Raw genomic sequence first — 288,358 nt, 5'->3', positions numbered from 1 at the left:
TCCACAGAAGTCACATGCTGCTGTAGTCCATAGCAGAAGGATAATGCAGTCTTGAGCTTCATCCATCCGTTTGCTTGTACTTGCTTCTGTATTCTTTGCTTTTGACCTGTGAGGTACAACACAGAGTCCCACAATCATTTTTGTATTAATTTTCATCTTTCCCAACTCATTTAGCAAACAAATATCTCTTGTGTACTTGCACAACCTCCTGTGCAATGAAACATACTACCCAGTGCAGTGTGGTGCAAAGAGCAAATCTACTGCCTTTGGAAACCCTGCAAGCTGACAGCAGGAAGCGGATGTCTCCTGGACATTTCGTTCAGTGCTTCCTCATTTAAGAAAATAACTTTTGTTCTGAACTATTGTGTTCAGAACAGTTTGCTATCTTGATGCAGATTTCCCGAGGAGCATAGGAGAAGATACAGAGGGAAGCACTGGGGGCTTTCTGGACATGAGTACTATACAGCAGGTTGAGCATCAGTTCAGCAAGCACATCACTACAGTATGGTGGCTGTTGTAATCAAACATGGGCCAAAGCTACTGGCTGCCAGGGCCCACCTGCATTCTACTGTGCCAAATTACATTCCACCTGCATCTAACCACACTCATTCCAATCCAAGGGGCTGTCACAGAATCACAAAATCATCAAGGTTGGAAAAGACCTTCAAGATGATCCAGTCTAATAGTCCATCTATCACCAATATTTCCCAGTAAAATATGCCTATCAATACGTCTAAATGTTTCTTGAAATGTTTCTTTCTGTCCCACAGGGTCACACTGCTGTATTGATGTTTAACTGTGTTCTCTGTTAATACCTAAGAAAAGTAATACACAGAGGAAATTTGTAAAACAGGAGTGTATTGTATGGACCAAATATTTTAGATCAAATGGCAAACCTAAAGCTGCCAGTGTATCCTCAAAAATGTCCACGGACTCTTTGTGTTAGCAAGGTGGATATTTAATTCAAATGCAAAGAAATCAGGTATTTTTTCCAACACTTCCAGTGGAGAATAATACTGTTTTGTTGTCCAACATGTAGCTGAGGGGAAAGCATTTGGGGAGAAGCAGAGATGAGGCTTCTGTGATGCTCTTTTGAGTTCCCTTTTCTTTAATGCTCTCTCTGCAGTGAGAAAGGCAGGGCAAGGAATCTAGCTTTATGTAAGGAAAAGCAGATTTGGTATAAGGTAGCAAAAGCTATGACCCAGCATGTGAAGTTGACTTAGGTTACCAAAACTGGAAATGGAGATTGAGAAGTTACTGAACGGTGAGTCCTTGCAAACAAGAGATCAAGAGAGCAGACTGTTTAGTAGGCCCCTGCCAGTGGGGGCTCTTTTGCTAAGAAATTACAGATTAAGAAATCCTTCCAGAAAAAATAAAAAAATAAAAAAAGAACAATGAAGTGTCCTTAAAAGACGGCACAAACAAGAAGAATCAGAACAAGAGATCATTAAGAAAAAAAAAATGTATTTTCAGATGGTTCAGAAACAGAAGGTGATTGGTGATGAAATCCCTTTGTCCAAGGCTACACATATATTCCAGCTGAAATCAGATCATTATGGGCCAGCCACAGTCTGCATGTTTCTCAGTCCTAAGGTAAATGTCTTCCTGTCTTTATAGAAGGCCAGTCCGCTCTCAAAAGGATCTGGAGAACTGGCAGAGGAAAGAGATGTCCAATGTCTTGGTAATGTCACTCTCAAGGCCTGCAACAGTCAAACAAAGAAAAATAAAAGAATAACAATTAAAACCACTAGGGGCAGACCCTACCATACTATTCAATACTCTCACAAGTTCACAACAAAGCCTTCAAATGCTTGCCTGCACAAAAGATAGGAGAGAAAATTCCAAGGGTAACGTAAACAATATACAGTCTCTGGTATATGGTAACACAAGAAAATTCTAAAATTACAAAATAAAAAGAAGCAAGGAAAGAGAGCACAAATAAATTAAAACCCTAGGAAAAGGAGCAGCCACCATCCATCACTAGGGGCTGATCCGTTCCTCTCCTCCCTGCCCTCTCCTCTCACAACTTGCTCACCCGCCTACTCGCAGGACAGCCATGGCTGCTGCAGCATTCTTTCAAGTCGTCCTTCAAAACTCTTCTCAAAGCTCCAGACGTAGGGGCTAACACCAGCATTTCACTCCCTGCAGCAGGGACACTACTGTGGTTACAGACACTCTTGCGGGCCCTAGCTCGTTTTGGAACCGCTCCCTTCAGCACTCAAGGTAGGGAGATTGCAGCCTGAGGAAAGCTAGGCTGAGGGATGGGGTCGCATAACTTATCTTTGCAGGAGAGCAGTGTCAGGTCACCGTTTCCTTCATACACGATGGCGATGACAAGAGCATGACACGGACAGGTCGACTCATGGAAAAAAAAACAGGGTACAGCAGACACACAATGCAAGAAAGGAGGAGCAACCATGAGCTATCAACTCTGGCCAGTCCCGTTCTTCTCCTCCCTGCCCTCTCCTCTCACACCTTGCTCACCTGCTCACTTGCATGACTGCCCGGGCTGCTGATGCATTATAGAAACTCATCCTGGCAACCTCTTCTCCAAAGTCCCAGGCAGGGGCCAGCACCAGCCACTGCAGCACTGGAATAAGGACACAACTGTGGTTACACGAGCTGATGCAGGCCGTAGCTCAGGTCACACCAGCTCCCTTGACCACAGAGCTCAGCAGATTTCAGGCCTCGGGAAAACTAGCACGGTATCGCTTGGTTTAACTTATCTTTCCAGTACGGCAGAGCCAGGACTCCATTTCCTCCACACAGGGCCCAGAGGACAAGGACACAACATGGGTAGGTCAACTCAGGGCCTGCCGCCACGCTGCAAGAGACACAAGATGCAACAAGGGAGGAGCAGCCACCATCCATCCCTAGGGGCAGCCCTGCTCTTCACCTCCCTGCCCTCTCCATTTGGACCCTGCTCACCGCATTACGGGCACGACACCCATGGCTGATGCACCACTTCCCACATCCACCCTGAAAACTTTCCTCTAAAATCCAGACCCAGCGGCCAACACCAGCAATCTCATCACTGTAACACGGGCACGACTGGGTTGGCAGGACCAACACTGCATTGCACTCAGTCACACAACAGCTCCCTTCAAAGCAGAAGGAAGCACATTTCAGCCCTCCGGAAAACCAGGATGCCCTATGGGTGGGTTGAAGTCACCTTCCCAGCAGAGCACTCTCAGGTCTCCCATTTCCTTTTTCCTGGAGGCAGACGACAAGCTCTTGCCACAAACACGTCAATTCATGGCCATCTGCCAGACTGCAACACACACAAAAAGCAACAAAGGAGGAGCAGCCATCATCCAACTCATCCTGGCAAGCTCTTCTCCAAACTCCCATGCAGGGGCCAGCACCAGCCATTTAATGAGGGTAATTTAGACTGGGTACTGTGCTCTCTCTCATCTCTTCTCCACGCCTTCTCCCCACTGTTGCTTGGTGCTGCTATGTCATATTCTCTTCCGGTGTTCTATCCACTGTGTCATAGCCTTAACAGTACCTGGTCTGGGTGTACTGTTTTGTAACTACCTGTAACTCGTCATATGTTTATGTGACACCTCTGTGCCTTAGCACTTCATCTCTTGTACTCTGATTTTATCTTCCACTCTCTAGTTGTTAAGAAATTATTATTTTTTATTAAGTAATTTAATAACAACTAAATTAATAGAAAAATCCATAAATAAAGCTTTAAATATTTACAATAAATTACGTACCTGCAATAGTTCTTTAAGAACAGTAGCTCATTATACATTCAAGTTCCTTTATTGAGGTTTTCCTCCGTGTCTAGTGTCTTTTTTTTTTTTTTTTTGCAAACAACAGACAATCTGCTTTTGGAAAAAAAAAAGAAGGTCCTCATCAACTGGACTGGCTGTTATATTTAACACCTTTGGAATTAAGGTCTTTTCCAATGCCAATTTCTGCACCTCAGACAGTTCTGAGCATATTTCAGTGTGAACTGCAAAACATATCTTTATTTCTCTGTTGCAAACAAAGATTTTGCCAGTGATTTCCAGTGTTATACACTTTAGTTGGACAATAGACAGCAATACAGGAATTAGCTTCCATCTGTTTTGTTCACTGCAGGCTGTCATATTCAACTTCTTTAAAGGACAGAATGAGCCTTGAGTGGGCACAAATTGAAATACAGCAGCTTCCGTGTAAACTATGAAAGCAACTCCATTCTGTGAAGGTAGCTCAGCACTAGCACAGGTTTCCCAGACAGGCTGTGGGGTCTCCTTCTTGGAGATCTTCTAAAGCTGCCTGGATATGGCCCTGGGCAGCCTGCTCAGGGTGTCCCTCTCAAGCATATAGTTGTGACATTCCATCTCAGAAGTCCTTTCCAACTTCAGACATTCTGCCATTCTGTAACTTAGGCATGGAGATTTAATTCTAACTAGCTGACATATAACAGTTGGTTTAAGCCCTGCAAACCTTCTTCTGAGTTTGGCTCCAAGGCCACCACTGCAGTAACTGACTGATACAGTCAGTTTGCATCATGCCATGACTAAAGATTTGACAGCTAGTCTTACGATGAGCACAGTCAGGGTCAGAATTCTGTGTGTGCAAACTCTCTTCCTCTGGAGACCACCAAAATGGTAGACTCAGTTATAGACTATTGCTTTCCAGCTAGCAGGCCTTTTATCTATGCAGCCTTCACCTGGGAGAAATTAAGGTCCCAAAAGGCTCACTTGTCCTACTTATTTCATACCTAAGCCAAGAAAGCCATCTAAGGCAGCTCATCTGCTGGCATCAGTAGCCATACTGCTCTCAAGAAACACAGGTGTTTTCTAGACATCACTGCAAAGCTGGGATGAGAACTAAACTGAGTAGCAGCAAAACAAACAGTCCATTATCCATGTCTGTGTTTGTGCATGAAAAAGTACTACAGAAATGCTGCAATTCTTTACCCATTTTGCACATGTTATCCTCCAGCATCTTGATTTGTTTTCAATATTTGCAGGGATAAATAAATCTGTGGGGTGCTAAGCAGTGAGCACTCAGGTCTGCAGTTTCTCTAGGTGGGACAAACAGCACAGGCATCAGAAACACCTCATGAGAGCTCTTGCCTTTGCTTTGAAACACTAGGAGTTCATACACTTCAGAAAAACTCCAGATAAACATGTGGATTTTTTGACGTTCTTCTGAATCCAGCACAAATTTTGAACTATTTATAATTTTCATTCATCTACTCTGACTCCTCTTTTTACCCAGGGATCTTAATGCCTCCGTGAAGATATTGTTTAAGCTATCTCAACAACAGATAGAAAGCAAAGACTAAGTACACCTTGGCTGCATTTGCAAGCTGCAGAAGGTGCTGCAGTTTAAGGATAACAGAGTAAGTCAATAGTAAATAAATACTGGCTCTACTTTTTTTTAAACATGCTTCCTTTTTGTGAATCCTTTGGAAATCTGACACACCTAGGATTGAGTAAGGAACTATATGGCTCCCTATTTAGCTGTTCCATCATGAAACGCAGTGATAGACAGAAAAGCAACTGCATAGAAAATAGCACATAGGTGCTGTAAATATGTGTTCTTTGTGGGTCTCCTGAGGCATATGTGCTGAATTTAATGATTTTTTTTTTCTTTCTCTCCTTCCTGTAGCTAGGGATGTGCTAGTCATGTTGTACTCAGCTCTCCTGCCTCTCCCAGAGCATTGCCAGTTAATGTTTGATTCCAGAAGCTTTACAGTTGGCAGTGTTTTAATAAGCAGAAAGAACACAGCTTGATTCTCAGGTTACAGGCTGAGCTAGCTGTGCTGGCAGTCAGAGGAAAAACATGGTATTGACTTGAGTGAATTTGGGATAGAAATTGCGGAGGAGGAATAAATGTGGCATACCAGGATGTCACTTTTACACTTTCTGGATGGTAACTGCACTTTAAAGTGGAGAATTTCTGACAGTGACGTCCTCTATTAAGCAACCAACATCTATGCCCATACTTGATCTTCCTGTAAACTCCTTGCTTTTGCAGCTGTCTGACTCACAAAGTGTACTCTTCATAAAATGCACTCACACAGGCTCTGTTTATGAGAGTTACTCAAGTTTTTTTCCAACTAAGAATTCTCATTGTATGAAGAGGAGGCTGGGTTAAGAGAGGAAAAGTTTCCACTGGTTTGGTAAGGACATGGAAAAGTCTTCACCAGGAATGAAAGCTGCAAGTTAGGTAGCACACAACTGACCGTATAGCATAAAAAAATGTGCCTGGAAACTCTTTTTTCACCCCTCGCTACAATATCTAACTGGGCATCTGTAACATCAACATCCCAGAGAAGCTTATGTTAGCACTTTCTTCTCCAGAAGTCCAGGATACCAACTTCTAGAAAATTCATAGAATCACAGGATCTCAAGCTAGAACGGATTGGCTAAGAACACTGAATACAGCTCCTGGCTCCACACAGGACCATCCTAACTTCAAATCCTATGTCTGGGAGTATTGAACCCTGGCAGCCTGACTGCTCTCCAGTGCAGAACATTTCCCTAACCCCCATCTGACCCTCCTCTGATGGAGCTCCTTGCTGTTCCCTCAACAGAGCTCAAGGCCTCCCCCTTAGCCTGCCCTGCTCTGGACTAAACAAACCCAGGCACCTCAGCCACTCCTCACACTTCTTATCCTCTAGATTCAGGGTATCCGACCTTTTGGTTTGCCTGGGCTGCACTGAGTGAAGGGGAATTGGGCTGATGTTTTGGTTATCTATAGTTTGTGGAAAGCCACCTCCATGATGGTGCAGGGTAAGAGAGTGGGACAATCTCTGGTGGTAGAGCTGTGCACCCCAGAGCACAGTTGACCCTTTTGGCTGGTAGGGCACACAGTAAGCTCACACAGGATTTTCTGGCAACCAGAACTCTCAGATCCCCTTCCATGGGGCTTTCCTCCAACTTCTCACCCCTGTCTGTAGATACAATGCTGCCTCATCATAAACACAGAAATTAGTAGATCAGATGGAATCAGTTGATTGCTCAAGATATTTGGCATGTCAGTGAGTGGGTACAGAAGGAAGGCCAAATCCAGCTGTCTCAGCAGCTTGCTCACAATGCCCTGATATAGAGGAGAAGGAGAGCTGTGGCAAACTAACAGCAGCTAGTGTCCTTTGAGGCTGCAGGATCTGTCCTTGCTGGCAGACCCTGCAGCACAGAAATATCTAATTTATTTTAAGGAAAGGGTGAAAAAGGATTAGAAGCAGGAAATCAGGCTTTTTCCTTTTCTGGAAGACAGAGGCTGTTTGAGAATAAGCTGATTTTGCATCAGCAGCTCAGGGTGACGCACTTTCAAGAGCCATGTCCCTCAGGACAACACCCTTGGCAAGTGCAGCCAACCCTGTAGAAAAATACTAGTGTGAAAGCCAAAGTCTGTGTGTAAGAATGCTAAGCCTTTTTCAGAGGGTAGAGAGGCTTCACAAACATACTTGCTTGTATCAAAATCAGCGTCTCCAGAAGACAGAGTACCGGAATACAAGGCAACATTTGGGATCAAAGATCCAAATTAAGCCTATAGAAAAATCACAAGAATATGTAATTCAGAGAAAAGTCAAAAACACGGTGAAAACAGTCATTTGTTTGTCCCTCAAAGACATGTTTGCAGCTGGATTAGAGTAGTCCTGGGGAACCAGAATGTGAAAATAATTATAAAGAAAGCTCTGAATGTCATACTCCATAGTCCAAGCTTTGCATAATATAAACAGTGAATAAATGCTAATGAAAAAAAAAGTAAATGAGCTATTTCTGAATTTACTTTCAATAGCTACTGTGTTATTAGTAATATAGTTAGATAATTATTTTCAGCTGTGTCCCTAGATCCACTGAAATAGTTACATACTCCAAGACAGCAGTAAAAAGATGAGGAACTCCATATATTTTAGCAACCAGGTCTATAAATGCACTGCAAAAAAATTAGTAATCACTGGCTCAAGAGAAAGTTGTTAGCTAATTATAGATCAAGCTGTGCATTAAAATTAATGCAATATTCAAGATATTATAGTAACTATAATGCTTCCTCAGATTAATAGATAGACAATCTCAGAACCTGAGATGTCTGAGAAACTTCTGCAGAATGGTCAGTGTAAGAGCAAGTTTCCAAACATTTCCTCAGTAATGCCACAAGTAGAAATGTTACCTAGGATGCTCATTCCTTGGCCATGGACTCTGTAGCTTCGCAAGACACTGCTGGCTGGGGTGAGCATGTCTACGAAGTCACTGTTGTTGCTGCTGAGAATATCAAAGCATTTTCACATTTTAACAATCCTGGCCTAGCTGCCAGATTAAAAATAAAACAAATAGTCAGACACTTTCCTAAACCAGTCCTATTTGCTACCTCACAGGATGATGTCTAACTTGTTGAATTTCCTGATCTAGAGACCAAGTAGCAGAAGCGATAAACACTGTACATAATCATAGAATCCTTAGAGTTGGAAAGGATCTTTAGATGTCATCTAGTCCAACTCCCCTCAACAAGCAGGGACATCTACAGCTAAATCAGATTGCACAGAGTCCAGTCCAGCCTGGCCTCAAATGTCTCCAAGGACAGGGCACCCACCACCTCCCTCAGCAACTTGCTCAAGTTAACCACACAGCTGTGAAATACTGGCCATTACTGTCTGATTTTGTGTTTTAAATTACTTGGCATGATAGGCTCTCAGTCCATAATTAGTAGCCTTGCCACAATATAAACTTTACAGAATAATAACCAGGATGTTACGCACCTCAAACAGTATTTCAAGAACATGAAGTTTATTATTTCCTGATTTAATGTTGCCACAGCCATACCACCACCTCGAGTTGGAAGGAGCCAACAAGGACCATCTAGTGGCTCCACACAGAATTTCTCCAAATTTGAAGCCCATGTCTTACAGCACTGTTCAAATGCTCCTTGAATACTAGCAGCTCGGGGATGCTCCCACTGCCCTGGGGAGCTTGTTTGATGCCCTGTGGTGAAGAACCTTTTCCTAACACCCCCTGACCCTTCCCTGACACAGCTCCATGCCACTCCCTCAGCTACTGTTGCTGTCACCGGAGACCAGAATTCCTGCTCCCCTCATCAGGAAGCTGTAAGAAGGCAGGAGTCAAGCAGACTCATTGCGTTGCATGTGTGTAATAAGAATATAATAATTCTCAAATTGTGGATAATTTGAACAAGGGACAAAAGACAGTATATTAGCAAGTCTTTCTTGTAAATCATACACAGAATTTCCAGGATTTTATCCAGGAACACAATCCGAGGCTGAGTGGCTGACAAAAGCAAAAAGCCAGTGAGCAGAGACTCCAAATCTTTATCACCTTGTACTGCAGCTTGATCACTAGGAAAACGCAATACACAGTGCACCCTTGAACATCAAAAGGATGAAGCGGGCTGTCAGAGAGGAGTGGGCTGCTTCCACTTTCTTGATCTTCTTGCTTTGGCTAAAATATTATTAATATTTTAGTGTATTGACTGCTGCATATTTTTCTGGAGCAACACCTTTAAGAACCAAGACTGCATAATGCAGAGATGAATGTGGATGTTCACTGATTAAGATCAACTGCAAGAGCCAAGAGTGTATAAAAATGGACATATAACTGACTGAAGCAAAAGGTGCCAGTTCAGGTTTTTTTATTTGTTTGCTTCTTTGTAGTGTTTTGTTGTTGTTGTTGTTTTAAAATTTGGATTGAATTTTGCATTTTCTCTATGGAGAAAAGAGTATCTGCTTGCAAAAAAAAAAAAAAAAAAAAAAGTGTGGTAGCTGGATTGCAGCATTCAATTACAAGCAATCTGCATTACTAGATGCTTCAATGAGCCTAAAAACAATTTTGATACATCAGAAATAGGCTTGTGGTATATGCATTTAGATGTACACAAGGAAAACAAATTACAGCTGAGCTAAAGTCCAACCCATTATTTTCTATCAGGACATTAATTATTGACCAAGTGCTTAAGAAACAAAAAAAGCAAATTGTCTGCCATAAGTAGCAGTCATTCTTCTAATTTGTTGGAAGCTGCTATAGGAGAAACAATCCCCTAAAATGTAGAGTAATAGCACAGCCCAGTGGCTCATCAGAGAATAAACCATCACTTAAGAGATCTAGTGATCTACACAATTTAATGTTCAGTTTTACTGAAAAGCTTGGAAAAGCAGAGATGGGAAATTATTCCAGGGTCAGACTATTTCAATTGCCAGAGTAAATGATATAGAAAAGACTCCAATGAGCACAAGAAAAGCTGTAGGACAGCAAGTTCCTGGTACAATTATCCATTTACAAAGGGACTACATAGTTTCAAGTGGAGTTACCTGCAGTGTACCAGAACAGAGATTCCTATATTTTTAGTGAGAAATTTTGAAAGGCTAAAGTAAGGTCACATAGTGAACAAATCATAGAATCATAGAATTGCCCAGGTTGGAAAAGATCTTAAAGGTCATCAAGCCCAACCACAACCTAACCATACTACCCTAACTCTAACAACCCTCCACTAAATCATGTGCCTGAGCACCATATCCAAACAGTTTTCAAACACATGCAGGGACAGTGACTCAACCACCTCCCTGGGGAGCCTATTCCATGCTTAACAACCCTTTCTGTAATGAAGTGTTTCCTGATATCCAACCTAAACTTACCCTGGTGCAACTTAAAACTGTTTCCGCTCATCCCCGTGAAAAGAGACCAGCCCCGCTCTCACTGTAAGCACCTTTCAGAATTTGGAAGAGAGCACTAAGGTCTCCCTCAGCTTCCTTTTCCCCTGACTGAACAGCCCCAGTTCCTTCAGTCTCTCCTCGCGGCCATATTCTCCAAACCCTTCACAAGCCTTGTTGCCCTCTTTGGACCTGCTCCAGCACCTCCATGTCCCTTCTGTACTGAGCTGCCCAAAACTGAACACAGTACTCGAGGTGAGGCCTCACCAGTGCCAATTACAGGGGCAGGATGACTTCCTTAGTCCTGCTCACCACACCGTTCCTGATACAAGGATGCCATTGGCCTTCTTGGCCACCTAGGCACACTACTGGCTCATATTCAGCTGAAGTCCATCAGTACACCAAGGTCCCTTTCCATCAGGCAACTTTCCAGATGCTCCTCCCCAAGCCTGTAGGGTTGCCTTAGACTGTTGTGACCAAAATGTAGGACCTGACACTTGGCCCTATTGAAACTCATACAGTTTGCCTTGGACCACTGATCCAGTCTATCCAGGTCACTCTGGCAGATCAACACTCCCTCCCAACTTGGTGTCATCTGCAAACTTACTGAGGGTGCACTCAATCCCCTCATCACGATCATTAATTAAGATGTTAAATAGAAGTAGCCCCAGTACCGAGCCCTGGGAGACACCGTTTGTGACCAGCCACCAACTGGATTTAACTCCACTGACAACTCTTTGGGCCTGGCCATCCAGCCAGTGTTCCACCCAGCAAAGCGTATGCCCATCCAAACTGTGGGCAGCCAGCTTCTCCATGAGAATGTTGTAGGGGACAGTGCCAAAGGCTTTACTGAAGTCCAGGTAGACCACATCAACAGCCTTACCTTCATCCGCTAAGCAGGTCACCTTGTCATAGAATGAAATCAGGTTTGCCAAACAGGATATACCATTCCTAAACCCATGCTGGCTGGGTCTGATCCCCTGGTTGACCTTTAACTGGTCCATGATGGTTCCCAAGATTATCCATTCCATAACCTTCCCCAGCACCAAGGTGAGACTGATGGGTCTGTAGCTACCAGGATCATCTTTCTGGCCTTTTCTGAAGATGGGCATCACATTTGCCAGTCTCCAGTCCACTGGAACATTTCTGGTTAGCCAGGACTGCTGAAGAATGATGGAGAGTGGCTTGGCAACCACATCTGCCAACTCCCTCAGCACTCTAGGGTACAATCCATCTGGCCACATGGATTTGTGAGCATCCAGCTTTCGGAGCAGGTCCAAAACCATCTCACCGTGGATCATGCAGGGCCTGTTCTGTTTCCCCATCCCTATCTCCTAGTGCAAGCGTCTGTGTGCCCAGGGAATAACAAGTCTTACTATTAAAGTCTGAGGCAAAGAAGGCATTAAGTACCTCAGCCTTCTCCTGATTCTGATGCCAAGGTCACCATGTTGTCCTTGGCATCAAACAATGGATGAAGATTCTCCCTAGCCCCCCTCTTGCTACTGATGTGTTTATAGAAATATTTATTGTTATCCTTTACCTCAGTGGCCAAGTTCAGTTCTAGCTGGGCTTTGGCTTTTCTAATTTTTTCCCTGCACAGCTTCACTATGTACCTGTAATCGTCTGAGAGGCTTGCCCACTCTTCCAAAGACCATAAACTTTCCTTTTGCTCTTGAGTTCCAGCCAAAGGTCTCTGTTCAGCCAGTCTAGCCTCTTTGCCCATCGGCTTGTCTTCCATGACTTGGGGATGGTCAGCTCCTGCACCTTTAAAATTACTTCCTTAAAGTATTCCCAGCCTTCCTGGGCTCCCATGCCCCCCAAAATTACCTCACAAGGGACTCTCTCAACCATGGTCCTATAGAGGATAAAGTCTGCCCTCCAGAAGTCCAAGGTGGCAGTTCTGCAGAATCCCCTCTGTGGTTCAATGAGGATCGAGAAATCTAGCATCTCATGATCACCATGCCCCAGACAGCACCCAATCTTCACATCCCCACAAGACCTTCTCTGTTAACAAACATCAGGTCCAGGATTTTGCTTCCCTTTGTTGGCTCCCTCACCGGCTGTGTCGGGAAGTTATCTCCCACACACTCTAGGAACCTCCAGAACTGTTCCCTATCTTCTGTATTATAAATCCAGCAGACGTCGGGGAAGTTGAAGTCACAGAATCACAGAATCACAGAATCGTAGGGGTTGGAAGGGACCTCCAGAGATCATCGAGTCCAACCCCCCTGCCAAAGCAGGATCCCTACACCAGGTCACACAGGTAGGCGTCCAGGCGGGTCTTGAATATCTCCAGAGAAGGAGACTCCACAGCCTCCCTGGGCAGCCTGTTCCAGTGCTCCGTCACCCTCACCGTAAAGAAGTTCTTGCGCACACTGGTGCGGAACTTCCTATGCTCCAGCTTCTGGCCATTTCCCCTTGTCCTGTCTCCGCACACTGCTGAAGAGTCTGGCCTCGCCACTTTGCCCCCCACACCTTAGATATTTATAGACCTGGATCAGGTCCCCTCTCAGTCTTCTCTTCTCAAGGCTAAACAGACCCAGATCACTTAGCCTTTCTTCACAGGGGAGATGCTCCAGGCCCTTCACCATCTTTGTGGCTCTCCGCTGGACTCTTTCCAAGAGATCCCTGTCTTTTTTGTACTGGGGAGCCCAGAACTGGACACAGTACTCCAGATGAGGCCTTACCAGGGCAGAGTAGAGGGGGAGGATCACCTCCCTCGACCTGCTGACCACGCTCCTTTTAATGCACCCCAGAATGCCATTGGCCTTTTTGGCCACAAGGGCACACTGCTGGCTCATGGCCAACCTGTTGTCCACCAGGACACCCAGGTCCCTCTCCACAGAGCTCCTCTCCAGCAGGTCATCCCCCAACCTGTACCGGTGCATGCAATTATTCCTCCCTAGGTGCAAGACTCTACACTTGCTTTTGTTAAACCTCATCTGGTTCCTTACTGCCCAGCTCTCCAGCCTGTCCAGGTCTCGCTGAATGGCAGCACAGCCTTCGGGCATGTCAGCCAATCCTCCCAACTTTGTATCATCAGCAAACTTGCTGAGGGTGGCCACTACCCCCTCATCAAGGTCATTGATGAAGATGTTGAACAGGACCGGTCCCAGCACCGACCCCTGGGGAACACCGCTGGTTACAGGTCTCCAACCAGACTCTGCACCCCCAATGACAACCCTCTGTGCTCTGCCAGTCAGCCAGTTCTCAACCCACCTCACTGTCCACTCATCTATCCCGCACTTCCTCAGCTTCGTTATAAGGATGTCGTGGGAGACAGTGTCAAATGCCTTGCTGAAATCAAGGTAGACTACATCCACTGCTCTCCCCCCATCCACCCAGCCAGTGACAACATCATAGAAGGCTACCAGGTTGGTCAAGTCCCCCACAGTAACAAGGGGAGTGACCTTGAGACCTCACCCAACTGTCTATAAAGTGTCTTATCCACCTCTTCATCCTGGTTGGTTGGCCTGTAGCAGTCTCCCAGGACAATGTCAGTCTTATTGGCCTTCACTTTTATTCTGACCCATAAGCTCTCAACCTCATCATCACCATCATTCATTTCCATAAATTCACATTCTACCTTACCACAGAGGGCCAAAACACCACCCTTCCTGCCTTGCTTATTTCTTTTGAAAAGTCAGTAGCCATCCACCACAGCACTCCAGCTGTGTGAGCCATCCCACCACACCTCTGTGACGACAACTATATCACAGCTTTCCAACCACACAACAGCCTCCAGCTCCTTCTGCTTATTACCCACTCTGTGTGCATTAGTGTAAAAGAACCTGAGCTGAGCTTCTTTTTGAGTGCCAGCAGCCCTAATACCCTCATGATCATCCAGCCACCAACCTCACACCAACCCTCGTGTGCTTCCTACAAGAAGGTGAGGCTTTTTCAAGACAGGGGGCATGGACACAGAGCCATTGCCCTGCCAACACCCCACGCCACATCAGCAGCTCTCGTGAGAGTGGCCGGGCTGCTCCGTTATTTCGGGGTTGCGTGGATGAAGGAAGCGACCGAAACCGCCCTGAACATCGCTGAGGTCAGCCGCTGCAGCTCTGGCTCCGAAGCAGCCAACCTCAGCAACAGAGAGCCTAAGACTTAATAATATTAGGGGGAAAAAAGGAAGAGGGGATTTAAAAAAAAAAAAAAAAAAAAAAAAAGTGGGGTATGCTTGCTTTGTGAACCAGAAGTCAGGTAAGAGGGTGTGTTGATAGGGCAGTAAACATCGGTCCCCATAAGTCAGATAAGCATAGATTTCCATGTATTCACTAGAGAAAACAATGTAACTGTCCTAGATAATTCATTTAATTGATTATTCCAGAAGATGCTACAGATAAAAAATGACCTTGCGCATCGAGTCAATTTGCCAGACAGAGTACGGCTGCCTTAGCTTACTTCTACACACCACATGTCTCTGAATTGGAATTCCAGCACTGCGTATGGCTTAGAGTCCTCCCCTCCAGTCTTCATCATTGCTAGTCCCATGGGTGAGAGAGAACTGAATTAAAATGTTAGTGAATAAATGAACAAAACGAAATGAATGCAAGTGAATTAAATGAACAAAACCAGTGTTTTTACAAATACATTTTCCATAAGAAGAGGGCAAAACAGAACCTCTGTCTTTTACTGGATGTGCCCAGGAACATGACCACTGAAGATAAGGAAAAGGCTGAGGTTCTCGATGCCTTCTTTACATCTGTTTTTAATAGTCAGACCAGTTATCCTTGGGGTATTCTACCCCCTGACCTGGAAATCTGAGATGAGGAGCAGAGTAAATCCCCCACGATTCACCCGGAAACAGTTAGAGATCTGTTACTTCACCTGGACTGTCACAAGCCTGTGGGGCCAGATGGGATGCACCCAAGGATGCTGAAGGAGCTGGTGGAAGTGATTGCCAAGCTGGTTTCCACCATCGGTAGTCACAGAATCACAGAATCATAGAATGGCCAGGGTTGGAAGGGGCCTCAAGGATCATGAATCTTCAACTCCCCTGCCACATGCACGGCCACCAACCTCCACATTCAATACTAGACCAGCCAGGCTGCCCAGGGCCCCATTCAACCTGGCCTTGAACTTCCAGGGACAGAGCATCCACAGCCTCTCTGGGAAGCCTGTTCCAGTACCTCACCACTCTCTCTGTAAAGAATTTCCCCCTGACGTCCAACCTAAATCTCCCCTCCCTCAATTTAAAACCATTTCTCCTCATCCTGCTGTTACCTACCCTTTCAAAGAGATGATTTCCCTCCCCTCTGTAGGCTCCCTTTAGGTATTGAAATGCTGCAAACAGGTCACCACACAGCCTTCTTTTCTCCAGGCTGAACAAAGCCAGCTCCCTCAGCCTGTCCTCATAGGAGAGGTGCTCTGATCATCTTCGTGGCCCTCCTCTGGAACCTCTCCAACAGCTCCCTGTCTTTCTTGTACTAGGGGCTCCAGACCTGGACACAGTACTCCAGATGGGGCCTCACAAGAGCAGAGTAGAGGGGGACAATTACCTCCCTGTCTCTGCTGGCCACCCCTCTTTTGATGGAGCCCAGGACACCATTTACCTTCTGAGCCACAAGAGCACACTGCTGGCTCACATTAAGCTTTTCATCTATCAAGACCCCCAGGTCCTTCTCCACAGGGCTGCTCTCAAGGACCGCTCCTTCCAGTCTGTAGGGATGCCTGGGATTCCTCTGACCCAAGTGCAAAACTCTGCACTTTGCCGTGTTGAACCTCATCAGGTTCACCCAGGCCCACCTTTCAAGCCTCTCGAGGTCCCTCTGAACGGCATCCCTTCCTTCAACCGTGTCGACCGCACCACTCAGCTTGGTGTCGTCAGCAAACTTGCTGAGGGTGCACTCAATTCCGTCATCGATGTCATTGATAAAGATGTTAAAGAGCACCGGTCTCAAGACAGACCCCTGGGGGACGCCACTCGTTACTGGCCTCCACCTGGACATAGAGCCATCGATGACCACCCTCTGTCTGTGGCCTTTCCTGGAGTCCTGGTCAACTGGAGAGTTCCCAGAGGAATGGAGGCTTGCCATCTACAAGAAATGTCATAAGGAAGATTTGGGGAACTATAAGCTTGTCAGCCTGAACTTGGTGCCAAGAAATGTGATGGAGCAGATTATCTTGAGTGAAATCACACAGCATGTGGGGGACAAATGGGGGATCAGGTCCAGCCAGCACGGGATCATGAAAGGCAAGTACTGCATAACCAATCTGATCTCCTTCTGTGATCAAGTTACCTGTCTGGTGGATGAGGGAAAGGCTGTTGACATAGTCTAGACTTCAGCAATGCCTTGAAACTGTCTCCGGCAGTATTCTCCTGGAGAATCTGGCAGCCCGTGGCTTGGACAGGTATACTCTTTGCTGAGCAAAGAACTGGTTGGAGAGCCAGGCCCAGAGAGAGGTGGTGAATGGAGTTAAACCTGCTGGCGACTACAGTGGAGTGGTGCTACCCAGGGGTTGCTACTCGGGCCCATTTATTGATGATTTGGATGAAGGAAATGAGTACACGCTCAGTAAGTATGCACACAACACCAAGCTGGGGGGAACTGTCAATATGCCTGCAAACAAGTGCCGTGTCCTGCATCACACCAACCCCAGGCAACGCTACGGGCCTGGGGCAGAGTGGCAAGAAGATTGTGTGGAGAAAAAGAATCTAGAGGTGTCAGCTGACAGCCAGCTGAACATGAGCCAGCAGTATGCCCAGGTGGCCAAGGCCAATGGCATCCTAGCTTCTGTGAGAAATAGTATAGCCTGCAGGAGCAGGGAGGTGACAGTCTCTCTGTACTCGGCTTTGTTGAAGCCACACCTTGAGTACTGTGTTCAGTTTTGAGCCCTCACTGCAAGAAAGACATTGAGTCTCTGAAGCATGTCCAGAGAAGGGCATAAAGCTGGTGAGATATCTGGAGCACAAGTCTTATGAGCAGCAGCTGAGGGAACTGGGATTGTTCAGTCTGGAGGAGGCTCAAGGGTGGACTTAATGCTCTCTACAACTACATGAAGGGAGGTTGTGGTGAGATGGGGGTTGGCCTTTTCTTTAGGTAACAGCGACAGGACAAGAGGTAACAGCCTCAAGTTGTGCTGGGGGAGATTCAGACAGGGTGTTAGGAAAAAATTCTACTCGGAAAGAGAGGTGATATATTAGAACAAGTTGCCCACGGAATTGGTGGAGTCAACATCCCTGGAGATACTTAAGAAAAGGGTAGATGAAGTACTTAGGGATATGATTTAGTGGATAATATTGGTAGTAAGTGGACAGTTGGGACAGATGATCTTAGTGGTCTTTAACAACCTTTATTATTCTGTGATTCTCAAAGCCATCTCTGGATCCTACTTTTTCTCCATCTGCTTCCCCATAATCTGTTCAATGAGTTCCAACAATCCTCTCTCTGGGCAGACGAAACCTCCACCAGGAACTTCCTCAATAACCCTTTTTTTTTTTTTTTTTTTTTGCAGTAGCTGCTGTGCAGTATCACAACTCTGCTATACTAGAGTGATGTATCCAGTGATGTTATATTTTTAACTCCTTTTGAATCTGGGATTTTTCACAGGGTTCTGTACACTGCAATAAAGCTATAAAGTCTCTCCTAGGAACTTAAACGAGTGATGGTCTTTTGATGAAAAATCACAAGGGTGAAACATAAGCATTCACATTTCAGCTAATAAACTAGTTATTCTCCATAAAATGTAAGTTAACATACCAGTATTTTAAATTTGATTTTTAAATTTGGAAATATATTTTCCCTTCTCATAGACTTCATAGAGGAATATGCAGAATATTTTTTGCTTATTGTTTGTGCATTATTTGCTGATCATTGACTGTTTCTCTTGTATTTATGAGAAACTCATTCAAAGTTCTCCCCAAAACCATATGTTTTCTTTGTCCCTTAACTACTAGCCAAAAGCCTTATTTTTCAAAGTAGTATTATATCTGTGCTTCTCCTGCCTGATTTTAACATTTGCTATGTGTTCTCAAAGGATGCCATGATTTCCAGTGCTGGCATATGCTACCAAGAGCTGAAGATCCTAAAAGATTTTTCTGCTCAGGAAAAGAAGAAAAAAATTCAAAAGCTTCTCAGATGCCTAATCCTGGCTCTTGCTTTTTGCTACTTTCCCTCTTTTCTGACCATTTATCTCAGGAAGGAAGCTTATTTAATTCTATTTCTTGCCTCATCCCTCACAGTTTTTGTCTTTTCAACATATGTATTACATTTGGTTTTTGCCTTCCTCTCAGAATCTGAATTTATACACTTTCAGGCTTATAATGGTTTCAGATAGATAAAATATGTCATCCATGAATGACTTAGATTGTGCCTGATGTGTTTCCTTTCCTCATGTAGAAGGTGAAGTGTTTCAATAAAATTTTGTCCTTTTTGTCTAATAACCTGCTTTGATTTGATCTTTTCACTCTCCTTGAAAGCAAAGTGAGTAAGTTCTTGGAGACTATGTAATTCACTTATAATTGAAACAATAGACCATAAAGGCTCCTGGAGAGCAATTACATCTATCGAGTCAATGAGTCAGTTGTGCATTTGCACTAAGTTCAAGCAGTAAAGTATATTTATGATTTTTTTTTAATGAAAGTCACTGCTCACTTAGTCTTTAGAGGCAGCACTATGTTTCATCAGGCAGGGAGGTTTAAATGTGAATCTACATGTGTAGTGTGCATAACTCTACAGGAAAAATAATCCAATACACAGTGTCTGCACACTGCATCCACACAAAGAATTAGCATGTGTGTGATTAAATCCAGCCTGACACATCTTGGTTAATCTAAGAAAACTAAAGTAAAAATCTACGTAGGCTTGCCAGTGCTGTGCTCAATATGAAATGTTGAGAAGGGGATAAGCTGTATATTGCTAAAATTAGATGTGACTAAATGCCTTTGTTTGCTTTTATCCCCAACTATATCGTAGACTGATTCTGCTGACATGCAGCTGAGGGCAGAAAAAAGCAATTAGCTTGTATTAAGCTATCTGTCCAAGAAGGATTCTGGGAAACCAGATTCTGTGCAAAACATTGCACTATAAGTGAGAGAGCCTGAGATGAGCTACTAACTGTGTCAGAAACAGCTGTATATGTGATCCTGAGATTCAGCTGTCTGTTGTTCTGGATGAGCCACTCAGTTGGGTGCCCAAACCAGACTATGTAATCCATAAAAATAGAGAGCAAAATTGTTCGTTTTATTTCTTTTCTCTAGCAGTACAAAGGCTGTAACCTCCATACAGCTTTGCAGTGGTATAGAAAACTGCTCCTACTTCATTGGGTAGGACCTCAGCCTTAGTATGAAGGCATTCCTTCTTCATGTGCAAAGCAGAGCCAAAGATAAATCACATTCAGGGTCTTAGTGAATTGGGCTTTAGCAGCTATAGGGTGTCCATCAGCTTGGGGGTTCACTCAAGCTAAGTAGCACCATCTTCATTGCAAGGGAGTTGGACTAGATGATCCTTGAAGGTCCCTTTCAACTCAAATGATTCTATTATTCTAGTGTTCTATTCTGTGTATTAGCATGGACAGGGTTTTGCATTAACATGGCTGCATTGCTTCCCACATCCAGCTCATACTTCATGTCTTCAGCACCATGTAAACACAACAGCACATTTGAAGCCCACTCAGATATCTCTGCTGCACCTCTACAGTGTGGCTTTGCAAGATATATGTGCTTCATGTGCTTTATGGGATGAGACTTGTTCTCAGCTCTGCAAAAATGCTGTTTTCCACTGTGAGCACTTCAGCTCCCTCTTAAAGGTAAGCATGCATTAAAGTGCTTTTCGTAACAGAGATAATTGAGTACATATATAACATTATCACAATAAAAGCCAAATCTCAGACACTAGGGTACTATCAAAGACCATGTAAATAAACGAATAAACAAGAAATCAGAAGTCTTTCTGTCCAGCACTTCTCACTGTCAAAAAAATCATTAAAAAAATTCAAGTTGCCTGTACAGTACCTAATTCTACAAATTATATGGGCACTATTGTAATATAAATAAAACTACTGCTGTACTAATAATAATACTGTCATTTTAGAATTTTCTCTTTTTTAAAATTATCAAGTCATTACAAGGAAAATGGAGTGTTCTTATAACAAATACAAGTAATAACAAATGTGCACATCCAGGTTATAAATATGAGGTTTATAATGGCAATGCTGATACATCCTTACTGTTACCATCTCAGCGGGGCACCACCAGAACAAAGTGCTCCACAAAAATGACGTATCGAATGGTACAGAAAATAACAAGAGAGTCCTGGGCAGGCTTAATTTTTTTATTGTTACGTCAACGAGACAGCAACCCTGGTTTTCTTAGTTTTGTTTTGGGGTTCTGTTGGTTTGTTTCGGAATTTTTTCTGAGATGGGGAGAAGGTTACTAGAGAATGTTGGTGTTTTTATCTGCGTCATCTTCATCTTCATTTTTATATTTCTCCTGAATTGTCAAGGGAAAACACTATTTAAATATCTCTTTTACAACACTGGTAACAAATTGAAGAGGGAATATAACTTTCCTTTTGTGAGGTCAGATGTTCTTTAGGAAAAAAAAAAAAAACCATCAGTTTTTTTTTTACCACCTTTTACAGTTTCTGTCTGTTTCTTCACAGAAGGGCATCAAATTCTCAATAGGAAAGAACACGTGAAAATGAGAGAGACACTGAACACTTAACCACATTCAGGTCAGATTCTTTATTTGCAATGACAGTTATATAAAACTGACTAATGGGTCTCTGCTAACGAAGCTAATGTGCAGAAAGAAAACCACCTGTCACCAAACTGGGCACCTCACCCAAGCTTATGTGCCAGGTGGTCAGCCTCATTGACCATCAGTCTCTGAATCCTCCAAACCATTACTTCTATGAGCATCCTTGGCACAAGCATCCCTGGCTCCTCCAAGCTTCAGTACTCCTTCCTGCACTGCATTTCCAGAACATTTCTGAACTTTTTTGCTAAGATGTAGATTTGTGGAATATTAAAAATTTTAATTAAAGAATTTAGAACTGAAAATGCCATGAGTATACATAAGGGCTCCCTCTTATTTTCTAAATTACACCAAGTGTTAAGACGTATCATATAATTTTTAAATAATTACTGAGAGACATGCAAATTTCTCCCTTCTGCTCCTGAAGAGCTACATTCACAATAAACTAAAATGTACAAAGCAACCTGGCTACAAAAAAAAAAAAAAAAAAAGAGCACTGCCTATTCTATATCCAGTATAAAGTAGGAAGGAAAACACAGGTAACACATTTTCAGTAGCTTTTTTAAGTGAGATAAATCTGAGATGCATTGCAGCAAGCAAGAGTCTTGTGTAATTTGAGCTCATGTAGACCAGGTTTTCAGACTGTGGAATAATGAAAATAATTGAATCATAGATTATCCTGAGTTGGAAGATACTCATAAGCATCACTGAGTCCAATTCATAATCTTGAGTCAACACAGGTATCTGCAAAATCCGGATCTGCCTGGAACATTCATGCAGCTGCACTGCAATGCACATCACTTGCACACAGAGGGCATGACGTGCTAGGACTGAACGACAGAGACTAAAACAATGGATGCAGTGCTTAAAGCTATGAGGTGTCACAAATGACTTGAAAAGGCACATTTCTTTCTCTTTAGGATTAAACAAAGCTCAGGTTGGAATGGTCACGTCTGTTGACCGCAGCCCCATTTGCGCTCCTCAGCTGGGCACAGAGGAAACAAAAACAAGGAGATTCGGATTGGGGCAGTTCAGAAAAGAGCAGTGTTTGTTATGACAACTCCCGACTTCTTGTGCCTGAAGTGGTAGGATTTTCCTCAGCTTTGAAACCATCCTTTTAAAAGTCACCGTGCCCAAAATAAATGTGCCATCATATTAATGTAATTTCTGTGGAGGAGAACAGCTAATCAGTGTAGGAAGTTGGAGGACTTGAGATACAGTAAAGAAAATCCTAAAGAAATAAATTGCTGCCCTCTTTTTTTTTCTGGATACTCTTGATTGCTTTCTTTTTGTTGTCACTCTCATATTTTCTTCACACTCATTTCATCAAAGATGATAAAAAATATAACACAGGAAGAATAGACTAAACCTGAAAACACAAAGTGTCTGCCAGAGGAGGTTTAAAATTAGGGAGCAGGAGGCCATGTGTCACTTCTTACTGCCTTTTCTTTAGGCTGGAGAAGTGATGTGAGCTGCATCTGTCCTTCAGGTTCATTCTGCTTCTCCACCCATCCCCATTTTGTCAAGCTGCTTTGTGCCTGCAATCCCTCATTGGGGAAACTGTTCCTGACCTGGCAGCTCCTACCTGACAGCCCAGGACTGCAGAGAAAAGACTGCTTTTCTGTTCTCTAGACCTGTTTGGCTTGTAACCGTGAATCTGGACAGCTTCTAGGGTGCAAACATGGTAATAAGAGAAGGCAGGAAGGATTCAGAAGGCATATACTGTTACACTAGGCACTAGCAAGGAAGATAATGTCATTACTGTGATGTTGGCATGTAAAACTGAAGGGTGATATAGCGTAAATTCAGTTATAAAGTCACAATCAATTCCAAATTTTGGAAGTGACTGAACTAAATATTCATGCTAATAGAAAAGAAAAAAATGTCATAATAGTATCAAGTGAAAAAAAAAACCAAACAAGTAGCAGTATTTACTTTGAAAACATCACCAATGCAAATTCAGTGGAGAGTAAGAATATCTTAAGGGATGAGAACAGACAGGAAAGAAAAAGAAACCCAAAGCCACCTCATGTTTGCAGCCACTGGAAAGGGCTTACAGGCCTAGAAGCTTACAGACAGCAGGGTAATAGGCAGAGAGCCAGAGAGGAACTCAAATCTCACCACTTTCCCACTCCAAGGTATGATGAAACACAACTATACCCTCTGGATGCATGTTTCCTCCATTCTGGGCTTTCACAGCCATGTACGTAACGTGTCTCAGAGTGCAATCATCCTTCTACTTACTAAGTCTTTCCTTAACAGAAGTTACTTTGAATGTGCAACAAACACCTCTCATGTCTTGTCTTCAGCCTGAACAAACAAAGCACTGAAGCACTGTAAGCTGTTTGAAGCACATTCCCACATCCACGTTTGATGTTCTCTTTACTAAGCAAAACAAACCCTCTTTGGTTACCTGTTTTTCATAGGTCATGCTGTCTTAGCATGCATCTCTTAGCACTCCTTCCACCCTGTATACAAAATGTCTGCACACACATGCACACACCCTACTTATTAAAGCATATGTGCCCAAAACAGGATGTGCACCCCAAGAAAGGGCTTACTCCTGCTAATAGAGTGGAATAATAGCCTTTCCTCTTTTACATGTGACATACACACAAGAATAGCTGTACAGCACCTTATCTGCTGGCTTTTATGCAGTCTTTGGTCTAGCACAGCCCTGGACTCTTTTTGTATTATACTGGGGCATAAACCAATATCAACTATTTTGCAGGAAGTTTTTTTTATTTTGGTTTTCATTTAGAGATGAAGTGCTCACCAATATTAAACTTTACTTCACTGATTACATACTATTTCACCAAGTTCATCACAATTACTTGAATGCTAATGCTGTCTTCAATCTCTTCCCAGATTGTTATCTTCAGCAAATTGCATAAAAGTATGCTTTATATTATCAGGAAACTTGGCAACAAGTACATCCAGTGCTACTGGAAGCAGGCAAACTCATCAGCCCCAAATGTCCTCAGTGGTGGAAAATGAAACATTAAAAAGTTCTCTTTGAGCATAATTTTTAAATGAAGTTGTGCTCTCTGCGTTGTAGGAATTACCTCTGAATCAGGACATTCCTCCTTCTCAGACATTTTAGCTCATGTCTTCCTCCAGATAGTGGAAACTTCTTCATGCTTTATCACAGAGAGTGTCCTCATAGAACTTGATGAGTTGGACTTTGTCTGTTGCTGTGGGATGTAACCTGGGATAAATAGCACTGATCTAGGCAATTTTCATAGTCTCTCAGCAAGGACATTTTATTGGGCTATGCCAAGAGTTTTACTACAGCCAAGACAAAACTGTTTTGCCTTTATCCACTGGGTCAAAGAGCTAAACTGAATTAATCTGATACACTTTGTTCTTAACAAGTCCAAGTCGGCTGCTTTTTATAGGCTTATGATCCTCTTGGGATGATCAAATAATTCATTTCAGTATCTTTCCAAGTATCAGAGCTGCAATGTTTGATTTACAGTTGAGGGTCCTCCCTTCTCCTGTTTTGAAAAGTCATTTTATTTATTTTAAAATAAATCATCAGAGTTGCAATGCCGGTTACACCCATACAGATGAACAGAACAGAGCAGAGAAAGTACCTAGGCAATGGGACTGAATCCTCCCTATCTTACATTACTAGAAGAGTTATGGTCTTATCTCAACCAGCAAGCATTTTCTCAAACAATTCCTGTACATCCTGACATGGTTCAGGCCTCAAATAGCCGCAGCCTGGACGAGGCCATCCTGTTTGAATATAAAAATATAGATGGAGCCAACCATGGCCAAACATGCCAGTCAGCTTTGTGCAAGATAATGGCCCCACTGTTGTTTACTGTATTCTGTGGATATTGCCTCATTGATCATTGTAAAAAAAAAGCACACTTTTGGAGATCTGAAATTATAAATTATGTAGAAGAAAAAATATGAGCTACTTCCTCTAAGAGAAGGGAACTTTGGAGAAATGGCTGATGTCAAAACTGTTTGTATGAGAATATTCAGTTTATTCCCATCAACAGGGACCTGACACAGTTGAAGAGCATCACACACCACCCTTAATGACTGCAGATCAGTTGTTGGCCTGGATCATAATCTATTCCCACCATCCAGGTTTCAAAATAAATTTTAGATGGATTTGAGTTAGCTGTAGTAATTAATTCACAGCCAGCCTCTGGAGCTACATTAAGTGATGTTACTATTAATATTTCCAATTAATTTTTAGGTAAGAATAAGACGTGATGTTCTGCAAGGAACACTGAAGGTTGGTGGAGATCCATTCATCAAAAAAATGATTGGAACCATGGCTTACACGGTGTACACAGATGTTGTCCTAATAAAAGAAAAAAAAAAGAAAATTTAACACAGCAAAGATAAAAGGTATATCACAGGTAAAGATTTCTGACCTTATAATAATTAAAAAGGAATATGGTAGAAGCATATAAATTCAGCAGAGAGAGGGGAGAGCAGTGATTAAAGGCAATTGTATTACAGTATTAAAAATGGACACTATTTTCCCAGTTTTCAGTGAGACAGATGAATCTGTGTTATACCCAGAAGTGAGGATATTCAGAAGTGAGTAGAGACTTAAATAATCACTAGCAAAATTACTCCAGCACATGTAGAGTGAGAAATGTGAGTTAGAGACAACAGAGCCTTGTGATTGGAGTCTACTACAGGTTGCCTGATCAAGTGGAGCCTTCTTCCTCCAGCTACAAGAGACATAGCAATCACAGGCTCTTGTCCTGTTAGAGGACTTCAACCATCCTGACATCTGCTGGAAAGGTAGCACAGCAAGCTGTAGGCAATCCAGGAGGCTCCTGGAATGTATCCAGGATAACTTCCTGAGCCAGGTAATAGACAGCCCAACCAGAGGGGATGCAGTGCTGGATCTGTTGCTCCACCAATGCAAGAGAACTGATTAGTAACATGAGGATTGGAGGCTGCCTGTGTTGTAGTGACCATACAATGGTGGATTGCACACTCTTGAGGCATATCAGACAGGCAAATAATAAAATTTTAATTAAACTAAATTAAAAGCTTAATTTTAGGAAAGCCAACATCCAGCTCTTCAGGGAGTCAGTCAACAAAACCCTCTGGGAATCTGTACTCAAGGACAAAGGAGCAGAGCAGAGCTGGCAGATTTTTAAAGAAGCTTTCCTTAGGGCACAAGAGGTCTTCACTCTCAGGTGTAACAAGTCAGGAAAGGAAGATAGGAGATTGGCATGGCTGAACTGAGGCCTGCTGGTAAAAAAAATGCACAGGCAGTGGAAAGTAGGAACAGGTAACCTGGGAATAGTATAAACGTGCTACTAGGCTGTGTAGGGATGGGGTCAGGAAGGTCTGGACTTGGCAAGAGGTGCAAAGAAGAATAGAAAAGGTTTCTATAGGTATACCAATCAGAAAAGGAGAGTCCAGGAGGGCATACTCTCCTTAGTGAGCAACACATACAGGCTGGTAACAACAGACAAGGAAAAGGTTGAGGCACCCAATAACCTTTTGCCTCAGTTTTCACTAGCTACTGCTCTAACACAACCCTCTAGAGGTTCAGAAGGTGGGCATCACTACCACAGTAAGTGAAGATCAGGTTGTGATCACCTGAGGAACCTGAACATCCGTAATTCTATGGGTCCTCATGAGATGCACCCCAGAGTCCTAAGGGAACTGGCTGACATAGTCACCAAGCCACTCTCAATATCTGAAAAGCCATGGTGATCAGGTGAAGACCCTGGTGACAAGAAAAAAGGCAATGCCACACCCATTCTTAAGGAGGGCAGAAAGGATGACCCAGAAGACTGCCAACCTGCCAGCTTCACCTCTGCGCCAGGGAACATCATGACGTAGATCCATCTGGAAGCTATGGTAATGCACATGGAAGAGATGGAGGTGATATGGAATAACTAGCATGGCTGGTCCTGCCTGACCAACCTTGTCACTTCTTATGAAGGCGAAACTGCATTAATGGACAAGAGAAGAGCCATTGATGTCTGGACTTCAGTAATGCCTTTGACACAGCCCCTGTGAGTTTGACAGGTGGACTTTTCAGTGCTTGTGAGATTACACCTAGGGGATTATTGGCAGTGGCTCAACGTCCAGATAAACCATAGAATCATAGAAACATAAAATGGCTCAAGTTGGAAGAGACATCAAGGATTATAAAGTTCCACACTCCCTGCCACAGGCAGAGTTGCCAGCAAGTAGATCAATTACTAAATCACATTGCCCAGAGCCCCATCCAACCTGGCCTTAAACATCTCTAGGGATGGGGTATCCACAACCTAGGCAACCTGAGATGGAGATCTCAGGTGACTAGTGGTGTCTCACAGGGACCAGTGCTCTTTAACATCTTCATCAGTGATGTTAACAGCATGATTGAATGCACCCTCAGCAAGTTTGCCGATTACACCTATCTGTGTGATGCAGTCAACACACCTGAGGGATGAGATGCCATCCAGAAACACTTAGGCAGGCTTGAGCAGTGACCACAGGTGAACCTCATGAGATTCAACAAATCCAAGTGGAAGGTCTTGCACCTGGGTCATGGCAACCCCTGTAATCAGTACAAGCTGGGGGATATAAGGATGGAGCACAGTATTACCAAAAAGCATCTGGGGGTACGGGTAGATAGCAATCTGAGCATAAGCTAGCAATGTGTCTTTGCAACTTAGAAAATCAACCATATCCTGGGCTGCATCAAAAGCAATATGGCCAACAGGGAGGTGATCCTGCCCCTCTACTCTGCACTTGTGAGACCTCACATGGAGCACTGTGTCCAGATGTGGAGTCCTCAGTATAGGAGAGATATGGACCTGTTAGAACATGTCTAAAGGAGGACGACAAAAATGATCCAAGGGATGGAACACCTCTCCTATGAGGACAGGCTGAGAAAGCTAGGTCTGTTCATGTGAAGAAGAGAAGGATCTGAGGTACACCAGAGCAGCCTTTCAGTATCTGAAAGGGAGCTATAGGAAAGAAGGGGACAGACTTTGTAGCAGTGTTTGCTGTGATGGGACAAGGGGAAATGGTTTCAAAATAAATGTGAGATTTAGGCTAGATATAAGGAAAAGTTTTTACAGTAAGAGTGATGAGACACAAGCACATGTTGCTCAGAGGTGTTGTGGATGCCCCATCCCTGGATGTACTCAAGGTCAGGCTGGATGGGGCTCTAAGCAACCTGATCAAGCTGTAGGTGTCCCTGTTTGTTGCAGGGATATTGGATTAGATAGTCTCTAAGGGTCACTTCCAACCCAAACACATCTATGATTCTATATGTAGCAGGAAAGACAAAATGTAGTAAGGGCAACCTGATGGCAGGTATGATGCTCTGTGGTGGGGCTAAGTGAAGCAAAAGCCATAATGCAAATCCACTTGTAAATTGTAATCAAAGTGAACACACCAAGTGGTGAACTGAGGGTTGACTAAGAAAAGCTTGTATTTATCAGAAGACGAATCAGAACAATCAATTTTTTTGGAGAAAAGTGGATGTTCTGCATGAAAGACTTCAATGTTAATGATTTTCTAAGTAATTTTTTCTTTGTATGCTCTCTACTGGTGAAGCAATCAATGAAAACTTCTCAAGGGCAGATTCTGTCTGATCTGTCTGACATGATGAGCTAAGGGGCAATTTTGACAAAAGTCAAATGGCCCATCACATAGGTTTTCACATACAAAGGGAATAAGGAGGAAGGAGCAGCCAAGAGCAGCTGGGATGGGCTGTGCACAATCCCCATTCAATTCCATCCCAGGTGTCTGCTATGATAGAGCATTTCAAACTAAAATTTAGACTGGATATAAGGAAGAAGGTTTTTTATAAGAGTAGTGAGGCACTGGAGCAGGTTCCCCAGAGAGGTGCCCCATCCCTGGGGACACTCAAAGTCAGGCTGGATGGAGCTCTGAGCAACCTGATCTAACTGTAGGTGTCCCTGTTCAATGCAGGGGAGTTGGAACAGATGGCTGTCAAAAGTCCTTTCCAGCTCAAATGGTTCTGTCATCCTATGGTAGATGACACAGCACAGGAACAGATTTCCCAGATAGGCTGTGGGTTCTCCATGCTTGGGAGTTCTCAAGCCTTGGCTGGACAAAGACTACATCAAGTGTTGGAGTCTTGCTCTGAACATTTGGTAGGATCCAAGAAACATCATAAAAGTTTGCACACTGCTGCAGCACATGTGGGAGACAGAATAGAGAACACAAAATGGAGAATGAGAAACATTTTTTTTTTAATGGAAAATGGCAGTCACTATGAAATAGCTCTCATGTTTGGAATAAACATTTTGAATTCTAGATCCTCTTGAGGAAAAACATCCATAAAAATAAATGTGGTACAAAGAAAGTTGGTGAAATCATAAAGGAGGATGACCTGGGGTATCACATTGTTTTAGAGGAGAAAAAAAAAACACAACCAAAACAAAAACAACAAAAACCTCCTTGCAGTAAAGATACAGCTGATCATCACTTGCAGTTCCTGCAAGTACTGGAGAGCCAGTGGGCATGGAGGGCCCTGCAAACCACATTAATGCTGCTCAGCTGAGTGGAGCATATTGTCCTGTGCACTCCAGGCCTTCAATGCTTGGACACAGGCAGCAGATCCAAATCTAAGCAGGAGCTGGGAGCTGAAAATTTAATTACAGAGATTTGAATCCAACTTGTCTAGTGCAAAGGGTTTCTCTGCCTCTAGGAAGTGAGAAGGTGCCATCAGTTACCATCAGACAGTGGATCAGCAGGGTCTGGCCTCTGTGAGAAGGAACGGTTGTGTCTGAAAACCAGAAAAGTTATTTTATTGTAAGGGAAGTCAAACACTGGAATAGGCTTCCTAGAAAGATGGTTGATGCCTCATGCCTGCCAGTGTCAAGAGGCATTAGGATAATGACTTCATCAATGTGCTTTAACTTTTGTTTAGCCCTGAAGAGGTCAGGCAGCTGAGCTAAATGATTTTTGTAGGCCCTTTCCAACTGAACAATCCATTCTGTTCTAAAATCCAGCAAGACCTACTGGGTGCAGCTGTGCAGTGTCTGATGCACGGACTCAGATGTGAATGATCCAAATCGTTTATTACAAGTTCTCACATCACTTATATACCTTCACAAGTTTTCTTTTTCTAGCTTTCCCATCCACCCTTACAACTTTTCCATCCACCTTTACATGTCAGCAGAGGATTCTACAAAACGCTCTTTAACCATTCACACAGGCGCTTATCCAGTCAGAGCCGTGAGACGTTCTTTCTTCTTCTAGAGGTGTTCTTGGTTCTCATGCTGTTTATCTTGCTCCACAGCTTCTACCCTGAGCAGCTTTTCTTGTATTCCCACACAGCTGTGATCCCAAGGAACTGCTGCCCCCCATCTGGCCTCTCTCTGAAGAACTGTGACCAAATCTAACCGAGTTCAGAGAAGATGAACTCAGTGTGGACTAGGTGGAAGGCCTTTTGAAGGATCATGGAAATGGAGAGCCCATTTTATCAGAAAAATTAATCCAGAAGATCTGCAGACAGTCGTTTAGGCATGTCCTAAGGCTTCTGAATAGCAGCAGTGGGTGGAGCATCCAAGTTATTTTTCTGACAAGGTCTGACTGGTGATGAACCACTTGTAATAGTTCTGGCCTTGTGGGGCTGATGTGCTGGAGGGCAGCGATGCCACACACAGTGCCACACTGCCATCAGGGCATAATTACATGGCTATTGCTTTACTATGTATAGCCAAAATGCTTCCTTCTGCTTCTCAGTTCTTGTTAATCTCAATGCTGTTCTTCTTTCTCTCTTCCTCTACTATCTCCAGGAGACACTCGTGTACATTACAATGCAATCAATGTCCTCTTCCATGTTTTATCCTCTGTTCTACCCAGCACCATCTGACACCGCTTCTTCAACAGCATCCCTGTTCTTTCTCCTTCTCCTTTATCTCTGTGCTCTTCCATCCATCTTGCACTAACTCCTTATTTCTTCTCTGCTGCCCTGTTTTACCACCTGCATGATTTCCCTTAGCATCCTGAATTTCTCATTTCAGCTCTCAGCTCTTCTCACCACCATCCACTTGCTTGCTTCCCATTTCTTCCTGAAGAGAGTTTGATGTTACTTTCCTGCAAATTGATATTACATAGGAATCTATACCTACCAGATTCTGTGCGAAGTGTGTACCTAACCTGAGTATCATATGATGAGACAATAAATTAAACAAGAAAAGATGTACACTGATACAAACTGTGGCTGGAGGTGCTACAACTGCTCTTTTCTATGAATGGACATGGAAAGGCTCCAGGAGATTGCAAGGCATGTGTTGGGGGACAGGCAAACAGCACAGCTGGTTTAACAAAGAGGACTTAGACTGGATGTAAGGAAAAAGATTTTATGATATTGGTGGTGAGGCACTGGAACAGGTTACCCAGAGAGATGGTGGATGCTCCATCCCTGTAGATATTAAAGGTGAGTCTGGACGGGGCTCTGAGCAACTTGATCTAGCTGTAGGTGTCCCTGTTCACTGCAGGTGAGCTTGATTAGTTAACCTTTAAAGGTCCCTTTCAATTCAGATGAGTCCCCATCCTCTTGGTGAACTGTGTGTGACTGTTATCTAGTATGCAGAGGGTGTTTAAATGCTGCTAGCATGCTTATTTTAGAGCAAGACAATTTTCCTGCCCTGAGAAATGTCTTACCTAAAAGTCAGTCAGAGGAGGAGGATGATTGTATTCCTTTAAATGGTCATTTAAGGTTCGGTCAATGGGATGCTTTCTGTGCTCCACCAACTGGATCTCCATTTACTCTAATGGGAATTTAGACACCCATCTCAGACACAGACATTCCTATTTAATGAACTGACACATGTCAAGTGTCACTGGAGATGCCTCAGGATATCTGAGATGTATTTATGCGATGGGAGGAAATTACACAGGATCTACAGTGGACTTGTGACCTCCTGAAGCAGGAGCTGGAGATTAGGCAGAGGATGTCCTCTAGGACACCCTAAATGGCGCAGAAGGTCTTTGTGTGGGCAACTGAAAGAAGCTCTGTGTGTCATAATCTGGAGCTGAATCATCCCAGAGAAAGCTTACAGCTGAAACAAAAGTTTTCATGTGCGGCTGAAGAAACCAAACAAGCCAGTTTTGCAAGCTTCAGGATTTCAGAGAAGCTCTTGCAATTCCATATTGATTATCTGCTGCAAATAACACAGTCCAGGACAAAAGAGACCACTGATGTCTCCAAAGAGGAGCAAAAGCAAAGTCTGAGTGAAAAATGATAATGGCAGGTGAGTGTTAATGGATTTATATCACATGATAAAGTGGCTTTGATTCTGTAAAGAAGACAACAATCTTACAAATGGCCTAAAATGAAATAAAAGCAACTGTGAATGAGAACAGAGTGCTTGGAGAAGTAAGATTAACTTGGCTGCTCACTCAATGGATCAAAAATTGCATTGATCTATTGCCTCTGACTTTCCACATAATGTCCAGAAAATGTAACCTAAGTACAGCTAAAATGGAAGGCTGTTGCCTGAAAAAACGGCCTTCCAGTTTTGTTTTGTTTTGTTTTTCCCCTCTCTCAATGGAAAATTTCAGCTCAATTTTTCCAGTGGTCCAAAACATTCTCAGCTTCCCACGTTCTGAGATGACAACAGTGCTCAGCTTTCTTCGGCCTGAGTTATGGCACTGTGCCACGAAGCGTCTCGAGTTGTGAGAAGTCTTAAATCAACACTTTTTAACAGCGAAGAGTGAAGAAAAACAGTTTCTAAACCATATGAAATATTCATGTCTAGCATCTTGTGAGATACCATCTGGCTAAATGAAACCAGAGCAGAGCTGATGGTGACACAGGAACACACGGGACAGTAAAGATGTGATGATGTGACTTGAAGATTCATTGTTTTGTGAGCTAAAAAAGGCCACTGCAAAACCAGCAAGGATTATTCCAGGACCAATTAACTTTTCAAACAAAGAATAATCTGAAAGAAAAACACTGATCCTTGGGGGTCTGTTATTAGGAAAATCATAATGTGCTTCAGTTGACAGATGAAGGCACTGACAATTTAATTGCATCTTATTTTTTGGTTAAATATTAAAATGTTTTAAAAAACCTCACAATAACAAAAATACACTTACTGAAGAAGAACAAATAAAGGGCAAATTGTGCTACAGATGCTGTGATTTCTTAACATTTTATATTTGTATTTACAGTCTTGGGGGTAAATATGTCCTTTTTTCCCAACAAGCCATTGCTTGCATGGCATTGCACTGGGACTTAGGAGACTTGAGCTTTGCTCCTGCCAGAGCTACTTCTGTGATATATGACCTTGAGACAAACATTTTTGCGTCTGTTACTGCTTCCCCTCCCACTTTCAGTCTATTCCAGATCAAGACAGTTTTACTGTGCCTTACATAATGGGGCCTCTAGGTGCTATTGCAATGTAAATAGTGTCAGCACAGGTGCAATCAAAGCGGAATATGGCTTTTATTATCCAGTTACAAGGTCACCGTTGGGTGAAAGGACTGCTGCACTACGGAGACATCGTCCTATGGCTGCCTCCTGGTTATATAATGATGCTATTTCAAACTCAGGAATATCGGAGGCTGTCCCAAGCTGGATGAGTTTGCAGCACTGTGTAGCTTCATTGGTCAAATGGGTTCACGCAGGTGGCACTAACAGTGCTCACACTTCTGGAGCCTTCCCCATGCTGATCTTTCTGGTTGAAATGTGCAAGGTTAATTAAGCTTTGAGACACCTGAGAGGGAATTTTGGTCCCAACTCTGCAGAGGGGAAGGATGAAGAAGCGGCAGAGCCAGCTGGGGTAATGCCCCTTCCCTCTGCACCAAGTGATCAAACCCAAATGCTTCCATCTGAACAGCAGTGTCAGTCACCCAGTATGAGCTCTGCATAGGCTTTGAAAACCAGGGAAGGGAGCATCAACTGTTCAAATCGAGCCAACTCAATTTGAAAGCTGCCTATAATAACCCCCTTAAGAACATGTAAAACGGACAGGCCAAATTACATGGTTACACAAATATTGCTGGGCTTTGGCATTTAGGAGGGAAAGACTTTGATCTATTCAGTCTAAAAAGTGCCTAAAACATGCATGCACTATGTTAAAATCGAACATTAAATGCTTTGCTTTTTGAATTTTCCAAAAGCCTCACTATTGACACTTTGCATGCAGCATGACTAAATTTTGCCTTAACAATGTAAATATCGACGCAGGAGCCATTTGGCACAGTGTGCCATTGCAAAATATTTTATTTTTGGTAAAATGAGATTTCATACAGATTTCTTATCTACAGAACCCCTTAAAAAAACAACACATTGCCTTTTAAAAGCCCCAACCTATCCCTCACTACCATCTCTCGTATTTATAGCTCTCCCCTCTGTGAATCCCTCTGGGATCTATGAATGAAAAGTGCTCATAAAAACCCCACGTGAGACTGATTTGAGACCAGCAGTACTTACGGATGTTATGTCAGTCAAGCATCCAAAATCAGCCCCATATTGCAATGTCCTCATCAGCAACTTGATGTCTGTGTCAATGCATCAAAACGCTTCACAGTCCTTCCCCCACCAATTCTGGAAGGTGTTTGGTTTTATCCCAGCAAGGAGCAGGGATCCTCTCTCCCCACATTCCCTCGGTGCACAATCAGCTTTCCTTGCCCTTTCTGGCAGCTCTGGCCCTCTTGGAATGGTGAATTCCTTTCTCCTCTCCTCTTTCAGGACAGCACTGAGGAAACTCGTGTTGCTGGGAATATCAATGCCAGAAGTGACCTCTTCTCATGGAAATCAGGTGCTGCAGTCTGGCACTGCTGCACAAGGAAGAAGGAGAGAGGTTGCTTTTTTTTTTTCACCCTATCTGGGGATTATGTTTGCAGTGATGAGCCCTGGCTATCTGATGTTTGACAAGCATCAGCTCCTTCCCTAGGACTAATTACCCATCTCCTCCCTCTTGCCATCTTCTTTTCATCAGGTCCTGTTCAGTAGGTTGCACCAAAAGTAATGCCTCCTATTTATTTCCACAGAAACTACAACAGTTACAAAGAAAACAATAACATTTGATGGAGAAAATTCGTAGCTACAAAGCACTATTTTTCAAGATACTCACCACCATTAGCTATCAATTTTCATCAGCCATGAACAAGAGCTTGCATGTAACAATCTGCACCACTGTCACTGTTGCCATTACTGAAGCACACCACCCACCACCTCACTGTGCTTACATCCTCTGTTTGGTCTCCATAAACATTTAGCAAGCACTGAAGAATATCTGTGGGTGCAACTTTTTCTGCATGCAAGAATTTTCAGTTCCACACCTTTGCTTCATAAGCACTTCCATGTTAGACACCGTTTTGTCAGACTGCCACTCTGCTGCCATCAGCTGCACGGCAACAAAATATGATGGAATATAGGCAGGAAGGTTCGTCCTCAGCTGCCATTCCACCAACACCCTCCTCTGACATCATGGGCCAACAACACAATAGGATGCATTACTTGTGGAGCAGCTCTCATAAATGCTTATCTTGACACTTTGAAGTTTTCACTGATAAAGTTGCCAAAAAAATGTCTTTGACATAAATGTGGCAGCCAAGGACTGCATTTATCTATGCTGATCCATGGCACATTGGCACTGATGGCACTTCCCAATTGCTGGGAAAAGGGAAGTCCTGAGCTGAGCTGGGTAAGTATAAGAGGGGTAGAGAGATGAATCCATTCCAGGGGACACAAAGTGTTCACACTTACTCACTCCTGGTGTTATATTTTTAGATGGTTTTTGTAGGAGTTTGCAAATCATTTAGTATTTTTTTAGATTTGACTCAACATAGAGATTTCAGGGGTGGTGGTGTCAGTAACACAGACACTGGTTTTGCAGCATTACAATTATGAAGGCTCATGTCTTGACATTTTAACCGCGCAGCACAACACTGCTGAGGCCAAAGTCAGGCTTGTGGTTTGGATGCTGGAGGAAAAAGCAAACCATTGGAAAGCAAGTAGTGCACACTGTGCAATGCTGTGGTCAACCACTTCAGAGATAGTTACTCTTTTTAAAATAACTTATTCATAGAATAGAGTCACAGAATCATCTGTGTTGGAAGGGACCTTTAAAAGTCATCTAGTCCAGCTCCCCTGCAATGAACAGGGGCACCTACAGTTAGAGCAGGTTGCTCAGAGCCCCATTCAGCCTGACTTTGAATGTCTCCAGGGATGGGGCATCCACCACCTCTCTTGTCAACCTGTTCCAGTGCATCACCACCCTTATAGTAGAAAACATTTTCCTGATATCCAATCTAAATCTTCCATTTTATTTTGAAACCATTTCCCCTTGTCCCATCACAACAGACACCGCTAAAGAGTCTGTCCCCTTCTTTTCTATAGTTCCCTTTTAGATAGGGAAAAGCTATTTCAGGTCACCTCAGAGCCTTTTCTTCTCCAGGTTGAACAGCCCCAGCTTTCTCAGCCTATCCTCGTAGGAGAGGTGTTCCATCCCTTGGGTCTGTGATCCTCCTCTGGACATGCTCCGATAGATCCACGTCTCTCCTGTACTGAGGACTCCACAACTGGACACAGTACTCCAGGTGAGGCCTCAGCAGTGCAGAACCCAGGGGCATGATCACCTCCCTTGATCTGCTGGCCATGTTACTTTTGATACAGCCCAGAATATGGTTGCTTTCTGGGCTGTGAGGGTACATTGCTGGCTTATGTCCAGCTTGCCATCCACCAGTAGGCTGTATTGGATAACTGCAGGATGCAGACTCCACACTGCAGACTCTGGTCTTGATATGATAGGATTTAAAATGGTCTGTTAATTATCTGGGAAAAAGGTGTCACATATTTCAAAGGAGAAGAAACTGCCTCTGTTTCCTTTCATGCATCTTCAGGAAGTGTTTGCTGAACACATATTAGTAGGAATATGATATTTCTGATTCAAAGTTGTTTGAAACTGCCATTTTGCTTCAATAGATGGGTGGAACATATAAATAGATAACATGGTACATATAAAGTATACAACATTCTGCATATAGAAGCAAGATACATTGCAATTGCTAATTGATAGTGTATTAAAATACAATGATTGCATATTTATCTCAGCTTAGAGCTTACAAGAGATAGCATGTTGCTAACGTGTATCTTTCCCAGATCAAGTTACAAACTCCAAGATCTGCTGCACTGACTTTGCACAGAAGGGCACATGCTGTATGCATGTGCATCCTTTTCACAGCTGACAGTGTTTGAAGCAAACTATATGCATGTAGAAAATGTATGCACACATTGTATTGCACATTGAAGCACTGAGACGTGCACCCTACCATACGTTACATGTGTTATATGTGTGGTACCTACACCAAATGTTTTGGAGAAGGTCAGTGCTTTTGCCCATACAGTCCCCAAACAATGGGAACATGCAGGAAGTTGTGTTTCTTGAGTTGGAGGGGACCCTAAGGATCATCAGGTCCAAATGTGCTTTCCTGCATGCTATAGGCTTCCACTACCAATCCTCTCTTCTTTGCTGGCAAATATTTCTAAGGTGAAAGTGGTGCATACTGGTTGTGGCTGCAATGTGGTGCATGGTACAACATGAAGGATACGTACAGTTCACTGTGCACCATGCACATAATGCTGAGACTGCGCACTGTGCACCTCAATGATCACATACACATGAACATACACATAATTTCCTCTGAGCACCTCATGCACTATGCATACCATGTGCTCTAAGCACTGGATGCACCACATACGTCATGTCCTGTGATCATCCCATGCACCATGCACAGCATGCACTGTGCACCTTCAGCACCAAATCACAGATATAATTTCCTCTGCGTGCACCCTGTGCAGTACATGTATCATGTTCCCTGTGGCACCCCTTCCACCATATGCATCACATAATCTGGGCACCAGTGCACCACACAGACCATGCACTCGGCACCATGCCCATCATGCACACAGTGCATAGTGTACCCCATGCACACCGAGCAGAGTACCCTGTGCACCATACACAATGCACTAAGCAACCCAAGCAACATGCACACCATGCATTCTAAGCACCCTGTGCACTCTGAGCATTCCATGCACCAAATGCATGCTGCACTCCATGCACTGTGCACACCATGCACTCCTAGCACCCTGTGCACACTATGCAGAGTGCACTCTATGCACCACATACACTGAGCACACACAGTACCCTGTGCACCATGCACATTATACACACCATAGAACCACAGAATTGCTCAGGTTGAAAAAGACCTTAAAGATCATCAAGTCCAACCACGACCTAACCATACTACTCTAACTCTAACAACCCTCTGCTAAATCATGTCCCTGAGCACCACATGCAAAGGGATTTTAAACACATCGAGGGATGGTGACTCAACCACCTCCCTGGGGAGCTATCACTGAGCCCCCGGTGCATTATGCCCACCTTGCACTCTGAGCACCCCTCACACCGTGCCCTCCAGGCATCACACCCACCATGTACCACGCACACCATACACACTGTATGCTGAGCACAGTGCACCTTATGCACCACATCCACCACGGACAGCACACCATGCATATAGAAACAGAATGAATCACAGAATGGTTTGGGTTGGAAGGGACCTTTAAGATCATACAGTTCCAATCCCCTGCTATAGGCAGGGACACGTTCCTCGAGACCATGTTGCTCACAGCCCCATCCAGCCTGGCCTTGAATGCTCCCAGGTAGGGGGCATCCACAGCCCTGTTCCAGTATCTCACCATTCTCACAGTAAAAAACTGCTTCCCAATATCTAATCTAAATCTACCCTCTTCCAGTTTAAAGCCATTTCCCCTCGTCCTGTCGCTACCTGCCCTTATAAAAAGTCCCTCCCCAGCTTTCCTGCTCATAACACAGGAACACAGTTAATAACCCCGAGCACCCCGTGCCCGTACCCACCGCGCACCGCACTCCCGGCGCACCTCGCGCACTCGGGGCGCGCGCCGCGGGCAGCGGTGGGCGGGGCGGAGCCGCCTCTTCCCGCGCTGATTGGACCGTGCAGGAGGCGGCTCCTTCCGATCCTGCGGCGCGTGCGTGCGTGCGTGCGCGCATGCGTTCGTACGTGCGTGCGTGCGTGCGTGCGAAAGGCGGGGACGGGGTGAGGAGCAGCGCGCGCGCGAGGTGTAAGATGGGGGGGGCGGGGATTGGTTGCCATGGCAGTGACGTCAAAGAGTGCCGGGGACGGGGAGCGGAGACACGGAAAAGGTCAAACTAAAGGCGAGGAGGAGACGCGGCCGGGACGCGGATCTCCGGGCGGCTCGGACAGGGCCGGGCCGCAGCCGGCCTCGTGAACCGGGGCGGCGGCGGCCGCGGGCGGCGGGGCGCCGTGGGCGGGCAGGGCCGGGCGGGGCGAGGCCGCCGCTCCTCGCCCCCCGGGCACGGCCGTCCCCCGCCGCATCCCCTCGCAGGTACGGGGAAGCGCTGAGGCGGACCGCCGCCCGGCCGAGCCGGGCCTGCGGCCCCGCACGGGAGCCGGGGGGTGGGCGGAGGGTCGGCGGCCCCCGGCGGTGGCGCGGAGAGATGGGGAAGGGGCTGCCCGCCGCCGCTCCGTTGGGCGTGGGGGTCTTCGGGCCCCGCGCTCCTCCCCGCGACCTCCCCGGGCTGGGGGAGCCGCGGCCCGCCGCTCCGTGCCCTCCTGGGGCCGCCCCGCACCCACAGCCCGCTGAGCTTGGAGGGCAGCGGGGGTTTGGGAATCTTTCTTCTGTCTGTGGGGATTATTATTATTTTTCTATAGGCTGACAGGAGTTATTCCCCCTCCTCCCCCCCCTCCCTCTGCCCCCAGCTTTGCATAACTCTCCTGCTGTCCCTGCCTCCCTGCACTTTGCCCTCGCCCGGTGGTCTGTACCATGATGGAGTAAAATTGTGAAGGACTCTTTATTTTTTTTGTTTAGCGAAAGAGCTGTATCACAGACAAGCAGGCTGACTAATGTTATACATTCTTACATACGTATATCCTTTTTTTCTTTTTTTTTTTTTTTCCCCCCACAGTGCTGGAATAGGGTTCAGTGCTCTTTTATGCCCTAGGGCACGGCTCTCTCTAGCAAACCCTGGAGCGAAGCTGCTATCAGCGTGTGGAGACTTGAGTGCCACCGACAGTCTGTTGTCTCTTCGTGTTCAGAGAGTTGGAGAGGGACAGGAGTGACTCAGTAATAGGAACTATTAGTTGCACTGAGGCAAAACCAGGTGAAGTTATTACTTGGTTACTCTGTGACCTTGGGTCATTTTTCTGCATCGTTCTTCTGTTTGCTTATGAATCAGAAATAGTAATGCTTTCCAAAAACATGCTGTGAATAAACATTAATGAGTCTGAAAGCTTATCAGCTGTAGTAATAACAGGTAGATAGTTATGTTATTTCTCTATAATAGCACGGACGGTGCAGCCAGGATTGTTTTGCTTGCAAGCTCTGCCTGTGGTAGTAACTTTGCACAGAAGTAGTCTCTTGCTTTAAAAGACATTTTATAACTCATGATACTGTGTGATGTGCAATGTTACAATCATAGAATCGTGGAATGGCTCAGGTGAGATGGGACCTTAAAGATATTGAGTTCCAACTTAATGCTGCGAGCAGTGTTAAGTCATATTTCGTATTTTTATGCAGAAAGTTCTCTAATAGGCTTTTAAATGATCACCATTCCATAATGCAAACAGTTTGGTGTTTTTCCTCCTGTTTTCTTAAAACAGCACCAGTACTGCTAAGGAAACCTTGTGAATTTCTAATGTGTCTGGTTGTCTCTGGGCAAGGTGATAGATTGAGGCTTTTGATATAGAATTGGAAGAGAGACATTCCAGTATATCTGCTCACATCTTGGCATGATCAAGAAATTACTTGGAACTGGTTTGTAGCTCACTATGCCACCACACAGCGATACTTGCCAGGGTTCAGCAGTAGTGTTTATGAGGTGCTGTCTTGAGGTGCCTCAGTATTTACAAGAAAATACCGAAGCGGGTGACAGTAAGTTCATTACAACAAGCTGAGCAGTTGAGGAAACAGTATTTTTTTTCTCACATTATAGGGTGATCTGTGTAGAAAATCAAATGCCTTAAGTGTGCCATTGGCAAACACATTCACTGGAGGAATCTGAAAACTCTGTAGGAGTTGCCTGGAGTGCTCTCGAGAGCAGTGCTGCCACTGCCGTAGCAGGTGAGCTGGAACTGCTGCTCTCAGGAGTGCTGAGCAGAGTTGGCTGAGTTTTCCTCTGCAGTTTTGCTTTATGCAAATTGGAGCAGGTAGCTTGGTCGTTTAGTGTTTGATGATTTTGGTTTTTTTTTTGTTTGTTTGTTTTTCTGATCTATTCTGGAATGATACACCACAGAGGAGCACTGACTGCCTTGTATCTTTAAGTTTTGCTTCTGAGACTAATTTGTTCTGTAGTTTATCACTTGTCTGCTCGAGTTTGTTTGGAACTTCCATAATGCTAAATAGGACAACTGTTCTGTGTGAGGAGGAGGTGAGCACAACAGAAGACTTTTGTCTTCGGTTTTAACAACAAAACTGAAAGTTCCTCTGGCAAAATGGCAATTCATTGTTAATTCATGAGATGTAGGTGCCCTGGAAAAATCAAATACCAGTTTCGTAGCTACCCTTAGGCATCTCTAATTTATGCAAGCAGGGCTCGTTGAGTAACTACTGAGTCTCGTTGACCTTAGTAGGTTTGCAGAGGTCATATTTTAAGACAGATAAGTTATGCTTGAACTATTTTCTCAGTAAGTACTAGGAGCAAGTGTTTGTGTACATAATTACGTGCTTTTTTCCAATCCTCCATTACATTTTCTGTTTTTCTTTAGATTCGTGCTTGTAAGTACTACAGTAAATCCCAGAGTCTCTTTTGTTTGTGTTTTTTTCTTAATCTGTCATCTTAATATTGGTAAGAAACGTGAGTTTTTGAGGACAGCTTCTTTTTTGGGGTCTCAGTAAAGTGGTAGAAACAGAGGTTTCACAGACTGCCAGAAAGGCAGCTGTACGATCAGGGGAACTCAGGGTGTGGGAAGCCAGAACAACCCAAACGTGTGTGAGTGACATCAGCATTTTTCTGAGCCGTTTATGCTGCTCACTTCTGTCGGTTCCCAGCAGTGCCTGTGTCTTATGTAAGCTCACACTGTACATCCTGTCCTGCTGTTCTCATGCATGAAAATCATTGGCGTTATCTTACTGTACATTTTGAGAGCTGAGCAGTTGCTGGCTACTTGTTGTCTCAAATGTCTGCATGCAAGTCTCTCACAAGCATGCTGGAGAGAGCTATGCCAAGAGCATGGTGCTGTCCTCCTAGGAGACATCAGAGGGATAACTTGGAGTGAACGCAGCTCGTCCTCTGCTCTTTCTTATAATAGGCACTATGAAGTAATGCAGCTACAGAAGTAATTATACTGCTATAGACAGAAGTCCTGATCTGTATCACGCGCAGATGGACCACTAATGCAGTTTCGATGGCTGGTGATAAAACAGACATAGAAAACAAAGAACAGTGGTTTCAGCAGAAGCTTTAATAACGTTAGGACTGGAAAAGAGAGGCTTTTATATACTCTTACTGTGCACTGCTTGTTACAGGTCTTGGAAGGAAACTGTGCCTTCAGGTGAACTGATGCTTTACCCTTGTTCCTGTAGTTAGCATTTAGTGATGCATAATAATGAAGGCACTGTCACTGGATGGGTGAAATTGGAGCAAATCTTCAGAAACAAATATTCCCTCTATTTTTTTTTTTCTTGCTAAATCTATCTGTAATCATCAGTCATAAAATCCTGCAGTAATGTGATATCTGTTAATGCAGAGTAAGTTGGCCGCCTTCTTTAAATGCTGCCCAGTGCTTCAGTTATGAAGCAAAGCTACCTCTACTTCTTAAATACTCTTGTGTCTTCTGTTTGTGCTCCTCCAGTATGAAGGAAACAAGTTTCTGCTCCTCTGCTCTGGTGAATGCACTTGTGTGGCACTGTGGCTTGTTTTGGGGGAGCTGCGTTTGTAGGTCTGTAGAGTTTGTTACAAGCACTGATGGGAAAGGCTGACAGGCAGGAGAAATGTACCTGAGTAGGAGTGCATTTGTGGAAAGGCCTTGAAAGATTCCTTCATTCCTTCCTTCGGGCTTTCCAGTGTGATCTTCCGTGCTGCATGAAACAATTCCTCATTGTGCTGGAGTGTAAGACTTAACAAGGGACCTGGCCATTCGAAGAGGAACAGGTGCAATGCTCTGATGCTTAGAAGCTAAACAAATTCCTGAGTGAGCAGATCTTGCAGAGTTTAAGAAAATTTATTGGCAAAACATCTAAGAAGCACTTGAGTTTTCGTTTTGAGTAGGGAATTGAATGATCTGTGCTGCCTTTATCACAAATCTAGGAGTGCAGTGGCTCTTTAGTGCTTTTTGTTACTTTTTTGAGGATATGAAAATATATTTTAAAAGCATATGCAGGAAGATGGACTTGCAGCAGCCATAAAAACTTGTAAGAAAGCACCTGCACGTTGTGCATCTGGGATTCCGTGGCATTATATTTTATTGCTCTGTGGATACTTACGTGACTATCAGAATGCATATCTATGTTGTCCATATTCAATAGCCTTTTCATTTTGTTCATGTGGACAGAATCTATTCAGGATGCTTAAATCTGCTAAAATATTTATAAGAAAGTTGGCCCTTGGAGCATGTTTCCCACAGGATGCAGTGGGTGTCAGGGCTAAAGGTCAGTGCAGACAAAGTAAAGTGAAGGCTCTTTTGGATTTATTTTCCTTCTTTTTTCTTTCTTTTTTCTTTTGAAAGAAACTTCTCTCTGTAAAGAAGCATGGAACTTTTCTTTGCAACTTCCTAAGTTTCCATATACTAAGAAGAGGGAATGGACCTGTAAATACTTAAGTCTTTTATTGAAACTTTTCTCCCTTTCTTTAGGAGAGCAGAAAAAAAAAAATAAAAGCGACAACCCCAAATCAGTGCAGTTAATATATTCATGGACTCTGAGCATGGAAGTTCCTGGTGTAAATGAAAAAAGCCAGATGGAGTTTTAAGTGACTGTCATGTACAACTTAAGAAATGCACATTCCTGATACTAATAAAAGGGCCAGATTGGAGCTACATAATTAATCCCAGTGTCCTTTTCAACACATGATAAGATTTGGCTACAGCAGTCGTAGAGCTAATGGAGACAACTGTCAGGTTGTACAAAGCAGTGGATTGTTTGCCTAAAATAAAAATACCTACGTGATTATTCTTGTACATATATTTGTATCTGCTGGTGATCAGTACTCATGTCCCAGTTCAAACGGAAGATAAAGGGAGCTGATTTGCTCTTGAATCTCCTTTTTTGTCTTAAGTATCTATATAAATATATATGTGGGATATGTCTGTAAATAAATTATCCCTATTAAATATATATTTAAGATGGGAAGTAAATGTTTTTTGTTATTTTCTTTAGGAATTAGATAGCAGAACTTGCTCTCCTTTGGAGTTCATTTGAAATGTATTGACTGATGAATGCCAAGGAGCAGTTCTGCAGTTATGTTTATTCACTGTTTGTATCAGTGACCTGGAAGAAGTGTGCAGGAAGGGGCTAAAGCAAAAACGCTTCTGAGATGGCACAAAGTGTGTGTTGGAGGCAGACAGGAGGAAGAGTGGGCAGATGGCAGTCAGAACAAAACAGGTGAATAATCAGATTGGGAACAAGCTGAGTAGACTGTGCAAGCATGTGTGGTATTTGCAATTTTGGTTTAGTTACTGTGATAGGGATTTAATTATTTTATGATCTATGCAAAAGAACGGTAAAAAGAACGTAAGCTTGCCCCATATGCAATGATGGAAGTGTGCTTACTGTTGTCTGAGGGGGCATTTGGGAGAAACAGAAAGGTCAGAGCCTTTGGGGCTGAGGGAACTTGAGGAAAAAGAAAAGAAAACAAAAACCACTTGTTTGGTGCTACCTCACCTGCAAGTTTATTCAGGTTGTTTTGTTGTTTGTAGCATGAGATGGTATTAATGCTCTAAAACCTTACTGCGTGGATGATACAGATATTCTGTGTCATGAGAGATTTTGCTGAAAGAAACTAGAGATAGCAAGATGTGTTTGTGATACTTCAACTAGATAAAAGAAGTTCCGTAACTGGTTTGAAAACTTTCTAGACTAGACAGCTACCCATTGTGTAGCTCTGATCTCTTCCAGATTGTAGCTTGGAGGCAGTACTGGGATGATGAAGAAAAAAGGGATTGTAGTGATGAGTGATTGATCCCTTAACCCTTAGCATCGTGGTAGGTGTTACACTGCAAGAAAATCCACAGGTAGAAATGCTATTCCCTCTCACTTTGCTTAAGGAAATACAATTATAACAAAGTGATATCCTGTAATGAAGACTATCACCTGTAAGAAATCCATTGAGATAATATTGATGAGCCTAGCAGTAGCTTGTCAAATCAATCTTTGTATATGTCTCTCAAAATATTCTTTGTTTCTTTTTTAGGGAGTTCAGTAACTTGGGAAAGCAGTGAGCTGCTCTAACTGGAGAACACTCTTCTAACCCTAAAGGGGAACTGCTTTGTCTGAGGTAGCACTTAATGAGCAGAAGCACAACCCATCTTGCAGTTCAAAACTTACTTGGTACATGTGAAACTGCTATCCTTGAAATTACTCTTCCATAATATCAGTTTGCTCCTTGTATACTGTCATCTTAAAATACCTCAGTCTGAGGTGAAGTGTTCTACTGCATGAGGAGGTTGAGGGAATTAAGGCTGTATTTCTGCAGAACTGAAGGCTAGAAAGATAAAGGAAAAAGATTAACATATTCACAAGGAGTGCTTTAGATAAGATTTCTTCCTGTCTGAGGACACACTGAATCCTGTGGGAATGAGGCAGCTATACTACAAAAACACACTTCAATTCTAATGTTTCATACTGAATCATTGCTATGTTATAAGTGGTATTAATGGAATTTATAAAAAATTAGCATTTACATTAAAAAAAAAAAAAACAGAAATAAGTTCACCCAAAACATCCTTTTGCTGTGTAAGAGCTGTGTGGAGAATGAACGAACACTTGAAGCTTAACATGAGTATAATAAATCAAAATGCCAAATGAAGCTCAGAGGGCTTCCTTCATCTATTCACTTCATTGTTTCCTTTGCAGATACAGCACAGCTCAGCCAAATGCAGGGTTGTCATTGTTCTGATGTTCAAAGTGTTTCTAAATGTTCTTCAAGATGGAGCTTTCCTTTTCCATTGTCTTGTACTGTTTATTAATTGTTCAGTGCATTACACTGAGCATTTTTATAAGCAGAAGTCATGGTTTAAGTCATCAGTTTGGAGTATTTTGTGAGGTGCATTGTGAGCTGTTGATAACCCACAGAAAAAGCTCAAATTTGTACCTTCTGGAAACTGCTGTTTCCCAAAGCTGATGCTTGGCAACAGAAGATGCCCTGCTGACCCTCTGCAGCTTGGCAGAAAGCGTTCCTGAGTGCGTGAGCTTCCAAAGCTTATATCCCAGGGTACAGACTGCTCAGGGCTGCTGGCTGGCACAGTGCACAGTGCATTTCCATCAGTGTAAAATGGAGGTCACAGTTCAGTAAAGTATAATTTGGAAAAAGATGTTAAAAGTAGAACAGATTAAAAACTCAGTTTTGGCATTTAAGCAAGTGATGACCTGTCTAGATAGTGAGCTGCTGTTACCTGGGATTTCTGAGATGTAGCTCAGCTATTGAACCTGGAGAGGCCGTGTTTGCAGCAGTAGTCTCATGTCAGCTTTAGCTTTGATTACCTTTTGGTTAAGTATTTAAAGTTAAGATTGCTGTGAATTCTTCATCACAGTTTATGTGTTTGTTTTCTCTTGTACTTACTTTGTGGTCACAAAAGCTGCTTGTTGTTCAAGGCTTTTCCTAGAGATGGGCATCTTTGTGCCTAATCACAGAATGGCCCCGGTTGGAAGGGACCTCAAGGATCATGAATCTCCAACCCCCCCTGCCACAGGCAATGCCACCAACCTCTATATCTGATAGTAGACCAGGCTGCGTGGGGCCTCATCCATCCTGGCCTTTAACACCACCAGGGATGGGGCATCTAAAGTGCCTGAAGGCTGTTGCTTTTTCTTTATATTAACTCTGCTGAATCATTGCTTTGAACATATTTTTACAACCTGCTCATCTACACTAGTGTAATGTGTTCTGCTAACCTCATGTTTTCTGAGAGTATTTTCAGATACTGGTATAAACCACATATGATATATATTAGCACTGCTGCTAAAATTTGATAACTGATCTGATCGTGTATAGACTGTGCTTGTGAATGAACATATTTTTCTCAGTTTCCCCTCAATCTATTGCTTTTGGAGGTTTGGTAAATAATTATTTTAGAGATTTCATAGAATCATAGAATTGCTTGGCTTGGAAGGGACCTCAAGGATCATCAAGCTCCAACCCCCTGCTGCAGGCAGGGCTGCCAGCCTCCTTATCTAATATTAGACCAGGTTGCCCAGGGCCCTATCCAACCTGGCCGTGAACACTCCAGGGATGTGGCATCTACAACCTCTCTGGGCAGATTTAACTAGTAAAGCTTCTTCATTTACTTCTAGAAGAATAACTAAACGTTTTTTCCATCAAATTAGTTTAAGACAAGAAACTTTGCAGTGAACTCATTTCCAATACTAGTTTTGGAGTATAAATTATCCCAACACAGTGATTTCCAGAATTTGTTTTCTTAGGTTCTCTTGTCTTCGCTCTCAGATTTCTCTGTAGACCAAGGACACCATTCTTTTAATACAGCGCTTTGCTGAGGAGAACTAAGCTGTGTGCTGATGCCCCAGGCACACTGGGGTACATTCAGGTCACTGGAACACTGGGATGTTCTGGTATTCGGGAAGGCAGTTCTGCAACTTGTCCCTCATTTGTTCTTTGTCAAGGGAGCAGTACTATAAGGAAATATCAAGGGAAGTTAAGGTGACTCCTAGAGGTTCATGGAAGGTTGGTATGCTGTATCTGTAGGGTTTTTAGTAAAACCAACAACTAAACAGCTTGCAAAGTTCAACACTTGAATCAGCTGTGAGATAGGACAGATTCTTTCCACCAGGTTATTTGTGATATAAGAATACTGGCATCATCATACAACGAAACCTCTTCTGTAGAGGTTTGGTTAATCATCTGTTAATCATCAATTGTACTGCACCAAAAGAACGTTTTCCCAAGTTAGCTCTTTATGAAGAAAAGGTCAGTGGTAGTTTTATGTCCTTTTGTTGATACATTATTAATGTACTATTGTCGAAGTCTACTTAATAGTGTGAGTAGTTCATAGTATGCTGATAACACAAACTATCTGTCAGCTTCAGTCATTTCCTCGACCCACTGTAACAGCAGAATTTATTTTACTTGTCTTGGTAATGCTTGTGCAGTTAGGAGTTCCAGATCACTGGAGACTGAAGTACTGCGATACACAGATTATTGATAACTTGGATCTTTTCTGTCTTTTAAGCTGTATGTGGAGGATGGAATTTGTTTGGGGAATCCTACTTTTAAATAGAAGAGTATCAAGTTGGGTGTAGAAGGACTAAATGTGAGATTGTTTGCATATGGAAAAGATGTTTGATGGCAAATACAGCCAACTAAGGCTAATTTTCTTGCACTTAATTGGAGCGTAAGATAGTTGACTGTGGGACTCTGTGAAGACAGTGAGTTTTGGTCTGTTCCTGATGCTGAAGTATATTTTATACAATAACTGGAATTTGGTATTTGCAGCCTTTTCTTAAGTGTACCTTTATAGGTCACGCTGTGCAACTGAACTTCTGCTTCACTATTTCTCCAGAACACGTGTTGTAGGAATGATAGGGTTCATGCTCATTATTCTGCTGCTGGTTACATTTGAATTCTTCAAATTGAGAGGCAGATCACAAACTCCACATGAAATTGACCTTTTAAAACTTATTTCCTAGAGTAGTTTCTTGATGTTTCTACTACTTTTCCATTGAGTTTTATGGTTTCCACAGGTTGCTGCTTGAGGTGCAACAGTTCTGTAAAACCAAGTGGGAATTTGTAGCTGGTTACTAAAAATGAAGAATAAAAGCAACGGGTTTGTCTGAACTAAGCATGACAGGAGTCCTATGAGAAGGTTTTTTGGTTTTCTTATAGGCACATTATTGTTGTTCATATGTAAATATGTAGGAATGAGTTGGTATGGTTAAAGTTACTTCTTGTAGTTTGTTTTCTTCCTAGTTATGTGGTTCATTTATGTTGGAGAGAGTCCTTCCTTTTAATGCGTTTTTGTTCTCTAGGAAAGTGCACTTTAAATCTAGATAAGACCTAATTTATCATGTAGAACCTCGAGACTTAATGATGTTTCTGTGTGGGAGCCCCTCTCTGGGTTTGGCTTGAATCTTGTGGGCGGACTTTACCACAGACCTGTACCCTTCACCTAATGAAGTAATTGTTGTTTGTCTGTTAATAACCAGCCACCTTGGTTAGTGGATTTTTGCAAATAATTTTTAGGAATTCCATTGCTCAGAAATCTGCTGCACTGCCAAGTTCTCCAAGGGAGGTTTTGTCTTAGGTGCTGTAGATGCTTTGGAATACTGAGGAACGTTTCTGTTTGGTTTTGTGTTGTTTTGGTTTGCCTTCTGCCTCTCTTTAAGGTCAGAACGCTTTCTGATCTGATCTGTACTATCTGCATACCAGCAGGTGGAGCATTGGTAGCATAAGATGAGCTACTGTCTCTTAGTTCAGGTGTCTGGGAGGAAAATAGTGATCTCCCTGGAGGTGGAAGCTGCTGATGTGTTTAGCATGAACATGTAGCATTAACGAAAAATGTTGAAGGACAATTTTCAGACTTGCAGGAGGGGTGAACTTGGATGCAGGGAGCGAAAGGCAGCTTGGTGTTTCTCTGCTTTTTTTCAAATGCCAGTTACCTGCTGCGAGGTGTGGAAGTACTGAAGCTACATCTAAATGACTGTGAAGCTTTTAAGGGAACAGAATTTTGTCAAGTTTGTGGGGGGCTTTGTTTGCTGCAGAGTGAGAAGAGGTTCATGTTGTGGTTTTGCAATTCACCTGCATTGATTTGAAGTTGTGTTGCCACCAAAACAGACAGTCCTGCCCTACACAGTTGCTTCCTGCCAGTGCCAGGAACTGCCCTGCCATCCAGTAACTGAGACCACCTGCCTGCAGAAAACTGATCTTTTTTTTTTCCTGTCACCAGGATTAGTTTGCAGCTAAATATAGTGTTTGGTCCCAGTAACCTGTATCATATTTTTATCAAACTCCTGTAAGGATGGAGGAAGCAAGAATCCTTCAGCCAGAAGTGAGGGCAAGCAGGACTACTGTTCTGCTACCCTACTCTTAATATGATCAATCTAAATCACCCTGAAATCACTGTGTAAGTACCATAGCAGTCTTTTCATATCTTGGGAAAAGTCCCTTATGATAATGATGCCAGCCTAATGATAATGATAGTAAACAAGGTTTAATATCTCTGAGTGAAGTTCATATTACAGAGTTGTCTTTTGCAGTGTGACCAAGATCTCGACTGCATGGAATTTTTGCATTCATACGTTACTCTGTATTTTTAAGACATGCCTAGATGTCAAGTGTTTGGGTTCTGTGACTTAAAATTTAGCTAGTAAAAATGGCCTCAGGATTGACTTTGGAATGACTTTACATCATTATCTGCAGAACACCTGTTGCTGGAAGTTATGTAGTGGCATTCTTTGTTGCTGATCCTGCTTTTTCTCCTAAATATATGTATTTATCTATTTTCCTGTTTGGTTTGTTTGTTTTACGTGAAAAGCAGAAAGAAGGAAAATGAATCTTCTTTCATTCCCTTAGGGTACTTTACCAAGATTGAAGTTGGGAATATTTTCTAACAGATCTCCCACAGTTCTTGGAAATTCTGCTTGAAACAGCATTGTGTGTGTTTTAGCAATGCAAGTTTAGAATGTTTTTTGTGATATGGTGAACATTAATATGAACCTTGGAATGGGCCTGTATGCTTCCAGCTTCTTGGAAAAAAGTGCTGCCTAATGAAACCTTGCATTAAGGAGTTATTCAGTTTGTATTGCAGCACTGTCTGATGTCTTACAACTTCAGAAAAGATTTCCTGCCCCAGCTGTTTCTCCTGCCTCATTGGTGCTCATTAGATATATCACTAAACTTGCACAATAATTGAAAGGCCGCTTAGGAGATTACATGATTTAGTGGGGAAATGGTGGCGGTAGGTGGACAGTTGGGCTGGATGATCTTGGAGGTCTCTTCCAACCTTGGTGATTGAGGAACCACTTTTGCTCTGAAGTTTCCCAACTGCTTGTTTATTGATTTAATTCTGTTTATCAGTAAAGCTCTTCTGTCACAGAACAAGTGCAGAGCAGTTTGGTGGGTTGTGGAGTAAGTCTCCTGCATTTTGTTTATTATGGTTTGAAAAGCCATATTTAGAGTTGGTGGGAAATAACATTTAGTAGGGAAAGCAGAGAGACCAGAAATCTGTAGTCTGTCCTTAAATGTGGAGATTTCTTGCATGTTGCTGAAGAGTGGTGTTTTAAAAATTCCCTCTTCAAAGTAGTTTTGTGGGAGACATTCTACATTTCAAATTGATGACAGCTTCTACAAACAACCGAAGTGAAGATATCTTTCACGCTGTCTACTCTCAAAGATGCTGGTGTAAAGTAAGAATCTGGAGGGGTTTTTTGAAGAGCATTGCTCATGATGTATGAAGGTGACCCGCAAACTCTCACTGTAGTAACGATTGCATTTTCTCATAGTAGTCCAGCAGCTAACTGTTACATTGTTCCAAGTAAGGAAATATGAATCAAAACCAACAGATCCACTCCTCCCATATTTACCGACTAGGAGGTCTGTTTTGCTGCTTTGAGTAAGAAACTATATATGGAGGTGGCTTGGTGCTACAGCAAATGTTGTCTGAGAGGCTATGAAAATAGTAGTTTTCTAAAGTTATTTGTCAGATCTTTTGTGCAATTGACTTGAGAATAAGAGGAAATATTTTCAGAATGAACTGTTTTGCCAGTGGGTTGTGTCTCTTTCCAGTTACCATCAGTAAATCCTGAAAACTGTTTTTCTGATTTTCCTGAGAGCAACTTGGTGAAATCTTACATTTTGGAAATAAATGCTTTGAGTTACTGGTTTTTTTTTTTGTTGTTTTGTTTTTTTTTTTGCTGTTGTATCATTTTTTGTTTTGCTTTTTTGATGTTGATGATTGAGCAGATGCTGTGACGACATGCTGTCCTTATGTGGACTGTTTCCTTTAGGGATGGCAGGCTGTGTACACGTACTTAAAAGAATGGGCCTCTTGCTTATTACTGCACAACAAAACTTTTTTTAGTACTGCACACTTATATGATGTCTGTGACTTGCATGCTTGCTGGGTTGTGTTTATTTTCTGTGAGTAATTCAGAAGTTGTGAATATATTTTACTGGGACCAAGGTTTTGCACAGATCGATTCTGTCTGATGTCCTCCAAGGTTTAATTGTGATGGAGGAGTTGAGCTTGCACTTCACACCATAAGGAAAAGTTGTTATAACGCTGCACTTCCACCAAAGTCTGCTTCCTTCAGTTAACAATCTCAAATTCTGCTTATCAAAACTGTGCATGTGAGAACTTGTCATATCTGTGACTCAAAGGGTTAAAATATGTTCACACAGAGCTGCACTTAGAACTGGTGTGTTGTGTTCCCTTTAGATCTCTTGGTGGCCTGGCCCAACTTGTGTATTTCCTTACCAGCTTTTCTAGTAGTAGAGTAACTTGGTGTAGTTGCTTGGTGTAGAGTAAATTGTTGTGTTGCTGATCTTAACTGAGCATCCAAAGTGCCTTTGGTCAGCAGAAGTCATCAGTAAGACTCTGCAGTACTGATGACTCATTGGAGTTCTCAGTTTGTTTCCAGTAGTGTTAGAGAGGATGACTTATGGCAGCTGGTATATCACCAGAGAATTACAATCTCAAATGGGAGTGAATAGTCATTAAATGAAGCATTCTAAATGTCCTATCTTTTTGGAGTGTGCTACATCAGACTGGGCTGATAGTCAGTCAGAAAAGGGGGGGGAATGTGAAAACAGCCTAACAGCTGAGATGTTTAGCTTCTCTGGTCTTGATTTCTATTTATTTATTTTAGGGAAGGTTTTTCCATTCACTCTTAACCATTTTTGAGTCAACAGGCAGGAAGGGCTTCATTGTTTTGCCCTCCAATGCCTGATGGACTTTCTTGCTTTAAATTTAAGAATTTACTTTCAGATTAACTTCTTATAAGTAGAGCTCATCTGATATTATTCCAAAGAACATCCAAAGATATTCTGTATCCTATTTCTTGTCAAGTCCTAGGGTTGGTTTTGACTTCCTGTGTCTGCCTTCTGCTACCCTTAAAAGAAATGACCAGATTAATTTCTTCACATTCAGTTGTGTGAACTTTCTTTGTGCGTTCCAGATTGAGTATAAGATGTAGATGATCCTCCAAAGAAACTTTTCTCAAAAAAAAAAAAAAAGCTCATTTTCTGAAGACAACTTTGTCACTTGAACTAGAGATGCTTCTTACATCTTTTCTAGCATTAGGTGGAATGGTTGGTAGCCCTGCATGTGGCAGGGGGGTTGGAGATTCATGATCCTTGAGGTCCCTTCCAACCCTGGCAATTCTGTGATTCTGTGATTCTTACCTTCACTGAAAAGGCAGACTATAGGCACAAAATGGAAGACTTCTCAAGGTAAAAGTAGAAACACGTCATGTGGAGGTATCTATATCCTATATAAAATGATTTAATACTCTGTGGTAGAGTGTCTCCAGGACTCTACGCATGGATTAGCCAACCTGGTTTTGGTGCAGCTTTTCCAAGGAATGAGGCTAAAGTTCCTTTCCTATAAGAGAGACCAAAAGAGAGTTGAGTAGAGGAAGCTATAAAAATCAGACCTACTTAGTGCAGACAGCAATATTTGAGTGAAATGTTACACTTGCTGAGTTTGTATAATCAATGTTAAACACCTCTGAAGAGGTAATACTGCTGTGGGAACAGAGAAGGGCATCGGCTATTTATGTAACATCAGACCTAATATGTAGGATGTATTTCTATTTCTTCTTAATTTGGAGTTCCAGGTATTCATCTTTCTCATGTGGACAGTGCACCCTGATGCATCTCCCCTGCTGAAAAAGCAAAAATTGCAGATTGTATATGGCTATACATTATATAGCAGTAATCTGTTAGGAGCCTGTTCTCAGAGAAAACAAAAATATAGCTAAGGATGCTAATACTCTTTCTTCCTTTTTCTGTTCTGATTGCAGGTAAGCCTACTGGTGGGAGTTTTTATGAGGGTAATACATTATGATAAACTGTTAGTGACAGATGGATTTTTTTTTTTTTAACTTAGTTTACTTCTAAAGCAAAATGATCTGGATTAGCCACTTCCTGCCCCCTGAAGTGGCTGCAGAACTTCTCAGGTTACCTAAATTAAAGACTTAATTTGGCTCAGTACATTGCTCTATCAGGTTGAGAGCCAAGAAAGTGTTTTATAAATACATGACTTCTTCATGCTGAGTGGTGTTGTTCAACCAGAGGGAAGAGGAAACTCAGGGGGGAGTCTTTAATTGCTGCCTTCCATTACCTAATGGATCATGACGAGAAACCAGATCATTCTTAGTGTTGCACAGCGAAAGGGTGAGAAGCACTGGACACAAGTTACAGCAAAAGAAATTCCAGTTAGGTGTAAGGCAAAAAATAAAAAAATAAAAAAAAATTAGGCCTAGTAGTGTGGCTACTCAGACATGTGATTAGATGGTTCAGAGAAGCTATTAGATATCTTTGCTTGGGGATGCTCAGATCTCGAGTGGAAAAGACTTTGTGCTTTGAGCAGGGAGTTTGCTATAGGTGATTTCCAGAGGGCCTTCCAGAGGTCACTTCTACTGTAAGATGTTTTTGGTTTCCATTTGGTGACTAGTTCAAGATTTTTCTTCACCAAGAAGGCTTATCGTTGTTCTAAGCTGTCTTTCTGATCTTCTATGGTAATCGCTTTTCATGTCTCATTTCTTAATCTTATGCTCACCAGAAATGGTGTCTGTGGAGACAGTGCTTTTGTAAAGCATGTATTAACTGAAAGGCTCTGACTGCATGTCTGTTTTACTGTATCTCTCCAAGTGAAGACTTCCAAAAGTGAAACCAACTTCTCTTGCAGTGCTGTTTTTGGTGTTGTTTTTTCAGCTTCAGTTAGTTTTATGTATTTACAGTTCACAGCTCTAATATTGAGCAGGATGTTTTGGAGCAGAGCGAGCTAAGAAGTAGAAGGCAGATTGAATTCTCTTAAAGAGAAAAATTTTGGGGGTGTGAACTTTGGTGCAGATGTGCAACTTAATGGTGTATTCAATTTCTGCCTACTGTTCCTTTGTTTTAAACTGCTTATTTAAAAGTATAAAAACAGCCTTCTTTTGTGTTCGACCCCCAGCTTTCTGTGTGCTCAGTATACTCCAATTAATACTGAGATTATTTGGATTGCAGGTGAATACATGCCTGCTTTTTCATAGGCTGTGGAGAAGGACAGTGAGCAGTCTCTGTAGTTGCTACTCCTGTATATTTTTGGGAATTATTGCAAGAAATGAATAGGGACCACTTCTGTCTTGCATGCTGTGTCTGTTCTTGAGCTTGTTAAATTGCAGTAATTCTCTCTGATACAGTTCTGGATTTATAGTCTTTTTTTTTTTACCTCTTAAACCTCCATTCTTTAGAATGAGTGAATCATGGGCTGTGTGTAGGACAGCTTTTTTCTTCCTTGTGCTTGGTCACAGGAGACTAAATTTACAGTTTTATTCTAACTTAGCTCCCCATGATATGCAGAGCATCTGGATGGATGCTGCTCTTAATCAGGATCTGAACTTTATTTTGGCTCGTACCATCATTGTTTTGTTGTTTATCCTCCTTCTTTGGTAAGATGAGAACAGTATTTTATGACAAAAGCATTCAGTTGTTTGGTTTTTTGTAATTGCTATGTATGACATTTGCATCCTCACTGAAATTTGGTCTTAGATACATTAATAGTGTACTATTTTTACCCGTTCCCATGCATTCTTAAAGTATGAGATGCTGTTTTTCTGACAGCTCCATTTAAAAAATCTTTTTACTTCTTACACAGTGAGACTATCAGTTTTAGTATTTGTACTTATGTATATATTTAGTGTATCCTTCTAGTATTTGATGAGAGCTTATAAGCAGGAAGGAGAGTGAATTTTTTACACGTGACAGTGATAGCTCAAGGGAGAATGGCTCTAAACTAAAGGAGGAGGGATTTAGGTTAGATGTTAGGAAAAAAATTCATTTCTCAGAGTATGGTGGGGGACAGGAACAGGCTGCCCACAGAAGTTGTGGCTACCCCATTCTGGAGGTTTTCAAAGCTGAGTTGGATGGGGCCCTGGCAGCCTGATCTGGTGGGTGGCAACCCTGCCCGTGGCATGGAGTTGGAGCTCGGTTATCTTTAAGGTTCCTTCCATTGTAAGCCATTCTGTGATAATAAGAAGCAGAGTGTGTAGTTTCTTGAAAATATATAGGAAATGCAGTTCTAAAACTACGTATGTGTGCTTCCCACTTCATCATAATTCATTGTGCCCTGTATACTTTTAATGCTAAAGTGAACTCTGTCGCTGTTAAAAGATCAGATTCTTCCCCCACACTAGGACAGATTGCATTCTTTCTGAATCTGTGTGACATTAATGCCATTGAAATTGAGTTGGACTATGTGAGAGCTGAAAGCTGTGGCACTTTAAATGCAGCACTGATTCAGACACTGTGTTTTATTCGGGGCAAATAACTTAATGTCTAATATCTAGTTATGGTCTGGTTAATAAACATGACATAAAATAATTGGAGCAGTGGTGAGGATCTGCTTTAACTCTTTTTCAGTTAGTTATTTGTGTGTGAGAACTGAGACTTTGAATTCACTGAGTAACTGTAATCATGCTGATCATGGCATGAGGCTGTCTTAAGATGTGGGAAGAAAAGAAGGAAGACGCTCTCTTTAGCTTCCTTGTTCCCCTGCATCTTCCTTTCCCTTCTTGCTTTCCTTCTTCCCATCTTGTTTAAATTTCTGATCACAGTGCAGTCCAAGCTCAGTATGACTGATAAAATAATCTGTGGCACTTAGGGAAAAACTGCAGTACTTCTCTGTGATCTGTGTGGCTTGGGTTTGTACTCTTTCAGAGTTTCCAAACTTCAGGTATCACAGTAGTGTCCTTTTGTCAGTGTTAAAGCTCTTGGTGATTCCCTTGTATTGACATCTTAAGGCTTGTTGAGAAATTATAGATTGGTAAATATTGTGTGTCAGGAGCAGTTTATGTAGTTCAAAGATTCACATGGTTCTTCATGTTTTCTGTATGTGGAATTTGAAGGGGAATTCACGCTACAAGTAATGCTACATTCATTGTTCTTCAACAAATACGGTTAACAGCATTAATGGAGGCCAGCAATGAATGTTCTTCTGTTTATAGTGACATTAGAATAAATCCTACTTCGGGCTTTTAAACTATAGCAGAATTGAAGGACAGAGCCTTTAACAACAGCTGGAGTTGCTGTCTTTTCATATTAGTTTGTGAAAAGTAAAAGTGTTCCAGAGCACAGCAGAAGATGCTTTATCTTCAGTTTTCATAAAAGAACTTTTATGGAAGCTCTATCCTTCACAAATGTAGTTGCACAGAACTGTGCTGCAGATACATTTTCTTAATACTGTACTTGGATGGAGCTGGAAATATAACTACTTTATACAAATACGATCACATTGTTAGATGATGTTTTGCACAACAAGACTTCACTATCATTTATATTGGTTATTTTGTGGTGTTTTGAGTGTTAAAATGAAGCTGAAGGGAGTGTCCTCTCTTCAGGCAGGTGACATTGTGGTAACCTTCATTACTTCCTTAAGAAGGAAGTGTTAAAGGAGAGCAGCGTAAGAAATGGTTCACTGCAGCATAATGCTTAGCAGCCTAATTAGTTGAATACCATGTGCCTACCTCTGCATGAAATAACCCATTTCTTCGCGAGGTAAAATAGGAAATTTCAGTTTTGGAACAGCCTGAAGAGGCCTTTGTTGCAAATGTCCATTGGCTTTTTAACTATTTATTCTCAAATAATGAAGGTCAGCATGGTATCCATAGAGACTGCATGCAGCTTCCTCATTAATCTTGGCAAACTCCTGCAATAACTGCTTTCACTTACTACTAAAAAGTGTTCACGTTTCAGAAGGAAACGTTTATTGGAAAACAGTATGGGATTGACATTCTGTAACTGAGAGATCGTGTATGTGTAGTTTTTCTTTAAACTCTGTTAGAATTTCCCTTTACGAGTTGCCTTGGAGGCCTGAACAGCCTCAGAACAAGCAACTTTAAATTGCAGGAGTCTGCATATTTCCTGGAAGCAGAAAACTACTTACTGGCTAAGCTTTTTTTTTCTGAAAGGATAAACAATGATAAACAAGAATAAATCTGTCTTCTTTCTGTTCTGCTAGTAAAAGGAATGTTTTCTGCTGCAAACTAGAAGATAAAGGCATTTAAGTGTTACATGAATATGATCAAGGCAGAATGATAGGATTTAAAAAAAATAACCTCATAGATTCTCCACCTCTTTCTTTTTTTTTTTCTCTTCTTTTTTCTTTAACAAAGAATGGGAGAATTTTTGCATCACCAGAACACCACTGAAGTCCTTTGGATTGACTGTCAGGTTACTTCTGTGCAGAAGATTCCCATCAGAGCATTGATATGAAGCAACTAAATGAGTGCTGTATGCTTAATAATGACTTTGATCTAAATTAAATTCTTTACTCTTCAATAGTATGTTGTCATTTAAATATTTTTAATATTGGAAGCATTCTTTTAAGTGAGGAAAAAAGAAGTTGACTGCATCAGAACAGAATGCAGTCTTGTGGGATTTCTGGTACGGAGTCACTGAAGAGGGGAAATAAAATAGTAACAGCCCCTGGATGGAACTGTTTTATTCCCACCTGACCCTTTTAATGCTTACCCCAGGATATACATGTAGAGGGAGAGAGAATGTAACAGAGCCTTAAACTCTGTTCAGTTCAGTAACTCTCATCAGTTATTGTGATGCTGAGAAATATACATCTTTTTTCATAATTCTGCCAGGTCTGTTTCTGAGATTTCCTTCATCATGAGTGTGTTTTCCTTTGTGTTTAACTTTGTACATACTTATTTAGAAACATAAGTACCTGTGAAAGAATAGATAGTGTGGGTGCTTAGAATGGAACTCCATTTATTTTTTTTGAGAGTTCTGGTAATGAAGGTATAGGAAAATAAAACATAAATTTATATACATACATACATACATATATATATAAATATATATATATATATATAAATATATATATATATATATAAAAATGTATTTGAACCTGAAGAGGCTGAAAAGTGTGTATTTAAAAATGGAGTGAATATATTCTTACGTCTTGCATTTAGAAGCATTAAATGTGTGTTAAATCTAGAATTGTGGTATTTTTATATCAGTGCTTGTTTTAAGTGAAACTGAGATTTCCTTCTGAATTAGTTGAATGGTATTTGATTGGAATGTCATAGAAATGAGTCATAAATCTTTTTATTTTCCCCCTCCCCTAAAGGTGATGGACTGCTCTGTACTGCTGGACAGCTGCAGTGATGTATAGTAGTCTGTTGCTGTAAACATCCCCGACTGGAAGCTGTAGCAGCTCGAGCTTTCAGTCAGATGTTTGCTGCACCTGGCTATACCTGGACAGCACCAGGAGGAAAAGACGTCATAAAGCTGCGTGTGTAGATACATATCTAGTAGTTTCTATAGACACACTGAACTGCCTCCAAGTGAGTTAAGTTGATTTTTATTAATATTGCTAGTATGATTGATGACAAGCTAATCTGTAACAGGATGGAGATACAAAGGTATTGCATATATGTCACTCAGAACTGAATTCTCTGCTGCTTCATAGTATGAGCTACAGAACTATGGAATGTAACAGTAAGTGGTGTTTACTTTCTTGTACAAATGTACATAAACAAAATTCACCTTATGAACTATCTTTTTTTAATGGCATCTGTTACTAAAATGTGGAAAAATGATTAAATATTGTTGAATACTTAGCAAATATTTTATTTGCTGTGCCTTGCTTTTTCTTTCTGAAATATTCCATGTTCTGCCTCTCCTATGAGTGGGTGGTGCTCTGATTGTTTGTAAGCTGGATATTAGCCAAGGCCAAAATAAAGGTTAAAAAAGATTGCACAGGATGTATTTTTGTAGTAAAACAATGCCAAATGTGTACAGTTGTTTGTGGTACAGTCAGCTTGCTTTGTACTACCATTAACAGAGATTATTTTTCACATAAAAAACAACTTTTGAAAGTACTTTTTCAGCGTTCTCTTTGCTAATTCTTGACTTAAAGTAATCAGTTCATTGAGAACAGCTCTCAGCAAAACAACTTCAGTACTTTCCACTTCTCTCAGTGAGGGATCTAGGAAGTGTGTTCTGCAGATGTAATTTCCTGGACCTTGTCTGGGACTTTTCTCCTGTTTCTGTATAGTTCTTCATTTGTAAAGGATAGGAGCAGAATAGCCTAAATGAGTGAATTCTGCTGTTGTTTGAGTAGTAAGTGTTCTTGCATTACCTTAGCTTTCCAGTCTTCCACCTCTGAAAATGTTAGCTTCATATTCCTTGACATTCAGAAAGCAAATTTTATGTTCAGTTTATTTGGTAGTATCGTAATATAGATTAGAAGGGTTAGCTAGATCTAACTTTGCTGCAGGAATTCTGTAGAAGATTATATGCAAAGATGCAGATACTTAGAAAAATTTCTCATTTTTTAAAACTGTGAGGATTCCTTAGGCCTGGAAAAGAAGACTGCAAGTATTGCAGAGGCAGTGATTCTCAAACATGTCATTAATGGCCACCAGTGAACTGAGAGCAGCCATTCTTCTGGGGCAGGTGTGTGACTGTAAATACAGAGCTGCTGTGTTGTGGGTCACCTGTCTGCTGGTACAGCAGTGTGTGGTGATAGAAGGTTCTGAACATACTGATAGCACTGCTGCAATTATCTATTTTCAGAGTACTTCACACACAGTACAATTTCTATTAAAAAAACATTTTCTCTTAAGTGTGATGTTTGGCTTGTGTACATCTTTAAATTAGAAAGCGAAACACAAGCAGGATTTACAAATCCTATTTCCTTTTTAAAGGGGGACAGAAGTGGTAGTCACTTTTCCAGATGTTCTTTGCTGTAAAAGCTTGGCATTCCATAGTTTTACGTGCTACTTGAACTTAACAAGAAATGAAGTGTTGTCTGTTAACATTCTTTGCTGAAATGATCAAAGTAAACGTTATCTCGTAGTTAATCTTGTAGTCATTCTTGTCAGTGCTGTCTTTTCACATGCTAGCCTTTTCACATGCTAGATAAGAGTTATCATGTGCAGTTCATCAGCTCAGTCTTGTGGAATTTTATTTATGTGCTGGTGTCTAATGCCCATACTCAAACACAGCCATCATACTTTTACATGAAAGCCAACTCAAATGGTTTGTAATGATGGGAAATAAATAAACCCACACTGCATTTTTACATTGTTTTTTTGTTTGGGGTTTTCTTGCTAAGAGTTTGAAAAGCCAGGATCTCTACTTTCTGCATGCGAAATACAAACTTATGAACTTCTGAACATATCTCAAACATTTATGCTTGCAAATGAAGAAGGTGGAGTCTTTCCAGATATTATATGTTTACACAATGAATTTAAGTTGAATCACTGAATTTTAGGAATGGAAGAAGCAGATTTGACATGTCAGCCTAATCATCAGCAAAGCTGCTTACCTCACGTTGTTAATGTGATGGCTGCAATTATTGCTTATGATAGAAGGAGGAGACATAAATCAATTCCTAATGTTTTATGATGCACTGACATCACAGTGGAGGCAGATACCTAGAGGAGGAAGTTGCTAGTCTAGAGGCTGGCAGTGGAGTTGTGAATGTGCTGCTGATTCTGGACATATGTCATGCCTAGCGCAAGTAGAAATGGACATGCAGACACTTGGAAGCAGGGTAGAATACCATGATCCCTGCTTGCTGAGTAAGTGGAGTGCTTATGAAGATGCGCGTTTAGAGTCTGAATTAGTTGTCTGTGGTTTTCCTGTTGGTGGTTTTTATGACCACTTAACAGCAACACATCAAACTCTTCAGTACCTTCAGGCTGGCCTGCATGAAGGTCTCCCCTTGTTGTGAACTTGCAGCTGCGTTCACTAGAAATGTTTGAGCTCATGGTTTTTTCTTCATACAAAGAACCAACTGTTAAGTGCTCAGAAGGCTTCCACCAGCCTTTGTGTATGAAGAAGAATCTGCATCTGTGGTTCCTTCTCCCCAGTAAATGTGCAAAACACCTGCACAGACGAGATGAGAGCTTTGAGAAGGCTGTGTTTTTCTGTGTTTTTTTTTTTCCTGGATTGCTACTGTTTTAGTTATTCAAGGCTTTAGATGCTAAGTAAGCCGCATTTAAAATCTAAAATAAGTGCTGAAGCTTAATTGATAGTGTTCTGTTCTCTCACTATTAAAATGACTCATCTTTCTGAGTAACAATCTGTGTGGAGAAAACTGAGAAGATTGAAACAACAGGGAAAGAACCTTGGAAGCAGTTTTAGAATGGGAGTTAGTTTAGGAAAATGTAGTGCAACTACAAGCAAATGTAGCAATAAAAGCAGTAAAATTGAGCGTATAAAGGAAACTGCTGAAATTTTTGGTACCACAGGAGCTGAATTTTTGCACAAACCATTTGAGAAAGACATCCTTGAGGACTCTGTCCCAGCTTGTACTACCTTGTTGATGTCTCATATGTATTTTGGTATTCAGTATCAACTCTGATAATGATTTGCATTTGAAGTTTCTAGAAGGTGCCTACTCTAAGCATCAAGAGTCTTGGCAGGTAAGTGCAACAGAGATATTGAACTCCATGGGCTGTGGGAATTGTTTTATTCTGTGTTCTACCTTGTTATCTCTAGTATTAGGGACTGTACAAATATATTATTTGTTCTGATATTTACAAGGTTAACTGTTAAAAAACAGTGCTCCAACTTTATGTCAGTAAGGTTTAATAACTGCTGTAAATGCCTTCTGAGTAGCATAAGCTGTAGCACACACAGTGTATTGAAATATGTCTGTGCCGATTCATTTTTGGATATCTTGAAAGCCAATGCTGTATTTATATTGTTAAGCTAACTTTTAGTTCCTGTAAACATCCTACACTCAGCTATAACAAGTGGTAGGGCTGGGGGGTGGATGTTTACTTCAACTGACTTGGAAAGGCAGCTTTCCTGAATGATCAAGTGACATTTTGGCAAGAATGGAATGCTATATTTCAGTAGTATTCAAATAAACTTCTTGTACTCTTCTTTCTGCTGTATTTCCATAAATGTCTTAATGCATGATTATTGTAAAGCAGTCTTTAACTGCTATAATGTGTATCATTTTGATTGCAAATAAACTGTGATCCTGTATCTTTGTCTTGAAAAGTACATTCTGGTGTCCTCAGCTCACCTAGGATACACTCTTGACAGGAAAATACCCAGAATCTATTACTGAACATTCAATTTGCAGCAGCCATTTCTTATTTATGATCAGCTTCTTTAGTGTGAGAGGAAGAATTGATATGTTGGATTATGGTAAATAGAGAGAAATAACAACATGAAATATTTAATTGGTAGAACTATTTATATTTAACTATTCTGTTAGGTTTGGTAGCTAACAAAATGAGAAATGTCTTGCTTTGATTTGGAAAACTTGGATAGAAGAACGTGAAAGGAGATGATCTTTAGCTTTCCATTTAACTCGTTTTACATTATGTCTTATGTGATAGGATCCCATTCCTATTAGTGGTGGATGTATTGTTAAATGAAATAGAGCTCCAGCATTTTCAGAACAGGAAATACTAGATTTAACTATTCAAAAAAGAGCTCAAGAATGATTTTGTTTAGGCAGAAGAATGAAGGACATGGGATGCATTGTTGGGAAGTATAACCTGCTTTCCTGAGGATCCCTTTGAAAATGCATTTTCTTTAATATTAGGCTGTGACTCCTGATGCATGATGTATTTCCTTCTTAAGGCAAACAGGTGAAAATTACCGAGAAGATTTTTCTCTTTTAAGATGCAGAAGCATTTTTTGTTATATTTTTTCTTGTATTTATTATGTTTTGCTGTGCTGTGTACTTTTGTTTTCAAGCTGAAGAAGTCTGTTTTAATCGGAAGTCCTGGGCAGATCTAAAAAACTATATGGCACTGCAATCAATTGCATGCAAGAGAATGCATCAAAAGTTCTCTATTTACACAGAACTTCATTGTGTGAATAGTGCAGTATAATCACACACTACTGTGATTATAAAAAAACTTTTTTTTTTTTTATGAACCAGTGTCACCTGTTCAATTGGTGCAGACCTCTGAGTTTTCCAGTTGAGGTGAGCCAGGGAAGCCTTAGGGATGTGAGTTGTCCTCTTCAGAAGAGATCCTATGATGAAGGGGAAGCTTACTTGCAGAACAATCTGCATCTCATTTTATTCTCCAGTTAAATGCCCCATGGCATCACTAACTTCATGGCTAATGCAGATGCTTCTTTCCATCTGGCTGGCATGACATGCAGCCATGCTGATATAGCCATGGCATAGTGCTGTAGGGTTCGACAGGAAGAAGGAATCCTCAAATCAACATTACCACCAGTCATAAGGTGCAAAGACTCCTTTCAGCAAGCACCAATTGTCTGGCAATAAGAGCTATTGTGGAGGTAGCGAGTAAGCAGTGTGAGCAGACTGGGTGTGGGTGTGTATGTGGGGTTTCAGTGGGTTTAAATGCACTTGAGATGTAAAATTCATGTTACAAATAGATACAAAACAGTAGTCTTAGTGGTTTTATTAGAGGAAAATCTTTACTTTTTGGCGTATTACAGGTGAAATTGGTGAACGACCTGTTGAAAGTTTAAGATTTAATATATGCTTTTTGGGAGTATTTTGGATTTGCAGCAGTCTGAATTCTGTAGTGGTCTGGGAAACAGCTGAAGCGTAGCTGTTCCTTGGATAAATGCAAGAAGTCAGACTTCTAACCTAGATTACTTCTAAAGAGTCTAAGCATAACACCACCGAACTTAAAACTTCTGAAGCATGTTCATTTTTCATCCATTGCATCGGTGATTTTTGGACAGATAAGTCTCAGTCCCATGGCCCCAGTGATGGCATAAAGCAGGGTTGAGTAAATAGCTGTGTATGATTTATACCATGGTCCGGAAGTTCTGCTTAGAAATGGTGGCAAAGGTAAGTTGTGTAGCATCAGTCACCAAATTTATCTCAAAGAACACAGGCACTGTTAATGTATTTTTTGTTACTTTTGAAAACATGCATTTACTCTTGTATTTAATTCTTCCTGTTTTTGTTTTCCTGATGGTAAAAATCCAAACTTACTTCAATAAAAGTACGTTGATATCGATTTTTCTTGTCTGTTTTGTTCACTAAGTTTTTGCTTCTAGTAATTGTGTACTCCTAACCAGTAATGCCAATTCTGGCCAGCTTCGTTCATGTTTTAAAGCTTTTATGTGTGTGTGTGAAGTTAATAAAAACTACTTAATATTCCATGTGATCCTACAGTAGTTGAGTGTTAGCAGTGGGAGTCTTAACTCATGTGGGAGACTGTTCAGACCGTCTGGGAATGCGTGCTGTCAGCTCAGTCTGTCACCCATAACGTGTGTGTTTAAAGGAGGAGAGCCTGACCCAAGAAAGCAATGCATGGGCTCTGCATGCACCATGAAGGAAATGCAGTTTGTGTCAGTTGGGATCGTTTGTTATCTGATAGCATCTCTTTCTTGAGAGAAATAATTTCCTGTAAACAATATGGCTTTATCTAAGGCATCTGCCAGTTTAATAATGTGAAAAATTATTTTTCCAAACATTGCACAAGCCTTATCTCCCTGACAAAGAAAGGGAGGTGGCAAGGATGAAAGATGCTTTGTGAACTGAACTCTGTTTACTTAAGGTTATGGAAAACTTGCTGAAAGTGTGTACTTTGAATGCATGACTTAGTGCAGTTTTTAAACCCACTTTCCCCAGTATTAATGAACTAGTAGAACTGACTTGTACCAAGTAGTAGAAAATATATTGTTTTGGAGATGTTTCACACTTAAAATCTAAGGAATGTGTAAGCTGGTAGATCTCTCTTAACCTGGATTCCAATTCAGAATTAACAGTCAGTGAAGATGGTATAGCTGAATGCGATTTTATGAAATAAATTGGACATTTTTGCAGACTGTGTGAGGTCTTTTTGTATACTACTAAACTATACTTGAGCTGTTGTAGGTTGTTTGCTTATTCCTACTTAGATTTGCTAAAGCCAATTCAAGAAAACAAAAATAATACAGATCTTCTTTAAATGTGCAGCAACATTATCCAGAAATTGACTTCCAGGTAGGAAGCCTGGGGAAGGAGCATCTCTAAAATTTAGAGTTGAACTTTCCAAGAAGATTGCATGCAGAATAGCAGTTTGAATCAAAGGGATGCTTGCACAGCTGGACTTCAGATTTTTCAGTCAGCTGCTCAACTCTTAGTAGCAGTCCTTAAATTATGGCTGTGGAGTAGTAACAGAAGCACTATTTTAGATATTAAGTTCCATGCAGGACTGCTTGTCATTGCACCTTTGTAAATAAACCATATAATTTAGAGGTTGTGATGGCTAATGTCATCTCTAATGCAAATTAACAAGATTTTAAAACTAGTTTGGGGGATGTTAGTAAATATTCTCCTTTTTTTAAGAGTCAAATAGGTTGTTTATATCACACATCAGGAAGCGTTCAGAAGATGCTTAACTTTGGCTGACGTAACTGTTCCACATTTTCTGGACAAACTCCTGTTTTCCATAAGGGAATTATGCATTAAATTGAGTTTATGCTTAACTACCCAATGTATGCAAAGCTGCTGAAGCCACCCCAGGAGAATACTGGAGATTAAACAGAGGTATGTGGGACAGCTTTCTTTGCCAGTTTCCACAGTGCATAAACACTGTTTATGGACAGTAAGCACAGGAAGGGGTTATTCTGTGAACAGTATTTGAACATGAAGAGCACATAGGTCCAGTAGCACTTGTGAGGTTCTGTATCATTATTTGATTCTTCTATAAGGGACAGCTTTTTACTGATGATTTCGTTTTTTTGGTGCATCAGTCTGGGTTACACTGCAGAGCTGCTGTGGCCCAGCGAGGTTTGCTGTAAGAACGCCTTCATCTCTGAGGGGCTGCGTAACTTCAGACAGCCTTGACTTAGATATGATATCCGTATTCTGGAGATGTTGGGTTATGAGTGTCAAAATTACAGAAGTGAATGGGGGTGAGTATATTCAAATGGTTTTCTGATTTTCGGGGATCATAAAGTAATTGGGTGCTTAAGTAGCTTTGAAAATAGCATTTCCAAAGTCAGCGTGAAAATGCTATTTTTATGCTACTGGAACCTTCATCATTGGGTGGTGGTGTTCTGACTTTTCTCAGAGATAGAAGAAAATATTAAGCAAAAAGAAGTATTCTAAGTACTGCTCTATCATTCCTGCTTTTAAACACATAGGTGTACACTGTGCCACCATGTAGACTGGAAGTGAAGTAGGCTCTGTCTGCATGTTTCTTTTAAACTAAGTTATGGGGGGAAAAAAAAAAAAAGCCAAAAATGTTCCCCTCTTCCCCAAACCCCAAGTAAGTGCACCATACCCAAATTTAGACCCTATAATTATTATTTAGTAAATCACAGCAACATACACAAGCAGCCCACTTGTGTAATATCATCTGTTTACTGCCACTGTTCAGAGCAAACTGCTGTTTGGAGTCGCTCTCAAACATCTGTTAGAAAAGAACTCGTTAACCTTTGGAGCCTTAATTAAAGTTTTGTGTCAAGTCTGATAAAGATATTTTTGGGTTTGTTTTTTGTTGTTGTTTTTTCATTGGTGTTAGGTGCTGCTTTGAGACAGCTGCTGTCACACTGAGCAGTACACAATTTATCTCATTCGTATGGACACTGCCTCTTTAATGCCTTACTGTAAGCAGGGTGGGCTGAGGAGCTTTTCACGTGGTTATTTATATTCATCCTGCTCTGCAGGAATTCCAGCAGCAACGTGACATTTCCCACCAGTACATATGCTTACATCTATGGCTCTGGCTCCCTTCTGCTGGAAAACAAAGTTTTGTGAGCTATCAATGTTAATCAATTTATTGCTATTATTTCAATGTCTTATATTTATCGTATGTATTTTTACATGGATGCTATATTAAATATATTATTACTTTTAAAAAGTTAACCTCAAAGTTAAGGTATTATACGTGTCATAAAGAATGTGTATATGTAGCAGCTGTACAAATCAAGCTCCAGTTTGGGTAATTCATAGAATCATAGAATGGGTTGAAAAGGACCACAATGATCACCCAGTTTCAACCTCCCTGCTATGTGCAGGGTCGCCAACCAGCAGACCAGGCTGCCCAGAGCCACATCCAGCCTGGCCTTGAATGCCTCCAGGGATGGGGCATCCAAAACCTCCTTGGGCAACCTGTTCCAGTGCATCAAATTGCAGGATTCTGCTGACAAGAAGTGTTGTACTCCTTTAGCTGAAGGAGCAGTAGCTCATGGAGGGTCTGAAATGTCTGTTCCTAGGCGGCAGTGGCATACAGAGGTTTGCATGGTGCCAATCTCTGACCTTTAACTGGTGGCTTTGGTACTGAGCCTGTTACAGACATGTCCTGTCTGCATAGAAACCACAAAGTGTGTGAAGGTTCTGCTGGGTCCTCAGAAGGATTTCCTGCAGTGCATCAAGATGGAAAGGAACTTCTTCACAGTGAGGATGACAGAGCTCTGGTACAGGCTGCCCAGGGAGGCTGTGGATTCTCCTTCTCTGGAGACATTCAAGACCCACCTGTGCAGCCTGCTGTAGGGGGCCTGCTTTGCAGGGAGGTTGAACTAGTTGATCTCTGGAGGTCCATTCCAGCCCCTGCAATTCCGTGATTCTGTGCTTTGGAAATGATGGAGTACTGAACTTCCCTGATTATTTTGTTTGTTTGAGCTGCTATAGAAAAGCAGGTAAGTGAGGTCACGCTATAATTGCAGACCCACGGAATATCTCAAGTTGGAAGGGACCCATTAATCACTGAGTCCAACCAAACTAATGTCTTCCAACACCTTGCATCAGCGATAACTCACATCTATTCTTTAGATTTGTTGATTGTTTTCACTGCAGAATAACAGTACAGGTTGATGAATTACTCTTTATTCAGCAGTTGTTGTGTCTGAAGACCACATTCTGATCTGGATGACCTCACTGATTCCTAAAATATCTCCCTTTATTTCTCATTAATGTCTGTGAGACCAGGAGCAGGCTTATATCAGAATGTAATTGGAGGAACTGAATATATGCAGATGTAGCATCATATAAAGCACATGCAGTGTACACATAACTACTTAAGCAGGTTTAACTATAAAGATTTGCAAAATTCACAGCTAAAATATGTCAGGGATGACTAATTTATTAACATAGCTTCCCAGTATGAACATGAAAACTGAACTCTTATTTTTATTGGATGTTTCAGTAACTGTGATACAAAAATAAAACCCCCAAACCCTTGATGTGATGTACTAATGAAAGTAGGCTGAGCAGATGGTTTATACGGACTGTACTCCACGTATTATGCAACTGTGCTGTTCTTTCAGGAAAAGATAAATGGGGCAGAAAGATATATAGCTACCTTTAAAGCCTAACTTTCATTTACTGACAAAACAGAGAATGTCCAGGAGAACACTCCTTAAAAAGGAGAAATACTCAGGTGTGTGAGTGACAAAACATACTTTTGTTTCTTCTTACTATCTAACCTGAGTAATTATCTCTTGGCAGCATTTGCATTAAAAGCTTCTTCAGTGCGTTGAATTTGTATGAGAAAAAAAAGATCATAGAATCATACAATGGTTTGGGTTGGAAGGGACCTCAAAGACCATCAAGTTTCAACCCCCTCTGCTGCAGGCAGGGTTGCCAACCACTAGACCAGGCTGCCCATGGCCCCATCCCACCTGCCCTTGAACACCTCCAGGGATGGGACATCCACAACCTCTCTGGGTAGCATGTGCCAGCACCTCACCACTCTCAGTGAAAAACTTCCCCTGACATCTAATCTAAATCTTCCCTCCTTTGGTTTTACCATTCCCCCTTGTCATATCACTGTATACCCTTGTAAAAAATTGATTTCCCTCCTGTTTATAATCTCTCTTTAAATATTGGAAGGCTGCAATAAGGTGTCCCTGGAACTTCCTCTTCTCCAGAATGAACAAATCCAGTTCCTTCAGCCTGTCTTCATAGGAGGGATTCTCCATCCCTCTGATCATCTTTGCGGCCCTCCTCTGACCCCTCATTGTAATGGATGCATAAGGTTTCTTGTAATTCTAATACTTCTTAGTAATTTAAAAGTTCTGAACAAAGGTACAGTTGTCTTAACCATTGAGCTGGATGGTAGATGAAGTAGTATTGTATCATGCTTAAATTTATGTAAAATAAAAACCTAAAGGTATGCAGAGCTTGAGGCACACACTTTATAATAAAGTGTTTGTGGGAAACAGAATGTAGGTAGTTTTTGTGTGTTTGTATATTGTATTTTTACATGTTTATGCTATGTAGGGAGGGAGTGTTGATTTGCCAGAGGGGAGCAAGACACTACAGAGGGACCTGAATAGACTGGATCAATGGTCCAAGGCTAACTGTATGAGTTTCAGCAGGGCCAAGTGTCAGGTCCTGCATTTTGGTATCAACAGCCTCAGGCAACCCTACAGGCTTGGGGAGGAGTGGCTGGAAAGCTGCCTGATGGAAAGGGACCTTGGTGTACTGATGGACAGTCAGCTGAATATGAGCCAGCAGTGTGCCCAGGTGGCCAAGAAGGCCAATGGCATCCTGGCTTGTATCAGGAATGGTGTGGTGAGCAGCACTAGGGAAGTCATCCTGCCCCTGTAATCAGCCTCACCAGTGTTCAGTTTTGGGCAGCTCAGTACAGAAAGGACATTGAAGTGCTGGAGCAGGTCCAGAGAAGGGCAACAAGGCTTGTAAAGGGCTTGGAGAATATGGCCTGCGAAGAGAGACTGAAAGAACTGGGGCTGTTTAGCCCTGGGAAAAGGAGGCAGAGGGGAGACCTTACTGCTCTCTTCCAATTTCTGAAAGGTGCTTACAGCAAGAGCAGGGTTGGTCTCTTCTCTCTGGTGACAGGTGATGGGACGAGGGGAAATGGCCCTAAGTAGCACCAGGGTAAGTTTAGGTTGGATATCAGGAAAAATTTCATTACAGAAAGGATTGTTAAGCACTGGAATAGGCTTCCCAGGGAGGTGGTTGAGTCACCATCCCAGATGTGTTTAAAAACCGTCTGGATGTGGTGCTCAGGGACATGATTTAGCAGAGGGTTGTTAGAGTTTGGGTAGTATGGTTAGGTTGTGGTTGGACTCGATGATCTTTAAGGTCTTTTCCAACCTGAGTGATTCTATGATTCTGCATAACTAGAGGACTTAAAAACTTTTGTGTGTGTAGATGTGGTGTTTCCTGCTTTCCTAAGAAGGAAGTCGAGAACTTAATGATGTGTTAATCTTGCAGAAAGTTGATGGGAATTAAGTATAGAGCAGCAGTCTCTGGAGTAACCAAATCAAAGTCCTAGTGTTGTCTATGAACTGCTGTAGCTGGTAGACTGGGTATCTCATGGTTGTTAAATTTCTACTGTATAGTTAATACATCAACCCCAGTATGGTTGGTGCTGCTTTTACCTTTGCTCTGCTATCCTGTAAATAGCTCTCTCTTCAGTGAGAGCTGTGGCAACTTTCCCAGTAGGGAAATGATAACAAAGATGTCTGTCTCCTACACCTGCCTTTGTGCCTTTTCAACACCGCTGTCTCTTGGTACTTAGAATGTGCTTTCCTACACAATTTATCTACTTTTCTATTTGACACCTATACATATATTTGATATTTCCTTGGATTACAGTAAAGGTGAAGAGAATGAAATCATGGTACTGTTTGCATATTGCATTGTGGTTTTTTTTTTGTTCATTTTCACAAATAAAAATAATCTTCCATTTTGATAGCATTGTATTTTGAAAAGCTGCTGGCAAAGTTTGTTCTCATGCATGCATTTCTTTCTCAGTCCAGCTGTGGTGATGGTTTCACACTGTTTGGCTGGTATAGAGCTATTTTCTTCACAGAGCCTTGTGTGATGCTGTGTTTTGGATTTCTGATGAAAAGAGTGGTGATGGCGCGCTGACGTTTCAGTTGTTGCAGAGCAGTGCTGCAAAGAGCTGAGGGTGTTTCAGCTCCTTATGCTGCCCTGCCAGCAAGGGGCTGGGGTGCACAAGGAGCTGGGAGGGGACAGAACCAGGACCCAAACTGTCCAAAGGGATTTTCCATACCGTATGGCGTCATGCTCAGCATTAACATCTGGGGGAAAGAAGGAGGAAGAGGGAACATTCAAAGTGATGGTATTTGTCTTCCCAAGTAACCATTATGTGTGATGAGCCCTGCTTTCCTGGAAGTGGCTGAACATCTGCCTGCTGATGGGAAGTACTGAATGTATTCCTTTTGATTTCCTTTTGCACAAAGCTTTTGGTTTACCCGTAAACCATCCTGACCTCAACCCCTCAGTTCTCACACTCCTAATCTTTTCTGTTCTCTCCTCCATTCCACCTGGGGAGAGAGTAAGTGAGTAGCCATGTTGTATTGAGCTGCCTGTGGGGTTAAACCAGCTGCTTCTTCTCAATAATCATTTCTGAATACCATTTCTTGTCTCGTGGGAGCCTATGTGAGAAAATAAGTCCCAAACAAGAAGTCTGTAGAAGAGCAAGGAAAAGCAGCATTTAAATCTGCAGTGTTTCAGCTGTGCTGCTGTCTCCAGACAGTCTGACATCACCTAGCAAGAGAAAAACATGCTGTACAGCTGTAATAGGATTAAGCAGTGTAAACCTACAAGCAGAAATGTGATTAATACAGGGTGTTTCAAAGTCCTGCAGTGATTATATTGCTATGCTGAGAAAATGACAGTCTGATCATTAGAAATATTTTCAGTGCCTATGTGTTTGTTCTGAAGTTATTTATAATTGTTGCTTTTCTCTCAACCTGCAGGAGGTAATTTTTACATTAACTCTGCAGCGCAATCAGTATCAGTAGATTATACAGTCCTGAGATGGCAAGAATTATGATAAGCCTCATGCTAAGCTCTGGAGAGATTTGTACATGTGTAGTTTGTGCTGCCCCATTTTTATTAGCATTTTCATTATACAGATGTTACTGAAAGCACAAAGTTAATGTCCTGGAACAAGAAAAGGGCAATGATGCAGTCCTAAACACAGAACTCCACATCAAACCTAACAGGAAAAAAAAAAAAAAAAAAAAAAAAAAAGCAAGCAGGTAGAGTTACTCCAGACAGATACTTTGGGGAAAACTTTACTTTACAGAAAAACAACAACTTTTCTTTGTTAAGCACAGAACTACCTGCAAAACAACCTCCGATAATTTCCAAGCATTAACCTCCTTGCAGTTCTCAAGCTGAGCTTTCAGAAGTGCACAGCATCAGCTGGAATTATTTCCTCATAGTGATCAATGGGAAAATACTTCAAGAATAAACTGAGTCTGGAGTATCTTTACAATTCCCTCTTGCTGTAGTGGTAGAGTTGTGTGAGCCACATGGATGATCAAAGTGATGGGACAGGGATAGAAGCAGTGATATTTGCAACAGAGTGAAGGTTGATGAGTTATGCTTTTTAAACACTTTTGCAGGAATCCATCTTTACGTTTTAAAAAGAAGTCTAAGCATAAATTATATGCCTTAAATAGTCTAATTTAGATTTATGTCCACATATCCTTCACATCCTCTCCAAGAATCTGTCTTAAAGAGACATTGTTGAATACCTCCACAGCTGTAAATCTGGACAGAAATGTCCATAGGATCATAGAAACACAGAATGGCCTGGGTTGAAAAGAACCACAATGATCATCGAGTTTCAACCCCCTGCTATGTGCAGGGTCGCCAACCACCAGACCAGGCTGCCCAGAGCCACATCCAGCCTGGCCTTGAATGCCTCCAGGGATGGGGCATCCACAACCTCCTTGGGCAACCTGTTCCAGTGTGTCACCACCCTCTGTACGAAAAACTTCCTCCCAGTATCTAAATTAAACCTCCTCTCTCTCAGTTTAAGACCATTCCCCCATGTCCTATCACTATCCACCCATGTCCCGTGGTGGAAGACCAGTTTACAAAATCCTGGAGAACTACTTAACTCTAACCTCATGTTGGGATTTTTTAATGAGTCCATAACTTTAAAATACAAAAATAAGCTGGAACCAGGAACTGCTTAATTTGAATGCATTAAAAATAGTAAACTGAGAAGATGACAGTGAAAGATAAGGCCCCAAATGCTGTTTTAATAAATAATTTACCTTGAAATAATTTTGAGAAGATGAGGTGTTTGATGATTAAATGAATAATACTGAATTATATAAAAAAAAAGAAAAAAAAAAAGGCTCTATTTTCTGCAGTAAGGACAAGTAATCTCCTAAAGAACTCCTAAAGACTGGGAGGTGCATGTGTGTGGGGAGGAGGTATTCAGTAATTCTAACAAACCATCCACTGGCTCACTGTGTTATCATCCACTGTTGGTCACTATAAGCATTCAGCAAATGGTGATGATATCAGTGGGTGCCACTGTTATCCCCATGGAGGAATTCAGTGACATGCTTTTGCTTCATGTGCACTTCTGTGTCAGATGCCATTTTGTCAGACTCCGCTGCCATTTGTCTCATGGCAACAAAATGTAATGCAATATTGGTGAGAAAGTTTTCAAAATTATTTATTTTAATTTATTAATTTCAACTTTTTATTGTTTTTACAACTTTAATTCTGTAAGGCCACTCTATTGAACATTTAAGCAAGGTGTGCTCTGATTTTCCATCTGTGAAATAACACTTTTTCAGTAAAGTTAGCTTCCCATTTCCTGTTGATAAAGCATAGGCACAAAATTGGAAAAAAGAATCAACATCTGCTCTGTGGCCTCTATAAGGGACATCTATACTCTCTTTATCAATTCCAGCTCCAGAAACAGGCAGAACACTATGCAATATTGAATTCCCTCTGCATGTGAACTTTGCACGCTCCAGTGCTCCGTGGGTTAGGGTTTTTTTTTTCACCACTATTTTAAGGAATTTGGCTAAGAGGAAATCAACTGATGTTGGCTAGACACAGTTGTTAGGAGACTTCTGAACTGAAGAAAGGATCTGGCAGTGGTATTTGATGAACATTACTGCATGCAGGAACTAACATGGGAGGCTAGAGGAAAGTTGGGGCAGGAGAGCAGAAAATACATGGAAGAAGTTTCTGGGGAAAATAAGAAAGACAGCTGTGAAAGAAACTGGGACTGAGAGAAGAAAGGTAGCAAAAGAGGTCAGACAAGGAGATAAGCAGGTGGGGCCAGAGCAAGTAGAGAGTGGATCTTGTGTTTAGTAAATAAGGGAAGCAGGACAGAGGGAGATGAATCAACAGAGCAGGATCAGATTCCCTCATCAGGTGAAACCATGCTGTGTCACAGAGCATGGCTTAGGGAACCAATATTCCCATCTTTAGAAGATATCAGAGGAAATTATTTGCGTCTTGACATTTTTGGCATCTTGACATTTTTGCTCTCCACCTACAAATGATCCTGTTAGCTCAACCAGCTGTTGTGTGTGGTGAACTCGGGCCACTGATGAATTATGGGGATTTTAATATGACAGTATGGAGAGGAAATTCTGGAAGAACCTGCAGGTATTCTTGCTTAGGCTGTGGAAATTCTAATTCAGAGTTACAAACGCTTTGCTTTGACCTGGCTCTGTGACTGCCCGAGTACCCAGCAGGGCCCTTCTTGTTCTCTGCTGAGAGCACAGCTCCCAGAATATTTTGACTAGGCCAGACACAAAAGCTCAGAGATTCCAGTGTTTTTTGTTGTTGTTGTTGTTATTGTTGTTTTCTTCTCTTTTTTCTGGTAAGGAACAAAGCCTTATTAACATGGCCTTTTACATAGACTTGTGATTGTGCAAAGCAGAACTGGATAAGATAACTATGTAAGAAGGAACAAACCATGTGTGGATTGATGTTCAACCGGTGGCTCTAACTATGTGAAAGATCTGGGGTAAGCACTTTTCTTGGCAGGAGAATCCAGCCTTCTTGCTGTAGAGAGGCTCAGTGACTCAAGAACCACGGAATGTTCTTTCAATGCCAAGGTAAGGACAAATATTACTCATGTCCTAAAAAGAGCACAACCCCTTCCTTTCAGGGGAGGTGAGCGTCTGAGCATGCATGTGCTTTAATCTTTATTGCTCCAAGCAGAAAACATTCTCCAGAAGCTGACAGATACAGTGAGAAGCAGAGATGTCAACAGGGACAAAAAGGGCACTCAAAAGTCCAGGAGGGGAAAAGTGGGAATCAAGGTAGCTAAAGACAAAGGTATAATCCTAAATGTTTCTTGTCATCATGTCGAAACAATCATTTACAGTTCTGCTGTAGTGTTGCCCTGTCATTCAGATCAGAGATGAATTAGCAGAGGTCTGTGACCATAGCCTTGGGAAGGTCTTGTCCTCTGCTACCTTGTATTTGAGACCAGCATGTAAATACAAAAAGACATGTTTTCTAACAGCCTTTTAATGCAAGTCTTTCAAGAGAAAGATTAGTGAAGCCAGTACTGGTGGCATATAGCTTCTCACTCACAGCCTTTCTGCCAGGGCCTAGGACTCAGTCTGGCTCTGGTTAAGGCACTCCTTTGTCCTTTCACATTTGCATCTGTACCAACTAATGTACTGCAGTGTGGTATTGTTAAATGCTTCCAACCGGTGTAACAAAACACAATGAGACATAAAAATTATTCCTTGACACAAAAACGATTTCATTTCCTCACACTTACCCTCTCATATTCACAAGGACCAGGAAGTTCAGATAGTTTGGCCAGAGCTACTTGTGGTGACCTAGAGGACGTGTCCCCATAACGTGTTCTGAGTGTGCTGCATTCGCCTGATGGGCATACTTGGTGATTGGATGTGTCTTTCATGTTAAAAATTTGGCACTAACACATCTTATGTGCCCCTAAGCCATAAGGCAACAGTGCTGATGTACCCTCACGTCTTCCCTGGGGGCTGTCTGCCATTTCTTTCTCTGCGTACCTCGAGGAGCCGCATGTAGATGTGCTGTGGTATCAGTGACTGCTGAGTGATAGTGGCAGGACATGCCATTCTTCAGCTTTCCCTGCCAACACACTTCCATCTGCACTGATATTAGTGTTTCTGTTACAAATATTTGCACTCCCACCTCTCATAAACCCTTGACTGCTGCTGTCCCACCTCATTTCCCATATGTGCCATTGACTTAAGTAGCAGGAGCTTTACTTCCTTTAGGTTAGAGAGTTGTTCGTTCTCTGTTTTCGTATGCAATCAAAGGGCATTTTGTGTTGATGACAGCTAATGCATTTTTATTTTAAGGCCAGAAGACTCCTACAAGAATCACAGAATCATAGAATCATTAAGGTTGGAAAAGACCTTAAGATCAAGTCCAACCATCAGTCCATCACCACCATGCCCACTAAACCATGTCTCCCAGTGACACATCTCCATGTTTCCTGAACACCTCCAGGGACGGTGACTCCACCATCTCCCTAGGAACCCTGTCCCAATGAATAGCCGCTCTTTCAGAGGAGAAATTAGTCTAAATATCCAACCCGAACCTTCCCTGGCACATCTTGAGGCCATCACCTCTTGCCCTATCACTCTTACCTGGGAAAAGAGACTTGTAGAGGGTGCTAAGATCACCTTTGAGTGTCCTCTTCTCCAGACTAAACAACCCCACTTCCCTCAGACACTCCTCATAAGACTTGTGCTTCAGACCCTTCACAGCTTCACTGCCCCCCTCTCTGGACACGCTCCATGGCCTCAATGTCTTCATTGCAGCGAGGGGCCCAAAACTGAACACAGCACTCGAGGTGAGACCTCACTGGTGCTGAGTACAGAAGGACAATCACTTTCCTGCTCCTGCTGGCTGCACTATTTCTGTTACAACTCAGGAAGCCATTGGCCTTCTTGACCACCTCGGCACACTGCAGGCTTTGTTCAGCCAGCTGTCAACTAACACCCTGAGATACTTCACCTCTGTGCAGCTTTTCAGCCACTCTGCCCCAAGTCTGTAGTGATGCATGGGGTTGTAGTGACCAAAATGTAGGACCCAGCACTTGGTGCTGTTAAAGCTCGTACAACTGACCCCACTCCATTGATGTAGCCTAAAGTATGGTATCAAATTGTGAAGCTGGTTGTTAGGATAAAAGCCTTAATTCTTTCAGTATTCAGTATCCAAAAAATGAAATAAAATTGCAGTTGTTTTCCCCATCATTTGTTGAGACATGGCAGTAAAAGAGACGCTGCAACCACAAAGATAATAAGAGCACTAAAATCGATTGCAGTTAACAGGACGGTGCAGTGCTCTCCTATGGCCCCAGTGAGGGCAGGGGTGGCTCAGCCCCTGAACTGTGGTCAACTGGGTTTAGAACTGTGGAACTGTGGATCATTATACAGCCGTTTTCAAAGTTAAAAAGGTCTGAGGAATACATAGGTTCTGAGATCTCCTGACTGTGGCTTAATTTTACTTTTTATGGCGACGTATATAAAGAGCGATGCTTAACAATTATTTTTAAGAGACATATCCCTTTAAGTAGGTATGCATTATTTTTCTTACAACGGGTCTTAGGAACCGAGGTCAGCGTGAACTCCTTTCAGTGGCACAGTGACACTAACGGCAGCCCGGGCGGAGGGCACGGACCGCCAAGCCGCCAGGCAAAGCCGAGCGCTTCCGCAGCCGGAAACCCGCGCGAGTGCGGAAGGGGTGGGGAAGAGAGCGAGCTGCGCATGCGCCGCCCTACGGCCGCCATTCAGCTGTTGGGCGGCACGCGACCCTCCGCCCTCGCGCGCACCGTGTGACGTCGCTGAGGAAGAAGCCGCCGTGTCGGAGGCGGCAGATTCGCCATAATCCGCCGCTTGGCCAATCTCACCCCCCACCGTCTCCATCGATCAAAACATATATATATTTTTATAAGGAGGAGCGGCACGGCACATGTGAAGCCCAGCCTGCTGGTGCGAAAGTGTTCTTTTTGTGTGTTTTTTTTTTTTTTTTTTTTTTGACAACGCCGCCGCGCTTCGCTTCCAGCCAGCTCTCCCGCTGCCCCTCAGCCCCAACCCCGCCGCGGTTATGGAGGCTGCGGCTGCAGGTGAGCAGCGCCGTGCCGGGGAGGGCGGCGGAGCGCGCGCGGAGCTGTTAGCGCTGAGGCAGGGCGAAGTAGTTCCGGCCTGCGTACCGCGTCATCGCCATCCGCGCGCGAAGTAGTTCCCTCAGCAGGAGCGGCCGCCGCTCACCGCTCAGCACAGCGCGGCGGGAGGAGGGCGGAGGGGCGCCGCGCCCCGCTGGGCTGCGCGGCCTGCGGCCCGAGTTGCGGTGCCTGCACCGGGAGTGAGAGCGGCCGCGGTGCTGGGCTCGGGCGGCGGGAAGCGGCCGCCTTGGTGCGTGAATGGTTAAAAGCGGAGCTTCTGCTGCACCGTCAGCTCAGCCCCTCGTGTGCGGTATAGTCTCCTGGCTTTTGTGGCGATTAACATGAAAATAAAATGACGCAGACGGGACTGCCCTGATAATGTGTGTGTGCTGTTTCACAGTGCCTTGTTTCTTGTAGTACGAGCTGGTGATGTTGCAATGATTTAACATTGTATTCCTCTATACTGAAATGTGGCTCTTGGTTCACTGAGATGATTCCCAGACCTCCCCTCCCATTCAGGAGGAAAGAGGTACTGTCACAAACCCGTGGGGCCGGATGGGATCCACTCAGGAGTGCTGGTGATTGCTGAGCTGCTTCCCTCTGTCTGTCAGCGCTCCTCGTCAGCCAGAGAGGGCTTAGAGGACTGGAGACTTGCTAATGTGACAGCTGTCTACAAGAAGGGTCCTAAGGATGATCTAGGGAACTTCAGACCTGTCAGCCTGACCTCAGTGCTGGGGAGGTTATAGAACAGATCATTTTGACTGTGACAATGCAGCTGGTGTGGGACAACCAGGGGATCAGGCCCAGCCAGCACAAGTTCATGAAAGGCAGGTCCTGTTTGATTTCCTTTTATGACCAGGTGGCCTGCCTAGAATGAGGGAAAGGCTGTGGGTGTCGTCCACCTACACTTTAGTAAAGCCTTTGATTCTGTTTCCCATTCTCCTGGAGAAGCTGGCAGCCCATGGCTTAGACAGATACACCCTTTGCTCGGTATAGAACTGGCTAGATGGCCAGGCCCAGAAAGTGGCAGTGAATGGAGTTAAATCTAGCTGGTGGCCGGTCGTGAATGCTGTTCCTCAGAGGTCAGTATTGGGCCCATCCTGTTCAATATCTTTATTGACAATCTGGATGAAGAGATTGAGTGCACCTACGTTAAATTTGCAGATGAAATCAAGTTGGGGGGAAGTGCCAATCTGCTTGAGGGAAGGAAGGACATGGATGAGTTGGATTGATGACCTGAGGCTAGTCGTGAGCTTTACCAAGACCAAGTGTCAGATCCCATGCTTTGGTCACAGAGACTTGGGGCAGAGTGGCTGAAAAGCTGCACAGAGGTGAAGTATCTCAGGGTGTTAGTTGACAGCTGGCTGAACAAAGCCTGCAGTGTGCTGAGGTGGTCAAGAAGGCCAATGGCTTCCTGAGTTGTAGCAGAAATAGTGCAGCCAGCAGGAGCAGGAAAGTGATTGTCCTGTACTCAGCACCAGTGAGGTCTCACCTCGAGTGCTGTGTTCAGTTTTGGGCCCCTCGCTGCAATGAAGATACTGAGGCCATGGAGCGTGTCCAGAGAGGGGGGCAGTGAAGCTGTGAAGGGTCTGAAGCACAAGTCTTATGAGGAGTGTCTGAGGGAAGTGGGGTTGTTTAGTCTGGAGAAGAGGACACTCAAAGGTGATCTTAGCACTCTCTACAAGTCTCTTTTCCCAGGTAAGAGTGATAGGGCAAGAGGTGATGGCCTCAAGTTGTGCCAGGGAAGGTTCGGGTTGGATATTTAGACTAATTTCTCCTCTGAAAGAGCGGCTATTCATTGGGACAGGGTTCCTAGGGAGATTGTGGAGTCACCGTCCCTGGAGGTGTTCAGGAAACATGGAGATGTGTCACTGGGAGACATGGTTTAGTGGGCATGGTGGTAATGGGCTGATGGTTGGACTTGATCTTAAGGTCTTTTCCAACCTTAATGATTCTGTCAGGTGTGCTCCAGAAATCAGGTTCAGAGCCTTGCTGCCTGAGCCACCCAATATGATTTTGTTATGTCTGGTGATGCAGGTAAAGGATTTTTGTGTTAACTGCTGTATTGTTGCATTTATCCACATGAGGGCGATGTTACAACATTGAAAAGGTGAAGTTTTCATGTGAGCGTAGGTATCTCTGTTTTTTTAATGATGAAGCTTTTTTTATTCTTCTCTTTTGATAAGTTGATTATTGTCAAGTTCTGCTGTAAAGCTAATTTCCTTATTTTGTCAGGCTTTTCATTTAAAACCATTTGTAGAGAAGGCTTTTTTGTTGGCCTGAACTAGTTATTAGAACCCCTCTTTTAATCCAGTTCTGAAGCTCGTGTATTCAGGTATGTATGCAGGCAGTATCTTTTGAAGAACTTCTACAAGTGCTTCTGTAAAGTTACATAAATCTAGTGTGAGTAAGAGGAAAAAAGACAGACTTATCTGTCTTCCTTAGCTAAGCACCAATTAATTAAGCACCAGAGGTCAGCTTTCTTTTGCCAATGGAGTCTGCAAATCCCGTGCCTTTGGTACTGTGAGAGTGGAAGGATGCACTTCAGGTAGAGGAGGGAGATGAAGGCCTGGTGCCTTTTCCCTCCTGGACTGGCTTCATCACATGTCACGATGCAGGTTCTGCTTTCTGGTGATGAGTTAGACAACTCCAAAGCAAGTCCACACAGTGTGGAATACTCAGTATTTGTGAATTTTCAAAGGTACTGTCTTCTGTTGGTGAAAGAATAAAAGATTTGAATGCTGTAGCAACAGAATTGTGTTAAGGGCTGCATTTGTGTTGTGTGCTATCGCTACCCACCTTTGAGTATGATGCTTTTAAATAATCTTCACGCTGCTTTCAAGGATTTAACTTTTTAGAATGCTTTTTGTTGCTTGTTTTTCTTCTGTTAAAGATGCTTTTAATCTTTATGTAGTTCACGTTGTTAAACACAAACATTTGACTTTCTGTCACTTCTGTAGAGGATTTTTGAGTAGTACTTGAGTTGTTATTGCAGAACAAGTCTCAAGTAGGGTTCCATTGAACGTGGTCCTGTTTTACTTCTGATAATGTCAAGAACTGTTCTCTGATTATTTCTCTGATTATGTGCTGGGTGAAGTAGCTGTTGATGGTGTCCAAACATTTAATTTTCTTATTGTATTCTGACCTGACATTTAACCAGTTTGCATAGGGGTAATTGAAACCTAAATTGTGTTGTTTGTGTCTCTGTAACATCTCCTGCAGTGTGTCAGTCGTTCTTACTCTCATGCTCAGGCTGTTGCTAACACATCCTAATGCTCCTCTGTGCACAGGGTGTGCGTTTCGGTCTTCAGAGATTCTGCTGCTTTTTGGCAAAGTCTCTTAATAGGATTTGGCCCTAAGCTTCCCCTAACAGGCAGCACTGCCTCACAAACAGTGCATCCTGCTTTGTTTCCCTTCTGCTTTATATTTTGCATTATCCCACTGGTGTTAGAACAGTATTTTTCAGAATCTTGTTTGGATGCCTGTCAGTCAGTAGCCTTGTTTATGGCTCAGCATTCCGGTTCTGACACCTTATTAGGCTTGTTGAGTTATTGTAGTAGCGTGTCAGTTATTTTTTGAGGCAGCTACAAAGAAATGAGAAACAAAAAGAGCGGTTTGTCTCAACTCTGTGCTCTTTGTTGTCTCCCGTTGTTTCTGTCTCACCTTTCATTTGAAAATAGTCTTTATGATTTATCACTTCAGGGTGAGTCACCTTGATCTGCGTGGTGTCACACTTGCCACCTACCCTTAGCATCTTCTGTTCAGAACTTTTCCATAACCCCTTACATCTTGATTGAGCCCATTGGAGCCCATCACTTCTTGTTGTTTCATCCTCGACTTGTCGTGTTCCCTTAGGCACAGATGGAGCTATCAGCACAGCTCACGGCAGCGCTGTCACATAGTTGTGTTCTAAATGGTTGATAGCACCAACTTAAGTTGTGCCTTTTTACCCAGTTTTTGTTTTCTCTGTTATAATACATTCGCAGTGTATCATTTGTACATGAAGCTTGTTTCTTACCTAGAAACTCCAACACCCTCATTGTAATTTACTCTGAAACCCTGCACCTCTCTGTAGCATCTGGCAAACTCAATAAAAGTATTTAATCCAGGAAAGTAAGCTTGAGGTCCTTTTAGGAAAAGATACTGAATGGATATCATCAGGTTTTATTTAAAATAATATTAATTGGAATTAATTTTAGCGTGCTTTAATTTTTTCCAGGAATGTGTCCTTTATCAACATTTCCATAATTTTTTCTCTTAGGCCAAAATGAGAAACGTTTGTGATATTTAACAATCAGTTCCATGGGCAGTTAGCAGCTCAGTTCAATTAACATTAGTTCAGTTAGTAGCTACAAGCTGGGACGATCAGGTGCTCCTTTTGTTTAGAATGCCCTGCAATAACATTCTGTTCTCTTGGCCTGCTGCTTCTGCTGCAGTTGTTAGTTTTGAACATAGGTGCTGTTAGGCTGAGCTGCTGTGAGCCATTTGCAGGGGGAGTTATTGAGATGCTGCTGCTCTGGTGTTAGCAAGTAGTGGGAGATTTATTTATGTGTTTCTAATGAGTATAATGCTTTTTGGCTTTAGATATGCTGTATTTCACCCCTGATGTTTGATGAATCAAAACGCAGAAAACAGCAGGAAACTGATTCATTGATTGATTTTTTTTCAACTCTATCAAATGAAGATAAATAAAATTATTATATACCAATGCCTTTATTAAAATGATAACTAAAACGCTGTAAGGTGAAGGAAGAGGTCTAGCGAATAAATCTGTGGCAAAATACAGCTTTTTTTGAGGCTAAAATGTATGTAATCAAAACTTAGGTTCATTTAGAGATTCTTTTTTAGGATAGAAAAATGCAGCTGACAGTTATTTACATTTTACTGAAATGATGAAGTAGTACTGATTACTTGCAGATATTTAGGGCGTGCACTCATGCGTTTCAGACTGTTTGTTTCTTTTCTTTTTCAAAAAGAATAAAATAGATCTTGGTTTTAAGAAGTGTCATTTCAGTGAAGCAATAATAATCAGAGATACATCCCAATGTGTTTTGAAAAATTTTACATTTCTGAAATAGTTCTGAAAAATGGGGAAAAAAAATCCCTAACATGAACAGACAAATCAGATCTGATGGCTGGGAGAAATACTGTTAATGTATTTGACTTTAGGGTGGAATATCATAACTCCTTGTGACATAGATGTCGATTGCTCTGTGTGTCGTTCAAACTGATTTTCTTACTGAAAAATAATTCTGCCTGTTAAACACAAATTATTGCCTTTTTGTATGTTGCTCTTCTGTGAACTATTATTTTATAGAATCATAGACTCATAGAGTGGCCTGGGTTGAAAAGGACCACAATGATCATCGAGTTTCAACCCCCTGCTATGTGCAGGGTCACCAACCCCCAGACCAGGCTGCCCAGAGCCACATCCAGCCTGGCCTTGAATGGCTCCAGGGATGGGGCATCCACAACCTCCTTGGGCAACCTGTTCCAGTGCATCACCACCCTCTGAGTGAAAAACTTCCTCCTAATATCTAACCTAAATCTTCCCTGTCTCAGTTTACAAGATTTGAATGCTTCTACCTAAAGAAAAAGTCTTGTTTATTTTTTCTTGAACACTATAATATCCCACGTGCTCAGCTTTTGTGTAGGAAGAGTTCTTTAATGAACACAGTACATTTATTGGCAGAACCGTGCCCACCTTCTGATATGATAGGTACTATTATTTTTATTGCATTTGAAACTTGAACAAAAACCCTTGTATTTCCTCAGTAATTTCCATGTTAGTGTATAATTATATTGTTTCATGTTATAATGAATATTTAACTCAGTTGAATAAAGACAGCTTGTGTCTAGTAGTGCTGTGATTGAGTGCTTGCTGGTTTGAAGACAGAATGCAGTACAGTACTGCAAGAAGGACAAGGTAGTGAGCAGGTCAGGTATTGAAGTAGCTCAACCATCTGTTTTTGATAAGCTTGTTGGGCTGTCATTAGTGCAGTGCTTTGCCGGTAGATGAAGCTACAGTTGGCTTCTGCTTTTATTGTACCATTTGCATTAGCTAATTGCAGGCATTTCTATGCTATTAGGTATATTTTTTGTTTTTACAGTAGTAAGAAATTGTTTTAGGAACATTTGGAAATTATTGCTGAGTTTTAAGCAGGCTGTTATCCCTGGATATAATCTTGTCTTCCAGTACTTGAAGGGAGCATATAAACAGGAGGGGGAACAGCTGGTTATGAGGGTGGATGGTGATAGGACAAGGGGGAAAGGTCTTAAACTGAGAGAGAGGAGGTTTAGGTTAGATACTGTGAGGAAGTTTTTCCTACAGAGGGTGGTGACACACTGGAACAGGTTGCCCAAGGAGGTTGTGGATGTTCCATCCCTGGAGGCATTCAAGGCCAGGCTGGATGTGGCTCTGGGCAGCCTGGTCTGGGGGTTGGCGACCCTGCACATAGCAGGGGGTTGAAACTCGATGATCATTGTGGTTCTTTTCAACCCAGGCCATTCTATGAGTCTGTGATTCTGTGATTCTACTGAGGTATATTTGTGTGTGGGACCATGGGATTTGATTTTCCTTGATTCACAAGTGTGGCTGCTTTTATTGATAGGGGCTTGGAGATTGGAGAGTAGCGCACCTTAAGGAAATAAAACTTGCTGGAGAAGGATTAGAAATAATGTTGTTGATAGGGGATATTCTAACTAACTCTGCAGACTGGAGTCTTCCTCTTACCTGTCTGCTGGAGCCCTACCTGATGGTCCCAGGATGGTGCACACAGCTAATGCTTTCCCATTTGTAAGTTCAGCCAGGAACAAAGCTGAGAATGTATCACTCGCACCAACCTGGTAGGCTCCACAGACAAGGCACTGCTTTCGACAGTGCTTGCATAGAGGATTCACATGTAATGTAAGTAAAGAGCTGAGTCTTTCTCTTGTTCAGCTGATAGAGGTTTAAGTAGTGAAAGCACACACGTTCTGTTCTCTCTATGCTGCTCCTGGAACACATGCCAGTCCCATCCGAGTGTCCGGAACCGACAAGCCTCACCACTCTATATTGGCAAGCACCATGGCCTGGTAGATAAAGCCCCAGTCTGATTGCAGACACTGCACCAGATCCATTTTTGCTGGTCCCTCCAGAAGCTGGCACTTGAATATGAGGAGCAGACAGTGGGATTACACAGAAAGATTATTGTGAAAGGATTTAATGAGAAATAGGACAGACTGCAGTGGTAAGGCACTGGGTGTGATCAGTCCCTTATATATCATTTTCCATTCCTCCTTCCTCTACAGATTCCTTCATCTGTTTTACATTGTCCCACAGCCCCTCTCAAATCTTGTTTCTACTTTTCCTTTCTTACGAAGTCCAGGTAGCTTACTCCAAAGCTGTGCCTGCTGTTTCTTGGTAGCCCATCAGTAACTTGTCATCATCTGTGCTGTGCATAGAATCATAGAACCTTTTGTGTTGGAATGGACTTTAAACGTCATCTGATCCAACTCCCCTGCAGTGAACAGGGACACCTACAGCCAGATTGAGTTGCTCAGAGCCCCATCCAGCCTGACCTTGAGTGTCTCTAGGAATGGGGCATCCACCACATCTCTGGGCAACCTATTCCTTTGCCTCACTACCCTTATTGTAAAAAACTTTTTCCTTATATTCAGTTTAAGAAGCATTTCTTGAGAAAACAAAAGGTGTCTTGTGATGTCGCTGGGTTTTAATGCTGGAAATAATGTGGAGTCGGGCTAGATAACCTTTAAAGGTCCATCCTAAATCAAACAATTCTATGATTCTTTGATTCTATGAAATAAAGGTGTGCTTTTGTACTTAACATGAAGTAAAGAGTGCTTGAGTCTCCTGCCAGGATTGCATGACAGTGTTTGGTAGCTGTACAGTGTAATATCCCAGTGAAGCCTGTGCTTGATAGCTTTAGTTCTGACCTGTACAAATGTCATGAAAACTGGGTGCTCAGTTTGCCTTTATGATTGTTAGCTGAGAATGAGCGATGATGTATTCAAATCAGGGGAAAAGCACAGAAAAAAGTCTGGGTATTAAAGTGTAATTTAAAGTGAATAGCTGAAGCTTGGAAATGCCTTGTGAGGAACAGGGAGAGAGGAGAGTCTGATAGGCTGGAAGATGCTGGAGAGAGGAAGGGATTTATTAAAATCAAAATCAAAGAGTCATAGAATGGCTTGGAAGAGACCTCAGGTATCATCAAGCTCCAACCCCCCTGCTGCAGACAGAGCTGCCAGCCTTCTCATTTCATACTAGCAGGAGGTGAGGGTAAAAAAAAAAAAAAAAGAAAAGGAAGTAGGTATTATTACTACAACTTGAGAGACCAGAGAGTTACTAAACTGAGAGTAAAGTTTGTATTACATATACTGAAGGTGGAAAGAAATCTGTTATATACATTATACTCCACCTATTTATTTGGATTACTAATAGTCTATAATACAATAAATACCTAATTGCCACAAAAGAAACCAGCAAAAAGCCCAAGGCCAAAAAACTTCCTAGTCTCAGGATGTAATACAAGTTTACTTGCAGAACATTGTCAGGGATTTGAAGCAGAGTTTGTTTTATCTTTAAGTTCAGATTGAAACAAGTGGTTATGTAAATTCTAAACTACTGTATATTTTAGGAAGGTTGAACAGGTGAACTTTTATTTTTGTATTTAACTATGGAGTTGATAGAATCATTAAGGTTGGAAAAGAACTCTGAGGTCATCCAGTCCAACCATCCGCTTACCACCAATATTGCTCATTAAACCATGTCACTCAGTACAACATCTGCATGTTTCTTGAACATCTCCAGGGACAGTGGCTCAACCATCTCCCTGTGCAGGCCATTCCAGTGTCTGATATCCAACCTTAACCTCCTCTGGCTCAGCTTGAGGGCATTCCCTCTTGTCCTAGTTCCTTTTAACTGCTGGAGAGCTTTAAAGGGGATTACAGAAGTTTTTAAGTGCTGTCAGTATTAAATAGCTGCTGAAAAGTTTTGGATACATTAGAATGATTTATGACATATAAACACAGATGGATAATCTCTCTTCTGTTTACTTTTTTTGTGTTTCTCATGAAAACAATTATTTAAAAGCAAAACATAACCCAGCCCCCAGCCTGTCCTTAGTGCTATAGGGAATTTTGTGACTTCTTACAATGAACTCTTCCTTAGTTTTTGACTCATGGTGATCAAAAGTATATATATTCCATAAATAATTCTACTTTCAGTAATGTTTCTAATATAAATGGTTCCTCCTGCAGGTTTAAAGAGAAGCAGAACAGATGCTTTTAAACTTTGAGAAGGGAGTTGGGAATGAGGAAGCTTGTTTCCCAGCCTGCTTTTGTCTCCAGCGATCCATTGGTTAATCTCCCTTTGCTGTGCACATGCTCAGTGTAAAGAACTATTTTTGTCTAATTAAGAAGTACCCTGAGATCTTTGGAATAATGGAAAAAAATATTGAAATGCTTTCAGTTACATTATAGCTTAATTTGCTACTTCTCAATTTAAGAAAAATGTAACTGGTAACATTTATTTCAATATACACAGAGTTTATATGGGCAAACTGAAGGTAATGAATTAACACAAAGCAAGCTTATTAGGTGGAATGTTTCAGATTGGTTTTGGCTGAAACTACTCTTGTTTGTTTACCTGCATACTTGATTAATATTTCTTTCATTATCTGCATATTTAATTGATGCCTAATTAATTGCTCTGTTGATTTCCCACATAATTAATTATCCACTACTTAATCGTTGATTCCCTGCATAGTTAATTGACTTTTTGCTTATTTGATTTTTACACTTAATTGACTGTAATTCATTACTCTATTGCTATACCACCTAATTAGCAAACGGTTAATTGGTTATCATTTACTTATTTTAATCTAATTGTTTAGGCCTGTGATCAGTACAGCTTATCCTCTGCTTTCTGACCTCCTTTTCTTCCTCTATTTTGTTTCAATCTCACTTCTAAGCAGAGCACTGATAACAGCTGTTGAGGGGAGAGACAAAGAACAGTGAGCCTGGACTTCCAGAGAACACAGCTGGCAGTCAGGAAGCAGGAACAGTGGCAAATAAAGCCTCAAAACAGAAGTGTCCACTGCATTGTGGAGTTTCAGAGTTCAGGTGTGATTAAGCTGTTTGTTAGATAATCAGAGGTTTTGTACTGGGAATATTAAACATGCATTTAGGAAAGTCGTGGATCACTGGGTTAATAACAGGGTTTTTAATAGAAGAATAATGCTAAAGAACAGAGCAGAACTGATTCAAAGGAACGTTTCCATTATAACCTTAGCACAATCAAAATAAGAAAGCGTGTGTGCTCAAGACAGCAGAATGGCTGAGAAGGAGCCTTGCTCATAAGACCATAGTGAGTATAATATACATTTTACATTGCTGCTCATGTGTGTAGGATACAGCATATTTGTACAACAGGAATAGTTTGTGGGCTGTTTTTCAGAGCTATGTTAAGAAATGGAGGTGTATTACGCCTTTTAGCTTTGAGGTATTTGTACTGTCTCTAAGGATTATGTTGTTTTTGTTACAGCAGTGTAAATGAGTGCCACCTTTGGTATTCTTGACACTCAAAAGCTTTTTCTTGAGTGTTGTGAACCGCATGTTATGTCATAAAGGGAGGATAATAAGGTTGAATAGGGCTGATGATCTTTGTTTGGGATTGTTATTAGTTCTAAAATACAGCTTTCCTGTTCTCTTCCCTCCCCGATTCATCCCAAAGTTCACAGAAAATCACTGTATTTTTGTATTGATTGGCTAATGTGAGTTTTAGTTTGTATCTCAGATAGCATTTGCTGTTCCAGCTTGCTTTCAGTGAAGGCGTGTCCTTGTTTTCCTTAGGGGGACAGAGGGAGAGGAGAAACTGAAAGTGATGGATGGATTGGGGCTTACTGTACATAGCTGAGGAACCAGCATGCCTGAGTTGGCTCCTGGTTGTTGGGGGTTTCTTTAGAAACAGAAGGAAGCAGTGACTTCAAAAGTCAAGGCATCACAGCGAATTTCATTTTAAAGCATTGACCAATATACATTTCAATGACATTCTTCATTTACTGCTATTTCATAAGTTTTCACTGTTTTGTCTGGTATTATTTTGGAGAACTAAAAGGAATTTTTCATCGAACTTGTATGTCAAAGTATATGGAATCTTGATATTTCTCTTGGTGTCACATGTAATTAATGCTGACCCAGGTTGCAATGTGATATTTTGCTTTGAGTGTAAAACTTCTTTTTCCCTTTTCCTTCCTTAAATTTTCCACCTTTTCCTCCCTGTTTTTCTCCATGTAGGTTGATGACTCAAGATGAGGTCTGATATTTTTCCAAATTTGAAAGAAAACATGTTTGTGTAGCTTTAAAGTGAATGGGAAGAAGGAGAAAGGAAGACACTACGCTTGCATAGCTGTGATAGGATGCAAGACTTTGTGGTGTAGAGCATTGCAGATGTTCTCACCTTCCTCCCCACTCTTTTGTTAGTGGCAGAGCCACAACTGAGGATAATTGGTAATTAGCTCAGTGAGTAAAGGAAAAAGTGGTGTAACAAAACATACATTTGATATCAAATGCCTTTATTTTCTAACAAACATTTCTATCTATTTGTGTTTCCGGTACTTAAATAGGTGATTAGAGAATTAGATTTGTGCCTATGTGAGGTAAGTTCTAAGGTTGAATACACTTGAAAAGTAAAGGAAAGAGTAGTGAGGTCCATGACCTTTGATTAGACATGGAGCTGAGCTTCTCTGTATTGCAGAGCTACTTTGTGAAAGATAGAATGTTTTAGGTTTGTACCAATGCAATATACACCAAATCTGGGCAATGACTTCATGTCTAAAACAATTTTCTGTTTATCAAATGTTTGAAAAACTGAAATTGTGGCATTGTGTAAGGCTGGAAGTGGGGAAAAAAATGACTTCATCTATCCTGTTTCCATTCAGAGTAGCAGAATGGCTTGGGTTGGAAGGGACCTCAGAGATCACTTAGCACCATCCACCTTGCTGCAGGCAGGGTTGCCATCTGTCAGATGAGGTTGCTTGGGGGCCCATCCATCCTGGCCTTGAACACCTTGAGGGATGAAGCACTTCTTAGATCTTAGTCAGGAGAAGTTTTCTGGCTTGTGAGAGTCTGGGTAGAAGTCGTACCATTTCTTAAATTTATTTTGTGATTCATTACGAATGCCTTCATTTGATGCTGTAACGTTTGATGGTGTAACAAATTTATTAGCTGTATTAAAAGAATCAAAACCTCCGTAACTACTGGTAATAAGAATAAATGACCAAATTTGGAAATATTAACTTATTTTTTTTGAATTTATTTTTCAGGGATCAATTCCATCTTCATGTGTAAGCTTTGTAACTTATTTTCACCAAATCAGTCAGAACTATTGTCTCACGTCTCTGCAAAGCACTCAGAAGAAGGGACTAATGTGGACGACATCATTATTCCACTCCAGCCTCTAACAGCACCAACGGACATAAACAGAAATGGAGAAGGTACTTTGATAAATTGAGTAAAATGTAATTTTCGAACAGTCATTTAGGCTTTTTTAATGAAACCTGTGGTCTCGTGGTGCTTCATTCTGTGTACAATTTACATAGCTTGTTTATACAGTTTTCACCACATGCTGCCAACATGAATTTCATTTAGTGCAGATTAGATCAGAGGATGGACATGGATAAACGCAGCATGTGACAGGGGATGATTACAGTGCTCCATTAATTTTAAATGTCAAGTACAGCAAAGTCTGCTTCCTAGAGCTTTGATTTGAGGCTCTAAAAGCAGCGGAAGGAGTGTAAGTGCCAGACAGTTCAGTTTTCTTAGGCAAGCAGCCAGAGCACCGTGGGCTGGGAAAGGGAAGGGGGTGAAATGCTTTGAGTTACAAAACTTACTGCTTTTGGAATTTCAGATAATATTAATAGTTTGTTCTGAGGAGGCAGCGGCATGATTCATAATTTGTTACTGTGCTTTGATATTAGTTCTAGTAAACTAAAAAAAAAATTCTTGTAGGCAAAGTTTGATGTTGCTCTACAATTAAAGAAATAACATTCATGACTATTTTTAAGCGATTATAATTTCAATCCCTTGTAGTATTAGCAATGGGTACAAAATGATTCAGACTTTGTTTTACACCCTGATTTGAATAATGGATTCATGTTGTTGGCAAAGCTCTTGTTTTAATACAACTACCAAGATTTCTAAAGTCTTTAATAATTACGATTGCTGATTACAAGGAAAAAAAATAACCCACTCTAATTATCACACTTGAACGAATATTTTTATCATTAACATTTGAGTGTGGCATTTCTTCCTTTGCTTACCAGCAGTAATTCAGTAGGTACTTTGACTTCATGAATGTAAGAAGTTATTTCTAATAACTGGTCACATAGTGTTCAGCTGTTACCTCCTCAGATGGCTGGTGAGGGAAAGTTTGCATCAGATTATCATATCACACTATGCCTAAAATAAACACTGCTTCATAGGAAGGTGAATAAATATCAGATCTGCGTCAAATTTCAAAATCTCTTCTAATTTTATTTTAATTATACAGAATGAGTATCTCAGCTATGCAGAATCCATCTTCCTTTTTGGATTTTTTAGTGTCCCGTTACCCCTTCACTAAGCTGTATCTCTGAGCATGGTGATAATGGTACCTTGCAATACATTCTTATTCCTGTGAGTAAAAAGGCTCTTCTGTAAACAACTTGTTGTATTTGTGGCAGGAACTGTCAGCACTTTTTTTGTTGTATGTTGTAAGATGAGCATCACACATTCATTGAAATAGTATGTAATTACCATAAAGATCTGAATGAGCAGAAATCAGACCTAAGCAGCTTTTGAGAGCATAGCTTTGTAAATCTACTTATGTAAAATAAAACATTTGTGTTTAAAGTTACCATTTTCATTGTTCTTGGTCAATACTTTGCATCATCTGATGTGATTGTGCGGTTCTGCCTTATTTGGATTATTTGGTCTAATTCTTTGGCATTCTGCTTTTAGTAAGAATGTCACAGTGAATTACTCACATCAAAAAGATACTAAGATATTACTATAATATAAACAAATAATAAATCTTTCTCATTACACAAATTAATTGGAGATGAGAGTAGTGTATTCTGAAGTTCTGTTCTTCAGCGTTCTGTTTAAATAATTAGGGAACTTCATAGCAGAATGTAGGAGTTTGGAAATTTCCCCTTCTGTTATGAAATCTGTAGCATATAAGGTTTTAGTATACCTTTTTTTTTCTCTGTGGACCCTTCTTTAATTTTTAGTGATTCAGTATTCTCACTGAAGGGAGAAGTGACTTACGAATGACAGTATGGAACAGTTTCCTTTCAGTTGCCTGATAGATGAACATATTTTTGTCCTTTGAAAACAGTTTTTCTTCCAAGTATAGGTAAAAAACGTGTTTACTTTGGAATCGGTATAGATGAGTGAATGTTGAGTTGTTAATGGAGCTGTGTTCTGCCTGAATACTAAATCAATGATTTTCTAAGTACTGTGAAAAAGTAAAATGCTGGTATTACATGTTTATTACTCTGAAGTTATTTTATTGGTAATACACTCTGCTGAATTTTAGTTAGTCACACCACTTTCCCATAATTAGATCATGATATATTTACACTTGATTTGTCCTAACTGCTTTGATCAGGTGATGCTAGTGCTGTGGAATCAGGGGACCAGGCAAATGTTGCTGCGGTGAAGATTATGGATAGATCACAATTTGTTCTGCTCTGGAGTATAGCAACTTTGTTTGGGAAATGACAGATATTTACTGCTTCACAGTTATCACTCGTACTCTACTTTTCTGTAGGATTTCTATTCATAACTTTCTGTAATGATCTCAGTTTTCTTTCAAAGTGCCTGTCAAAGCTATTTGCCTTTTTACTTTTTTACTTAATTAGGTTGGTAGTGTTTGAGGAGCAGCATGGATGATCCTAAGTTCATCTATTTGTAATATTATTCCCTGATAGATTGTTGTTATAGGCTGTATCTGCATTATGGGATACGTGTTTTCTGCAGCACTGTTTTCAGGCCTTATCTATTGATTATGAGAACTGGAAGAAGTTATTATATAAATACAAAAATTTTCCACAAGAGGTATAACTCCTTAAGGTCACATAAAAAAGAGCAGCCTTATCCTGACTAGAGGACCAGCTACAGCTGGAGCATCTGTTGAGGCTGCAGGGCAGAGAGCTGTTCCTGGGTACCAGGATGTGTGGTCACTGTTACGTTTGCAAGGAGTTGTGGATTTTCATCCATATTTGCTTGTTTTTGTGTGACCCCTCGTGCAGCAGATTGTGAATACAGCATGTACTGTTGTAATCATTTATGTAAAAGAAGATGAGCTTGTTTTTTATGTAGCTGACAGATGAAAATGGTTTACTGTTACATAATGCACCCAGCCATTGCCATTTGGCCAGGTTGTTCATGCAAACACTTCTACAATCATTTTGCAACTTCTGACAAATTTTGGCTTGAGTCATGCTGTAGCTATCAGCTCAGTGACTGTGCTAAGCTACACATATGGGTTTGGAGGAAAAGGACTGTTTGATAGGGATTTATTGTATCTTCCACTTTTCCAGAGTCAGGGATATTTGCCCTATTATGGCATTAAGCTGGTTTTCTTAATGTTGTTTCGTACATCTGTGACTCTAATTACTCATGCACTTCAGACTGAGGGAGTAGAAAACCAATGAAAAAATATGATTACAGTGTATAGTTTCATCCATTTGATGCATTTCCCTGTGTGTAATAAAGTGACTTTGGAAAATTCTGGTCTCTAAGGTTGTTGTCCCTTAGTGAACCAGTTTTGGTTGAGTTTGATTTTGAGGCAATCAGTGCAACCACTGTACAACCACATCATTAAGCCCAACAAAATCCACACTGCTGGAGTGCTATGATCTACTTCAGTGTATGAAGAGTTAAGAATAGTGTGTATGTATTTGTTGTTGCTTACTTTAACTTCAAGGAAATGATTAAACAGAATTCTGCTGTATCAAAACAGAAGGCCTCATAAATGGAAATATTCTGAATATTTCTGAGATAGCTGATTATTAAACAGACTGATTTTGAGAAGCTTATGTGAATAATTACTGTGAAAGAACAGTATAGAAGTAGAGTTGTATAGTTTATTTCCATGTCCTGTTTCTGAAATGCCTTTTTTAGAGCCATTGAGTACATAATTATATAGCATAGCACAGAATGTTTTCTCAGAATATTGCCATTGCACATCCAATACTAGTTAACATAAAGATTGATTTCAGAGAATCTGTGGTGGGTGTAAAAATACCTAGAAACAGCAAAGGCAGTTGTGGAATAAGATCCCACTTATAAAAATCTTTCTGATGATCGATTTAAAACTTGAGCTTCCCACCAAGCATTCTTGAAGTAAGTGCTTTAATACATCCTTTTAGCAAGGTGTGACCATTCTCATTGGCTTGCTTATTTGCTAACAGGTCAATGACAATGTAGTGCTCAACTGTTATGCCTAGGTCATCTTAGGTGGTGCTTTGAACTGTGGTTAGTACAATGCAGTGTGAATGGATAGCTGGTGGCAAGCTGGATGGGGGAACAGCTGGAATTTATGGTCATGTGCATCATTAAAAATTGAATTCAGGCATTGTTAATTTAAAGTGGCTTGAGGATTGATCAGGAAGGAGGAAAGAACAGGAGCAAGTTTTGGTGATTCTATCAGTTGTCCACGAGTCATCCTGTTCCAGTGTATGCTGCTACCTATACAGCAGGCCTTTTAAAATGTCTGATAACTGTTGACTATTCTTCTACTGGTAATTGGTAAGCTCATTTATCATTTACAAACAGGTGTAAATTTACATATTCTTTACGTTGGTTGCCGCACCATTAGAAACTACAATTTCATAGTCTACAGAAAGGGATCCACCACCGACCTTCTAAAGGAGCACTTCTCAAAGTTCTGTTTGTAAACAGGATTTTGTTTCCATTTCTGTTGTAACATGAAAACACTGTTCTCTTTTTCATTTACTTTAGATCAGTCAGCAAGGGCTGAATCTCTTTTAGCAATTTTCATTTTTATTTGAGTAATGTGAAAAAAAAAAAAGAAAGAAAAGAACATTATACCCAGAGGCTATATTCACTCCTCAAGCCCTGGGATTTAATTACTTATAGTAACTTAAGCGATATCTGCATTTCTCATACTGTGCCTCACACATGGGCAATTTGACCTTTTTGCAGGTTGACGTTGAAATGTTGTTGTTTTTTTTAATTGCAAGTTAATTTCTTTAGCTCAAGGCATCAAATACTGTTTTTTTTTTACAGTGGTAACAAGTTTTGAGGGTATTGAAATCACCTTTCTCTTTTTGGTGGTAATTGACACCTTCTGGAGTGCAGTAGCACAGAAATTCAGAGTGCTGCTCGTGAATAGTTGCAAAAGGTGATGTGTGAAAAGTGATGTTTTTTTTTTTTCATTTGTAATGGAGCTTTTAGTTTTCTTATGACATATTTAAGTAGATGGGTACTCAAACACCAATGTAATAAGACAGAATGCTTTCTTGTTCACGTGATATCAGTTACATGATTATCTCAAAACTGGTCTCTCTGTGTGGGTTTTTGTTCGTCTGAAATACTTAAGGGAAGTGTTGAACAGATTTAGAAATGATGCTCCTACCACCTCCTGTTCTCTTGCATCATCTTTCCTTTAGATTCCTTGAGGTCATTTATTTTTCCATATGTTTTGAGTCAAGCAATTTAGCAGGGGCTTTTGGCATATCTGCTTGAAAATCATATGTATTTAAATTATTTATTCTTTTATGATTTTGGGGACTTTTATATTGTCAGTCTCAGTTTACGAGATAGAAAATAGGCTCCTGGCTTATAAATATTTGATAAAAAGCTTTAAATGATTCTTAATCTTTGGTTTTGGTGAAAATTCCTGGAATAAAAACACTGTAAGCTTTTCACGTGGAGGAAAATTTATGAGTTACACTGCCAGTCTGCTTTAGCTTGAATAATCTCAAGACCTTTTCACACGTTTGGAATTGCAACGACTACTTAATTACTGGGCATTTCTCTCTCTGTGAAGCCAGAAGACGTAATTCATACTTTTCCCATCTGTGCCAAGCAGAGAGAGAGAACAGCCATACCTTTTTGATTTTTATTTTTTGCACGAGTCTCATATTTTGGGAATGAATGGTAAGAATGCTTTCAGGGACCTCTTTGCTGTTGTCATCATAAGCTGACATGTACAAGAGATTTCCTTTTTTTCCCTTTTCTTTCTAAAGCACTGAATACAGGGTTACTGGCAAAACTTGCTAGTCCTTTGTTTTTCTCTATGATATTACAAAGATGATGGCTGACCGGGACTTCATACATGTTCTATTTCACTTAGCACTTTAGCACACTTAGCTATTTTTTGTGCACATTATACTGTAGTTTTTTTGTTCTTTGCTTGTTGGTCGTTGTGTTTTGTTTTTGCAATTACAGTGGCTATATCAAAGTCTTTGCTTTTCAATTTTCAAAGCTGAACGTCAGTGCATATTACTGAAGGCTCTTAAATGGCAGCCCCAGTCACCCTGGGATCCAGAGAGTATTCAGGCCTGATATGATCTGAAGTGCATTCTGGAGAGTGCTTTCTATGTTCGTTCAATATAAAAGACCATAGGTGTCTAATATTTGATAAAACGAATGCTAAAAGGCTGGAAGAAGCTTGACTCCCTCCTGTTCCTCCATATACCATCAGAGAAACTCTTCTACATGCACAGTAGTTTTTCTTTCTCAGAACTATGCAGAAATAGATCTGATATTTTACCAGATGCATGCTCAGAAGCAAATACATGCTTGAGAAGCTAGCATGCTTTGCTCTTGATGAACTGAGCTTCTTGCAGAAGAGCAGATACAAAGTAATTAAAATACATACAGTAATAATCAGGTAATTCCTCAAATCGTACAGCATAAAGAACAAAAAGTGCTGGAGATTAACAAGAAAGATAAAGAACAACTCTTTTAATTGTATAAACAATTACACCAGAGTAACTGATAGCTTGGATGAAATTTCTGAAAAGCATTTGGACGCTATCTGGAAAATTCCTCTTCTCTTAGTATTGGCTTTCATTAATTAGAAGTTTTATGCTGGTCTAACTGGTTCTGTCACTCTTTATGTCTGTGAGAGTCTGATAGCAGAGTTGCTTTTGAAGTAACTATGAAGGAGTGATCAGAGCAGTCCGAAGCGAGAGATAGGAGCATGAAGCTAGAAAGTGTTAATAATAAAGAATCACAGGAATTTCAGAATCATAGAATCACGGAGTGGTTGGAGTTGCAAAGGATCTCAAAGACCATTTGGTTCCATCTCCTATGTCATGGGCCAGGACATCTTCCACTAGGTCAGGGTGCTCAAGCCCCATCCAACCTGGCCTTGAGTGAGAATGCCATTGGCTCATATTATTAAAAGAAAAATGAAGTTATGGTTTTAAAAGATAAAGTGCTTTTCTCTGAATGCATCTCAACTGCTTAAACAATTTATTTGAGAGTGATTTAAATTAAAATGAGATATTTTTTATGGAGTGTCAGAGCACTATAAAGCAATTCCGTAGAATATGCATGCTGGCTGATACAATTATTCAATAATCTAAAAGAATGCTTGCAGTGTGATTTCTGTAAAATTGTAGTACTCTGATATCTGTCAATCTCAGTAACATATTATTGCTTTGTGACTAGGAGAAATGCCAACAAATGTCATTGCTTAGAAGTAAATCTTTGTGAAAATAATCTTTTTTTTTTTTTTAAGCTTTAGGGGTAGAGACTCTGAACCTTCATTTAATATTGCTCTTTTTCAAAGATCTGGTGAATATTAGCCAGTTACTGGAGTAACCCTATGAGACTGCATTATAGCTTGTTTTTAGCTCTTATCTTCCTTATTCTTTTTTTTTTCTTTCTTTTTTTTTTTCCTTAGAGCTTCTTGCAGTGAAGAAGAAAAGGGGCAGGCCAAAAGGATCTACTAAGAAGTTATGTGTGGATGAAGATGTTGCAGAAAATAACTCTGTTCTGAACGAAGAAGCTCAACCTGGGACAGAAGAAGGACCAGAAGTGGCTGAAGTCTCACCAGGCAGCTTGGAATGTAGGAAATGTAATCGGAAGTTCTCTAACATGCGTCAGCTGAGGAAACATATCTGCATTATTGTTTTGAATGAAGGAGAAGAAGAAGGAGATGGAGGTAAGAGAATACCCATTAAAAAGATACAAAGCATATTGTGAAACAGTGTTTTTCCATCTTATAACCTGATTGTTTACTCCTAGTCATTAATATTGATGATCAGCAGAAGAGAAGGGACTGTTTCTTGTAATGTAAAAAGCATGTTGAAACAAAACTGAGAATAAAGTTAGACATTTCTTTTTTTTTCTTCCAAAAAATACCAAAGACTTATTACATTAGTAGTCTTACACTCACTAAAATGCTTATTTTACACAAGAAACTGTTTTGAGCAGAGGATTGCAGTTTTCTAATGGGAACTGATATAGTAACGTAGGTGGGTATTATGCATAGATGAAGAGGTATGATTCCATAGAAATGTTTCTGTCATTTCACTTGGGAAACCTGAATTCTGTTCTATTCTTGTGATAGACAAAAGGAATGCCTTTCAGGATGGCTTGCTATACTGTATAAAAAGTAATGCAAAGCTTCTATTTTACAAAAGTTTTTGTAGCATAGAATCATAGAATGGCTTAGGTTGGAGGGGACCTTAACAGTCATCTGGTTCCAACTCTCCTGCTATGGACAGGGCTGCCATGCACTGTATCAGGCTGCCCAGCGCCCCATCCAACCTGGCCTTGAATGCTTACAGGGATGAGGCATCCACAACTTCTCTGGGCAGTGTGTTTCAGCACCTCACCACCCTCTGAGTTAAAAAATTTCTTCCTAACACCTAAACAAAATCTCCCCTCATGTAGTTTAAAGCCATTCTTCGTTATCCTTTCACTGTCAGACCATGTTGTCTCCTGCTTTTAAGCTCCCTTCAAGTACTGGAAGGCCACAATGAGGTGTCCTCAGAGCCTTCTCTTCTCCAAGCTAAACAAGCTCAATTTCTTCAACCTTTCTTCATAGGAGAGGTACTCCAGCCCTCTTATCATCTTTGTGGCTCACTTCTGGACCTACTCCAACACCTCCATATCCTTCCTATACTGAGAACCCTACACCTGGGTGCATCACTCCAGATGTGGACTTATAAGGGCAGAGTAGAGGGGAACAATCACCCCCCTCTCCTTGCTGACCACTCCTCTTTTGATGCTGCCCAGGGTACAGTTGGCCTTCCAGACTGCAGGGGCACACTGCTGGCTCATGTCCAGTTTTTTGTCCATCAGGATCCATGGATCCTTTTCTGCAGGGCTGTTCTGAGTGAGTTCCTCTCCCAGTCTGTACTCGTTTCTGGGATTGCTTCCACATAAATGCAACACCTCACACTTGACCATGTTAAACCTCATTAGGTTCTCATGGGCCCACTTTCTGAGTTTTTCAGTACCCTTCTGGATGGCATCCCTTCCTTCTGTTATGTCATCTGCACCTCTCAACTCGGTGTCTTCAGGGAAATCAACTCTTTGAAAGGGTTGATAACTGCAGGACAAGGGGAAATGGTTTTAAGTTGAGGGAGAGAAGATTTAGGTTGGATGTCAGGGGGAAATTCTTTACAGATAGAGTGGTGAGGTGCTGGAACAGGCTGCCCAGAGAGCTTGTGGATGCCCCGTCCCTGGAAGTGTTCAAGGCCAGATTAGATGGGGGCCCTGGGCAGCCTGGTCTAGTATTTAATGTGGAGGTTGGTGGCCCTGCATGTAGCAGGGGGGTTGGAGTTTCGTGATCCTTGAGGTCCCTTCCAGCCCTGGCCATTCTGTGATTCAGGAAACTTGCTGAGAGTACACTTGATCCCAATGTATATGTTGTTGATAATGATTTAAGAGTACTAGGTCCAAGATGGACTTCTGGGAGACACCACTTGTGGCTGGCCTCCACCCAGACATAAAGCTGTTGACATCAACCCTCTGACTGTGACCTTCCAACCAATTCTTTATCCACTGAATAGTTCAGCCTTGAAATTGTTTCTTTACTTCCATCGTTTAACCTGCATTGCATATTGCTGTGTTGATCCTACTTACAGACAGTATTTGCCATTGCTTTTTTTTTCCATTTTTCTATTTTCTGTTTTGTGTCCACTCTATGATACACAGTGAGCGTGGCTGCATTTTGCTTCCGGTGAGTTGTGTAGTTCAACCCCTGTGGCTATGAGTAATTTATTTAAAATGGGTTTGGAATATGTTGACAGCACAGAAACTCTTACCTAATTGTTTTGGGTTTTTTTTCTGTCATTGTTGGTAGGATTTTTATGATACGTGTAGAGACATTCACTCCAGCAGTCTCCTCTCTGAGAATGCAAGTGTCTGTGCCCTTTGCTGTTTGTATGTGCTACAATGTTAGCATTTGCATCATTTTGTCAATGTTGCCTTTTCTGCATGCCCTTTCAAAATAAAAAAGTGTCAGCTCAAATTAACTGCACTAGATATGTTAGCTCATTAGAGCTGCTAAATCTTATCTGATTCTGTTTTGCTACAAAACACATTGGCAGGTTTTTCAAAGTAAATTGCTTAGTCTTTTCCTTTAAAAAAGCGAACAGCCTCAATTTTATGTGAATGGAACATTTTTTATTTATGTTCTGGCAAAAGCAAATCAGTCAAGGAAAAATATGTCATTCTTGAACAACAAACAATGAGGGCTTTTAGTTGTTGGTGTCTAGTGCAGATAGAGTGCCTCCAGCCCAAAGTTTCATACTTAGATTGCAAACTGTGAAGGTATTGAGCAGTATTTTTTAACTTGAAGGAATAACTGTTTGGATTACACCTGGGCAATTCTGTCTTCAGTCATCTACTGTTAATTATCCTATCATGGGAGAACTTTTCACCTCTCACTTTGATGTATGAACTGTTTTGGAATAACTTTTCAGTTTTAGAATGTGTAGATAAAAGTAGCATGTGTGTTGTTGTTATCCTTTGAGAATGTGATTAGATTGAGTAGCTCAAAGCTTTTTGATGAGTGGACAAAAACAATATTATTTATCATAGCTTTATTGTTTTACCAGCTCAGAAAACATGTTCTCTAAACTTGTAGTTTTTGGAATATTATTATCAGATTCAGTTTTCATTACAAATAATGTTTTGAGGATGAAAAGTGAGCAAAAAAGTTTAAAAGGCAAAGAAATAATGTAATAGTAAATGTCTTCTTATCTGTTCACATAATTTCATGGGGACCTGTTCATACGTGTACAAATATGCTAAGATTCAAAGTTGCTGAAGTTGTTTTCAAGAGCTTGTGTACTGGAGGTTTTACCCATATCAATGAAAGCTGTTAATCTCATTAGTTCTCCTAAGTGAGCTACAAAGCTGTCTAGTTTTCTGCTTGTCGGTATGTTCTGTGTTAATGAGTTTGAGTGCACTATTGCACCATCTGTGAAATGGTGTTATTTTTGGATTGTTTTTTAAACCTGATCCTGCTCTTTTTTTTTTGGGTTCCATTTTACTGTAATTCTGATAAATGGTTAATAGTCCTGTATTAACTTTTTGCCTGAGGTTCGTAGTTGCAATTTAGAAATCTTCATGGTTGCTTTCAGATTTTTCTTTTCTACTAGGAGCCTTAAGTAACAGACTAACTAGATGATCTGGAAATTGCTTATGCATCTGATTACTTATATCATTCTTCCCAGCAACTCTGCTGTCCCTGTTTTGAGATGAAGGAGTGGAAGTACAGGCAGTGTTCAAAAGCATCTTTGATTTAGGCAGTGGCACAAAAATATTTATTTTGTGTGTGGCTTTTTTGTTTATAATGTTCAAGAAATATTACAGTTATTTGAGTAGACATGGTTGATGTCAACAATTTCTAGAGTAAACTATCAGTGAGCCAAAACTTCTCAAAGTTATACATTCTAGTGCATGTGAAAAAAGCAGTACTGAAACTTCTGACTCAGTGACATTTCTCTATTGTTGGTGCTTTCTGATCGCCGAAGTCGCCTGACTCGGAGCCGTCCCGGACCGATCAGCAGCGACTGACCGCGTGGTCAAGGGGGATCTCGGGCGGTTCCTTCAAGCAGGGAGCCCCCGGGTAAAGGAGAAGCCCGGCAGCTCTCACGGGAGCAGCTGACGCAGCCGCTGACGCAGCGTGTGGGCGTTCCCCGCCTACGGCGGGAGATTTAAACGGGCACAAGGAGGGCAGCGACTAGTCGCTGCCCACCAGAGACGGTCAGGAGGAAGCAGGGCTCGCGCACCTCTTGACTTCCTGTTTCAGCTCTGGTAAGTATTCTGCTTCGACATGGGTGCTCCCCGGCAAAAGACTGCTGCCAGAAATAATGAGGAGGCCCAGGCAAGGGTCCCGATCTCTCAGAAACGGGAGGCAGCAACCAAGAAGACTGCAGAGACCCAGACTGAGGTCCTGCACATGCCTTATAGGAAGGCTGCTGCCAAAATGTCTGAGGAAACTCAGACTGAGCCCCCAACCCGAGATGCTGGTGTGCAGGTCTCTGGTTGTACTGAGTGCCAGAGCCTGGCCCTTGCAGTGCTGGGTGAGGGAGGCAGTGATTGTGTTCGCTGCGACCAGGTGAACTACTTGCTCAGCCTCGTAGTTGACCTGAAGGAGGAAGTGGAGAGGCTGAGGACTATAAAAGAGTGTGAGAGGGAGATTGACTGGTGGTGTCAGTCCCTCTCAGCCTCAAGTTCTCAGCACACAGCCGAGGCTCCTAATGGAGCATGTCAGCCCCTGTCACCTCACAAACAGGTGGTAAAGGGGAACCAGACAGCTGGCAGCACTGCAGCGAGCCCCCTGTCCTCTCTTCCCCCCAGCAGCAATTTGAGAAGGGAGGAGGAGTGGAAACGGGTGCCTGCTCGGCGGAAGGGGCATCCCCCATCCCGACCATCCCCGGCTCCACAGGTGCCTCTGCGAAACCGGTTTGAGGCCCTGGAACTTGAGGGGGAGACTAGCGAGAGTGTGGAGACAGATTCACCCACGAGGTTGCCTCAGATGAAGCGGTCACCCCAAAGCCTCAAGACTGCTTCTACACGTAAGGACAGAAGGGTGATTGTTGTAGGTGACTCCCTTCTGCAAGGAACAGAAGGCCCTATATGCCGGCCCGACCCCACCCGCAGAGAAGTGTGCTGCCTTCCTGGGGCACGGGTCAGGGACATTTCAAAGAAAATTTCTAGGTTGATTCAGCCTTCAGACTACTACCCACTTTTAATAATTCAGGCTGGCAGCGAGGAAGTTGGCAAGGAAAGCCTGAGGTCCATCAAGAAAGACTTCAGGGGAATGGGGCGAATACTAGAAGGAGCTGGGGTGCAGGTGATCTTTTCTTCTACGCCCGTGGTGTCGGGAAAAGGTACAGGGTGGATCCGAAAAACCCAACTCTTAAATAGATGGCTTAAGAGCTGGTGCAGACACAAGAATTTCGGCTTTTTTGACCATGGGGCAATCTACACTGCACCTGGCATGATGGCTGCTGATGCAAGCAGCCTGTCCCTGAGGGGTAAGAGGGTATTAGCTGAAGAATTAGCGGGACTCATTGACAGGTCTTTAAACTAGGAATGAAGGGGGAAGGGGGCAAAATAAAGGCTACTGGGGTTGAACGGTTCATTCGAGGGATTGTACCAAACTCTGTGGGCAATGATGGCAGAGTGCAAAAGGAGGGAATAGGGCAGGGGGATGCTGGGGATGCTGCTGTTCTAGCGGATCCTGGATCGCTTATGAAGGTGGTGAGACGGACAGCCCGGCTGAAGTGCCTTTATACTAATGCACGAAGCCTGAGTAACAAGAAGGAGGAACTGGAAACTGTGATGCATTCTGAAAGTTATGACATTGTTGCTATCACAGAAACATGGTGGGATGACTCCCACAATTGGGATACTGCCATCGACGGCTATAGACTCTTTAGGAGAGATAGGAGAGGTAGGAAGGGTGGGGGAGTTGCTCTCTATGTCAGAGATTGGATAAACTGTTAGGAGCTCCCCATGAGAAACAGTCAAGAACAGGTTGAGAGCCTGTGGGTTAGGATTAGAGATGGGACTAATAAAGGTCAGCTGGTATTAGGGGTATACTACAGGCCACCTGACCAAGGGGAGGCTGCTGATGAGGCTTTCTTGCTCCAGATGCGTGAGGCGTCTGCCTCACGGGCTCTTGTCCTGGTGGGGGACTTCAACCATCCGGACATTTGTTGGAAAAACCACACGGCGAGCTGCAAGAGCTCCAGAAGGCTCTTGGAATCCATTGATGATAGCTTTCTGGTTCAGGTATTGGACAGACCGACCAGAGGTCAAGCGTTGCTGGACCTGCTGCTCACCAACGCTGAGGAGATCATCAAAGGCGTCAAGGTTGGAGGATGACTAGGCTCCAGCGATCATGCCCTGGTTGAGTTTGTGATCTCAAGCGATGTGGGCCTGGTAAAGAGCAGGACCAGGACGCTGAACTTTAGAAGAGCAGACTTCAAGCTACTCAATGGAATGCTGGCCAAGATCCCCTGGCGCGCTGCCCTCAAAGATAAGGACGTTGAGGAGAGCTGGCTGCTCTTCAAGGATGCCCTCCTGGCAGCACAAGAGGTCTCCATTCCCCTGATTAAGAAAGTGGGCAGGAGAGGTAGAAAACCGGCATGGCTCAGCAAGGACCTGCTAAGAGAACTGAGGGTGAAGAAAGGGGTGTACAAGCTCTGGAAACAAGGCTGTGTCACCTGGGAAGAATACAGGGATGCCGTCCGGACTTGCAGACGTGGGATCAGGAAAGCCAAGGCGCAGGCAGAACTGAACTTGGCCAGGGACGTGAAAAACAATAAGAAAACCTTCTACAGGTACATTGGCCAGAAGAGACAGGCCAAAACGGGCGTACCTACTTTGGTAAATTTAAAAGGAGAAATGGCTTCAACAGATGAAGAGAAAGCTGAGGTGCTGAATGAGTTCTTCACCTCGGTCTTCACTGGTGGCCAGGATTCTAGTCTTTTTCACGTCCCTAAGTCTTGCACCCCCATACCTCTATGTGGGGACCAAGGAGGTAAATCCCTCCCCACTGTAAGGGTTGAGCAAGTCCGAGAGTGCCTCCTTAGACTGAATGAGTATAAGTCTATGGGGCCAGATGGCGTGCATCCCAGGGTCCTGAAGGAGCTGGCTGAGGTGGTTGCTGAGCCGCTCTCCATCATATTTGAGAAGTCGTGGCTGTCAGGTGAGGTCCCGGACGATTGGAGGAAGGGTCACGTCACTCCCATTTACAAGAAGGGGAGCAGGGAGGACCCGGGTAACTACAGGCCGGTGAGTCTCACCTCCGTGCCTGGGAAGATTATGGAACAGATCCTCCTGGACAATATGCTTGATCACATAAAGAACGAGCACGTGATCCTAGATAGCCAGCATGGCTTCACCAGGGGAAGGTCATGCTTAACTAATCTTGTGGCCTTCTATGATGGAGTGACGGCATTGGTGGACGAAGGGAAGGCAACTGATGTCATTTACCTGGACCTGAGCAAGGCCTTTGACATGGTCCCCCATCACATCCTCATCTCCAAACTGGAGGGAGGTGGATTTGACGGGTGGACAACTAGATGGATAAGCAATTGGTTGAAAGGCCGCAGACAGAGGGTGGTGGTCAATGGCTCTATGTCCAGGTGGAGGCCGGTAACGAGCGGTGTCCCTCAAGGGTCTGTCTTGGGACCGGTGCTCTTTAACATCTTTATTAATGACATCGATGAGGGAATGGAGTGCACCCTCAGCAAGTTTGCTGATGACACCAAGCTGAGTGGTGCAGTCGATACGGTGGAGGGAATGGAGGCCATTCAGAGGGACCTTGACAGGCTGGAAAGCTGGGCTCGGGTGAACCTAATGAGGTTCAATAAGGCAAAGTGCAAGGTTTTGCACTTGGGCCGGAAGAACCCCAGGCACCTGTACAGGCTGGGGGGAGTTGTCCTTGAGAGCAGCTCGGCAGAGAAAGACCTAGGGGTCCTGATAGATGAGAAACTTAACATGAGCCAGCAGTGCGCTCTGGCAGCCCGGAAAGCAAATGGGATCCTGGGCTCCATCAGGAGAGGGGTGGTCAGCAGGGATAGGGAGGTGATTGTCCCTCTCTACTCTGCTCTTGTGAGGCCCCATCTGGAGTACTGTGTTCAGGTGTGGAGCCCTCAGTACAAAAAAGACATGGAGATTTTGGAAAGGGTCCAGAGGAGGGCCACGAAGATGATCAGGGGGCTGGAGCACCTCCCCTATGAGGACAGGCTGAGGGAGTTGGGTTTGTTCAGCCTGGAGAAGAGAAGGTTGCGGGGCGACCTCATTGCAGCCTTTCAATATCTGAAGGGAACTTACTCCCAGGAGGGGAGTAAACTCTTCATAAGGGCTGATAATAGCAGGACACGGGGAAATGGTTTTAAGTTAAAAGAGGGAAGATTTAGGTTGGATGTTAGGGGGAAGTTTTTTACTAGGAGGGTGGTTAGGTCCTGGAACAGGCTGCCCAGGGATGTTGTGGATGCCCCGTCCTTGGAGGTGTTCAAGACCAGGTTGGACGAGGCTCTGGGCAACCTGATCTAGTAAAGGTGTATGTTTGGTGGCCCTGCTAGGCAGGGGGGTTGGAACTACATGATCCTTGAGGTCCACTCCAACCCAGGTCATTCTGTGATTCTGTGATTGTAGAGCTGGGTTGAGAATTTTGTTGAGGCTCTTTGAACCTTCCAGTTAAAATATGCTTTCTTATTTCTGACACAGTGGTTAGAATAGATGGCCAAAAATAGTAAAGACCTTTGACAGCAAGTTCTTTATTTTTTATCTTCTTGCATATGGGTTTTCCCCCCACCCTTTTTTTCCGCAGTTAAGCTTTTGTCTTTCTGACTTCAAATTGCTTTTGTTTCTCCACTGCTTCTGGGATTTTTTTCTACTGTTTTCATCTATTGTGTTTTTCATTTCTTGCGAAGTTTATCAGTGTATGGATATCTGATATCTGGATATATTACTAATAATAAAATATGTTTTCACTTTGTACTGGACTTGGCTGGGATGGAATTAGTTTTCTTCAAGTGACTCATAATCTTCTATGCTTTTGATATATGACCAAAATAATGCTGTTGACACGCTAGTGTTTTAGCTAGTGCTAAAATATACTAAACTTAAATATTGAGATGCTATATATTGGTATTCTGTGTGATATTTTTTACTGAGAGGAACATAAGTGTATTGAGCTCAAGTTAAACTATCAGGAAAGTTTTCCAAATAATAAAACATGTTGCTCTTTTTTATAGATCCCTAATGGAAGTAATGAAACACTTAGCATATTGGAGGTTTAAAACTGCAATGGGTAAACAACTATAAGACTGTACTGAAGCAACAATATCTGTTGGTCTAAGAAATAACTGAAATAATTTCTCACTGAGATGGTCCTTCCCCTTTTTCAGGAGTCATCAAGCCTTACTGGTTGCTGAATTCCTCTGTGCAGCTAATGTGCTCTTTTGATACATAATGATTACCTTCACCTCAGATCATAGAATTATTACAGTTGGAAGGGATTTTTAAGGTCATCTAGTCCGACTCCCTGCGATGAGGAGACCTCAGAGACCCATACAGCTCTTACTTACAAATGCCCCAAACATATGCTTAGTAAACTTTATTAAATACAGGGTTTATCTGCCTAAGAAGGTTGCTTTGATTTAAGCAGGTATGAAAACACTTGTTTTTGGTTAAACTAAATTGGAGTTTCTTGTTAATGGGTTGGCAGGAGATACCATCCATTCTTTTTGTCCTAAGACAAAGTTGGATGAGTTGAGAAATGTTTCTGAACAGGTGAATAAAAAGGAGATGCTAGAGCTCCTGCACTGCAATGGGATGGGTTTTGGGGATTTTGACTTTTCCTGGACTGGATCAGTTCCCCAGCTCCTGCCTCTGCACTCAGTTGCTTTAAGAAAACAAGAGAATGTGATTAACCAGCCCTCCCTTTCCACTGTGCAGCTTATGTGAATCTCTGAGAATTATAGGAGTGGATGTTTGATGTCTGGGAAATGGGATTTGGATGGAAGATATACTGCAGCAGTGGGCAGCCCACTTCTCTTCTCTGGAGTAAATCACTTCACACTAACTATAAGGATTTTTAATTTTGATTAAAGAAGTGCCTGTGTCAATACAGAGAAACTTGCAACAGTTCCACTTCACAATTTAAAGCAATTTAAGTTAAAAAGTAAGCATATTCAGGCAACTTAAGAAGTTATATTACTGCTGGAACAGTATAACAGACTTTGTAAGTGCTTCTGATCTATTAAAATTAACTTCTGGTGGTTCATCAGATTTTATTGCAACAGTCCAGATATTCTTTTAGACCTTTTCAAGAGAGTCATAAAGAATTTGGAGCCTTCAGAATTCTAAAAAAATGACACTTCAGCCTTAGTTTTAAACTTCTTTAACATCAACTGATTCTTTTACATGAATTCTCTTGCAAGTAGTGTGCCAGTCTCTGTAAGAGAAACAATTACATGTATTCATTTTGACTGGCTGCTGAACTCTTACGCTATGAAATATCAGTATGTTTTAGGGAGAAAAACAATAATTTTAATGAGGATTAGTTTAAAAACATGCCAATTAAGGATGTGTTGCTGTGTCTGTGAAACATAGTCCAATTATGAAAGCAGAGAGCAGTACTTTCAATTAAAGCCTTAAACAGAAGCAAAGGACAGATGAACAGCCTGGTTCAACAGGACTTTGAAACTATTGGTTCATTCGTAGTTGTCAGTTTTCCTCATCAGCACAGGCATGACCCCTCCTTAAATGTGTTAGAAAATTCAGGCACTGCATTATGTTTCTTGCACAAACACAGCAAGAGAATTCAACGTGCCTCTTGCTAGGTAAGGAAGGTCAGTCTATTAGTCTGTTGAGTCAGGGTGCCAGCTGTCAAAGTGCTGAGCTGACTGCTTAGCAAGGGAGATGCAAAGTGAGGCAGTTTATCTAAATAAATCTGTTTTGAGCAGGCAAAGACTCTTACGGCTTGGAGAAACTTTGCTTAGCTACTTTGAGTTGCATATACTTCATTTGTTCCTAAATCATCTCAAAATCACTGGTGGATGCTTTTTCAATGCAGTAAGAACAGTAGCAGATGAATTGTCCCTGTTGTGAAAGATCAAGACTGATTTTTGACTCTCTAATCTCTAGTGGGAACTATAAAATAATTTTTACAAGGAAGATATCTAAATTACTGAGATAGAAAGCTATCCTCTATTATGGAAAGGCAATGCCCTGTAGTCAAAGCTGAAGCTCATCTTTTTCATAAAAACATACTCTTGTATCCCGATGTTCTTTTCCTAAAAGACCTTCTAGTTCAGGGGTTTGTTTGTTTGTTTTGTTGTTGTTTTTTTTTTTTTTATGTGGAGAGAGTTCAGGAAGAAAGCAGCTGTCATTAGGAAGTAAGAAGTTCTTGCTTTGGTGATTTGATGGAGGGTGGTTTGATATTTTTATGGTCTCTTTCAGGTTACACACAGAATGCAGCATAGTTGTGCTTTTATAAAAATGCATTGATCATGCATGCAGCCCCTGCTCCTTACCAACAAACAGCTTCTGGAAGATGCTCGTTCCTCTCCGGAGGAGGGAGAATAGGCTTCAGTGTGGATTAGTGAGTGGATTTTGGGGGAAGGCTTTGTGTTTTGTGCACATATCATTTGAATGTTGATTGTGTTCATACAAATATTCAGCACTAGTTCAAGATGTATGATAGATAAATCAGGTGAATTTTCTCTCTTACCTGCTTTTGGCCAAATCTGTGTGCCAGGTTTTCTGTGTTACAGGGGTTTGAGCAGCACTCAGTGCTTTCCTAGCACCTATGCGTGAGCTGATTCTAGTCCTGATAAAATAGATCTTTCTCAGCTCGAAGGTGGAAGCTGTGATGCATGTCTTTGCTTGAAGTATTTACCAGCTTTGTCTTTATTATGTATTATGTATTATTCTTAATAAAATTTCTGGAGTTTGTTTTGTAGGCAGGAAATTACAGTCAGCTATATTTGTTGTAATAGATCTGTTCTAGTACTTTTCCTCGTTGACCCTTGGTCAAACTGAATCAATTAGCAAACTTCTCTGCCTAATAGAGGCATAATTAGGAAAGAAAAGCAGCAAGTAATATTTGTTAGCTTGTTAAGGCTGTAACAGTAGTTTTCATTAATGTTGATGAATCAACAAACTCAACTGACACAACTCTGTCACTCAACTGGCTCAACTCTGTCCTTCTCTTAGTAATTTTTATTTAAAAACAACAACAAAAATAAAGTAGAATCCCAGTATTCTAAAGTTTATAAAGTTACAAGATAAACATGAAAGAATCAACCCAAAAAGTCTCCTGGTCTCTCTCATTACTCTCTCATTAAACGGACTCTTACTTTTTAATGGTTAGAAGAGAAGACTTGGGAGTAGGGTGCTTGGAATTGTGTTCCTACCATCGTTTCACTATGCTACCCTAAGCAAAATAGGGAAACTTCTGTTGTTATTATCACATCTTTTGCATTAGTTCTGGATTTTTGTTAGCTAAACATTCAAAATGTCTTTTGTTCACAGGCATAGCAAATAGTTTTCACTAAATTACTGCCCACTGAATGTGATAGTGTAATCAACTCAATCAACTTCTGTATTTGTTGTTTAACTATACATAAAGTAGACTCAGCGAAATACAGTTCAATAGGCAGCTTGCATGCTGATGTATTCTTTTCCTCTGTGGAGCAGGTAAGATGTTTGTGATCCACTCCTGCTGTGATATTTGTAAAGATGAATTGTTGGTAGTAAAGTAATGGAAGCTGTTTCATGAAGGAAACATGGGAAAAATACTGTTGGTAAGCTGCCACGCAGCCTTTATCCCACTGCACAAGAAGTGTCTGCCAGAAAGGGGTTATATCTTTATATTTAAATATCCCTTTGGAGTATTGCAGTGAAATGTTGCTGTTAGAATTATTCAGTTTCGATATCGGTCAATAAATTACAACTGTTCTAAGGAAGTAAATGGGGATATAATGAGATTCTTTGTGCTTATAAAGTAGTAATAATTTCCAGAACCATTGAAATCTACAGTGAAAAATTATTGTTGAGGAAAGCAATATATAAATGAATTTTTCTAATGCAGTCTAAACTAACTCCCACATACTTTCTTTCCTTCTAGTTTTGCATTTAGTTAGAGGAATTGCAAATTAGCCAAGTGCTATTTATTTTGCTACCTGTGCTGCTTCAGTTTGTGAGTTTGTGCTTGTTCCCTTTTTTTTTCTTCTTCAGCTTTTTTTTTTTTTTTTTTTTTTTTTTTTGTAAGAATTGCCTATTGTCTGTAGCTCCTTTTTTTCCCCATGGTTTTGGAACCAGAAGCTCAGCTGAGTATTAACAGATTACAAAATATTACAGAAATTAGAACACAGTGATCCCATGTAGCGTGTCATGCTACTGCTTTTGCTATTTGCATGTTATAAATGACTGAACGCACTACAGCTTGTACTGTTACTGATTTATTTTTATACATTGTTTCCTTATCCCAGCACAGCAGCTACAGCCTTTTATGAATATACACTGGAGATTGTGTCAGCTGCTTTAGATTCAGGAAAAAAAAAAAAAAAAGCCTTCTGAAATTTACTGGGTTCATTTATAATTTTCTTTCTTGGGTCAGTTTTGAGCTTTCCTTACTCATTACCTCTGGAATATTTGCATAATGCCCTAATTTGCCATGAGAGTTTCTCTAGCCTGTATTTCCGATCGCTTCATCTAATACAAGGAATGTTTTGAGTATAAACTTGAACTACTCTTTTTTAAATTCTAATTCTTCATTTATAAGCAGTTCTAAAAGCAAATTTCAGTAATTAATTCCTCATTTGCTTTAAGGAGAAAGAACTGAGCTGATCACATGTGTTATTTCAGATGAGTGTTTTGTAGACAATGTTGTTTTCTAGGTAGCAGGTCCAAAAGTTATCCAGTTTAAGAATATGAAGGCATTCTGAACAGCAAAAGATAGGGGATCATTTGAAAGTGCAGGCCTTCAAAAGGCAAAGTTAGAACAGTTGAAGAGTTAGACTGAACCAAATAAACTATTTTGATCCTTAGTGTTCAACACTGAAAAAGAGAAGTATGTTTCTGTCTGTTGATTCATTGTAATGGCTGGGGGAAAAAGCCTGACCCAAAGAGATTGTAGGAACATTTTCCATTAAATATGATGGGTGTAGTGAATCAAGTACAAGGATAAATAATCCTGAAGTCACTGGGCCATGACTTCAAGGAGAAAAATGATTTGTTCTTTAATGATTAAATCATAAGAAATTGTTCCAGGTTTGTAGAATTTTCACAAAAATCTACAATAATATTAAGATAATTTAGGATCAGAAGTGTTTCTGTGAGTCTAATTTTTATTATTAGTGTTTTTCTACTTTCTTTATTTGTATAATTATCATATTTTTTATTAATGAAAGGAGAAAATTCCCTTTAGGGATTCATGCAGCACACCTTGTTTAAATAACATGCAGTATTTTCTATAGCAGCATTCATTTTCTTCTGTAGTGTTCATAACTATTACCTGCATTTCTTTTGCATGTAGTTATATATTTTCTTTGATGTTTGCTCTTTAGGTAATGATTCTGACGTTGACCTTGACAGGAAGGAAGATGAGCGAGAAAAAACTCCCAAGAGGCCCAGAGTACAGAAAACAGAGAAAACTCCATCAACTAAGGAGACTGAACAAGTTCCAGGAGCTAAAAATCCTATAATAAGTGTGGTTTTGACAGCCCATGAAGCTATTCCAGGTATTCAGAATCACCAGTTAGTTAATCAAATTTGTTTCTGTTTATGCTGACACGATATAAAAGAGAAATTGGTCTATACTAAAATGCTTAAGGTACATGCAATCTGAAAAATCAAGTATTTAGTTATTTGGTCATTTTGATACAGAATCTCTGTGTCTGGCATCTGGATCATTGTAGAGCTACTTTATAGGTGACACAGATGCTGTCTGTGGATTTGAATGTATTTATCTGCATTAACGTGAGTTATGTTGAGTCTGTGAGGGGTTTTAAAGAAAAGGAAATATCATTGAACAAGGATAAAAAAAGTATTTTTCTCTGATCATATCTTTATTTCAGCTCTTGACTCTTTATATATTTATGATAAATATAAATTTGATTATGAAAATGCAAACAGCTTACTGTGTATAGAACTTAATATTTATGTTTACAAATAGATTGATAGGAAATTTACATTTCAAAATCACATGAAGTTTCTATTCAGTAGTTAAAAGATTCTTCATCTGTAATTTTGCGTAGAGCCTTTGCACTGAAGGATTTTGAAATAATTTCAAACTTAGACTTGTATTTGCCTGTTGATATAAACCTGGTACTTACCAGAATGACAAAATGCCTTTTTAGCAGTTTTGTGCATTATTTTCAGCTCTGTAGCCTGTCTTGTTCTCTTCACTGGTGCTAACAGTTCTGAACAGTTGTTTTGCTTACAGATCTGAGAACAATTAGAATGTATTTATTTATATATTTATATATATATATTTATTTAAGTTGTGGGTTAGAAAATACTTGGATTTTCACTTAACCACAATTCTGATCCTTTTGTTTGACATGACCTTGAACTCTTTCTTACCTGTTGGTGAGCACTCATTTTCCCCACTGTCTCTGCCATCTATTTAGCCTCTTCCTACCATATTCAGCTTCTTCTTCTGTCCTGGCCCTATTCTCCTCACTGCCACGTTGAAGGCTCCCTTTTATGTCTTCTGTTGCTTTGTCCAAAGAGGAGCATGTGATGGTTGGTAAGGGACTCATGTAGTTGTTGGTTACTGGATTTGTACATGAACAGTTGCCTAACAGAACTTTTGGGGAAGAACTGTAATTTGGCTCTTCTTTGTCCAGGTGAGAATAAAAATAATATACAAAGCATGTGAAGACAGAAAGGAAATGAATATTTAGGGATGTTTGTTGCCTTAATTACCACCTGGTGATTTTTTTTATTTAAACATGAAGTTTCTGTTTTCTTCTTTCTATGCTTTTTAAATTATGCAGAATATTAAAAATAAGTACAACTTGGGAACAGTTCTCACACAGTAGGTTTCATTCAAAAGCCTGTAATGGATTGAACAGAATGACAGTTAAATGTGGATTTGAAGCTGTTTTTGACTATCTTTTCATTTATTTGATTGACAATTAGTAATCTTACTAATTTGGAAGGTCCCAGGTAGAATATATACAATAAAAAGGTAATTGCTATTACAGCAGTTATGAATTATCATCCAGAATTTGCAAATGCTGAAAGCTTAGAAGATATTTTTAGCATTTTTAAATTCTGGTTATGGTTGTGGCCAATGATTCTGTGTCCAGGTGGAGGCCCATAATGAGCAATGTCCCCCAGGGGATCCATTCTGGGACCAGTACTCAATAACATCTTTATCAGTAACATAGATGACGGGATTGAGTGCAGCCTCAGCAAACTTGCTGATGACACCAAGTTGAGTGATGCTGTTGATACAGCAGAAGGAAGGGATGCCATTCAGAGGGACCTTGAGAAACTCAAAAGATGTGCTCTTGTGAACCTAATGATGTTCAAAAAAGCAAAGTGCAAGATTTTCCACGTGGGTCAGGGTAATCCCAGATATGTATATAAATTAGGAGAAGAACTCCTTAAGAGTAGCCCTGCTGAGGCTCCGTCGTATTTGAGAAGTCGTGGCTGTCAGGTGAGGTCCCAGATGACTGGAGGAAGAGTCATGTCACTGCCATTTGCAAGAAAGGGAGCAAGGAGGACCCCGGGAACTACAGGCCGGTGAGTCTCACCTCTGTGCTTAGGAAGATCATGGAACAGATCATGCTGGATGACATGCTTGATCACATCCATGACAGCCAGCACAGCTTCACCAGAGGAAGGTTGTGCTTGACCAATCTGGTGGCCTTTTATGGTCACCAGTGAGTGATGGCATTGGTGGACAAGGGAAAGGTGACTGATGTCATTTACCTGGACTTGAGCAAGGCCTTTGACACAGTCCCCCATCACATCCTTATCTCCAAATTGGAGGGATGTGGATTTGATGTGTGGACCACTCGATGGATAAGAAATTGGTTGAAAGGCTGCAGACAGAGGGTGGTCATCAATGGCTCTATGTCCAGGTGGAGGCCAGTAACGAGCGGCGTCCCCCAGGGGTCTGTCTTGGGACCGGTGCTCTTTAACATCTTTATCAATGACATCGATGACGGAATGACGGGATGACCCTCAGCAAGTTTGCTGACGACACCAAGCTGAGTGGTGCGGTTGACATGATTGAAGGAAGGGATGCCATTCAGAGGGACCTCGAGAGGCTGGAAAGGTGGGCCTGGGTGAACCTGATGAGGTGTTCAGCACAGCAAAGAGCAAAGTTTTGCACTTGGGCCAGAGGAATCCCAGGCATCCATACAGACTGGAAGGAGCGGTCCTTGAGAGCAGCCCTGTGGAGAAGGACCTGGGGGTCTTGATAGATGAAAAACTTAACATGAGCCAGCAGTGTGCCCTTGCGGCTCGGAAGGCAAATGCTGTCTTGGGCTCCATCAAAAGAGGGGTTGCCAGCAGGGACAGGGAGGTAATTGTTCCCCTCTATTCTGCTCTTGTGAGGCCCCATCTGGAGTACTGTGTCCAAGTCTGGAGCCCCCAGTACAAAAAAGACAGGGAGCTGTTGGAGAGGGTCCAGAGGAGGGCCACGAAGATGATCAGGGGACTGGAGCACCTCCCCTATGAGGACAGGCTGAAGGAGCTGGGCTTGTTCAGCCTGGAGAAAAGAAGGCTGCGTGTTGACCTCATTGCAGCCTTTCAGTACCTAAAGGGATCCCTATGGGTAAAGATCAGGGGAAGGGCTGACAAGGCAGATGTATTGGTGGGTGTCTGCTATAGACCGCCGAACCAGGATGAGGAGACAGATGAGGTGTTCTATGAGCAGCTGGCAGAAGCTGCGAGGTCGCCAGCCCTTGTCCTCATGGGGGACTTCAACTTCCCTGACATATGCTGGGAATTCAACGCAGCGCAGAAGAAGCAGTCTAGGAGGTTTCTGGAGTGTATAGAGGATAACTTTCTGATGCAGCTGGTGAGAGAGCCTACGAGAGGAGCTGCCCCGCTAGACCTGCTGTTCACAAACAGAGAAGGTCTGGTGGAAGATGTGGAGGTTGGGGGCTGTCTTGGACAGAGTGACCATGAGATGGTAGAGTTCTCGATTCTTGGTGGAGCCAGGAGGAAGAACAGCAAAACTGTTACCTTGGACTTCCGGAGGGCGGACTTTGAACTGTTTAGAAGACTAGTAGGGGGAGTCCCCTGGGATTCAGTCTTAGAGGGTAAAGGGGTCCAAGACAACTGGTTGCTCTTCAAGAAGGTAGTCTTACAGGCGCAGGAGCGGGCTGTCCCCCTGAGCTGCAAAATGAGCCGGCGGGGAAGGAGACCGGCGTGGATGAATAAGCAACTATTCTTGAAGCTCCGGGAGAAAAAGAGAATCTACCTCCTGTGGAAGAAGGGACGGGCAACTCAGAAAGAATACAGAGAAGTTGTTAAGATATGCAGGGAGAAAATCAGAAAGGCGAAAGCCCAGCTCGAGCTCGACCTGGCCACTGGAATAAAAAGAAACAAGAAATCCTTTTACAAATATATCAACAGTAAGAGGAGGACTAAGGAGAATCTCCATTCTTTACTGGATGAAGCTGGGAATGTGACTACTGAGGATAAAGAAAAGGCAGAGGTCCTGAATGCCTTCTTTACGTCTGTCTTTAAAGGTCAGACCAGTTATCCTCAGGATATTCCACTTTTCGACCAGGTGGTCTCGGCTGGAGACCAGACTAAACCACCCATGATTCAGAAGGAAACGGTCAGAGACCTTCTACTCCAACTGGACTGTCACAAGTCCATGGGGCCGGATGAGATTCACCCGAGAGTGCTGTGGGAACTGGCGGAGGTGATAGCCGAGCCGCTTTCCATCATCTATCAGCGCTCCTTGTTGACTGGTGAGGTACCAGAAGACTGGAGGCTTGCCAATGTGACTCCCATCTACAAGAAGGGCTGTAAGGAGGACCCGGGGAACTACAGGCCTGTTAGCCTGACCTCAGTGCCAGGGAAGGTTATGGAGCAGATTGTCTTGAGGGAGATCACGCGGCAAGTGCGGGACAACTGGAGCATCAGGTCTAGCCAGCATGGGTTCACGAAGGGTAGGTCCTGCTTGACCAACCTGATCTCCTTCTATGATCTAGTGACCCGCCTGGTGGATGACGGAAAGGCTGTTGATGTAGTCTACCTAGACTTCAGCAAGGCCTTTGACACTGTCTCCCACAGTATTCTCCTGCAGAAGCTGGCAGCCCGTGGCTTGGACAGGTACACTCTTGGCTGGGTAAGGAACTGGCTGGAGGGTCGAGCCCAGAGAGTGGTGGTCAATGGAGCTAAATCCAGCTGGCGACCGGTCACAAGTGGTGTTCCCCAGGGGTCGGTGCTGGGGCCTGTCCTTTTCAATATTTTTATTGATGACCTGGATGAGGGCATTGAGTGCACCCTCAGTAAGTTTGCAGATGACACCAAGTTGGCTGGAAGTGTCGATCTGCCTGGGGGTAGCGAGGCCCTACAGAGAGATCTGGACAGGCTGGAGAGCTGGGCTGAAGCCAATGGGATGAGGTTTAATAAGACCAAATGCCGGGTCCTACACTTTGGCCACAGCAACCCCAAGCAACGCTACAGGCTTGGGGTGGAATGGCTTGAAGACTGTGTAGAGGAAATGGACCTGGGGGTGTTGGTTGACGCTCGGCTAAACATGAGCCAGCAGTGTGCCCGGGTGGCCAAGAAGGCCAATGGCATTCTGGCTTGTATCAGAAGCAGTGTGACCAGCAGGAGTAGGGAAGTAATTGTTCCCCTGTACTCAGCTCTGGTGAGGCCGCACCTTGAGTATTGTGTCCAGTTCTGGGCCCCTCACTGCAAGAAAGACATTGAGGCCCTGGAGCGTGTTCAAAGAAGGGCAACAAAGCTGGTGAGGGGTCTGGAGCACAGGCCTTATGAGGAGCGGCTGAGGGAGCTGGGATTGTTCAGTCTGGAGAAGAGGAGGCTCAGGGGAGACCTTATTGCTCTCTATAACTACCTGAAGGGAGGTTGTAGCGAGCTGGGGGTCGGCCTCTTCTCTCGTGTAACTGGTGATAGGACTAGAGGGAATGGTTTCAAGCTTCGCCAGGGAAGATTCAGGCTGGATATTAGGAAATACTACTTCTCTGAAAGGGTGGTCAGGCACTGGAATGGGCTGCCCAGGGAGGTGGTGGAGTCACCGACCCTGGAGGTGTTCAAAGAACGTTTGGATGTTGTGTTGAGGGATATGGTTTAATGAGAACCATTGGTGACAGGTGGATGGTTGGACTGGATGATCTTATAGGTCTTTTCCAACCTTAGTGATTCTGTGATTCTGTGATTCTGAGCCTACAAACAGGAGGGGAATCAACTGAAAAGGTAGATAATGGGAAGACAAGGGGAAATGGTTTTAAGTTGAGGGAGGGGAGATTTAGGTTGGATGTCAGGAGGAAGTTCTTTACAGAGAGAGTGGTGAGGTGCTGGAACAGGCTGCCCAGAGAGGTTGTGGATGCCCCGTCCCTGGAAGTGTTTGAGGCCAGATTGGATGGGGCTCTGGGCAGCCTGGTCTAGTATTAAATGCGGAGGTTGGTGGCCCTGCATGTGGCAGGGGGGTTGGAGATTCATGATCCTTGAGGTCCCTTCCAACCCTGGCCATTCTGTGAGAAAGACATAGGGTCCTGATTGATGAAAAACTTACATGAGCAGGCAGTGTGTGCTTGCAGCCTGGAAGGCCAATGGTATCCTGCGTTCCATCAGAAGAAGGGTAGCAGGGAGAGAGAGGTGATTGTCCCTCTTTACTCTGCCCCATCTGGAGTACTGCATCCAAGTCTGGGGCCCCCAACGCGGGAAAGATGTGGAACTTTTGGAGAGGGTCCAGAGGAGGGCTATGAAGATGATCAGAGGGCTGGAGCACCTCTTCTATAAGACAGGATGAAGAAGTTAGGCTTGTTCAACCTGGAAAAGAGAAGGCTGTGGGGAGACCTAATTGCAGCCTTCCAGTAATTGAGGAGAGTTTATAAACAAGAGGGAAATCAACTTTTTAGAGATAATTTCTCTCTACATGGAACAAGAAGGATTTTAATTTCATTCTATTATTAAAGGAGCAATTCCTATCACTCTTTCAATGTTTTTGCTTTTTATTCATGTATTTCATTTTATAAATACTTATATTCTTGCTGTTAACACACACACACACACACATATATATATATATATAATGTGTTGATTATGTCTTTATAGGCTCCTATTTTTTGTAAAATTATTTTGGTTCGTACTATAAACTTCTGTACTGTACTGTTTTTTAAAAATTTTTACTTGGCTTCTATTTAGGTGCATTAAAATGGGATTAAATACTAATGTACTATCCAGGCAAAAGGAAATAAAGTGAAATATACTGAATTTCAATTTTACATGAAGTTGTTAAGTTTGTTTTTTAATTCAAAGATATTTTCATGTGCAAACTTACTTGGTTCTCTATTGTCTGTATATCATAGAACACTTTATTTTCTGGTCCAGCAATATTTTTTTCATAGGGGATATGAAAGTCATCTATTACTACATATTTAATGCATTGTTTTCTCTTTGTTACTCAGTATATATTCCTTGCTTACTGTTTGTTTTTCAGTATCCGCCCTGGAATCAATTTTTGTTATCTTCAGATATTTTTCTAAAGTACTTGTTATTTGAATATGAGAATTTTACAACTATATATATATACTTGTAATATATATGTTAATAAATAAATAACTATACATATTACCACTTATAAACTTAGTATATTCTTATTTAAACATGGGTAGATGAATTACAGTTGGACTGTGAAATTAAAAGGGAGGGGATCAATCAATAATGAATGCTTGGTTTGATATACTTGAGGTTTCTCTTTGCACTGTAAATTAATATTTATGTGATTATCTTCAGTGCTAAATGTGGATGCTTGACATTGAATATTTTCCACCCAATTGTTTAGGGAAGGGAAAAGAAAAAAAAAAAAAACAGTTAAATAATCTCAGTCACATCTCAAAATGTGCTATTTCTACCTCTTTTAGTGAAAGCTCTGTGGGATAGTATCTGATCTTCTTTGCATTAAACGTAGCCCTTTTACTTCTGTTTTTAATGGAGACTTATAAGTGCACGTGGCATGTATTCTTTTGTTCTGAGTGGATGGCAGTAAGTCCCAAAACATAAGCAATAACAATTTGTTCAAGGAAATCATGTCTGGACTTTCAAATACAGACAAAACAGTGTCTTTTTCCCCAGCCTCATTTGTGGAACTGATTCAGCAGCTCAGTTGAAGTTTTCAGTAGTATTATGAGACAGAAACTGATAAATTAAAATTGAGTTTTGAAAACTTAGTTTTTTAAAGGTGGAAGTAATTGGATCTCATAGTAGTAGGCATCAAGCACTTCTGTAATTCTGGAAAACCAATAATTCTGTCATGTAATTTAAGCAGATGTTTGGTATGAGTACTGGTATCTTCTGGAATTGTACCCATCATCCTATGCACATGTACCTATCATTATATGCATATGAATTTAAAAATAGAAACTGAAATAGTTGAGCTAATGATTACTGAGTTTAATGTTTTATTTATCAGGCAGTGCAGCAGTAGGACAAATTTTAAAAAAGGTTTATTTAGATTCTTCATGAGGAAGAAAATCTTTCCTATGAGGGCAGTGAGGAACTGAAACAGGTTGCCCAGAAAAACCGTGTATGGCCCATCCCTGGAAGTGCTCACAGCCAAGTTGGATGGGGCTTTGGGCAACTTGATCTAATGGAAGTGGGGTTGGAAGTCGACAATCGTTAGATGTCCCTTCCAACCTAAAGCGTTCAGTCATTTACACTCATGTATTATAGATAATGCAGAATTTAGTCAAATATTGTTAACAAACATTTTTTATTCTTTCTTTTAGGAGCCACAAAAATTGTTCCAGTTGAGGCTGCTCCCCAAGAAAGCGAACCCACTACTCCTGAAACAGTGGTTCAAGACCCATCGCAACGAAGAGGATATCAAGAATATGCAATTCAACAGACTCCATATGAACAGACAATGAAATCAAGCAGGTAATTTTGAAGTATTTATCTTTGTATTCATATAAAATATTTCATTTTCATTAAAATCAATAGGGAAGGGAAGCTTTGCATTCATATTTTCTGAGCCTTTTCAATAAAGGAACAGCTAAAAATACTCTGTGCATAGGTTGTAGAATTTAAAAAGCCAACAGAGTATCTCTTTATAATAAATACAGGTAATTATTTGTGTCTGCTATGAATATGTATGAAATACTTGATACCAAGTTTCAATATTTTAAATACAGCTATTTTTGTTTCTTTTTAGGTTGGGTCCAACTCAGCTAAAGATCTTCACATGTGAATACTGCAACAAGGTGTTCAAATTCAAACACTCCCTCCAAGCACATTTGAGGATTCATACAAATGAAAAGCCATACAAGTGTTCATACTGCAGTTATGCCAGTGCAATCAAAGCCAACCTTAATGTTCACATGCGGAAACATACAGGGGAGAAATTTAGCTGCGACTATTGTACGTTCACATGTCTCAGCAAAGGCCATCTCAAAGTCCATATTGAAAGAGTTCACAAGAAAATTAAGCAGCATTGTCGCTTCTGCAAAAAGAAATACTCAGATGTTAAAAATTTGATCAAGCATATCAAGGAAACACATGACCTTCAAGATAAGAAGGTGAAAGATGTTTTTGACGAACTTCGCTTGATGACAAGAGAGGGCAAAAGACAACTTCTTTATGACTGCCATATATGCGAACGCAAATTTAAAAACGAACTCGATCGAGACCGTCACATGCTTGTCCATGGTGATGAAAGGCCCTTTGCTTGTGAGCTCTGTGGTCATGGAGCAACTAAATACCAAGCTCTTGAGCTTCATGTTCGAAAACACCCTTTTGTCTATGTGTGTTCTGTGTGCCTGATGAAATTTGTCAGTTCTGTAAGACTGCGTGCTCACATCAAAGAAGTACATGCAGATTTGCAGGAAACTTCTGTTTTTAATAGTTCCATCAATCAAAGTTTCTGCCTGCTTGAACCAGGAGGTGATATACAGCCAGAAGCACTTGGTGAACAGCTATCACAAACTGCAGATGAATTGACTATCATGAGTACTAATGCTGTTAACACACCATCTACTTGCACAGATGAATTGATAGCAGCAGATGTGAACCATAATGATCAGCATAATGGTGACTTAAAAACTAATACCGTTCCTTCCTTAGAATGTGAAAATCCTCTGGTAGAGAACGTAAGAGAGACTGTCTGTGAGGCATCAACAGAGAGAGCAGACACAAACATTCAATCCTGTGTAATGTCAGATTGCTTTCTGCTGAAAAATAGCACCTCTGCTCCCAATGAGTTAAAAGATTCTGCTGCAAACGGAGAGGAATCTGTTCACTGCAGTTCTGTAAGTGAACGGGGTGAGGAAATTCAACTTTTGCTCTCTGAGGATGCAAGTTTAAATGTGAGTCAAAACAATGCAGTGACTGAGGATCTTTCAGTTTCTGAAGAGAAAAATCAGTCTGTTCCTTCTAGTGAATCAGAAACAAGCAATCCATCAGTTCAGAACTCAACAGGAACAACTGACCCTTTGCTAGCACCAGATGCTAATGCAGCCGTCAGTCCACAGGCAGCCTCTTCTAATGCAGATAAATCAGATAATCGGAGTGGAGCTGTTGCCTTTATGCAGATCTTGGATAGCTTACAGAAGAGACAAATGAACACAGAGTTGTGTGAGAGGATAAGGAAGGTTTATGGAGATTTGGAATGTGAATATTGTGGTAAGAAGCAGTACAAAGATGTGGGGCTTTTTGTTTCCTTTTTTTTTTTTTAAATGTTATGTGATGGGCTGTCTTTTTCCTACTTCTCTGGTTTATAGTTTTTGGTAAATTTATGCATCTTTGCATCAGTATTTTTAGTTTGGTATGGACTGTGGAGTTCAGGGTAGTTTAACCTGGGCTGTATAAACAAAATGAAATGATTCAAATCCCCTCAGAAAACAGTCATAGAATATAGTAAAGCAGAGCTTTGCCCTAATCGATTTTCTGTTGATTTGAAGTTTAATAGAATTGGACAGATTCTTCTTGCCTGTCTGCCTTATCCTACCTCAGAACTTCCACTGGGGCTGAGCAGAACAGACATAAGTGTCTGTGATGAGCATTAGCCAGTCTGTGCTTTAGCACTGAAGCTTCTTTATTGTCTTAGTGTAAAATTCAGTCTTTGTTGTAAAGCTTGGAATGATGCACGGTCATACAAATTATGTACAGTGGATACATTAGCTGATATTTTTTTAACCGTTTTCTCTGACAATGAAAATTTTCATTTTGTGCTTTAAGATCAGCACTGTTCTGATTTTAATTGATTTTTGTATTTATTGAAGTGAGAAGACTATACATTCCCATTTATCCCAACTGCAATTTTTTTAGCTGACACAACTGGAGTGAAATAATTGGGATTTTTCTCATTGTCTCCCTTTTTGAGAAGGGAAAGGAGTAAAAGTTTGTTTTTTAAATCGTCTGTTTTAAACACCATAACATATGTTTTATTTGTATGCATTTTTCTTTTTTTGGTGCCATTGTGTCAAAAGAACTTTTAGGAAGGAATAAAATGAAAAGAAGTACCAAAAAAGATTTCTGACAACCTTTTCTACTGAACAGCTGAACTCAGAGTCTTTGTTCAGAAGAAGAGATACAAAGAAGTTCCTCGTTAGAAAAGAGATAATTCATAGATCATGGAGTTGCACTTGCTGTTTCAGGACGTATGACACAACCTTTTTAGACAAAAACATTTTTTTAAACATTTTTGTTAGTAGACTCTTTAAGATAAGTTTTATGTTGTTTTGTTTTGTTTTTTTGTTTTTTACAGCCAGAAGGGATGCAATTCAAGCAGCATGATTTGTTGTAAAAGAAAATTGGGTATGCATTGGAATTTTCATTGATTGCTTAGAAATAATTCTCTCCATGTCTGGTTTTATTTTCAGGCAAGTTATTTTGGTACCAAGTACATTATGACATGCATGTTCGTACGCACACTCGAGAACATTTATACTATTGCTCCCAGTGCAGTTACTCTTCCATCACCAAAAACTGCCTTAAGCGTCATGTCATTCAAAAACACAGCAATATTTTGCTGAAATGTCCTACAGAGCATTGTGGCTACTCTACTCCAGATAAATACAAGCTCCAGGCACATCTTAAAGTTCACTCTGAGTTGGTAAGTAACCAAAGCTAACAAGCCAAGTAGTATCTTTATCTCAATTCAGTGTCATCGTCTTGGTGTTTGGAGTCATGTGGCAATGCTTGAAGATACAAGTAAGAGCTCTAACCTGAGCATGAGTACTTCTCTCTGCCTGAGAAGTCTTAGATGAGTTGGTTACATGAGCTAGAGCAAGTATATATTTAGAATCATAGAATCATTCCGGTTGGAGAAGACCACTAAGATCATTTCATCCAGCCATCAAACCATCACTGCCGTGCCCACTGAACCATGTCCCTCAGTGCCACTACCCTTTTCTTGAAAACCACCAGGGTCAGTGACTCCACCATTTCCCTAAGTTTGATCACTCTTATTGTAGCTTTTCGTATAGTATGTTGCTATCCACTTCCTCCCTTCAGTTTTCCCAGTATTCTCAGATTCTTTACTTTTCTTTACTTCATTCCTTGGAGGCAGATCCTTTCCTTCTCAGAGAGATGATTGTGGTTAAATGACTATTTATTTCTCTCTTAATTATTATAGCGAAGTTTAAATTGCTGAAAAGCTTTTTTATTAATATTGTTTAGCAATAGTTCTAACTAGTTGCAGCCCATCTGTTTGACCAATCACCATTTTCTTTGGTGACTACGAAGATGAAGAATTCTGATATTAAAGTTTCCCATCTTAGTCAGTAAACCTTCCAGCCCTGAATGTCCATTGCAGTTGCTTTTTTGCATTAGAAGAAGTAGAAGAGAGATGCTTTTAAGTGTCCTGATGCGTGTTTTCTTTGAGACTATGTTAGGGACTGCATGCTGGACTGGGAATCCTCTTTCTCTAAAACACAGCTTAGTGATAGTTCTCTGATCTAACATTATCACATGAATAATGTAGAATGCACCACTTACAGGCATGTTTCTCCTAATCACATGAGAGAATAACATCACAACTTGCTTAAACTACTGTGATAAGTGTTCGTGGTGCATTCTATCTTTTTAAGTGAAATGTAATGTTTGAATTAAGGATTCATGGTAATTTTTCCCCAGATGTGGACAATTTCTAGCTACTAAATTAGCATAGCTGCTTCAAAAAGGTGTTTACATATCAGCCCAATGTTTTCAGCTCATCTGCATTTTGCAGGTAGGCTCTTGGCAAATATTTCCAACAACTGAAGTTATTTTAAAGGTATTTTTACTCTGATTAAGTAATAGTCTTTTGGAACTGCAGGACAGCTTTAAAAACCAACAGCCAGAAGAAACAAACAAACAAACCAAAAAACCCCAAAAGCAAACAACCAAACAAACCATAGATGTCATAAAGGAAGAAAGGTTTATTTTCCTCTTTATCCCACAATATTGCTGATATTTTGATCAATCTGAATTCATTATGAATTATATGAAAAACTCATGAAACAGGATATTTTTTAGGCTTCTTTTGAATTTATTAAGTTTATAATGTGCATCTGATGGGAAAAATATGTGTAAATGATGTCTGAAACTACTTTAAAGAAGGCGCTAAAATTAGACTTCTGTGTCCTTGTCCTTTATTTTTCAAGTGTGATAAATATCTGACAGCTCCCACCAGGAAGATCATTTTCATGACACTAAATGGAAGATGCATTTCGTAATTAAAAACATTATGAAAGTGAGCTCTTTCAAAATTATGCTTAGTGGTGCTTACTGCAAAATCTATTTGAGTATTTAAATGAATTGAAAAAATCATTTATTAGCATTTACTCAGTAACTAACCTTGGCAGTGCTCCTGTTGGTCCTTTTGCCCACTGCTTGATGTATTTACTTAGTGCATGCCTTCAGTAAATGGGGCTGCTCATCCAAAATACAGTACTTTAAAAAAGTAGGCACAGACAAATACAGAAAGCTACTTTAATGTTAGTTTTCATTTGCAAAATTAATACTTAATAAATATTAATGTTAAAAGTTCCCCAGTGATAGCCAGTATGAAAATCTCAGTTCCTTATACAAATGCACGTATTTCATTAGATTTTTCCTGGCTGCTTTTCAGCTGGATTCTTGTCTTATTTGATGAACAGGATAAATGATGATTATTAAAAAGCAACTTTGTGCTCATCCCTGTCACTCATTGTATAGCACCCATCATTTGCTCTGTACTGATAAACATCACAGAGAAGTTTGTGTCTGAAGGTATTATAAATCTATACGTTATCTCCAAGATAAACACGGCTGGAGTTCTGATCCAGAACACCTACCTACACTTTGGTGACTACATGTACTTCATGTACATTTCTGGATGCAAAAAATTGTTGTTTGGGAGGATGCTCAGAAATTTCATTATGCTGCTAACCTTAATAATAGCGTAGTTTGAGCTTTGGGTCATAAGTGAATACTTGTGCTTTTGTTGTTCATTTCCCTCTCCTGAGGAGTGTCGTTTTCACACTACTTACCTGGCTAGTACCTGTAGTACTTCTAGATCTGGGATATTTGCCACTGTATAGTCAAGAATGCAAGGTAATGAACTGAGAAAGAATTAACCAAATGTGTGTCTGGCCACAGTTGGAAAATGGCTTTTGTTCTTGGTGCTGGCTTCCATAAGAAGTTTCAGCTGGCCATCTATTTTTCTAAGCAGTTATTTATGAAAAATGCATAAAAAGTATCGCTATCATCTTGTAAGCTGTAATAAAGTCTGTCCAGCCTTTTTAAGTAATTTCCTTCATATGTGTGTGTAACCACTTTCTGGGTACATCAGATCAGCTTAGCAAAGTTGCAGTTTAACAGTGACATCAGCAGGATTCAGGAACCTTGAAAATTTTGATTTGAGCATCACAAGTTTCATGAGGGTTTCTACATTTCTTCACTCATCGCACGTTTAACTGAGGAGCCCTATTTCATGTTTTATGTTAATATTGACATTTTTGTTGATTTGAGTAGGTGCAGGAGTGGGCATTATCTCTCTATTATTCTACATTATTGAACAATTTTTTTTTTGAAATTAACAAATTGAGAACTTCTGCTGGCAGTATTCTTAGATTAGGGCAGATGCACAGGAGTTTAAGGTAGCTCATTTCTTAATACATGAAGGCTTGTATTTGCATGTCCACTGCAGGACAGGAATTCTCTCTGAGGATGTAGTAACACTGGAAGATGCTTGACAATGTTTTCACTTTGCAAGACTATGAGTAGCTTCATCCTAATTTTTCTTCCGCATAAAATAAGTGTATCAGCTATAGAAAAAAAAAAAAGAACAAAAATGTTCAAGTACCAAACTATCAAAATGCGTAAAGATTTAAATACTGGAAAGAGAAAACAGTGTGGGAGGAGAGTTAAATAAAGATAAAGTCATTTTAGGTCTGTATGTGCTGCTTTGCTCTTCACAGTGTTCTGGTTTTAAGTCAGTAAAACTGTGATGCTAGCATAGACGCCTTCTGTAATTTGTCTCTTTCTTCAGTCATCAACTTCTGTGCAGAACTTTGATTTTTCACTCCTTTGTTTTTAGTTTTATTCTTTATTTTGCTGCTCTGGCATGTACATATTATTTCTGGTGTAGAAGCATCTTTGTCATAACAAATTACTTTTCACATCTGTAAAATCTTGTATTCTTTTCAATATGTTTAATGTAATAAAGCAGGAAGAGTTGAGACAGTCAGATACTTCAGTATGGGGAGGGAATGATGCTAAATGTCTCTTCTCAGCAGCTCAGTGCGTCCAGGATCAGAATATTCTGCTGACCGTTAGCTTCAGAAAAGCTTTATAACAAAGAGTGGTAATGGCAGAAAAATGTTTTTTAAGCCAGTGTAGTCCATTTGGTCTGAGTACTACACACTCACCTGGCTGCCAAGCTGGGAGGCCTTGTGCAGATGAGAAGCATTTAGTTTTGCCAATGGGTAACAGTATTTAGTGGAGCTTTGTTTTATTTCCTGCTCATAAAATAATGTCACTGCTAATAAAGAAGCTGAGGGTATTGTTGATTTCTATATCACATTAGTCTCATGTGATATGAATTGAATGATTTTTGTAATGGCTGTAGTCTTAACTTTACACTGCTAATAAAAGAAATTACAAAGCAGTCAGGAGTTTGCACAGTCTCATTTGAAATTAGCATCAGAACTGCTGTTAAGGTCCATGAATTTATACTGATATATAGCATCATCAGATGTTACTCTGTATTTTCATAGGATAAGATCCTCGCGTCATCAGGATGCCTCTATTTATGAGTAGGCTGGTTACATTCTCAATGTTTTGCATTGTTGGCTGTGTTTGGCACTGCTTGATTAATTAATTGAATTTTATAGTGGTCCATTTTTTTTAAATGCTACATATCCAGAGAGTTTCATTTTTGTTTTTAAGGCTATATACTAGTACAAGTACCCATTGAATTATCTTGAAACATACCTCAGAGAAATAAATTTTCTTTAAGGACTGTATCCGTATAGATAGATATTGAAATCCTTTTTAAGCACAATTTTAATTCTTTTATATAGAGAGAAAGGCATTGTGATTCCACTGTAAGTTTATAATGAATGATAACATAAACAAAGAAAGTTCTGTGATAATAGTAGACTACTTTTTTTTCTGGATTTAAGATTATGAACCTGACTAATTCCTGATTTTTGGGATGTGAACAGTACTTTCAATCAAAAAAATTACTTTACTTTGGAATTATTTTAAGTTTCTTAAAGGGGGTAGGACTTGATGATCTCTGGAGGTCCCTTCCAACCCCTACAATTCTGTGATTCCGTGATTCTTATATATTCTCAAATTGACTAATAGGGGGATTAAGGAAGCTTCAGGAAGTATGGATATGACTTTGAAATTGAATAGTTGATTGGATTATGCAGCTGGTTTCCAACAAAGGTAGATCTGTCTTTCTTGATATCTTGCTTCTGTTTGCATCATTCAAAAACCCTCAAAGGCATCTAGAAGGCAGGCAGTCTGATAAGGTGTAGGATAAATAACTTCTATTCATAGCAGAGGAAAACTCGCATGCTGAGAATGTGATGAAAGTATTACTACAACCTCAGTGTAAGTCCTTCCAAGTGCCTCTGTCACTACCTATGACAAGGGCAATCAGCAGAGCTAGAGCTGTGGGAGGGGGATCTTTTTTGGGACAATACTCAGAATTGAAATCTGTTACTCTACAAAAGACATATTTTTGAAGATCATTTACTGCACTGTGATCACTCACTAAGTGGTGAGTGACCCAACTCCAACTTAGTAAGATACTTTATTTTACTCAAAGTGTTAATCCTCTAGGAGCTGCTGTCCCCCATCCTTGGTATAGTTTTTCTCACAGACAACTTGCTGACAGTGCAGTCAGAATTATTGTTGTGCTATTGCCATATTAACTGCAAGAGTTTCTATCCCATATTCCACTGTCATAAAATTATTGATTGCTACTTCAACCAGTTGTTTGCTGTTTATTTTTCTCAGATGTAAATGATATTGAATGCAAATACTTACAAGATAATCCAAACAATTTACGACTAAAATCCTTCATTTTTGCTTTACTTTTAAGAGAAATGTTCATTTATAACTACAGCCTACAGGCAATACTTATCTCTTTGTCCTGTTTTCCTGGGTAGTGTCAGGTGAGAAATTGGTAGAGTCCAGGATTCTTACTCTCCTTTTACTTGCACATTTCTCTTTCATAACATCTTCTTTTTGAAACAGTAATCTTCAATCTGTACTCTTCGAGAAGTTTTCTGTCCTCCTGAAATAACCAGTAAAGTATCTGTTCTGTAACTTCAACTAATCTTTTAGTGATTTACTAATCACTTTTCCAACAATCTCCCAGTGGTTTGGTAGATATAGTACCTGGTGGGAGATGTGTTATCTACCTAGTGTCAGGACTAACTAGACTTTCTTCACTCTCTTGTTTTGATACTCCTGTCATACATTAATCTGGTCAGAGCAGTGGTGTGTAGATGACCGATGTGTTTGGTTGAGCACCTGGTCTGTGTCAGCAGGTACTTCTGGAAAGATCAATCTCTTCAATTTATATAAACTGCAAAGATTTTTTTTTTAAGATTGGATAATTCTTCAATTAATGGAGAAAAGTCCTGCGTTTTTATGTGGAATTAGCTGCTTCTGGAACAACACTAAAACCCACTAATAATGTGTATAGAAAGAAATCTCATCAAAACTCTTTAGTTCCACTTGTTTGGTGGTGCTAAAGGTTTTATATCATCAGCAACACTGATAAAATCCAGAGAAATCTGGAAGTCTTTAAGTCAATATAGTAGAATAATGTTTTATTGGTAACATGTAAAAATGCTGCATATTTATAGTGTTTAAAATGTAGACTTTGAATAAGTAATGTTATTGTTAACTCTTCTGCTCAATTTCAGGCCATTAAGCAGTATTATAAATACATATACTGGTGAATGTCTTCAGAATAATGAAATCTGAGGTTTCAGATTGGAGAATCTGTGAAATCACTGAAAAAACTAAATAGTCTTGCATCTATCAAGGAAGTTTAATCTGTTGTGTGACTTTTGTCTAAAGTGTCATCCAGATGATAATGCTTACATTTATTGTGCATTTTCTCATGTACTTTAACTTGGAGTTCTACACTCACAAGGATTAATGATGTACTTAGAATTCTTTCATATTTCTCTTTCACTTATTTTGCCATAAATATGTGAATTTATTAAATTAAAAAACAACAACAACAACAACCCTGAACTTTCAGATATAACTTTGTTGAGAACTGCGTGTTACTGAATAATGACTCAGTGATTTCACCAGTGGACTTAAAATACAATCTCTTTCTTTCTTCTTATTTCTCACTTAAGGATAAAAAGAGTTATTCATGTCCTGTGTGTGAGAAGTCATTTTCTGAAGATCGACTTATAAAATCACACATCAAGATAAATCATCCTGGTAAGAAAAAATCAGGGAAATTTTCTCAGTCTATTACAATTCAGCTGTAAACTTTAGAGTGAGCAATATAATGTGGTTACATTCCAAAGAAAAAGTTTATGTCTAATCTAACTTGTTTTGATTAAGGATTTTATTGGGTTTGCAGATGTTAGAATTTAAAATGAAAAGGTTATTGTTCCAGGTATGTCAGGTAATTGTGGTAAGCAATCTGACTTCACCTGGCAAAGAACTCATTTCCATCCAAAAGATGACTTAAGTGAATTCAAATTAAGTATCAGCACATCTGGAATTAGTCCCATAGATATAATGTAACAGCACATTAGACATAAAATTCCATTGCCCATACATTAACTGACAGAGTTTATTGCACATTATTTTGTCTGTCGGTAGTTTATTGTGTTTGTAGATAAATTCACATGAATGCAGAAGTTCTTGGGCTGACTCTAGGCCTGCTCAGTTAGGATGTGGCCAGGCTTTATCTCCAGGGCCATCTGAAGTCTGCAGTAGGGCTGTTACTAGAACCTGGTGTAATATTCTATGGCTAGAATTAAGCTGGATCCAAGCTAACTACTGCAATCCAGTCAAAATCTTTTTAGATTTGCTTTCTAATGATTTATCAGTTCAAGCACAGAGGCAATTTTTCCTTCATCAGTATTTGTATGATATTGGATAGAATGATTCTCTGCCACTGTAGATAATGGGAGTTGACTGTATAGGCTAACATACTTTTATCAGTGATGCTTACCACTTGACATAATTTGTTACTAAGTAGGAAAGTACCAGTTAAGTTTGGGAAAGAAAAAGTCTATTTGAAATGTCTTTCATAGTCTTTGTCTGAAATACAGCATGATAGGTAAAGCAGTAATTTCTTGTCTTCCTACTGCCACTAGATAGTGCTAGACTCGTGTTTTTAACAATTTGCTTTGCTCTAAGTTCAGACTAGCTTCCACTTCAGCTCTCTTTTTCCCAAACCTCTTTATTTGCAGACCACACTACAACAGTGTGCCTGGTGGAGGGCTTGTCAAATGTTATGGGATGTATCTTGTGCACCAAGCTGAGATGAGGAAAGGCTTATGTGCTGTACTGTAGACGGTAGATAAGTCACTCAGTAAGGACAGAAATTAATGTTCAAGATCTGTGGCTGTAAAGCTCTTTTGTTCCCTTAGCCAGGGAATGTATGTGGCCTCTCTAAATAATGTAGTCTGTGAATTAGCAATGGACTATAAATTGTGCCCTTAAAGCTTGCCATTGGTCTGCACTGGTCCATTGACTGCTGAATTATTAGTGTATGCTGTGCCTAGAGTCCAGAAATACCAGTTAACTCTGAAGCTGTTCCTCACTGAACTCAGGAATTTAAATACAATGAACAATTTGTTTTGCATCTGATTCCTTCTAAAAGTATAGAATCATGTTTTTATTTGGGAAACTTCACTCTTTTAAACCCTTGATTATAATAGAAGTAAGGTTAAAAAATATATGTATGTACAGCCTATTATTTGGATGTTCATTTCTAATTCATATATGTGAATAGAAATTACCAGATTAGTATAAATTAGTATAATTTTCCTGCTATACCTCCATGGTACTAACGTAATGCATCTAAGATACGCCTATGCAGTAGTTATACAACAACACTATATAAATATATTGAGCAGCTTTAATGCACAATTCTTTGTACTGTGCATGCTGTCCTTGTAAGCAGTAGGAAATCCTTTATTCTTCCAACGTACTTAATTACAAGCTAAATAAATGTAAGGAATGTGTTGTTGTAAATTGTCAATTACTGAATGGAATGACTGCAATTGTTTTTAAGAATGTAAATGAGAAAGAACAAAAATGAAAGAAAAAGATGGATACTGTTAAAAGGAATTGAATTTTAAAACGACACATCAAAAATTAATTTAAACTGAAACCATTTCATATTTATCATTAAAATGTTATTTCTGTAGCTCTTTTCTCCTTCCTGTCTTAATATCGTTCAGCATGCCTTGCTCTCATTGCTTCAATTTTCATCAAGTATAAGATGTGTTATTAAATAATACTCCTTCTTTTACTAGTTTTGCAGAGGATAGAGCTGAACTCTAGTCCCATGAAGTCAGTAGGACAAAAACCTCTTCAGATTTTTGTAGAGCTGTATTTTGAACCAGAGACAGAGAACTTAGCCCTTTTTGCCCAATGATTAGGGAACTTAGCTGTTAAAGAGGGCTCTTGGATTCTCATCCCATCTCTCAGAATTACCTAGCTTTTGACCAGGTTTTACCCGGCTTTTATCTGATTTAATATTAAATGTATTAATAGTCCTAAGACATGAGAGGCATCAACTTTCATAGATCCCTACTGAGCAGACATACAAGCCTGAAGTCATGAATCAAGAATCTACCTAAGAGAGTAGGTGAGGGTCCAGACTGTGTTTTTTCTTGTTTGAGTACTTTAAACAATATTGGGTGGAACTCCAGACAACTTAATTGAACCTGCTAGATTGGCCCAGCTTGGAACAGGTGACCTTAGAAGTCTTCCATATGCATTTATTCCAGAACTCTGTTTTTTAACTTTAAAATTTCTGATTATCAGGTTTGTAGCTGACTGAAGTGAAGTATTGTGATTCTTGACATCTCTGGAAAGCAGGGGTGAAATTTTGAAGAAATTCTTCTGAAAATATTGAAGAAAAAAGCACTAGTTGGAAAATGGTTTTTCAGACAGTGGAACATGCAAGGTTTATTTATTTATTGTAACCAGATAGTGGGGATTATTGAGTATGCAGATTGAGAGAGAAAGGTAGGAACATATGAAAAGCTTTAAAGGAAAAAGCCCTAAAGTAGAAGCGCTGTATTCATTGCTTAGGTATTATTTGAGTGGCACAAGGGAAGGTAAAACTTAGAAAAATCTGAAGTGGATCAAAATCTAGCTCTTCAGTATTAGATATGTAACAGAGAACAAATTCCCTGATGTCCTTCTTGTTTTTATTATCTATTACTTTTCTCTCAGAGGTTTCGATGAGTACCATTTCTGAGATTCTTGGCAGAAGAGTTCAGTTGAAAGGACTTATTGGAAAACGAGCTGTGAAATGTCCCTATTGTGATTTTTATTTTATGAAGAATGGGTCAGACCTTCAGCGTCACATTTGGGCTCATGAAGGTAAAAGTCTGGTTTTGAGTTTTTGAGGATATGATCAGTTTCTTATTCCACACAAGCTTCACTGACTTAAAAAGGAATTCAAATTTACTGCTATACCTGAATAAAAAAAAAGTTAAACTACAGTAGAACAGCTCTCAATGTTTATATAATTAGTTTAATAGATTCTAAATCACATATGAAATTACATTTTCACAACACAAATGGAAAGCCTAAAGGTTAAAGAAAATTAATAAGCTTCTGATTCCATTTTTTCAATACCTCATTCATATGCATCCAAAAAGTACATGTTCTCAACATGAATAGACAGCCTAAAGGTTAAAGAAATTTAATAAGCTTCTTATTCCATTTTTTTTCTAGACCTCATTCATATACATCCAAAAATTATTCTATAAAAAAGAGAGAAGCGATTTAAATTCAAATTCAAAGTCTCTTAAAACCAGTAATTTTCAGTAATTCCATATGAAAAGCTACTGCTCTTTCAGATTTGTCCAAACATACTTGTTAGAGGAATCTATTAGTATAACAGCTGAAATCCTGTTGCTTTGATGTGCACTTACAACTTCTATGTGTATTTTAATTGCATCGTGCTGAGCATGGCAGCTAGCTGACATGGGCCTAAACAGTGATGGAAAAAAACACATGACATTGCTGATCCTGTATATATGTGTGTGTGTGCATTCTATATGTGTGTGTATATGTATATATATATATAATTGCCTACCAATATATGTTACATGCATATATGTATTTATTTATGTGTCTCAGAAAGAAATTCCATTCTAGTGCTAGCACAGAATTTGAAAAATTCCTTTGACTTAAAACATTTGTCCAGTAAAAGTTTTTGCCTACTCAGTGTATCTGTGCTTATAACAGATGGAAGACAGGTCATATGATGACTGAAATGGTAAATAAACTATGGAGCAGATTGTCTTTGACCTTTGAGCATTATTCTGGGTTCTTTATCTGTAAATTTGCGTAAAGAGAATAAGGAATTTGGTGCTTCTGAACTGGTATTTTGTTACCAAAACGTTAGTGCCCGTGCAGACATTTATTCTTGTATTATGTGTTTGAAAGCCTGAACTCTGAGTTTATCTGTCTTTTTACTATGGTAGTTGTTTTCTCTAGGATCCTTTAGGAGCTTTGATAATTCAAAATCAAAGGCTTGGAACATTTGGTCATGTATTCTGGAGGCAGAGTTTATACTGCCAAGAAAATTTGGTACCCATTTCATGTAACTATAGAGAAATGGACAGGAATTTATTCCAAAATCAAAGCGTGCAATCAAGTCTGCTTGAAAGTAGGTTGTAATTCCTCATGCTTGTAAATCCAGTTTTAAGATCATGAATATCAACTTAAAACTGTCAGAGCCTCATGAAACTGTTGAATTACTCTGCTAGTTCAGTTATATCCAACTTTTCTTTGAAAGATTTACTTTGTTCTAGTGCACTTTCTGCTAGATGAGAAACTGTTGCTTTGGACGATTTGAAAGAAGTGAAGTTGTAAGTCCTTGTGGCTTAACCAGAAAAAAGTACGACTATGCAAGCCATTAGAAGATCTGAAGCAATTAACAATCAAATGCAACTTTACAGGTTCAACTTGTGCTTATGAATTAAATATCTAATGAACCAATCTTCCTAAAATAAGTTTCTTCGTTCCGTGTTATAGTAAATAGAGTATGTTAGTTATCAGCAGACTGTTAGAAAAACATTTGGTTGGAAGTAAGATTCAAATTTAGATGGATTGGATTCCACTTTTAAATGCAGGGTCAATGTACTAATACAAAAATAATCGTATTTTCATTATTGAACTTAAAACCTGCATTTAATATAGAAGTATTTAATTCTGAAATGAGCACCCCAACACTCCATTCTCGTAATGAGTTAAATCATATGATACTCAAGAACTCGGTGTCATTTACTTAGACTCTGCAGATTAAATTTCTTAAATGTAAACACCCTAATTTTAAAATGTTGCCTGTGTTGCTCTCAAAATTTGAAATTTCTGTATTTCCCTCAAGGAAATGTCCATTCTCTCATCAAACATATAGCTTGTTTCCTAGTGCATTTTTTCTTTTCAGGTGTCAAACCCTTCAAATGTTCTCTCTGTGAGTATGCCACTCGCAGCAAAAGTAACTTGAAAGCTCATATGAATCGTCACAGCACTGAGAAAACACACCTTTGTGATATGTGTGGGAAAAAGTTTAAATCAAAAAGCACTCTGAAGAGCCATAAACTCCTTCATACTGCTGATGGTAAGAGCACATTTATTAAATCCAAGTTTGTTCTAGGGCAATAACTCCTGCCTGTAATATAGCACTATATTAACAACCTTTTTTTCATTTGAGCACTGAACTCTACTGACAAAGTTTATTTTTTTCCCAGGACATATTTCTGTTTATGTAATAATTCAAAAACTTTTCAAAATTGACCTCTGTGAAAGACAGTTGTCTGTGGAATACTTGCTTTTCCTGTATTGTGATCACTTCCTTCTGTATACTTTCAGAGTACTTCTGATCTCAACAGAAGTTTGAAAATACAGATAATTCCTTTATTATCTGCTTTCTTCTGTGAGAATATTGTTAGGAGTTGCCAAATCCAGTAGCCCAGTAGAGGCAAATTACTGCACACCTATGTCCCCAGGTATTCTAAGTGGTACACATGGGTATGTATTCCCAGTAGGCACATGTGCAGAAACATTTGCTCAGTAATTTTAATATTTCTGTGATAATGACAGAAGAAAATTAGATGTAAACCAAGATAAAAATACTCTAATTTCTTTCAAAATTTGGAGTGCAACAATACTTTATTTTCCTGTTGTTTGCAAAGCATGATAAGCATTATAAGTTTTGCTGATCTTAGTAGCATGGTCTTTGTTATTCATGCAACCTTGTGGAGCATAATTCCTCTCTTTATTGACTATTTCATTTAAATTTTTTTTTTCTTGACTTTTTTTTGCCTGTTCACTAGCATTGCCCTTGCACATAAACACACAAGCTCCTTATTATGCTTCAATACTATCTTATTTTTGTGTCTGTTTTTTTCAGTGTGTGTGACACTAACAGAAGTGATGTTCCCTTTCACAGTGGTATGATAGGTATTATAGGAAATGTGTAGTATTGTCAACTCAGTAAATTATTCCTTATTCCAAAATACTTTCCAGTGTTTTCAAATAACTTGATCAATAACATACAGGTGCTGCACGTATGTATAAATTACATATGCAGAAATCAGCTATTTCATTATCAAATCATTTGCTGATACCTGGCAGTGGGAGAGAGCAGGTTGTATTTGAATTGAAAGAAAATCTGGAATATAATTAGAATATGAAGCTTAGAAAAACATCTTCCTGTGGTGCCATTAATATCTCCTGCATAGGGACTGATACAAACACAGTGTTCTGGGAAATTCCCATTACCTTTGGAAAAATGCATGCTGCCATTGGGGTGACAGATTTCACTATCTCTAGATAGTGAGTGACTCTATAGAGTCTTATTCCTCACAAAGCTCACTTCAGTAAATCTTCATATATTTCCAACAATTGTTAAAATAAAGATAACATTTGTCATCAAGAATGTACTGTATGATTTGTCAAGGGACTCAAAACCTCTTGGATGCTGCTGGTTTCTCTTTGCTGAATGTCTCCCCTACACTGACAGCACTTCAAAACTTCTCACTAGCACATAGCTAGTGTTTTTCAATTATTTCACAAACAAATGAATTTGAAAGATGCTTCTGCTCTTTGAGTCTTGTCTTCCTGACTTAGGAATCTGGGCAATTTTTGTTCAAATATCAGCCTTGCAAGGTCAATTTACCCAGTGGAATATAAAGTAGTTTTCTGTCTGTTTTATTCCACTCGAGGGTGACAAGATAGAAAACAACTCTGCAGCCCAGGCTTATTACTGGTTGTGATTAGAAATAAATCAGAAAAGCTGTTTTTCATTATTTAATTAGATATCAGAAATTGCAACACAATTTTTCTTAGGTTTGTTTTATGGAAGCTTTCACACTTGTTATAAAATGCTTGTAAATGTTTGATTGAGATTCAGAATTTAAAGAAACCTGATTTCTTCAAGACAACACTTATTTATCCTTCCTATTGCTTCTTTTGCTTTTTGACTAGCTTTAACATACACTTACACTGTTTTGATCAGATTTAGTTGGCCAACCATGGGCATTTAATTAAGAAATGCCTTCTTTCTACATTTGATACATAGCAGGACTGATACAATCTAAATGTATAGAGAAGGGAGTTTGAAAGCAAGACAAAAATGGAGACAAGCTATTTTATTTTTAAATCATAAAGGAAAAAAGATTTGGGAGAGAAAATGCTTTAAACTAAAGGGTGCACAAAGGGAAGTACTGCAAGGTTATATGTTTGAGAGCTTCCCTCTTTACGGAGCCACAAACAGCAACAGATGTTTCTTGAAAATGTCATAGAGAATTCATTCCTGTTAGAGACTCTGGTTTCAAGGCCAAAAGCAGGCCATTATGACCACAGAGTCTGATGTCTTGCAGAACACAGACTGTAATTTAATAATTCTACATCACATTTCAGATGGATTGTGTAGTACATCTTTTTAGGTGTATTATATCTAAGTAGACTTAAAGACTTCACATGACAGGGTATCTATCTGATTTTTGATTAAATTGTCTTAGACATTAGTCATGCCCTCTGTTAAAAATGTTGACTTTTAGACTGAATGTTCTACCTATCAGCTTCGGTAGTTGCAATTCCATTTCTTATACTTCTGTTTTGTTACTGCTATTTGAGTTTAGTATCTGCACTATTAAGGCCTGACTTGGAAACTTGTAGGCATGTAAAAAAATTTCAAATAAACCATGAATACAACATAAACCTCCTATATAGAACTTAAAGAAGCAGCTTTCTTTGGATAACACTTCTGTACTGAATTAATGTTGCTGGGGTTTTTTGTGTTTGTTTTTTTTTTTTTTTCACAAAGCAGTCTCTACAAATTGTATGACAGTACTGACAATCAGACTTTTTCAGTCTATGAAGTACTTGAGAAACACAGTGTATCTTGAATCTTTCAGTGACTTTTTAGCCTTGTACCTGTGAGAACAAAGTTTTGCAAATATGCTCCAATTGTTTTCCTATCCTATTGGCAAGTAGAAGTTCCAAAGTTATTTTAACTCCATACATTTTGAGGAAATGTGTCCCCTTTTATAATAAATACAAGTCAGCACTACAAGGACAGATGACAGCACTTTCCCATTCTCCTTCTGTTTGGCAGCCACCAGACACCGCACAGGAGGGGTGGGCTAATCCCAGTATGTGCTCTGTCTTGCCTTGTAGGACTGTATGTGAGTCTGAGGATTACTGCAGAGATTTAGATGAGAAAAGAAAAAAACTCATAATGAACAAGGAGCCATCATGCTATCTGCTACAATCTGTGCAGCAGAATTTTTAAAACAGTATAAGCAAAAGTGAAAGGTTGGAACACAAGGCTCTGCTATTTGCCATATTAATCCTATTTCATTCTATGACCAATTTATTTCTCCCTGTGTCTTGGGTTAAGCCTTCATAGAAATCTTTTTAAGGTACTTTGAATCATTATTGGAAGAGTAAAGCAAAATACGTTGAAGAAATCTTGTGGTAAAAATAATAGGTTCTGTCATGCTGTACCAGAAATATATCAAGAAAGCATGCAGAGAAGACCTAGAAAATTTAAATGTGTTTGAATTTTAACAACTCACTACTGAGGACAAAAGTAGAGTAAACCTGTGTAACCATGACCAAACATCAGTATTTTAAAGATGTATAAATCTGCTTTATGAATAGCAAAGTAAAGGTGACTGTAGTGGTAAATTCTCGATTCGCTTCTTCCATTTAGGGTCTGCTATACTGATTTTTTTCTCTTTTTCACCAAAAACCTATCCCAAGAGAAACTCCAGTAGTTAACACTTGTAGTTTAAAGGTGAAACTCAAGCCTTTTTTCTTCCTTAGTGCTCTTCACTCTGTTTAACCAAATTTTGCAGAACAGGTAAACTGAGTATTGTTCGTTATTATAACTTTGGAAATCATCATTATGAAGAAATATTACCAGTAGTTTTCAGAACTTAAATAGAAAATAGTGATTCCATTTTCTGCCTGTTTCAGGAAAGCAGTTTAAATGTACAGTATGTGACTACACAGCTGCTCAAAAGCCACAACTTCTACGTCATATGGAACAACATGTCTCTTTCAAGGTAAGAAAACATAAGTTGTTGTTATTGATAACATTTAGAAATACATGAAACTTCAGGCAACAGTTTCAAAACTAGCACAGTTTGTTTTGTAGTCACAATTACAGCACCTTAATAATTTAATATTTTGGGAATTTTCTGAGGTGGATTTATTTTGTTCATGTACTATTTTCAGTATCAGTACTTGACAAAGATATGTGTTTTAAAATATAAACCAAATGTAACCATTATATCTGACTTGACATTACTAATCTCATACGTATCTTAAAATTCCTTATTAAAGTAGGAATATGCATGCCATCCATCACTGTTCATTGCCCATCTTAATCTGCTGTGCAAGTTTGTATGAGAGTTCATATACTTGAAGAAAATTGATGAGGATTAACTTAAAAAAAACAAACAAACAAACAAAAAAAAACAACACATTTACCTGAAATGTGGCTTGGAGAGAATTTCAAAGATTGTTAATGCTTCTGTGAAGTGTTTAGGTGAGAAATGTGTAGACTTTGGTATGACTTTATTCTCAAATTCCCTGTTGTTTCTCAGCATGATCTTGGTGGAGTGAATAGTGAAATACTGCTTTCAGAAAACAGAAACGATATTTGATTTTTGTTTTTTTTCCAGAAAAAATTGGATATTTCTTATGTATGAAATGTTCATTCTAATGTAACGCTTATCTTAGCAATGAACATATTAATCATGGAAAATGTCATACTATTTTGATATGCAACAGTTTTCATTATCTAACAAATTAGTTTGCTTCTATGAAGAGTACACTTTAGTTGCTCTTTCATACAGCAGAAAGGATGACAGTTTTTTGACTCATGATTTAAGTTTTGGAAGGCAAGACCATATAGGAAAATGAAGCAAATCGTCTGGAGAGACTGTATATTTTAAAGAAAGATATTTTTTTCTTAAAGATCAATTATATATATACATATTTTTCTATTTTTTTAATGGAAAAACACTCATTTCCTTTTTAAATGGCTAATGAGATGAAAGTACTCATACTAAGTACTTCATGAGTTAAAACGTGGATAGTTCTGACCATGTTTAGCCAATGTTTAGCATTAGATACAATGCCTCTTGGCAGTCCTCTATAAGCCTACATTGAATTGTGGCTATTCAATGCATTATTAAAAGAACTGCAAAGCACTGATGTAAGTCAATCAGGAATATTTGCTAAGAGGGGTTCATTAACTGTCTCTTAGTAACACCTACCTCTCTCTGGGATAGTTGCTTGCATGCATATCAAACTCATCAGTAGCAACACAATCTAATAATAGTTTAATCAATCCTATTTCCAAGCTACATGATACTTGAGTCACAGAACCCTGGTGATTGGCAGGTGCTTGAATTTGGATGTCAGGACACTCTCAAAAATGGATTCCAAAGCTGCAGAAATCAAATTTAATCCTGTTAGCATGCTGAGAATTGTTTCCTGTCTGGACAGTGAGTTGCTGGTAATACCTGGACCTCAGAAGTACAAGAACTCATGTTTGTTGTTACTTCATTTCAGGGTATACTGGAAGAAGAAAAAAGAATTACAAATAATTATCAACATCTGATGGTTTGATTTAAATTTTAGATGTCTGAGAAACTGAAATGGATTGTTTTATTTTTTCTTTATATGTTTAGTGATAGGTGAGTTCTTGGTGTCTAGTTACTGCTGTGCTGCTTTTCTAGTCTACAGACCACTGTGCTGTTTAGAACTTTTTTGCTTTTTTATTTCATTTTGGTTATGCTGAAGGTCACAGGAGATTTCCTTCAACTGCACATGAGAAGAAATGCACATAGAATAATAGAATCGTTTGAGTTGGAAGGGGCCTTTAAAGGTCATTTGGTCCAACTCCCCTGCAACAAACAAGAACACGTATAGCTAGATCAGGTTGCTCAGAGCTCTGTCCAGCCTGACCTCGGATGTCCCCAGGGATGGGACATCCACTAATGCTCAGACATTATTCTGGTAAAAAACAACAACAACAACAACAACAAACCCACAAAAACAAACCAAAACAGTACTACATAGAATTTGAAGAAAGGAATGAAGTGAATGGACTACATTTTCCTGACATAGTTGGAAAGCTGGGCAGATGTAGAGTGACAAAGTAGTAGAATAGATATGGAAAACCTGGAAGAGATGTGAATAACCAGAGAGAAAACAAATGAATGGTTAGAAAGGTGTTCTGATCATGGTAAACGAAGTTCAAAGACAGTGGAAACTAAGTTGGTTAGAAGATACTTAGAATCAGCCAAATGCTATAATGGAGGAATAGATTAAAAAAAAAAAAACCTGCCATACTGGTATAAAACAATTGGAAAACTTATTAAGAATACTTTTTTTTGTGCCATTTACTAACTGTTGTCACATCATTAAAGTGATCCTGTTACATAACTTCAGTACATTTTTAGGTCATTTAAAAACCTGTAATTTGTTTTGTATATTTCTTAACATCTAGTGTACCTTCAGTCAAATTCAGTATTTTTAAAACCTGTTCTGAAAATAGCATTTTTAGTGAACATGCACTGTGTCATTTAGTGTATTCTCATGAACACTAAACATGCTGACAGTTCTTCTGATAAACAGTTCTATTGAGACGTATCATTCATTCATTTCCCTATACGTATAAGCATTATATCCACAGAAGTACATGATGATTAGTGGTAAGGTGATGTCCTATTTCACTATTCTCAAGTTCTAGCACTTGTTCTTTTAGATAAATTTTATTGAGATATTGGTACTGGTCAGTTTTATGATTTTAAGATGCATTCAGATTGTTTTTGACAACAAAAATTTTGTAACTTGATAGTTTAACATTTTTTTCTGAATATCAGCTCCATGAATTTGCACTGCATACAGTAGTAGTGCAATGAAGTTGCTGCTGTTACACCATTACAATACAGCTTGCTTAAAGGAATCAACAGGATGTTTAGAAAAGCCCTTTTCCATTACGGCTTGGAGATGCTAATGTAATTTGCTGAAGATGGTGAACTTCAAGTAGTAATGAACAACAGAAGCCTTGGGAAAATTTCTCTACCAGTGATTAGATTTGCCTATGTTTTTTGTTTTGTTCTTTCGTTTGCTTGATTTCTTGTCCTATTTTCTGCCCTGTACTTAGCTGAATTGTGTGAAGTATTGTAATTGCATACCAGATAGCATGAAACTGCATATTGTTCAGACCTTTCATTACCATTAGACATTTTTGAAATAACTGAATCAAATGTAGAAGGTTGATTATTCTGAAACTTCCAAAGTACTAATTAGAAATAATTATCTAAGGTAAGTAGATACACATGAAAATATTGTGTGACCTCATATTGGCAAATTGAACAAATCAAGCAGAATATTTTGTGATCTTATACTGGTCACTTGGACAGACCATTTTTGAAGTTTTTCTGCACTTACGTCTTCTTCTTCAGGATCATACCACATCCACTGCTAGATTTAGTATAATTCAGCATATACTATTTCATGTTTGTTATGTGCATTATCATAGCACAAATGTGTTTTGTTTGCACAGAGCTATAGAGGTTGTGCCATTAACTCTATATGGCCAGATTAAAGAAAAAATTACTGCCTCTCCTCACCCTGCTACCAATCCTGCTGTCATATAGCACATAACACACAGTACATGCAAGTGTATTTAAACTGATACAAGAACTAAGCAATCTGCATGAAATATTTTCTTGAAAGAAATGTGATATCTGCTGTGGAAAAGGAGGGCATTACTATGAAAAAATTGAAAGCTGAATGTTACAGCACCTTCTGAATTGAAAGGTTAAAGGAATCTGAACACCAGTTTTCTTCCTTATTGTTATTGCTTGAAGCCTCAAGGAAGGTCATGAGCAGCAACGTTAGGGCAATGTTCTGGTCAGCAGACCCTGACAGCAGGCATTTCCCTGCTCTAAATTCAGCTTCTTAATCAGAATTTCTGTACCAGCTGTTTTCTGCTGACTAGCTTTAGATGAGTCTGGTCGATGTGGCTGCGCATGAAGCATTTTGCTCATTCTGAGGAACTTGACTTTTCCCAAAGGAGTTCAGTCAGTGTCTGCATTCTGTTTCAGACCTGGTTCTGCCTAGCTTCTTTTAACAGTTGCATGTCTCACTCAAAAGCTGCAGTTATTTTAGCTCTCTTACTCCCTCTTTTCAGACAAAAATTACTTTGTTCAGGGCAACTGAGTAATTCACTTGTAGAGAATTTCTGTGTGGTCAGACCTGAGATCAGGCCTGATCTCATTATGAAAATACCCAGTTTATTGAATTGTGAAAGTAAATACTGATCTTATAATGTTGAGAATTCTTGGTTTTTGTTTGTTTGTTTGTTTTTGCATATAATTAAAAGTTCAAAATTGTAGGTAAAGTTAAGTTATGACTTTGTGTTGAATTTTGGAAGGTCTCCTTGGAAAATGCCCAAACTAGAATTCAACCTGGTTTCTCTGAGTCTAGACCTTGCAGCTTAGAGCTGTTTCCTTTTTGCTCCTAGCCTTTCCGTTGTGCACATTGCCATTATTCCTGCAACATATCTGGTTCCCTGAAGAGGCATTACAACAGAAAGCATCCTAATGAAGAGTACGTAAATGTAGGTTCTGGGGAGCCTGCTGCAGAAGCCCTTATCCAACAAGGTAAACCTCCACTTTATAAGAGTTGATGTTATCTTGCTGAAGCAAACCTGGTGTACAATAAACTTCTGCAGGATATTTATTCCTCGTGTTATTGGGTGTTATGTTATAAATTAGTACTACTTTCTGGTAATTCTGAACAGCCTGTCTTTAACTGTTCTTTCAATGTCCTTTGTTCTTGATTTCCAAGGGTGAGTGAATCAAACTTTTGATTGACCTTGCCCATTCTGTTCACTGCTGTGTACATTTATCTTTTTCACTTGTCTCATTCTGTAAGTAAAGATTCGGTATCTTGAAATGAATGATAAATTTCGATGACAATTTTACAAGGTTGAACTAAACACTGAGAGTAAATGACACTAAATTGTTCCCCCACAAAAGAGATTGCAGATAAAACCAGTTGCACAGAATACTGCTCACAATCTTGTTTGCGGCCAAAGGAAGCACAACTTATGTATGTAAATATTAGTATAATGTAAATCTTAACAACCTAATTTAAGAGTAATCATTAATCTAGATCTAATGATGTTAATCTTGATGGCTTTGTCTTCTTCTCCCCTTCTGCTTGAGGTCATTGTTAACATGTTTGTTGCTGCATGTTTACGCTTCCTTTTTAATTGGTCTGTAGCTCCAAATTACATCCAGATTTACTGTTTATAGTTTAAAGAGCAACAAAGTACATATGAAGGGCATCAGTGTTGTCTAGCTGCAGATCTTCATTTTTTTTGGTAGTTTATAGCTGAGATCTTCATTACCAAGCTTGTGTCCCATTTCTTATCACTCCTTGTCTTCTATGCTGCATCCTCTGTCTCCACATCAGAAGGATGTTGTACCTGGCCTGCATTTCTGTACTTTGTATCGCTGTGCTAGGGTCCTAAGTGTTCCATTCCTTGTTATTGTTGTGTAAAACTATAGTTGTACTACACAAATAAAACTGATCAGATATAGACTCCTGTCAGTTGGAGAAATTGCCATCATAGACAGGTCAAGAAGACGTAACGAGAATATTAGGGGATATCCAAAATTCAAGAGCTAACGGAATGTCAGAGGGAAAAGAAGATCAGCTTGAATTAGTTTCTTTTATCATGCTTATGTAGTTAGCATTCGAAGTTCTATTTCTCACTGTCATTATTTTTTGTTGATAATTTTCAGCTGAAGTCCTGTATTTCCTTCTGAAAAGATGGGCAGTACTATTTGCTTTATTTCTGCCATTTCTACTTCATACAGGCATCAATCATAGTGTAACTTATTCCTTGCAGTGCTTGAGTAACAGCAAAGCACTCAATGTACTGGTTGTCTGATTCCCATCAGTCCTTTTTTGCACTGGGCAGTGAATCAAAACAAACAGTTGACTCTGCCATCAGACACCTTTGTGAGTGTAAAAGGTACTCAGAGGTTCACAAAACACAAACCTTATTCAGTTCTATTGTTCTGAATATATTTTAGGGTTTGGTAGAGTTGATTTTATTACTTCTTTTCCACTGAAGTAAACAAACAAAAAATTATAAAATAGAGAATGCAGTTGTTGTCAGAGAATTAAGACCTTGGAATGAGATTAAAGAGAATTAGCCTTCATGTTTTTCTCTGCTGTTTTCCCTGACTATGCAACCTTCTTTCTCTTCCTTTCCTTACACATTTCCCGTACTACCACTACCACTGTGCTTGCTTCCCAGTTGTTCACCTGCTCTGTAGGGTATAGGAACAGTGAAGGGACTTCAAATTTGTGTAACAGCGACCAAGACTATGCCTCATCTCAGAACTATCATGAAGAAAATCATGCTAGTCCATGCAGTTTTCCCACATGCAACCTTCTTTGCCAGCTCCTCTTCCTCCTGTGTAGCCCATTGTGGGGTGTATTACATGTGAACTCAAAAATGGGATAATTGTAGATGTCTTGTCAGACTATATGAAGATCATTTATTTATTTTTTTCCCCTCTCACTGTCTTGGTATCTCACTAGGAAAAAAATGTTCCCTTAGGAGACTGAGTTAATTAAGATTTGCGTTTGGAGTTGCACATAAGTGCTATTTAAGTGAATATTTTTTTTTCCTGATTTTGGAATCAGAAGATCTTTGGGTCACAGCACAAACGGATCAATGTGGACATATGATGCAGTGTGACAAGTGTGCAGCCTTGGTCAGCAGTTGCAACTTGCTGCCTCACTAGTCTCTATCAAGCTTCAGTTTAGCATATTCATGGATCTGAAAGCTATTTTAGAAAATTATTCATGTATTCATATTAGAGAAAATGACTGTTCAGACTTGATATTAAACAAGTCCTTTGAAACTAAAGGACTGCAGACAAATATGAAAAGGCAAGAGAACCAGTAAATGAGTGGGTTTGGAAAAAAAAAAAGAGAAGGGAAAGAAATGAAAATTAGCACCTAATAGAAGCCATGTAAAAATATTCCTCTTTTTGTATTCTGCTTGTTCCAAGTTACCTGATGAGCCGAGGGTGAATCATCTCACATGCACTCATCTTTTCTTCTCCATTTTTGTCAATTGGTTTGTGACTACAGTGCAGGTGTTCCAAATACCTTAACTGTAAATACTTATATGCATGTAAACTGCTGGATTCCACTCCAGATTCCTAGAAGTGCTCAGAGAGTAGAGGAGGCAAGAGGATTATGTATTGCTGGGAACAGCCTGGAGGGTTTCTCTTCAGAGTTTGTGTTAGAAGACTCTGCCAACTCATTTGATAGCTCCTTTTTTAGTGTAATTTGTTCTCCAGTGTGGAGCATGTCACATTTTTTTTTTTTTTCTGTAAATTGCTTACTTTTTTTTTTTTTTTTTTTACTGATTATTCCCTGCCATCCACTGTTTTGCTTATGTATTTCTGCACTCTCTGGTGTATGGGTTTTCTATTTGTGTTCATGCAGCAACTTGTGCAGTACATTCAGGATGATCCATTTGTGGCCTCTGTTACAACACTGTCATCACTTTAGCAGACAATAACAGTTGTCTTTGTGTATTTTTTTGTTGCAGAAATCAGTTTTGGTATTAAAAGTAGAAGATCCGTCATTTACTGACTCTCTGCTGCCAATTTTTAAAGAATTGTGCAAAAGTTAATTTTCCAAAGCTTTAATATCAAATCACTGACCTAGACTTAAATATTATCAGCTCCGTGCTTTCATAGCTGTTCTTTATTTAAAGTCTCAGTAACAAAAGTTGCACTTTAATTAATCTGGTGTATTGTTATAATGGTTTCCATAACAAATGTAGGAAAGGCTTCTCTTACACAATGGTATTTCTTTCTAATAGTAAAGATTACTGTGGAATTAATATTTAATTTCCTTTTCTCAAACCGATAATTTCTTTGTCCTCATCAGAGCCATATTATTTTGCTTTTATGAACTGCAGACTTTTAAGCCCACTAATAGAGAAACCAGTTTAGTTTTGTATTGGGATAGAATATTAAGCATCTGCTGTAATAGCGAAGTTTGGTGAGGATTTACACTAGACTGAGAGCAAGGAGGGGAAATCATAGATGAATATTAAGTGTCAATGAGAGACTCTACTGACTGCATGTAGTTACATTCTGTTTTACCAAAACAGAAAGTTTATTTTCACCTGGTAGGATACCATTTGGTGGATTTCCATGACTAAAATTGAAAGCTTTTTCTAGCCACCTTATGCTTAAAAGACTATGGGCAGTGAGAACTTGGCCTATTGCCAGTTTATGAGAGTCTGTTTGAACACGATGAGTAAGAGTCATCATTTGCCATCTGGTGGAATAGCTCCTAAAGCAATTAGATTTGTTAGAGTGAGTTCTGGTCACCTAATGTAACAAATTATCATATGTACATTATTTCTGCTCTGATTTAGTCAATAGGGGAAAAACAAACAAACAAAAAAACAAAACAAAAAACATTTACTTGAGTAATTACAAACAACTGGAATCTGACATTTGAGCAAGTGACTTTAATAAGGAAAAGAAGTGAAAACTGTTTAGTCTCAAATTCACCGCTTATGATTTCATCATATTCAGTATTTTTTTACCTGTAAAAAATTGTTTACTAGGTAAACACTGTGCCAAATTCACAAATATGTTGTTTTGAACTTGAGAAAGCTAGAACAAGTGTCTTCAAAAACAAGTGTCTTAATAGGACAGCAGGAAGCCAGTATTTAAACCTAAAACTTGACAGAGCCCATTCCTGTAGATTTTTTGAATATACTTACAATTTATATAGGAAACTACAACAGCGTGCAATGGAGCAAGCATTAAAGTTTCTGAAGAACTCTACAATTTGAAATAAAAGAGTATTTATTGTGAAAAAGTATTTATTTAGAATTATTTAATGCATGTACTAGTCTTTGTTTATGCTTGGCCTATGGCACAATATGAGTCACAGATACCCTTGGACTTCAAAGAAATGTCACTTGGAAACTACAAATGCTCTCTTAGTGCTGCTTAGCTTGAGTTTCAACCAATCATGACAGAATCATGACTGTGAGCTCGAGTTCTTGCCCAGTAAGTAAGTTGTTATTTACTTTGCAGTTTAAATTCCCTCTGTTTAAATTCTGGCTCTCTCTCTTAACATTTAGCTCAATAGGCTTGAAACCACTATTTTTCACTTGGACTTAATTACAGAAATGAAGTACTATCTCAAGCTAATGCAGTTAGTTGTATGCTTGTAAGTGGGAGAGGGATTCCCAAGAGAGAGAGATGTAGAAGCAAAGAAAGATGGAAACAGCATTCCTCCAACTTTCCATCCATCATAGGGAAACATGAAGGTAGGGAAGCAAGATTGCTATACTTTTCCAGGTACATGAGTTGTTCCAGACTCCTTTTATTACCATTATTCAAAATTTCCTTTAAAGCATTTTAAGAGTTCACCTACTTTGTGAGTTTTTTTCCAGTTTTTCATACTATTTACATTATGAAAGCAAAGATTTTTAAATTCAGTTTTAAATCTTAGCAGAGCTGAGGTTAAATGAAATGGGTATTTACTTCCTTGAAAAAATACCTAATAGAAAAATAACTACAAGAATTTATTTTTGTCTCCTTGTAGGTGGTATTAAGTGTCCCGTTTGCAGCTTTGTATATGGTACAAAATGGGAATTCAACAGACATCTTAAGAATAAGCATGGAATGAAGCTTGTGGAACACGATGAGGAAGCAAAGTGGGAGGTAAAGCAGAGTTTTCACAGAATCACAGAATGGCCAGGGTTGGAAGGGACCTCAGGGATCATGAAACCCCCCTGTCACAGGCAGGGCCACCAACCTCCACATTCAATACTAGACCAGACTGCCCAGGGCCCCATCCAATCTGGCCTTGAACACTTCCAGGGACGGGGCATCCACAAGCTCTCTGGGCAGCCTGTTCCAGCACCTCACCACTCTCTCTGTATAGAATTTCCCCCTGATGTCCAACCTAAATCTCCTCTCCCTCAACTTAAAACCATTTCCCCTTGTCCTGCTGTTATCTACCTTTTCAAAGAGTTGATTCCCCTCCCTCTATAGGCTCCCTTTAGATATTGAAATGCTGCAATGAGGTCACCCCGCAGCTTTCTTTTCTCCAGGCTGAACAAGCCCAGCTCCCTCAGCCTGTCCTCATAGGGGAGGTGCTCCAGTCCCCTGATCATCTTCGTGGCTATACTATTATAAAAACTATGTCTTCCACTATTCAGTCTTGTGTCCAAAGTATATAGGAGTCACAGCATCAATAATTAGGATCAAAACTTAAAAAAACTTAACTTAGATCTAAGAAGCCAAGTCAGAAAAAAAACCAAAACAAAGCCAAAACACCACCTGAATTTTCTCGGTGGGTGGGGTTGTGCAGTTGCCTTAAGCTGCTGTAATTTTTAAATCTTTTTCTCTGCTGTAACATGGGTAGCAATTTGTTTTAAAATGAAGACTGTTACTTTAATGAAACAAAATTGAATTTAGATGTGGAAGCTATGGCAAAATCACAGAACCATCCAGTCACTTCTATTAAAAAATCACAGTTAACAAGCTGAGTTTCCACTGCCTGATTAGTTCATTGTTGGTAGGCAGTGACAGGAGAAACAGAAGTCAACTGCAGTAGACAAGTCAGTTTCAGATCCTGCTGGATTTCAGGCACTCCAGCCCTAAGCATCAGCCTGATGCCTGATTTAGAAGTCTGTCCTGCAGATCGTGTTCAGCAGTACGCATGGTTAGAGTGTAAAATCCTCAAAAACTATCACAATAGGTTCTGTGTAGACAGTTATTCAAAGGAGAAGGGGCAAGTATTTTAAAATGTAGTCCTTTGAAGTGTTATTTTCATATGGATTTCACAAACCATACTATATCCACCCTCCTTGATGGCCATACATAAAAAGTAAGAGGATGCCCAGGATTCAAGAAAATCTCTGTTATTGCAGCAGTAATAAAGAAAAAAGTCCCATCTGAGCAAAAGTACATGTTAACAGCCTCTTTTGAAAATAGTAGTTGTGGGAAAGATAATTTCTATAACTCTTGTTTATTGTCCAAAACTCATCATTTTAGACTCATAACTTTGATTGTTCTCTAATTTGCTAAAATGAGAGGGAAATTATCCATGCATTGGCTGGGTTTTGTTTTCAAGTTAACTGCTGAAGTTTCTGAAGAAGCATCTACTCAGTATCTCCATATCACAGAGGCTGGAGAAGATGATCAAGGTACTCAGGCTGCTGTAGCTGCATTACAGAACCTTAGATACACTTCTGAAAATGGTAAGTTACTTTTCTGGGGGTTGGAACTCCAAATATCTATTTTTTCATAAATATCTAATTCTTTTCAGTATAGTGGGCAATATACAATACTGTGAAACAATTAAAAATGCTGAAATTTGTCATTCAGAACTTCTTGGGAGTTTATATTTTTTCTTGGAGAGTAAATAATAAGTGACCATTCATAATTAATTTCTGTGTCCTTAAATCATTAATAACTACCACACTCTACTTTGCCTTTTATTATTAGATGTGTGGAATTTCCTGCCTGCATTATTCAATATATTGTGAACTCAGCTGCCTTGGCAAAGCAGATGGTGTGTATCTAATGGCAGTTCTCTAGCTATCATTTTTCTTCCCTCATAAATCAGCCATCCTGCAGAACTGACACAGTGGAATGCTTAATATACCATATTCCTAAAACAGTGCAACCAAACTTAATTCTAATGGTACAGAAAGCAGAATGAACTATTCAGTATCACATTAGACAAGAAAAAGAGGAATTAGATGAGATTTATAAGTCAGGAGCAATAACAAAGTAAGAAGAAATTCTTAGATCTAAGAGAGTGTTAAAACAGAGACTAGAATCAATGCTTATATTTTTTGAATTTATGTGTGTAAATAAATGCAGTGGCTGCCAGAAGAGAGCATTTTACCATTGCTGTGAACTGTATGGTTCATAATACAGATAAGTTTCACAAGCTCCCATTTCTTTTGGCATCTCCAAGCATGTCACAGTTCCATTATGTAACTCGCACTTTCTCTTTATATTATTAATAACTGGGAATTCAGAAGGAGTAAAAATATCTTGAGAAAATTTCTCAAGCTATAATATATTTAAATTAAAGTAAACATGATCACAGAATATGCTGCATATAACAGTTTGATTTTAAGCATGAGGCAGTAATTTTCAAAGTAGAACAATTTGGTTTAATCATCCAACTTTTCTGACATAGTCCCTGTAGATATGAAACCTAGTAGTTTATACCAGTTATGTAACTGAAGGCAGTTATATAGGAAGAAATTAAAGCAAGAAAACATTTTTCAGTTCTCAGATAAAATTGTATTTCATTTGGATAACAAAATATAACAGCTCAGTTTGAAATTAAATGATCTGAGCTAGATTCCCACCACAGTATCTGTAAAGGTTGGGGGTTAAGACATGAGCTTTATTCCATTGACTGGTTCCTTCAGGCCTCTTTCCTAGATCCAGCAGTGATCTCAGCAAATGAAAGCAGCTTTATCATGACCTTGAGAGTTTTCCTCCCTTTCTGACATCTGTCATGGTACTGCTAATCGTATGGACATGCAGACCACAGGAAGGGGTTTCCTATTCCTGCATGTCACAAAGCATTCTTCAGCAGCTGAGTCTTTCCTTCTTATATTTCAGGAGAAATGAAAGTATATAATTTTTTTTTGGTAAACTTGCCTTACCTTGGTAGAATTGCACACATAAAAACAATTTAAAAATGTGACAGACGTGTTCTGATCCCATAGTTATAATGTAATAGGCATTGTTTCTCTCAAAAAATTAACTTTTTCACTTTAGCACATTAGTGATAATTTAAGGTTGAGAGGTGTTGCAGACATTCAGACAGATAATAAACATAGGTATCTAACATACAAAACAGCTGTCTTTGTTATAGGTATAGAGTTCAGATTCTGCTTAATATGAATGTCTGGCAAATACATATTTGGATTTGTATAGTCTCGCAGCTGCCTAATTTACAGTTACTGCTGTTAGTTGTATCTATTGTTTGTTTAGTCAATGTATTCTTTTTGATCTCTTTAAAATAGTCATAAAAATGAGCAGTGTGGTTTCACTTGTTGATGCATGCATTCCTCAGGCAGGTTTGTTTTGTGAATACTTTCATCCTATAGATCTGTTATTAAAGTGTCATGCTAGTGAGCTGTTTGAATTTACAGACAGCACAGTGTATCAAGGTTAAAGCACGAGGGGAAAGAGTGTCTCTGGCAGTTAGATTCACACACCCTTAACGCCTGCTTTACTGTAATGATCTTATACATACTGTCTTTCTGATAAGGTGAAAGACTTGATCCAACAGCTGTAAACATTCTGCAGCAAATCATTGAGTTGGGATCAGAAACCCATGATGCCACTGCAGTTGCTTCAGTTGTTACCATGGCACCTGGAACTGTGACAGTAGTAAAACAGGTAAGAGCTCTTCTCCAGAACAGCTTTGTTTTATTTTAGTATATTTCATGTGAAATCAGTGTTGTTCTATAAAGCCTAAATTGTGAATGACTTTGTAAGACACATACAGAATTTGTCCTAAGGTAATTTTGTCCCTGTGTTGTGTGTATATATGTATAGAATCATGGAATTGCCCAGGTTGGAAAAAACCTTAAAGATCATCAAGTCCAACCAGAATCTACCCTAACTGACAACCCTCCACTAAATCACGTCCCTGAGCACCACTTTCAAATGGTTTTTAAACACATCTAGGGATGGTTACTCAACTACCTTCTTGGGAAGCCTATTCCAGTGTTTAACTCCTCTTTCAGTAAAGAAGTTTTTCCTGATACCCAACCTAAACTTCCCCTGGCACAACTTAAGGCCATTTCCCCTTGTCCTGTCACCAGTGAGAAGAGACCAGCCCCACTCTTCTGTAAGCACCTTTCAGATACTGGAAAAGAACAATAAGGTCTCTCCCTAGCCTCCTTTTCCCTAGACTAAACAGCCTAGTTCCATCCCAATCCAGTTTATATGCACACACACACACACGTTTATACATAAATACACTCTATATTTATATAAAATACATAGCCATCAGTATAAATACATAAAATATAAGTGGATAAACATATATAGGAACATGTGACAGCGAAAAAATATAGCATTTTCAGACTTCTTAAAATAGTATACCTCCATCACGAGTGGGGATGTAGTCCCACTGTCATCTAAAAGAATTAGGTGTTCCTTGGTGCTGCATTATTTTGGAAACAGAACATGGAAGGTTTGTATACAACTGCATGCTCTGCAACCATTATACTGTTTAACCATAACCATGGATGAGTGACCATCATTTGTCCTTTCCAGTACTGTCCTGTAGCTAAAGTTAGAGAGATATGCAAGGTCTTAAAGTCACATGCCATGAGAACAAAGAAGACTTGTGCCCAGTCTGAGTTCATACTGCCTTTCTTAATGAGGGATACAACAAAACTCATTTGCAGACATGTAACAGCTCAGAGAAGACTATTACTGATGCTCCTTAACAGCAGGTGCTTCTGTGAGACTGAAGTCAGTATGACCACTCACAATAGGGAAAAACGAAGAGAAAAATGAGTTGTAGTTGGTTGAGAAGATAGGTAGTTGATTTTGTTGGTAACAGGGAAATTTTGCAAGACCAGAAGATATATGTGAATATTCTGAAGAGCATGAATAAGATCACTTGTTAATTTCAGGCTTTTGCAAGTATTCTGTATATGGGAAAAATGCTGGATTCAACTGGTAAAGAATTAAATGACAGAATTTGTAGTAGGTAATGTAGTTCTTTTTAAAATGAGACAAACCTTATAAGATACTAGTAGAAGAAATGTTAGTATGAATGTATATTTCTTGAAGTTGAGTCCTGCACAGGTTTTGCTAAGAATATTTGCATATGTATAGTATTGCATTTTAGAAATTAAGAATGATAGTATACACAAAATTGTCACATAAACTTGAGCTGGCTGTTGATTATGAACCTTTTGCTTCCTCAGTTTTTCTTTCTCACAGATGTCTTGTAATTTTGATGCTGAGACTTTGTTCCTCCCCATTATGTTCTCCATGCTATGCTTGTTCTTTCTGTTTCATCATACTTCTTTATCCCTTGTCCTGTTCTGTCCAATTTTATTCCTCAGAGTGTCTGCACTTGAGGTAGTTGGTAGGTCAGAGAAAGAGAGTACATGAGAAGGCTTTAAATTCCTGAAGAGTTTGAGGAGCTCCTCTTATTTAAATGAACCCAAAGTGTTGTTATTATAGTTGCCTGAACTAACTTGAGGTTTTAGTATTGTGGATATTAAATTCATAAGAATTCTGTGGAAGTGTATAGTCTGTGTATTAAGATAATAGCCACCCAGGTGTAAGGGAAGCAAGGCAGAATTTCAAGAAAAAGTATTATTTCCAAATTTAATTTTTTTAATTTTTATTTTTTTACTTAGCAGATATTTTCATTAGAAACCATGTAAGAATTTTGGGGTATTTTTTTTTTTAATTAGGTAAAACAGATTCAGATTTGTAAATTAAATTCTATCATTTAGGGATAGAAGGAGAGACATTTAATTACCTCTACATGCAAATTTAAAAGCAACTTTAACTGTACTCAGTGCCAACATGTATACTATGCTGTATTTGTGACCTATTTAAAAGGTTAAATGCATTATTATCCACAACCAAATACTGTTCTCTCCTTAAAAGTGTGTATTTTGAAGCCCTTCTACCAGAAACGTAGGAGAAAACAATGACTAGGTAAGTGGCAGCTGTGAGGAAGAAACTGTATGCAAAACTAGAAAAAATGGTGACACCAAGCTGTGTGGTGTGATCAACACACACAAGGGACAGGATGCCATCCAGAGAGATCTAGTCAGGCTGAGCAGTGGGTCCAGGAGAACAAAGCCAAGTGCAAGGTCTTGCAGCTGGGTCATGGCAACCCACATTAGCAATGCAAGCTGGGAGATGTAAGGATTGCGCTGAAAAGGACTTGAGAGTACTGGTGGATGGCATTCTGGACATGAGCCAGCAGTCAGAAAGGCAACCATATCCTGGGCTGCATTAAAAGAAGACAAGTCAGCAGGGTGAGGGAGGTGATCCTGCCTCTTTACTGTGTGCTGGTGAGGCTTTGTCTGGAGTACTGCATCCAGATGTGGAGTCCTCAGTACAGGGGAGACATGGAACCTGTTGGAGCGTGTCCAGAGAAGGGCCACAAAAATCATCCGAAGAATGGAACACCTCTCCTAAGAGGACAAGGCTGAGAGAGCTGGGCTGTTCAGCCTGAAGAAGAGAAGGCTCCGAGGAGACCTGAGAGTGGCCTCTCAGTATCTAAATGGGGGCTATGAGAAAAAAGAGGACAGACTCTTTAGCAGGGTCTGTTGTGATGGGACAAGACTGTATATAGGAAAGAAGTTTTTTACAATAAGGGTGGTGAGGAACTGGAATAGGTTGCCCAGAGATGTGGTTAATGCCTCGTCCCTGGAGACATCCAAGGTCAGGCTGAATGGGGCTCTGAACAACCTGATCGAGCTGTAGGTGTCCTTGTTCATTGCAGGGGAGTTGAACTAGATGACCTTTAAGGGTCCCTTCCAACTGAAAGATTCTATGATTCTATGAAAATTCATAATTTAGAACATTCAGACTATTGAATCTGATCAAGTTGTCGTTCATCTTAACACCTATCCTCTTTCCTGTTAGAGCATCTGAATTTGCTGTTAGCATTTTGTAAGTGTTCATATTGCAAATTAATTCTATTTGTCACTTTTTAATCCATAGTTCTAGCCTTTGAGTTTACAAGCTGTTAAGAACTGATCACTGCTTTTCCCTTGCTTTATATATATCAACAAATTCCAGTGGTCTAATGTCAGAGTGGTATAAGCTCCACACCTACATCAGATATTGAATTCTCAGAGCACAGAATCTTTACTGTTTTTCTTTTCTGTTCCTACTGTTAGAGTGCTGTTGAAAAAAATGCCTTTTTCCCCTGATTTTGAAGTTGCAGAGAAATAAAATTAGTGTAAAACTGTAGTACTTCTCAAACTGAGTGATCCTGTGCTTCCTCTGCTTACATAGGATTTTTCTAATATCTTAGATTCCTAGTTACCTTGGGTGGGCTCTGTGGAAGTAGAGCAAGGAACAAAGGATATCTGTAGAGGTGTTTGGTTTTTTTTAATGAGTTTTTTTTTCTCTTTTAATTTCATACTTCTGATGCTTTATCAAATCTGTTTGACCTATGCTACTGCTCTATTTATTATTTTCAGTTCTTCCCAGCAGAGAATGGCTTCAGAATTACAGCCACACCCATTTTAGCATGCGGGGAAAAGTCTTTAAATGTTATTAACGTGATTGTAATCCTCTCCTATTTGTAACTGACAGCTTTTTTTTTTTTTCTTTAACACTGCATTGCTTTCTGTGGGATATCACTCATTTGTACCTGCTACTTTGTCAGGTTTTAATTATGCTGAGTTCCTAATTGTTAACCTTGAGGTGATCGTAAGACACGTTCGTATTTCACTTCCCCACTGGAAAATTTATTCCACACTCTATTCTGTGACCTTCAGCTTCTCTTGTGAATTGTGAGACAAAAAATTCATTCAGGGTGTCAGCAATATATCAGCATCATCTGTCACTGAATTTCCATTCCTGTTCTTCAGTGGCCTCTCTAAGTCCTTGCTTAGCTGCTTGGTTTCATTATTTTTTTTTTTTTCCGTAACATCATTTATTGTTCTGATTTTTATGCTGTTATGTTTCTTTTTTTATGAAGAGCATACATAACCTATTTTTTTTCATCTCTCATTTTTGGCTGGCCTGGAAAATTGCTTTCATATTTCTATGTTTGCACCTAAAAATTTCTTATAAATGCTATATTAGTAGGACATTTTAAACTTTTTTTTTTTTTTCTTCTGTGAATGTTACACTACATTATTGCAATTTTTTTCTTTCTTTTCCTCCCTGGAACTTTCTGCAACATCTGTACTCCTCTTTACTTTCACTTGTAAATGTGCCATTGACACTTTATCCCTGAAATTATGTGAATCTAGATAGTACCTACTGATAAGGAGCCCTCTTCATCCCGTAGTATTTCCCCAAACTGCATGTTCAGATGTCTTCTCTGTGCAGTACTTGTAGTGTTTCATGTTAATGCAAGACTTTTGCCTGGAGAAACAAGCTTTGTCTAAGTCCTTCTCAGTTGACTGCTATATGTCACGTATATAGCTAGCTCTGTCTGGTATCTTCTTTTTAAATTATTTTGTATTAATTCACAAGCAGAAAGGTTACGGAGTTTACAGTGTTCTATTACATTATTTCTCTGAGTTTTATGTGTTCATATTGCTTATATATTAAACCGTGAGTACAAATTATTATGCAGCTGTACTCAAGATCAGATTTTGTATTCAGAGCTCCCACCTCACGTATTGAGTGCTGAGAAGAAAAAAATAATTCAATTTTGACTATGGAAATTTTATATTTGTTGTTCATAGGAATGCTTTTATAAAAGAAAATAATTTCACAGCATAACAATAATGAATCCCAGACTGAATCATTATTCATGATATGACTTTTAAAAAATGTAAATAAGTCCTATCTAGCTTGGGTTATGATTGGGAAATGGAAGTTGATGTTAGCTCTGATAGTGCTATGTATGTGAGTCCTTTCAAAGGTTCTGTCCAGAATCTGAAATGTCTTCAGCTCATTCTTGCCTGAGAGCCAGTATATTAGATTATTATCAAGATTAAACCTTTTTGGTGTCTAATTTGGGAGAAATTCTGTCATTTTGTTGTGCTATGAGAACATACAGCTGATAAGGAAGGTAACGCACACCAAATGCCTGGGAGAAAACCAGGATCCACTTGTGAGGTTCTGCCATTATATTTTGAAATTGGCAAAAATCCACAGTAAGGCTTTGATCACAGCATGACACAAAAAGAACAGTTTGTCAGTTTGAATCTATTTCAGTTACTAGTGATCAAGTCTGGATTACTACAGATAGTGATGGTATTTATGGCATAACGTTCGAGATATTCTGCACTTACTCGAAAAAGTAAGGAGGAAGCGTGGAGTGGTACGTTTGAAGGATTGCTAGGAAACAGACTAATAAATGCTTTAACAAAATAAGAAACATCCATAGTGAATGGTAAAGATAGACAAGAAATTGGACATTTCTCCAGAAACACAGAACAAGCAAGGAGTGTTTGGCACTGTAAAGCAAGTCACTTTCGTTTCTGTGGATTTAATTCTCTGTGACGCTTAGCAGATGCCATTTTACCTTCATGCTATAGGGTTGAAACGAATATGTTTGTGTTTTTGTTTATTTTGCTAACAGAGCCCATTCAGTTCATAATTTATATAGGTGGACTGTATTTTTAGCTCACATGTTAAATATAGAGGCAGGATTGGAGGATGAGTAATCATGCCAGTATCACAGCCACACTTGATTAGCAGTGTCTGCAGATGTGTTTTCAAAACCTTTCAATTACAAACTGCCTTGAAGTATGACTGCATCTTTCAGTTAGGTGCTACATCAAACAAGGATGCCAACTAATTCTGGAGGAGAAGATTGTTCTGTGTTAAGCATTTGTTTGATATAAATACCATGCTTCTTGTGAAGAACGCTTCCCTCACAAATGCACAGTCCTGTTAAATTATTTTTTTAGCAAAAAAGGACTCTGTCATCATGTCCTGTCTGTAAATGATTCTCTATGGTGGCCAAATTCAAGGTATATTTTGTTGGTTTCACAAAGCAGACATTCTCGAATGCTTGTTTCCTGAATGATCTGCCTTGATCACAGCATCAGCAGAGTTGTCCCTTTTTGGACTGCATCCAGCATCTCTCATTTTTGTTATAGTTGTTGCTCTTCCACTTCCAGTGGCCATGAGCAGGAATGAGTAGTGGTAACTAGATATATTCTGTTTCAATACATGCATTTTGTGTAAAGGCAGGGTGTATTATTTTTATAAAATCTCTTTGAAAGCAAAGATAGAAACCATGTAGAATTCTTAATCCAAATCTAACCTTATGTTTTTGCCTCAATTTAATAAGCAGAACAGTAGATTTTTGGATTTCTAGTTTCAGTCAAACTTGTAGATCACTATACTGTGGTATTCAATTAAGTTTGGTTGCACGTTATCTGTGTCTACTATGCTACCAATATCTTCTGTTTTTATGTAGATATTAGTATACAAATGTGTTGTTAATTTGCTTGTCTCTAGACCTGAAATATGTTTGGAGTATTTTTATTAGCACAGAAGTTATTGCTCTGATATGAGAAACTCATCAGCAGATGATTATGTAAAGCTTTAAATCTTGTCCTCAGTATTATTTATCCTGTATGAGCAAGTTACTGAAATCCCTTTTTATTCAGAGCAAATCCTGTCTGCCTTGTACACAGAAAACCGCTTGAGCAGAGCAGCACTCTTTGTCCTAACAAAATCGAATCACTTCCTCCTCCAAAATCCAACTAACCTTTTCCCAATGTATTTTTCACCTCTTCAAATCCCCGTACTTTTCCTTAATTCCTAATTCTCCATAACAATTATACCTGAGTGAGCACTGCAAACAGAATTTTTTTTCTACAGTCTTTCTTGTAGCACAATGGCATGTGAAAGATTTAGTTGAAGATTCAGAACTTCAATTCCTAAGTAATACACAGCCGTTTGACTCTTGCAATCTTTTTCTTCATTGATGTTTGGCTATTTGGCCACTCTAGACAATCTTCTCTTATCCCATTTAGAGATTGCATCACTCTTCTGTTTTCCTGGGGCTATAAAACTACCACTTCAAGCTCCCTCTGAAGAAGATAATGAATATTATATTAATATATATTATATTAATTAATTTGTAATTATTTTTATTATTATTTTTACTACTTTCTGACTTAGTGGCCCATCTCTCATTAGCTGCTAAGATTTTGATTTCTACCTTTGATCAGTCCATGAAGGTTTAATTATTCATTACCTTTTCTAAATAAGTTTCTTAATGCCTTCTTCCGTATTATGGCCAGGAAAGTCAGTGGTACCATGGGGTGCATTAGAAGAGCATGGCCAGCAGGTCGAGGGAGATTGTCTTCCCTCTGTACTCTGCCCTGGTGAGGCCACATCTAGAGTACTATGTCCAGTTCTGGGCTCCACCATTAGCAAAAGATAGGGAATTTCTTCAGAGAGTACAGCGGAGAGCCAAAATGGTGGTTATGGGCCTGGACATCTCTCTTATGAGGATAGGCTGAGAGACCTGGGACTGTTCAGTGTGGAGAAGAGAAGGCTGAGGGGATCTTATTAATGCATATAAATATTGAGAGGAGGGAAGTCAGGTGGATGGAGCCAGGATCTTTTCGGTGGTATCCAGCAATGGAACAGGGGCTACAAACTGGAACTCAGGAAGTTTCATGACAAAGAACTTCTTTACTTTGAGAGTTGTTACAGAGCACTGGAACAGGCTGTGCAGAGAGGTTGTAGAGTCTCCTTCTCTAGAGAGGCTCTAAACATACATAGGTGCTTTCCTTTGCAACATACTTAGGGAACCTCCTTCAGTGGGTGGCTGGGTTGAATGACTTGCAGAGATCCCTTCCAACCTCTACAATTCTGTGGCTGTCCTTAGTTATGTGGATTCTTAATGAAGAGCAACTTGTACCTCATTGTCTTCAAAAGTACAACACCACCAGTTATCTGTGGTTAGGCTGTTGGTGTGTTGACTCTGCTGCCTGTTACATGAAGGTAGAATCATAGAATCACCAAGGTTCGAAAAGATCTCCAAGATAATCCAGTCCAACCATCCACCTATCAGCAGAATTCCCCAGTAAACCACCCCCCCTCAGTGACACATCAACACGTTTCTTGAATGCCTTCAGGGTTGGTGACTCCACCACCTCCCTGGGCAGCCTGTTCCAGCGCCTGACAACTCTTTCAGAGAACTTTTTCCTAATGTCCAATCTGAGGGTACCACTGTCACGTTTATATTGTGCTCACCCATCTCCTTTTGTCTGCTTACTGTTTCATGTTTTATGTTGAAATTATAAGACCTTTGGATGTGAAATACTTTTTGCACTTAGAATACCTGATAGAATTCAGATCCTGGTCCAAATCAGTATACTAATACTAACAATGAAGAGCAGCTATTGGCTCACTTTCTCTTTTTATCCCATTCAAAAACAGCAGACAAGAGTGATCTTAGTACCTCTGCAGCTTGGAATTCAGCTCTATTCCTGAAAAGGACAATAACAAGTTTTCAGCCTGGACTTCTAAGTACCTTGATCTTAAGAGCAAGTAAATGAATTGTTTCACTAGCCATACATATCTTTATCAAGCTTAGGAAAACACTGGTTTTTCATGCATTTCATACTTTGTTTTAGTTCCTTTCATCATTTCATTCTGTGATCTCTTCAGGCTGTGTAAAATCCTACCGTGGCAACAGCCACTTTTTTCAAAGTGACAGCAGAAGTAATGCATAGCAAGGATTACATATCAGTTTGCAGATGATCACAGGATAGAATTTTATAGCATAACACATCTTCAAAAATAAGCATCTAATAATATTACTATGGCTGTCATGTCAACAGGTACTGCATGTTACACTTCAGAAAACAGTCTTATTTTAATCTGGCTCTGATTTGTACCTACTTGATCCTTGTTACACTGTTCATCCTGAACTTTTGTTAATACATAGAGTTATATATGTGTTGATTAATAAGACTGACGTTCCTTTAGCACATGGAGCAATTTATTCTTTATCTCAGGGATGCCAGCAAATAAAAGTGTTATTACGGGCAGATGTCCCCGTTTTCTTAGTTTCTGTGAAGTTCTTGTCATCTGCATAACATACAGATAAAATCTCTTGTCAACATCAGTGCTCTCTGTTAGAACTCTTGGAATTGTGGCAGTGTTGCCTTATTTCTTCAGAGGAAAAGCATTCCGCCAGACAAGAGATGTTGCCAATCGCAGTCTCTTTGTCAGAATTTATTTGACCAGCCAATGGATGAAGCTGATTAAAAATCTACTTCACCAGTGTGAAGATTTATTTGCCACTTTGCATTTTTTAATTTTATATGCATCTTGAGTCTTGTATATTGAATTTGCCTGTTATTCTGAACTGAGTGTTCACCAGATTGTTTTTGTTTTGTAGCTCTCTATAGAAATTCTATATAGATGATCAGATTACACCATTTTTCTGTGCATCTGTGTGTTTTTCACACAATATGTCTGTGTGTAAACCAGAACAGAGAGTTCAGATTATTCAAATGGCACCGAACAAAATGGTAGAGGCAGTCCAGCAGGCAGCAACGTGAGCTGGGGCATCACACAGCCAGGTGCTCTCTATGATCTAGAATGCTTATATTCACTTTTTGTTTTCAGATTTTCAGCTGATAACTTGTACGTTTACTTACTGTGGTTTCTTACAATGTAAATAGAGTCATCTGTAACCTACTGTAAGATTCTGAATTCCTGCAGTGTCTGTTTAACTTATCTTCTTCATGGTAACCTGAAAGGCAGCATTCAGTCTGAAATCAAGGCACAGATTCTGCAGAGGATTTTGAGTCAAGCTCAGCAAGGCTGTTTTAAACATGTGAATCTGGAATTCCTGCTGACAGCAAAGAAAAGTGTAGATACTTGTTATTTCTCTGAGCTATAGAATAAGAAAGCAGGTTTGGCAGTTTATGTATTTCCTTTTTTCCCCTTTTTTACGGTAAGGAAGAAGTATATTTTGACATATTAATGGTTTGAGTTAATATATCTCAAAATATAAATTACTTGCTTTGTTTTATAGGAAGAAGTTCCTCTAGATGTATCCATTTTTTGTCATTTAGATAGTCCTCAGATATTTGCATTTAAAACTTGAGATAATTTAGAAATCTTGATCTTTTTATAAAGACATGGGGGCAGAGGACCCACTTCTGTGAGGAAACACTTTAAGCCAGTAAAGAACATTTATGCAGGTACTGAATTGATTTAGTATACCAGCTGTGTGTGGCTTCAGATTCTTGCTGCCATTCTCTAGTGAAGTATACGCAGTCAGATGCTTATCATCTGGCTCTTGAACAGAAAAGAAATCATGGATGCTACTCTTCCAAAGATTTCAGTTGCCAATAAAAAGAACTGAGTGTAGTAACTTCATTCATTCTTATGGCAGCTGTCCCACTGTTTCATCGGTTTGAGGGATGTAAATTAACATTTTGAAATTATTCCTTGTAGAACAATCTAACAGGAACTGAGCAGAAGCGTGTAGACATTGAACTGATTTGAAATGTAAATATCCAAAATAAAGTGGTAATTTGTTAAACTAAAAGGATTACAGATAACTGTCCAAAAAAGATACTGGAAGCTAGAAACACAAAAAATAAGGACATCAGTCTTCTTTACCTTGCTTGACAAGGACACAAATCCACATTGATAAAGGTAGATAGGGAGGTTAAATGAACTTTCTTTATTGGCCATTTTAATTTCGAAAGCATATAAAGCTGAACAAATATTAGATTGTTGTTATTTAATTGAATGGGATTCTGGTTTCATTTCATTTTCATGTCAACTGTGATTTGTTTTCCTTTTTTCATTATGTGTGTACACTCACAGAACTACTTTTACAATTATTCATAGCTCTGATTTAGAGTGACTAAAGTGAGACCATACAAGATCTTTTTCAGACTCTGTTGTGCGTTCTTGCAGCTCTTAGCAAAGTAGTGTAATTTTTCTGGCCTGAGGCGAATTGTCAGAGGATTATGTATCATGCACTAATACTAGAGAAGTTACTGTGCATTACTTAATTAAAAAGCCAACTTTTAGACATCTCAGTCTGTACGTTTTTGAAGATCAGTAGCATCAAGGACTCTATCTGTAAGCTGATTTAAGAACAAGATGTTAGATTTTAATTGCCTGACATTTTTAACCGCAGCTTCCTATCCAACTCCACTTTGGTCCACCTGTTCTGATCTTCTTAGATCAGATGTTGTCGATGTTGTGTGGAGCCTTCCATTTCAAGCAGGAGCCACCACTGAAGCAGGTAGCCTCAGGAAAGAGAATGAAACAGTTACGAAAAAGGGAGTGCTGTCTGAATTCACAAAAATCTTAGTGTTTAAGCAGCAGCTAGAGTAGTTGTTTTTGCTGCCAGGAGCACAACATACACTGCTCTGAGGTACAAGGAGTATCAGGAAAAGGAAAGTGTGATGTTTCTTGTCATGGTTTAGTTTGTTGCATTTTGAACAGGAGCTCAAAATGTAAAGGGTAATTTTTGGGATATCCATTTTTCGCGACACCATAAATTTCTTTTTCTGGAGGTGGTTGCAAGTTTTCTTATGTCAAGACAAAGCATTCTACATCACACAACTGTGTTAGATGTGTAACCTTAACAACAGCTGAAGCTGTTTAAAATAAACTGCAGTTAAAAGGTTCAGGTATGTTTGATAAAAGATGCAGAACATGGAATGGACTTTATCATTATCACATATCTTTATCCGTATAATCTGAATGCTGTGCAATAAAGCCAGAGTCAGCATCAGTAACTATAATTGTGCTGTTGAGGTAAGGTAAATGGCATTGGTAAGATTCTCTTTAGAAGTTTGGTCTTTTACCAGTTAAGATCCACTTACATTTCATCAGTACTACAGATGTACTTGGACCTCTGAATAATTTAACACCTGAACATACTTGTTATTGTTCGAGAAAAAGCCTTGTAAAGCTTGATGAATTGAGTGAGAGTTCAAAGTGATATGAAGTCCTGCGGGGTATGTTTGTGTCTGAAATCTTCCTGCTCTGTCAGATACTTAAAAGGTGGAAGAAAAAAAACTGCAGAAAAGTCAATATACAAAAATGGGAATGGTTGCTTGGGGGAGTGTAAAAAAAAAAAAAAAAAAAAATCTAGAAAAGAGAACAAAGAAATGGACATACAGAATTTCTCCTTGCCACTCTCTAAGGACTCTGCCACACTTCACTGCTGTTCTCCCTGCTGTTCCCACTCTCCTCCTAAGCACCAGTATTGGACTCCAAGAAATTCTACAGAAGTTCATTGTTCTAATAATACTGCTTAGAAATCAGTGTAGTACAAAGGAGAATAGGAGAACTTTTGAATCAGTTTCTAATTTAAAAAAAAAAAAAAAGCATGTTACAGATGTAAGTGTATGTAATTTAGTGGACTGCACAAAGAGTGGAATCTATCATACTTATTTTTTAAAATCTCTTATGAGTTTATTGCTGCCAGGAGGACAACATACACTGCTCTGAGGTACAAGGGTTACACTGAAATCTAGTAAACTGATAATTTATTGATCCCGTGTTTTCTTCATATTTCACTTTGTGTGATTGTTGGAAATGCCATCGAGTTTTGCTTTCTGCCAAGGCATGTAGGTGAATCACAGTTCCGTGTTCATGCTCTGTTGTTGGTGGTATATATATATTGTTTATGATTTATGTGTAAGTTGGTGATTTATAGATTCATTTGATGATGTGAAAAAAGTATTTCTGTAGAGATTGCTCCTAGAGATTCAGTCAGCTACTTTCTTGCAGTGAGAAATAAACATCATTTATCTCGAGAAGTTCATTTCATAAAGCATTTTGTAAGCCTAAGTGAAAACGAAATAGGCCTTAGCAAGAACTACCCATTTTCCAAATAGGAAAGGAAGAGAAGACCTAATTAACTGCATGTTGCAGATGCAAGTGGGTTTGGCATTTATACTCCAGCAAATGAAACAGCCCTCTTCAATGAACAAGGGGAGTGGTGTTATGCTGAAAACACCTAACAGATGCATTTGTGTGTATTTTGTGCGTGTAAAAATTGCTATCCCATTCTGTCCCCAAAATAATGTTATAATTAGTATGTGTTAGAATCAATTTCCTCCTCGTAACTTAGTCTTCTAATGTGTTGTTACTGGCCTGGAACACTACAATTGATGGGTTGTATGGATCTAGTGAAGAGTTAGGTTTTGATCTTGAATACTGAGTACTGTTGTCTTGGTATAATTTACAAATAGTTGAGTTCTATTAAATTTAATACCAAAATCTGCTGCACATCTTTCTTTTTTGACAAAAAAATAAAATGCTTATTAAAAGGAATTTTCAGTTGCTACTATCAGTATTCTTTCAATAATGTAAAAACTGCTACCTCATAAACAGGTGTTAGGGGTGCATTTCAGTAAAACTTAAATTTCACAGTTTTCTAATAAATTAATCCATTATGTTTTGGTTACAGTGAGTGTTCTTAAAGTTTAGAATGATTTTTATTTATTAATTTATTTTTTACCTCAATGAGCAACAATCTTTTGGGTTTAAAAAAAAAAAAAAAAAAAAGTGGGAATTGTTCTGTGGTCTTTTGGTGTCCATAGCAGGGGAGTTGGGTCCAGATGATCTTTTAAGATCACTTTCAACACAGGCCATTCTGTGATGACTGTAGATGTCTTTTATGTCTTTTAATGCGGTTTTGAATGGATTCTCATATCATTGGTACTGGAGGACTGTTTACTTTTTTGGTTTATTTAAATAAGAGCAGTTTTGAGTAAATTACAGGTGAGAGATTAAAACTGTTTCAGGAGACATAGTTTCCTATAACTTTGTAGTTCTCCATGCATGTAACTGAAATGATGGTTTACTGCTTTGAGTATTTTGTCTGTCTAAGCACTTATTAAAATTAATTGCTACGAGTTTTGTGTAAAGCTTTCAAAAGTTTCTGATTTCTGTGTTGTATTTGCATTAATCATCACAGTAGCAGTTATTTATTGGAAAAGTGAAACTTCTGTAAACACTTCAATTTCTTCCTAGGTAAAAGAAGAGGAGCAATCAGCCAATCACACTTTGATGATTCAGGAGACTCTGCAGCAGGCCTCAGTGGAGCTGTCTGAACAGCATCACCTCGTAGTCTCATCAGATGAAGTGGAGGGAATTGAGACAGTGACTGTCTACACACAGGGTGGAGAAGCTTCAGAATTCATAGTTTATGTTCAGGAAGCGATGCAGTCTGTAGAAGAACAGCCTGTGGAGCAATCTGTGCAGGAGCTCTAAAGAATGGTATTTAAATGGGATGGCTACTTATTTGCCAAAGCCAAAACTTGTATTTCTTTTCCTAACACAAGCAAAAACAAGCAAGCAGACAGATTTTTGGTTAATTTGTGAGGTAGAACCTTTTTACAGATATGGCTGGTTGGACTGTATCAGTAACTTTCAGTACAAAACTACCTTGGACTTTTTCCTTTTTTTCCCTGGAAAAAGTTCCTACTGTGAGGAAAAAAATTATTCTTCCCCATCTAAGATCTCATATCATTCCTGTAAATCTTCAAAATACTGTTTTCTCAAAATTGTTGTATACCACAAAAAAAAAAACAAAAAAAAAACATCAAAACAACAAATTGTCTAGAAAAGTCCCTCCATCCCTCCTTATAGATACTAAGTTTGCGCTTGACTTCAATGGAAACAGGGTTTTTTGGTGTTTTTTTGTTTGTTTGTTTTTGTTTTAGGAAAAATTAGTAGGACTTTTTATTCTGAATATATGCTTAGAATGCGTGCGCAGATTTGTAGACCTAACTCATTCAAAGACTCAAGATTTAGAAATATACCACAGATATATTTTAATTTGTATTTGTGAGTTGATTGTTTGGGAGCTATTTAAAGCCATATATGATAATTCTAGGTACCAGTTATTTTTTAGATACTTGGATAATGGTAACTCTTTCCATCCCACTGAATAAAGAACTGTTCAGTACTATATGATGAAACCAAATGTTTGTCAACTCAATGTATTCTGTTTTTTAAAAAAATATATTCAGATTATTTGTAAATGCTATAAAATGTCTGTTCATATATTTTAAAAAGATATTTGTAAATATGGCTGTGTGAAAGAACTTGTACAAAAAATAAGTAAATACTGACAAAAATTTAGATATTCTTAATTATAAATGTATATAGTTCCAGATTTTTCTTTGTGAATTTGAATTGTTTGATTTAATATTTTTAAACTTGAGCTATAAAAGTTACTAATTAATAATAAAATTGTCATGTTTTCATTTAATGCACTAATTACTTAAGTGTTTACTTCCTTTTCACAGCTAATTAAAGAATGCTTTTTTTGTACAATTCTGGCAAATTATTTGTCCAGTAGTAGTTTCTAATCAGGAAAGTAATGTAATGAAGCTTGTAGGAATTATCTATGTAACTGAACTTATTTATGGGCATTCTGAGTGAAGAAGTAGAGAAAAGCTTTTAAATACATTCATGTAATGTATTGAGTTTGTTGTCTACTTCTTGTGAATCTGTTTTTTTACACGTCATACAAAATTAAAGTGCAAACATTTTGTGGTAGATTCTCCCTTGACTCTGGTGATGTGGTGATAGGGAATTTAAACTTGTTAGTGGAAAACAACTAACCAAATATTTCAAAATTAAGCAATGCAAAAATAATTCAACTTCAGTGGTTGCTACATTTCTTCTGCTTAAGTCTTGAAAGTGTGTAAGACGTACCAGGGATGTTAGATTTGCAGGACAGATATATATATATATATATTGCCAATTACTGTAACTAGCTGGGACTGGTTACATGTCAGTGTTGACTTCAGCAAATTTGATTAGATGAAAAGTGTTCAGTAACAATTGTAATACAGAAAATGATGCACCACATATGCCAACTTGATTAATCTGCAAAAGAAACTTGTTTTTGTAAGTTAAAATGCAGTGTTGAACTGCAAAAATAAGTCTATTATCTGAAAGAGAATAAAACAATCTTGAAAGGTTTTCTTAGAATTTATTGAAATTAGCCAATTTGTAATTAATTCACATTTGGAAGAGCATCTTGATCATATGCAGTAACAGCTATGTTTTTGATGTAAAACTTTTCTGAATCAGTTCAGCAATGTATTATCTGACTGGGGGGAGGGAGAATGTAAAAGTATTTTGGTTCATGCCATTCAAAAATTCTGAAGTAAATTATTTCCAGATAGATTCAGTAATTCTCCTTATGTGAAATATGTCAGTATTTGGAGAAAAGGGTTTATTTTTCTTATTTTTCTCATTTTAATTCTAGTATGTCATAGCCATGCATGCCAACTGAAATTTAAGGCTTGATTTGCCTTTTGTTAAATAGGACTAGAAGGACCATACTTCCTGATGTAGTGAAGTTTCTTCCTCCAGAACATTGTACTAAATTTTATGAGTTCTATTTCAGATAAATTCAGATGTGAATATAGGTAGTAGAATTTCCAATTATAAAGCATAAAAATGTGTTAATTTCTATAACCTTTTTATTTAAGAAATAATTTTCAGGTGCTTTCTTAGATGCTATTATTATTTTTTTCCCCAAATCTGCTTAGAAGTGCAGTGGTTGGAAGCCAGCATTGGAACAGACTGCCCACAGAAGTGATGGAGTCACCATAACTGGAGGTATTTTAGGATGTGTAGATGTGGCACTAAGGGACAGGATTTAGTGGCAGACTTAGCAGCGTAAGGAGATGGTTGAACATAGATGATCTTGAAGGTTTTTTCCAATGTCGATCTTCGTATGATTCTAAGACAGGAGATATTTTGGGCTGTGTTGAGCACTGTGTCTTGATTTATTATCTCCATAATTATTACATTTTCATATTTTTAGAATATGCAACAACTGTAATATTCCTGAGGAGGTAAGTGCTTCCTCTTTAATGTAGGTCATGTCAAAAGATTTGTCTGTCTTTCAGAAGCAAGTTACTGAAAGAAGGAAAATAGAACTTTGTTTATACCAGTCACTTGTTCTGAGAGGCCCCAGATGTTCAGTTGACTTCTGTTTGGATTTGAAACTACCAAGAAGGTAAGAATCAGCTCTTTTGCTTGGGAAGGTCTATTTCTGTTTATCACCTAAGCAGCAGAGATTCTTTACAGTGTAGACTGTCTTAATAAATTTCTTTAAATAGAACATTATCTATTATTTAAATAGAATAGAATGATCTTTTAAAGTTACAAAGTTCTGACTTCACATACAGAATCTTGATGCTTCAGTGTAGAATTTAGTCTTGCTGAAAGGCAATTAAACATCCTTTTACATTTCTTTATGTCCTATCACAGATTGGGTGTGTGCTCAACAAATATAAAACAAACAAACCAAAAAACCCCCACCAACTTGCATGTCAAGAATAAGCAAGTACCATGAGCACAGTAGGGAAGAAAGAGAGTAGCAGAAATTATATTGCAGATATTCAGTGATTCAAAGAAATGTTTTGAACTCTATGTGGACAGAGAATTTGGTATGGAAGGGAACTTTCTGGTGCTGTACTTAACTGCAGAATCAGAATTTGATTTTTGGATTGAGCTCCTCCTGCTTGCCTACAGAGGTTTATAATTTGCTGCACCACTTGCTGAAGCTTCAGTGAGGTTAATGAAGATATGAAAACTGACCCCGTGAGGAAATTTAAGTACTCAGCCATTCTGAAAATCAATTTCTTAGAATAAAAGCACATTGAAAATTTAAGATTGACCAATTCAGCAGAACTTTTTTTCAAATTTACATCATTTGTGGAGGCAGGAGGTGGTCTATCAAAGTCTTATGCTTGAAAGCTGTAAAGCCCTATTTAAATGTCAAGTCTTATTTCTGTAAGAACAATGAGGTTCAGCTGAGGTCAGTGCAACTAGTATTGAGTTGAAAAGAATGTTGACTTTTGTTTTGCAGTTCTTTTCATCTGAAAATAATGATTGCTATCAGAGTGCACATAGTGAAGCAGAGTAGAACAGATGCTGTACACAAAATCACAGTGATTGTTTTTATTTTATGTTTATTTTGTTGATGCCACATTGCAGTTCCAGCTTTTTGGAGATACATTTGAGCTGTATCTGAAATGTTAAATGGGGAAGGATGTGAGTTCATTTACAGGCCTTATCACTGGTAAAAATGTGCTTTCTTTAGGTAATGCTAATATTACAGCCTTTGCTCATAACTTGACAAACTGCAGATGTTCTTTTCCCTTTTATAATCTGATCACAGTGAGGTTACTGAGTTGTACTGTACATGGCTTGACATCTTCTCAGTTTACATTTCCATCTTTTACATTGTTAGCAGACATCATTTCCATCAGTAGTCCTACTCTTTGTCCTTTCTTTCCTCCTTGTAGCGAGAACTTTTCATCTCGGGAGATCTTCATGTGCACTTGGTCATAATTATATTTTGGCACATCCTGAGAGCATCAAACTTACGACATTAATATGTAGTATCATATTCATCTCTGGCTTAATTCGTAAGGTACAGGTAATTAGTTGTATGATCTTTCATGCGTCCCTGTTCTCAACTTACCTGTGCTGGGCTGTGGTAGTTACAAGCAGTACCACACATTTCAAAGGACAGCTGAAGTTACAGAGCCATTGTTGTACGTTCCCAACAAAATCCTCTGTTCAAGTTTGTTGTATTCTCCACAGTTTACATGGATGAGGCATGAAGCAACACATGTTCCTCTATTGCTAAACAGTAATGGATGAATTGCTCTCTTCATATGCAAAGATAATTCCTTTCAGTCCTGCGTGAAGCAGAACCTCTTTCTCGTGGATCACCTGCGAGTAAGGCAGCTGACCTCAAAGGTTGCTCTTCTACCTCAAGATTTCTAGGCTTTAATAACAGCAAAGGAGAACAAAATGATGTAAGACCTGTACATTTTTTATTCAGAGCTGCACCTCACAAGGATGCTTTTGAGAGTAGTAATTGATGAGATGGACGTTGATGGAATCTTAAATAAGATCAAGATTGCAACTTCTATTTTTTAATTCTTAAACCACTTATTCTTCATTTCAATCCAGTGCAGGACTTGAAATGAGTAGTGCTTGCCAATAAAATATGAAAACAGAAAATAAACAGCTCTGACAATGCTATGAATGACCTATTCTGTTAAAATATTGTTACAGTCATCTTTGCTAAATCTGGACGAAGGAGGGAAATTATAATCAAAACATTGCACAGAGGTCAGCCTGATTTATCAAACGCTGTGAATTTTTTCTGAAAAGCTGGAAATAACTTCATCAGCCTCGGTAAATTAAAAAGGTTGAAAAGATCTTTAGTGCTTTGGAATGAAATCAAACAGGAGAAATTTGTAGAAGAAGCTTTGTTATGATTTCTTCAGTTCAAAAAATATTATCTTCAGGAAAATAAGGAGTCATTTTATGTCTTGCATCCAAATGAAATACCATGTAAGTGTATTTTACAGGAATATGCAAGATATATGACACTGAACAATCTACTGCATCCACTGTATTCTTTATGGGCAAGCAAAGAATTAAAGGACAAAATATTGTGGTAGATTATAGAGCTAGTCAGTATTTTTACAATTTGTTTTGGAAATGGTTTCCCTTTTTGATTAGTCTTGAGACCATTTATTTTGCTACTAATATTAGGAGTGAAGATAGTTTCTAGAACCTGAAAGGTGGGTGGACTTGGGGTACTGAAAACAGCATGTGTAGGTGTTTTCTTTGGTGCTATATAGCTTATTCAAATCCATCCTCAAATGGAAATAATTGAGTATTTCCGTCAACTAATGGTAATCAAATAAGTTAAAGAGATCATGATATAATAGGAAAGGCCCAAGTCAAGATTCTCCATTTCATTGGGAAGAACACTTGTCAGTTCTTACTGAAACAATAATATTTCAAACACTGACATGAAGCCTAAGTTTAGATCATCTGTGGAGTAGTTTCAAAATGCATTAGCAGATAAGTGTGAAAGTTTCTGTTGCTGATGTGATACAACTTCTGTGATGCACTTTTTCTTTGAATATATGATTTACAGTTTTGGTGATGATGCAAGTGTAAGGTAGCTGGCTCTATAAATTATTAATTATTTTTATCTCAAATCTGGTACAGAGGTATTTTATGGTAGTATCAACCAATTCAAATTTCAGAATGAGAATTTAGAGGAAAAATAAGTAGATAAAGGAACATTTTGCTCATCAGTGTGAGTGGAGTCCACATGGGAACTAAATAACCCTAGTGCAATTGTAAGAACTTGAGACAGGAGGAAGAATGGAAGTCCAAATTAAGAAACTGTATTTGTGATCATCTTGCCAATTTTCCTCATGTAACAAGCTCAGTATTTGTAGTACATACCTGAATTTCAAGGAAAAAGAAGTCATTGCTGATTTTAATTTGTGGTGTGTTTTTTCATCAGCATTTGTCTATTTACGGCTTAGTAGAAGTAAGAGACATGACTGATGCTTAGCAATACTAGTAAATTATAATTCTCTGATATAAAAAGGCCTACATGACTTATCAACTTTCTTTAACTCTTGAATTGGGCAGGGTTGTTTTTTTTTCTTGTTACATTCCTCTAATCCCTTGATCAAAGGTCAAGTTAGTTTATCCTGCAACAACAGCCATTGTTCCGTTGCCATAAAGGTAGCCTGGACAGTGACATTCTGTTTTAAGTTTGAATTTAGCTGTTCAGATTCGGGTTGCATTTTAAACCTTTAAATAATGAATTGCATGTGAAGTCATGTCTGTTTACAGTTCAGTGTACTGGAGAGCATTAAAAAGAGCGTGGTTACCAGGGTGAGAGAGGTGACCTTCCCCCTCTACTCTGCTTTGGTGAGGCCACATCTGAAGTATCATGTCCAGTTCTGGGCTCCACAGTTCAAGAGAGACAGAGAACTTCTTCAGAAAGTGCAGCGAAGGGCCAAAAAGATGGTTAGGGGCCTGGAGCATCTGCTTCATGGGGATAGGCTGTGAGAGACCTGGGGCTGTTCAGCGTGGAGAACAGACAGCTGAGGGGGGATCTTATCAATGCATATAAATATCTGAAGGGCAGAAGTCAAGTGGATGGGGTCAGGCTCTTTTCGATGGTGCCCAGCAACTGAACAAGGGAGCATGGGCAAAGCTTGGAACACAGGAAGTTGGTCCCAAGTAGGGAACTTGGTTAAGAAGGAGGGATTGGATGAGATGAATTCCGTGTTCCTGAACAGAGTAGCTTTCCTGGCAATAGGTCTTCTGCTGCCATAACATCATCTACATTGGAAATATGACCCACTGTCTCTCTCTCTTAGGGTGTGATTTAAAAAAAAGAAAATGACAACAGCAAATGAGCAAAGCTCTAAATGGTGTTTGTAGCTAGTCTCACTACTTTAATTTGCCCAAATCAGAAGAAAAATTAATAACAACTAACTCCTCTGTCCCAAATCAGTAGCTGACTGAAAATTTATATATGTATGTACTTTAGCAGAGAGTAAATAACAGGACTGTGTTTGTGTTATATTTAATACAGTATATTGTATTCTATTTTACTTTTCCTGAGGCTGTAGCAGAACTCCCATCTTTCCCTGCAGTGCATCCAATTACAGATCCTAAAGTGAAGTAAGGAAAACAAGGAAATCAGGCAATACTATAAGACTTCCCTATAAAGATGCAAGATGTTACTTCTGAGAAAACTTAATATTTAATTAGCTTTACTTAAACATGGAGACAAGGTGAAATCTATTCCTGATACTGCATAGTAAGCAAGATGCACTATTTGCAATGGTTTTTTTTTAACATCACATTGAAAACTTACGACAAGAATCAAATTGCAACACAAGATGTGTAAAGAGTAGATAAAAAGTAAATATATTAATATGTCAGGTATTCTGGAGTTTAATCTAGGGCTATTTATTATATTATTTGTAGCAGAGCAGAATGTAGTCACCAGTGGATCCTGAGGTAGTACTGTAAAATCAAATATAAAATACTTGTTCCAGAGATATTACTCTGGCAGAATTGTGAAAGTTCTTAAAATACTACTTTCCATATCTTTTAAATGGAGAGTTAAAGTAACTGTAGCTGTAAATCTGTGGCACAGCCCAGAGGAGCCAAGCATCCTTAGGTTATCTTGATATAAAAGAAACAGGCAAGGTGCAGAAATGCCTGCAGGTAGATGGGGGCAAGCATCTGTGGAACCTCTCCTGAAAGAAAGCTTTTCTCATAGCAGGAATGGATTTTACCTGATATACCATGCACCATGTCTTAGAGTGGAGACAGTGCAACGCATGGTTGTTTGGGTCTGTAGCTCTGAACAAGCGTGAGCCTGGAGATTTTTAACTTTTCTGGAAACCAGTATTTCCGTGGCAGGAGCAGTGGAAGGAGCTTCTGTCCATAGAAGGACAGAAGCTGGCTGAATGATGCTGCATGCTTTCACTTGTTACGCTGTTTTTCTGGGTGGTGTTCTCAGGGTAGGAAGCTATGTGGGACTGGCTTTGAACCACTGCAGATGCATATAATGAGTGTATTTTGTCAGGCCTGCTGTATTGCTAAGTCTGAATAGATAACAAGGCTGGGGTGCAGCACCAAGGTAAGCATGAACAGAGCTTTCAAAGGGACATGTAAAGGATACAGTACTCTTGAAAAGGCCAGACTTACAGTGTTACAAGAAGGAAGTATGTCTTTCTCTATTTAACAATAGTAATGTGTATAGCAGTGAAATTCTGTATTTATACGGTTCTGTGGGGGCTATAAGAAAGAAGGGAACAGACTCATTAGTAGGGTCTGTTGTGATAGGACAAGGGAAAATGGTTTCAAACTAAAACGGGAGATTTAGATTGGGTATCGGGAAATGGTTTTCATGATTAGGGTGGTTATGCATTGGAACAGGTTACCCAGAGAGGAGTGGATGCCCTGTCCCTGAAGACACTCAAGATAAGGCTGGATGGGGCTCTGAGCAACCTGCTCTAGATGTAGGTGTCCCTGTTCAGTGCAGGGGAGTGTCACTAGGTGACTTTTAAGGGTCCCTCCTGACTCAAACTATTCTATGATTCTGTGGGTAACCCACCAGGACTACTGTTCCCCTGCCCGTTCCTTGAAGCAATGAAAGTGTTTTGTCTTAAGCTACATACAAACTTTTGTTTTTTACTTTATAATGTCTTTTCACAGCCCAGTTCACTGTTAGCGTCTGTACTTTATGCTTCAGTTGTTCCACAAAGACTTAAAGGCATTGAGTGCTGTGAGGCATCAATAAGGTTTCTGCATTAGATGTCAGAATGTCCTATATCACAGCCTGGCATAAAGCCAGATTGTCATTTAATTGCATATTTCCCAGTTGAGCCAAGATCCATCTGAATTGGATGTTCATGCTTAGTCCCTTGTGCTCTATATTCAGCAGAACGTGCTTGCCACTTTTGCTGTGCTTTCAGATCTCTTGATGCTCTTTTGTTATGCTGAGTATGCCGGTCTGTTTTTCAGCCTTTGTTTAAGACAGTTTGCTTTATCCAGATATTCAGAAATTTAAAAGGTTTCTGTGTATTAAAGGACTTTACTTGTTCTGAGATGGTAGGTCCTGCTTATAAAACAGACAGCACTAAGACTTGGATAGTGTGATTTACTGCATACTCAAACCATTTCACTGAGGCTGACACCACAAGGGTATATGAAATCATGTTTAAATCACCCTCCCAGTGATTTAAGAGGACTAGTCAAATACCTGCTTTAGAAACTAATAATTGAGCCTATGTGAGCTGGCAATTATGCATGCAGTAATTGCATGTGTTGGGAACATGTATCATGGAAATGAGAACCAGTGGGGTTATAGTGCTTCTCAGGAGCTTTTGGTTATTGAGAGGAACAGCTAGAGTGGTTAAAAACAAAATTAGCTATGCATGTCTAGATGTTCTAAAGCATCAGTACATGAACAACAGAATTAATTCTCCCGGGCCAACGAGCTTAGGAGCTCATTGCCACTAATTGAGTATTCAACTGCTCTGTGCATTAAGGTAGGAGCTGCATTGCTGACACACAGGGTGCCTGGAGGACTGTTGCAATATCTGGAACATGAGATGAAGCTGCTCAAAAAATAGATGCAGAGTAGTGTCTCAGGACGTGCTGAAGAGCTGTGCTGCCAGCTTCTGATCACCCAGAGATCTAAACTTATTGCAGAGAATAGATTATTGCAAGAACTTTCAGCGAAGGTAACAGCCCACAAAGATCCCTGCATGCTGCAGTGTAATTTGGGCTGACTGCCCTCATGATGATTTCTGTTTGCATGGAGTTGCAGGCAGGGAGTGAGATGCTACGAATCAATCCATTGCAAGAGACAGTTGACTTTCACCAGGAGCATGTACATCATCCTAGCAGAAATGCAGAACCCATAATGCAGTGTTTTTCCCTAGGTGTTTTCAGAGATGGGGAGTACTTGACATGCCTCAGAGGTTTTGAAATATCCAGTTAAGCAGGTTCCCTACAGCAGGCTGCATAAATAGGTGTCCAGATGGGTCTTGAATATCTCCAGAGAAGGAGACTCCCCAACCTCACTGGGCAGCCTGTTCCAGTGAAAGGAACAAGAAGAAATGAGCTTAAATGTCAGGAAGAAAGAGATGGAACAGAGATAAACCTTTGCAGAGGTGATTTTTGTGGGGATAGGCTTTCATCAGTGCAGGATTTTAAATGTAAGCCAGGTAACTTTACTTAAGTCCTCTTGATCCTCCTTTGAGGCAGAAGGAGAAGCTCTATGGCCTCAGTGTTAGAATCCAGTGTTAACAAATGGAACAAAGCAGTTAAACCCTACTATATGATGGGCTTGAGTGCTACTAGAATATGAATGTTTGGGAATAATTATCTTGACCATTTAAACATGTCCAGTGCTCTCTGTGGCTTTTGTGTAGCTGCAGAGCACAAATACAAGTCTCGCCAAGTACATTGATACATGCAACAATCTTGTTGCATGTATTTGTAAATCACTTGAACAGTGTTTCCCTAAATGCTTTTTAGATTTGTCATGCAAAACTAGAGCTTCATTTTTAAGGCCAAAATTAAGTTGTTGGGAATTAAAATGGCACCTGGAAAATTAATTATTTCAGTTAGCATTTCCTTGCTTTGGCCAGCATGCTACTCTCAGGATGTACAGCAACTTCTCTGCATCAGCTCCATGCATTACTCTTCTACCTTTGCGACAGTACCTTCTGTGCTGCTTTGCTTGTGCTTTGGCTGAATTCGTTTGCTTTATCTGGTTGATTTAACTGACTGACTAGCAAAGCTGAGGCGTGAGCCATTTCATGTGAAGAGGGTCAGCATATACCAGTGGATAGAACCACTTTGCACTTGCAATGCAGCACCACATTAAAAGGTGTGAATTCTATTCTACTTGAAGATTATACAGTCCACAGAACTTTGAAATCATAGAATCACCAGAGTTGGAAAAGACCTCCAAGAACATCCAGTCCAACCATTCACCTACCACCAATATTTCCCACTAAACCATGGCCCTTCCTACAATATCCAAAATTTGGTGTTTCCTGAACACCTCCAGGGACAGTGCCTTCACCACCTCACTGTGCAGCCCATTCCAGCACCTCTCCACTCTTTCAGAGAAATTTTTCCTAATATCTGACCGGAATGTCCCCAGGTACAACTTGAGGCCATTCCCTCTAGTCTTATCACTAGTTATATGGAAAAAGAGGCCGGCTTCCTCCTCTCCCCAGTCTCCTTTCAGGGAGGTGTAGAAAGCAATAAGGACTTCCCTGAGCCTCCTCTTCTCCACACTGAACAATCCCAGTTCCTACAGCCACTCCTCATGAGGTTGTGCTCCAGCCTCCTCATTGGCTCTTTGATCTTCTCTGGATGATTAATTTGATTCCCTTCCTTGATGAACTCTCACCAGCTGTGTCAGGAAGCTATCTTCCATACACTCTAGAAACCACCCAGACTGCTTCTTCTGTACCATATTGTATTCCCAGCATATATCAGGGAAGTTGAAGTCCCCCATGAGAACAACGGCTGGTGATCTCCTGACTTCTGCCAGCTGCTCATAGAACACCTTATCCATCTCTTCATCCTGGTTAGGTGGTCTGTAACAAACCCCCAGTAGGATGTCTGTTTTGTTGGCACTCTCCCAGATCCTTACCCATAGAGATTCAATTTTATCATTCCCATCCCTGAGCTCAACAACATAAAAATGCTCTCTAATACAGAAAGCCACACCACTATCCCTTCTTTCTTGCCTTTCTTTCTGAAGAGCTTTAGCCACCCACTGCAGCACTCCAGACATGGAGGCAATCCCATCATGTTTCAGTAATGGCAAGTAAGGCATACTTTACTTGCTGCACAGTGGCTTCCAGCTCTTCCTGTTTGTTTCCCATGCTCCTTGCATTAAGTCACTTCTTCATGGATTTTGGTTCCAGATACTTCATTTTTTTTCCTTAATTCTTTTGCAGAAGTCATTTTCACTTGAGAGCTTACTTGAACCTTTCTTCCACAACCATCCTTTGTACACAAAAACAATAATCACGCTCTGATGAGTGCTGTTATATTGCTTGGTTTTCAGAAGTGGTAAGAGAAAACAGCAAAGACATCAAATATATATAAAAACATTTGCAAGGATTTCAGATGAACTAAAAAACTTTCAGACTGTTTCTAGCAAGTGGATCAGAATAACTGAAGTTATTCTGTAGCCTTCTCAAACCTTTCGTTCAAGGTCCATCCAAAGAGTCAGCAGTTGATGGTTGGACTAGATGATCTTAGTGGTCTTTTCCAACCTTACTGAGTCTGTGAAAAGTGTTGGACAAACTCGGGGCACTTTCTCACTATGACACTGGAAAGCAGAGCAGTCTAGATTAATTTGAAAAAATGTAACAAAATCAAATTCTCAGTATTTAAGCTATAGGCTTCATTCTTTGTAGGGGAGAAAAGCATTTGGCAACTGCTCATGATTCAAAATGTCAAAGATTACATGTTAATTGACTCTTGCTAGGAGTTGCTCATTATCTTTCAGCAAAGCCTGTGTGCAAGATAAGTTGATCTTTGAGAAGCGCATGGAGCAGTCATGAAAGTACTTTAATGGGAAAAAACATCATGTGCAAAGAACATCAGAAGTCTGCTCCTGTTTGCTGTTCTGCCTCATTCTTTCTCTCTTTCTAGTTTCTAACAGTTCCAGCCCTGCTGTGCAGCTTTTTAATTAACTTCTCTCATGTTACACAAATGGTAGGAGTAATGCTGCCTCAGCCTCTTGTCACTGGAGGTATGGCATGTTTAAAGCATTTTCTAGTCACAAACATGAGATGGAGAAGTAACAAAGGTATGAGGAAAAAAAAATCCATATCAAAAACCTCAAAAGAAAGCCAACAACAACACAACAACAAAAACACCTGTTTTCTAAACCATAAAGTCCCATTGAGCAGGATCCAGAATCTGATGAAAGAAAGGAGGTCCTTTTTCCATCAGCTTCAGTGGACTTGGGAGCAAGCTTGCTGTTCTAACAAATGCCCACTGCCTGCCCTTAGGGATTGCAGTTGGTAACAACGCTGCTGAAGAGGATAAAAGAAGCAGCATTCTGTGTCTCCGTAAGAAAAAGAATGCCCTTGTAACATCTTTGTGCCATGTGTTTGTAATAGCAACATGGAGTGAACATTTGCTGCAGGAATGACAGCTGAATGCTGGATATGCCCCAATTAGGCACTGAAGCCAGCTTCTAGGGCTCACTGGGTTCAATACACTGGTATTGGCATCTCCATCTACAGTGGTTTAATCTTTCTTTTTCACTCACCCACACCCACTTATCTGGGAAGATCAAAGTGCTGGACAATGGGAAACTCATTAAGACTCCTAGTCCCTTTCTGGAACCAGAAACCTGAACAGGTTCTTCAGTGTGCTGTAATAGGTATTGCACATTCATTGAATGGAGTCATTTTGTTTGAACGCATCAGGTGTGTGCCTTCAGTCGCAGGCAGCAGGGAGGAGGGGGTTGCAAGGTGCTGTCAGGGTCAGACCAAACCCTGCAACTTTCGTACCCACTGCTCCCAAAGCACCAGAGGCAGGAAGCAGGATTGTTTTCTTCTATGGACTTCTGAAAAGAAGGACAGGATGCTCCAGTACAGAAGCAGGATATGCAACACATACTGCATGCAGTGTCATTCACAGTTGTTCAGCCTGGAGAGGAGAAAGCTCCAGAGAGAACTGATAGCCTTGTAGTATCTATAGAGGGGCTGTAAGAAAGAAGGGGAAAGACTCTTTAGTAGAGTTTGTTGAGATGGGACAAGGGGAAATGGTTTCAAACTAAAACAGGAGATTTAGGCTGCATGTAAGAAAAATGAGTTTCATGACCAGGGTAGTGAGACCCAGGAACAGGTTACCCAGAAAGGTGGTGGATGCCCCATCCCTGGAGACATCCAAGGTCAGGCTCTGAGCAGCCTGCTCTAGCTGTAGGTGTCCCTGTTCATTGCAGGGGAGTTGCTCCAGATGGCCTTTACAGGTCCCTTCCAACTCAAATAATTCTATAATTCTATGTGTTGGGAAAACTTCAGTAGTGTTGGGGGTTCACTGCACTCTTCCAGCTCAGGCCCCAAAGCTCCTTAGCATCCAACAGCAGACGCTTTCCAGCTGTGGTCTTTCACCGTCTGTTCTTTGTCTCCTAGCTAAAAATGACAGCCTTTATTTTATCCCTCAGCCCCTGTGGACACCATTACCATACAAGCTGCAGCTGGGTGCTGGTCCCCAGCAGCACTTAAACACTGTGCTCTTTGAAGCACAATCAATCCAAATACGTAACAGGGGAAAAGCAACCAGAAACAAACCTGCACATCATTAGCATACAGCTTCTTCTCTGGGGGACAAGAGTGCAGACCACACATCGAAAAGTGGCAGATTTCTGTTATCAGAGGGTGAAGGGAATGACAGGGCACGGCGGCATTTGTCACAGCCGTGTCAGATTGAATGGCAAAGGAAGGACGGCGATGTGTCTCTCAGGCACAGTCAGAGATAGCTGCCCGGAGTCAGAGCCGCTGTTGTCACTCAGCCATTGTGAGATGCGACAAAGCCATAGCGGCTGCCCTGCCGTTTAGAAGCAGCATGAATTATTAATGGTGCACTTGTAAAAGTAAGTTAAAAAAAAAATAAAAAATTGTCAGCATGCCATGCTGCAAAATACAGTGATAACAATTCCCATCCCTCTCTTCTTTCCTCTTTTTAATCAGAAAATGGAGTGTTCTGCGTTGGCTGCTTCTATTTTCATGTAATAAGTGCACAGGGCTGGAGTGACACAGCATGGATTCCACAAAGATTCTGCGTGGATTTTTCCCCATAAATATTTTGGCTCTTGCTTTTCCCTATATGAAACCCTCTAAATAAAGCCCTGGATACTAATGATAAAGCTTCTTTCTTCCCTCCCCTCCCAGTCATAAAATCTTAGGGTGGGTTGAGTTGGAGGGTACCTCAAAGATCATCCATTTCTGACCTCTGTCGTGCACAGGGCTGCTCACTACCCACCAGATCAGGCTGCTCAGGGCACCGTCCAACCTGACTTTAATCATGCAAGTTCTCTCTTTTTTTTTTTTTAGTTTAATTTTTTAATTTAATTTTGCAAAGATTGAGTCCACTCTTTTGTTAAATTTTAGGTGAAACACCTACTTTTCCTTTCACAGAAGACAGAGGAGCGTAGGGTTAAAGCAGTGAATTGGATTTTAAATTTTAATCACTGTTGGCCTGTTGTCCAGGGAAATTTCTTTTTCAGTGTTCAAACTGGAAGGCAGGCAGTAAATAACAAACTTGAGATGATTGGCATTAGTATTTTTAAAGGAATCAAGGGTTTGTAACCTATTACTTTGTACCAGTGCTGTTCTGAAGCCTGGCTGCAGGATTTCTATGAATTAGCGATGTGCTTCTGCTGGCCTTTAATTTTTTGTCAAGTGCTCTTAGGTCCCTTCCTCTATTTCACCCTCACAGTGACACACAACTTGTGTTTGACAGCCTGAAAACATTTCTGATGGCTCAAAATTAGTTCCTACACCTCCTTTGTGACAGGGGTGGACTTCTGGAGCTGGAGATGGTTTGTAGCCATGCTATCAGCAAAATACAGGAAAGTGGAAGTTCTGAATCATTTCCATAAATAAAGTTTTGTAGGATACAGCAAGTGTGTGCCTGTTATAAAATCATAGATTCAGTAAGGTTGGAAAAGATGTCCAAGATCATCTACTCCAACCATCAACCCATCAGCACCCTGCCTGCTAAGCCACGTCCCTTAGTGTGACATCCATCCTTTTCTTCAGCACCTCCAGGGATGATGACTACACCACTTCCCTAGGCAGCCTGTTCCAATACCTTTCTTTCTGAGAAGAATTATTTTCTAGTATCCATCTTGATGTTGTTTTTTTGTCAAGCACTTGTTTGCTTCTGTCTCTATCAAGATGTAGCTTAAAAATAATTTGCTGACTACATCATCTCCTACATCCTGCCATGTAAAGTTGCAGAAAGACAACTATGCCCATCCCAAAATGAGAAAACAAAACAGAAAAGGACATTATCAGCATTATAAAATGATATGGAATGGCTTATGTTGGAACGAACTTTAAAGATCAACAAAGTCTGTCTTCCTGCCATGGATAGGATTGCCACCCAACCTGGCTTTGAACACCTCCAGAGATGGGCCATCCATAGCTTCTCTGGGCAGCCTGTGCCAGTTCCTCACTACTCTCTGAGTAAAGAATTTTTTCCTAACTTTTAACCTGAATCACCCTTTGTTTAGTTTTAAGTCATTCTCCTTAAAATCAATCACTTCATGGTCAGCAGTATTCAAACCTGCACAGGACCCCAATGGATTTCTACTCCATCACCGTAACCACTCAGTCACAACTATTGCACAATCATAAAATCATTTCAGTTGGAGGGGACCTTTAAAGGACATCTAGTCCAACTCCCCTGCATTGAACAGGAATACCTATAGCTCGATGAGGTTGCTTAGAGCCCCATTCAGTCTGACTTTGGATGTCTCCAGGGAAAGGCATCCACCACCTCTCTGGGCAACATGTTCCAGTGCCTCACCACCCTTACTGTAAAGAACTTTTTTCTTCTATTCAGCCTAAGTCTTCCATTTAAATTTGAAACCATTTCCCCTTGCTTTATCACTGCAGACCCTGCTGAAGTTTTTCTTCTTTCTTCACAGTCACAGTGAATCACTGGATTGATGCTTTACCTTTAAGTTCATACCTAAGTTGTCATTGTGAGGTGATGTTTTACTGTGTTCTGATTATTTTCCCATTGGATCAGCTATGATAAACTTTGCATCAGTTTAAGGCAGGGCTGCGATCAATCCAAATGAGTTTAAATGTGATACAAATATATGTGTTAACGAAGAGCAGCTGGCAGTGGTTGTATCTCACAGTACATTGCTGAGCAACGCTGTGGGCTCCTGGTGCTAGAGGAGGTGATGTCCTGCAGCCCTCCCACTGCCAGTCCTCAGGGATGGGAGTCAAGGAGGAGTGGTGCTTCAGGCATGGGACACAGAATGCTTTATGCTTTATTCCCAGGATTCAAGCCCAGGATGCTTTATAGACAGGTGAACAGAGGGTTGGTGTTTATGGTGGTGTCTGGCACCTTCTACAAGTATGTTTTAAAATGCAAAATACAATCCTCACCTCCCACAAGCAGCAAATAGAAATAAATCTTCAGCTACTGCAGTGCTGCCCATAAATAGAGCTTCTTGTTCCTCTGAAACCCCTCTCAGAACCATTTAAATAGATACAGTAAACTCTTCCAGGCAGTAGATAATAAACCTTTTTTTTCCGTATTTCTGCCTGGCAGAGAAGCAGGGTGCATACACTGCAGCCCACTGTGCAAAACCTGACACCTCCATTTTCACTGCACTGAATTTTCGGACGCCATGTGTTTGTTTCTGTGTTTTCAAATAATTTTAATATTAAATGAGTTCTCTCTCTCATCTCTGGTGAACTAGGCTGGAAATACTGTAGCGTTTTTCTTAGTGCCCTCCCATGCTGGTTCTTGGGCCATGACACAAAGGATCATGGACTGGCACTGTTTGGAAACTGGAAAACCACATTAAATTTAAGTCCATCTGTTTCCTGACACCTCAGTAACTTCACTGCTCTGCACAGGATGAGCAGTTGCATCTTCTGCCTGCGAGGGCTGCTTTATGCATGAAATATTGTGAGACACCAAAAGCAATTTTCACTTCAGATTGTTGGTACTATTAGATCCAGCTGAGATGCAGCTACACAGGAATGGATGAAAATGAAGACTTATTTAGCACAACAAGGAGGGAACTGAACTAAATACTCAGGTTCATTCCAATGACTCCTCACAGTTTTGAAAACAGAGGTGTTTTTCCAAATGCTGCATCACCCATCTCCACTCATTGGCTCACTCAATGACCAGGACTTCAGTGAAAGAAGAGTCCACGCTCTCCATAGTTTTATCTGAGCTAAATATAACAGGAGAGCTTTGTAATGGTGTAATGAGTGACAGCCATTCCCTGAGGGGAAGGTGAAGAAGTGATTCATTTACCTTGTTTTACAGAGGTGTAATAATTTCCTTACAGTTTACTCCGTTGGGAAGATTGTGTGCACCAGGGAGTCTTGAATCTTTTTACCTTGGTCATCAATAATACCTAAAAAAGGAAAGGGGGAAAAAAAGGTCGTCATAAAAATCTTTTACTTACAGTAGCCTTTACATACAGGGTGCAGAGAGATGTCTCCAACATTACGATATTTGTCCATTTGAGGTGGCATATTGGTAGCAGGATGGTACCAGGCCAGCCTGCTGGGAGTGGTAGTCACCCATCTGAGTGTGAATGGCACATTGGTTTGAGAGCTGATATACAGGTTTTACAATCTAAGGATGATGTAAGTAAACACGGGACAAGCAGTGCTGTGATGTCTCAGCTAAAAAGGCAGCAGACAGCTCTGTTATCCTCCTACCAGGTTTTCTGCAATACTTAGACAGCAGCCAGCTCAACGTGAACCACTTCAGCCATGTGTGAACAAGAAACACTGGCACTCGTTGTTCAGATCAGCCTGAAGAGGAATGTATGTTGGCCACTGTCCTCCCCACTTAACTGTGTGGGTAAAGACTGAAGCAAACAAAAAATAAGAAACAAACAAACAAAAAAGAAAATATTAATTAGCTTTTGACACAAACAGATCAAGCACTTGAACGGATTACTTATCTTTTGGCTTTGAATGCCAAGAGTTACACAGAGAGGTGATGGATGCCCCATCCTTGGAGACACTCAACGTCAGGCTGGTGGGGCTCTGAGCAACCTGCTCTACCTATAGATATCCCTGATCATTGTGGGGGGGTAGGGCTGGATGGGAGCCTTAAAGGTCCCTTCCAACTCAAACAATTCTATGATTCTATGCTGTAGATCAGAAAGCTAATGTGTAGTAGTATATCCTCAACTCCATAGTGGTGTCATTCAGCATATAAATAAATATATGTTTGAATTCTGTGAGTTGTTGTTTCTTTCCCTCCCCCAAGGCACTTAGTCCCTGTGAGACAAATGTAGAAGAAAAATCAAATGATATTATTGCTACCTGAGATAGCATCATATAGATTTACATCAATAACAATATCTAAAAAACTTTGTTTTCTATCACAAATCATGGTTGCTGATATTTCAAGTGAGCCAGAAATGCTTTCAAGTTTCATCCTCCTATGTTATCACACATTCCCCCACGAGGCTGAATGGACAAAAACTTTGTGAAGAGAACGGAGAAACTTCGACATAAATCTTTTAAAGAGAATGCTTAAGGAGATGTCAATCATCAGCACATGCAGCAGAGACTTCCAGGACTGTCTTCTCCTTCAGGCTTTCTTCCTAAGCTGATTTGTCTGTGGTTTCTGTACAGGTATCCGGGCTTCCTTTCATGAAGTAACTGGGATGTTTCAGTTTGTACTTTTATGCCCAGGTAAAGACAAGCAGTTCTAATAGGGGAAACACTTGGCTCTGTCTATAAATCTGAGCACATCCTGGCTATTTGAATTGGGCATTGGACTGGAGTTCAGCAATAATGTGCTTTCGATGCACTCAGTGCATATAAATAGATAAATATCATTTTCTGGTTATGCCAAATGTATGTTCTCTATGGAATTATGTAACTTCTCAGATTTTCCAAAAACTGTTTTTCTTGAATCGAAGTTACCTTCTCATAAATTAGGGAAATGTGTTTTTCAGGCTGAATATTCCATTTGGACTTCACTGAAGCGCCCCCTGCTTTTCCTAGCAGAGTATTTGACCTCTTGACCTTAATGTAAAGAACATATTTTCCTTACAGAGACATTTATCTAACAGAAGCCTCTAAGGGAAGAAAAAATTTGGTTTACAGATGGCTTGATTCCCTCAAGGTGCATGAATCAATCACATAAATTGCAGTGTGTCCCGCACTTCAGCTTAAATCAATAGGGGATTAAAACTGCTGATGTACTGCTGATTTTGTATGCTTCTCTTTTCACTTTGGTTCTGGCCCATCCTCAGCCTCACTACCTGTCCACCTGATTTTTCTCCATCTGTGGTGCTTTTTTAGCATGATTCATTAGAGATCCATTAAGATCTGTATGACCACGGGGTAGGGATTGGCCTCTGCTGCCTCCCACCAAATACAACCTGGGGAGGGGAAGGCTCCCTGGCTAGGAGGTGAAACAGGGCAGGCATCTCTTGCAGGGAGTCCCACTCATTGAGTGGGAGCAGCCTGGAAGCAACCAAAAGAAATACAAGCGCTGACACAGGGTTGCATGTTACACTTTCTTGGTCTGCTGTGCAGTCGGAGCATTCAGTTTTCTTGCAGAGATGATATCTATGTAGATGTATGTTGGGATTGAGATCTCCTGTCCCAGCATTTACTATATCTTCCGACATACCTTTCCAGTCCTATACAAAACAAACAAACAAAGAAAGCAAACAAACAAACACAGATTTCCTTCAATATATTTTTTTGCTTGGGCCCACCAGTTATCGTGTTATTTTGTTCCTTCACATTTAGAAAATGGAGCTTAAATAATAGGCTTCTTCAAAAATTAAACTTACAGGATATAAAGAAGCATCAAATGCTATTTCCATATCAGTTTGTTTTGGAGCTAAGAAACACACTGCAGCTGGTAGTGAGTTATAGAATGCCTAAACTGTCTGCTTTAGATGGTTGTCACTGATTTTGAAAAGTGCTTGATGTACATAAAATATGGTTCTGCAAATTGCTTCCTTTAAACTTCAGAGACTCCTTCTTTAATTTACTGTAGTCATTTATCGTAGCTCTCAAAATGCTGTTGGCAAAGGAAGCATCCTGCCTCATGAAGTAGAGTAAGTCTGAAACCAGACAGCATTAGGAATATTTCCTATTGGGAGGATTCAGTTTGCGCTCTTTGCATGATTATTTTTTCTATCATCTCATTTTCTGTGAAAGCTCCTTGCAGGAAGCTGGTGTGCTTCTCCATTGTCCAGTCTGTCAGTGTCCCAAGGTATGATTGAAGCTTAAAAGCAGGAAGGGGAGTGACTTTTCACATGGTCTAGTAGTGATAAGACAAGGGGGAATGCCTTTAAGCTAAAAGAGGGAACATTTAGGTCAGATGTTAGGAAGAAATTCTTTACTTGGAGGGCACAAGCTGCCCAGAAAAGCTGTGGATGCCCCAATTCTGGAGGCATTGAAGTCCAGGTTGAATGGGGTCCTGGGCAGCCAGGGTGGATGGCAACCCTGCCAACAATAATCCTTAAGGTCCCCTGCAACCTAACCATTCTGTGATCAGGCACACATCTACAAACACACTCACAACTGGGCCACAGCCCCTGCTCATGGGACCAAGGCTCTCCTAGACAACCTGACAGGGACTTGTGTCTCTGGCTGGGGTAATGAGGTTCCCTCTGTGCCCTCACGTTTCTGGGCTCCTTCATATGTTTGAGTAGATGAGCTTTGTGTCATATAGCCTAACTGGTCAAAACAATCCCGTGTTATTCTATGTAATCTAGAAAAGTGCACATTCCAGTCCTGCCAAAGGACACTATGTACCTGATATTCAACCTAGATGTCCCTTATCTTGTTTTCACAGGGCTGTTGATGGCCTCCTGACATGCTTAACATTGCCCTGGGCAAACAGTTCATGTCTTCTATGAGACCTGCTCTGTCTACTACATCCGTAAAACCTTTATATGGTTGCAAAAAATAATTAATATCTCCAGCAAGGTATGCAGCTTCTTATCTTCCCTAGGCTGTACGCTGCTTCTCGAGCATATCAAGATTGTTTGTTTTTTCAAACATCAGGACATTCTTGACTCGTCTCCAGCTCATGACTCACTGCATGCCCTTTTGCTGTTTCTGAATTGCTGCTGCCTGGGGAGTTAGTCCATATCTTGTGTTTGTGCAGTTGGTTCTTCCTGCCTTGCATGCTTTTGTATTGAATTTCACCCTGTATGTGTCAGATAACGTCAAGATTGTCTGCGATTTTGACCTTGTTCTCAAGGAGACTCAGTGGGGCCTTTTCAGCTTTTGCAAATTCATTGAAGACTCACTGTTCAAGCAAGGAACAGGCAGAAGGATGGCACCTCACCCAGTGCATATTCTCAAACTGGCAAAGACTATTGATAACAGCCCTGGTCATCAAAAGTATAAACAGTACTAGAATGAAACACAGTAGGGTGTACCATTAGTTCTGCACCTACAAAAGATAATTTTATCCAGACTGCGTTTTATCTTGTTTACAAAATAGTGTCATGGACACTAGTGTCAAAAATTGTGCCAAGTTAACTGCATGAAATACAGAAATTCTTTGTTGTTATATGAACTTGTATCTAGTGAAAGGAAATAAGTTAGGTGCAGTCGCAATTAGATTTTTGGCACATTGGTATGCTATTTGTTATTCAGTTTTGTGTTATCTTCCAGATTCATACATATGTCTGCTCTGTTGATTTTATCCAGAACTTCACTGTGAATATAGGCCAGGCTTATAGGTCTGCATTTCCCTTCTGCTTTTCACCTTCCCAGTCTGCTGACAGTCAATCTGTCTTTTACAAATTTTCCCAACTCGCTACCAACAGATCTGAGGTTTTTTTTGGATGGTTTTTTAGGGATCCTGAGGTTAACCTTATATGGCCAATCTTTGAGAATATCAAAGGTTTGAATGAGTATTTATAACATAGAATACCATTTGGGATGCCTGAGTATGGGGTGTGAGGAATGCTGCGTCTTTCTGCACCCACAGCTGGAAGTGAGGTGGGCTTCTAAAATGGCACCAGCACCCATGGCTAATCAGTGACATCAAAGGGCCAATGCATTCCCTGGGGGTGTTCAAGGGCAGGTTGGATGGAGCCCTGGACAACCTGGTCTAGTACCAGCTCAGGAGTTGGTGGCTTTCCAGCCCAAGCCATTCTATGATTTTATGATTCTGGTTCATGTACCTGCCTCCTGCTCTTTCTCACTGGCATTAAATATTCACTTCATTTGGATTTGACTTTCTTACCACTGCCCATCAGCAGTTTTTCCTTGCCTGAGAAGCTGATCAACAATTTCCTTGGTCTTCCTTTTACTGCTATTGTAGACCATTATTCCTGTTCTTCTATAGAGAGATCATTTCATATATTCCTTTTCCATAGAGATTATTTATGCTTTTGCTGTGTGTGTTCTCTGAGCAACACCCAATCATCCTTAGCTTTTCTCTCCTTTAGATTTACCTCCTTATGAAATGTTACTGGCTCTGTCTCTGAGACTGTTCAAGACTGAAAGCCAAGGGGGTCTACGGAGTGGGTGAGATTTCTGGATCTGAGAAAACATTCAATGTCTTGGAGAGCTGCTCTTTTGAGAATAGATATACATGCCTTCATTTCCTTCAGTCAAAATATGAACTTTCTGGCAATTCCTTCTGTCTGTGTGTAATCTCTTCTAGGGCTTCTCTATTGAAAAATAGCAGTATTAGAAGAGTGTGTGTTTCCAGTCCTGTGCACTGAGTAGACAGCACAATGCTGTGGGGCAGTTATAAAAATTTCACGTAAATCATGGAAATGAAGTATTGAATATTATTGGCATGTAGGCTGGTTAGAACTGACTTAAATGAGATCATTATAAAAGGGTATCTATGTAGTTGCAATAATTCAACCAAACTACGTTCTCTGCTCCAACCTAAGTAATACCATATGCAAACTTGTTTTCATTATATATCCAAAACTGAAAGCATATTCTTCCATGAAAAATTCATTGCTTTAACCTGGCTTTGCACTTAATCAGAAGAAATGTTGGTAGGAGGCCTGCGGCCAGAAAAACAGCATGGCATTGAAAATCTTTACTTCTTTCAAGCTCCTCCTTTGATCATCATTGCACTGGCTCCATTAATAACTTGCTAGGTTACTGGAATCTATGCTTAGAGAATGGAAAGAATGATCTTCCTGGTTAATTACATCCAAACTTCTATCTTTTTTCTTTAGTTACTGTTTTGCTAAACTGTTTTTGATAATAGGCACTGATGAACTTCAAGTTCCACCAAAATCTGTGGTAAGTATATATTCATAGACCATAAAAACCTCGTGCTGGTCCAAGCTTCCTTCCTCTGTGTTAATAAGGGACTGTTTTCAAAAAGCAGAGCATCATGTAAATGGTACAAACTTCAAAGCAGTAGATAAAACAAAATCAATGCAACGTACAACCAGAATAAATACAGAGCATAATATAGTGAACTCACTTTTAAGTTTTACATTTTATGGTTTTTCTATTAGTTAATAGAAACCACAGCCAACTTTCTGTTATGAACAATAAAATTGGGACTGCAGCATTTATGTTATTATTTTCATCTTAAATTCACTTTATCTAATGCTGCATTTTCAGTTTGCTTTATGATTATTTTTTTTCTGCTAGCAGCACAGTGTTGTCTCATCAAAAGCAGTTCTTGTAAATTAACTACATTAGTGTGCAGTGCTTGCTAAATGCAGTCCAGTATTTAATTGCTGTATATTTTTCAGATCACTCAAAAATAAGCACGAAGTCATGAGTAATGCCTTGTTCTTCTTTGGTACCATGGAAGATGAGGCTGTGCTATTAAACTTCACCAAGAATGCTGCTCTAGAATGATCATCAGACTCTGCCTCCTGATGTTATATGTACCCACGTTTTCTTGTACTGTGATCAACTGATTGAAATCTGTCTCTAAACTACATCCCTTTTCTGTGTTTGCTGAGGGTCCCAGGGTTTCAGTGCTCAGAAAATTTACTATTTAAATGTATCCATGTCTAAGTTACTTATCCTTTATTAATCTAGCCTCCATTAAAGAAATTGAGAGGAGGAAGTAACTTTTAATAAAAGGCCATCATATCCTTCTCCATTTATGTTATGACAGATTGAGCAAGTCCTTTGCATACAGCTTCCTCCTGCACAGCTGCCCATCAGCACTGTTGGCTATTTTTGTTCCATGCCCACTTTGTGTTCTTAATTGTGCAACATCACTGTCTCAGTGTACTGAAGATGAAGCCCCTGGGAATAATGACCAATGTGACATTTCTATTTCACTTTATGCATTGGAAAAGTCTCTTCTCATGCATCTTAGGAACACCTTTGCCTTTCACACAGCTACAGCAGTGGAAACTCTCAATTACTCATGATAGACAAGTACAAACCAGCCTTCCTCCTCAGTTGTTCCAATTATTACCACCCTATATAAATTATTCCACCAACTGAACTGACAATTTAACATCACCGATTACTTCCACATAGCATGGTTACATTTCCTCTCTTACTGACATCATTTTAGCATATTCTTTTATTGTTTATTGCCAAATCTGTTCTCTACATTGTATACTGTAGAGTGTATATATTATATATTGTATAAATTCCTTTAACCATTTTTCCTTGTCACACCTTGAAATTCTACCATGGCACCTGTGGCCTTTGCCTGGCATTATTTCTCTTCATCTCACACTTCTGGGTACCAATGTTGGTCCTGTTTCTGCAAGTCAAAAAGCTTTCAGGAGTTGACAGGGCATGTGCCATTGTGCAGAATCCTGCTTTCCAGTCACAGCATCTAATAGGCAAAAGAAACAAGAGGCTTAATGTTGGAAAACATAAAAGTCACTCCACGTTGTATGAACTCCTTGGGACAGCCCGTAGAAGCATGAAAATTTAACAGAAGGTTGAAAAACTACTGTGTCATTTAGGCAAACCACTTCCTCCACCGTGTTCCAAGCTATTTTCTTGTTTTTCTGAAGCCCAACATTTTTATGTCTAAATATATACGCGTGAGGGAAATGTACACATAAAATAAAAATAAGCAAATGGTAAAACAGACACTATTAAATGTTAGGTTTTTAAAGACTATAAGAAAATATTGTAGAGGTAAAATAGGTGCTGTATTCACTCATGTCTCTATGAAAAATTGTACTCGTTCAAATCAATTATCTTCTTACAGATGTGATTTCGTGAAGGGATAATTATTTCATGTCTAGAATCGCATCGGCAAAACCAATCTATTTTAATTGTTTCTGTATCAGTGAATTGTAGCACAACTTCTTTTTCTAACCACAAAACAAATTTAATCAACTCTGCCAAATAAGAAATCATTTGTCACTTAAAAGATGAAGTTGTTTATTGTCACTGTCAGAAAAAAAAGATACTTGCCATATAGATATCTACACGTATATGATTTTTGCATTCATAAATGCACTACTGTTGGCATTTTGTAAAAATGCTTCCTCACTGAAGAGTGATTCTCCTCTCATTACTTTCAAAAGAAGTTACTCTTTTGTATAATGCTTACACAAGGAAAGCTAGCTTCTATTCAAAGACAACTTTAACCAGGTGGAATAAAAACCTCTGCCTTCAAGATCATTTCTGAAAGTCACATGTGACAAATGATTGACGAAATACCGCCTCCTGTTTTTCTCGGGAGAAACAGAATTTATTAAATGGATTAACTAATACAAAGATCATAGAATCATAGAATCATAGAATGGCTTGGGTTGGAAGGGACCCCAAGGGTCACCAAGTTCCAATCCTTCTGCCATAGGCAGGGCCACCAACCTCCAGATCTGGTACTAGACCAGGTAGATGAGATAGCTTAGTGGATAAAATATCATGTTTTGAGTGAAATTCAGTCAAAACCTAGTAGATATTTCCTTATACATCTGACTGCTACAGCTCAGCAAAGTGGATGAATGTGGATTTGTAGATCCGCAGAGGACATACTTTGCAAACCTCATGCTCCAAGTGTGCTTTGCAGTCAGCAGTTTCTAGCCCCACACCTAGAACTGGGATCTATGGGGCTGCCCCATCCAGCCTGGATGTGTAGACACTGAGAAGCACATCACCAGTTCATGCTTTCTGGTCTTCTCTGTGTTGTGACTGCTCCATTACATAGTAGACTAGGTATTCTCTGATATGCCCTACTAGTGTGTGTGGGGTAGCGAGACCTATTAGTGACTCTCTGAACCACGTAATGTGGGTTGGATCCCAAATAGCCCTACCAAAGACTTTTGCATCTCCACTCCTGCCCTATCAGTTCCAGTTCTCCATCCATCTGCACACCAGGGCTGCTTCTCTCCCAGTAATTTCTAGCATGCTCCTTGGCATGGGGATGTAGTTCTGTGTGCTGACAAATCACTACACTATTTCCCTTTAAGACTTTGTCCTGTTCCAAGTTGTGCACTCCACAGCAGACATTTCATACAATCTGACAGCTGGTCCAGGGATCATTCCCCAAGGTGGCACATGTACAGCTATCTTGTTTTGGGTACTGCCATGACTAACTAGCATGGCTGTGGGCTGATGTGTGCCACTAGGCCTCAAGGTCCAGAAACATTTATTTGCCATTGAAAGCAGTCAGCATATGTCACCGTGTTCTTTGCTCTTCTCCTGTCAGCCAGTCTATGGCACCTGCCATTTCACATCTCACCTGCTACAGTCCTTATCCACTCTCTGAGCTTAGCTATGAGCTAATCCCATCACTCAGCAGCAGATGTAAGTCTCCGAGCTCATACCAAAGTTTACTCCATGAGGTGCAGTCCAACTGTAGAGTTCTACATTCCCCAGCATGTGGTTGATGTAACTTCCAATAGAAATGTTGAAACAATAAATAGACTCTTTCCTTGAAGATTAAGACTGTGGATGTATTTCCTCGCATATTTCTTTCATAGGCCTTGGATTACAATAATCTGATAAAATCCTTAATAATAATGTATTGTCACTGCTTGAGGAGATGACTGGAAGAGCAGAAAACTATCCAAACTGATTGGAATCTTTTCTGATAAGATTTGCACCTCTGAACTGGACAGCAGAGGTTTGCAGCATGACTCTCCTAGCTCCTTGTGAACTGATAGCTGGATAATTGAGAAAAGAAGAGCAATTCCAACTGTTTCACATTGGATTTACCTGCAGCAATTGAAGAGGTTACCAGCCCGGAAGATAAACTCTTCATCTGTTGGAGCTAAATCAGAGATGATAGTGAATCTGAGTCATCAGCCTGCACAGCTTATAGCTGGATGTTTTAATGTAAACTGAGATTGATGGTGGTTTGCACTTACTGGCAATAGTGAAATCACCCAATCAGTAATCTGACAAAGACATTTTGGGATGGCAAGCTTTTAAATCACCCCAATCTGAACTGCCAAATCTTGTGAAAGAGGTGTTTTTAGGGACAGGACCGTGAAATCTGAATTCACAATCTCCTGTTCATCATCCCATTGGATTTCAATGGAGTAGGGAAAAATATCTGACCTGAGGTATCATCATAAGTATGTTTCCTCCACACAGTTTCTCTGCATATCTCTTGATCTCATTGTCAGATAAGACAATTGGACATTTATTTAAGTGGGTAAGAAATAAAAAGGAAATCAGCCATGACTTATGCCAAATTGATGGGTCTGCCAAACCCTGTTAGGTTGGTGCTAGTTATATCTAAGTCTTAAAAAAAAAATTGTTTTGAAGTCATGGATGGATATACAGTAAAATGAATTAATAAGCTACAATACTTTGTTCAAGACCATTTTCCCGAGATAATCTGAATTCTTCTTTTATTAGACCTGAGATACTCCGAGTAAATAAATGATGGTTTTTTTTGACGTGTTCCCTTGACATGACAGAAAATTATTATTTAAGATGAATAACCTGATGATCGTTAATGAAATGATTAGGGATGAAATTAGATAATAATAGCAGCAGTAGATTATGAGGATTTAAGTGGAAAAAGGTCTCTGGCTTGGAAACTAATATTTAGAAGTAGATGTTAACAGCCTCTACAGAAAAAGCAAGGATATGCCTACGTAAATGGTTTCTAAGAAAAAAGTCAATTACCATTTTCATCTCAGAATTGTCTAAGAGTATCATTCAGGAGATAGGAATGGAAGTGGCCTAAGTATCAGAATGAAATGCAAGTCATGCAAGTCTTGATAACAGGAATTTTGGCTGTATATTGGAAACTTACCTTCTTACGTAATGGGAACGTACATGGCTACCCATTCAAATCTAATTCCAAGACTAGGGCTGCAAGACAAGATGCTTTCAGCAGAGATAAGAAAATAGAAGACTGTTGTGGGATTTATCTGGAATATCTTAGGAATTCTGATTTCCCATGCCCAAGAAAAAGAAATTTGCACTGAAGCAGACAGAAGGAAAGATAACATGGCAGTTTATTTTATTGGAAGAAACCCAAAGGACTTGGTTTATTTCAAACAACAAAATGATGGTGGTGATGCACCTGTTTTATGTGTGTTCACCTATGCAAGGAACATGGTTATTGATTGGGAAGACTGCCAAGTCATCTTCAGGTCTGCATACTGGGGAGGGAAACACAAAATGGTTCAACAGAAAGCCATTCCAACAGTTTCAGTTGTGTATAGATCAAAATGCTTAATGTTGCCTTGAAAGTTCCTGGGCAAGCTTGTGATAAATCATAGAATCATAGAACTACCCAGGTTGGAAAAGATCTTAAAGATCATCAAGTCCAACCACAACCTAACCATAACTAACCATAACTAACCATAACCCTAACTAACAACACTCCACTAAATCATGTTCCTGAGCACCACATCCAAAAGGTTTTTAACACATCCAGGGATGGTGACTCAACCACCTCCATGGGGAGCCTATTCCAGTGCTTAACAAACCTTTCTGTAAAGTTTTTCCTGATATCCAACCTAAACTTACCCTGATGCAACTTGAGGCCATTTCCCCTTGTCCTGTCACCTGTCTCCAGTGAGAAGAGACCAACCCCGCTCTCGCAGTAAGCACCTTTCTGAAATTGGAAGAGAGCAATAAGGTCTCCCCTCTGCCTCCTTTTCTCCAGGCTAAACAGCCCCAGTTCCTTCAGTCTCTCCTCATAGGGCATATTCTCCAAGCCTTGTTGCCCTTCTCTGGACCTGCTCCAGCACTTCAATGTCCCTTCTGTACTGAGGTGCCCAAAACTGATCACAGTACTCGAGGTGAGGCCTCAGCAGTGCCAAGTACAGGGCAGGATGAGTTCCCTAGTCCTGCTCACCACACCATTCCTGATACAAGCCAGGATGCCATTGGCCTTCTTGGCCACCTGGGCACACTGATGGCTCATATTCAGCTGACTGTCCATCAGTACACCAAAGTCCCTTTCCATCAGGCAGCTTTCCAGCCGCTCCTCTCCAAGCTTGTAGGGTTGCCTGTGGTTGTGACCAAAATGTAGGACCCAACACTTGGCCCTATTGAAACTCATACAGCTTATCTTGGCCCATCAATCCAGTCTATATAGGCCTTCTCCCTTCTGGCAGATCAACACTCTCTCCCACCCTGTTGATGTCTGCAAACTTACTGAGGGTGCACTCAATCCCCTCATCAAGATCATTAATAAAGGTGTTAAATAGAAGCAGCCCCAGTACCGAGCCCTGGGGGACACCAGCCTCCAACTGGATTTAAGTCCATTGACCACACACAACTCTTTGGGCTTGGCCATCCAGCCAGTGTTCCACCCATCAAAGCGTATGCCCATCCAAACTGTGGGCAGCCAGCTTCTCCATGAGAATGTTGTGGGAGACAGTGTCAAAAGCTTTACTGAAGTCCAGGTAGACCACATCAACAGCCTTACCTTCATCCACTAAGCAGGTCATCTTGTCATAGAATGAAATCAGGTTTGCCAAACAGGATCTAACATTCCTAAACCCATGCTGGCTGGCCTGATCCCCTGGTTGACCTTTAACTGGTCCATGATGGTTCCCGAGATTATCCATTCCATAACCTTCCCCGGCACCAAGGTGAGACTGATGGGTCTATAGCTACCAGGATCATCTTTCCAGCCCTTTTTGAAGATGGGCATCACATTTGCCAGTCTCCAGTCCACTGGAACATTTCTGGTTAGCCAGGACTGCTGAAGAATGATGGAGAGTGGCTTGGCAACCACATCTGCCAACCCCCTCAGCACTCTAGGGTACAATCCATCTGGCCACATGGATTTGTGAGCATCCAGCTTTCGGAGCAGGTCCAAAACCATCTCACCGTGGATCATGCAGGGCCTGTTCTGTTTCCCCATCCCTACCTACCAGTGCAAGGGTCTGCATGCCCAGGGAGTCTTACTATTAAAGACTGAGGCAAAGAAGGCATTAAGTACCTCAGCCTTGTCCTGATCCTTGGTCACCTTGTTGCTCTCGGAGTCCAAAAAGGGATGGAGATTCTCCCTAGCCCCCCTCTTGCTACTGATGTGTTTATAGAAATATTTATTGTTATCCTTTACCTTAGTGGCCAAGTTCAGTTCTAGCTGGGCTTTGGCTTTTCTAATTTTCTCCCTGCACAGATTCACTATGTACCTGCAATCGTCTTAAGAGGCTTGCCCTCTCTTCCAAAGACCATAAACTTTCTTTTGCTCTTGAGTTCCAGCCAAAGGTCTCTGTTCAGCCAGTCCAGCCTCCTTGCCCATCATCTTGTCTTTCATGACTTGGGGATGGTCAGCTCCTGCACCTTTAAAATTACTTCCTTAAAGTATTCCCAGCCTTCCTGGGCTCCGATGCCCCCCAAAATTACCTCCCAAGGGACTCTCTCAACCATGGTCCTATAGAGGATAAAGTCTGCCCTCTGGAAGTCCGAGGTGGCAGTTCTGCTGAATCCCCTCTGTGGTTCAACAAGGATCGAGAAATCTAGCATCTCATGATCACCATGCCCCAGACAGCATCCAACCTTCACATCCCCACAAGACCTCTGTTAACAAACATCAGGTCCAGGATTTTTCTGCCCCTTGTAGGCTCCTTCACCAGCTGTGTCAGGAAGTTATCTCCCACACACTCTAGAAACCTCCAGAACTGTTCCCTATCTGCTGTATTATAAATCCAGCAGATGTCTGCAAAGTTGAAGTCCCCCACAAGAACAAGGGGGGAGAGACCTTGAGACCTCACCCAACTGTCTATAAAGGTGTCTTGTCCACCTCTTCATCCTTGTTGGGTGGCCTGTATCAGACTTCCACTATAATGTCAGCAAATGGAAATTATTAAATTGGAGGAGGTGTGGAAGGTCAAATGGATAAGTGGGAACTTGGCTGCTTGGTGTCTTACTGTGTGAGGGTGCAGGGAGAGATGACTGCCTCGACTTACATCATCTGAAGGCTGTCTTATACGCTTTATGGCCTGTGTCACATTATGCAGATTATATCTGGCACACTTTAAGAGCCAGCAGGGGCCAGGAAACCTTTCCAGTAGCATTTGGCTGACACCTCCATAACATCATGGGCAGATAAAAGGAAGACTATGCTTGTGCATGCCCTATCTTGTGTAGTGTCTGCACTCTGCTGCAATGTGGTAAACTAAAACTGAGGGTAGTAAGAGTCATGGACGACAAAATCCACATCCAAGCTTGGTAAAGTAGAATGAAATCTTATAGAAGAGTTTGACATGAAAGAGAGGATTTAATACAAATATCAGTACTGGTACATCATTCGGACTCCATGAGGGACCCTGAGGCTTGTTTATCTGTTGGTTAAATAGATGTAACAGACCTTACCTGCTTCAAAGAGGATTCATTAGAGACAGCAATCGATAAATACTTGTGAAGATCTTGAAAACAGAAAATGCTATTTTCATGAGTTTTATACAAGAATCCAGTTACTGCTTTGGAGGATCAGAGGTAGAAGAGTAAACCTATTTGACTGTGTCTGAGGTTCTTTGCTATGATTACACCTATACTTAAAGGTAAAAAGAAATAATAAGAATGGGCTAAGAAAGAATGGATTCAAATAATTATCTTTCAAACTTTAAATAAGATCTAGAAATGTTAGAAAAAATATTGAAGAAGATAGACAAGGGCCCCTCTGTCAGATCAACTGTTTCTGTGTCAGCACTAACGGGTGCAATTGGTCAGGTTAGGAAGGCACAGTCACAATACTGATGAAAATACAGGGGAATGCTAAGTGTGTTTTGATAACATCCTAAGATCTAGTTGTCCCTTAAGACCTTATTGCAGAGCTAACTGTGGGGCACAATTCAGTTCCATGTAATTGCAGTGAAGAAGAGATTAAAAACATGAAAATTAACATTGAATTTTAAATGATGATCTTCAGAATTTGGATACCATCAGCTCAGAACAGTGTTTCAAAACAGTTCTCTTAATGTCCTCTATAGTCTATTGCCTACAAGAAATTCCCTGTCTGTATAAATACAAACATTACACAACTCTGCTGTCATCCATTCAGATGAAGTTGATGCCCATGTCCCATTTGAGATCTTTTGCTTTTCAGACTCGGGCACCAATACCTAATTCCCAGAGCCTGGAGAACTCCCGTCTGATTGTACCATATTGTAGGAGCCCCTTATCATGCATATTTCCATAGGCTGAAAGACCGCAGATGTACAAACTCATAGTGGTGAACAAGACAAGCAACCAGCAGGAGTTTAATCCCTCTTACTGTGAGATGTTTTGAGTCACTATCATATGCCATTGTGCTTCAGGGACACACATTATACACTTATGGGGTACACAAATGGGAGCTCATGATATACAATATCAGGAGAAGAACAGAGAAACCATAACTTGCCTCTACTCTGAGAAAGGCAGGCTGAGTTTCTGTTTGGGCTAGTAAACCTTGCTGAAAGACAGCGTAAAAGCAGGCAATACTGTAAGCAATGGTGTAGCATCTGGAAGATTTTGCAGTGCGCACTCCTGTGTGAAAAGGACCTGCCAACTGATATTTCTTATCCCTAAAGTTTGCTTCCATTGTGCCAACTTGTTTAAAAGTGCTTCTCGCAATGCATTTGTTATGTGCTTTTCCATCTATCTCCTTGCAAAGGAAAAAATGTCATTTGAATATAATGGAAAACCTACTCCTGTGATTAAATGCAGTGAGGAAACCACTGTATACAATGATTTTCTAGCAGGAGACTCATACATCTTTAAATCAATAGAGTTGCATTTGCTGGCTGTGATGAGCCATCGGCCCACCTATGGCTAGCGAGAGGCGCATCAGCTGGTTAGCAGCAGGCCTCCAGCAGTATGTATTATAAAACCATCAAAAAGAGCAGCCAACAGGAAATCTGTCCCGGCTACTGCTTTGAGCATAAATCCTGTACTGGGCAGTTCACAAATATTATACTGTAATCAACCTCCTGCTAACATCTTGGCCTGTCTCTTGTATCTCCCTTCTGTGAGTGTGCAGTCTCATCATGGCCCTGAATCTGAGCCTTCTTTCTGCCATCTTGCCCTTCCCTTGGCTTCATCGTCAGGGATACATCACTAATCTGCCTCTTCGTCATGACTAGGACATCATCCCTTTCCTCTCTTCTCTCAAAATACTGCTGCTCATAACACCAGTTATCTCTTCCCACTACTTAGACTGTTTACTACATCATAGCCAGCAAAGACTAGCGGGTTTCACTTCAAAAGAGTCCACAACCTGTCTTCTTCTTTCTCACATCCTGCAGCTCCCATTTCTTAGTTGGGCTTAGCATTGGCTGCTGCTTGCTTTCTGCTCTTATGCAAGCTCCTCCTTGCCTTCTTTGAACTTGCCCGTTTTGCTAGGCAGGAAAACTCCACAGACAGCTCTGAAGCTATTCTATTATGAAGGTCCTCTGAAATATCTCTCTGACATCTCTCCCTGAAATTCCTGTCTGCTGTGAGCAGGGCTTTTTTCTCCTGAACACAGTGGCCTTATCACCTTTACCAATGCTGTGTGCTTCTTGCATTTTCCTGGTCCTTTTGTTTCTCATATTTATTCTATGAGCTCAGCAACAAATGGAGCTGACACCCCTACCAGTTTGGGAAGAAGACTGGGACAGAAGTACTCTCAAACTAAATTAATATTCTACAGTCATTTGCTCTTTCTGTTAAGGCAGAATCCATTTTCTTTTGTTGCCTCTCCAAGTTATTTTTTGTGCTTATTCCCATCATAGAATCATAGAATCACCAAGGTTGGAAAAAACCTCCAAGGTCATCTAGTCCAACCATCACCTACCAAAGGTACTTCCCCACTAAACCATGTCTGTTAGTGCAACATCTACATGTTTCTTGGACACCCCCAAAGGACAGTGACTCCACCACCTCCCTGGGCATTCTGTTCCAGTGCCTGACCACTCTTTCAGAGAAGAAATTTTTCCTAATATCCAGTCTGAACTCCTCCTAGCTCAATTTGAGGTCACTCCCTCTAATCCTATTGCTAGTTATGTGGGAGAAGACACCAACTTCCACTTCTCCCCAGTCTCCTTTCAGGGAGTTGTAGAGAGTTAAGGTCTCCACTGAGCCTCCTCTTCTCCAGACTGAACAATCCCGGTTCCCTCAGCTGCTCCTCATAAGTCTTGTGCTCCAGACACTTCACAGCTTTGTTGCTCTTCTCTGGACATGCCCCAGGGCCTCAGTGTGTTTCTTTTAGAGAGAGGCCCAGATTGGAACACAGTACTGGAGGTGCGGCCCCATCAGAGCTCAGTTCAGAGGGGTGATCACTTCCCTGCTTCTGCTGGCTGCACTACTGCTGATACAAGCCAGGATGCCACTGGCCTTCTTGGACGCCTGGGCACACTGCTGGCTTGTGTTCAGCTGAAAACCAACCAACACCCCTAGGTCTGTTTTTTCACACCGTCTTTCAGCCACTCTGCCCCAAGCCCACCTCCAGGCAGATTGACGCTTCCTTCCAACTTGGTGCGATCTGCAAACTTACTGAGGGTGCACTCAGTGCTCTCATCCAGGCCACCAATAAAGATACTGAACAGGACAGGCCCCAGTACCAACCCCTGGCAACTCACCACCAGTCACCAGCTGGATTTAACTCCATTCACCACCACTTTATGGGCCCAGCCCTCCAGCCAGTTCTTTACCTCACAAAGAGTGTACCTGTGCAAGCCATAGACTGCCAGCTTCTCCAGGAGAATACTATGGGAGACAGTGTCAAAGATTTTGCTTTAGACCAGGTAGACGATGTCAACAGCCTTTCCCACCAGGCAGGTCACTCGATCATAGAAGGAATGAGGTTGGTCAGGCAGCATTTGCTTTTTGCAAACCCATGCTGGTGGGCCTGATGCCCTGTTTGTCCTACACATACTGTATGATCTCACACAACATACTTACCTTACTGCTATATGGCATATACTTTACCTTACCCTAACACTTAAAAGAAGCCTACAGTTTTACAACAGCTGTCTCATACTCTCAGATCTACAGAGATTGCTTTATGTATTTTTTTTTAAGCCCCCAAAGGAGTCCCTTTGCTATGGTGCACATCAATATGTCAATATTGAATATGGCTGCGTTGAATATCACCATGAGGCTTTGGGAAATGCACTCTGTTTGGTCTGAGGCACCCAGAAAGAGTGTTCTCTATTTCACTTTGCTTCAGTGGGAATTTTCTACAGCTGTTGTTTAAAAACAAAAACAAAAACAAAAACAAAAACAAAAAAACATTCCAGACAGGATTTTTAAGTTTCTGCTTTCAGTCCTCTGATACCAATTATATCTTCACCAGGCACATGAAAGAACTCCTTAAAATGCACTATATTCTACAGCTGCAGTCTGGTCACTTTTCAGCTGTATCTTTTACCTTCAAGAGTATAATAAATACCATAATAAAGATAATAACTAATAATGATGATAGACTCCATTATTCACAGAAGAGACAAAACGTGCCAAGTGCAGAATACATAGAATCAAAAGCAGAGGCTTGAGCGTAGCCTAAGACATTTCATAAACTGGGACATAATTGCTCTTGATTTCTCTATATTGGCTTTTTATCTCAAAGAAGCCAGATGATGAATTACCATGTGATTTATCATAAGCTTTAGTATGTGATTTCTTCCCTTCTTCCTCCTCATCATGCACTTCTCTTTTGCCTTTGGATTCTTTCATTTTGATATTTGTAAATTTACACAATTTGGAAAGGCAAAACAATGCAGAGCACAAGCCTTTCACACTCCGCAGCCAGCTGGTCTCTTTCCTGCCATTTATGCACTGAAGTTGCACTTGGGGAACTGGGTCATACTGAGTGTTAGACAAACCAATTTAAGTAGGTGCTCCTGCCCTGAAAGATTTGCACTGAACAGATGAAGCATCCAAGAGAAAGAGGATAAAGCACAGTGACGCATGCAAAGTCACAGGGCAGGCAAAGAGCAGGCCTGGGAATTAATTATATCTCAGTGGTGTCTTAGTCTCTGCTTTTCTCATCAGCTACTGTCTTATTTTTAGGACAAAGAGATTGAGAAATAGTACATTTCTCTAACCTTTTAGTGGCCAATAAGTGATGTAGGAAATCAACATACCTTTGAGGTCTATAAAGGACCACTGCAGTGGTTCAGGGCAGTTTAATCATCTCAGGATATGCCTACATCCCTGGAAAGCATAACTGTACTTTTAATCTGATAGGCGTATCTATGTTTCCTGGGAAAGAGAAAGAGTGAGATTTCAGTGCCCATTTTTCTCCTTGCCCTGTACCCCCCATTTCTGTTCCTCCCTCATACCACCCAAAACTTGCGCATTCTGGATGTGGGGCCCTGGCCCTCCCTTCCTTTTGCTTTTAATTGCTGTTTGTGGGCAGCTGGAGACAGCTTGCAATGCTGGCAGTATCTGAGCATTTGTCATCCTCCCCGTGATAGGAATGGAGGTGAGGAGTTCAGCACTCTCCCTTACCTCCACTGACATCAACGCTGTGTCAGCCCTGGTGGTATTAAGGCAATCTTTTTAAAGCAGTTCATCTTATTACCATGGTGTGTGCTCTCTGAAGGCCTTGGACAAATGTTAAACCCTGTAAGTGTGCGTGATGCCACAGAAGAAATATGAAACAACAGCTGAACTGCTAGCCGCTACAAGGACAAATTTTGGTTAATGTTTCCTATTAACTCCCAGCTCCTTCTGTCATCCTGCTAACGTGGTTGAGAGAAGCTAAAAGAAATAGCTTTTTCATCTTCTACTCGAAACTGCCATTTGCTAAAGATTTGCTAGAGGTCTAATTAAAGCAGAATAAATGTATTTTGCATTTCTCACCCAAGAGGGTAGTTCAGATCATAATCTGTAGAATGAATACAGCATGTTTCTGACTGAATTTCCAGTGCTAGTGAAAAGGGGTACTCTGAATGATGAAGACAAATGTACTTCAAAGTAAAGAATTAATACAGCTCATAACAGCACAAATACGAAAATCCACATTCTGTGAATAAAAGCTTTGGTACTGTTAGGCACTTTTGTGTCTGAATCTTGCTTAGACTCTATAGCTGGAAGAGACAAATACTTATGCTGATACTTAGTACCAATGCAGATGCAATATGTTTCCCTCCTCAACTATGTTGGAATGACACTTTGAATGTTTTGTGCTGTGGCATTTCCACTTTCAATTTTAATGTCCCTGAAGCAGCTCTTCAAGGAGAAAACCATTCTTCCATCCAAAGAACAACTGTTGTCAGATCTCTCTGGTGCTCTCTAAAGTACAAGTAATTACACTAATAAGGCCCAGAACTTCTAGACTGAACAATATAAAACTGGTTTGTGAAAAATGATTTTTACACACAGGACCTTATGTTCTTAAACAAGATGACTCAAAGCAATTTTTGCAAACGAAATCTAACCAATAGATGTGATTATGAAGGCTATTTGTAAATCTTAGTTATGAGAATGTCCTGTTTTACAGACAGAAGCAAAAAATATTTGTTGGTAAGTCTTAATAAATCTTCTTTTCTCCTATACCAGATCACTAAGATCTGCACGCCCTGTTGACACTCTTTGGGTTGGATTAGCCCCCAAGAGAGATGCAGGCTTACATCTTAAACATGAATAAGATGTTTAACTAGTTTGGTCTCTCCCATGCTCCTTCTTGGAGCTCCCATAGCCTCTGACTGATCACACTCTCAGAAGCACATTCTTGACATCCCCAGCTCAGTTTCTCTGCCTTTATCAGACTCAGTGGGCAAACAAAGCACATGCCTGTGGTAACCTGAAAGATCACACCAAGTCCATTCCTAGAGGAAGCCTAAGCCTGGCCACATATAGCTTTCCCAAAACACTGAACTAAATTCAATTTCAAAATCTAATGTATGTTCCCAAAGATTTTGTTGTAAGAGTGATGGAGACTGTTAAAGGCAGCAGCTGAAGTCTGATATCAGAAATAGGTCATAAAACTTAGGATATATTTTCTTATTGAGTATTTATTTTGCATGGTAACCTACTGCCACTGTTTTGCAGAGAGAGTTCAGTTAGAGTGGATTTTGGATTGGTTGGTGCATAACTTTAAAGACTTCCTCTGTTCAGATCTCATTTTATTGACATAAATGACTTGAAAAGAACACAGAGGTACAGAGTCATAGAATGGCTTGGATTGGAAGAGACCTTAAAGATCATCAACTTCCAGCCCCCATCTAATTTGGCCTTGAACACCTCCAAGGATGGGGCATCCACAGCTTCCCTGGGCAGCCTTTGCCACTGCCTCACCGTCCTCTGTGTAAAAAATTTCCTCCTAATATCAGTCTTAAAACATTCTCCCTTGTCCTTTCATTATCTGCTCATGTAAACCATTGGTCTCCCTTCTGTTTATACACTCCCTTTAATTACTGGAATGAATTTAAAGGAAATACAGGAGACTTTAAGTAACCTTTTGGTTCAATTTAATGATAATTCACCGTGATTAACTCCATTCCATAATTTTTATGAAAAAACATGCCAATCACTTTGTATTATGTCACCTCATAGAACGTATTTTAAAACATTCTCACTAATATTTTTAATACATTCTTTAAAGTGTTGCCCCATCCTTGCTTTACAGACTGTAGCTGTCTGCCTGACTGACTCTATTTGGTCCCATCTAATAAAGTATTATAATAGTTTCTAGTAGTGCATATCTTTACAGGCTGTCAATGAAGCATCGCTGTTTAGTCAAGGAGAAAAGTAATCAGTAGTATCTTGGTTCCTTGTGACAATGCAGATATTAGTTTACACAGGGAGTATCTGCTTCCTTGCCGTTGAGTTTATGCCAGCTTTTATAGTATCAATTTATACAACATTTGAGGATCAAATGTGTAACAATAACTGGAGGGGTTGAAATAACTGTTAAGGTTAGGTCAGGGTGATCAAGTTCCCAAATGCATTTTGCAGAATATGATGTTAAGTGTTCAGGACTTTTCTTCTTCCTTCAGATGTCAGAACTCATTTAGGCTTTAGACACTGCCATAAAAAGCAATCAGATCTTCCTTTCCAATATCCCAAATAATTTTGAAACAAGTAAAATCCATAGAGTCACATCATTTAAAGTCTTCTCCTAGCACACTGTACAGCTGCTCAGGCAGTTAATTACAATATGTTCTGAGAATGAGGAGCTAAATAGGCAGTCACATTTCTGTGCTTCATTAAAATCAGTTTAGTGAAATTAGGCTGATAGGATAAAGGGGATACCTTGTGCAGTTTCCACTATTCCCAGCACAAGGATTGCACCAGATGTTGCCCTTTTTATGTGTAAATCATATACCTTGTATTAGTTGACTAAGAATAAGTAATATCCATATGCTTTCATCTTACATCCAGCCAGTAAACAGAAATATTTTAAAGTCTTATGAATGAATGCCGCATCCACTTGTGCAAAGAAAGCAGTATAAGTACTATCAAGAAAACTCTTTTGTGCTGAGAAGAGATGGGAACTGGAAATATTTTTGTTGGGAAGTACAGGAAATGAGCCACTCTACGAGAACAGGTGACTTACACAAAATATATCATTTTTGCATCATCATAATTTCAAGAAAAAATGTTCTTATGTGGTTCTTCTCTCTCACCTTCGATATTTTTTAAGATTAGATATTCAAATGATTTTAATGGCATTGATCTGCCCGATGCTGATTCATTTGCAGTAGGTCAGGTACCAGAGGGAGAATTAATTTCATCTATCTCTTAAAAATTGACATCAGTTATCTACGTTTGGTGTAAAATGATCAGGGGAACAAACTGCCATTCAGGGAAACCTGCTCTAGAAGAGTAATCATCTAATTACAGAAAGAGCCCCCAAATCAGCCAGAAAGAAATCAGCTGGATGTAAAAGCTAAGAGATGGATCCAGGCCAAAGAGTTTGACGTTTTGAATGCATCCACTAACAAGCTTTACTTGGCTAACAGAAAAGTGAGTAAATTCAGAGCAAATAAAAGATATTTGACAGGTTTGATTTTTTTTTTTTTTTTTAGGCTGTGCCTCTTAATTCCTGATTTTCTTCTGCATAATAACATGTGAAGACTCTGGCTTTCTCTTAACTTAACATGGATAGATGCAGAAGGGCAGGTTATGCTTTAACAAACATCATTAGTGGCTTGTCTGAGTGGACAAGAGACCAACGTTTGTAGCTGCCATGTATGGTATCAGCAAGAGCAGAGAAGAATCATAGAATGGCAAGAGTTGGAAGGAACCTCAAAGCCCATCCAGTTCCAACTCCTTTGAACACTTCCAGGAATGGGGCATTCACAACTTCCTTGGTTAACCTGTTCCAGTGCCTCACTATCATATGAGTCAAAAATTTCTTCCTAATATCTAATCAAAATCTCCCCTCTTTAAGTTCATTATCAGACTGTGTGAAAAGTTGGTCATCTAGTGATCGATCCAGATCCAGAAGAATGTGATTTTGGTCCTTATCTCTGGGAGACCTGAAATAAGTTAGGGAGAATATAAACTGAAAACTTCCAAGGCAGTGAATAAGACTGTTAGTTCTGATTTGAGCTGACTCAGCTGTCTTTGACTGTAGCCCCCTGGATTGTGCAGACCAGTCCTGTTTGCAAAGGAGCATATGAAGCATGTTCTGCTGGATACTTCAAACTCTTTGTCTGCAATTTTGGGAGTATCATGGTCAAATATAAACTCAGAAAATACACGTCCAGTATCTGTTTCCTTACTAACTACACTGCAATGAAAATGACAAGTAGTATGAGTCACTTACATCTAAATGGCCATTGAGGGAGGAAACAGGTGTCTCTTTCTTCCCTATTAGCAAGAGATGTTTTCTAAAGATAAGTGAGTAAAGCAGTTGTTGAGAAAAGACACTGTGGACACTGGCCATCACCTACCTAATTATGTTACGTAGGTTAAGCATGAATGATTTCCTGTTTTCAAAAACAAAACAAAACACAACACAACAAAACAAACAAACAAACAAATAAAAAACAGCCAAACTAAAACAACAACAACAACAACAAAAACCTACTGTGTACTTTTATGAGTAGAAAATGTTCAATTTTGGTGTGTGCAGTTTTATTGCATTCAGCATCACTGAAAATAATTAGCCAAAACATTAATTTCCCTCCTGGAGCTAAGAATCAGACTGATAGCAATGGTGTTATTAAGAATACTACCAGAACAGTAAATATAAATTCTAGTTGTGTATAATGGCAGGCTAGACATCTGCATTTGACTGAGATGTAGAAAAATATCACTGCACATTCAATTCCAGGGAAAATATACGTCCATCCATCCTACAAGCAGCAAATGTGATATATAGAAAACATTTTTCAAAGCACATAATTCATTCAGTGATCAGCTCCTAACCTTTACTTTTGCTTCCACAGTATTAAAAACTAAACACTACATCATATATTGCAGCAGTTCCATTATGCATCTTGATCTACTAAAAGGTTGGAATATTTTTTATATGTATTGTATAGATAAGAATAGCACTCTGGATCAAAATCTATGTGAAAGCAGTGAGACTCTCACTGATGGGTGAGTTGTTCAAACCATTGATAAGGTGCTGGAGGTCTTGCTGACGTGCAGTACTTGGCCACATCAAAAAGATAAGTCAGCTCCTGTGGAGCTGCATTAGCAGCTGACTATTGCTCTCAGCCGTGAAGCATGCAATTTCCATGCCCCTTGACAGCAAAGCAAGTGGTCTGATAAGCACAAACGAGGGTCAATATTTAACACTCTCTGCTCTTGAGCTCTTTAGTATTTACCTAATGCCCTTCTCACTGAAAACCCTATGAGGTGTGCGGCCAACGTTTCCCATGCAGAATTAGGGTAGCCGTTAATACTCTGCTTGGCATGTACTAATCACAATTTATTTCTTCATTTTGTTACATTTGTAGCATTTAATAACTGTAATCATAAAATCATAGGATCATTATGATTGGAAAGACCAGTAAGGTCATAGACTCCAACAATCAACCCATGCCTGTGAACTCTCTAGACCATGTCACTCACTCAGTTCCATACCCACCCTTTTCTGGAACACATCCAGGAATGATGCCTCCACCACGTCCATGGGCAGTCTGTTCCAGTGCCTCACTGCTCCTTTTGAGAAGAAATCATTCCTAACAACCAAACTGAAAAACCGTGCTGCAAACCACAGCTGTCCCACAAGCACTTATACTCACCCATGACCTTTGCTAAATTATTTTAAATAAATTTATACACTTTTTAAAGGAAGACTAGAGTATCAGATTAAATAATTTGACTCCTGCTAAAAGGTGAATACCGATGTTAGATGAGGCTTCCTAGGACTTCATTTTGATGTGAGATCACCTCTACACCTATAGGTTGGCTTTGACTCAGCACTGAGCCAGGCTTCATAGTGAGCTACCTTTCCCAACCCATTCACCTTACCAGAGTGTGTAATGATAGGACAAGGGGTAATGGATTTAAACTACGTAAGATGGTAAATTTAGATTAGATGTAAAGAAGAAATTATTTAATATGAGGATGATGAGGCACCAGAACAGTCTGCTCAGAGGAGCTGTGGATACCCAGACCATGGAAGTGTTCAAGGCCAGACTGAAAGGGGCTTTGAGCAGTATGGTCTAGTGGAAGGTATCCTTGCTCATGGCATGGGGTAGATGATCTGAAGTGTCTCGTGGTGAATTGTACCAGAAAGACACTAGGTGGCTGATGAAGGTGTCTTCTGGTGATCAAGTTGCTCATTATTAAAATTTTAAACTATGCTTTTGATTTCTACTTATTAACTTTTCTAATTATCATAGGATGGTAAGTTGTAGCTAGGAAGAGCTTCACCATGCAGGACAATACTTGGGACAATGAACAGCTTAGGCTTACTGCAATAGTAGACTTTACCCTTCTGGATGACATTTAACACTGTCTCCTTTCAAAAATAGATCAGGGTGTTAGCTTATATCTCCATGACTTTTCTTAGCTTAGAAATTCTGGCTATTGCTTTCCATCTGACAAGAAGGGCAGATAAGGCAACGCCTTTATTCAGAAATTCTGCAATAGGCACAGCTTTTCACTGGGGCTTTATTTTCTTCTCTTTATCACTTTGTGAATTGTATTACCAGACATGAAAAACAGTAAATGTGTTATGAGAAGATATTTTGCACAGGCAACACTAGCAGCATCGCTACTCCTGGTTTAAACCAAAAGAAAACAAAAAGCTCTCTAATTATTAAAGTTGTTTTTTTTTAATGTAATTAAATCAACCGGCTCATTAGCATTAACCATACTGCATATTCTAATGACTTAATTTATTTTAAACTACAGATCCAAGCAGACCCGAGATAGATAAGGGCACAGTATATTGATTTTAAAATTATTCCCTGTCTAGAACAGCCTCCTGGGCATTTGCAGCCACATCAGATCACATACTGTTACGAATGGACTTACTCAGCAGACCAAACCAGACCAGTTCAACTGAAGGAAGTAGGGAGAAAACTTGCAAGCTTTTAACTCAGTTGGTTCTTGATGGGCATTTGCTGGCTTCATTTTAATTTAAATGTATCTAGGCACTGAAAAGCAAAGCTGTTTTGGAAAATGAACTCTTTTCTTGTGTGTTGCAGATCTGCCTCTCTCCTAAGGACAGCAGCTGGCAGATTGTGTGATACGTCACGCTGGAATGCAGCTCCTGCACATTTAATAAGCAACCTGCAATTACAAAGGCAAATCTTAGAGAATGGTTTGTTTTGAAACAGCATTTTAGTCCCAAACACCAGATTATTTTGCTTTAGCGTTTCAGATGAGGAATCATAAACACATTCCCAGTAGTTTTATATTGCATGCAGAAAATGACCATGCTTGCAGGATGGTGGCAACTTCACAGCAGTGCCTGTGATCTGAGCCCCCAGGACCCAGCCCAGGTGCCATGGAAAGTCATATGGTGACATCAACATAATGCTGGGCCTGACCTGCTTCTTCCTGACGTGGCCGGGGGGGTTTGGTCAGCTCAAAGCACAGGCAGAGCACATTCTTGTCTACCATACACATGGAGTGCAGTCACTGGCTATCACACCACAGTCTCTCCTTCTAGGCAACTTCAGTGTTTATCAGCAATCGCTGCTAGGAGAGGATTTTGAGTTTAAATCCGATAAGCTCAGGCTATCTTTAAAGAGGAAGGTCATTTACTGTGATCAGATGAGATGGCAGACCTTGTCTTTCAGAAGAGTTCCATTAAATGAAAAAATAAGCCTCTTATTAGTGAGAAATTTAGCTCCAGATGCTAAAAATCCACATCCTGATATTGATCCTGGATGCACTCTGTAGACAGATTAATTTAAATATTTACTGTAATCTTTCATTACATGCATCTAGATGCCTCATAAACCAATTTACCGTAGGTAAAGGTAAATGGAAAGATCAAGCACTAGAGATGCAAACAATATATAACTTCTATGCAAGAATGTCAGATCATGACATTAATTTCTTTTCTAATTTCCTATGCTCCCATTTTTGTCATACAAGGTGACATCCCTTACAGCAACTGGATGATTTATACTGTGTAGGGTAATTCTTAACTATCTTAAAAATTGGTAGAGTAGCTCATCCGTCTTGAGGGAAGTGATATATGCAAGATTATTTATAAAGGGTAGGTACTGAAAAAAGGCTTATTCCTGATTAAATTCAGCATATCTGTGTTTGCCTCTCTAGTGTCAAGTAAATAATATGTGTCCATTCTGAGTATATGCAACCTCCAAATACGAACGGACTCCAAAATCTTATGCTGAAATATGACCCTGAATTAGAATAAGGTCTTAAAGAAAATAAAAATAAAAGAAAAAAATAGTCAAAGGAACTTATCTTCCTATTTCTTCAATATAAAATTTGACATTATGTCAGAGAAGCGGAATCAATAACATTACTCTATGTAATCTATTATGGCACTGAACTTGCCGGAGTTCAAGAAGCACCTGGACAAGGCCCTCAGACATATGGTCTGATTTTTGAGAGGTCCTGTGTGGAGCCAGGAGGAGTTGGACTCAATGATCCTTATGAGTCCCTTCCAACTCAGGATTTTACATAATTCAATGGTTCTATGATTCTATGATTCTATTCTATCCAATAGAATGCCAAAGACTTTTTTTTTTTTGCAGGATATGTTGAGTCTTACGAGTGGTGGAAAGTCAGGTAGGAAGGAGATGATTTTTCATGCAGGGTAAGGAATATTGATGGTGGACCAAAGAGACTACTTATGCTAAAAAATGGAGCATGGAATTGAAAGCCATTGAAAGAGAGTGACTCCTTCTAGAAGAGGAAAGATGCAGACCAAAGAGAAACTTAGTCAAAAACTGACTGAAGCTATCACAAAAGTTTCTACAGCCTTCAAATGTGTTTGAGACAACTCCTAATGGCATTCCGAATGAGATTTTTTTTCCTCAGCTATGCAAAAGTTTGAAGCAAAATGAAATTAAGCAAGTTTAAAAAAAGAGAGATCTCAAAAGCTATATGGTAAACTGATTTATTTCCTCCAAGCTTCATTTTGTTAGGCCAAAAAGTCAATGCCCTATAATAGTACCAGAGTTCAATTTACATCTACTAAAACCAGAGGTGAGACACAGGTGGAGAGAAAGTTCAGAGCAATCTAGGAAATTTGGTGATAACAATGGAAGAATATCAAATCACAAGCTCAAATAAGCAGTTTTTGAAATTTTTGGTCTTGGGTTTTTGTTAGAATGTTCATATTCAACTGTATCCCAAATGAACTCATAAGTACTGAGAGGAGGTCTAGTCATTTTTAATCGTATTTGGCTACCTCATGCTGAAATCCAAGAAAACAAAAGCAATCTGAAGAAAATTCCAACCCTCTATACTGAAGAACTACAGTCTGTAAGTACCAAGTGTGGAAGAAAAAAATGCTGTGCATTTTTCTTCCACGTGAATTACCCAAATAACTTTTGGCTTTGAAAAGCTGAGATTCATGTTTTGTCGTACCATTTTCCTTTCTTTTACAGGAATTGCCTCAGATATAAAATGCATGCTTGAGGAAAGAAAAATCAATCAAATCATAATAACTTATTCAATAGTATAGACTAGTGCTGCCAGTGAAAATTGATAAAGGAATAATCAGAGTGCATTAGACCCCATCCTTTCCTGAATTATATGAATGCAGCTCTTGATGTTACACAGACAGTTCTTATACTCTAGGATCTATTAAAAAAGCATGGGCTCAAATCGTCTCCTGTATTAATTTTATGCAATTGTAATTTCATACATTTTAATGAGATCACTTTGTTTTTACCCCAGTGACAGAAACACAAGATACAGCTTCTCTCTCCCGCTACGTTTTAAGAGGAGGGGAAAAACTACAAGTTGGACATACTGGATATAGTAATTTTCAGAAACAGGAGGCTTTCTTTTTTGGAAGGGTCTACAATGTCATAAAGAAAAATAATCACCATTAAGCATTGTCCATTTGTTATGTTGTCAACAAAATACTGACCTGAAAACCAAAAAATCAAACTAAGCTTAATCAAAATGTGTATTCTAACCTGGGTTAAATTAAATTATCTTTTTAAATATAGGAGTAGGGAACTGAGAGTGGAATTTCCTCCTGAACGATTTATCCTTTTTTTTCAATTTTGTTGTCATTTTTTTTTCTTTACTCGTCATTCAGTCTGCATCCTGAAGAACATCTCTGCTAATAAGGTTACTCATTCAGCCCTTTTCAACTCCTGTAATTTGCCTGAATTACGGAAGACAAATTAAGCAACTCAAAACAATAGCAACAGATTGGTGCTACCATCATCATTAAATCACAGCAGATGCAAAAGGACAGTGGAGACTTGGTTGTAAATGTATCAAGTTCTTCTGATGACAGTTATGCATTTTATCAGGGCATTTTTATGATCTAATACACATTTACCCTTTTCTTGCCTTTCAATCACAAGGCAGCACATAAGGTAAATTGGTTTCCTCTGTGCTTGAGTATTCTTTTGCTAATTAACTGATATTAAGATTAAATTCTACACTGTTTAGTGGTTACTCTTGCACACATTCCAGGTGATGTCAATACAGGAAAATCACTGTTCTCAAGAGTACTGCTACCTCATCAACAATCTCATGCAATGAGCTCCATGACAGAAACAAGGTCCGAGCTCTGTTTCTCCTTCCAGCAAGCAGCAGCAAGCCTCTGTATCCTAAGCTAGACCCAAGGAGAGACCATGCAGCATCTGTGCTGTGAGGACCACGAGGAACATAGCACAGCTGTGGAGAGGCCTGAACCCAAATTTGCAGTTCTTCAAGGTGTGCATTAATCTCTTGGTTAACAGCAGGCCTGCTGCCTCCTCCAGGCATAATTTAAAAAACATGCATGATGATACTTGTTAGAGACAGCTTCCAGTGCTTGCCATCAGCTGTGTGGCTGGAGCTGAGCATGGAGGAGGGATGGATGTGTCATCAAGGATGAATGTGTCACCTCAACAACTCAAGTGAGGAAGTCAGGGGAGGAAAGGGAAAGAAGCTCCACGGCGACATGTTATTAGAGGTTCACAAAGGACTCTGTGCAAATGGGGTTAAGGGCACATTAGGATAGATGGACCTCAAGCTCCCAAGAAAAGTGCTCATTTTCTCCTTAATGCCCTCCTCTTTTAGGCTCTGCTCCAAGCAAGCTCCTCTTACCGTATTTGCAGGGCAGGTGTAATATGCAATAGAGTTAGCACTGGGCCCAAACACTCTTGTAGTCCAAATGCTGATTAGGAGGGAGCACACAATATGGTGTTTGTACGTGCATTGTGTTATGGGGTTGTTATACCTAATCTATCTCTTTGGGTATTTATCAGTCCACGGCATGTGGGTGGCTAACCTTGGAATCATCCATGCTTTTCTCATTCCCACAGGGTTCTGGGAATTTTTTTGATGCTGATAACATTCTCTTGATTTTAGCACTGCTGGCTTCCTGTGATGCCTAGACTACACGTCTCTGCTAGTTTACATTTGAGAAATGAAATCAACATAGAAAAAACAAGGCTCTTCTACTAAATTTGGAGCATTAATCAAACAAACCAATGAAGAGGAAAAGAAGTGGAAATGGAGTGTGACATCTGCAGGAAAGCCTTCCTTTCATCTCCATGTTACTTAAAGGAAAACACCATTCTTTCATTATTCTCTGATATGTAAAGTTATTGTTTTGGGTAAGAGTAGTGGCTGGATGCCTACGTCTAGGAGTTTATGCTGAGGAGCAACATTGTGATCCTAACATAGTACAAACTACAGAAGACAGCTTATACAAAAACTTAATTGCTATTACCTATAATTTGTCCAACAAATTTTAGTTGTGTTAGAAAGCCTGCAAGATAATTACATGATTTGAACAGTGTGGAGACCCCTCTTAGCACACCTCTTCCTATTACACTACTGTACATACTTATTAATTGACCTGAAGACATATCCATTAACTAGATTAAATATGAAATAAATAATTTTTACCATGCTAATTATCTCTTTAGTGTTATCCATATATTAATTGCAGTTCAGGAGAATGATGGCCCAAAAATCTTCCTGGCTTTGATCTGCTGAATTGAAGATCTGAGTGGATTATGATTGTAGAATAGGTATATGACAACATCCTAAATAGTGGTACACTTTATATCGTGACTTTTCCTGGCATCACATAACAGCACTTGTAATGAGAAGACTTTCATTATAAACCAAATGAACAGAGAGGTATTCTGATCATAGTTGACATCTGAACTTTCAGTGACCTACAAAGCACTTTTTTTGCTTTTAATGCCAAAAAAAAGCAGATCTTCCCCTGGAACAAATGATGTCTTTGTCAGTCTAATATTTTAGGGGCTTGCATAAATAAAAATAGTATTTGCTAGGTTGTCCTTGCCAAATCCTTTACAATTGAATTATATATTGGCATATAGTCAGAGAATTTATGTGCATTCATGACTTTTTTTTCAGACAAAAATGCCAACATTCAACTTTCCAGAGAGTGACAATCTGTGCTTTATGCAGAGGATTATCTCCATACAAAAAAAACAGAAAACGACAGTGGAAGACACTCTGGAGGAGCATAGAATCATAGAATGAATTAAGGTAGGAAAGATCACTCAGATCAACTATCCAACCATCAATCTATCAATCTATCACTAAACTAAACTTAAATAAATTCAGCCCTACCACTCATCTCAGTTTCCATAATGTCATGGCTGGCTTGGAAAACATATTCCTTCTTACCATATGATGATCTGAACTGGTTAACCACATAGACAGTACATTTAACCTAGATTAAATCCTTGTTGTTTTACATCTGAGTAACTGAACCAAGTCTTACACTGTGCCAACCTCTTTTATCGACAGTAGTGGATGTGAGGAGAAATGTGAAGGACTAGGCAAATAACTACTCTCTTTCCTATGTAGAGACATGGACTTTCACTATCATTTACTCATACTGGAGCACCTGATGTTTCACCCCAACGGATTCTTTTTGTAATACACAAAATAAACTCATCCAAATTGAGATGTATGATGTTACGGTTGCTTGTACTTGAGGGATTATAGCAAATAGTGTACTGTTCTGGTCTTAAATTCATTTAATACAGAATTTCTGTGGGTTTAGGTTTGTTTGTTTGTTTGTTTGTAATCCAGAGTCTGAAAGGCCTGATGTGTAATCATAACAGCTACAGGTTGCTGTTCTTTGAAACTGCTTTTGCACGTCTTTGTAAAACTCGTGTAAATATTATTCTGAGTGCAATCAGATAGTCAAATGGGGCTTTCTTTACTGGAAAAGAGTAAAACCATATACACAGAGAGAATAATATTACTGTTTCTCTGTGCTATGTGATTATTAGAGCCAAAGCATGCACACTTTAGCCATGTCATGTTTTAGAATTTGTCTAAGTGGACATATGAATATGGGCATTTTTTTATCTATTATAAAAATATATATAAATAGTCTAAAGTGAAACAGTATGGTTCGTGTTCCAGAGAGATGGTGGATGCCCCATCCTCAGAGACATTCAAAGTCAGGCTGGATGGGGTGCTAAGCAACCTGATTTAGCTGTAGGTGTCCCTCTTTCTTGCAGGGGAGTTGGACTAGAAGACCTTTAAAGGTCCCTTCCAACTCACACGATTCTATGATTCTATAACCACAGGGATGTCTACTTGCTATGCATCTACAACTCAGAGTGACTCCTCTTAGCACTGGACATCAACATGACCTCTGCAGTCAGATGGGCTGCCTATCAATCATTGACCATTCACCTTCAAATTGCCCTGTGAAGTCTCTTCACTATTCTGAAAAATTTGGGTTAATACAGACCAAAAATGCCCATAGAAGATACTTTTATGTCATAATATTGCTCAATAATATACAGCTAGTTTCCTTTTCTGTGGCTTGAGCATTATAAATGAAAAAAAATCACAAAACAATCTCAGGAAAAGAACTGTGGGGTCATAGCAAGCATATATCTCCAAATCTTTTCAGCCTGACAGACATTGAAGTTAGTTCAAAGAGGGTTTTATTTTTTCTGGTTTTGGTAGTGTGGTACAACTTAAAGCAGAAAAAATGAGATGTTGTTTAACCACTGTTCTGAACATATATCAGAACCTGATGAGCATTAGATCTCAATCCAAAGATTAATCATGGTCGTTAATGAATTAAAACCCCGTCTAGTTACAAATTTTATATTTTGACAAACTTCAGTGCTTAACATCAAAATCATACAGTGGAGCCCCTTTCATCTCTAGCCTCAGGTCTCTCCCTATCTAAGACAAGGGATTCTTCTTACTGAACTGAAGCAAAATTCACTAAATTCACAGGGGTTCCCCAAATACCTAAGAAACCAAAAAATTATTGCAAGTTTCTCTGCCATAGCAAAATTGCTTCTATTTTAAATATTTTTCAGGAAGAATTTTTTTCCAGGTCCCTAAAATAAAACCAACAGCTCCAGAGGGGGTTGCAGTACTCATATTTATGATCTGAAAACTTTATGTAGGAAAAGATTTCAGTTGTCTATATGTTTTGGCTGTTTTGTAGAAGCTGATGTCATCAAAAATGAAATGACCAACTTCTGAGAATGCTTCCCTTTTGTTTATTGCCTCATTTTGTTTTCTGAACACAGCTTCCATAGCCCTTTATTTTTATTCTGTCTTTCCATGTTGTAGTACTGCCACTCCAGCTATTCGTGTCATCATTTACACTGTTAAACCCACAGGCACTATCTGGCCACAAAAATATCCTCCGCGAACCTCCACAAAATGGATTTGAAATAACAACAACAATGAACGTCTTCATGCATTTAGAAACAAATCAATTTTTTTTTTCTGTAATTTAAAAAATAATAAGGAAAATAAATCCTAGAAGTGAAAGAGGATAAAATCCCTTCTTTGTCTTAATTGCTTGCCATCTGTGTAACCAACAAAAGGAGGAAATTTCTCCTGTAGAGGATATGGAATCATGGAATCATAGAATCATTAAGGTTGGAAAGAACACTAAGATCTTCGAGTCCAGCTGTGAACCCATCATTACCATCCCCACTAAACCACATCCCTCAGTTGCCACATGTCCACGTTTCTTGAACGCCTCCAGGGATGGTGACTTCACCACCTCCCTGTGCAGCCTGTTCCAATACCTCACCAACACCTCTTTCTGTGAAGAAAGTTTTCTCTAATATCCATACTGAATTTCTCCTGACTCTGGGCTGGGGCAATCTCAAGCACAGATACAGGTTGGGTGGAGAATGTCTTAAGAATAGCCCTGAGGAGAAGGATGTGGAAGTATTGATTGATGAAGAATTCAACATGAGTCAGCAATATGTGCTACAGCCTGGAAGGCCAACTGTATAATGGGCTGCTTCAAGAGAAGTGTGACCAGCAGATTGAGAGAGGTGATTCTGCCCCTCAACTCTGCTCACATGAGACCCGACCTGGAGTATTACATCCAGTTCTGGGGTTCCCAAAATGGGAAGGACATGGAAATGTTGGAATGGATCCAGAAGGAGGGCCATAATAATGATCAGAGGGCTATTGCACCTCTCCTATGAGGACCAGCTGAGAGAACTGGGGATCTGCAGCCTGGAGCAAGAAGTAGAGGGGAAATGGTTTTAAACTGGAAGAGGGTAGACTTGGACTAGATATTAGGAAGAAATTCTTTACTGTGAGAGTGGTGTGAGACACTGGAGCAAATTGTCCAGTGAGGTTGTGGATGCCCCCTCCCTGGAAACATTCAAGGTCAGGCTGGATGGGCTGTGAGCAACCTGGTCTAGAGGGAGGTGTCCCTGCCTATAGCAGGGGAGTTGGATCTAAGTGATCTTAAAGGTCCCTTCCAACCATTCTATTATTCTGTGATTCTGAGTCTGGAGGAAGTGTTGATCTGCTTGAGGGTAGTAAGGCCCTAAAGAGGGTTCTAGACAGCCTAGATAAATGGGTTAAAGCCATTGAGATGAAGTTCAACAAGCTCAAATGTCAAGTCCTCCAGCTTGGTCACAACAACCCCATGTAACCCTACAGGCTTGGAGCAGAGTGGCTGGAAAGCTGCCTGGAGGAAAAGGTTCTGAGGCTGTTTGTCAGTACTCAGCTCAGCATCAGCCAGCAGTGTGCCCAGGTGGCTAAGAAGGCCTGACTTGTGTAAAAAGCAGTGCAGCCAGCACGAGTAAGGAGGTGGTCATTTCCCTGTACTCAGCACTGTCAAGGCTGCACCATGAGTACCGCATACAGTTTTGGGTAGGACAAGAGAAAAAGGCCTCAAGATGTACCAGGGAAAGTTCAGATTGGATATTAGGAAGAACTTCTCAGAAATAGTTAAGCATTGGAACAGGCTGCCCAGGGATGTGGTGGAGTCACTGTCTCTGGAGGTGTTCAAGAAATGTTTAGATGTAGTACATAGGGCATGTTTTAGTGGGCAATTTTAGTGGTAGGTGGACAGCTGGACTAGATGATCTTAGAGGTTTTTACCTACCTCAGTGATTCTATGATTTTATGTCAAGTATACTCAGAGAAAAAAGGACAATCACAAATTTTAGCCTTGAGCTTAGTTTTCATCTTTAAATCTGAGCCTCATATTAAACTCAATGAACAGCCTGTTCTTAAACTAAATATAGACTGCTTACTCATGCAAATTACAATACCCCAAGTGGAGCATTCCATTACAGTAATTGCATTTACAAATGATGTGAATGTGCCTAAGCATTGTGGGAAATGGGTTTTCCTCTTCCTTCATTAGTCTTAACATTCAAGGCTCTGTTGAGATGAAAGGTCTGTTTACACCTCAAGCTCTCCATGACAGCCCTCCATTAATCCGTGCTGCAGAGGAGTAGGCATTCACAGCTTTCTCCAGTTACCCTCCCTGGTGTGGTTGTTCATGTCCAACTGATAAGTGAACACAAAATGCCCTCAAGTGAAACAGAAACATTTCACAATTCTTTTGTTCTCAAAGTAATTGTTAAAGAAGAATGACAGCATCAATATACAGCTGTAGTTAACAAACAATTAATTTGCAAGAGGGAGGTGCATCAGGAGGTGAAGAGGGCTGCAAAACAAACTGAGATTATAGCTTTCCCCATCGTCTTTCTACTAATATTTATTTTTGAAAATTAAAAATCTCTATGCAAATGCAAGTAGCTACATTGAGAAAATCAACTCATAAGCTAATTTGCTGCCTCCAAATCTTTCTGATATGAAAACTAACAATCATCCAATAAATAGGAGGATGGGAGTTTAGGTTAACAGGAGGAAAATACCACATCAAGAAGAAAGTATTTTTGAGTCAGAAAATGTAATATGATGTATGGAATTTAGACATTCTTTCACCACTTAGTCTTTGTGGCATATTCTAGAGCCATGATGAACATGTTATGGCCAAAAAGCAAGATCTAGGAAGAACTCTTTCATCCCTGAGATAAAAGAGTAATTCCAATAAACAGTGTCTTAGACAACATAAAAATGCAGGAAAAACATAGGAGCAATTTAATAACCTACATCATACTGATAGAACTGTATATCACAGATTCATTAAGGTTGGAAAAGACCACTAAGATCATCTAGTTCAACTGTCAACCCATCCCGACTGTGCCCAGTAAGCCATGTCTCTCAGTACCATATATAAATGTTTCTTGAACATCTCCATGGTGCCTCCCCCACTTTGCTGAACAGCCTCTTCCAATGCCTCACCATTCTTTCTGAGAATAAATTTTTCCTAATATCAAATCTGAACCTTCCCTGGCACAACTTAAAGCCATTACTTCTCATCCTACGTAACCAGGGAGAAGAGTTGACTCCCACCTCACTACAACATCCTTTCACAGAGATGTAGAGAGCAATAAGTCTTCCCTCACCCTCCTCTTCTCCAAACTGAACAATCCCAATATATTTTTGAGAGAGTCTGCTAAGGCATTTGCAGCAGAAAAATAAGCAGTTGCATCAGATAGAAAGTTCCTTGACTTCACAAAGTGAGTAAAATGTCCAAAAAGATACATGATTTGATCTCAGAAGCCCTACATTCTCATCACCTCCTACCACCAAATCAAAAGGGACATAGAATGCTTACAAATTAAAAGAAAATAATAGGAACCATTAAGACTAATCTTCAAAAGGATTATGTAGAATTTTGATGGCGAGTGCATGGAAAGCCACACAAGATCTTAAGCAGTCTATAACTCAATGGCATATTTCCTCTATGGACAGCATTCTCCATGTGTTCCAGAGATGAAGCACTGTAACAGGTTGCTCGGAGAGGTGGTGGATACCTCATTCTTGGAGACATTCAAGATGAGGATGTACAAGGCACTGAGCAACCTGATCTAGCTGTAGGTGTCACTATTAATTGCAGATGAGTTGGAGTAAATTACTTTCAAGGGTCCCTTCCAATTTAAATGATTCTATGATTCCATGATTTAAGCAGGGTTGTCTGAGCTGCATAAGCCTGGTTATGACATTTTAGCAACCACAAAAGAATAGAAGAGACCTGCCTTCAGGCAGGGATGATGGGACCAGTTAGGGCACCAAGTAGTGGGATGTTTCTTAGTCAGCAGTGGGAATTTACAGCTCAAGTGCTTAAGGCTGCTGAGTAAGGTGCTGACTGCTGCTGGAGTATTGCTGTGAATCACTGTTAAGAGCTGTTGAGAGGAAACAGTTCTTCATGTAAAGCTGCTCATAATCAGTTCAAAGAAACTGCAAAATGAGCCTCCCCTAGGACAGTGGTTGAATGGATGTGGCACAGAAAACGAAGGGGACTGTTTGGTCAAGACACTTGGTTTAGAAACCCTGTGATTTCATTCCCAAGAAGGGAAAGCAATCCATTCAAATAAATTTGTATCTGCCTTCTCCTCCTAGTCCCAGCTTCCCTTTCCTCCCAGACATTGACAGCATTGACATACAGAGAAAATACAACACTGGTGTGTCCATTTGAGTGAGACATTTGCTGTGGACTTTGAGGTGGAGGAGTCAAACTGATCTTTCCCATGTGCTGTCTCCATAGCCAAACACAAACCAAGGCCTCTCTGCTTTCCCATACAAGAGCACAGCCAAGGTACATAAAGCGGTATGCCAACAGAGGTTATAAATGTACTAGGAACCTCAGGTCAAACAGCACTAGTACCTAAACAACCTCAGAGGGACTTGTATGTGTGCAACGTATTCAAATACACCATTTACTTCGTTTCAATCAAATATTTCTCTCCGGGGTCTAAAACATTAAGTAAAAGCTGCAGTAGTGCCTTGAGCACTCAGTTTCTCTAACAATATAAACCAGACCAGCCTCTTTGGGATTTTTCTAATTGACAGAAAAGTGATTAAACAGAGAGCGATGAGGCAGGAAGTGCCCTAGGTGTTAAATACTTAAAGCTGGTTTGTGCCATTGCATGTAAATGTAATCAATGCTCTGTATCATTATTTAAACACTATAATTAAATTTGGAAATTCAGGTGCTTAATGTTCCCTCTGGCTCACAGCCAGAAAAAATGTGGTCAAGGGAGAGGGGGCCAACAATCAGCAAAGCAGCTCAGATGCGTTGGAGATTCGAGAAATTAGTTCCAGTGTACTAATTGAAATCAGCAGCCTTAAAGTGAGACCCCATCGATCTCAGGGAGCTGAGTGAGTCCTGTTCTCTTTTTGTGCTCTTTTGGAGAGATGATTTCTGGTACTCCATGCTTCCATCTCAAAGATGTCTCCAAAGTGGATTGTTCTACAGACATGTACAAAATGTACAAAAGAACTTTCTTGCAGGGATCACCAACACCAGCACCTGCTTGTGAACCTCACTGCTGCTCTCAAGATGCTGTAGCAGCCCCACTTACTCCCCCAGCACCTGAGTGACTAGATGGTCTAAAATACTATACTAATTAAAGCTTTTTTTTTTTTTCTTCTCTATGTCAATATAGCCATGACAACAGACTAGATGGGGAGAAATATGTCACCTTCTCTGGACACTGATTTCCTCAGAAGGCATTTTCCTGCAACATGAATATTGGGTTCAAGTCTCCATTTTTAATGTGACAGAGTTCAGGAATGATGGTAAGATTTCTGCCAAAATTGACTACAGTAATCTTAATTCCCTATAGGCAGCCTAATGCCTGGAGACTGACAGCAAGGAAATCTATACTGGAAATGAATTTCCATTGACAAAGCTTAATAGTTAGTCATTGACAAAGCCTTCAGTCACTTTGAAGAATTGGAAAAATAGGGCCATCAGTAGTTTTCAATGTGTTGTCCTACCCTTGTTGCAGTCAGAGAGACGAGTCCTTGTTCAAGTTGCATTTTTCTTAGCATATTTTAACAGGTAGATCTGTCTTTGACATTCCCTTCTAGCAAAGAAAAAAAAAAAAGATAAAAAACCTACGATGTGAATTGCAGAAAGATACCTTCGAGCTTATCATAAAGATGAGATTTCCTACTAAAGATGATCTTTAGTGCAGTTTCTGCGGTACGTGCAAACAGTGTTAATGTGAAATGAGGTCTGGATCTCTTTCAGATGCTCTCTTATCTAAAACAAGCAGACATAAATAGCTCATTCCCATTGCCACCTTTCTTCACAAGCAGTGCCACTGAAATCAGCAGCAAGGCTGGCAAAACCAGACTCTGGGTAATCCTGCTTTCTAAGAGGATTTTGGTTCTGCATGATACTATGTGTATCCTGCAAAGCATTGGACTTGGGGCCAATTAAGACTTTGCAGAATCAAACTTGATAATTATCAGGCTTTGATTAGTGTTACCTCCTGGGAATAAAGCTTCTGTTTTAACTTTTGATCTGGTAAGTAATTTCCCTAACTTTTTCTCATTGCAGCTACTTAAATGAAGTCATTAAATAACTTTGGCATAGAGATCTATGATTTTCTCACAGTTTATTGGAGGTGGTACTAATGGCTTTTGGGGCACACTAATTAACCCAAAGATTATTTTACCTTCTCCAGACACAAGCGAACTCTAAACCTGATTTTTAGATACATTTCTCCACTTACTTAAATATCTAAATATAACTTTCATATGTTGGTCAAAACATTTGTATGCAGTATGTGATAATTCCTATGTTTCTGTAGTATAACATAGACAAGCATTTTTGCATATCTGTCCCTTGCATAGAACCATAAGGGTTGGAAAAGACCACTCTAGTCCAACCATTAATCCATCACCCCATGTCCATCACAGATGTTACTGTTAGTTCTAAGGCATGACCTTCTTCACTGAACTCCTTGGGAAAGGCAGCAACCACACAGCAGAAAAAATCAGGCTTACAATACTATTTTGAGGCTGGGGTAGTGTGAATGTAGGATCAGTCCTTTCGGTGCTACTGAGGTTCTCAGCAGTGGTGGCTGTGGTGAGTGAGCCATCCACAACCTGCTCCACAAACCAATGCTGACTTGGCAGTATCTGCAGTTAGAAAGTTGCTGAAGTGCACATTCATCTGGCAGACATAGTGAAATTTCAGAGGTTTGGGTCTGAAACCTTTGGGGATCACTATTTATGAATTAGGTGATTCATCTAGGAAGGAGAAGAACTAGTTACTTTAAATGGAACAGCCTTTTAGGAAATCATGTGGATGGGAAGTAGCTGCCACAGGAGAATGTGTCATCACCAGCTTATTTTACAGCAGATAAAGACAGTAGTACATATGTGTGTCACCTCATACTGTGGCTGCCCTAATGAAAAGGTCTTTAAGGCCATACTTGTTGTGAGGGAGAGGAACCTTTCCTAGCTTAAAATGAATCTAGTGTTTTTCTTTATTTTTGGCAAGAGAGGAATTCTAAACAACTGCACAGACACAAGTTGAGCTGCTTTTGCTGCAAATAGTTTCCATCTCTAGGCCCTGCTGTCTGGCACACTTCATATGCACCAATAATATGAAAAAAAATTACCCAGAGCAAAAACTTTTTTTTTAAATGCAGATGCCTAATTAGCTACTGACTGTTATTCTTCTCTTAATGTCTTTTCAGGAGATTGATGATAATGAAAATTTGCTGAATCCCTCTTATCCCAAAGAACATTTATTCCAATACTTCAGATCCAAAACCACAACCCACAACATACTGTTGGTTGATTTCTGCTTTCAAGTGTAATCCCTGTCTCTGTTTTGGGAAAAGGCGCATTGATTCCTTTTGGTACTTCCATGTCTGCTTTGATTCATACATAATTTGTGGTGTCTTTCAAGTCTTGAGCTAACTTGCTTCCATGCATATTCCACAAAGCAAACAGCGTTTGTAAGCCAGTTGCACAAACTTTGAAGAGTTCTACTTTTTAAAACTGTTTGATGGATTGCATGTATTTGTATAATAAGATATGGTGTGCACGTTGTCGCAGACCATGCTTAATGGAATGGAAGTAAGTTTATAATCCCACTGTGAACATCAGCAACAGCTGTGTTTGCAGGCTACAAGTCAGAAAAATCAACTGAAGCAAAACATATGCTGCCAAAAAAAGGAATGTTGTCTGCTGACAGTCAGCCATTGTATCGCAGTGGGAAGCCAGGAGGCACAGTATTGTATGCTTATACTGAGATGAAAACAGAGAGCCAACAGTTATTTGTCTGTGGAGAAATTTTCTGGAACATAACTGCTTTTAGCAGAGCTCCAGTTCATTCTCTTTCTCAATTACTTTCATTTAGTCTTTTTCTGCCTCTGCCAGAGACCTTTCAGTCTTCTCTGAGCACTCAAGAGTGAACTGTCACTGGACAGTTAAGGAAGACAGCTCAAGGGTGTCTTCACATCTCTATTTTATCTGCCTTTGGCAACAACCTTCACATTAATTTTTCTCATAATTCTTTTTAATCGTACAGCACTGACCTTATAACCCTCCAAAATGTGGGTAGAAAGTCTTCATATCACAGTATATAGCTTCCAGTAATTGAAATATGCTATTGAAATAGAAACTCAGGTGATGGCTGCACTGAGACATCTGAGTCTAGGAGAATATTCTTTTTCATAACATGTTTTGGCCATACAATCTTTGAAAGACAACTGATGAAGCCCCACTATCACAATAGTGGTAGCAGAACACTTTACCAAAAGGTCAGCTTTTCTGCAGAATTATTTTTACAAACACGTTCAGCTGTTGTCACATATGTTGAGCACACTTGGGAGAGGCTTGGCTGGGCAATGGAGCTTTTTGTGCCAGATGAAATGGCAGATCTCTGAAGAATGAATTATTCATAATGATGTCATGACCTTTCATTAATATCCCCAGTTTCGAAACTAAACTTTAATCCTTTTTAATAAGTCTCCCTTGTTTATTCTGAACATCTTTTCCATTTAAGTCAAGAACAGAGAACCAAAAACTTCAATGTAAATTGCTGAGAAAAATCTCTCTTTTTTTTTTCTCTCATCGTTCCCCAGTCTCTTTTTTCTTTTTTCATTAATAAGCTCATGAAATTAAGAAGCTATCCCATATTCCTTTCACAAAACATACCAGAAATATCACCTTCCAAGGAAAAAAGCCACTATGGCCCTATATAATTTAACTTCCTACCATATCTTATTAATTACATGCACCTTCCTTTTGGGAAATTATTACCCAATCCTTGCATCATAAGACAAGAAATGTAAGATGTAATAATACTGATTTATTTCTACAGATACTTTCCTTCATACAACAAAGATCTCTTTCATTCCCAATCTTCTCTCAACAGCTTAATATTCAATAGCTCTTCCATTCTCATTAGTAAATAATAGATCTTTGAATTTTACCCTCCTCTAAGAGTATTACATTTTTCAAATTTAAGGATTATCTCAGTATCCTGGTTTCTAATCTGAATTTGGATGACTTTTCTTGTTTAGGCTTCTGGATGGGTACAAAGCTTTGCTTACATTATTTCATTTTTCTTGTATTTGCATGTGTAAACAAAGGGCTTGTAAATCACCCCTTAGTATGCAGAGTATCTTTTAAATCATTGCCATAATATCTTGGGTTTCATCTCATTAAACCATACTCAAGTAAGAGAGGTGTTTCTGTTTTATCTTTCATTGTACAGTGACATTCTTTTCTAGACTTTCTGGGTCACTCATAAAATCCTGCAAATATTCTAGAAAGAATGGTGGGAGAATTTACCCTGTGAGTCGTGGTTCATTATTTCACATGCGGTCTGATCCCATGCACTGTGAAGTCAATAGAACGATGCCTTGTGATTTCAGTAGGCTTTTGATTAAACCTGATGCATTCAACTCTGTAGTTCTCTGACTTCTCAGATCAAGCCCTTCTTTTTCTTCTCCTCTTCAATAGCTTAAGCATGGGCAAGGGAAAAAAAAATGTTATTCTTTTTACAAATTCCACAGAATAGACATTTCAGTGAGAAAAAAGAGAGGGAGAGAAACCCAAAACTGCTCAGGTCAGACATAAAGACCTGGAGGCTGCACTTCTCTCCTACTGTGAATACAACTCTTTCCATGGAGCTCATACTCTTAAATCTCTCTTGATTCTCAAATCAAGAGATGACTTCTATCTTATCATCCTCCTTGATGTCATTGAATCACTTAGGTAAAACAGCTTCACATCCTCTTGAGATGTGAATGCACATATACCCCATCTCTCAAGACACTGAGTCAGTCTGTGAACAAGAGAAATTACCATGTTATTTGAAATACATACAGCTTTCTACTTATCATTACAGAGTGAATTTAAATAAAGATTTTGTGTCTGTCTGGAAATGGAGAGCATTATTTCTCACAGTCCTATTCCAGACACAGCTGAAGAAAACTAATTCTGACTGGGACTTGTAGTTGGCTTCAGAAACTTGAATACTGCAATGTTGAATATTTGGTACCTATCTATGAGGCACTTTCCTCCTTAGTGTATTTCATGGTGTTCAGGTGTCATATGAGGCTTGGGTAGTGTTTGATGCTGATGAACAAGAATCACAGATGTCCATATGCTGTGCAGAGAGCTCTTGAACTTGTTTAGTGATGAGGGGAAGGCTTAAACTCTCTGACCCCTTAGCAATCCTCAACAGTTACTGCTGTATATTCATGTCTTGCAGTGCTTCTTATTCCCTTTCTCATAATCTAGGGACAAAAGTGTTACTGCATCTCAAGTTGTGCTCCTTTGATAAACTTCCATTTTGCCTGGGTAACCTCAAAATCTCTAATGACACACAAGATTTTTGCATTTAGATGACATAAAGGTTCAAATCAGACAGATAATAGGTGTGACCACGATCCTTGCAGATTCTATATGGTACCATAATCTCTCTCCTGATGGCTGAACTGCTCTTCTGCTGCGCTGGGAGAAGGGAACATCCAGTTCTAGTTTTAGGATCACAGATTGAAGTCACCTTCCTGAGAAGGTTAAGCTAAGAACTCAGATTTCTCCTGACGACAGTCTTGATCATGGGTAAAGTCTTTACCTACTATCAGTTAAATAAAGAGATAAAACATCATTCTTTCTAGTTGTCTTCTTTGAGAATCTTCTTTCCAGCATTTGGAAGATGTGGACAAATCATAGACTCATAAAATTGCTCAGGTTGGAAAAGACCTTGAAGATCATCGAGTCCAACCACAACCTAACCATTCTACCCTGACTCTTAACAATGCTCCACTAAATCATGCCCCTGAGCACCACAACCAGTTTTTAAACACATCCAGGGATGATGACTCAACCACCTTCCTGGGCAGCCTATTCCAGTGCTTAACAACCCCTTCTGTAAAGAAGTTTTTCCTGATATCCAACCTAAACTTACCCTGGTGCAACTTGAGGCCATTTCCCCTCGTCCTGTCACCTGTCATCAGTGAGAAGAGACCAGCCCTGCTCTGGCTGTAAGCAGCTTTCAGATATTGGAAGAGGGCAATAAGGTCTCCCCTCAGCCTCCCCAGACTGAACAGCCCCAGTTCCTTCAGTCGCTTCTTGTAGGGCATACTGTCTAGGTATGCAGGCATCCCTCTGTGCAAGAACTCCAGAGAAGGAAGAGCCATGATGCCCCTAGGCCAGCTGTAAGCTTAAGGGCACCGCAGACATTGGATTAAATTGAGAGAGCTGAGATTTTACCTTAGAGATCTCCAGGAGGGTTGAAGTTAGGAATTCTATGCCTTTCCCAGTTCAAACTTTTCCTGAATTGTACTGATCATATGCAATGTTCTTGTGTTCAGAATCTGTCTCTAGGCATTTAATTCCCTCTTTGTAGAAAGCCAAAAGTGAGCTCCCAAAAGCTTTATCCAGGCAAATTGTTTTCAGGTGTACTCAATATGTGCTTTTAAAGCTGGCAATCTATATTTACCTGTGAAAAAAAAATCATGAATCATTATGCTTTCAGTTTTAGAAACCTTATTGTCAAGCTTTCGTGTTTCAAAACTTTCCATTTCAACATTTTTATTTATTTATTTTTTTTTTTAGGAAGGAAAAAGCCCTGCAAAACTACTTAAAGCAGAATTGTTCCTGGTGTCAAGATTCTGTGTGGTATCTGCATTATTTATATATGTGCTCGAAACAGGCGTGGAGACATATTCATTCAAGAGTCTGTGATACTTGTATAACACTCATCTCCTCTAGGATTTCATGTACTATTCCCCTTTGCACTTGACCTATTTCAGTCAAAATTCACTTGGTCTTTGCACTGAATATGCAGTCAGTGCACCATTATTTTTGGCATATTTTGGCATATCTGGTAAGAATGAGCAAAACTCAGAAATTTCATATGAAAGTTGACAGTGCATATACTACAGTCACCATATACTCTGAAGGTATTCCCTTCCTTACAATACTGCTGTAAAACTAACTTGGCCAACCTCATCAAATACCACCATCAGATTAAGAAAAAAATATGCCCACAATGCTTGGTCCATTCAGAGCTCATTTAGATTTCAGTGCCACTATTTCAGAGAGAGAGAGAAAAAAACTTCTTTGCATTGGTAGAAGCTAATTAATAAACTAATTAAAAACCTGATTAAACAAAACACCTTGCTCCTGCTCTGAACGTAACCAACTTGATTCACCAGCAATTGCTTTATAAATGAGGATGGATTTTAATATTCATGTGATTTGTTGATGAAGTTGTTTACACTTCTTCTGCATTCTGCATTTTTAAAAATATTCTCATTTTTGCAACTTCTTTGGAGCCTATCATCTCAAAAAACAGCCTGTTCAGAGCCTGCTCTTTCAGTGTGCTGAGTGCTCCTCTTAAAACCACTTGAACCCTCAGTTCGGTGAGCTCAGGGACATTTTGTGGAGCTCTACTCATGCTCAGCACAGCACAGAACATCCAGTTTCCTTGCTCTAATCCTTTGGTCCTTCTGCTACTTTTCTCTCCCCCCACCCTGCCTATCTTATTTTAGCTTCAACAACGTTGCTTCAAATAACTCACCTTTTATGAATCTTATCTTCCCTGTCAAGGCTACAGAGAAATGGTATCTGATATTTTTTATTGTAGAGGTAGGTGCTAGGAAATTCATCCGCAGCTTAGCAGGAGCGGCATAACCTCCCATCTGCTGCAGGATCTGTTAAGGCGAGAGCCTCACAAGCCTTCCTGGAAAATGCTTTTGCAGTCTCATCAAAGGAAAAAGTTAAGAAGTTATTAGGAGCTGTGACTGAAATACATCTCATGCATAATATCCACTCCAAAGACTGCAGAACCTACATGCAGCTACTACTTTCTCTTGAGATCTTAACTCTCAATTGCACATGACATAACCAGAGCTAAAGAACTGAATTAGACTCTCATCTTTAAATGTTTTTATACAGTTTACCATTCATGAGTACCTTCAAGTCCTTTTCAGAAGGGCTGTGCTCAGTCCTTTTGTCCTCCAAATCCCGTACCTGCTCATAACACATCTCTGCCTCTGACAGTGAAAACAGACTGGAGAAAAAAGTCATGAAAATGATTTTTGTCTGCTTCATTTTCACCAGGGGAATGTATCCCTAGGTGATTTAATCCAGGAAGGGACCGGACTGAATGGCTGCAATGGTTTTTTTCTGCTTTCTCCAGCAACGAGTCCAAGCTCATAGGCTCATCCTTTTCCTTATCCTCCTTATTTTTCCTTATCCTCCTAATTATGCCTCATCTTCATATTTTTGTTATCATTTTGCCCTGAACTCGAAGGTCTCTAATGAGACAGAGGCTATCAACTTGTTTTAGGCTTTGGATGCTTCATAAGGAAACAACATTTTCTTGGCATGCATAACTGGCCAGATCTATTCTACAATGGGTTAGGTTTGTGTATGTTTTTGTGTTGGTTTGTGCTATCTGAGGACATTTTTCTGAAATGTGAACACCTATTTGTGCCAAGACACCATCAGGTATAATACCTACATCCTGTCTGGCTGAGCTTGAAATGTTGACCTGGAAAGCTGGCTGCAAGCCATTGGTTTGTTCTTCCAAGCAACAATAATTCAGTGAGATCAGCACAAAGTCTGCGGGATTCTGGAGCTGCTCTCATTTCAACTCACAAAACAATGCCCAAATTGATGCGACAGGATCTGCAGCAATCACATCAACAGGTCTCTAGTTTCTTACTTTCTTCCTCTTAAATGTAGATGTGCTAACAACACATAACACAATGAACCCACCACCACTCTAAGACAACAACAACAAAAACAACAAGCTTAAGCCTGTAGGCATATGAACACTCACAAGAAACAGAAGGATTCACAATTGAACAGCCTCAGTTTTAATTTAATTTTGCTGTTTTATTGGCTGGATAATCATCTCCCAGGAAAAATTCTCAAAACTCATTGCCTGGCAGGAAGAAAACCAAACAGGGTAAAACATTAGCCAAATGTGCAGTAATGAAGACTAATCTTGTCTTGGCAACGAGAAGGAACAGATGACCAAAGAAACCTTTTCCATCTCAGACCATTGTGGTTTAATAACAGTAAACTGCCAATAGCTGTCTTCATCCAAAAAACAGTCCCAAATTTCTAAGCACAGCAAACTGCTATGAAAGAACTGAGTTAAAGGCAAAATGATGAGTTACCTGAGCTTTGCAGTAAAGGTAAGGAAGGTTTATTCTAACATGACTTCGATTTTGAGATCTTTACTTCCTTGTGTAGAATATCTGATAAAAATACATTAGTATGCAAAAAAAAAAACAACCCAAAAAACAAAAAAAAACAGAAAATGCAACATCAGAGTGCCCTATTTGGATCATCAGAAGAATTTAAGCTTTTAAATCCACAGCTCCAGATAGTAGAACCTGAGTGAATGGAGTTCCTGATGCGAGAGAAGGTTCTTATCTTTTGGATGGGACTGCCATTACTAGCATGCACAGTAGTGACTTTTCTTACTTTCAGGTTCTTTTGGGGACCATTATCAAGTCTTCTGTGACTGTGTGACTAATTCTCATCTGTCCTGCATCCCTCGGTCCACATATCCAATTAGGAATATCTGTATGAAATAGAAGGCTGAAGAATGCCTTGACTGACATATAGGATGATGAGAATGCTAAAAATGGCCATGTTGCACTTGAGCACATGCAAATAAGAGGAGTGAGGTTTCTTCTAATATGTTCTGTGAAGCAGAAAAGGTGGGTGTGAGCTGAAGTGACTGGGGAATTAATGTGTCTTCTATCTTCTTTCTAGATATTTACCAGTTGCTCTGTTTGACACTGAAAAGAAGGAATAAAATTATTGCAGACACATATAGCCTCTTATTTGTCATCAGAAGCTGGAGTGAAAAAATTCCTGTGTGCTAGAAAACATGTAAAAAGGTATAATGTCTCCACTGTCTATGTCAGAGGAGTGTGTGAGAAATACAAGTTCATGAGCCATGTCTCTTTTGCAGAAATATGTATTTGCAAAATACAATATTTAGAAAGTGAAAACAAATGATGAGCTTCCAAATCAAATCTGTTCAAATCTGGAACATGTCTATGGTGGGACTGCTGCTGAAGGAGTCCCTCTTTGGATTTTGGAACTGGTCTCCAAAACCTCCATGCTGTTGCTGCTGGGTTAGGCAACATGGAGGGACTCCAAAGTTTAGAAATCATTTATCTTCGATAGTTGATCCTGGGAATCATCAGCAAAAGCAAACAAGCAGAGTACAATGAGCTCTGAGATGGTGTCACAGTAGTCCTCAGCATCATAAACTGTAGCTTGTCTTGCTGGCAGCTTGTAGAGGAATTTTAAGTTTTTAAAAGGTATGCAGTGCCTTCATGACTCCCTGGGCAATCCATTAGTGTTTCCCAAAGTTGGATTAAAACAGAAAGGAATGGACTGGCTGCACTATAGCCTATGTGAAAAGGATGCTGTGCTGTGTATGTGTATAGCAGTAGATTCATTGCTGTCTATAATACAAAATCTATAGCAACACTCACATTTCAATCTACAATGGTAAAAGTCATGTATAGTCATGGCTTACATCTCTTAATGCTTCACTATTTCTCTTGGAATAAATTCCCAAAAATCATTTACATGAAATATTTCCTCCTTTCAGCTGTGATAGTCCTAAGTTTATGTATTACAGAATAGTTGTCTTCTCCAAATTAATTGCAAAACTCATTCAGCTCTGTCCATTTGGGCTACTGACAACTGTGAAAACCCCAATCTACAGATGGCACAATTAGTAAACAAAGGATATTTTAACAGACTGAAAAATAGACAAATTAAGCAAATTTTCACTAAAAAAGTTTGAGAAAGCATTTCTTAAAGAAACAGGAGATTTTTGTATTTGCTTTGTCTCCACAGAAATATTTATTGTCTACAGCGTAAAAAAAGAAAATTTGTACTGAGAGAAGGTTTAAGAAGCAGTATCTTCAAAACAAGGAAGAGCAGATTTCTATCAAAACATTGAACAGAATATATACACTAGAGCTATTTTTTATTTCTGAAGACTTATCAATCAATTTTGTCTCTGACTTGAGTCTGCAGTTCTGCTTGGAAAACTGAATAGATACCATGAGGCTTTCTTACTTAGTTTGTTTTCTTATTGTGTGTATGCAGAGTCTCATCTGCTTAATGCCCAAAAACTGATCTGTTTATCCCGCAGTGCTGGCAATCAAGGAGATGGAAATGGGCTTAATTCTGGACTATGCATCAATGATTGGAGTCATAATTAAATTCTAAGTTCAAACAACTTTGGGATATGAGTCACCAGGATAGAGTGATGAGTATATATTTGAAGAAGAAATTACAAGTCAAATGAAGAAAGAGAAGGGAAAAAGCAGTAATGGAACGTTAATCCTGGTTCTGGTAGAGAATCCAAGGAAACAGCAACTTCAAAGCCACTGGAGATGGGGTGGGGAGGGAAGTCCCTGACACAAGAGCTGTCTCAGATGCAGCCCATAGACACATAGATTATGAACTCTCCTTGTCTATCAAGCCCAGTTTTGGGGTCAGAGAGGTACAAAAGTTCAGGAGGCATCATCCCTAAATCTGGGGGGCAATAGAGAATTTTGTTGGAGTTTTTTTATTACAACCAATCTAGCTTTATGCTGTTCCCAGAGGTTTCTGGCATCTCCTCAAAAACCCTAGTAGAGCAGAGTTAGCATCAGTGCTCTGGGCTTCCACACCTGGCAATCTGCTGTAGCAGAAAAATCAGGGCTCATGCAGCTGAGAAAACACCCCAGCCCTGTCTTCAAGCCCATGAAGGGAAGGAAAGGCCATTTAAGATTTAAAAAATAAATAAATGTTTCACTAAACTTAATGAAATTATTGTTTGTCTTTGAAAATGAAAAACACAGAGTTACTCATTGCTTGTAACTGAATATTACTCTCCAGAAACAACAACAAAACTTCACATAGATCTGAAATATTATTTTTCGTAGGAGAATATATCACAAATCTGATTTTCATGAAGGAAAATAAGCTTTTTAAGCAAGCTATTCTTGTTATCTGAGTGGAAGTAGTGAAAAAAGATTTTCTGAAACTCGAGGGATTGAGCTGAAGTGGGAGTTTTAATAAGAGGAAGTTCTGACATTTCAGTCAACTGCTTCAAAAGCAGTTTGGCAAAGCTTTAAAAAGCCTCCATTAAAATGTCCATCAGCTGCATTAATGTTTTAAACATATCCCATATTTTCATAGCAGCATGTGACTGTATGGCAAAAGCGACTTATGAGCAGCAGGTCCCATCTGTGTGAGTGGAAAGGAGACATATGCCAGGTGATTCCCTTCATTCAAGCCCTGTAATTTTTCAAAGGGAAATTATTAATCTCTCCACTCACTTGGAGAGACATTAAAAAAATCCTGTTTCTTGTCAAATTAAAACTAAATTTTCCAAAAAGGAAAATAAAAGCTACAATCCATATCAAAGTTGGTGAAATTGTACTTGACTCAGAGTCAAATCTTGCATTTTAATTTGGGGTTTTTGACGCACTTAAAGAACTTATTTATTTCTATTATTTATCTAAAGGAAGCCTACAAGAAGGAGGGGAGTCAGCTCCTAACAAGGCTAGATAATGGGAGAACACAGGGAAATGTTTCTAAGTTGAAGGAGGGAAGATTTAGGTTGGATATCAGAGGGAAGCTCTTTACCAAGAGAATGGTAAGGTGCTGGAACAGGCTGCCCAGAGAGGCAGTGGATAACCCATCCCTGGAGGTGTTCAAGGCCGAGTTAAATGGGGCCCTGGGCAGTCTGGTCTAGTATTAAATGAGGAGATTGGCGGCTCTGCCTGTGGCAGGGGGTTGGGTCTTGATGATCCTTGAGATCCCTTCCAACCCAAGCCATTCTATGATGCTGTGACTCTATGATCTCTTTTTCTCTCTTTCTTTTTTAGTGAAAATTATTTTTAAACATTCTGCTTTTAATAAAATGTTGTCTCAAAATAAATCCCAATTAAGAAGGTCGAAATAAACCATACTGACTCGATGATCCTTACGGGTCCTTTCCAACTCGGGTTATTCTGTGACTCTGATTCTAAGCAACATACTTGCAATGAGAAGAGTGTGAGACAGACGTGGAGATACAAGATAGAGTGCAATACCAAAGAAAGGCTAAAATGGGGAAAATAAATTTTTAATAATTTTCACAGTGGAAAGAGAGACTGAACTCCATGACTGCCTGTTTCACTCTTGGGAGAACTTCATGTTCAAGAGCAGCACATGAGGCATGGACCTGAAGAGTGACAGACATGGCGTTTCAAGATGCTCAGAGTCATAATTAAGTTGTACTTTGGGGAGTAAAGGTAATTAAACATAGTTTATTTTATCTGCAAGAATTCTTCATGTAACATATGTACCTTAGTGTACTACTGCAATGGGGATCAGATTCATTCTCACATCTTCCCATGTTTAAAGTTAATAATTTTCCAAATTTTTTCAAGGATAGTGGAAATATAAAGTGCATCAGTGTGACGTAAGCACAATTTGTACGTTCCACTTTGATATTTAGAAATGAAAATTATTTTTAATGCACTTTGTTTCTAAGTTTGTAAGACAGTGCTTTAGAAAGCACCAGCTATCTGATCTTTGAGAAACTGCACAGGAAAAGTATCAAGATGTTGTAATACCCTGCTCTGATCACCAACTGTGTAACAACTTATTTGTGACTTTATGTTCAATCATTATCTTTGCCCTTTAGGAAATTTTAAATGATAAAACTTTTACAAACTAATCTGAAAGAGTTTTAATTTGTGAGAAGATTCCAAAACAGAGCAATCAGATGATTGATTTTGAATCCACAACATCAGATGAAATGACTGATGGACAGCAGCCTTCATCAACTGTCCCATGATAAGCATAAAAATGACTCAGGGAACATAGGCCAAGGTAAGATGCAGGGAGATTAGGTGTTAAAAAAATATCTGAAAGGATGTAGCATCAGAATGACACTAGAAATGTAGAAAATGAAAGAGAACTGCTCACCCTCCTTTCTGTATTCCTGTCTGCAAAAGAACTACATTAAACAACCCCAGGGAAATCTTAACATCAGAGGTAAATGGATATTCCTACTGCCACTGGATTTGGTGAAATTCCCACTGTAGTCACTCAAGTTAAATCTCTTCTTTAATTTCCAGAAAAATAAAAACATGTTACTTAATGGAAAGTACAGCATCCTTCCTGTTCTGGAAGGATAACTCATGGGCCACTCCTAGTCATGGACAGGACTGTGTCCTCTACACAGAAAGTAAATTCTGATCTTTTTCTTTTGGAGGACTGAAGGAAATATGAGATTTCTCTCCCTCATTCTGGAAACAGAACCAATACAATTGTAGGGAGCTAAATTCAGACTTTTAGCTACTCTTATAGGATTGCAGTGCTGATAACTGAGTTGGTAAATGATGCTGATACTCAGAAGCCTTCAATATGCAGATCTAGATGTCCTCATTCATCTGGAATCCTGTTTTTAGGGTATTTTTCTTGTAAATGATTTATGAACAAGAGGCAACACCATATCTCATAACTATACAAGTCTGGTAAGATTCTGAACTATCTAGTTTACAGATTTATTGTTTTTACTACAACCACTGCAGTGTTTCCTTTCCTTCAACAGCTCATAAACAGTGAGTATCAACTTTCTTGTTTTTTTGGTTGGTAATGTTAAAGGAAAATTATTTTTCCAATGCTACCCTTTAAATAGGTAGCAAAATCTGAAACCTGAAAAGCAGCTGGAAATTTGTTTTTATTCCCATCAATAGAACCAGTATTTTATTTTATAATAAAATAAATTTTAAAAAAGGTTTCTACAGAATATTTTCGAAGAGCTGTTTTTTCCCTCACACACAGAGATTTTTTGTAATTTTATTTGGCTTTGTTCACTGAAAATACAATTACCTTTAAGAAGCATTCCAATGGGGAACATTAACCTAACCTGTTCTGAGTTCCGTGCCAGATCTCGGAGCTGACAGATCACAAAACTTCACTCCTGAGATAGGGGTTTCCTTTCAGCTTATTATTTTAATAACCCACCAGCAACAGCTCTACCCATTTTGGAGCTTTAATCAAGATATGAGAAGGGCTTGGATTTGATAACTGACCACTTATGCAAACATGGTTTTGTGCAGTGAATTTGAAAGCTTTTCAGAAGACATCCTCTGAGTTGAGTTCCCTTAACCTCCACATTCAAATGTTCCGTAATGTGAGTCTGGTCACAGACAACATAAATGCTGGCTGTAGCTTCCACTAAGAAAAAGAGAAAAAACTTGTAATCAAAGGACCAGTAATTTGCCGCCTTGCTAATTACGTGCGTTGCCAGTCTCAGATAAATACTAACAGATGATAAAAATAAACATGTATAAATTTTGAGTGTGGTTTATTAAATGTTCTCCTCTAGATTTTGCAATCTCTCTGAGTGTGATGAAGCACCAAGACTCTTGGTTCTAATTAACCTGAAATGATCAGGGAGGTAAGAGCTTGGGAAACCTTATCTCAGTCCAGTAACCCTCAAAATGGATAGCAACCCATTTTTGCTTTATTAGGGAAAATTAACGCTGCTTTCATTTCCTGTCCTCCTGACAATATTAAACTGCATTACAACACTTAGGGACAATGACAGCACAGCTGTAATGGGCATATCAAGAGAATTAAACCCTGTATGGAAGCCAATTAATTTTTTGCTTTTCAAGTCAATTACTTCTATCAGAGAAATAAATATTAAATATTGTCTATTCTGTGCATAATGAATGAATCCCTTAAAAAAGAATAGAGGAAAAACAATAGCAAGCTAATATGCTTTGAAACAGCATAAACCAATGTTTCTCTTTATCCTTATCTCAACAAAGGAAGACAAGAAGCTCTCTGCTCTGCTGTCTAGATTACAGGAGAGAAGCATGGAGAAAGACAGTAAAATACAGGTATAGTACCATCCCACCAGGCTTACTGCAGGGGAGGTTGTCTTTTGCAGCAAAGAAAAAAAAGGTCTACTCTGATTGATCAAAATTATAGCATAAGGAGTAGGTACTTCTGTGTAAATATGCATAAGGGAGTGATCACAATATAATATGATAATTCAGATTGGAAGAGACCTCAAAACATCCTTCGTCTACCTTCCTGCTTAAAACAAGATCAGCTTCGAATTAGGTGATTACCTGGTCCAATCTTGAATGCCTTTTAGGATGAGCATAGCAAATACTCTCCCAGAAACCTTCTGTACTTCTTGACTGTCCTCATGGTAAAAAGCTTTTCCTCACATCTGGCCATCTCTCTTCTTTCAATTTGTTCCCATTGGCTCTCATTCTCCCACAACACATACTGAACATCTTTATGACCTCCCCATAGATAATAGTAGTTCCTAGAAATGCAAGATTCCTTCTCTGGTCTGAATACTTCCTAGTGCTTCAAATTCTGTTCTCTGGGCAAGTGCTCTATCTCAGTGGACCTCCACTGAACTCAATCCAGTAAACCAAGGGAACAAAATTGGATGAAATATCTAGGTGTAGTCTGGTAAGTGTTGAGAAGAGGAGAATAATCCTTTCCCTTGATTTACAAGCCATGTTGTTATATCTCTGGAGGTGTTGGTTTTTCTTGCTAGGGCATGCTGCGGGTTCTTGATCACCACACTGTACACCAGGAGCCCCAGAGCCTTTTCTTTTGATGCACTGGAATAGGTTGCCCAAGAAGGCTGTGGATGCCCCATCCCTGGAGGCATTCAAGGCCAGGCTGGATGTGGCTCTGGGCAGCCTGGTCTGGTGGTTGGTGACCCTGCACACAGGAGAGGGGTTGAAACTTGATGATCATTGTGGTCCTTTTCAACCTGTGTCATTCTATTATTTTATGATTCCCCAGTGCTGCTAGCAGATTGTCAAACTCAGTTTCAGCTGTTTGCAAGGTTTCTTCTTTCTCAAGTGCAGAACTTTCCATTTCTTCTCGTTGAATTTCATACTTGTTCTGTTGGCCCATTCTTCAGCCTGTCAGATCCCTCTGAATGACAATTCCCTTCTCTTGAAGATATCAGCTGTTTCCTCCAGTTTAGCATTTAGCATTCACTTGCTGAGAAGACTCTCCATCTTCTCCTGAAGTATTAAACAGGACAATTTTTTACAAATCTACGTGTCCACTCATCTAGACAACATCATAACTTGGATATAAAGAACACTTTGGCAGAGACTGCCAGAAAAATGGAGAGGTAAAAATATGCTAGGTGCTATATGAAGGTTCTCTTTTGTGTGCTCTCATTGGGTGTTGCAGTCTTTCATATATTAAAATAGTCACCACATGTCTGTGCCTGAGTGCTGATTAATAATGTAGGAAAATCAAATACTTTGTTTTCAAAACTAGGAAAAATAATTTAGTTGTATGTACTGTCTGCAGCATTGTGCAAATAATTGATCAGCCATATGAGAAAGTAAAAAAACCCCAAACCATCTGTATTCTTTGTTTTTCTGCATGCCTGTCTCTCCAGATCTATTTTGCATTGACTTAAATATTTTGGAAATTGTATGAAATTATGTTAAATTATATTGATAACAAAATCGAGAGGAAATGGGAGATTAATGTCTTAACCTCACCACTGAAGACGTATTGAGTGGTATGTGTGAAGCAAAGATGTCTGCGAGCAGTGCATAAAATTTAAGTTTAGTTTCCTGCAAGGAAACCCTGCAGTGTTACAGAGTGCACTACTTGTCATTTCAGTGCTGCTCAGGAAGTCTAGACTGTAGCCTGGGATGGACTTTCAAACTGACCACCAGCACTGTGAGTGGCTGGACTGATTTGTCTTTCTCGAAAATCTTTTAATATGTTGAGGACCCAGTTGATTGGAAGCTGATGAACATCCCAGTTTTCAAGAAGGATAAGAAAGAAAAAGCTAATGATTAGAGTTCAGTGCCTGGCAAGAATGTGGAGAACATTATTATAGGAGCTACTGAAAAATAAATGAAAGACAATGCAGACATTGCTCACAACTAATATGGGTACACAAGGGAAAAGTACAGTGTAACCAACTGATGTCTTTTTAGACCAGCTTATCCACCCAGTTGACCAAGGGACACCAGTTGCTCTAATCTTCTTGGACTGTGAAAAATAAAAGGCTCAGAGCAAAGCATACTGCTTTATATGGAGCTTTCTGTCGTCTTCGATACATGGAAATATAGTCTTGAAATTTTCTGACACTGCAAACTCAAGTGCTGGTATTTTATACATCTTATCTTCTGAAAACTGGAAAAAAAAAAAGAAAGTAGGGCTCAGGAATCTATGATGAAAACCTGACAGAAAAGCAAAACTGAAAACAAACAAATGTAATAAAAGTAAATATGGTAATAAAACTCAAACATGAATCTATTCTCTATTCTTCCTTCCCCTAGTAACTCCTGTAGAGAAATGATAGCACACAATTGCTTCCTTTTAAATTGGCTCAATATTTCTGAAAAATAATACTGTCCACAGGAACTGATGTGCCAGAATATGTAGTGTACCCAACAGACATACAATCTCACTACTAAAATCTAGATATACCTCTAACCTCCAGACTGAATGCAGTAAGTGAATCAAATTTGCGGTGGTCATTGGGTACAAATGGAGGAGTTGGATTTGCCAGTTCCAATTACAAACCAGATAGTATATAATGCAGCACCTGCAAAACTGGACAGTTATGTACAACTTGTATGTAGCTAAGAAATAAATGTTGGGCAAATTGCTCTCTGTCTCATGGAAGCTTCATCTTTTGTCTCATGAACTCAGAATATCTCATAATGATCTTCAAATTTTACTTCTCAAAGATGACTGCAATAGGACTCATTTTCTGTACAGAAAAGCAAAATTAATAACAATTATTACAAATAATTGGAGATATTTACAACATTCTTAGTCCAGGAATCTATTTATTTATTTATTTATTTATTTACTTACTTACTTACTTACTTATTTTTCTAGTACCACAAGTTAACTATTGGTAAAGCTTAACAGCATAAAACAAAACAAAACAAAACAAAACAAAACAAAAAGAATAATACTAATAATTTTGAAAAATGCTATACTCCTAGTTTCATGAGTACTCAAGTTCTATCTCTACCTCACTGGTTTTGTTATTAGGCAGCCTCTTTCTGCAGGTGGAAATATTCTGCAGTATTTTTGGAAGAGGTCTCTCTTGCTCATGTACAACAATTCTTCAAGCGTGTCACAAAAATTTAGAATCCAGTCAGGAAATTTTTAAGTGCATGTGAATTGACTTGGGTTTAGGTGTGCATCTTTGGCCACAGTTCAGGAGTTTGGCATTTAAATATCACATATGTCCCCGGTTTAACTTCTGAGAAACATTTGTTGTTTAGCTCTAATAAGTCTGCTAAACCGCAGCAGGTAGCAAGCTGCTGTAACACTGTCAAGTTGAAAACAAATATCAGAAATAACTCATTTTAGGGAGTGTTTGCAAATTTAATCTAGCTATCATTTCATCTAGTGAACTTTAACGTCACTGTGAAATTATCCTCACTTTTCTGCAATGATCATTTTTGCTAAGAAAAGTTGTCTTGGATAACTCAAATACTGGATAATGACTGAAAATTTTCTGTTTAGTGTTCTAAGGAGGTGTTTTGTTACAAGTAAGCTCTGTAAGAAAAAGCAGTCCCGAAAGTTTCTCTAAGATCTGCTTTTCCTGACATCAGAAATGTCATTATAAACAGCTTCCTCTTATCCTCATTGATAAAGGTTTTCATTTTCAGTCAATAATTCATCAGAGCTAAGTAAAACATGAAATATGAATTTTTTATAAATTCATAGTCAGCAGGTTCATACGGCATTCATTGCTATGCCCTATACAACAGACTACAAGAAGTCCGGATTGATTCTTCTACTCTCTCTATAAAGGAAACAAACTTATTTCCTTAAAGACAGGTTCACAGCACACAAGCAATACGTTAAATAGTAAAGTACCCACTGAGAGTTTTGATTCTTTAAGCCCAGTCTGAAGATTTTACCACACATGAGTTTTTATTTGCTTATGTCAAGCAAGCTATACACTGGCCTATCATACAGTTATAATATATTTCTCTGAAAGTCATTCTTTACTTGTGGGCTTGAACTACAATGGTTACAGCAACACTACACCTAAAAATTGATAAAATCCCATGGACTTGCATGAATAAATAACACAGATGAATTATCTTCATAAGCACAGCAACTTCCATCAGTGATTCCAAAAATAATTGATCTTTTTATGCTTCCTATTTTCTGTAGTAGCTGAATCCCCAGTAAGAGTAACACAGAATCAGTCACAGTAAATCAGAATCATAGAATCATAGAATCATAGAATCATAGAATCATAGAATCATAGAACGGCACAGGTTGAAAAGGACCACAATGATCATTTAGTTTCAACCCCCCTGCTATGTGCAGGGTCGCCAACCAGCAGACCAGGCTGCCCAGAGCCACATCCAGCCTGGCCTTGAATGCCTCCAGGGATGGGGCGTTCACAGCCTCCTTGGGCAACCTGTTCCAGTGTGTTACCACCCTCTGTATGAAAAACTTCCTCCTAGAATCTAACTTAAGCCTTCCCTGTCTCAGTTTAAGACCATTCCCCCTTGTCCTATCACTATCAATCCTCGCAAACAGCCGTTCCCCTCCTGTTTATATGCTCCCTTCAAATATTGGATGGTCACAATGAGGTTTCCCCAGAGCCTTCTCTTCTCTAAGGTGTACAAGTCCACATCAGTCAGTGTGATGGCTTTGTATAAGGAATTTTTAGTATGTGAGAATAAAAGTGGTTAAAAACAAGTACTATAATCCATGACAGAACAGATAGTTACACTGATACCAAGAGAGATGCCTGAGATTTCATAACCTCTGCTGCACAGCCAGGAATTGCTCTCACAGCCAGGAATTCATCTCATTGACAGGCCATGATAATATCCTTAAAATCAACCTTTTCTAAACTCAACCTTCAAACTAACACAAAGGCATCTGAATGAGGAATGAGTGCATCATGTTGATTCTGTAACTTTAATTAGAGTTTTTTCATTTCATTTCTTTCTCTCTACTGCATTAAGACTATACAGCCAGACGATAATATTACAGAAAGAAAACACTGCAATCCAAGACTTAAGAAAAACATTGGTAATACTCTCATTGCCTGGACGTAAAATGAATCTCAAGGCAGTTAGAGGACAATAGCAATTTTAAATTTAGATATCTACAGTACACAAATTGATTGTGCTAAAGGCTAGTTTTGCCAAAGTAGTTTTAAATATTTAGATCAAATTTATTTCTTGAAGAAGAATCCTAGAAAGGTCAAATTTTGGTGTCAACAAGAAACCCTGGATTCATTGCTTAGTCTAGTCTTAAATTGAAAATGCAGCATCTTCATTTTATTCATTTATTTGTTACTTTTCACTCCCTTTTAAGACAAATTTTGAAACTAAGGGTTAAAAGGAACAGTGGAGAAGATAAAAGCTGATATTTTCACATAGAGGCATATTTGTCTGTCTTACTTTACAGAAACACCTTTTTAGCATCGACTACAGCAACTGCATGAAATGGATCAATATTCTTGGATATTGCGACCAGAAGCTTAAACACCTTCTGCTGTCTGCCTCAGGAGGCTTCTAGCAAACAGAGAGAACCTGCCCACAACATGCACACCTGTAAGTGTTTCTGAACTTCCAAGGGGCAGAGATTATCTTGTACAGAACTGAAGACTGAATGTATGCCAGAAGCCAAGGAGAGCCCTCATGGTGCAGTGTCTGTCAAGTAATAGTGGGTAAGCTACTGCATACCTGTGCATGACTGATAAATATCTGTTAGATATAGAGGGATTTTCTTGAAAAGGTGAAGAATTCTACTGTGTTGGATTTAATCTCACAACAGTTTTGGAGTTTACTATTCCACCCTGCTATTTTTTACTTTTCCCTTATCTCACGCATCTGAATAAAGCAATAGTGAAAACTAAAAGTCTGATCAGACTGTTTGGCTTCATTAGTGTTTTCTTTGCCTGATACAGCCATGAAATCAACACAGACACTTGTCCAAGCTGTGTTACAGAACTCCACTGTAAGAGGCTAAAGCATGCACATAGTCATTTCGAAGTACAATTTATGTGTGTTGAAAGTCTTGTTGAAAGAAATTTTATTGTAGCTTTTTTATAATAGTGATGCCAGGAGATAGGTCTCCAGGCAATAGGTCTCCAGGCTAAGAACATCACTGACCTGAAGCATTTTAGTAGCAAAATAGCAGAGAAAACCCTCTTCCTTTGGAAATGCAAAAAGTATGAGGAGTTGAAGGCAATAGCAGTTCTACATTTATCTTCCTCCCACATCACTGTAAAATTGTGTCAATGCATTGCTTAATTTTATGATTTTTTAAAGTATGTTTAAGTATAACCACCCCCACAAACCTCTACTGAAGCAATTTCTATAGAGACAATGTCTCTACTTAAAGTTGTTCTTTTTTATTTTTTTTACATTCAGAGAAATATGTAGTGGCAATAAAGCATGTAAAATGGTCACATCTCCAAGGAAGAAAGGTCTGATAGCCACATTCTCTCTCACGGCTATTGCAATCTGCAAATCCTTAAATGAACTGAACTGTGGAAGAAAAATGAGGAAAACTGACATGCTTGCATCATATTTTAGCAGAGTTAGGCTTTCCCTCTTTTTCAGCAGAAAAGCAGGATCTCAGTAAATGGATATCCTTTAGGAGTTTTAATATTGATAGTGGGAAAAAGTACACACAGTTGCTAATTTGGAGGCGATGTTGAAGAGAAAACACTCTGTGGACAAACAATGATACTCTGAAAATGTGGCCATTTCTGACATTCGTGGTTGTAGGAATATTTTGATGGAAAAGAAGAGGGATATATATATATTACAATTTGTTGACTGGTAGATTCTTTTTTCTCAGGTTCATGAAAAATAGCAGTAAGGTACATAAATGCTTGTTAACCTGCAGTTAAAATACCCATAAATTCCACAAGTCTCAAAATACCAGACAGCATCCAGCTCCTGACAGCAGCTATTACACGTTTTCAGTATCTTATTGGAATCCATTTCTTACATTTCAGAAATGAATGTGTAAAGTGTGCTCAGATTTTATAGCAAACACTTTGAAACACACTTTTAAATTCGTGTCTTTTTTTTTTTTTTTTTCTGTATAAATGAGTGTTAATTGGTGTTTCCAAGGAAGTGATTCAATCTGGTAAAACTGCACCTCAAAGATTATTATGCTAGCAGAAAAATTGCTAGCTGTGTTGTAAAAATGCTCAACCCAACCACCCCACTATTATCAGAGTTGCAAATCATCCTTTAAAAGCACTGGGAAGTTATAGCGTACCGCAAGGAGCATGGTGTAATCCTAGCAGAATGTCGCTGTATGAGTGCAATTTAGTATTAATGCTCATTTTATCTACCATGAAAGGTGCCTCCCTGGATAGTGTTGTGGGCCCTTTTAACAGAAATGGATACCATTACAAAACCACCCATCTCTGAGGATGGTTCTGCAGGACTGATAAAGAAATGGCACTGTTGCTCCCTAGATGATTTTCAGCTGTGCTGCTGAATAAAATGTAATGTAATATGGGCAGTAGCTAGACAGAGATCCTCTCAGGAACAGAAAAAGAATAAATGATTCCCTCTGGGACCCACAAAGTTCTACTCTGAAACGCATGTATACCCCCCTCCCAGCTCCCTAAGGTCATCATATCTTTATGTTCTGACATTAAGAAATTTCATGAGGAAAGACAGACAAGGCATACGGATATATAATAATGAGACCAAGCAGGAAACCGATTTCACCCTGGGGTCATCATACGAGCTGTTTTGTACAGAATGAACCCAGCTTCCTCTGGTGGAAAATTGAGCTGGCCATTAAACATAGATTTTATTTGTTTAGTGGGACAGTCAATCCCTAATCACTTTAGGCTTGGTACCACTGTGTAGAGTAATACCTTATCTGCTGTGGAGGCAGGTTTTGCCTTAGGCAAAAGTGATATATGGAGTCCTGGGACCAATTTCAGCAGTGGGTAAATGTCATGGCATAGGAATCAATGTAGAGCAAATGAATTAACACTCTTCTACCTTACTCAGCTCCAAAACCACATTTTCTCTTGGAGGCTGCCCCAAGACAGAGAACAGCTCAAACAGCAATTTCTAGATGATTTTCACCAAAGTAAAATACAGAAAGTTGCCAACGTGCTGGATGAAGTCTAGAAATTCATCTGGGGTGAGTCCAAGCTGACTTCCTTGGACTTTCATGTTGTTTCCAGAAATGCAACAGAACCTCACATCAGAATCCTTATGTCCACTATATTTGACTAAAATGTTTGCCCACAGGAAAACACAGAGTGATCACATGGAAACCCCTGCCCTGTCCTCTCATTTTGTGTATACTCTCCCAGCCACGCTCATGTCTCTGTTAACCAGGCTTAGAAAGTGAAGCCTCATAGTGAAAATTTTCCTCTTTACATGTAATGTAAATCAACTCTTTCATTTTAAAGCCATTTTCCCTTGTGTCAGCATTGCATGTCCTAGTAAAATATTTCTTCCTGTGTTTTGTATAAGCCACTTTTAAGTACTGAAAGGCTACAGCAATGTCTTCTTGGAGCCTTCACTTCTCAGGCTCTCTCAACCTGTCTTCATAAGTGAGGTGCTCCAACTCTCTGATTCTTTCTGTGGCCCTCCTCTGGACCTACTCTAACAGCTCATCTTCCTTCTTGTGATGAGGGCCCCAAAGATGGATGCAGTACTTCAGGTAGGGTCTTAGAAAAGCAGATCAGAAGGGAACAAATAATCCCCCTTGATTGCTGCCCACTTCTTTTGATGCAGCTCAGGCTTTCCAGGCTGCAAGTACACACTGCTAGCTTGTGTCCAATTTTCCCACATCCTACGTCATTCTCCTCAGGGCTGCTCTCAATCCATTTATCTCCCAGTCTGTACTGACCCTGGGAACTGCCTGGATCCAGGTAAAGCACTTTACACCCCACCTGGTTAAACTTCATGACTTTCTCATGGGCCCAATTCTCAAGTCTGTCCAGGTCCCTTTGTATGACATCCTTTCCTTCTTTTATGTCAACAGCATCACCCTCCTTGGTGTTGTCCACAAACTAGGAATTCACTTAATTCCATTGGCTCTGTATTATTATTAAAAATATTAAACAGTAATGGTCCAAACACAGACCTCTGAGGGCAACTCATTGCTGATCTCCTGGGCATTGAGTTATTGACAGCAACTCTCTGGATGCAGTCATCTGGCCAATTCCTTATCCACTGAGCAGTCCATCCATCCAATTTCACGTGGAATCAGACATAATAAGCCCGCTGTGAGAGTACCTTCCAGTATGAAGCCAGAGATGAGAGATGCAGGAACATTTTAGAAAACTTGAAGGGTTTCAACACATGTAATATATGTAATAGTCTTAAGTATCAAATAAATCAGAAGACCTCCAGAAGCTCATCAGCAGGTTCATGAATCTGCATTTAGTAGTAGTACATAAATTTGAGGTGATCCGGGTCCTGAACAGGGCACTTGTCTTCAAAAAGGACTTAGCTCCTTTTAAATGGATAGGAATTCAGATGCTAAAGCTCTTCTGAGGGCCAAACTCTGTAACTCCGGATGCTTTTGGCCATGAATTGCATGAAAATGAAAAATGTCACATTTTGAACCGTATATGTGTCTATGGCAGCATGCTGTGTTGAGAAATAACCTGTGAGAAGCTCCTTTTCTTCAGCTCTAGATGAACTAGGGAGTAATGGAGGGTGTTGAGTGCCTCAGGGTACTGAGAGCAAAGATTGCTGAGAGGTAAATGCACATATATCTCTACAGCATGAGCCTGATGTGTCTGTGCATTCATTCAGCAGCTGCACTTCCCTGATTTCACTATTTTATGATCACATCCTTACCCTATCTCCTAGAGAAGATGTAAAAGGACAGCCAGAGAAGTTCTTACTTTTCCTGCAGAAAATAGTAGTCTCAGGTATAAGAAGAAAGAAGTAAGGAGGGAGAAAATTAAAAACATAAATGAAATGCTAAAGAGATGCCACATTCCTGACCTATGCATACAGAATAGCATGTCAGATTGCATCAAGCTGTGCAGAAAGACTGTCCTGTGGCTCATTAGCCTGACTTAATGTTGACTTCAGGGAGATCCTTACATATGTCATTTAAGGTAATAATGATTTTTCTTATGTCAGTTTCATTATTTGTGAGCTCCTCTAAGATTAGCAAGCAAGACAGAAAAATTGAGTTATTCTGTTGTCTGGCATTAACACTTCACTATCCCCACACTGATGTGTGCATAGGTGGTTTCAGCTGGGACAGAGTTGATTTTCTTTGTAGAGGCTGGTATGAGGCCATGTTTTGGCTATAGGAGAAAAACAAAGTTGAAAACAAACTGATGTTTCAGTCATTGCTGAGCAGCACTGTACAGAGCCAAGGATGTTTCAACTTTTCACATAATCCTGCCAGCAACAAGGTGGCGCCCACAAGGAGCTGGGAGGGAATAGAACCAGGACATCTGACCCTCGTGGCCAAAGGGATATTTCATGCCATATGATATCATGCAAAAAAACTCCTATTTTCACTCTTTCAACCACAAGCTTTGTACACACTTTACAGTTTGAGGAAGGTAGAATGACATACAGAGAGCAAACTTCATCAAGCTGGTGTCAGAGCATCATGTTCATTTCCATGGCCTTTGAGCAGGATAAGGACTTGGAAAACTGGTTTGAAGACATCATGAAAATATCCTGATGTGTTTCAGCACCAGCATGTGATTCACCACAACTGTCTCAGTGTGTGGATACGTTCTGAGAATACTGGGTGGTGAGTAATTTCACATAATATGCATTACTGGATGGGAAATACTGATGATAGGTGGATGGTAAAACTCAGTGATCTTGGAGATCTTTTCCAACCTTGGTGATTCTGTGATTCTGTGATTCTATGATTCTATTCTATGAAGGGATAACTTACAGAGGTTGGTGTACGGATGTAAGAGCAAGAGATGAAAGATGTCCTGAGACAGATTATGAATAGATATATGGAAACTAAGAAGTTTTTTTCTATCTGGATTTCTTCTTTCTTTACCTCATTTAATTATTTTAACTGCAACTTCCTTCCTGCAATTTGCACAGAAAGAGGCCCAGAGCACAGTGGTCAGAGGTGGAGGTATTCAATTATAGGCTCTCTGTGGACCATGTCTAGTTTTATTTCTCTCGCTTTCTATCAGGTGTAACACGAAAGTTCCTGGGGTAGGAAAAGGAAAGACTAATTTACACCAGTTCTAGCAGGTATAGCTCTTCTCTCTTTGATATCATATTTTTTTCCCACCTCTGTGGTACTCAGATAACGTAGTCTTATCTTCACTAAACTCATGTTTATTAAATCTAGTCCTGAAACAAAACAAACAAGCAAAAGTAAGCAAACTGCAGCCTTCATGGATAGGTTGTGAACCTATTTAAAATAGAAAAAAATATCTTGAGAAATGATGTTTTATCAAAGATTTCCATGCTTTCTTAATTTTTCGCAAATGATCAGATTTGCTGCAAACAACATATGAACAGAAGTGTAATCAGGATGCCAGCAGGAGTGAATGCAACACAGTCCCCCTTCCCTATCCCTCCCCAGTTGCTTTGCAGCCATGTGGGAAAGCAGCTGTCATGTACCTGCATGTAGCAGGCCTTGTTCCTTCTGCCCCTACATCCAACAGGGATTCAGGAATGTGGGCCACAATGGAACGTGCACATCTTATTTTTCTGTTCATGCCTTTCATGTGGTTGCTCAGGAACTCTATACTGTTTGAGAGCTTTATTGATTAAAACTACTGAGACAAGTGATTGTCTTTGAATTTCAGCAAATTCAGTATCATTTCTCAAAATGAAATCAGTTATGTTTGTTTATTTTTTGTCTTTAATCAAGTAGTGATTAAGAGTATAGAATAAATAAGAAGAATTAGGGTCATATGACAGTGGCTTTCATATTCTGAGTGAAGACAGATGTGATGCCATCATTTTTTTGTGAGGAATTAAGGTGACTAGAAATTGGATGCTTTTAATTTCATTTTTCAGTACCTCCTTCAGTGTTAAGTTAATTAACTGGAAAGTGGCCAGATAACTTGGAGTCTTTACAATGTTTATGGGGAGGTAGAGTTGCATAAATACAGACAAACCTACTATTGAATAAAATAACTAGATTAGTCTGAATGATTTAAAGCCTTTGGTAGAAAATTTATACGAGCATTGAGTATGTAAAGCTAAAGATTTTCTAATTTTTAACATTGTGTTACTGAGGTCATTCAAAACAGACCTTGTCTTTCAGACATTGCTCTGACAGTTTGGAAAACAAAGAACAAAAGGAAGCAGAGGCTGCTAGAAGCAGGGTAGATCCCAGCACTAAACAGACATTAGATATCAGGGCACCCATATACTAGAGATGCTATTTTTTACCTACTCAGAGGCAGGGACCATCAAAAAAGGCACAAGTTATAATTGATAGACAAACAGGCAACGTCTGGAGTTATGGTGCTGTTCAATCACGTCATAATGAAGGATGCTGTCACATGACAGTCTCCTTGGGACCTGTCATGTTGAGTTCCTGATCCAAAGAAGCAGACTGTCATCTTGAGTAAGACCTTGGCAAGTTGGTGTCAGTTTTATTTGTGAAAGACTAACCCCTCACATGGTAGTTGTCTGTGGGTAAATCGGACTTCTCTGAAGATCCAGGATGTGGATACAAACTTATGACAAAATCTACATACAAAATCTACAGTGGATAGAGTTTGAATAGCCATCCATGGCTACCTCAGTAGGTGAAATTTCCAGCTGATAACCCTAGCAGAGCACTTGCTATACTGGAGAAACAAGTGATGAAGTGCAATGATAGTGCAACATCACAAAATCAAGGAAATACACAGGGGGAAAAAACAACAAAACAAACAAATGAAAAAACCTGCTGCATCTGAAAGTCTTTGGAAATAAAAATATGAAATAAAAAGTTTAAACCTCTCTATGGAATATTAGTGGTACAATGCCAGCATGCTTCCTGTGAATACAGCACCTTCTTCCTTCTTGCACTTGCTATTTTCTGTCACAAAAACTCAAGTCCACTGCAGCTGTTAATAAGATAAGCCCCATAGTCTTTTGTGAAAACATACCAAGATTTCCATTTTGTAGGACTGCTATGCAATATCTCTAAATATATTTGGATAATAGACCTGCTGGATCAAGTTCAGAAGAGTGCTAAAAAGATGACTGGAGGGCTGGAGCACCTCTCCTACAAGGAAAGGTTGAGGGAGCTGGGCTTGCAGATCGTGAGAGAACTTATTCTGGCCTTCCAGTAGTTAAATAGGGCTTTTAAAAAAGATGGAGAACAACATTTACACATGCAAATAGTGACAATAAAAGTAGGAAAGGTTTCAAACTAAAAGAGGAAAAATTTAGGTTTGATATTAGGAGGGAATTCTTTACACAGAAGTTGGTGGCACTGGAACAGGCTGCCCAGAGAAGTTGTGGATACCCCATCCCAGAAGGTGTTCAAGGTCAGAACAGCTGATCTAGATGGTTGTAACCATTCCCATGGAAGATGATTCTATGAAACAAACACAACTAGCACCAACTTTGAGGTCTGCTCTGCATGTGTTACAGTACTAAACTGAGCTATGCGTTAATCTTGTCATTTCCAACTTTTATTGCTTAAGGAATAACACTGTCATCTTTTCTTTCTGAAATTTTATTTCTGCCCCCTCTTCTTCACTGGTGTAATTTCAGAGATTAATTTTTTTTCCTTTGACGGAAAGCTCATTCATTCATTATTTCTTTTCCAGTACTTTCTTTGGGAATCAATATGACTTTGTTTCTTTCTGTTCCAAATGACTTTCAGTAGATTCAGTTTTTGGAACTGATCTTGGGGGATGACACACCAGGAGCACAGCATCCACATAACACATCAAATGAATTTATTTTTCAGAATGCCCCAGGGGTGCTCCTGCCTGCTTTGTAGAGGAAGGCACTTGGAGCTCTGTCCATCCATGTGTATCCTTGGACTCCATCAGAAGAGGTGTCAGGAACAGGGAGGTGATTGTCCCTGTCTACTCTGCCCTTGTGAGGCTCCATCTAGTGTACTGCATTCATGTCGGGGGCCCCCAATACAAGAAAGACAGGGAGCTATTGGGGAGGGTCCACAGGAGAGCCATAAAGATGATCTGAGGGCTGGAGCACCTGCCCTACAAAGACAGGCTGAGGGAGCTGGGCTTGTTCAGCCTGGAGAAGAGAAGGCTGCAAGGTGACCCAAACCATGTTGTCACCCTTATTCCTCTTCTTGCCTATGATACTGACAGTAGCAGTGCTGCAGTTCCTGCAGTGGGTCTAGTCTGCCTCTGCTTTGACAGAACTGATGAAAAAGTTCAGCTCTATTGAAACATTTCAAATATAAATATCAGAGTAAAAGGAAAGAGAATGGTAGCTCTGTGGCATTACCCTTACTATATTGGTGTTTCCTGTGTTCAGGGGTCACTCATGCTGTCTTTGTTAGCTCTTACTTGCTGTTCGTGGATGGATGTTGCTTGCTTTATAGTTCCAGAGATGTGAGTGCTATTACGTTTGCTGTCCAATCCTTTCTCATAAAGCATGAACAGAGCTTCTGTTTGGTGGCAAATGTTGACAGGTTCATCATCTCAAAAGGATGGCCCTGAAATGAGCTTTGATAAGGTGTTAATGTGTGTCTATGCTTGTGACAAGACTTTACTACCACATTATAACCAGCAAGTCAATAAAATGTATAACAATAAAGAGCCCAGTAGGGCATGGATTATTCTCTGCCTTGTGTGGCACCTGTTAAAAGACAATGGTTCATATAGGCACAGTTTTGTTGACAGCAAGACAGGACAGAGGTAAGTGATTTTCCCCCGCTACTCTACTCATGTGAGGCCAATCTGGAGCACTGCGTCCAGGTCTAGAGCCCCCAGTACAAGAAAGACAGGGAGCTGTTGGAGAGGGTCCAGAGGAGGGCCATGAAGATGATCAGGGGACTGGAGCACCTTCCCTATGAGGACAGTCTGAAGGAGCTGGGCTTGTTCAGCCTGGAGAAAAGAAAGCTGTGGAGTGATCTCATTGCAGCATTTCAATACCTAAAGGGAGCCTATAAACAGGAGGGAAATCAATTATTTGAAAGGGTTGATAACTGCAGGACAAGGGGAAATGGTTTTAAGTTGAGAGAGGGAAGATTTAGATTGGATGTTAGGGGGATACAGAGAGAGTGGTGAGGTGCTGGAACAGGCTGCCCAGAGAGGTTGTGGATGCCCCGTCCCTGGAAGTGTTTAAAGCCAGATTGGATGGGGCCCTGGGCAGTCTGGTCTAGCATTAGGTGGGATGGTTGGTGGCCCTGCGTGTGGCAGGGGGGTTGGAGATTCATGATCCTTGAGGTCCCTTCCAGCCCTGGCCATTCTGTGATTCTGTGATTCTCTACATGCAGCATTTCATGCTCATTAACACCTTCTGGTACTCTCTGGGGAAATGCAGGCAGTTTGGCATCTGCTGTTTCAGCTCAGTGACTTGCTTCAAGCAAATATAAGAACAGAGCGTGGGCATACTCTAGTGAACATCAGACACTGATCACATCCATAATCAGCCTATGCCTTGATCTTAACTCCTCCTACTGATTATTTTGCAAACAAAACATTCTTTTTTTCTCTTTTTATTTAAGCAGACGCGTCTACCACTGTACAGAATATATATTTCATGTAAAAAGTTCTCAGTTAAAAATTCTGTTTGTACTCAGACCAGATGTTTTCCAATTCAAGATCAAAAGATTTTCTCTCATATCAGCAAATTTAAATGAATGGTCCTTCTCCTTTTCCATTAATACTACTGGATTTCTAAGAGATCTCCTCAGTCTACCTTGCGGTAGACTGCATGATTCCCATTAGCCTGAACTATCATTCCCAGCATCCTGAGTCCATGGACTGTTATTTGGTTTGTACAGTTTCATCATGCAACTAGAACTCTGCTCTTGTGAGGCACCATCTGGAATACTGCGTCCAGGTCTGGAGCCCCCAGTACAAGAAAGACAGGGAGCTGTTGGAGAGGGTTCAGAGGAGGGCCATGAAGATGATCAGGGGACTGGAGCACCTCCCCTATGAGGACAGGCTGAGGGAGCTGGGCTTGTTCAGCCTGGAGAAAAGAAGGCTGCGGGGTGACCTCATTGCAGCCTTTCAGTACCTAAAGGGAGCCTACAGAGGGGAGGGGAATCAACTCTTTGAAAGGGTGAGTGATAGCAGGACAAGGGGAAATGGTTTTAAGCTGAGGGAAGGGAGATTTAGGTTGGATGTCAGGGGGAAATTCTTTACAGAGAGAGTGGTGAGGTACTGGAACAGGCTGCCCAGAGAGGTTGTGGATGCCCCGTCCCTGGAGGTGATCAAGGCCAGATTGGATGGGGCCCTGGGCAGTCTGGTCTAGCATTAGGTGGGATGGTTGGTGGCCCTGCGTGTGGCAGGGGGGTTGGAGATTCATGATCCTTGAGGTCCCTTCCAACCCTGGCAATTCTGTGATTCTGTGATTCTGTGAACAGAAAAATCTGGTTGGTTCAAATGAAGTGAGAGTCACCTATTCCTTCTTCTAGCCTTCTCCTTTGGTCTTCAGGTCATCTTTACTGTGTGGAGGAAAAGGATCTGGAAGTTAATCAACAACCAGCTGAACATGATCCAGCAGTGTGCCCAGGTGGCCAAGAAGACAATGGTGACCTGGCTTGTATCAGAAACAGTCCAGCGAGCAGGACCTGAGAGGTGATCATCCTTCTATATTTGGCACTGGTGAGGCTGCACCTTGAGTACTGTCTTCAGTTTGTGTCCCTCACTGCAAGAAAGACATTGAGGCCCTGGAACATGTCCAGAGAACGTCAGCAAAGCTGTGAAGGGTCTGGAGCACAAGTCTTATGAGGTAATGGGGGTTGTTGGATCTGGTGGAGGCTCAGGGGAGACCTTATAGTTCTCTCCAACTCTCTGAAAAGAAGTTGTGGTGAGGTGGGTGTCAGCCTGTTTTCCCCTATAACGAGTGACAGGACAAGAGGTAATGGCCTCAAGTTGAACCAGGGGACATTCAGGTTGAATATTATGAAAAAAAAATCCTCAGAAAGAGTGGTCAGGCACTAGAATGGGCTGCAAGGGAGGTGGTGGAGTCATCATCCCTGGGGATTTAAAAAATTGTGTAGTAGTGTAGATGTGGTTCTGAAGGACATGGTTCAATGGTCAGGGGTGGTGGTAGGTGGATGGTTGATCTTAGAGGTGTTTTTCAATCTTAATGATTCTATGTAGTATTTTTTCATAACACTGAGAATTTTTGCCTCCTTTTTCTTCAGGGCATGTAATGAGAAGGAGGTAGAAGAAGAAAAATGACTTTAAAGGTAAAAGCCAGCTTAGTGTAGAATGCTTAAATAATACTCTTAAAGACACTGTTCTACAGAATGTAATTAGCATTGTTCAGATGTTTTATTGTATTTGGATTTATTTTCTGTGCAGTAATTCTGCTTCCTGCTTTCAGTATGCCAGGTTTTTAGAAAAGTGTCTTGTAATGGTTTTATCTGGTCCTTAAATACCAAGAACATAGTCCCATTCCTATCTCATTTTTAGGTAGACTTCTAGCTGCATAGATGCTGCGATTATTTGAATTCCTGATTTTTTACCTCTCTTGTTTTTATTCTATTTGATTTTTGTCCTCTTGTTCCCTTGCTTCCTTTATACATCCATTAATCTAACTTGCAACAGACAGACAAGGTGCAAGGAAAATAGCTTTGTTCTACTGCATACTATGAACAGGACCCTTCCAAGTCTGTGCTATGGAGATACTAAGTGATGATGTTACTGCAAATGCCACAGCCCTGTAGCTCAGTGAAGGCCAGTGGCCAAATTACCAGCCCACCCAAAAGAAACAGTGGCAGAAACATATTTTGGTCCCTCTCTTTCAAGACTGTGGTGTCCTGGTTTTATAGTTCAGCATGACCCCATGTGGTATGGGATACTGCTTTGGTCAATTTGGGTCAGTTGTCCTGGTTCTGCTCCCCCCCGTCTCCTTGTGAACCCTCAGCTCTTTGCTGGCTGGGCAGTGTGAGAAGCTGACATATCCTTGATTTTTTAACAACATTATTTGCTTTGTAAATCCAAAACGTGGCAACATACCAGTTTCTATGAAGAAAACTGACTCTATCCGAGCTGAAACCAGACAGAAGCTTGTTACTGGAGAATGAAATAAGACAAAACTGAAAAAGTAACCTGACTGTGCATAACTGGAATGTGAAGGGAGAGAGGTCACACTTCTTGGAAATCAATCAAATGAAACCACAGATCAATGGATTTCCCTTCAGCCAAGCAACTTTGTTACTGCACTAGCCCTGCCATTTAGCCATCATATGACCTTTTTGACACATTTTAAATTCATCTATCTCATTTTTTTTTTTTTGTTTTGTTTGTTTGAACCCAACAGCTTGTTTTATAAATAACTGGAGGCTAAAGAAAGACTGCCAACTGGAAAATGTATTATGTGTGCCTTCTTAGATGTGCTATTTCCATCATGCCCACCACAGATACGCAGATATGTATTCTGTCTGTGCTGAATCCGTTTGAGGTAGCTCATTTTTGCTTTTGCTAATCCAGTCAAACATTTTGGAAATGCCCATATTTTCTTCAGCAAGTAACTGTGAAAAAACTACAGTTTTCATGACTTTATTTTTTCTCCTCAGGCAGACTTTTTAAAATGACAGTTAAGAAGAGTGAATAGGGGTTATGGTGCTTTCCACTTCCAGTTTACTGTTTTTGAGTTGGAGGTCATGTTTCAGGAGAGCATGTGTTTAGATTACATTGTGTTTTATGGGCCTTAACCGTCACTGTAATGCTTATAAGACAAAGTACAAGGGCTGCTATGAAAATAATACCTCCAATTTTATTATGTTGGTCCATGATGTCTGCGGTGAGTGTTGATGGTATGCATTAGAGGTTTAACCTTTCCACCAATATTCCATTACATTTTGTTGCTATGTGACAGATAGCAACAGAGGGACAGTCTGACAAGGTGGTGTCTGACAAGGAAGTGTCTACGAAGCAATGGTGTGTCATTGTATTCCTCCATGTGGAAAAAATTGCACACGTTGACATTCATCGATGTGCTGAACATTTATGGAGACCAAAGAGTGAATGTAAACACGGTGAAGTGTGTTTCAGCAGTGGTGATAATGACAGTGGCTCACCTCAACTAGTGCATATTTTTATGAGCTTGGAATGCGGGCTCTTGTTAATGCTGACAAAAATGCACAGCTAATCATGGTGTTGAAAAACAGTGGTTTTTATCTGAGAATTTATCAAATAGTGTTGTTGTGCTCTATCTATCTGTGTCGTTTCCGCAGAAATAAAAAAGGAGGCATTACTTTCAAAGCAATCTACGTGCATGTTGAGTGAACATGAGAGAATTTCAAAGCCAATGTGATATGAAACAGTTGGACTCTTGCTGACAGCCTGGATGGAGGGGCTGTCATTTCAAAGACAAATTTCTCCCGTAATATTATCACATCATATATTTCATATACATGTATGAATAAACATGCTTTTTATCATACATCCTTGGGCATCTAAATTTGAGCTTTAAATTTAAGGAAACTGAGAATGACAGTTTGTACTCTTTTACCATCACAAACTAAATGAGACAAATATAAAATCTGAGCTGGCAAACAAAGAGAAATTAAAGAAACAGTGTAAAATAACTTGGGACATACAACTCTTCGAAGGAGACTTATTTGTAAAATCTTAAACAAAATAAGCTATTTGAGACTTTTTATATTTGAGGGGTTTTGTTTTGTTGGCAGTGGCTTTATTTACTTATTTATTATTCTTATTTTACCTTATCTGTGTATTTTTGCGTGCGTTTGTATGTTTTATTCAAGTAGAAATTTGCATGAGAAACATATCCTTCAGAAGACTGTAGATTTTTTTTCAGTGAGAAACATACCATCACATTTTCCCACCTTATATGGACCATATAATGCAAGTATATTTTCTAGATAAAAATGAATTATTTCCACTCTTCAATATCAAAGAAATATGAAAAACAGGTGGCTGGGAGTGGATGTGTATCACAAAATTCTCCAATACATTGTAGATATTTTCTTAATGCAATAAAACTGCTTTATTCTTGTGTAATTTTCAGAGGGAAGCTGTTTCCAGGAGAAAAACACTTATTTTTAGCTCAGACAAGGTCAAGAAGGAGATGAGCATTTAGTGTAAGCCTGAAAATGAGGAGGTGGAAAAGGCAATGAGGAGGCGGGAGGAGGCTTGAGAGAGGAGAGAAGAAATGTTTGAAAGGACTCTGCTAATAGAGCAGCAGGAAATGTGCCATGAGAGAGATACAAGAGAAGAGAAATGGCAGGAAAGACAAGGGACAAAAAGAGCAGAATGGATGAGGAGCAATAGCGGAGCAAATGTTTTATGCAGAGGGGACAGGGAGCCAAGGAAGGGATCAAAGGTGGAACGTGTTCAGAATAGGGCAGCTAAGCTGGTGAAGGGCCTGGAGCACAAGCCTTATAAGGAGCAATTGAGGGAACTGGGATTGTTTAGCCTTGAGAAGAGGAGGCTCAGGGGAGACCTAGTTGCTCTCTACAACTACATGAAGGGAGGTTGTGGTGAGGTGGGAGTTGTCCTCCCGTGTAACTAACTCCATGTAACTCCTACGAAACTAGAGGGAATGGCCTCAAGTTGTGCCAGGAGTGAATCAAGTTGGACATTGGGAAATACTTCTTCTCTGAAAGGGTGGTCAGGTGCTGGAATGGGCTGCCCAGGGAGGTGATAGACTCACTCTCCTTGGAGGTGTTCAAGAAACATTTAGATGTTGTACTGAGGGACATGGTTTAGTGGGAAATATCGTAGAATCATAGAATCCTTACAGATGGAAGGGATCTCTGAGGGCCATCTAGTCCATCTCCCCTGCAATGAACAGGGACACCACAACTTGATCAGGTTGCTCAGTGCCAAATCCAGCCTCGCATTGCAAGTCCCCAGGGATGGGGCATCAATCACAACACTAGGGAACCTGTTCCAGTGCCTCACCACCCTCACTGTAAAATATTTTTTCCTTATATCTAACCTAAATCTGCCCTCCCTGAACATTAAGCCATTTCCCCTTGTTCTATCACCACAGACCCTACTATACAATCTCTCCCCTTATTTCCTCTAGTTCCCTTTTAGATATTGAAAGGCTGCCATCAGTTCACCTTGGAGTCTTCTCTTCTTCAGACTGAAGAGTCCCAGCTCTCTCAGCCTATGCTCATAGGAAATGTGTTCCATATTTTTGAAATATTGGTGATAGGTGGATGATTGGACTGTATGACCTTGGAGGTCTTTTCCAGCCTTGGTAATTCTATGATCCTAAGAGTAGTGGGAAAAGATTGTATTGTGTCTGCCAAAAACCAAACAGCTTAAGAGGAGAAAATTAGGATTCTGAGAGAATACAGTAATAGAGGTTTTTATAGGTTTTCTGCCTAACATGGAGGCAGATGCTGAGATACACTGGGAGCAGGGAAAAAGGACTGAGGCAAAGAGGCAGAAAGCTAAGGGAGGGATGGAGCAGAGCCAGGAGCATTGAGCAGGACAGAGGCTGAAGGGGAGAGCCACCTTGTTCTGGAAATGGATGCTGAATCATAAATCATAGAATGGCTTGGGTTGGAAAGGACCTCAAGGATCATCAAGTTCTAATCCCCTTGCTGCAGGAATGGTTGCCATCTGTGAGATAAAGTATACTAGATCAGGTTGCCCAGGGCCCCATCCGACCTGGCCTTGAACACCTCCAGGAATGGGGGTAGATTACGGTACAGAAAGATCTTCCTAAGCCTGAGGTCAGCCTATCCCCAGAGTGTGCTAAATATGATTTGCTGCCATGCTGAGGATGGGCTTTGACTTGCACACAGACATGATGGGGGCAGTTAAGTTATGGCTTCCTTTGCTCAGCTCATTAGAGTTGACTTTAAAGCTGCTGGCCTGGCACTAGGGGCCCTGGGCAACCTGATCTAGTACATGATTTAGTGGTAGGCAGCCCTGTCTCTGGCAAGGAGATTAGAAATAAGTGATCCCTTCCAACCCAAGCAGTTCTATGATTTTTTTTTTTTATTATTATTATTTTTTTTTTTTTGGTATTCTATGATCTATGATCTTTTGTGAACCCTAAAAACTGTAAAGAAAGAGCTACTGCTCACCAAGCTCCTTTCCTCTCCCCATAAGGCACTTCTAGGGTTAGTGTTCCTAATCCTAACTCCTTGGTTAAATGTGACGAACATAAAAATTGTCCTCGCTCATTTATTTGAAGACTGAGAGAAGTGATTATACTGAACATTTAATTTGTGCCTCTCTAGCCAGTCCCAGTGAATTGCTAGAAGGTAGTCTTGAAATGACAGCGAAAGAGTTTCAAAATATGAGCTAGACAAGGTCAGAGCTGTGGAGACAAACTTTTTCATGGAAGAAAAAAAAAGAAAAAGATGTCAATCATATACTTCATACAAATATGTCTGAGAGCAGGCATCTTATGTATCAAGCTCAAGTTTTTGCACCTCTGACATGAGTCAGGAAGTTGTCTGAATGGATCAAAGTATCATCACCAACAGAATGTAAGCATTTCTCAGTCATGGAGGGATTTTACACGTATGGCAGTGTAAGAGATTGTTCTTTTACATCATTGTCTCAAAGCTTGCGGGGGACACAGATGAACAAGTCCAAGCAAGTCCTGGGCAAGAGCTGAGAAATCCTTTGGAGAACTTTGAAGGACAAGTCCTGGGCAAGGGTTGTGAAATTCTTTGTCTGAGGGACACGGATGGACAAGGCCAGGGGCAACGAGAGAGAGATGAGCTGCAGCTTAATGGCTGTGAAGCGATCTTTTGTGTGGGCTTATCTCATGGAAGCTGGCCATCTCAGGAGGTGCTGCAGATGACTCTTACCCAAGTGCCCAGGAATGCCACGATGGCAGAAGAAGGATAAGAAGGAAACCTACAACCATGACGTTGAGGTTTTCTGGCAACAGATTCCTGTTGGAAGAAGAGGTTTCTGACATGAGAAGCCTCATGACCTGCCTCTCTCCCTCCTGGACTTGCTCTGGGCTCTACCAGCATGCTGAAGAACAACAAAGGTGTCTGCCATCAGATTTCTCACTATGGAATTCCTGCATGCTGACGGACTCTCCTGGGCCTGCTACCTGAGTCCTGCCGCTTCCTCCCAGATTGGCTCTGCGACTTCTTCTGCTACCTGCTTGCTGCCCAAGGCTGGCCACGCTGCTGCTCTCCTCCCCTGCTGCTTCTGCCTCAGACCCTTGAATGGCGTGTAACGGGACTGCTGCTGGATCCTGGTGGTGACTATCCTTGCTTTACTTTATTCTTGCTTCTTTCCTATCTTTTTTATCACCCTCCTTCCCTTCCCCATCTCCCTGATTAGGATTTATAATGAACTGGTTGGACCAACATTTGAACAGTTGTTTCTTAATCTCACGCCGGGTATACAGATATTAAAAGTACCCCTCCTATAAATTGGAGCGAGACAGGCAGTATCATATGCGATGGTGTAGATCAGGTCATCTATGTAACCTGCAGGAGCAAAGACTGAAACAGGCAAAAGGTCTTGGGACAAGTTGAGAGTAAAGTTAAGGCTCTCACATGCCAATCTGCCATGGTACATGTGGTAGTGTACTTCCAGATTCTTGAACACTGCCAGAATTGAGATGGCAAAATGAAAAGAGTAGAATGAATGACTAAACTGAACCAGGTTCTTGAGGGAGAATAGCACTAAAAGTCTCCATCCTTATCTGAAAAATGATCTGGAGTTCAGACCTGTTAGAACAATTACTAGCACAGCTGCACGTTGAGTTCCAATGCATTTCCTCTTAGATAAGTGACATCAATCATACTACCACACCTGGCTATGCTAGCAAGCACATACATTTTATACTTGCTTAACAGAATACGTGATGCAGAAAAGTGATTGTGTACATTTCAAATGCTTTTGTTGTGACAGAATTAGTCTATGCATCTTGTTGCCATAGGAAGGTACAGATTTATCACAAATTTTATTGAACGTGCTGCCCAGTAAAACCCACTGATCAGTTCACTTGAAGAACAGAGAGAAGGAATTGCTGCCTGACTGCATCCTGTCCAGGAAAAGATGCTTCACATCTTTGATTCCATAAGCCCAGTGTTCCCCTCCACCAAGTCTGGTGGAGTTCCTGCTGACTTCTTCCAGGCAGCTGCACAGAAACAGGCTGTGTTTAACTCTTTCCCAATTTGAAAGTTGATATGAGACAATATCTGATGGCAGCAGACCCATGGGTAAAGACGGTGTGTGACAGGATGCTTACTTTCCTATGAGAAACCTAGGGGATAGGAAGAAAGCTTTATATGGGGAGAGACTGATGGGGGAAGCATGAATGTCAAAAACAGGTATGCGATTAAGAAGATACTTTTTATGTTTAATTTGATCTTCCATACTCCAGACACTTCCAACTGTCCTGAATTGCCTGAAAAGTTGTGCCTTAGATGGGCCAGAAGTACCAAAAAAAAGAAGAAAAATATATCAGAAAGAGAAATCTGTGATTGCCACTGGTTGTGGTGAAGGGAACTGAGGGGCTTATTAGAACCTGCAAACCTGCAAGGAAGCAGTTTTTCCCTTTAGTAATAAAGTATGAAAGCAAGGAAGGAAGTCTGAATCACAACTACGCATCAAAGACGTACGGTCTGAAGTGTCTATCAAAAGTCACTGAATATTATCCTTCTTTAGAGAGCACAACATTGGAATAATTGTCATGCTGGGACAGCGGGAGGAGCTGAGTGAAGGTGTGTTCCTGCAGGAGGTCTTCAAGCTTTTCCACGCAGAGAGTGCAATACTTCATAATGACTTTAATCAAACGCCTGATCTTAAAAGCTCAGCAGAAATGCAAGGAAAACTGTGCTGCATACTTACTGTCAAAGCAAAACATAGCTGCAAATTAAAGGCAAAACTTTCTGAGAATGAATGACTCACAAGCCTTGATCTCGCATCCTCAACTCCCCTCTCCTCAGACTGCTGTTAGTTGGAGGTGAAAACATTTGAAATTGTTTCCTAGCATGGTTGCTCTCAGCTAATCCACAGTTTCCTGCTGTTGAAGGAGGGTCCCAGTCTTCCAACTGCCACTCTTCATAGAATCGTAGAATCACAGAATATCCTTGAGTTGGAAGGTACCCATAAAGATCATCAAATCAAATCTCTGCCTCCATACAGGAGCACCCAAAATTCCAACCCATTGTCTGAGAGAGTTGTCCTGATGCTTCTTGAACTCCAGCAGCTTGGGGTCATGACCACAGTCCTGGGGAGCCTGTTCCATGCCCAACACTCTCTGGTAAAGAACGTTTAATCTAACATCTCGAGTCTTGTTGTTGTCACCAGTGAGAAGAGACAAGTGCTGCTGCCCCTCCATTCCCCGTTGAGGAGTTGCAGGCAGTCATGAGGCCTCTCCTCAGCTTCCTCTTCTCTGCGTTGAAGAAACCAAGGAGACCTTAGCTGCTCTTCATACCTAGAATCATAGAATCATAGAATTATTTCAGTTGCAAGGAACCTTTAAAGACCATCTGATCACCCTGTTGTGTCACAACAGACTCTGTCAAAGAATCTGTCCCCTTCTTTCCTATAGCTTCCATTTAGATATTGGAAGGGCACTACCAGGTCACCCTGGAGTTTTCTATTTTCCAAGCTGAACAGCTCCATCTCTCTCAGCCTGTCCTTGGAGGGGAGGTGTTTCATCCCTTGTATCATTTTTGTGGCCCTTCTCTGAATGCACTCCAACAGGTCCACATTTCTGCTGTCCTGAGGACTCTACATCTGGATGTAGTTCTCTAAGTTGGGTCTCACCAGTACAGAGCAGAGGGGCAGGATCACTTCCCTCGACCTGCTGACCACGTTTCTTTTGATGCAGTCTAGGATATGGTTGGCTTTCTGTGCTGTGAAGGCACATTGCTGGCTTGTGTTCAACTTGCCATCTACCAGTCTGCCCAAGTCTTTTTCAGAAGGGCTGTGCTCCATGCTTTCATCCCCCAGCTTATATTATGCAGAGCTCTTGGAATGGGTCCAGAGGAGGGTCACAGAGATGATCAGAGGGCTGGAACACCTCTTCTATGAAGAAAGGTTGAGGGAACTGGGCTTGTTTAGCTTGGAGAAGTGAAGGCTTCAGGGAGACCTCACTGTAGCCTTCCAGTACTTGAAATGAGCATATAAACAGGAGGGGGAACAGCTGTTTACATAGGTTGATAGTGATAGGACGAGGGGGAATGGTTTTAAATTAAGATGGGAGATTTACGTTAGCTATTAGGAGGAAGTTTTTCATACAGAGAGTGGTAATGTACTGGAACAGGTTGCTCAAGGAAGTTATGGATGCCTCATCCCAGGAGGCATTCAGAGTCAGGCTGGATGTAGCTCTGGGCAGCCTGGTCTGGTAATTGGTGACCCTGCACATAGCAGGGGAGTTGAAACTACATGATCTTTTAGGTCATTTTCAACCTGTACCATTCTATGGTTCTATGATTCTATGATTCTATTGGCAATGGGGGTTGTCATGACCCAGGTGCAAGACTTTGCATTTGGATTTATTGAATGTCGTGAGGTTCCCCTGGGCCCACTGCTCAAGCCTGTCTAGGTCTCTCTGGATGGTATACTGTCCCTTGGGCATGTCAACCGCACCATGCAGCCTGATGTCTCCAAACTTGCTAAGGGTGTACTCTATCCTACTGTCGATGTCACTGATGATATTAAAAAGAATTGGTCCCAGTACTGACCCCTTAGGGACACCACTTGTCACTGATATCCATCCAGACATTGAGCCGATCACCACTCTCTGGGTATGATCTTGAAGCCAGTTCCTTGTCTACTAATAGTCCAGCCATCAAATCCATATCTTTTCAATTTGGAAAGAAGGAAGTTACGGGGGCAGTGTCAAAGGCCTTATTGAGATAGATGACATCAGCGACTCTTCCCTGGTCCACTGACACAGTTACACCATCATAAAAAATGGTAAGATTGGTCAGGCATGACTGCTCCATCATCTTTGCTGGCACAAAGGTGAGGCTAAGAGGTCAGTAGTTCTCTGGGTGATCCTTTCTACTCTTCTTAAAAATGAGCGTGACATTGCCTTTTTTTCCAGTCACCAGGGACTTCACTGTCATGACTATTCAAATACCACTGAGAATGTCTTGGTGACTACACCAGCCCTTTCCCTCAGTACTCTGGGATGCAGCATGTTGGGACCTATAGACTTATGGATGTTCCAATTCCTTAGGCCATTGTGAACTTGATGTTTGCTTACAGTGGGAGGAACATTGCTCCTTAGTCCCCACTTTTCAAACAACCCACTCGAGAGTTGTATGTAGAGCAGTTGCTAGTGAAGACTGAGGCAAACTGTTGTTAAATATATCAGTCTTCTCCTTTTCCATCCTTACGAGCCTACATCTTTCCCTCTAGATCATTCACCATCTTTGTAGTCCTTCTTTGGAAACTCCCCAGTAGTTTTATGTCCTTTCTGTGTTCACATGTCAGGACAGTCAGCCAAACCTTTGCCTCTGTTGGACTGTGGAAGCTGTCCTTCACTTAGCTGTGTGGAAGTGAGAAAATGGGGATAACTGGAAAAATTTTGGAGGTAATGGGAGCTGTCACTCTGTCTTGCGATTTAAAAGAGAGCACCTGCTCCTCATGCATAGATCTGGACTTAAGTCAGCACATGTGTAGGCAGTTATTCACTTCTGCAGTGAGAAGCATCCGAGTGACTAATCATAGCCTGATGCTTGAGGTCCCTTCTTGTGGTTGGAATACAGAAATAAATCATGTTGAAGGAAAATGTTGGAAGTGCAAATATTTCTTAATATGCCAGGATTTGCTCTAGCATATCAATTTTGTGCCATTTTCCAAGCTGAATGAGCTTTTTGAAATGGCACCAGACCCAGGTATAATAAGAAAATACAGGAAAATAGCTTCTCTTCCCTCTTCACTGTGTCTGCTGGCCTAAGATATTCAGTGTTCCAAAGAAGGTCTTAAAATGGTAATTTTGATAATGCATGGCTGGTTATCTTCAGATAAGAGTAATGCATATAAAAGCCTCATAATTATGTACTTTCCCTGACTTAGGTGTCAGGATGAGTAAAAGTAATAACATTCCATAAAAAAGCATGAAAATCTACCAACACTGTGAAGAGCAGATTATGAATTTATATTAATATTGCACGTGTTCCTGTTCTCTAACCATTCACTAACTGTCCAGTCAACAGATTTACTGATTATGGTAAGGGAATGAGGATATGATTCATTGCTCATTTCTGGAGTAGGGTTTGCTGAAATCAGTCAACCTACTCTGGTATAAACAAGTGAATCAACCCCACAGGGTTAAGACTATTTAATTTCCTTTAGGAAAAATATTCTTCTATGTAGGACATATACCCATACGGTGCATCCATGTGCAATGTATGTACACAAAGCCATGTTGGACTACATCTTCTTATGTTGCATTGTCTCAAGCACAGAGATGGCAAATGGTTCTCTACAAAATGCTGTTATTATGTCAGTAGAGATCCAAGACAAAAGGTAATGTTCAAGTCCAGACTCATCTATTACAGCTTCAAAATCCAGTGCTCAAATGCAGACTTAGGCAGAGATCCTGAATGCAATGAGGCAAGAAAATTTGGGTCCAGCTGCTGATCTTTGAACTCAGAATTTCCTAAGTACACCCTGGATGTTTCCCACTGAGCTTGAAGAGGCAAGCAGTCAGTAAGGCAAATGGGAATTGCACTGTTCATGGGACTTCTATTGCTGAAGCTTACTGAATCTGATATTGTCTGAGGTCTAGGTGGTGTAGACCAAACTGCCCAGATCACAGCATCCCTTTCTTGAATACTGAGATAATAAGTATAGGCAATTACAAGTCTGGAAATTTTGTAAAAAAAAAAAAAAAAAAAAAAACACAATTAATGAGAAGTTATAAAGAGTCCTTTAAAAAACTATATCAAAGGAATGAAAGATGAGCAAATATTTTATCTTGCCTGAGCAATGATTAAGGGAAAGGAGGATATATTACAGTAATTTGTAGGGAGTGAAAAGCATTTTATCCCTCTTAGATTTAGCATTAATTTTCATCTGTGAAGCCTCGTTATACCACCTGTGTATTAAAGATGACAGAAGGAAAGTAATTAAGTATTCTTCCTGGCAAAAGAAAAAGAAGTAAATTTAACCCAAGAGCTTTTGCTTTCTTCCCCTAGACTATAGCTAAAAGCCAGAGGAAGATGCAGAGCCTTCTGTCACCAAGTCTAGCCCTGGGAAGAGACCATGGATGACAGATAAGGAAAAAAATTGTCTTTGGAAAGCTATAGGTAGCAGGTTAGTGTACAGCACTTGGGTCTGGTCCCTCTTTCCTGGGTATTTTTAAGTTCTCTGCATCTGTGATTGGCAAGAGGACACTAAAAAGTTTTGAATTCAGGCTGTTAATTTATATGATCCAGCTGTTACACTTCCAGTTTTAAACAATAAAAGGAACAGTGAGTAGTATTCAGTTCAGATAAGGACTATTAATGTGCACCATTAACATGGTCTACTTAGCTTGGATATCATTTTATTCCCCAGAGCTGGCTACAGGGTTCTTCCTTGGAGAATTTAGTAACTAAACTGTGAATCCCATGAAGAAAAAAAACAAAAAAAAGGCTTTAAACATCTGAGAAAACTGACTTGGGTCTGTTAATATGGTAAAAAGGATGATTCTATTTAAGTTCCCATTATCATCACATAATCACTAAACACAGACATTTGGTATTATGTGATATACTTCAGTGTGTCCAACACAATGCCAAGGGCTGGCAGATGTGACACACAGCAACGGGAAATCTTTTCAGGACCTAAGGGATATCTAGAGGCCAAGTGAGGTAGAGCACCACAGTTATCTGTTTGTGGGAAAACAAACAAAGTCATCTGTTAATTTCACACAAATGAAATAGTGTGAAATATTTAAGGAAAGCTAAGGAAGTGCCTAGATCCTTCTCACACTAGAATATTTAATGCACCAACAATGATAGGAAATAGAGAAATAACAGAATTAAGTTGTTACATGGAAAAACACTAAAACCGTGCAGCGAACAAACTCTTCACACCTACAAACAGATCCCTGACTACAGTGCATTGGCACAGATCTGTTAACTTCTGCAGAACAGATCTACTCTATGGGAAGACATGGAATTTAGAAGTTCACAGAATCACAGAATTGCCAGGGTTGGAAGGGACCTCAAGGATCATGAATCTCCAACCCCCCTGCCACATGCAGGGCCACCAACCATCCCACCTAATGCTAGATCAGGCTGCCCAGGGCCCCATCCAATCTGGCCTTGAACACCTCCAGGGACGGGGCATCCACAACCTCTCTGGGCAGCCTGTTCCAGCACCTCACCACTCTCTCTGTAAAGAATTTCCCCCTGACGTCCAACCTAAATCTCCCTTCCCTCAGCTTAAAACCATTTCCCCTTGTCCTGCTGTCACTCACCCTTTCAAAGAGTTGATTCCCCTCCTCTTTGTAGGCTCCCTTTAGGTACTGAAAGGCTGCAATGAGGTCACCCCGCAGCCTTCTTTTCTCCAGGCTGAACAAGCCCAGCTCCCTCAGCCTGTCCTCATAGGAGAGGTGCTCCAGTCCCCTGATCATCTTCGTGGCCCTCCTCTGAACCCTCTCCAACAGCTCCCTGTCTTTCTTGTACTGGGGGCTCCAGACCTGGACGCAGTATTCCAGATGGGGCCTCACAAGAGCAGAGTAGAGGGGAACAATCACCTCCCTGTCCCTGCTGGCCACCCCTCTCTTGATGGAGCCCAGGATCCCATTTGCCTTCCAAGTCGCAAGGGCACACTGCTGGCTCATGTTAAGTTTTTCATCTATCAAGACCCCCAGGTCCTTCTCCACAGGGCTGCTCTCAAGGACCTCTCCTTCCAGTCTGTAGGGATGCCTGGGATTCCTCCGGCCCAAGTGCAAAACTCTGCACTTTGCCGTGTTGAACCTCGTTCTGTATATTTAGCCTTGAATGGTATGCTGTTTTTTTTTTCCCCACAAGATTCAAGCAGCAAAGCCAATACACATTTCAATCCTGTAGAAGTATAGCATGCTGTTCCCATGTACTTGTTCACACAGTTTACAAAGTGCAAAGACATTCTGGTTGTCAACAGACCACAGGCAAAAAAAAAAAAAAAAAAAAAAAAAAAAAAAAGAGAGAAAAATTAGAGAATGAATGATAAAAGAAACACTGTGTGGAGCAGACTGAAATCCGTGAAATGCTTAACAGTCTTGCAGGCATAATAAAGAACAACTCACCTGTGACCAAAGATGTAGTTCAATATGGCCTTCATGGAGCAGAAGATGAATACACAGAGAGTAAGTATCCACCAAGGGGTATATACACAATGGTTTGGAGTATATATCAAAACTGAAATACAAAAAAATGTCTTGCCAGTTTGTGAGGAATCCATGCAGATAAAGTGTCCTCTAATAAAATTTATCTGATCATGTAATTTTCTGCTAGTGGACATGCTTACAGCTCGTCAGGTCTTGGTGACACCTGTATGTTTCAGAAGGCTTCTGACACTGATAGGAAAGATGTCCTGATGCTTTCAATTTCTGCCACTGCTATTCTTACAGAATGATTTTAAGACTCCTGCTTCCATACAGAGCCTAACAAAAATCTTTCTATAACCACCTAATTTTCTTCAGGTTGGATATTAGGAAAAAATTATTCTCAGAAAGAGTGGTTAGTCACTGGCACAGGCTGCTCAGGAAGGTGGTAGAGTCACCATCCCTGGAGGTGTTCAAGAACTGAGTAGATGTGGCACTGAGGGACACAGTTTAGTGGGCATGGTGGTGATGGGTCGATGATTGGACCAGATGATTTAGTGCTCTGTTCCATCCTTAATGATTCTGTGTGATTCTGTGTGATTCTAGTTTGTTATTGCTCTTTGGTTTTAAAACTAAATTCTGTACCTTTTTTTTTTAGTTGCTTTCTGCATGCACAGGAGACAAATTATTGATATTTTCTGAAATAAAACACAACTAGAATTCACACTTTGTATGGTTTAAATTATTGAATGCACAAAGGTTATGACTATAGACTTTGCTGTATGAGAATCTTCATCTAGACTTTTAAACAATTCAGATAGATGGGTGCAATAAGTGCACATAGAGAATCTTTACCTACCTATGTAAAATAACCAGACTTATTTTGTGTTAGTTAAAATTGACTTTTAATTAACTTGATATTTAAAAATATTTTAAAAAGACAAAATAAGCAGTTTTATGTCCAATAAGTTGTACTAGTTTCACGTAGATCGTGTCTTATTTTCATTTCCCAAATGCTATCAGACAAATAGAATTCTGTATGCATATATGCTTGGATTTTTAAATAGAAATCTGTAAAATTTTTAGTTCATGATCTCTCAGTTGATTAATTAAAGAAATTGATGGTGTAAAATAAGATATTCTGTTCTCTTCTGAACATCATGGATGTTGAGTTTTCATCGTTAAGCTATCAAATCCAGAAAGCTTCAGGAAAGTGTCATCGAATCATGGAATGGCTTAGATTGGAAGGGACCTTAAAGACTATTAAGCTGATTTCATACAAGTATCTGTACTTCACTTTTAAGTCTCCTGGCCTATAGCAAATTCATGTTAAGGTGAGCCACACTGTTTTAAGCTGCCAGTGATATTGAAAGGAGAAGTGCTATCTTTCCTCTTTTCCCACAGGTGGCCACACCCAAACCTCACTTGATGTCAGAGAACTGGTAGAGCTGAAAACTGAACAGTCTTCAAGGAAAAAAAATAGTTTCCCTAACTTTCTTTATCAAACAATTGTATGGATACTTTGTGAGACAAAATAATAATAATAGTAATAATAATAGTAATAAATAGACTGAATAACAATAGGGAGAGTGAAAGGCTGTTTCTTTCAGAGCCACTTGATTGTAAAATTCTAGAATTGTTTGAGTTGGAAGGGATCCTTCACGATCATCTAATCCAACTTCCCTGCAATGAACAGGGATGCCCACAGCTAGAGCAGGTTGCTCAGATCCCCATCCAACCTAGCCTTGTATGTCACCAGGGATGGGGCACCCACCACCTCTCTGGGTAAATGATGTTGTCTTGTAGTGTCAACTCAGTTACATATATAGAGAACCTCATTTTTCTACCAGCAGTGTGAATTGCAATTATCAAACTGTTGCTATGGAATAAGAGTACACATGATGATAACTATTGTAGCTCCACTACTGCTGGGTAACTTAATAAAATGAGCTAATTTATCAGTGGTTTTAAGCCCCGAGAAAAGAATTTTAAAATAATCAGTCTTTATTTTCACAATAACACTGACTGAGCGCTCTACCTTACATAATGCTTTGCCATCACTAGGCCAATTAAGCAATTCAGTTCCTAATGGCATACTGATATTATGGATAATTTCAATGTCTTGCTTAAAGCAGGGGAAAAAAAAATGCTATTAAAATCTTCACTCAACTCTCAAGGAAACCTTTCTGTGACCAGAAGTATAATAGTCCTGACCTATATGAATGCTGACTGCCTCTTAGCACGCTGCTTGCACATCATTGCAAGTTGTGCTCTTCTCAGACAGGACAGCAGGGTACTCTAAAAACCAATGAATACAGAGATGAAAATAGTACAAGAATGTGGAAAATATATTAAATGCTAAGATTTCCAGAAAACTAGGGTTTGAAACAAAGACATGTGAAATCCATTTTGCTTTGCTTCTGGAGTGCTTCGGTTGATTGCCAAATTCACAGGGCTGCACGTGCAGAATTTGGTGCATTAAAAGAGGATGCAAGCAGTGAAACACCAGGAAGAAAGAGAAAAATCCAATTTTGTAAATATAAAATCTTTAGGGCAGAATAATTTTGAAGAACTGGGGCTTCTGAGAACAGAAATATTTCTCCAAGCAGAAAGAAAAGCACACCACATGCTGTTTAGAAGCTAGGGAGTCCACAGCTCCTCCCTTTCCTTAATTTAGAGATTGATTTGAAGTTATGTATATAAAAGTAGAAGAAATACTGTGGTAGGTATCTATGCTACCATACAAAGGAGTTAATTTGGTATCAAAATGGGGAAAAATCTTGCTTTGATAAGCAAGGGACATGACGCTTGCAAAGACTTCCTCATCTTCCTTCAGCTAAAGTAGTAATTTCTTCCTCTGTTAATGTCTCATGTTTGTACTTGCATGTAGAAATTGAAATGTAATAAGGCTTTATTGTTTTATTTTCCTTGAGTACATTTGTTCTCAATTACACGTGAGAGGAACTTTAAAAACTTGTTGCTACATTGTGTAACTGCATCAATGATTTTTTGCATTGGCATTCACTTTCCCAACACTGTCACTTTGCTAGTGAGGATTTGCACCAGAGGTCAGGTCATTAGAATAACCACCATGTAAAATGCTTCACTGTACTGAGACAGAGAAAAAGACTGCTCAGTTTAAACACATTAATTTACTTTTTTTTTTTTTTTGTCTGTGGTCATATTTTGATGTGTGGAAGACTCATAAATGGACAGTTGTGAAAGAACTGAAGTTTCTAGTGTTCTACACAATGACAGTTATGCAAAATTTTTAGCTAAAAAACTCAAGGACGTGGTTTTCAGAACTGAGTCCAGGCTACATATCTCACTTTCATCTTAATTTGCACTGAACAATTGCACTGACACCAACTGGAACAAAGTTTCTTTTAATTAAATAGTTTTAGACACAGAGGCAACTCAAATTCTTGGGTTAAATTATGGATCAAAGCTTGGTTGGAGGTGGAATAAATCTGTGTGCTAAAGCCAAAAGCTTCACAATTGCAGAATGGATGACATAAGAGGAAATGAAGCTATAACTCTTACTTGTCAGTTCCAAGAACAAAGGCCTTTATCTCCTGAGTAAAAGGAGATATAAGTATTCCTGGCAACTGGTTTCTTGTCATCATTACAGGTCAGTTACTGGAAGGTGAATACTTACACCACCAGAGGTAGTGATTCAGCTAAGAATCAGTTTGAAAAATCACGTTTCCCCAGCTGTTCACAAAAAAAAATCATATAAAAGGAAAGACTTGTGAATGATCTTGTAAGTCAAAGGAAGGGCAGAAAACTCAAGAGATAAGCCAACCTTGGAATTGTGTGGGGGAAAAAAACTGTGCAAAGAGCTATTTCTTGGGGGTTTTGGTAGATGCTGTATTAGACAAGGGCAGAGCAGGTGAACAGCAAGTCAATATGTCCTAGCTCCAACATAGTGGTGGAGCTGCCTGTGCAGGTGACTGACCAGCTGCTATTACTGTTCTCCCTTTCTTCTGAGACTCTCAGCCAGATATCTGTTAACATCAAATGCGTTTTAAATAATAAAACAACTCCCAATCCCCTGGCATCATTCTTTTAAAAAAGAAAGAATCAATATTAAGCTGTAGTAGTCACAGTAATATGAGTTATGGAATAAAAATCCAATGCTGGTCCTTTGTTATAATTTGGAAATAGCCTTTGTTCTTATTAATAAACATATTTTTTTTTCTAAGGGGAAATATCTCATCTACTCCTGTCTAGTTGCTGTTATCTAGCAGACATGACTGCTTTCTCTTGTAGAAAAGGTTAACATTTAGAAAGATTAATTTCTTCTTTCCCAGGAAAAAAGCAAACAGTAGTGTAATTAAATTCTTAGTGAAACAGATGGAAAGTTCCACCCACAAAATAGACGTTTTTCTGTAAATATCACTGAACTAACGGATGCTCAGCTGCATCAAAAAGAAACACATAGAATACTTTCCTGGTGTTAACATTTTTGACTATGATTTACTTCATTAATAATTTCTCATAGTGAACAATTATCCTAAAGGATAACAAAATCTGCAACTCTACATCTTGTTTTATTTTTCCTGATCAACACAACTGCATGGAAATAAAATACATTATGTTAGCCTAATGGTAAATTACACATTCATAGGAAAATGAAGATTAAATATGCTTGGATTTTGTTACATTAAGAAGTCGTGAAAAAGTTTCCATTTTCTCAGGATCATCCGTACTGTGTCGTTTTACAAATAATAAGCACTTAAAATTATTTACTCATTATTAGGTATCATTCAGTTCATTTACAGATCATGAAGAGCCAAACATGAGCACATTGTTAATCAGTGGTAATGATTAGAAAAATCACATCCTTTAGCCTCCTCTTTATTTGAAGAAAAGATCAGTAAATCTTCTCTAGTATGCAAATCTTGGACACTTTACGTTTTCCACAGCCCTTACAGCTAGAACCCTAAAAACTAACTGTGACACGGAAAAATGTATTTTCCAAAATGTTGTGTATGAATAGTGCTCAAAACATGGCAGCTTTGATTTGCAAATACTACCTTTAAACACAGTAAGATGGCAAAAAGTCATCTGTATAGGCAACCCAAATTAAACTCTTCCTTCCTTCCTTCCTTCCTTCCTTCCTTCCTTCCTTCCTTCCTTCCTTCCTTCCTTCCTTCCTTCCTTCCTTCCTTCCTTCCTTCCTTCCTTCCTTCCTTCCTTCCTTCCTTCCTTCCTTCCTTCCTTCCTTCCTCCCTTCCTCCCTCCCTTCCTCTTTCTCTCTCTCTCTCTCTCTCTTTCTCTTTCTCTTTCTCGTTCTCGTTCTCGTTCTCGTTCTCTTTCTCGTTCTCTTTCTTTTTCTTTTTCTCTTTCTCATTCTCTTTCTTTCTTTCTTTCTTTCTTTCTTTCTTTCTTTCTTTCTTTCTTTCTTTCTTTCTTTCTTTCTTTCTTTCTTTCTTTCTTTCTTTCTTTCTTTCTTTCTTTTTCTTTCCTTCTTTCCTTCTCTTCCTTTCCTCCTTTCTTCCTTTTCTTTTTGTTTCTCTCTCTTTCCTTTTGTCCAAGTTAAAACAAGATGCTACAAAACTGAGCTCAGCTCAACACTACATAGTGAACTCAGCTCAGTTATAAAGTTGCTTATTTTATCATGATTTTTTTTTGCTATTTTTACAGCTGTTTCAGATGGCATATTTACATGTAAAGTAGGATTTTTTCCTCTTGCTTGGAGTTGTTTCTCGTGCTGAACTGAGATGCCACATTCCCTTTCTCTGACAGTGATTGTATGGAAGAAAACTATGAATATCACTGCCCTTACCTCCTGGGAAAGGTTGGCAGTAAGTAAATCTAATTGCTTTACTTCTAGCAGAATCCCTGTAATTTCCATCCTTTCAGAAACAGATGGACAGTTGCATCCAATAAATAAAATATTAGTGTAAATATCTCTGAGCTAATTGACGTTCATCTGAATGAAGGGAGGAAAACAAGATACTTACATGTTGCTAACAGCTGTGAGTATAATTTACAGCATTAATGGCTTCTTATACTAAACCATTATCATGGGCACAAAGATTCTGGAATCTAATTTATTTTCTTGAACAGTGAAGCTGAATATGAAGATAGCACACAGGGCTTGTTGTATAGTAAATTACATATACTTGGCAATATAATGTAGACAATCTCAGATAATTTCTTTTCCTGAGGAGAAGATCACAGCGGGGTTTTAGTTCTTCATTTGTTCCTAGCTATCTAAGATGTAACATTTGTGTTTAAAGAATATTTAAAAACATTTCTTCCCTTATAGAAAAGTACAGGGTTCTACATGTTATCTATTTATAGACCACAATAATGGGTCTGAAATTTCCTGGATTTCATCAATATCACTGAATACAGAATTTATCATTTATGGTGAAAACGACTTAATTGACATCACAATACGATGATGAATTTCCTGTTTGAAGTGTCATATCACAGAATCACAGAATCACAGAATGACCTGGGTTGGAGGGGACCTCAAGGATCATGTAGTTCCAACCCCCCTGCCTAGCAGGGCCACCAAACATACACCTTTACTAGATCAGGTTGCCCAGAGCCTCGTCCAACCTGGTCTTGAACACCTCCAAGGACGGGGCATCCACAACATCCCTGGGCAGCCTGTTCCAGGACCTAACCACCCTCCTAGTAAAAAACTTCCCCCTAACATCCAACCTAAATCTTCCCTCTTTTAACTTAAAACCATTTCCCCGTGTCCTGCTATTATCAGCCCTTATGAAGAGTTTACTCCCCTCCTGGGAGTAAGTTCCCTTCAGATATTGAAAGGCTGCAATGAGGTCGCCCCGCAACCTTCTCTTCTCCAGGCTGAACAAACCCAACTCCCTCAGCCTGTCCTCATAGGGGAGGTGCTCCAGCCCCCTGATCATCTTCGTGGCCCTCCTCTGGACCCTTTCCAAAATCTCCATGTCTTTTTTGTACTGAGGGCTCCACACCTGAACACAGTACTCCAGATGGGGCCTCACAAGAGCAGAGTAGAGAGGGACAATCACCTCCCTGTCCCTGCTGACCACCCCTCTCCTGATGGAGCCCAGGATCTGTTCTTGCAATAAACTGATTAGACACACTAATATTTACCACCACTCAGAATGAGGAATAGAAGGCATGTTGAAATGATAGGTAGCAGAGCACGCAGCTGAGTATTGTCAGTAGCACCTAACACAGTGGTTGATCCTAGGACTACCTTAATGATTAATTAATGAATAAGAGTATTTCCCATAAGATTTGCTGCTGTACTTGTTCCTGAAATTCTGTAAGAAGAGTGCTTTTGGCTTGATGATAAGGTTGTTCTATTAGTTTTTATTTACAATTTTAAAGGCTTGAAAAGATGCACAGGTGTGTAAAATCTTAACAGCCTTAATAATATGCACACAGACAATGTACAGGTACCCCCCAGTCCATCCCAAGCCCCTCCAGAAGTCTGAATTTATGGACACTGTGTTCAAGTTCAAACTATAAAACAGTTTACATATTTCAAATGCAAACAGGCTATTACATTTTCCTACCCAATACAAACATCAAAAATCCTTTCCCCTCATTTTTCATTATGTGTTAAGTTTTGAAAAAATCAGTGACAGAAACAGAGAACTGATGGTGGATGCAGTGCTGACTCAAGTAATCTCTGATAGCTCTCTAACAGATAACACATCTTGCTACACTGCACAGCCACTTTCAGACAGATAATGTGCAATTCTAATTCAGAAAGTGTTTGAACATAATGTTTCTGTCTTGCTGCCTGATCCTTCAACTTATGTTTCTTTGCAGTGTTAAATCTTGTATTGTAGACCATTGGCTCTTGGGAAAAAAAAAAAAAAAGTATTTCTGTGGCTGTTTAAGAACTTTTTTACCATAACTTAGTTTTTTTTCTGCATTGCTGTATCATTGAAAAGTCCAACAGAGAGAGAATTAATAGATCTTTTTCTTCACAGATGAGAATGGTGTTTCAGAATTTGTCCAGAATATGATATGAAGGCAGAAAAATATTATTGTGACATTGGAAAAAAATCCATGAATATTTGGGTGCTCATGGATTGAAACAAAAGTCTCTGTCTGAGGAAGACTGGAATGCAAGTTCTCCTTTTTTTTCAAGGTATTTCCTCCAGTTCTAGAAAAGGAGAAAACAGTTATATTAAAATAATGAAAGTTCTCCTAGGTTAGAACTATATTGAAGATTCCATTGTATGAGAACACTGGGAGATATTTACGGAAAGAAGGATCTTCTCAGAGCGTGGCATCCACAGGAGGAACAAAAGAACAGGTCTTCAGGGATAAGGGCTGGCAAGACTGAGCTTAGAGGATAAAATCACTTTAAATGAAGAATCTTCAAAGTAAGAAATCAGTGAAAGAGTTTGTGAGATTCATGCAATATTCCTGCTTCTTTGTGAGGCAAAATGCATGTGACTGTTATATGACTCTGTGATGTCTGTGAACAAGACCCACTGTGCTGACAAATTTATTACTTATTGTTTATGCTCAGAAGACCAATAAAAGATTGCCAAATTTATACATTCCTTACACTCTGCATGGGTGACACTTATCATTTCAATATGTTTGGGGTGGATGGTTTTAGTCATCTGATATAGAATGGGCTACAGGTTTAAATATTTCCATGCAGTCCTGCAAGAACCTACCTAACCAAAATATTGGGCATGCCACTTCATTCTATGAAGCCACTGGTATTGTCTTAGTTGATTTAGAATTATTATGGAGAACTTTTTAAAAATATCTACAATGATACTGAGTTACAGAGTTTTCCACAGTATTATTGAAGAGAAAAATACCCATGTCAGCTGGGGGACCTTCTCATTCTGAGTTGTAGATTGGTGAAGAAACTTAACACTATTCTGGACATACTTCTTTATAAAATATACAGCATCGATTCTTCACTGCTAAATTATAGAACCAGGAGTTATTTTAGATATATAGTAAGGACTTTCCAGAAAAGCTGGTAGCAGGAAAAGCTGTATCATGAGCTGAGTGATCATTTCCTGAGGCTGCTGTACAATAAGAATATGTGATTTCAGGTGAAATACTTCATTAGAGTGAGGGCATTAATAATTACATCATCCAAGCCACTGATGAAACCTTATCTGAAATGCTGTGCAACATTCTGATCAGAAAAAGTGAACTCAAACAGGAAGAAATGCAGAGAGCACTCATGATTCATCAGGCAAATGGGACAACCAGCCAAAACCAGGAGAGTAATGAACCTGAGTGTTTTCAGAACTGAAGGCTGGGAGATCTGATTGCTGCCCATAAATGGATCAGGAGGTAAGCACCAGGGAAGGAGATGAGTTATTTAAGCTAAAAGTCAATGCTGCTACTGTAACAACTACTACCAAATGGGCCATGAATACTGGGTGACAAAAAGAGTGAATTTCTGGAACAAATTCCCTGAAGATTTAAAGGGGCAAAAAAAATTCTGCATTTTTGAGATAGTGTTTATCCATTTTGTGCAAAAAGGCTAGTTAACTGGATCTTCACTCACTAGGCATCAGAAAGGAGAAGTTGGAATCCAATCACCAATACTTGGTCAGTGCTTGGTCCAGAAGCAAAATGGAATTGTCATTTTTTCAGCAGAAAAGATTGTAGGAAAAGCAGTAGGAAAAGTTTGTGTTGAACACACAACCCACTGACCTCAGTTGCCCATCCGAGCTGGATAAAAAGCTTGAGAGAGACTCTTTGAGGAAGGGAATCTTAACACTCCAAGTATTTTAGTAGTCAAAGTCAATTCTATTTTGTACCCAAATTTAGATGCCTTCATTGCCCCTGGCTCACAAAGACAAATAGTCTCTCTCCTTGTCTTTAATGCATTTAATTTCTATCCTTAAAGTCATTAGTTATCTCAAACATCATAGCTAGGACATTGTGTTAGGGAATTTGAAGTTCTCTGAGAAAGAACTTGACTCTCATTCTAAATGATGCTGAGAGAAAAGTTCTGAGACACTTATTCATACCTGCATGTTTTACTATTCCAGAAATACCACACAAAAAAAGACAAATTCCTACTTTGGGACTTTTTTACAGAACAGTCCTGTTCTGCTGTGGGGAAGCAAGTGGTTGGACTTGGTGATCTGCAGAGTACCTTCCAACCCCTGTGATTCTATATAAAAAAGGCAGTAAGTAAGTGCAGCTTAAAAAAAAAAGGGGGGGGGGGGGGTGGGAGGGGGAAGCAGAAAACAAGGAATAGAAGTGCAGCAATTAAACAACCTCCAAAATGTGGACATTCTAAGAAGTTATATAATTTAGCTAGAAATACTGAAGTTGGTCCAGCATATGGCAGAATAGAAAATGCAGCAAAGTCATTGGTACAAAGTGACAGGATGAAATTCCAAGAATACAGGAAAGACTTATTTCTTTAATGCCAATTTCTTCTGGAAAGCATAAGGAGATGGCTGTTTGTTTTTTCTTGGGATACAGGAAAGAGAAAACTTATACATTTCAAGATCAAGGAGAAAAAAAATGGAATATTAAAATAACACTATAACAAGTGTTTCCTAGCTCATTTTAATTTGAATTTCTAGAAGAGCCTATTTTTCTTTTCCAATTTCTTATCTGAACAGAGAAAAGCAGTAGCTGAAGGTCAATAAATAAAACCAAGCACTGTTTTTCAGGCTTCAGCCTCTCCTTTCTGCTAATTACAGGCACTTTTCAAGCTTTTCATCCCAGCTTATTTGTTTTTCAGTGTATATCATCTCCACAATTCATTTCCATGAATCTGATTATTTTCATTTTCTGCTTCACGCAATGAATCACATCTTTGTTTCAAGAGCTCCTTATCTCTTGATGCCCTTTGGGCTCAAAAGCATGAAATTTGATACATTAGCTGTTTTATCCCATTACATTAATTAGGAATGAAGATCATGTTTTCAGAAATTACTTGAACCTTATTAAGCATTTATTGAAATCACTGCATTTTAAATATACACATTTGTAGAACTCCTTTAACAAAAGCAGGAGAAAGAGAAATAAGCTAGAAATCAAACTATCACGTCTGGAATAGACATAGTTACTTTAAATCTGTTGTTTCCATTTGCCTCTGTCACATAGGCAAAAATGCCCAAGGTAAATAGTAAAGTACTCCCCTCTTTAAGATAGAATTTTCTATGGTTAGAAGACAGGGTATGTTATTGTTCTGATTAAGAGTTGTGTCAAATCCAACCACTATGTTGAGAAGGTAGTTTTGATTTTTTTTCTTGCAGATATTTTTATCAGTATTTGATTACTGTGATACCCCTTTGGATGGACAACGGTGCAGCTCTCCTTTATATGTTTACATGTTTTAATTACCAGTTCTTTCAATTTAAAATATCACACCTCTATTAAATGTAGGAATTTGAAAGAGGCTTCTGGCACAAAATTAATATACTCTCTTCGCTTCTTCTGCTTGTGCTGGTGCAAAGGTACCCAGATGCTCACACAGATGTCATTTGATTGTGCTGGAAAGCAGCTGGATGTCCAGGGGACTAATTTAGACCCATATGTGCAGCACAGAGCAAGCACTACTGTGCAGAAGTTTGGCAAAGAACAGAATGGAGTGAGGAGTGGAGAAGAATCGGGTGAGGAAATTGCAGTCCACCATTTCTCTCTCTTCCTTTGGACAGTGTATCCAGTGGCTTCAGGGCAGTACCAGAACAGAGAAACTCTGGGATATTCTCATTTTTCCCTGCTCCAGCTACAGTGCCTAGATGTTGGAGTCTGGATCTCATGGCAAGGTTGTGATCCAATGAAGTACTTTTAGCAGGTGGTCCACAACAGTGCAGCCATCTAAACATGTATTTGAATAGAGTTGAAATTAATGAGTTTTGCTTAGTAGAAATAGCTTGTGGGTGAATTTTAGTTCAAACACAGGAATGCAGGCTTTGCTATTTCTGAGTTTCAGAACCTTCTTTGTTTGGGATTGTGGAATAACATATCCAGCTATGAATGATCCCATATATACCTTCAGTTTTGCCTGCTTTGAAAATGATTCTGTGCTTCTGGCATTATTTCTAAAGAGGGAAAATAATACCCCCTTTTGCCAAGGGATTTCTGAAAGCCTATAACAATTACTCATCCTCCCTGCAGACTCAGAAAAGAGAAATTCATCCAGAAGTCCTCCCTAAGCTGCTTTGTTCTGTGGCTTCTGGAGAGGCTTAGTTCTTTCTTTAAATACCTCAGAGAGTCAAAACCTAGAAGCCAAAATAGCTGCAATGAAGTTAAAAAATGTAGTGAGTGCAAACACAGGCCAACCCTTTCAGTCAGCTTGGACAAGTTTTGGCAGAGCAGCTGAACTCTTGAGTGCTCAACAGCACAGGATGCCAAAAACTCTGTTCCCCGCCTTTGACTTTTTCTTTTCATTTTCTTTACAGCTTCACCTACACTGTCCTTTTGTTTTCATTCTGTCCTTTTTTAAATTTTTGCTTCCTAGATAGCAATGATAGGCATATTTATGCAGATTGCTTAATAGGCAAATGTATTCCTGCATGTGCTCTAATGTGCTTCCTGTCATGTTGTTCATTATTCTTTCAGGCTTTAATAATGTTCTCAGCTTGATATAGTTAAGAATAATGAAGCATTTATTCTATTCAAGAAGCTAATTAAAAGACTCAGTTTTATTTCTCTTAGGTGGGTTGATAGCTTAATTATAGTTGTAGAACTCAAAAAAAAAAAAAAAAAAAAAAACCAACCCATTTCTATGTTGGGTGGCCCTGTATCTCTGTATCTCTGAGACACTGTGTCTCAGTTTCCATTTTCTCCATGACATTGGGTATTACAGTTCCATAAAAAAGAACAATGCAATGCAGTTTGAAATAGCAGTTCAGATGGTAAGAGATGGTCTATGGCCTTGTGCCCATCCTTCCCACGCTTAATCCTTCTAGGTGGTGAAACCTATGGAAACTACAAGATATTCTGTGATTCATGGGGTTTTGTCTTTGTTGTGTTGTATGCTAGGAGTGATTTGAAGTTATATTGTGATCCTTTCCTGAGAGTTTTCCAGAATTACATTTGGTATTCATTGTCTTCTTGTTATATATATATGTATATTTGTGAAAGAGCATAAATGAGAAATAAATAACAAGGACATAAAGAAACTCCCTCAGTCAGACCATTTCTAGCCTAGTGGAAACAGAAATTACTGCCAGCTCCCCACTCCACAAGTCCCTGGTTCTACACACTTTCAGAGTCAACAAGGAAAGAAGAATTGCCCCTACAGCCTAACTCAGCAAGCAGAGACAGAACTGGGGTGCTTCAACTGGGAGATAAGTGCAGCGGGACAAGATTAAAACCTGGGGTTCTGTGAATTCTCTCAGTGCTGTGGGAATGACCATCCTGAGAAACTCTGGAAAGAATCTTCTGCTCTTGGAGAGCTCCTCTGGATGAATCTGTCTTGACCTCTGCCCTGATTTCTGTCACCAATTCACCCCAGCCAAGTGGTTTATCTAAGAGAGAATGGAGAGAGAATAAATGAATATCCTGCTGTGTTCACATAGGTTTCAGTCTTGAGAGGATCCTATAAGGAACATCCCACGTGCATTCATCTTATGGGAGGAGACTAAAAAATAAGAAAGACAAAATCATATCTTTCTTACGCTCAACATCAACATTTTCTGAATTCTTTGGAGGAAAATTAATCTTGTTTGTGGTTTGACTGCAATGCCAGACTTGTCAATCATGGGTGGCAGGAAAT

At 40.0% G+C, this 288,358-nt stretch overlaps 1 protein-coding gene and 1 long non-coding RNA gene across 10 annotated transcripts; one reads left to right on the top strand and one right to left on the bottom strand.

The window, feature by feature from the left end:
• Positions 1–1,451: 1,451 nt before the first annotated feature.
• LOC116227518 (uncharacterized) lies at positions 1,452–3,618 on the bottom strand. Of its 2 annotated transcripts, none has more exons than XR_016465672.1 (3): positions 3,173–3,618; positions 2,036–3,034; positions 1,452–1,700 (listed from the first exon to the last, which is right to left on the bottom strand). It is a non-coding gene; the product is annotated as an uncharacterized LOC116227518 (long non-coding RNA). The 2 variants fall into 2 exon arrangements; XR_004166583.2 differs by having other exon boundaries at positions 2,036–2,824; positions 3,173–3,615.
• A 74,926-nt stretch (positions 3,619–78,544) lies between these two features.
• Positions 78,545–194,748, top strand: ZFAT (zinc finger and AT-hook domain containing). Of its 8 annotated transcripts, XR_016465354.1 has the most exons (19): positions 78,545–79,464; positions 91,827–91,997; positions 99,428–99,688; positions 114,081–114,254; positions 122,466–122,616; positions 122,891–124,356; positions 125,556–125,788; positions 132,534–132,621; positions 135,607–135,756; positions 137,834–138,007; positions 141,874–141,962; positions 146,444–146,582; positions 151,591–151,709; positions 153,127–153,253; positions 155,296–155,426; positions 169,698–169,943; positions 172,235–172,304; positions 172,598–172,707; positions 194,539–194,748. XR_016465354.1 is itself a non-coding variant. In XM_090138027.1 (17 exons), the coding sequence occupies exons 3-17, from the start codon at positions 91,844–91,846 to the stop codon at positions 169,935–169,937; spliced, it is 3,696 nt and encodes a 1,231-aa protein (XP_089994153.1). In that variant the 5' UTR covers positions 87,845–88,893; positions 89,478–89,625; positions 91,827–91,843; the 3' UTR covers positions 169,938–170,830. The 8 variants fall into 8 exon arrangements, 4 of the variants coding, with proteins under 4 accessions (XP_031447111.2, XP_089994154.1, XP_089994155.1 ...); XR_016465353.1 differs by lacking the exon at positions 172,235–172,304 and having other exon boundaries at positions 194,539–194,747; XR_016465355.1 differs by lacking the exons at positions 172,235–172,304; positions 194,539–194,748 and adding an exon at positions 189,286–189,304.
• Positions 194,749–288,358: the final 93,610 nt, after the last annotated feature.

The sequence above is a fragment of the Phasianus colchicus genome, chromosome 3 (assembly GCF_987193195.1).
Source record: "Phasianus colchicus chromosome 3, bPhaCol1.hap1.1, whole genome shotgun sequence".
In the NCBI taxonomy this organism is placed as follows: Eukaryota; Metazoa; Chordata; class Aves; order Galliformes; family Phasianidae; genus Phasianus; species Phasianus colchicus.
The sequence above is the reverse complement of the archived record's forward strand: the minus strand, read 5'-3'. Positions and strand labels throughout refer to the sequence as shown.

Excerpts from the sequence above, each read along its gene's own strand:
- ZFAT (XM_031591251.2), top strand. Across the intron at positions 124,357-125,555 it reads TTTGGAATGTGAATATTGTG|GCAAGTTATTTTGGTACCAA; the intron begins GTAAGAAGCAGT and ends TTTTATTTTCAG. Across the intron at positions 138,008-141,873 it reads ACTCCTTCATACTGCTGATG|GAAAGCAGTTTAAATGTACA; the intron begins GTAAGAGCACAT and ends TGCCTGTTTCAG.